The 288,358-nt window shown below is 36.2% G+C and overlaps 2 protein-coding genes and 1 long non-coding RNA gene across 8 annotated transcripts; 1 reads left to right on the forward strand and 2 right to left on the reverse strand.

Moving 5' to 3' along the window:
• Positions 1-32,383: 32,383 nt before the first annotated feature.
• LOC149789950 (uncharacterized) lies at positions 32,384-157,481 on the reverse strand. Of its 5 annotated transcripts, none has more exons than XM_089972025.1 (14): positions 157,406-157,481; positions 152,196-152,359; positions 140,650-141,447; positions 138,305-138,339; positions 92,279-93,116; positions 84,363-84,445; positions 74,335-74,450; positions 72,373-72,509; positions 69,823-69,944; positions 47,392-47,901; positions 43,928-45,639; positions 42,156-42,206; positions 40,773-40,856; positions 32,384-34,683 (listed from the first exon to the last, which is right to left on the reverse strand). In XM_089972025.1, exons 2-11 carry the CDS (start codon positions 152,266-152,268, stop codon positions 45,070-45,072), a joined length of 3,282 nt encoding a protein of 1,093 aa, XP_089828151.1. In that variant the 5' UTR covers positions 152,269-152,359; positions 157,406-157,481; the 3' UTR covers positions 32,384-34,683; positions 40,773-40,856; positions 42,156-42,206; positions 43,928-45,069. The 5 variants fall into 5 exon arrangements, with proteins under 5 accessions (XP_089828151.1, XP_089828152.1, XP_089828149.1 ...); XM_089972026.1 differs by having other exon boundaries at positions 40,764-40,856; XM_089972023.1 differs by adding an exon at positions 42,920-42,964 and having other exon boundaries at positions 32,384-40,856.
• LOC149789951 (uncharacterized) lies at positions 124,739-138,235 on the reverse strand. Its single transcript, XM_089972028.1, has 3 exons — positions 126,992-138,235; positions 125,803-126,036; positions 124,739-124,911 (listed from the first exon to the last, which is right to left on the reverse strand). Exons 1-2 carry the CDS (start codon positions 127,178-127,180, stop codon positions 125,866-125,868), a joined length of 360 nt encoding a protein of 119 aa, XP_089828154.1. The 5' UTR covers positions 127,181-138,235; the 3' UTR covers positions 124,739-124,911; positions 125,803-125,865.
• Positions 157,482-159,787: 2,306 nt separating the features above from the next.
• On the forward strand, positions 159,788-175,752 carry LOC149789952 (uncharacterized). Of its 2 annotated transcripts, XR_016423777.1 has the most exons (3): positions 159,788-160,039; positions 163,417-163,567; positions 165,293-175,752. It is a non-coding gene; the product is annotated as an uncharacterized LOC149789952 (long non-coding RNA). The 2 variants fall into 2 exon arrangements; XR_016423778.1 differs by lacking the exon at positions 163,417-163,567.
• Positions 175,753-288,358: the final 112,606 nt, after the last annotated feature.

Genomic DNA, 288,358 nt, shown 5'->3' on the forward strand with positions numbered 1-288,358 from the left:
TACCAAGGTTGCACCTAGGTGTGCTTCGCTCTGTGTAACAGTATTCTACCAAGGTTACACTTAGGTGTGCTTCGCTCTGTGTAACATTATTCTACCAAGGTTACACCTAGGTGTGCTTCGCTCTGTGTAACAGTATTCTACCAAGGATACACCTAGGTGTGCTTCGCTCTGTGTAACAGTATTCTACCAAGGTTATACCTAGGTGTGCTTCGCTCTTTGTAACAGTATTCTACCAAGTTTCACAATGGGATCATCAAAATAGTTTGATATTTGGATTCATAGTTTGACGTTCAGCATCCCCACACAAACAAAAACACGTGATAACAATCACATCTGCTTAGCGAAGTTTCCATTTTTATTTATATGTTGTCATCAAGATGGTATGCATTAATATCTGTATATCTCAAAAGTAAGTATTATTTCATATTTTCATCGTTGAAAATTTTCCTAAAATTGACCCTCACTTTGAAACATTTTTAAAAGATGGAAAATTATGGAAAAGTTTGCACGATCACCATATTTTGGAAATTTTTCAGAAATAAAAAATAGTAGACTATTTAATTATATAACACAGACTGCAAAACTCCGTAATTTACCTACCACGATCCATCAATTTAAGAAAATAGAACAACCAGATTTGGTTGATGACAAGAGATTATGTTTATGTAGATATATACATAACGTCAACATAGCCATCCTATGCCCAAATGATATCCTGATGTTTGGTTTTCTACTCGTCGAGATTACTTATACTCATATTCCATTTGGCTTGCAGCTAACGTAGTCAGGTGAAATCTAGGACCCACCCGCAACTCTTTATTTACTTCTGACAACGTTATAATGCGATTACAAGGACCATAAGAACTATTGTTTGTTAACAACACCTATTCTGAGTGTTACTAAGTACATATATCATGCACAGTCAATGAGACACCGATTCGGTTATGCACAGTTACTTATTTACCGGGACACCCATTCGGTTATACACAGTTACTGATTTACTGGGACACCCATTCGGATATACAAAGTTACTGATTTACCGGGACACCCATTCGGTTATACACAGTTACTGATTTACCGGGACACCCATTCGGTTATACACAGTTACTGATTTACCGGGACACCCATTCGGTTATACACAGTTACTGATTTACCGGGAGTCGCATTCAGCCGTTGAGCATAATCATAAAAGTATACTAACAACTCTGCAGTGAATTTATCCGTATTTTCTATTTGTACGGTAGTGGTAAGGTGGGTCACCCTAGTGACAATGGGACTTAGCATTAAAAACACCCCTGGGTCACTCTAGGGACAATGGAAATTTAACATGGAGAAAAACGCTGGGTCACTCTAGGGACAATGGGAATTTAACATAGAGTTTGGGCTTGTCTAGGGACAAGGGAAATTAACATGAGGAATAGAGTTTGGGCTTGTCTAGGGACAAGGGGAATGGAACAGGGGACTATGGTGTGGGTCTGTCTAGGGACAATGGGAATTTAACATGGGGAATAGATCGTGGGACTGTCTAGGGACAATGGGAAATTTAACATGGGGAATAGATCGTGGGACTGTCTAGGGACAATGGGAAATTTAACATTACGGAAACCCCTGGGGGATATAGCCTCAAGGGAATTTAACATATGGAAATTGAACATGGTGGATCTGTATAGCGTCAAGGAGAATTGAACATGGTGGGACTGTCTAGGGACAATGATGGTAGAGGGTCAAACACAACAGAGACAGAAACATACATACACTAGTACAAGCGTGGGATTTATATATAAAGCATTACGAAGACCTGAAATCTTCCTGGGGTGTTCAAAAATTTGCATAATTGTAATGATGCTATAAATAGCTATAATCAAGGAAATGCTCAACGACAAAATGGATGTGACTAAAAGTAATGTTAAAATGACGAAATTGTCCCAGAATTTAAAGGAAAATAAACATATCCCCGAAAATTAAGTTACAATGGTTTAGACTAAAATGGATAAAATTAGTAACTACTTACAATATCAACTTCTGTGACGATCGTGGATAAATACCTATGTATCTATAATCAGCTGAAATTCCTATGAAATCCCACTATCTATTTATAGCTCCAACGTGTGGGTTTTTCCTTTGGAAAATCCCACTATCTTTTTATAGCCTCAGCTTGAGTGACGTTCCTGTTTATGAATTCTGGCATATATGTATAGCTACAAAATGTGGAAATCCCCAAGTCGATATTTATAGTCTCAAAATTTCCAGCGTCAGTGACGTCACTGTACTGAACACTAGGGGATACATGGCAACAGTGTTGCAAGTGGCTGACCTGAATACGCGCTACGGTAGGTAGGTAGGTAGAGTGTATCTGATAGGGATAAAGTGAGTTTTATAGGGACACACAGAGACCAATACACACAACATACGCGCGCAGACACACGCACACACACACACACACACACACACACACACACACACACACACAGAGGGGAGAGGAAAAAACAAACCCCAAATATACTATCAACACAGAGGGGAGATAATACAAACCCCGAATAAACTATCCACACAAACGTACGCGAACGCATACAAACCCCAAATATACTATCCACACAAGGTCGCTAACGCATACAAACCCCAAATATACTATCCACACTCGGGAGGAAGAAAAAAAACAACCAAATATACGATCTACACAACGTACGCGAGCAAACACACACACACACACACAAACACACACGCACACCACAGAGGGAAGAAGAAAACCATTATACACTATCCACACGGAGTGAAGAAATAAACCTTTATATATATACTATCAACAGAGAGTGAATAAAATAACCCATTATATTCCATCAACACAGAGTGAAGAAGAAACAGTCTTTTGAAAGCACCTAAGCCCTCACCTGCAATGACCAACTCTGCCAAACACCTACGCCCCACCCCCACCCCTACTCCCAACACTACAAAACCCATTTAACCCGTTATTTTATGGCATCAGTGTGTGCTTTAGGAAACATCAAAACACAAAATGATGGATGAATAGACTGACTATTGTTTACGGACTTGCATGCCTAAAGAGCGTGCGTGAAGGAAAACATCCTTCCATTTCAATTCTAACTAAAACATGATCCAGAGGGATAGAGAGAGGTGAAAGAGCACAATTTCATAAAGTGTGAGTAAAAACAAAACACGCCATCCTTATTATACAATGTCAAGACCAAGAGAAACTTACGTTTTCTTTCTGGTCTATTCTCTTTTAGAAGATAGTATGAAATTTCACATCAGGGCCAACGCATCGGCTCACATTGTCAATTTTTCCATTTCCATGTCTTTACTGGCACAAGTTCTTCATCATCTTCAATTTCTTCTTCTTCTTCTTCTGAATCCCTCTTCTCAGTTTCGTCTTGTTTCTGTTTCTTCTCTTTTCTCGTAGGGCACTCTGAATTCCAGTGTCCTTTCTCCTGACAACGATATTAGGTATCTTGACTTTTGTCTCTCTTTCTTAGACGAAGCAGGTATTTTGGAGACAAATACCCATTTACCTTTGCAGATATAGCAAACTTCATTAGCACACACTTTCGTATGACTCTCATCAAATCAACGACCAAAAGAGTAAGTTTGGTTGCTACTTTCGCCTGTGAATTATGCTATCGTATGACTTTTAACAAATATTTGACCAGCAGGTCGATCTCTGCTGACTCTTCCATCTTCTTGATCGTTTGAGAGTGGAATGAATACTCTGACGCTAAGACACTCTCCTTATATACAGGGACCTGCTGCGTATGAAACCTAGTCAAATCTAATTTTGCAATAAGATGAAACGATTTCATTGAGGAAGTAAAAGGCAATGATGTACCGTATCGCCTCACACAGAACCTGAAGTGTTAGCTCAGATCCGTGTCAGCAATTTCGAAGACGACATAACTGAGCTTTCATCAATGCTCTCCATTTATGCCACAAAACCACGAGTCCTGATTCACGCCAAAAGAAATTTCGTTCGGTCCATAAAAAAGAGTGTTACATCTGAGAAACGCAAAAACGAACTTCCAGAAAACTGAGAACGACGGCTTACACCTACAACGTGAAATGTATGAGTTCAAGTAGTGCGTAAAACTTAGTCAAATTAAATTTTTATAGTCAAGACGAAACGATCTCTTTTCGAAGAAGAAAGCAGACACCAAGCGACAATGGCGATCCGTGTCACACAACACTTTTCAAAATGTATATGATCAGAGGTTTGTTCTAGCGATCTGCACGGTTAAATTAAATGTTGATGTATTTTGTAATAAGACGGACACAATTTCCATGGGATCGCCCATGGAACCATTGTTCGTGCATTAGTTTAATTTTTTAAAATTTTTTTTTATATAAATCGCCTATAGGATAGACCCAGTAAAGCATGGCCATTCTCGTCACTGTGTGAATAGCTACTCAAGTCAATTCGAAGTTCCCCAGGCTTTTATGTACTCACAGACTACTTTTAAATTTAGCCACTCAGGTGTAGGACTAACTAGTCCTTAACAACCTGACTGAAAGGATTTAAACATGAGTGGGAATAGTCTCACCACACACTCATTTTTCTGTCCGAGCGTGGTAAAGGAGGAAAAAAGGTGCTCAAAAAGACAGCCATGGGTGTTAAGTACTCAACAGAACACTAGCCCGTACTTATTTCAAATCAAGTCGTGTCACCAAAAAAGACGACGTGTACGACATCAAAGGCATTGTCAAACGCGTAAGTTTCTCTTGGTCTTGACATTGTATAATAAGGATGGCGTGTTTTGTTTTTACTCACACTTTATGAAATTGTGCTCTTTCACCTCTCTCTATCCCTCTGGATCATGTTTTAGTTAGAATTGAAATGGAAGGATGTTTTCCTTCACGCACGCTCTTTAGGCATGCAAGTCCGTAAACAATAGTCAGTCTATTCATCCATCATTTTGTGTCTTGATGTTTCCTAAAGCACACACTGATGCCATAAAATAACGGGTTAAATGGGTTTTGTAGTGTTGGGAGTGGGGGTGGGGGTGGGGTGTAGGTGTTTGGCAGAGTTGGTCATTGCAGGTGAGGGCTTAGGTGCTTTCAAAAGACTTTTTCTTCTTCACTCTGTGTTGATGGAATATAATGGGTTATTTTATTCACTCTCTGTTGATAGTATATATATAAAGGGTTATTTCTTCACTCCGTGTGGATAGTGTATAATGGTTTTCTTCTTCCCTCTGTGGTGTGCGTGTGTGTGTGTGTGTGTGTGTGTGTGTGTGTGTGTGTGTGTGTGTTAGCGTACGTTGTGTAGATCGTATATTTGGTTGTTTTTTTTCCTCCCGAGTGTGGATAGTATATTTGGGGTTTGTATGCGTTAGCGACCTTGTGTGGATAGTATATTTGGGGTTTGTATGCGTTCGCGTACGTTTGTGTGGATAGTTTATTTGGGGTTTGTATTATCTCCCCTCTGTGTTGATAGTATATTTGGGGTTTGTTTTTTCCTCTTCCCTCTGTGTGTGTGTGTGTGTGTGTGTGTGTGTGTGTGTGTGCGTGTGTCTGCGCGCGTATGTTGTGTGTATTGGTCTCTGTTTGTCCCTATAAAACTCACTTTATCCCTATCAAATACACTCTACCTACCTACCTACCGTAGCGCGTATTCAGGTCAGCCACTTGCAACACTGTTGCCATTTATCCCCTAGTGTTCAGTACAGTGACGTTACTGACGCTGGACATTTTGAGACTATAAATATCGACTTGGGGATTTCCACATTTTGTAGCTATACATATATACTAGAATTCATAAACAGGAACGTCACTCAAGCTGAGGCTATAAAAAGATAATGGGATTTTCCAAAGGAAAAACCCACACGTTGGAGCTATAAATAGATAGTGGGATTTATAGGAATTTCAGCTGATTATAGATACATAGGTATTTATCCACGATCGTCACAGAAGTTGATATTGTAAGTAGTTACTAATTTTATCCATTTTAGTCTAAACCATTGTAACTTAATTTTCGGGGATATGTTTATTTTCCTTTAAATTCTGGGACAATTTCGTCATTTTAACGTTACTTTTAGTCACATCCATTTTGTCGTTGAGCATTTCCTTGATTATAGCTATTTATAGCATCATTACAATTATGCAAATTTTTGAACACCCCAGCAAGCTTTCAGGTCTTCGTAATGCTTTATATATAAATCCCACGCTTGTACTAGTGTATGTATGTTTCTGTCTCTGTTGTGTTTGACCCTCTACCATCATTGTCCCTAGATAGTCCCACCATGTTCAATTCCCCTTGACGCTATACAGATCCACCATGTTCAATTTCCATATGTTAAATTCCCTTGAGGCTATATCCCCCAGAGGTTTCCGTAATGTTAAATTTCCCATTGTCCCTACACAGTCCCACGATTTATTCCCCATGTTAAATTTCCCATTGTCCCTAGACAGTCCCACGATCTATTCCCCATGTTAAATTTCCATTGTCCCTAGACAGACCCACACTATAGTCCCCTGTTCCAGTCCCCTTGTCCCTAGACAAGCCCAAACTCTATTCCTCATGTTAATTTCCTTTGTCCCTAGACAAGCCCAAACTCTATGTTAAATTCCCATTGTCCCTAGAGTGACCCAGCGTTTTTCTCCATGTTAAATTTCCATTGTCCCTAGAGTGACCCAGGGGTGTTTTTAATGCTAAGTCCCATTGTCCCTAGGGTGACCCACCTTACTACTTACGGTGTATTTAAATAGCACGGAAGACTATATATGTTACAGACTGACACAAGATAATGTTACTAACGCAAAAACTATGAAATAGTACTAATAAATGACTTTAAATTTTGACACGGTGAGCCATCAAATTACTTTGGAAATTGAATAGCTCATAACCTACAGTCCGTGCTTACAAATGTTTCAGAACTTATTACCCATGTTTAAGAATGATTTTAGTGTTTTTGTTATTTACAATACAATACAGTAAGTTACAATACAATACAATACAGTACAATACAGTAAGTTACAATACAATACAATACAGTACAATACAGTAAGCTACAATAGAATACAGTACAGTACAGTAAGTTACAATACAATACAATACAGTACAATACAATAAGTTACAATACAATACAGTACAATACAATAAGTTACAATACAATACAGTAGAATACAATACAATAGAGTCAAACGCAATACAATATCATACAATATATTAGTATATTAAATATACGATAATATACAATACAATAAATTTACTTAGGATGCGGGTTCTAATCTTGCCATCGGATTACCCTAGGTCTGCTTCGCCATATGTTAATAAACCTGGATAGTGTTGAAAGCAATGGTGACCTGGGTCATATATATTGTGGTCGTAGTTGTGAGCGTAACATTTTTATAAGAAATGGTTGCTGACATAGCAGTCGTTACAGAGACAGGCGCGGGGGGGGGGGGAGGCTTGCACCGGGGTGGAGTAGGTGCTAAATTCCTATCAAACAGTTTCTTTTCAGGGTTGCAACCCCATACTTTAGTTGGAGTTGGGGTTGGGGCAGAACCTTTCCTTTGTAGCTGGACCTTTGCTATTGTTGGTACAGCAGTAGTTTGAGTCTTGGTTGTAGGTTAGACAGTTTTTATAGCATTAGATGTTAGCCAAGTTGGTATTGGACCTGTGTTTTTGAGTGTAGAAGTTGTGCAAGTTTTCGTTCTTAGTGTATCAATGTATGGAGAATTGACTAAGCACAGCAACTGCGGCAGCGTTGGTTATGGAAATAACAGTTGTCGCAGCATTGGTTGTAGGTGCTTCAGTTATTGTAATCTTATTAGTTGATGCAGTATTTCCTGAAGTCTCTACTGTAAGTGCTGCATAAGTTTGTGCAGTTTGGGTCATATATCTTGCAGCTGCTAAAGCATTGGTTACTTGTAAAGCAGTAGATGAAGCCTTGGTTGCTTGTAAAGCAGTAGAATGAGCCTTGGTTGCTTGTAAAGCAGTTGATAAAGCCTTGGTTGCTTGTAAAGCAGTTGATAAAGCCTTGGTTGCTTGCAAAGCAGTAGATGAAGCCTTGGCTGCTTGTAAAGCAGTTGATAAAACCTTGGTCGCTTGTAAAGCAGTTGATGAAGCCTTGGTTGCTTGTAAAGCAGTAGATGAAGCCTTGGTTGCTTGTAGAGCAGTTGATGAAGCCTTGGTTGCTTGTAAAGCAGCAGATGAAGCCTTGGTTGCTTGTAAAGCAGTTGATAAAGCCTTGGTTGCTTGTAAAGCACTTGATGAAGCCTTGGTTACTTGTAAAGCAGTAGATGAAGCCTTGGTTGCTTGTAAAGCAGTTGATATAGCCTTGGTTGCTTGTAAAGCTTTGTTGCTTGTAAAGCAGTATATGAAGCCTTGGTCGCTTATAAAGCAGTTTATAAAACCTTGGTCTCTTGTAAAGCAGTTGATGAAGCCTTGGTTGCTTGCAAAGGAGTAGATGAAGCCTTGGTTGCTTGTAAAGTAGTTGATGAAGCCTTGGTTGCTTGTAAAGCAGTAGATAAAGCCTTGGTTGCTTGTAAAGCAGTTGATATAGCCTTGGTTGCTTGTAAAGCTTTGTTGCTTGTAAAGCAGTTGATAAAGCCTTGGTTGCTTATAAAGCAGTTTATAAAGCCTTGGTCGCTTGTAAAGCAGTTCATGAAGCCTTGGCTGCTTGTAAAGCCTTTGTTGCTTGTAAAGCAGTATATGAAGCTTTGGTTGCTTGTAAAGCAGTTGATAAAGCCTTGGGCGCTTGTAAAGCAGTTGATAAAGCCTTGGTCGCTTGTAAAGCACTTCATGAAGCATTGGTTGCTTGTAAAGCAGCAGATGAAGCCTTGGTTGCTTGTAAAGCAGTTGATAAAGCCTTGGACGCTTGTAAAGCAGTTGATAAAGCCTTGGTCGCTTGTAAAGCAGTAGATGAAGCCTTGGTTGCTTGCAAAGCCTTTGTTGCTTGTAAAGCAGTATATGAAGCCTTGGTTGCTTGCAAAGCAGTTGATAAAGCCTTGGTTGCTTGTAAAGTAGTTGATGAAGCCTTGGTCGCTTGTAAAGCAGCTGATGAAGCCTTGGTTGCTTGTAAAGCCTTTGTTGCTTGTAAAGCAGTAGATGAAGCCTTGGTTGCTTGTAAAGCAGTTGATAAAGCCTTGGTCGCTTGTAAAGCAGTTGATGAAGCCTTGGCTGCTTGCAAAGCCTTTGTTGCTTGTAAAGCAGTAGATGAAGCCTTGGTTGCTTGTAAAGCAGTTGATAAAGCCTTGGTTGCTTGTAAAGCAGCAGATGAAGCCTTGGTTGCTTGTAAAGCAGTTGATAAAGCCTTGGTTGCTTGTAAAGCACTTGATGAAGCCTTGGTTACTTGTAAAGCAGTTGATGAAGCCTTGGCTGCTTGCAAAGCCTTTGTTGCTTGTAAAGCAGTAGATGAAGCCTTGGTTGCTTGTAAAGCAGTTGATACAGCCTTGGTTGCTTGTAAAGCAGTTGATGAAGCCTTGGTCGCTTGTAAAGCAGTTGATGAAGCCTTGGTTGCTTGTAAAGCCTTGTTGCTTGTAAAGCAGTAGATGAAGCCTTGGTTGCTTGTAAAGCAGTTGATAAAGTCTTGGTCGCTTGTAAAACAGTTGATGAAGCCTTGGTTGCTTGTAAAGCCTGTGTTGCTTGTACAGCGGTAGTTGGAGTCTTGGTTGTAGGTTAGACAGTTTTTATAGCATTAGATGTTAGCCAAGTTGGTATTGGACCTGTGTTTTTGTCTTAGTGTATCAATGTATGGATAATTAACTGTAAGCACAGCAATTACTGCAGCTTTAGTTACGGAAATAACAGTTGTCGCAGCATTGGTTGTAGGTGCTTCTGTTATTGTAATCTTATTAGTTGATGCAGCATTTCCTGAAGTCTCTACTGTAAGTGCTGCATAAGTTGGTGGAGTTTGGGTCATATATCTTGCAGCTGCTAAAGCATTGGTTACTGATTTGCTTGTAAAGCAATTGATGAAGCCTTGGTTGCTTGCAAAGCACTTGATGAAGCCTTGGTTGCTTGTAAGGCAGTAGATGAAGCCTTGGTTGCTTGTAAAGCACTTGATGAAGCCTTGGTTGCTTGTAAAGCAGTTGATAAAGCCTTGGTTGCTGGTAAAGCAGTTGATAAAGCCTTGGTTGCTTGTAAAGCAGTTGATGCAGCCTTGGCTGCTTGAAAAGCAGTTGATATAGCCTTGGTTGCTTGTAAAGCAGTTGATGAAGCCTCAGATCGTTGTTAGTGCAGCAGCTGCAATTGTGGTTGTAACAACAGCAGCAGCTGTTAGAGCCTTAGTTGTTGATGGCTGCATAATTGAATACTTGGTGTTGTTGCTTTTTATGTAGCAGTTGGTGCAGATTTCTTTCTTGCCTGTTGAAACCTGGTTTACTGATACAGCAGATATAATCTGGGTTGCTGATGTGACAGTTGGTGTATATGTTTCCTTGCCACTTGTTGTTGATGAAAGGATAGTTGAGGATATACAATGTGCAGACTTTAATGAGGGTGCATGCAGTTGTTTGAGCAATAATTGTTGGTGACTAGGTGGTATATACATCCTAAATGTATGTATTCACCAATTGTCTCTGGTTTTCTTGCTGGAACCTTTATTGCTGCTGCCTGGGCACTTGATGCAGCTTAGATGTAGGTTTCCCCAATATTTGGTGGTTTTGTTGCTGGGGCATCGATTGTTGGTGAATGGGTAGTTGATGTAGATTTAGTGTAGGATTCGCCAGTTTTTGGTGCATTTGTTGCTGGGACATTGATTGTTGCTATCTGGATGTAGCCATGGTGTAGGATTCCCCAGCTGTTGTTGGCTTCGTTGCTGGAGCCCTGACTGTTGGGGCCTGGTTAGTTGATACAGCTTATGGGTAGGGTACCAAAACTGTTGGTGGTTTTCTTGTTGGAACTTTTTTGTTGCCTGTGTAGCTGATACAGCCTTGGGGTACACATCCAGTACTTTAAAAAAATACCAGTATGCATGCATGTATGTATGTATGTATGTATGTATGTATGTATGTTTGTGTGTGTGTGTGTGGTTGTAACAAGATAACCGGATGGGATTTTCGGATTCACAACAGAACACTTATGACCATGATATAGATACAATGTTTAATAATGGATGACTTGCATGAATACGTGCATGTATATATAATTCAAATATTGGATTTAATTAACATAAGAACACACAGACTTAATAATGAAAAATACAAATAAATTAATTTAGCAAATACAAAGACAGGGGATGAATGGTTCACAACGATTTGACAATGAAACGATGGATATAGTTTACTCGGGTACTAGACGATGTAAAATTTTACTCATTTAGTAAAATGCGTTCACTCAGGTAGAGAAATTATAGTGATAAAAAAGAGGGACAGATATACAATTTACAATCCCGAAAGATACATGGGGTTTAACGAACCCCAAAGTTATCCCACGGCTAACAAATTACATGTACGGAGATACACTCCGTCATCAGTACACTATTTCAGCTCCACCGCTGCTACAATTCAGCTTCACAGCTGCTACAGACTCCGGACACTCGGAACACTTCGAAACAGTCGGAATACTCGGAACATCAGACCCTCCATACACTTCGGACATTAGACACTCTGGACATTACACACTCCGGTCACAGACACAGACACTCCGGTCACACATTTCTAAATGCAATACTAGAGGAGTAATCCTTACAAACTTTACAGGACAACAAGTGTACCCTTATGACCCTTTCGCGTTCTAAAGAGACTTCACGTCACCACAGGGTACTTAAACAAACCTTCATGATGTAATAAACAGTTTATTAATTACTAATCTCATCAATTACACATACAAATGTGTACAACACATTATTGCTTTGTCTGTGTACAGTTTACATATTAAGCTCGTCACTTACGCATACAAATGTGTACAACATGGTATTGCTTTATCTGTGTACAGTTTACATATTAAACCCGTCATTTACACATACAAATGTGTACAACATGGTATTTCTTTGTCTGTGTACAGTTTACATATCAAACTCGTCACTTACATATACAAATGTGTCTAACATTATATTTGTCCATGCAGTCAACAATATTAAACTCGTCACTTACACATACAAATGTGTCTAACATATATATATGTACAGTTTAAATATTAATCTCATCTCTTACACATACAAATGTGCCTAACACTGTATATTTGCCAACGTAGAGTAGAGTTTGCATAATTGTTCCAAAAATTCAAATATGGTTTTAGAAATGAAGAAATAATTGTATTGGCACAAAAATGTAATTTTGTCATTACATATGCCAAAAAACATGCATATTAAACAGTATTTGTTCATATTAAGTAGCATTTATCCATATTAACTCATTAACCCCTGTTGCCATGTAAATGCGTAAGTAGGTATAACCCTATTTCTGAGCTCTGTAGCGTCAAGGTCATTTAAGATATACCTAAGTCGATGGTATTACAAAAAGTAGACAGATGCAGTTCTATAATGATAGCAACTAATCTGGAATTTCTACTCGCGTTACAAAATAAAAAGGGAAAACATATTTTTTTTAGACCTGGCAATTTTACACCGACTGGCTAACCTTTGCAAAAGGTAGGGTAAGTTGGGGATTTGGGAGAAAAAAATGGCTAAGACATGAAATTGATGGATCCAATAAGCAAACTAAAAAGAAAAGCTTGTCGTGCTATAACAAGTCCATCTTCATTGGCATGACGTCCAGTTATTGAATCTGTAATGGATATGGGATTGTGATTCAAATGTCCGGTCCGTAATTCCGATATGCAAAATGGTATTTTTAGGTTTTGTTGTTGCGCTATATCTCACTCCCCACCAGTGGATAAGGTTTTGAACCTTTATGTGTAAGCTGAGGATGTCTTCGTCCCTCAAAGATTCTGGGTCTTCCCATTTATTACCCAGGGAATTGCCGCCGATTGACTTCGGTCCATAATATGCAAGTCTAACATGTATTCAAATAAAACTACACATATAAGACACAATATAGCAGACAATATATATAGGTATAGTGCCTCCCACATTCTGCTTTATGAACTTAGGAGTGTCCATGCAGAGTTTCACACTATTACAAATACCTTTAAAGGGCACATGTGGCCCATATCGGTAGAGAATCTCTACTTCTCTAACTGTACAGGCCACATGCAATCTGTACTTCTTTAACTGTACAGGCCACATGCAATCTCTACCTCTCTAACTGTACAGCCCACATGCAATTTCTACTTCTCTAACTGTAGAGGCCACATGCAATCTCTACTTCTATAACTGTACAGGCCACAAGCAATCTCTACTTCTATAACTCTGCAGGCCACATGCAATCTCTATTTCCCTAACTGTACAGGCCACATGGAATCTCTACTTCTTTTAGTGTACAGGCCACATGCAATATCTACTTCTCTAACTGTGCAGGCCACATGCAATATCTACTTCTCTAACTGTACAGGCCACATGACATCTCTACTTCTCTAACTGCACAGGCCACATGCAATCTATACTTCTCTAACTGTACAGGCCACATGCAATCTCTACTTCTTTTATTGTACAGGCCACATGCAATCTCTACTTCTCTAACTGTACAGGCCACATGCAATCTCTACTTCTCTAACTGTACAGGCCACATGCAATCTCTACTTCTCTAAGTGTACAGGTCACATGCAATCTCTACTTCTCTAACTCTACAGGCGACATGCAATCTCTACCTCTATACCTGTACAGGCCACAAGCAATCTCTACTTCTCTAACTGTACAGGCCACATGCAATCTCTACTTCTATAACTGTACAGGCCACATGCAATCTCTACTTCTATAACTCTACAGGCCACATGCAATCTCTACTTCTCTAACTGTACAGGCCACATGCAATCTCTACTTCTGTAACTGTACAGGCCACATGCAATGTTATTAATACTATTCTAATGACAAGTTATGTGTAGGAAAGACAATTTTTGACTGCCTAAAAACTCCACAATGGCAGATGCATTTCTTATAGCAACTATGAAGTAGACAATATGAGTAAAGATTGTATGGAAAACGTAACTGTCCCTATTAGACCACAGTGGAAGCTATACAGTACTATATATTGCTTACTACAGTATACACCATACCTGCACATTAGTTTGGCACTGAAATGTTATTATTGATACTTATACTCATAACATCCATTGAGAGACAATGGTATCTGTATGAATGGCCCAATGACGTTCTATAATCGGTAAAGTGTCATCTATAAAGTGGATGCAACAAGATAATATAGAAAACTTACCTGTATGTATCCTGATGTAATAAGGTACAGTGTACAGTAATACTATGTTAATTTGTTGTTTTTTTTTAAATCACGCACCATACCTGCATGCACTGGTATGGTTATAGCAGTGTGAGGGAATGTCACTGTGACCCATGCAGCATGTGCCAAGGGCATCAAGTTGTATAAAGAACGCAAAGAGATAACAATGACAAGTCATTAACGTTCCGTCAATGATAGAAAAAAACTGAAAAGCTGGAAATTTATAACTGGAGTTTACTTCCTTTCGACGATAAAACTCCTCCGACTTGTTTAAAGGTATACAATTTTGAAAATGCTTGTATGGATCTTGCGAGGCATCTGTCTGTAAAAAGAATGCTACTCAGTACAAGTGGAAATAACTGACAAATTTACATTATTTGTCTCCAAACCTAATGATAAGGACAGATCACTCTAACTTCGACCTAGGTGGGAAAAGCATTTAGTTCAAATGTTTTAGACATGGAGGGCTCGATGTTTAAAATAATATTAGTTCTCATGAAGCATTGTGATTTGGTAAGGTATTTGATGAACAATAAACAATGCATTAAGGTAGTTAATACTTGCGTAGGGAAAAGAATACAATACCAAAAGCATCCCAAGTAAGAAAACAATACACATGAATATGTGACAGGGGTTTACAAATGAAAAATATATGCTAGTAAGCTTCTTACTGTGATAACAAATATCATACAAAAAACATGGAAGTACTAACACACCAACACATGCCTTCATATGTCTTGAAAGCAATGTGAAGTAGCAATACACGAAGACATGCATGCCAATCTCTTGATAGCAGTGTGAAGTAGTCACATAAAAAGATTTTAATGCCAATCTCTTGCAGCAGTGTGAAGTAGTCACACACCAAGACATGCCTGCCAATCTCTTGACAGCCGTGTGACGTAGTCACACACTAAGACACGCCTGCCAATATATTGACAGCAATGTGAAGTAGTCACATATCGAAACATGCCTGCCAATCTTTTGACAGCAGTGTGACGTAGTCACTCACACCAAAACACGCCTGCCAATCCTTTGGCATTAGTGAGACCTAGTCACACACCAATACCTGCATTCCAAACCCTTGGCAGCAGTATGACGTAGTCAAACACACCAATACACGTCTGTCAATATTTTGACAGCAATGTGACGTAGTTAAACACACCAAGACAAGCATGCCAATCTCTTGACAGCATTGTGACATGGTCACACACACCGAGACACGCATGCCAATCTCTTGACAACAGTGTTACGCAGTCACACACACCAAGACACTCCTGCCAATCCCTTGACAGCAGTGTGACGTAGTCGCACACATCAAGATTTGCCTGCCAATCTGTTGACAGCAGTGTGCCGTAGTCGCACACACCAATTCACGCCTGCCAATCTCTTGACAGCAGTGTGACGTAGTCACACACCAAGACTCGCCTGTCAATCTCTTGATAGCAGTGTTACGTGGCCACACACCAAGACACGCTTGCCAATCTCTTGACAGCAGTGTGACGTGGCCAGAGACCAAGACACTTATCCGAATCTCCTGACAGTGGTGTGAAGTGGCCACACACAAAGAGATGCCTGCCAGTCTCTTGACACCAATGTGACGTAGTCACACACCAAGACACGCCTGCCAATCTCGAATGAGCTTTACAGACATAAATAGGTCAACTTATAAAAAGATACTTCTTAACGTTTAATAACATTTAATAAATTTAATAATTCATACATTTTAACGGCTTTGTAAATATTTCATGTCAGTTTTGACTAGTACCATACTTCGCTTTTCTTGAACAAAGACATTTCTTAACAATTTTATTCGGATTTCCAACACCGGAGTGTTATTTCTGGTGTTTATACAAGGAACTGTAGACACAACACTTTACAAGATACATGTTACGTCATCGCCTTCAATCTTGGATTTTTTTGGCGGGAATATACTTGAATTCACTAGAACATTTCATTATTTGGCATTTAAAATTTTATTCGTGGATTATTCTTGGATTATTTTTGGATTTGATCTTAAAACCGTAAGTTCTTATATTTTCGTTTTTAAAGAGCTTTTCCGGGGAAAAAATATTTGTTATTTTTTTCAAAGCTTGATGACTTCACTCTTTCTTTTGTTACTGTTTGTTTGAGCCTAAACACGTAACATAAGAATTGGGAGCTCGTCTGGGATTTATGAATTGTGGCTAGAATATTTCAGAAAACTTTGTTTTTTTGAAATTTGAATTTCCATAAGTTTTGAAATCTTTAGTGAAATCGGCAAACTTTTGCTAAATTTGTATCAAAAGTAGAGAATATTTTTGAATTTTACCCAGGAGTGGTTGGACATTTGAAAATGGGAGTACAGCTAAAAAGGTTGGAATTAGAGATGAGACCAGTTCAGTTTCAGATATAAAAGATACAAATGGAAAGAGAGATAGAAGTAAGACAGATGCAGTTTCAGAAAAAATGAAAGTAAGACGAATGGAGTTGCAAATGCAGAGAAGGATGAAAGGGAATTTCAAATTCGGTTGAAAGAATTAGAGCTGGCAAAGGGAAAACACTCCCCAACTTTTGATGTTTGAAGAAATACCAAGTTAGTACCTCCTTTTCTGTAAGAAGAAGTAGACATATATTTTCTCCGTTTTGAAACAATTGCTGAGAGTTTTAAGTGGCCAAAAGACTACTGGACTCCATTAGTGCAATGTGTACTCTCTGGTAAAGCTAGTGATATTTACAATTCACTGTCACTAGAACAGAGTGCTGACTATGATATAGTTAAAGACTATATTTTGATGGGTTTTGAGTTATTCCCAGACGCTTATCGGCAAAAGTTCAGAAACTATGAAAAAGAAGCTGACCAGAACTATGTCGATTTTGCATGAGAAAAAACACGACAATTTGATAGGTGATGCTCTTCTAGAAAGGTTAATAAAGATTATGAGAGTCTCAGACAACTCATATTGGTAGAAGAATTCAAGGACTGTGTCCATATTGATATTAAGACTGATCTTGACGAGCATAAGATCTAAACTTTGGAAAATGCTGCTCGTGCCGCTGACGTGCATGCTTTAGCTCATAAAGGTTCTTTTGTAAATAAGTCTTCCACTCAAGAGTCTTCTGGCAGCAAAGTATTTCAACCTAATATAAGCCCTTCTAAAATTCAAACTGGCACAATTTCTAAAAATCGAGCTTCAGATAAGCTTGATTCAAGGTCTGTGTCTCTTCCTACCTGCACCTATTGCAAAAAAAAGGACGCGTAGTTTCTGATTGTTACAAATTGAAAGATGGGATCAGAATCAAGGCAGATCTATTACAAATGTTCTTATTTTCTAAGAGGTCAAGGTCACAGTCAAGTATTGAAAGTAATACATGTGTTGGGTCTAATAAACACCAGTCTGATTGTATTATGGAGAATTATGAACCATTCATATCGAAGGGTTCTATATCACTCTTAGGTGATTCGGCCAATCCCATCCCTATTAAAATTTTAAGGTACTCAGGAGCTTCTCAATCTTTTATTGTCATTTATTGTCAGGTACTCTGTGTTTTTAAGTAAAAAAAAATGTTCCTCCTTCATGTTGGCGTTGATAGACGAGTTAGGTTATTTTTTGTTCAGAATATGGACATTTTGGTGTATCCGTCTGTGTGTACTGAGTCGACAATGCACAAGAGTAATGAGACATTTATCTGGATCTGGGAGTGAAATCCGTGACCCATTGCACCATGCGCTGTTTACACTCCAGCCTTTCAAACAGAACTTATATTGAATTTGTATTTGAAGGCATTGTATAATAGCCTATGATCTATTATGTTTTGGACACAGTGTAAAATTCACTGCCGAGGAACCGATGTAGAGACTATATAGGAAATATAATTGTGACCGGAGTCCAAGAGTTGGGGGCATTGTAGGACTCACTGTACATTGCAGGATTGCAGGATTCAAGGAACGGATGGTATGGAAGAATTTGAACTAGTCTAGAAATGGGTAAGCATAAAAAAGAGCATTTATGTATGTGGCTGGCCAGGATTGGTTGGTAATGAAAATAAGATTTAATAAAAAGTGTCATATGAGAGCTTATCCACGTTGTAACTGACACAAATATAGACATTGTTCAGTTGATGAAATTGAAGTTCTTTTACAGACGCGTTTGGAAAACTCGTTGCTGAAATTAGCACATTTTTCAAGCGGAATCGAAAACCATCATGTAGATCCAGAAAATGCCACGATTCGCATGGTTTTCTTGTCATAGAACCTGTCATCTAGAATGTGTCTATACTAATAGATATAGGCTTGATCACGGGTGCTCAGAAATGTAAAATTTAATTGGTTTACTATGGGAGCTGAATTAATATCATGAGTCCTGTAACGACATTTGATATACTTGCTGGAAAGGTCAATTCGCATAATAGAAAATAGTATTTGTACGGAGGCTGCTCAAAGCACTAGGGACAAGTCCACAGTAGTCCGAATGACGTAACTCCTTGGTGAAACCAAGCATATAGCCATCAATTGCGGGTTTGGAGGTCGATTTATCAGATTAGAACGCGCCATAGAATTTTTTTTTCCATCGAGAGAATTAACAATTTTAAAATACAATACGAATTACGGAGATGGTGTTGAATATTACAGTGTGAATTAAGGCGATGGTTTTGAATATTACAATATGGATAATAAAGATGGTTTTGAATATTACAATAGCAATTATAGCTTTTTATTACGAATGTAGGATATAAATATTAACCTTGTGAAAGTAATTTCATAGTCGCAAAACTATCTTCATTTTGGTTTTCACTACGCCAAATATTTTTATTTTTATTTTCAAACTATTTATAATGTCTTTCGATACCTATCAAACGTAAATTGTAAAAATATACTGTCTACTAGGAATGCACATCATCATAAAATATGTTACATAGGGATCTTTATGTTTTATAACCTCATCATAATAATTTTTAGACAGGATATTTATGTACGGATATATCGTCACAACAATTTGTTAGACAAGGGATCTTTATGTTTGGACACGTCATCATACTAATTTGTTAGACAGGGGATCTTTAGGTTTGGACACGTCATCACAATAATCAGTTAGACAAGGGATCTTTATGTTTGGACACGTCATCATACTAATTTGTTAGACAGGGGATCTTTTGGTTTGGACACGTCTTCAAAATAATTTGTTATACAGGGTATCTTTAGGTTTGGACACGTCTTCAAAATAATTTGTTAGACAGGGAAGCTTTATATTTGGACACCTCATCATAATAATTTGTTAGACAGGGGGATTTTCATTTATTTGCGGACACCTCATCATACTAGTGTGCTAGACAGGGGATCTTTATGTTTAGACACCTTATCATAATAATCTGTTAGACATGTGATATTTATGTTTTGAGACCTCGTGATAATAATCTATTAGAAAAGGGATCTTTATCTTTCGACACCTTAGCATAATAATCACTTCGACAGTGTACCTTTATGTTTGGACACTTCATCATAGTAAGTTGTTAGGGTATTTGTATTTATGTTCGGACACCTCAACGTAATAATTTATTAGACTGGGGATCTTTATATATGTACAGACATCTCATCAAACTAATTTGTTAGTGTTTTTTATGTTCGGACACCTCGTCATTATAATTTTGAGACAGTGGATCTTTATGTATGGATACTTCATCATAATAATTTGTTACACAGGGTATGTTTATGTTTGGACACCACGTGCTCAGATATATATTTAACTGTAGCTAAAAGACCCCAAAAGGGAACGCCCCACTAATATACATCTGACATAGCTAAATGACCCAAAAAGGGAACTCCCAAACACTATACATATGAAATAGCTAAAAGACCCCAAAAGGGAACACCCCACTAATATACATCTGACCTACCTAAAAGATCCTAAAAGGGAACGCCCCACTAATATACATCTAACATAGCTAAACACCCCTAAAAGGTAATGCCCCACTAATATACTTCTAACATAGCTAAATGGCCCCAAATGGGAACGTCCCACTAATATGCATTTAACATTTGTAAATCCCCAAAAGGGAACATCCCAATAATATACATCTAACATATCAAAGGGAACATCCCAATAATATGCATCTCACATAGCTAGAAGAATCCACAAGGGAACGCCCCACTAATATGCATCTAACATAGATAAATGTCCCCAAAAGGGAACGCTCTACTAATATATATCTCACATAGCTTAAAGACCACAAAAGGGAATACGCCACATTAATACATCACACATAGCTAAAAGACCCCAAAAGGGACCGCCCCAATAAAATACATTTTACATAGATAAAAGTCCCCAAAAGGGAAGCCCACTAACATACATCTGACATAGCTAAAATATCCCAAAAGGGAAGGCCCCACTAGCATGCCTTTAACATAGATAAAATACGCCAAAATGGAATGCCCCACTAGCATATATATAGCATAGCTAAAAGACTCCAAAAGGGAACGCCCACTAATATGTCTAATAATGCTAAAAGACCCCAAAAGGAAACGCCCCACTAATATGCATCTAACATGTGCAAGTGCCAAAATGTTACACATATATAATATGAAAATATATACATTTATAGGTAAGGAGTGTTGATATTTCATATCTCTGATACGAGACACCATGCAAGACAAATCTGTATGTGAAGGAGTTCATGAGAACATAGAGACATAGTACGACAAACAGTATCACAACAGTATCATACAAATAATCATAACAATGACAAAAGGACAAATTACATCGAAATGTGTACGTCGCTAATATTACCATGTTAAAGTGTATACAACTCCATGTTAAAGTGTATACAACTTTTAAAATGTATATACTATCACGTGTAACGTTTAAATTTATATACTATCACGTGTATCGTATACTAAGTATCGTATAATAAATGTATATGCTAGTACATGTATTGTCTAAAAAATTGACATGCTATATCATGCATTGTCTGATAAATGTATACAATATCGTGTAATTAATTAATATTATCACACGTATCGTGTACTAATTTCATGATCGTTTATATCTTCAATGCAATAACTGTAAATTGTGTATTTCTTAATAGAAACACCTCAAAATTTAACGGCTAAGAATGTTGAAACCCACGACCTTACAAACACCACGTGACATATTTAATTTCTTATGAGGACCACGTGACTATGTTTAAGACATATTAGAAGTTCATGCATAAAGTTAGTTGTATTGTGTTACGTATCCTTGTCTGAATAAAAACACATTTTTGTACTAAGTAAGTAACACAACAAGATTTCCAATACCAAAGAGAAACGAAGTGATTTATTAGTTTATTTTATCCATTTGCAATGAATAAACTGACGCTATTTAAAATAGTTTAAAATGTTTCACTGACTGATAAATGCAAATAGACTTCAAGGGTCATGAAACTTCTGCTTTGCTTCCACATCTTTGAAAAGTAATGGAACACGCTATTATATGAATATTCAAATTTTGTAAAATATACAGTACGAATTATGCAAATGGTTTTGAGTATTACAATTTGAATTATGGAGATGGTTTTGAGTATTACAATTTGAATTATTGAGATGGTTTTGAATAATACAATATGAATTAAAGGGATTGTTTTGAAAATTAGAATATGGATAATAAAGATGGTATTTAATATTACAGTTTGAATAATAGGGATGGTTTTGAATAATACAATATGATATACAGAGATTGTTTTGAATATTTCTAAAAATAAAACGATACTAAATATTACATAGCATGGATGTTGTACATTTAAGGCATGTGATGGGTTTTGAATGTCAACCCTAGATCATTATACGATTATGTCAACCCTAGATCGTTATACGATTACATCAACCCTAGATCATTAAATAAGTACGTCAACCCTAGATCATTATACGGTTATGTCAACCCTAGATCGTTACACGATTATATCAATCCTAGATCATTCAATAATTGCGTCAACTCTAGATCATTATACGATTATGTCAACCCTAAATTGTTGTACCATTACTCCAACCCTAGATAATAATTACACCATTTAGTGAGAATGGTGCTTTGAATGTAAATAGACTTTGTCCAACCTGTTCAATGTGTACCTGAACGAAAGGTCAACTAAATATGATATATTTGCTTACGTCATATTGACTAATTTTATTGCAATAAATCCAGGGTATGTACGTCTCCGTTTGTTATATAGATTTATGGTTATCTGTTTGGTAATGTGGAGTCGGTATTGAGAAAAACTATTTGTCTAACCAAGTAATTAGTCGTGAAATAGAAATATTGGCCTGCAACAATTCAATGATGAATCATACAAGTGTGAAACAAGAAAACCCATACATTGCAGTATTTACAAGTTTATGCGTGAAGGTGTTTCCATCTTTACTTCTGTATTGTTTTGAAAATGGCATACGTTGATAGCTGTATATCTCAGAAATAAAAAGTATTAAATATTTTCACTGTTGAAAAACTTCCTAAACTGTGACATTAACTTTGGAACTTTTTCACTGTAAGGAACAATGTAGAAAAACTAGCATGATCGTCATATTCTGGAAATTTTAGTGAAACATAGAAATCATAGACTGCACAAATTGGTAACCTATCCACCACGATCGAGGAATTTAAGCAAGAGGAACATCCAGATTTGGTTGACAACAAGAAATTTTGTTTGTATAGCGATATGCAGAACGTCAACTTAGCCAACATAACGGCATAGGGCACAGTATGGTTGATTTTTCTAATTAGATCATACTAGTCGCAATTACTTTAACTGCTCCTATTCCATTTGGTTTGTAGACTACTCCTATTCCATTTGGTTTGTAGATTACTCCTATTCCATTGTATTCTTTTAATAACACTAACTCTGAGTATTACTGAGCATTTAGATTAATCACAGCTACTGATTTACCGAGACTCTCATTCAGTTATGCAATTACTGATTTACCGGGACTATCATTTTCAGTTATACAGTTGCTGATTTACCGGGACTCGCATTCACTTAAATACAGCTAATGATTTACCTTACTCGCATTCGTTTATGCACAGTTACTTATTTAACTGGACTCGTAATCAGTTATACACAGTTACTGATTTACCGGGACTCGCACAACTTGAATGAACTGAAAAATAAGCAATTTTCCACTGCCACCCCGTGCTTGCACAAACAACCTTTACTCAAATACTAATGTAATTGCTTCCCTCTGCTGCATATTCATACGTTTGATGTTAACCTTCCAAAGTATCCTTTATAGGTCAATTGCCGGCACCATTTTTGGCCGATGTAGCATGCACCACGCGTTTGGTTAGTTGGCATCACGTACTAAGGGAGGCGACTCATGAAATCCAATAGATGTCTCTAATACAAAGCACCAATATATATGTTCTATCCGCCTAGGTCTACATAGGTTTATAGTATCGGAACCTTGACTAGCGAAGATGCCCATGCTGACGATCTTTTCATAGCGTTTCCTATATTACAGCCCCCGCTTACGAATATTATTTATGTTTTTTTTTATATTTACAATATAATACAATACAATGCAATGAATACAATACGATACGATAAAATACAATGTAATACAATAAATACAATACAATACAAAACAATACCGTGCCATACAATACAATAAATACAATATAAAACAATATAATGCAATACAATACAATGCAAAATAATACAACATAATACAATACGATACAATACAAAAAACAATACTATACAATACGTTCCGATAGGATACAATACAAAACAATACACCAAGTTTATTATGGATGTAGGTTCGAATCATGTCAATGAATCAGCTAAAATGTCCTTCGACAAATATTAATAAACCGGCATAATTGTAAAAGCTACGCTGATCTGGGCTGAGCACAATATATAGCTAGCTAGCTAGCTAGCTAGCTAGATAGATAGATAGATAGATAGATAGATAGATAGATAGAAATGACACTCTGGGACTAACATATTGTAGTCTTAGGTGTGAATGTAGCTGCTGTTGGGGAATTGGTTGATGATATAACAATGGTTACAGAGGCAGACCGGGATCTTGGTGCAGGCACAGTAGGCAGGATAAATTGCAAAGAAACAGCTTATTCTCTATGCTAGGGTCACACAATTCAGTTGGTGGGGCAGAATGTTTCCTTGCTGTTGAGCGTTGAATGTTTTTGGAGTCCTCATTGTAGGAAAATCAGCTTTTGGAATATTAGATGTTGGTCATATAGGTGTTTGACCTTCATTTTCAGTGCAGTAATTGTTGAAGCATTCGTTGCTAGTGTATCAGTCTACGAATAATTGAATGTAAGCGTAGCAGTTGCTGCAGCGTTTATTATTAAAATAATAGTTATGGCAGCCTAGTTTGTTGGTGCTTCAGGTTTTTAACCTTAGTAGTTGGTGCAATCTTTGTTGAAGTCTCTGTTGAATGTGCTGCAGACTTTCTTGGAGTTCGAGTCATATATCTTGCAGTTTTTGAAGCATTTGTTGTTGGTAAAGCAGTTTCTAAAGCCGTGGATGCTTCTAAAATCCTTGACTGTTTGTAAATCCTTGTTTGCTTGTAAAGCAGTTGTCAAAGCCTTGGTTCCCTGTAAAGCAGTTGTTAAAACCTTGGCTGCTTGTAAAACTGTTGTTAAAGCCTTGTTTGCCTGTAAAGCAGTTGTTAAAGCTTTGATTGCTGTAAAGCCATAGTTGCGTTTCAAGCAGTTGTTAAGGTCTTTGTTGCTTGTAAAGAGGTTGCTAAATATTTGGTTGCTTGTATAGCAGTTGACCAAGCCTTGGATTTTGTAAATCACTTGCTAAAGCCTCAGTTTGTTTTTAGTCCAGCAGCTGTAGTCTTGGTTATAACAGTATCAGTTGTTGGAGCCTTAGTTTTTAGGGCTTGCATAATTGAAGACATGGTGCTTTTGTTACTGGTGCAGATTTTCTCTTTGCTAGTTAGAACCTGGGTTGCCGATACAATATTTACAATATGGTTTGTTGATGCGGTAGTTAGTGTATATTTTTTTCCTTGCCAGTTGAGACCTTTGCTGCTGATGGAGAGGATACAGCGTTGTTTGAAGGTGCAGTTGTTGGTGAAGATTTATTTTTTGCCAGTTGAAGAATGGATTGCTGCTGCAGCAGTTACGAGATAGGTTGGAGTGCAGTTGTTGGTGCTATTCTAGTTAGATTAGCAATTCATTAAACCATTGTTGTTAATGACCGGACAGTTGAAGCTCAAGTTGTTGATGTAGCATTTGCAGACTTGTTCGAGGGTGCAAACAGTTGTTTCAGCCATAATTGTTAGTAACTTTGTAGTTGATGCAGTCTAACTTATCATTCCCCAATGGCTGATTGTTTTCTTGCTAGAATCTGTGTTGCTGGTGTCTGGGCAGTTGATCATACTTTGGGGTTCCCTAAGTGTTATTGGATTTGCTACTGGAGCCTTGATTGTTGGAGCCTGGATAGTGGATGCAGCCTTGGGTCGATTTAAAAGGCTAGTCTCTCAACCTGAATGCCAATGTGAAAACTATCAGCAACAGTTTAGTAGCACAGTTTCAACAAGGTTCGAACTAATGGTTTGAATATTTCTGAATTAAGATAAGAATATTTCTGAATTAAGATAAGATCCAGGACAAATTCCAGGTCTGAAACAAGGTTACGGTCATACTCCTAGCGATCCATCCATCCTTACTGGTATGAAAGCAATACCGATTACTGAAGTCTGCAGTTGTCCACCATTGTTACACGATGCCCCAGGACTAGACGTCATTATACACTGCCACACTGCTGACATCGTAGCATTATGACTAAAATATGTTTAATATCCTCGTTAAACACATTTTTTCCAGTCTCACACCAGGAACACATTTCATCACCCTCACACTAGCAAACACTCAAATACACAAAAACCCCAACAACAAAAACAAAAAGAAAATCCACACAAAAAAATTCAAAAAAAAAATAGTATATGAAGAAAGGAAAATTGAAGTGTCCGGTTTTGAGTCATCGTACATGCTTGTATCATGCACTGTCTAGTATGATGTGACATGGATAGAAATTATGAAATGTTACAAGTCGCAGTGTATTTTATAAGTGCACATCTTTGTTAATTTCTCCTAAAAGTGTGCAAGTGTCTAATAGAATATATTACTTTGTCTTGTCGTGTCAACAGTTGTAAAGACATGTACCAGTTTCATATGAACTCAAGATTCAAATCCCATTGTACCGAAAATTGTATGTCATATATAGCATAAGAAAATAATTTGACTCTAGCAATAGATCAATCTAACCTGACACTTGCGGCACATTGTCATAATCTAAACATATCAACATATTGATCTAATCTGACACTAGTAACATACTGATATGACGTGACACCAGTAATAATTTGATCTAATCTGACACTAGCAATGCAATATGAAACTGACAAAAATTAATAATATATTACTAGTAGCATATTGATCCAATATGATACTAATAACAAATTGATATGATCTGACACTAGCAAAATATTGATATTATCTGACACTAATAACACATTGATCCGACTTGACATTAGGCACATATTTTCTCCATCGGGCACTGACATCACTTTAATTAAATTGGTCACTACTGACATATTTATTCATTCTGAAACTTGAAACCCATCAACAACATTGTTCAAATCTGAACTAGCAATACTGTGCTTCAGTCTGAAAGTAGAAACGCTGTGCTCAAATCCGACATTAGCAACACATTGCCTGACTTAAATTGTTTGGCGGTTTAGGCAACTGTCGTTTACAGCACAGCAAAATAAGAAATTTAACGCGTACCAATGCAACCAGAATGAAATGCCTTTCCTAGCATCAAGCCACTGCAACCGTCTCGAACTGATCCAAAGGCAGAATTCGAACTAGGACCCATCTGGTTGCCAATCCGATGCGAATGCCATTGAGCCACTCCTGTAATTTTGCAGGTGGGCATGCTATAATAAGAAATCGTCCATCAGTATCAACACAGATTGGGGGTGGGTTGGGTTGATTTATTTGACTAAATGGAATGGATACACAACTTCATAGAAGCAGCTTGATTAATGTATTCGTTCCGGAAAGCAGAATCGGAGGAATGTGACTTCATAAAGGGAGAAGCCCAGCTTTAGACATCTATTAGATTATATATATTTCATATGAATCGTATAATATGTGGTGATAATGTTTATACATGTATTAGTTTATATGTATTTGATAGGAATCGTATTATACGTGGTGAAAATGTTTAGACGTATATTATATTATGGGTATTTGATAGGAATCGTATTATATGTGTTGATAATGTTGAGAAATATATTCAAGTATGTATATTTTATAGGAATCGTATTTTACATGATGACAAGTTTAGACATCTATTAGATTATGGGCATTCCCTAGGAATCGTATTATACGTGATGATAATGTTTAGAGAACTGTAAGATTATGTGTATTTTATAGAAATCGTATTACACGTGGTGCTAATGTTTAAACATCTATTAGATTATTTGTATTTTATAGGAATCGTAATATACGTTCTGATAATATTTCGACATATATTAGATTATATGCATTTCATAGGAATCTTTTCATACGTGGTGCTAATGTTAAGCAGCTATTAGATTATGTATATGTCCTATGAATAATTTTATACGTGGTGCCAATGTTTATACATCTGTTCGATTATGTATATTTCCTAGGAATCGTATTATATGTGGCGCTAGCGTTTAGACATCTATTAGATTATATCAATTTCATAGGAAACGCATTATACGTGGTGCTAATGCTTAGACTTATTTGATCATGAATATTTCCTAGGAATCGTATTGTACGTGGTGCCAGAGCTTAGACATGTATCAGATTATATTTATTTCATTATATTTATTTCATAGGAACCGTAATATGTGTGGTGATAATGTTAGACGTCTATTAGATTTTGTATATTTTATAGGAATCGTATTATATGTGTTGCTAATGTTTAAACATCTATTAGATTATGAATATTTTATAGGAATCGTATTATAGGTGGTGCTAATGCTTAGACTTATTAGATTACGTATATTTCCTAGGAATCGTATTATATGTGCTGCTAGCGTTTATATATATATATATTACATTGTATTTATTTCATAGGAATCGTATTATACGTGATGATAATGTTAGACGTCTATTACATTTTGTATACTTTGTAGGAATCGTAATATTCGTGGTGCTAATGTTTAGACATCAATTAGATTATTTGTATTTCATAAGAATCGTATTACATACGTTGTCTGATGTTTCGCTAAATGATCATTGCATACTGCAATCAAAATAATTCAACTCTAAAGTTAATATATGACTAATGACAATTTCTGCTCTATTTGCAAGTCCACTGTGTACAACATTTCAAATTTATTTTTCCAATACTTCGACATTATTTTCATACTTCGTATTAACTGCATGATAAACGGAATGCTTCCAGCCAGTTTTCTCATTACTGATGTGTTAATTCGTATCTGGATACTCTCTTTCGGTGACACAGATATCATGTGCTGACTTTAATAACGAAAAGATTTTCTCAAAGGGTGACATTTTAAAAAGACAACAAAGGTTATCCTGTGTATGGAGTTTCAACAAAACACTTAGATCAATGGGATGATAGGAATATAATTGCATCCTTATATCTCGGATATATTAGTTTCGCATCGTTTCACTAACTCGTGTGAGTTGTCCCGAAAATAGGTCAAATGACTACATTTGTTGCTGCGTAGTCAGTTATAACCTTGCTTGATTAAATCACATCATAGCTGCCCTGTATTGTGTGAAGTTTAAAGAAAGTTTTAATTAATTACAGCCTTGCTTGATAAAATATGTGGAGAGCTATAATAATCACACCCCTGTGTCTCTCATTCAGTCCATATTTCTGTCAACAAGTTGATTTCCGAAGCTAGAGCAAATTTATTCTCAAGACGATGAAAGAGTTTGATTTTCATCCTTCTGTTAATCTGTATAAGGCATATACATTTATGGATTTCAAAATTTTCTGTTGGACGTGTGTTAGACAATCTGTATTGGGGAGGGTAATACAATTATTTACACAGTCTTTATTTGAATGGGGATGTACCATAGGTATATTAACAGTCTATAATGGAAAGGGGTGTATCATAGGTACTAGGCAGTCACTATTGGCAAGTAGATGTAACACGGGCATTTAGTCAGACTCGATTGTAATTGAAAATGCAATACCTGTTTAGAGTCTCTATTAAAATGGGGGTGCTTGAATAATATATATTTAAAGAGTCTCTATTGGAAGTTGTGTAATCTATGTATTGATACAGTCTCTATTGGAATTCAGGAGTGTAACATACACATTTAAATGGTCTCTATTGGAAAGAGGGGAGAGCAAAATAGATATTCATATAGTCCCTATTAGGATTGGGGGTGTGGGGGTGCTATACAGGAGTGTTAGACCCCAACCATACCCAACATGCAACTCTTTATTGACCAATGTTCAATTTCCAGGTGTTTTTTTTTTTTTTATAACCGTTTTTATAAGAGGTATACCCCTGTGTAAACACTTGCATACAATATATATTTTACACTATTTAACATGTACTTTGACCAGTTTAAATATGTAGATATATATATATATATATATATATATATATATATATATATATATATATATATTTTTGTATGAGTATACATACATACATACATACATACAATATAAACAGGTCTGAGATTGTCTATTCTTTGCTTTTATAAAAAAAAATAGATTATGTAGATGTATTGCTAAAACTAAGTAAGTCTAAAAACTATGATGAATGAAATGTAATGTTCATTACCCGAATTTAGAATGTATTGTTTAAAATTTTTTATATTATTATTATTGAAATGGATACTGTACATGAGCAAAATAGATCTGAACACTATTATTTAAAATAGTTTTATTTATGTTATATAGTTGGATATTCTTATGATAAACTTTCCAGACTGATTTGATCAATGCTGCTAAACTTAAAGCATTTTTAATATCGTATGGTAATTTATTGAAATTCATACAAATACATAACATTTTTAACGTTAAATGTTATCTTGAAATAACCTTACCATCACTGATTTTATGGTAGTGTTATTATATCATGTATCTACTACATTGTCGTTTGGTTAAAAGTTCAAACCAATGAACCAGTTTTGTTTCATTTATTTATTATTTGATACTGAGACACATCGGTTTAATTTGCAATTTGTTTTCGGTTGATGACACCAAAACACGGGTGGTCTTCAGCAGTTTCATGACTGGAACATTAAAATGTATATCTATCAGGTTCATATCAGTTTCGTAAAAAGATATTCAAAAAGTTACATAAACGGTTGCTCAAAGCATCTTTATAGTAGAAAGAAATGGGCAACATTTCCTCTCTATGTAAACTTCATGGCTATCCATCTGATCCTGAATTAAGCAAAGATTCTGTTAACTATGCTACATATCGTTGACTAGCTCCAGTCCAGTATACTATCTAATCTTAACCATGAGTACAACCAATCCAGAAAACTGCACTCATCTTCCGACACTCGACACACTACACAGAAAAAATAAGATGCACATATTTTAGAACCGTATGATCCTGAACAGAAACAAAACCAGAAGTAGTCAAGCGTCTTGAGTATCAACCACTGTATTCGGCAGTGCGCAAAAACAAAGTAGTTTTTTTCCCATCGTTTCTGTAGATGTAGCTAAATCACTGATTGCATGTATCTATTTAGTCTTGTTCATTTGTAGAACAACACTGGTCCCAACTGTAGCTTTCCAGATTCAGTATATAATATATTAGGATGTATTAATTGTTCGGTTTGTATACATAGCACAATGATTCTTTGAGTAAAGTCTTCTTCCGCACATTGCATAGTCTGTGGTTCATCATCTGTATTGTATATGCAGGTAAGCATTACAGCTTTTGTTCTTCTATGCTTCATCTGGCAATCTATATAGCTGTAAAATCCACATTCTGTATCACACACCAATTCGAACATCATATGTGTCGAATTTGACATCCAAGCATATATATTTTTTAATATAATGCATCAAACTTTGTATAAATAACAATTCATTTGAATTTCATTCATACAGTAAAGCTAAACGTAGAAAGAATGAAACAGTGGATGTATAATACATATAAAATCATTTTATCTATATTATGTAGCTCTATTTTATTGTTATTTATGTTCTATTTGTCTGAATGTGCATTATACTTTTCTATCATTATCAATTCCCAAATTTATTGTTTGATTGCTATTTTCAATTATGAATTGTTGTTTATATTTCCTGGGTGAAATTTTTATCTACCTATTATTCTGTATAACTTTCTGATAGGTTCAATGCATCTGCAAACCAGTATATATATATATATATATATATATATATATATATATATATCTGCCTACAAGATTTTTCAAACGACATTCCTTTTCGTATAAAACGTATATTTTTTCGTTGTAAATTAAAATATTTACTTCTGTTTCTGTTTACTGTAATGCATTGTAATTATCTTGATACACTGAAATGCATTCCAACACAAATCGATGTATGTGTCATCAATTGCTGTATAAAAATAACTTATTGTGTTATTTGCACTTTTTAATTATGTGTATTCTTAACGGCATTGATTTCTTAATATTGGACATTATTTTAACCATTGTAAAATTGAAATTGTATTTTTAGTGCGTTCGTTTGCAATTGTATCTGTCGATGATTACCGAGAATGTGCACAGTAAGACAACGAAGCAGCGCTCACCATTTAATCATAAAGAAATATCTAATACTGTGATTCAAAATGAGATATAAAACTGAGTACCAATTTCATGTCCTAACCTTTATTTTTTCCGTTCCATGTTACGCATCAATGTTACTGTAACAGAAACCAGTCATGAAAATCGCGTCCTATTTGTGACTCTGATATGCATGTTAGCATTGTTTGAATCATAACGTTTATCTGTATAGTCATCCATGAGAGAAAAAGAAATGAATAATGTATTAGGTCAACATATATGAAATATCAAATATTGACATACATGGTTATCGTATTTGTACTGATGCAGTGTTGCACTTTAAGAATGTACTGTAAATGTGACAGACTAGAACAGATTATGTAATGTGTTCAGGAATTTCCGGTTGAGACACAGAACATAAAACTATACAGTGATGTAAACTGTAATACGGTTATTGACATACTCAAAATAACAACACTATCAAGGTTTGTAAAATTAAATCTTAAATAATGAGATTAATAAACAATTCAAGCACAATGCGACGGAGTGGATATCTTTCAAAAAGTGAATTTGCTATGTAGGCATTTAGTGTCTTATCTTTTTGTCAGATCAACCTGACAACATTGTCTTTTGTTGTTATGTAGAATGGTCACCCACACTACAAATAAGATGCAATACTAGTACGTGTGCATCATTATACCAAAATACGTTATTTGTGCTTTTCACAGTAATTCAGTTTGGAACTTGTTCAGGATAACAACCAATAAATGCCATCTTTTAATTTATCTTAAAGACCAAACCTATCAAACATCCAAATGTACTATTGGGTGAATAATAACAATAAACGTTTGTAAACATAAAAAAACACCAAATAGTTCAGTCATTTTAATATGATGATACCATCGTACGATATTAATTACTTTTAAGTTTTGTTTGGCAATGTGGTTACTACTGTACATTAAAAAGGTACAAGCTATATCTACCTATTTATTTTAGGCACAAAATATCAAACTTATTTCGAGTATTATAATACATGGTTACTGATGTGAAACGGAGTGATTTACAATGAGCAGGGATAACAAACAAGCGTTAATGGATAATGAATCACGGATAATGGACAATGGACAGAAGACCATCACATAAGCTTCTCTGCTAGAATCATACATGTACATTTATTGAGTGTAATTGTCATGATGATTCATTCTGTGCATTCTCTGGAAACAAATCTTGGAAAAAATATTTACATTGACTTTGGCAGCAAAACTGTTGACTGTTTAAGAGATTTTATAAACAATGCGGGAAACGTATAGAATACAAACACATATGGGATTCTTGTATTGATTTCTTTAATGTGTAGGGGCATTTGGGATGTCCAGCATTTTCAAGGTTCATTTTGATCTGTTAGATAATGTATTTACTGAGTATAATATGGTGTTTCAGCCATACTCTAAGAATGTCTTTGACTTGTAAAAACCTAAATATAAAATAAGCATTTAGCTGTAGATGTTGTCTTGTGAAGAATAGTGCAGTTGACAGTAAAATGATAGGTATAAAAACGCTAAATAGTTTTGCATTGCAAAAATTCCACAAAATCAAGTAACATTGTAGGGAGACAATTATTTCATGTCCATTTGGAGGCTGAGAATATACTGTTGAAATAAATACATCTCAAGTATTTGGTACAGATTTCACTCAAATCATGTTGAAATAAGTAAATCTTAAGTGCATGGTACGAATGTCATTCAATGCCTCTTCATAGTTTGCCTGACCCCTAAAAGTCTGTATTCTATTGAAAAGCATTATAGGCATATGTGTGTATTCTATTGAAAAGCATTATAAGTATATGTCTGTATTCTATTGAAAAGCATTATAGGCATATGTGTGTATTCTATTGAAAAGCATTATAGGTATATGTGTGTATTCTATTGAAAAGCATTATAGGTATATGTCTGTATTCTATTGAAAAGCATTATAGGCATATGTATATCATGTTTAACTAAAACTGATTACTATTTGAGTAATCATGCAGGCAAACAAAAAGTTGTCATGCTGTGGGCAAATTCATCTTTGATGAGTTCGGAACATTAATGATAAAGAAAGATGCTGATAAATGGATAGCTAATGAAATTGTTCAATATGCATTACTTAATATTTTATAAAGAGCTCTTGATAAGTTATACAGTAAAAGCATCACCATTATTCAGTATTTCTGACAAATAATAGGAACTATTTCCATAGTCAACATTATATCTTTCTGTATTTCTACGGAGTCAATGCTGCAACTGCCTTGTGTTTATCCATAACTAATAATATTGTCTTGTGCTTTCCCCAACATTTACACATCCGAATAATCTGTCACATGACCATGTAATGCATTTTGTAATAATATAGGGCAAAAACATCTTTAAGGTGGGTTATTTTTAAAACCATCTACGGTAGTGACTCTTGACATTGCATTATGTATGATGCTGGAACCTAAGTATGTACGTTACACAACCGGGATTCTTGGTACAGGATTATGCATTTTGGGGCAATTCGGCTGGTGCATGGTATCCAGTCCAACACCTCTCTACAACAAGGGAAGTAACATCTGAGGTAGTCAAGCCTTCTATTCAACAAGGGAAGTAAGTTCTGTTTCAGGCAAGCCTTCATGTTCACAAAGGAAGAAACCTCTGATCCAGTCAAGCACTCGTCGCCCATGATGGTAGGAACCTCTAATAGATCCTGCCTGAAAAAGTGCACAGTTCATGTCATAGTTTACACATTTTAGACAGTCGCGTGAGATGCAAGAATTTAGTCAGAAAAAGGAGTAAATGGAAGTTTACATATCATCCAGTGCATAGGATGTTATGTCACATGATGAATCATTGTTCAATTTATATCAAGGGTTTTCCAACTCAAAATGAAATACAGTATGTTCACAGCATAGTAGAATTAAAAAAGGCCTCTTCCCCATCTTCCTTATCTCATGTGAAAGTCATCCACAATGTTTTGTACAAGCCTGTGAAGCATGAAAATAATATTTTTTGTGCAGAAACCATATTTCTTAATCAAGTCACTGACCTTGACATTTCGCCTTTCGAACCCGAAATCCAAAGTTATTTCTTACCTGAAGGAAAAACCTTATACAGCATTTGTAAATGGCATAGTATTGTGTGAAACCCGGTCTTTTCATAGTCACTTGACTTCGACCTATTAACCCCAACATTGAGTTGAATCTAAACCACTAACTCACAATGTTCTTAACTGAGATAATTATTTACGTTGTCATTCTTGCAACTCAAAGATATATCAGTATTACACGATGCTCAATAGTATCTCAGTAGTTAACTTTGCCATATAAACTAAGGATTAGTGCAACAAAAGGAAATAGCCCAAAAATTACAAAACTGAAAACTTGAATTTAGTTATACGCCTATGTAGGAAAGGTAATACAGCTGGACAAAAATTTACAAACACAGATTGGTCTTTTCTAAACACACCAAGCTGATGATATATGGTTAAGATGGAAATGTGGATACAATCAGGAATCTCAAGAATGGGATAAATTCATTCATAACAATAATCTAAATCATTTTGGAGCAAGAGGTCCAAGTGGGTCTTATGTCACTCTACTAGCTAACTGCTGAGTGCAATCTTTCGAAAGCAAACTCCTAGATGTAGAAAAACTGACCTGCAAATACAAGTTTGGAGCACTTAGTTATCATACTGTATATATAGCTTCACGATACATAAGTGTTTCCAGTTTTATGAAGATAATGTATTGGTTCGACATAAGACTTTTCAACATTAGATTTTCCCACTCTTTACTTAAAGTGAACCAATGATACATACTTTTGTGTTCCTTTGGAGAATAAAATGTCAGCTTTACTTAACAGCATGATGTTTTCAATAGCTTGATATAAAATCTCTATGTGATTATTTAAATGATTCACATTTAAAATGACCACGTATGGTAAGATACACATATATATGCCTTGGTCTATTAGGTGCCATACATAATGAAAAAAACTGTACACATCTAAATGAATTTAATCTCTAAGACTGAATGAACTGAACCGAAATGCAATCTGCTCATAATATTGATAAAATCTGTATTTCGTTTGTTCGTTTTCTTAAATTGTTTCATTCTCCGAACCCTTCTAGAGTCACGTATAGAAAGCTGAAGGATCCATACATTAAGGCTAATGAATAATTAGATGTATACGTGATCTATACATTAAAATTAATGACTAATTAAATGTGTACGAGACCCATACATTAAGGCTAATGACAAATTATATGTCTACGTGATCCATACATTAAGGCTAATGACTAAATAAATGTGTACGAGACCCACACATTAAGGCTAATGACTAATTAAAAGTGTACGAGACCCATACATTAAGGCTAATGTCTAATTAAATATGTACAAGGCCCATCCATTAAGGCTAATGATTAAATATATGTCTACGTGATCCATACATTAAGGCTAATGACTAAATAAATGTGTACGAAACACATACATTAAGGCTAATGAATAATTAAATATGTACGAGGCCCATCCATTAAGGCTAATGACTAACTATATGACTAACTATATGTTTACGTGATCCATACATTAAGGCTAATGACTAAATAAATGTGCACGAGAACCACACATTAAGGCTAATGACTAATTAAATTTCTACGTGAGCCATACATAAAGGTTAATGACTAATTGAATGTGTACGAGACCCATGCATTAATGTTAATGGCTAATTAAAAGTGTATGAGACCCACACATTAAGGCTAATGCCTAATTATATGTCTACGTGATCCATACATTAAGGCTAATGACTAAATAAATGTGTACGAGACGACCCATACATTAAGGCTAATTAATAATTTAATGTGTGCGAGACCCATACATTAAGGCTAATAACTAATTAAATGTCTACGTGATCCATACATTAAGACTAACGACTAAATAAATATGTACGAGACCCACTCATTAAGGCTAATGACTAATTATATGTCTACGTGATCCATACATTGAGACTATTGACTAATTAATTTTGTAAGTGGTTCAGGAGAAATGCTTACTGTTAGATTCCTATTTTATTAAAGGCCATAAATTCAAAAAATAAAACTAACATAATGCATATCAATAACATGTAAAACAGGAAATACCATAAAATAATGAATACACGTGCCAGCAAATATAAGTTATTTCTGAAATTTTGCAATACAATTTTAAGGAGTTTGAGAATTGTATGTATCTTGGGGCAATTAGGTTACTGGCATAGGTCAAAAATGCAAACCCTTGTATGGCAATTAGTCTACTGGCTTGTAGGTACAGCACAGCAATAAAAGCATTGCAAATATCATGCACAAAGAATGACTAATGATTTGTATCACAGATGTGCAGGCAACACCTTGTTTGATAGGCAAAGCGTGATTTAAGTTCTTACTTATTTATTCGATATGATCATACATTCCAAGTTTGATCACAGTCATATCAGAAATATGTCGTCCAGAGTGGTAACAACTCCAATAAGTAGACCATCTGTTATATTTCATGAACCGCTCCTGTGGCCTAGTGGTTAGAGCGTCCGCCTCGGATGCGGGAGGTCGTGGGTTCGATCCCCGGCAGAGTCATACCAAAGACTTACAAAAACGGTGCTAACAGCTGCCTCGCTTGGCGCTCAGCATTAAGAGGTTAGTGTTAGGACTGGTCGGCCCGGTATCAGGATAATGTGACTGGGTGGGACATCATGCTACATGTCTGCGGCATGATGCCCAAGTGCTAGACATCACTATAAACTGCCACATTGCAGACATCGTAGCAATATGACTGATATGACATTATATACCATGTGGCAGGATTGGGTGCACTATGACATTATATACCATGTGGCAATATTGGGTGCACTATGACATTATATACCATGTGGCAATATTGGATGAACTATGACATTATATACCATGTGACATTATTGGGTGCACTATGACATTATATACCATGTGGCAGTATTGGGTGCACTATGACATTATATACCATGTGGCAATATTGGGTGCACTATGACATTATATACCATGTGGCAATATTGGATGAACTATGACATTATATACCATGTGACATTATTGGGTGCACTATGACATTATATACCATGTGGCAATATTGGGTGCACTATGACATTATATACCATGTGGCAATATTAGATGAACTATGACATTATATACCATGTGGCATTATTGGGTGCACTATGACATTATATACCAAGTGGCATTATTGGGTGCACTATGACATTAATACATGTGGAAGCATTGGGTACACTATGACATTATATGGGGAAATTAGAAGTCTTACAAAAAGGAGTGAAATTAAGTGATATAAATATATAGTGAATCTGAGTCTTTTCATTCAATTGTAATACAATTAAGAAATAAATGATGAAAAAGCAAATTCGCTTTCTCCCATATTCTGTTAGAAAACTAAACAAATATTGTAACCGCTGGTCTTTGCCCTCCATGAACACAGTGTGTTCCATCCCTTTTCACAATGTAAAAGTTTTGAAGGAAATCTCAGGGATAATTGTAGGAAATTTAATGTTCCTCATAACACTGTTTGCTATGTTGAGAAAATGCAATGCACACTTTCTAAACAGACCACTTTTTGGGGGGTGCGTGGCTGGACTTGTCTGGAACATTGCTGTTGTATGTGAATGAATAATGTTTTGTGGGGGGGGGCAAAATACATGAGAGTTATTCAGAAGGAATGTTTTGATGCTTTTAATTTAAATGTTCCAGCTATACAACCAAAATTAAATCTTACATTAATAATACCTATGTTATCTTTATTGAGGTACTATACAGATAGTATGATCTTCTGAGAGAGTGACAGGGGTAAGGTGAAGTTGTTTGCATTTGCAATATACAAAAAAGTGACAATGTTGGCATACCTTTATGCTACTTTTATGTACTATTGCTAAAAAAAATTAGACATTGTACGTGTGGAAAATTGTACACAGTCTAAGAACATTGCCAACAAAAATGACTGCTCCCATGTGCTCAAACTAATCAGCCTGAATTAGTCTAAAGTACACGATTGTCAGCAGCTATTAAAGGAGGGAAATTTAATTTCGCCAGACTAGATATTACTCTCCTCTGAAAAAGCAATCAATGAGTTACTGAATAAACACACACACACACACACGAACACACACACACACAGATATATATATATATATATATATATATATATATATATATATATATATATATACCAGACAGAATGGAAAGTGCTATTCCTGGATTCTATATAAGAATGTATGATGATAGTAGGCAGAATTAATATTTTCATACAAATACTACTATCATACAGGTTAGATAATGTTTGATGCATACTCTACGGAGATTCGAACCCAGGTCCATGAGTAAATGGCACCCATCACCTTGCCTGCACACACGAGCCCATATTCCCTCACGACTAAAAAATGATGTTCACTCAGTCGGTGTTATATGCACTCATGTGTAGCAGTCACATTCGCATGATGACCTAGAAATTATTTCTCATGTATCTACACAGTCATTGTCGTGATACTGTTTCTACACAGTGCTTAGTCATGAGGGAATATATATATATATATATATATATATGTGTGTGTGTGTGTGTGTGTGTGTGTGTGTGTGTGTGAAAATTATTGGCTGTTTGTTTAATAATTTACTTTTCATGTCCAGGATGTGAAACAAATGCGTGCAGATACATTAGGTTTTTGATGTATATCTTAAGGAAGGAAAAGATGTATACTTTATAATCATGTTACAGTCACGAATCAAACATCAAAACAAAGGGAATCGAAAGTTCATTAAACATTGTCTAAGATATGCAAGATCGTTTAAATGGCTGGTAAAGCCATTATTGAAAACCATATGCAAAATAAGAAACTGTAGAGCGCCACCAATATGGATCAAATTGTCAACTTTTCTATTAAAAACAACCGGACATGACAAGCCCTTCAGTGAAACTCCTATGTAGCTATTTTTCAATCAGTTTTAGAAGAAAAAGTTATTAACAGATCTAGTAGCCATGCTGAAGGTTATAGCATGATCATTTTCATTTTGTAACCACACAAAACAACCCGATTCGGTGTCAGATTGGAAACATTTTCAATAAGGACACATGATTCTTGAAATGACCATGTGATTAGTAGAAGTGATAGCAGGATTTTCAAGATGCCAGAGTAGCACCTTTTCCATCTGCAATAAACAGACCATTGTAAAAGGAAAAGTGTTTTAGTTTTAAAAAAAAACAATGTCAATATAACTGTCCATTCATGAATAGGAACATTAATACAAATCTCTTGATGTCTTCCATCATGGAAATAGTTGATGCCCACAGGTCTTCTGTTTCATATAGAACAAGCCGACTTGGGTGAATGTGTTCGTAGTGTGTTTTGACAACTCTTGTTGTTTAAGAGTAGAGATAACCAAATACTTTCAACTAATGGATACCAGCTATTGCATAGGCTTGTATGTATAAATCATAATTGTTCATGTACTGAGTATATTTATCACGATAAATAATCCTATTCTTGCCAATCCATTTTCTGGAAAGAAAAGATTTATAATAAACAGTGTGATGTGCTTCTGCAAAAAAAACTGATATTATAGGTATTTACCAGCTGATGTTGTTATCTGATTTACCTGCTGATGATGTTATTTGATTTAGTTGTTAGTACTGTCATCGGATTTACCTGCCGATGACGTTACCCGATGTACCTGCCGATGGTGTTAACTGATTTACCTGCCGATGATGTTACCTGATGTACCTGCCCATGGTGTTACCTGATTTACCTGCCAATGATGTTACATGATTTTCCTGCTGATACTGTCATGTAATTTAGCTGCTTTGATCGATATTGCTGTTTATGCTGTCACCTAAAAAATAATACAGCTGATAAAAACATAATGGGTATACTAATTTTAAATAACTTTTCAATAATAAACAGAGAACAAAACCATATAATCAAGTAACAGTTTGGATGACACTTCAAATTTAAAACATCCAGTACTTGGTACAAATGTCAGTCATGTCCTGATCATATTTGTCTTGGCTGGATAATTCCACGAAAACAATGTAGTCTGTTGTAAGATGGGCATTACATACATATCTTTGTATCGTGTACAATTAAAACTGATTACTACAGACATATTCACGCTTTTGAACAAATTGCCAAATTACAGCAACAATCTAATACTACACTGGTGGACACAACACTATTGACTAGTTTAGAACATCAATAATAAAATTTGACAGCTAATTAATTTGTTTAATCGACGTTAATTAATATTTTAAAAGAAAGCTTGATAGTTTCACCATTGTTCCGACAAATAATAGTAACCGTCTCCATAGTCAATACAGTAAGTGTCTTCTGTTTCTACATAATCAAATGTTATATTCCTATCGACCTCTTACAAATCAAAATGAGCAGTCACAAGACCGCATAATGTATTTCTCAATCAATCCTGTCATAGTTTGATTCTAGTTGTAATTATGGCCACATACAACAGTGACTCTTGACATGTAATTATGCATGATGCTGGGCTGAAATATTGGCCAAATACAGTAGTGACCAATTTCATAGGAGTATATATTTTGGGAACATTTCTGTTTGTGCCAACCAAGCGTTCCTCTTTTAGGTGGGTAATATCCGATGGATGAGGACTGAAAAAAGAAAACGGTTCAAAATGTTTTCTACATACTTTAGTCATTACAACTTGCTTATCCGCCTCATCTACATGGAAAATTTGGTATAAACTGTACAAAATAATATCAACACTACCTCCATCATATCCTATGTATCTATGGTCCTGAATGAGATCTACAGTTGATTATGTTGCCCACACAGCTTTACACTATTGTAATCCATCACATCTACTTCCATGCTTGCAAAATCTACCCTTAACTTTTTGCAGCCACGATGCTAGAGACATAACTGATTACAAAAGTACAAATTATTACAAAAGGGTCAATGTACATTCCTACGGTCTGTTTTAATACTGGATCTTAGAGCATGCGCATTACCTTCTACTGAACACAATGTGTCATATATATATATATATATATATATATATATAAGTGTGAGTGACTTGGTGGATGTTTCTGTATGTATTTGTGTTTTAGAAACAGGATAGTACGGCAAGCCACTATAAACAATAACCAAGTTTGCTCCTTACCAAGTAGCCTATTTTTCCTTCTCATATTAACTCATCTGTCTCTGTCCCCTGCTGAAATATAAATAATAAAATTAATTACTTACAACCAACAATTTAACATTTTGGGGCAGGAATCGGACACTCTTTTGTTTAATTATGCCTGTGAAAAGTTTCAAAAACAGTTTGCTCTGAGTTCTATCAAACGTAATGCCATGTTACATCCATGATAGTAGTAAAACGATATTACTTCTCTTCAAAAAATAGAAACACAAATGTTTCACATCAAAAGAAAACAAAAATCCCCTCCTTAAAAAGTGAATAGTGATTGCCTTATGAAATAAATTGAATTTTCTATGAGGATGTTAATTGATATGGAAGTTACAATCTTACAATTTTAACTAAAGTTGAATGATTAAGCTTACATTATAGTTGATATTAGTAAACACACCGACTATCATGACTGTCGTCATATGGAAACGCCCGCTATAACATCTCGTTGTCAAGCATTTTGTCCAATATACTGTCAAGCTCAATTAACTCCACTTGCAGCTCAGTAGTATTTCTAGTTGCTAAATTAGTTCCAAGCTGGGCGATATGAAAAAATTAGTACTGCGATCCAGATTCCTATACTGAGCTTCAGATTAGCCATGCAAGAATAAATGGAGATTTATACAACACCATTTGTAATATTCATCACCAAAATAAAAAAAAAATAAAAACTAGGGAATTTATGTACATTCCTTACTGACAGAAACTACTGATATAGTGATACAGTGAATACATACCATGACACGTTCCACCAGAAAATAATACCTCGGTAAACCAGTATGCTGTAATGATAATGATTGTACTGGAAATGTTCTGAGATGAAATGTCTGTACCTTTTTCAAAATTATGTCTCACAAATTATTATGAACAAGTCATCAATGAAGTTGGATGGATATAACACTGTGGATATAATAAGCCATGGGTATCTACTTATTTATTTGGTAAATGCTCGAATCACATTCAAGAGGAAGCATTAGTTTAGGAGGGGGTCTTTTATTTCGCCATATTAACCTAATACATAGATTCATTTACATTAATGCTTTATATTTGCTCCAGTTGGCTGGACTAAAATCAAACATAATAATTCAGCTCTTCCTGAGTTTCAGTTTCAATTCCATGCAATGGAATTAGTCGTTTTGTGTTAAAATAATGTACATCTGTATTACTTTTCTTATTATAGCAATGTTTGTTCAGTAAGATCACTATGATTGAGACAGCATGTTCTCAATTTACTTCTCAATTGACTATACAGTGTTCAGACTTGTACTTAGAAAAAACCTGCACTTAGAGGCTATATCGTTTAGCAAAAGCGGTTAGCTCTAAAACTACCGGGTAGTTAGTACTGTATTATTAATATATTATTACTATTACTAATTGTCTGGGGATGATTTAGTCATACAATGCCTGCGGGTTGTTTTTCTGTTGGGGGGTGCATTTTGTGTTTTGATTTTGTGGTCACCCAAACATAAATGTCAGGGTCAGTTTTGGACTACGGATGACTAGGGACGAGTGTGTTAAAATGCATGTTGTTATCAAGGGTTAATAATTTATCATACTAAAACTGGCAATGTGTGATTGAAAATTTAATTAAAGGTTCTTTATTCTTATTTTGCTAAAAGCATATTGGTGGATTCCATGAAATTAAAATTATGTTCATGCAGCTAACTTACAATCCTTGATACTTTGTTCCTTTATGAAATTAATTAACATTAAATGGCAATATACTTTAGACTCTATATTCTTACCACTTAATTTCCAACTTTGTCAGGCTGAAGACTTATCTTGCATTGTTAATAGTAGAGGTCATCATACAGAACTAATCCTCCGCTTATTCTTTGAGCTGGGGTTGACAGTATCAAGTGTCCTCTTCACTGACAAATTCATCGGATGTCTGATATACCATGTCTGGTTGGTAGTATTGTTACACAGGTTTTTTGTTTCTCCTATCCAGCACACGAGCAAATATGTGCCTTTGCTTTGCGTTTATTTGCACAAATTTGAATAAACAAAAAACATTGTTTTGTATCACTTTGTCCAGCCAGTCTTTGTCAAACTGATCAAACTCCTAAATGTGAAGATATAATAATTCATTTGATTGGCTGATAAATGTAGCGATTTATGGTAGTAGCACAGGTTGCCAAAACATAACTCCTAGGAGGTAGCTGTCAGATATTCACATAGGTCTGTCATGATCCGATTTTAATCAGATTGGTCAGTCAAATCTAAGTTGATATCACCATAAGAATAATAAACTTTACATTATCTACTGGTCAAATTGGAGTCTATAAATTAAAAGTATACTTTCCAAAGATAAAAGAAAACTTTTACCAAGCAGTATAACAAATACGAAAACAACAGTTTATTGTCACTAAGAACTAGCTTATAATTATTGAGTGCACATGATATGATGAAATAGTATTTACACATGAGTTAGAGTTCATTGGGAATACTGTCCTACCAGCCGGCCATGTACTACGCTCTATATGGTGATATCCCTCTGTTAAATACTCCCATTACACAACACTCTATATGGCAATATCCAACTGTTTCATACTCCCATTACACTACACTCTATATGGTGATATCCCACTGTTAAATACTTTCATTACACTACACTAAATATGGTGATATCCCACTGTTAAATACTCCCATTACACTACACTCTATATGGTAATATCCCACTGTTAAATACTCCCATTACACTACCCTCTATATTGTAATATCCCACTGTTAAATACTCCCATTAAGTATCCTGAAGGCTCTAAAGTTTAAACCAAATAAACATGGTGATCATTTTGGTCCCATACTGCATGATAAGTTTTAACTTTACCCAACCTTACACACACACACAGGTTTACTTTGAGTCTATTGTTTTAGATTCATAATTTTAATAGGCATCAAAGACGGAGATCACTTGTCTCTTTTGCCTGGCTAACTCTGTGCTGTACTCCTTGCTTTTAATGACAGCTTCAATGTCACGAAGTACAGCTTCAAACTTTCTCCAGTAATCCTCAAAGTCTTGGTGGCTAATCTTTGCATCAGGGGAATGACCACTGATATGATTCCTATATGACCGAATTCGCTCCACACTAGCTCCTAGACTGGTGTCCCCTGGTTGTGGGTCGTTTCCCCAACCTGTTATTGGAGCCTGAACTGTACTGACATTTCTGATCAATGTATAAAGTAAGGAAAGGTCGAACGTTTCCACTTTTCCTGGTATCTGCCCAGGGGGATATGGGAAAACCAGCTTAATCTGGTCCTTGTTAAGAAGTCTGCCCCGTTTATCTCTCAGTTTATCTTCGTTGCCCAAGATTGCTTGGTAGGTGTCTATATAAGGCACTGGAAAGTTGGCAAGGAGCATTTCCCTCAGGGCCTTTCCACAAACGGTTACAAGTGCAACACAGAGGCGAGCGTGATTCATGTGCTCAGGCTTTATTGGTGAATCTGGATCATGCCCCTAATAAAAGAAGAAGGTCAATATTATTTCAACACCCAAGTCATCCATGGCTAAACATACAATAGAAATTCTAATGTAGCTAATCATCTTACTAGTATAAAGAAAATATTCTTCTAGTTTGTTCAGACAGACGAAAATAACATGATTTTGATTCCCTTGAATAAGGAACTTTCGGGCTTGAGAAACTCAAGTAAATAAGGATGTGATGCTTTTCTAATACAAAGCATCGAGACTCTCTATGAGAATCTCGGTGCTAAAATCCAGAGAAAAAAGCCTGTAGGTAAAATTCATGATATTATGTTGCCATTAAAATAAACAAACTTGTGTTTCCTACCAATTTGAATGGATTTTTTTTAAAAGACAAACAACTTCAAATACAGAACCACCAACTGATAAATCAGAAATATGACCACCATAGTTTTAACAGGCTTAGCCAGTAAGATGAATGATCACTTCATTAATATGTGTGGATCTCATTTCCTATCATATGTATTCTGAGATTATGATAAGAAAAGCTCACATTCTAAGTTTAATCAAAATCAGATAAATTTTATAGACTCCATAATAGTAAACTTTCAGCCAATGAAATGAAAAAGACCTCATTAATATGTAAACATTAATATGCAAACATTAGGCACATGAAAGAATTGATTGAAATATTTGATGATGTAGCCCATTCTCAAAGGAAAATCAGCAAAAATGTTATCAAACTATAAACATGCTCATCCAATCAGATATAAGATCAATCATTAATTATGATCATTTATTAATTATCGGATCAGAAAGATGACTTTAAGAGTGGCAACAAGACCAGCAATTCCGATGCAATATTACCTTGTTTAAGAGCACGAGCCTTGCTCAAAATCAATGCCCTCCAAGAACATGGTGAGATAAGCTTATACTCAAAGTTTGGTCTAAACAGTTTCAGAAATATGACCTCCATACTGTTTGGTCTAAACAGTCTCAGAAATATGACCTACATTGTGTTTGATCTAAACAGCCTCATAAATATGACATCTATATTTACGACAAGCAATTCTTAGTGGATTGACAAAATGCCATATCATAGCATGACTCGGCCTTATGACCACATGAGGTAAATATTGAGCTAAAAATCAAAGTAGACCTAACACAAGTTCAAAATGAATGTTAAAAGTAATTGCATGTTCCTTTACTAAAAAGATATTGGTTCATGTTCCAATTATTTTAAACTGAAATGAAACATCGGAGTGGTAAATCCAGATTGCTATAATATATATTCAAATAAATCGATACATTAAAGAAATGTGCGTATTTTAATAAAATAAGTATATGTACTATATTAAATTTCCCTGGATTTTAGTTTCATTAGCAAGCATAGTTAGAAATCCCAGTTCATCTGCATATTATCGAAATGACTCTACATCCCATGATACACTTTTGCAGTCGTGGCTAACATCGATAATTTGTTTTAGTAGAGTACACCTTTGCTCTAGATCGCAAATCAGCTGCCAATAACCATCATTACTTCGGATTGAAACAAACCAGTTTCATATTATAGTGCATGATATCAAGTGACATAATAAATATATTATCTCAATCTCCCTAGAAAATTGTTTTCCTTCAATGTTATCGACTGGGGTATAATAACATTGTCCACCCACAAGATTTATATCTAAACAGACAATACTAAATGAGAACAGCAGCCTCGGGAAAAACAATAGTATAATAATAGTATTCCCCCTCCATTCAATAATGCTGAAAACAACTTACCTCATCGTCAGACCACACCTGAAATGATGAAAAACGCACCATCGTGTTTTCAGAGACATCTTGAGATTCTTGGCTCCGTAGACACAGCTCATATTGCACGTCCTGGTTCAGGGAATCTGTAATCTCTGAGAGTTTCCGAGTAATGAACTTTCTAACCTTAGTGCATAACTTTGCATCAGGGGTCTTGATGTCATCAATCACTAACCAAGTTATTCTAGCATAAACATTGTGGTTCTCACAGTTCAAAGTCAATCTGTGAGTAAGGTCAAGGTCAAAAACAGTGCAGCTATATGATATTAGATTTTCTGATGTATCCTTCTTCTTTGTGACTGGCCAGCGAGCTAGGCAGGCTGCAAGGAGTTCATCAAAGATGGAAGGCGGCAGAAATGTTCCTTTAAATACCCAGCATAAGACTGATGTGCTCAACATACGAGGATCTTGGTCAGGAGAGATAACTTCTCTTGGAGATTCCATACGAAGCATACACGGGGTATAGAAGAAGTTATCCTCCTAAAAAGAATATATATATATATATATATATATATATATATATATATATATATATATATATATATATATATGTGTGTGTTTTTGTGTCTATCTATATATCCATACACACACATACATACATACATACATCATACATACAAGAGCAATCCCGTGGTTAGGGCGTCTGCCTAGGAATCAGAAGGTCGTGGGTTCGACTCCGGCCGAGTTATACCAAAGAATTATAAAAACAATGTTACTAACAGCTGCCTCGCTTTACGCTCAGCATTAAGAGGACAGTGTTAGAACTGGTTGGCATTGTGTCAGGATAATATGACTCGTTGAGACATCATGCTACATGTCTGCGTCATGATGCCTCAGTGTTAAAAATCACTATAAACTGCCAAAGTGCAGACATCATAGCAATATGACTCAAAAATTGTTAATGCTACGTTAAAAACCGAACACACACACACACATACACACACACACACACACAAGAACGATCCAAAACTTTCTACTGCTTTTACAATAATCTTCGTGAAATTAACCAAGCAGCCTGACATAATAAAAAAATTTAAACAAATACATGTAACTAATAATACACGAAAGCACAGGCAGATACTATTTTTGAATGTACCAGACGATGTGAAACTTTCCATTTCGGATTAGCTAATGTCATTGTTTTAGAGTATAATACATAACCTGCATTTTCCTTCCGAAACTGTTTATTTACAATAGTGTTTTCTTTCAGGAACTAACAAACCACCATTATTTATGCAAATTACAAATATATACAACTTAAATAATGGGAATAGCTGGTCAAATCAAAGGATCCACTTAAATGTGTTGTGGTCTTTGAACATTATTGGATATAATAAAGGTACTCTGTTGCTTCTACCAATGCTTTGTCTGTTTAATGAGTGTCTTTACTAATATGTATTTGTTGTTGGGGCTGCTGGTGACCGAATTGTCTAAAGCGCTAGCCTTTACAAATCACTGTCATCTCACCTCTGCCCGGGTGGGTCTGAGCCTTGGATTTGGCCAATGTAAGTATGTGAAAACGTTTCCAGTTGCTTCCCATGGGTAGGTTGGTCTTGCCGGGTTTTCATGTGCCCTTCCTCCAGTGGTTGTAATGAAAGCCATGTATTGCATATACGGCACTGAGCATTTGTGTTAAATCCAAAGACAAAAACGGACATCTTTTTTCTTCTAAGGAACTGATAGTAGTTAAGTGGGCCACCATAGGGACAATGGGACTTAGCATTAAAAACACCCCTGGGCAACTCTAGGGACACTGGAAATTTAACATGGAGAAAAACGCTGGGCCACTTTAGGGACAATGGGAATTTAACATAGAGTTTGGGTCTGTCTAGGGACAAGGGAAATTAACATGGGAATAGAGTTTGGGTTTGTCTAGGGACAAGGGGAATTGAATATGGGATTTTTTTATTTTTTTTAAAAAGTTTTTTTAAATTTAAATTTAAATTTAAATTCAGAAAAGGGGTAGGCAATGGAAAGGATATCTCTTTTCGAGAAATATGGCTGGCCCTGAAAAGGGCCTTTGGGTTTATGTTAATGTATTCATTAACATAAATGGTACCGCATTGGTCTTCTTCTTGTCCTTAGGCTACGTCTCACTGTTGGTCCGTAAATCAGCACTCTTTTCAGGCATCCTTGTCTTTCTACGTAGATCCTACGTATCCACAGGCTGGTGTTTGTCCTGTGGACAACGGCCCACTTCGATCGAACATACATGGGTATGTCCGTCCGGAACATCATGGAAGACACAAGCGTAGAAGATTGCACATCGGTCCACATCTTGAAGCGACGAGAACAGGTGAATCAATGCACTGAACTGCGCTTATTTATAGGTAGAGGCAGGATTGAAACGGATTGAGTTCATTCACCAATCCAAACACGCGTTACAAAATTCAGTCAGCCCGCATCCAATCTGAAGAGAGTAGTCTGTGACGTCAGTTGGTCTATATAGATTCGCTAGCGCTTGTGTGCAGTCAATCTATGCGACAGTGATTCAACATGACGGAAACTCAGAAAACGATCTATTGGGGTGCACCAGCAGGGGAGACTGCCCAAGGGAACCCGGACTTACTTTCAGAAGAGGTACATTGGGATTTTGTGGATTTTCTTACCTCACAAGAATTTGTTCCGGAACCTTCGTTACCTTCTTCATTACCGCAAGTGGAGAATTTTAAACAGAGACAGAAAGAAGAATTGGAGAAATTTATGCAACGACAAAAGGAAGCGGAACAAGCTTTTCTCCTACAGCAACAGCAACAGCAACAAGAAGAGGTAAGAAAAAAACAACAGCAACAACAGCAAGAAGAAGTAGCAGCAAAGAAACAAGAGGGTGAAAATCAAACGGCTACGGTACTGTTGGACATTTTAGCGGAGTTAAGAAGTCTGAAACAAATGTATCAGACTTCTTTATCACGACCGAAGAGAATACGACCTTCCCGAGCTAAACACGCCAACCCAGTGACTAAGCCTGTCGTACCACCCTTAGTGATTTCAACCCAATCATCAGAAGTAGGCCTTGGCCGTGGCAAAGGCTTAAGGCAGTTAAAGTTGATTGGTTCAACTCACTCCTACACCATAAGGAAAAAAGGCCCTTTTCAGGGCCACCCACATTTCTCGAAAAGAAATACAATTTCAATTTGCCAATAACTCAAAAATAAACCCACCCATTTTACCCTTATAGTACGTGTCTGTGTATGAGTGCGTGAGTGTAGCTTCTTATTTTAAAATCAAAACTCAAAGACACTTACCTTATATCATTCATGTATTCTTTTATCCATTTTTTTACAATCCAATTCACAATTCACCACAGAACACTTTAAAAAGTTCGTACACTTCTTCTTTTTCATTATTTAGTCTCTCTGTTTTTTGAATTTCTTTACCGTTTTTTCCTCATTTTCTTCCCTTCTTTTCTTCTCCTGTTTCTTTGCCTCTTTTAAATAGAATTGTCTTCTTTCTTCCTCTTCTTCCTCTGAAGAATCCCTCTCTTCTTCCGAAGAATCCCTCTCTTCTTTTGAAGAATCCTTCTTTTCTTCTGACTCCTCTTGTTTCTTTTTTGGGCAATCTGGAGACCAATGTCCTTTTTCTTTACAATAATAACAGGTATCTTGACTTTTGTCTTTTTCAGCCCGTTTTTTTTTTTTTTTGACGGTCTGGACACTCTGAAGACCAATGCCCTTTCTTCTGACAGATATAGCAAGTATCTTGACTTTTATCTCGAAAGGAAGGAGAGTAGTCCGTCGGCTGGTCTGAAGAGAATTTTCTAATGACCCCTCGCAAAGCTCTGACGAAACGTTCCATCTGGGTAGTCTCTTCCATCGTTGTGCTCAGCTTGAGAGTGAAATGAATAGTGAAAGGACAAGACACACACCCTTTTTATATACGCTGGTTTGCCAAGACTATACATTAGTCTATGGTGTCTAAACTTGAGTCATTTGACGTTTTGCACTCAAGATGAAACGATCCCATTCATTCGAGAAGAAAGAAGAAGAAGAAAGTAAGAGGCAGAAACGTGATCTATCGCCTCGTACCAGGGCTGAAATCTTGGCACAGATTCATGCCAGTGATTTTGAAGAGGACATGAGTGAACCAGAATTTGAAACCTCTAAACCAAGTCCGTCACCCTTAGTCAACCCTGAAAAATACTATTCCATTCGAGAGACGGAAAAGCGCTCCTCTAGAAAATTTAGAACCACGGCTTACACCTACACGGTGAAGTTTAAAGATTTCAAGGCCGACGTACCCTTGGAGAAAGCAGAAGGGTTCATCACCGAGATGTGGGATTCTTTGCTCACCGCACTCAAGCGACAATGTCAACCCAAAGAAGACGATCGCTTGACACTATCCATAGATCACGACGGTTTGAAATCCCCTGTTTGGATCGAGTTTAGCAGACCTGCAGAACTAACCCCTTCCAAAATCATGGACAAGATTCAACACGTACAACAATCTAATGACCAGTTTGACATCACCGATGGTAAAGCCACACTGAAAATGGCCCACGTCTCTCTTCCTCAAGGGACAGGACGCAAAAAGATGTTATTGGTGAACGAGCTTCGCAGCATTAAGCGTAGTCTTGTCCAAATTCACAATCGTCATGACCAGATGTGTTTAGCCCGTGCCATCGTGGTGGGACGAACCTATGTTAACAAGAACGACACGACAGAATGGAAAAGAACCTGGGAGAACATTCGAAAATCGAACCGAACCAAACAAGGAAACGAAGCAGAACTCCTGTTGCAACAAGCTGGCCTGTCCAAAGACACACCCTGTGGCATTCCTGAGATGCAAAAATTGCAAGATGCCCTAGCTCCACGCTACACCTTGAAAGTGCACCCTCAAGAAATGCGCGGGTCTCTGTTGTTTCGAGGCCAAGACTTTAAGGACGGAAAATGCATTCATGTTTATCATCACGATGACCATTTCGATACCATTACCAGTATCACCGGATTCCTGGGATACAGATATTACTGTGAGAAATGTGACTATGGTTATAATAATCGAGAGCAACACAAACATTGTGGATGGAAATGCTCAGGATGTTTGGCCTCTCCACCCTGTCTGAGCGAAGAACCAGTGCCTTGTTCGACTTGTCTGCGCACGTTTGTCAGCCCTACCTGTTACCAACAACATTTGAAAACACAAGGTTCACAGAAGAAATGTGCTTGTCAACTCCTGAGATTGTGCCCTACGTGTAGACAAGGCATACGTACCAACAATGCCAAGGCACACGTATGTCGAGGAAAGAAAAAATGTCACATTTGTCACCACATCGTGGACTTGGAACACGAATGTTACGTGCAAAAATACCAACCCCCACCAGAGAAAGAGGACGGTCACAAGACGAAAGGCAATTTCATCTTTCTCGATTTCGAATGCATGCAAGAGACCGGCATTCACATCCCTAATTTCTGCGTGGCTCATCGAGCGTGCGAGAAGTGCATTCAAGAACCTATCTTCAGTCATTGCCCTCACTGCAGCAAGATTCCTGGAGGACGTGAAAAAATCTTTCGGGGACCAAACACGTTAGCCGATTTTGCCCAATGGGTCTTAGACCCCATCGACAAGACGTGGAGCCAAGAGGACATCGAACGTTACGGAGATTGTCATCGTCATGCCACGGTGATGGCTCACAATTTCTCCGGATACGATGGACAGTTTCTTTTGAGGTACTATACGGAACATGGCACCGAACGTCCTAAAGTGATTTTGAACGGAGCCAAAATCATTTTCATGCAAGTGGGACAAGTACAGTTTAAAGATTCGATGAGTTACTTGGCCATGCCTTTGAGCCGAATGCCTAAAACGTTTGGAATGACAGAAATGGCTAAAGGGTACTTTCCACACTTTTTCAATACGGAAGCCAATCAACATGCTGTTCTACCCCATTTGCCTGAGGCTCACTATTACGACCCCGACAACATGCGTACCGAACAACGAGAAGCTTTCTACGCTTGGTACCAAGCTCACGCCTCAGACCCTTTCGACTTTCAGGAAGAAATGTTAAAGTATTGTCGTTCCGACGTGGACATTTTACGACGTTGCTGTGGAAAATTTTGAGAACTGTTCATGGAACACGGAGGGGTCGAAACTTTGAAAGAAGCTTGCACCATTGCCAAATCGTGTTCCTTAGTGTACCGCCAACGATTCATGCCTGAAAACACCGTGGCTGTCATCAGTCCTCAAACGACCCACTATGTCAAGCGTCAATACTCGGTCAAAGCCCTACGTTGGTTACATTACTTGTGCGACAAGGAAGACAAATGGATTCAGCATGCCCGCAACGGAGGAGGCGAAAAGACCATCGGAACGTATTCGGTAGATGGCTGGGACTTAGAAAACCCAAGATCGTGTACGAGTTTAACGGTTGCTTATTTCACGGATGACCCGTCTGTTACCCTGACCGTGGCACTAAAAATCAGTTTTTGCAACGAACCATGGAAGACTTGTACCAGGACACTTGTCAGCGACGCCTAAAGTTAGAACAGCAAGGATACCAAGTGGTGGAAATGTGGGAACACGAGTACGATCACCGTATGAAAACCGATCCCGAGTTTAAACGCCTCGTGGAAAGTTACCAGTTCATGGACCCGCTGAAACTGAGGGATAGTTTGTACGGAGGAAGGACCAATGCCACCTGTTTGCTGTACCAAGCCGACGAAGAGAAAGGAGAAGAAATCAAATACTTGGACGTGTGTTCGCTGTATCCCTACGTGTGCAAATATTGTCGCTTTCCTGTAGGGCACACGCAATTGTTCACGGAACACATCGACCTGACAAACATTCGACAATACGAAGGCTTGATCAAGTGTAAAGTTTTGCCTCCCACGAACCTATACCATCCCGTCTTACCTCACCATTGTTAAGGCAAACTGATGTTTCCCTTGTGCCGTACTTGTGCCGAAACGTGCAACCAGGACCAACCTTGCCATCACAGCCAGGAAGAACGTGCCTTGACGGGAACCTGGGTCAGCGTGGAATTGTTCAAAGCTCTGGACATGGGATACCAACTGTTAGAAGTGTACGAAATTTGCCACTTTCCCAAGACACAACAGTACCACAAGGGTGACCCTACTCAGAAAGGCATTTTCGCCGACTACGTGGATGCCTTTTTGAAACTGAAACAAGAAGCCAGCGGCTATCCTTCCAGGTGTCACACTCCCGAAGACCAAATACAATTCAAAGAGAAATACTACGCACAAGAAGGCATCTCTTTAGACCACATCGAAAAAAACGAAGGCAGGCGATCGTTTGCCAAAGTGATGTTAAATTTCTTGTGGGGTAAAATGGCACAATGACCGTTTTTACCCAAGACGGAATATTTGACAGAACCTTCCCGCTACTTCCAGATGATTCACGACAAAACCAAATACATGAAACACGTGGACGTCGTTCGCGAGGATTTGATCTTGGTCAATTACGAGGAAGATCTGGACTTTGTACAAGACGACCCTTTTGGAAACGTCATCATTGCGGCTTACGTGACAGCTCATGCTCGCTTAAAATTGTACGAAGCTTTAGAACTGTTAGAAGAACGCGTCCTGTACTTTGACACGGACAGTTGCATTTACATCCATCACCCGATTCAACAGCACCCTGACATCGAAGGAGACCGTTTAGGAGCCTGGATAGACGAGCATCCCGACGACAAGATTCTAAGTTTCGTCAGTGGTGGTCCGAAAAATTACGGCTACGAATACCGGGACAAACAAGGAGAAGTGCACACGACGTGCAAAGTGAAAGGACTGACTCTGAATCATCGTACCAGTCGAGTGGTCAACTTTGGGGTATTGAAAGAAGCCTTGCAATCGGGAGAGGATGGAAACTTTAAAGTGACCACCTATCAACCGAACAAGATTGTACGTTTACCCACTCACCACATCGTCAGTCGACCCTTGGAAAAAAGTCTATCAAATTGTATACCAGAAGCGAGTGCGACTTCCCAATCACTTCACCTTACCGTACGGTCACGTCGGTATTGGTCTGTATATGAAAAGGAACCCTAGGCAAGATCGATAGTTCATTGTTCATTGAAGTAACTTACCATGTCGTTGACGAAGAAGAAACCAGATTGGTTAGGAGTCAAATGTTGGACATCACCGAGACCAGGGTTTTGAGGCTTGGACACAAGAGGTGGCCCAGTATGCACGAGAGTTATTCAAGGAAAAAATTTACTTTTCAACCTGTGTTAGTGACGGTGCCAGAAGAACCCGTCACCCAGGACAGGACTGTCGTGGACAGGCCTGAAAGACCCTTTCGGGAGGACACTTGTGTGACCTTACCCCTACTATAGAACTGGTTAGAACTTTACCCAAAACATGTTGTACAGACACTTGTGTTTATTCCACGTTCATGGTTATCATGTGCCTTTTATTCTTGTACTTAAGCCTTTGGCTTTTATGCATTTTTGTCTTTCGTATTCATGTTTGAAACATTCAATAAACGTGTTCTGAAAAAGTATATAAACTCTTGTCTTGTTTGTTTTTCGTGTCACAAGTGACATTTCTCACACCATGGCTACCTCTGCTGTCTCTGCTCCCTCTTCCTCTACTGTCAAAGTCATCGACGAACACTTAGATCGTGCCAGTTGTTGGGAGGCTTTGTATCTTCGCCATCCCTTTAACATGCTCATTGCTGGACCTAGCGGTTCAGGCAAAACCGAATTCGTCAAACGTTTGATCGAACATAAACATCATTTGATCGATCGACCCCCTCAACGAATCGTGTGGTGTTACAAAGAGTGGCAATCGGCGTACAGCCTCTTGCGAGAAAGTCAAGGCGATTCCATCGTGTTTGTGGAAGGCATTCCTAAAGAAGACGATGGCATCGTCTCTGACTCCCGTCTAACCCATTTGGTCATTTTCGACGACATGTTAGGAGAAGACGAAGAAGAAATTAAACTGTGGTTCACGCGCAAAGGGCATCACCGTAATGCCAGTGTCATTTACATCACCCAAAATTTGTTTCAACAAAGTAAAGCCCATCGCACCATCAGTCTCAATGCGCATTACGTGGTCTTGTTTAAAAGCCCTCGAGATAAATCGCAAGTGCAAGTCTTAGCCAAACAGTTAGGAACGCCTTGGCTGACTCAGGCGTACGAAGATGCCACTCAAACGCCACACGCCTATTTACTCGTCGATTTGAAACCTACGACTCCTGAGGATTTGCGATTTCGTACCCACTTGTTTCACCACTGGTGCCAAGACGGAGGGCCTGTCCTGTACACGTCTCCGTCCTCGACTTCATTTCACTCCCCATAAAAAAAATCTATAAAAACCTCAGACCCTTTTTCGTCTGTCTCACTCTCAGTGCGAACATGACGTCCCTTCAGTCGCATCTTCCCGTCAAATTGATTCGTGCCTTGTATGGCATCAGTCGAGAAAAAGATCCACAAACACGAGCTCGTGTCTTAGAAGCTAGTCTCAAAGAAGTCTTACGATGGTTCACGGTGACGGCACGTCAATTACTCCAAGGAATCATTCAGATTCCTCATCAAACCAAACGCTTTTTCGATCGAAACAAAGTCGCTTTGGTCCAACTGGCCGATCCCCGCATCGACACTCAAACCAAAAAAAAAATCATTTTGAAACGTGGAGGGAGCGGTACTCTAGGAGGGGTCATCATTCGCTCACTCTTAAGATGGGATCCTAATACCCCCAAAGTTATCCCCAAGACAAAAGTCCAACGAAGCCCCAAGAAGAAAAAGACCAGGTCCCCAAGGAGAACTTCTCCAGTGGCAGGACCCTCCTCTGACAAGACACCACCACCACCCCGGAAAAAGAAAAGAAGCCCCCAGAAAAAGAAAAGTCCACAGATAACTAGTCGCAAGAGAGGCACTTCGGCCAGGACGCAACCTCACACTCGCAAACCACGACCTGCCACGGCGGTGACTGCGTCTCCGGCAGCTTCACGTTTGTCCACTTCTCCGTTAATGACACGCAGAACTGAAGAGTACTTGGAGACGTTGATCACACCAAGAACTTCTCCGTTGATGACCCCCAAAAGAACTTCCCCAGTGGCAGGACCTTCCAATTTAGCGGCAGTGGCTGAAGCTCACAAAGTACCTTCTCCCAAAATCAAAGTCCAAGAAAGATCGGGCATGTTACAAAGTTTACTGGATTTGTCCAAGCAAGAACTGGCTCGATTTAGTCCGTTACGTACCCCTGCAAGACGTGTCATGCCTGTCCTCAAACTGATACGACGTCAAGACAATCAGTGGCGACGCGTTCCAGTATAAAAAAGGCCTGTGACCAAGTCGGGTATCAGTGTTTTTTTGGTGCTCCTGAAGACTCAAAGATGTCACCCTCCAGAAAATCCCAAGGAAAGAAAAGGAAAGGACTGCCACCACGTTTAGCCAAACATGGGGACATGTTATCTGTCCTGTCCAAAGCTTCTCCACCCCTACGAAAAAAACTCATTCAAACAGCCTCCAAAGAGGTCATCGATACCGTGTGCGAATGTTGTTTGAACGTTTTGAAAGGCACGATCCCTTTGTCCAAACACCAGAAACAATGCTTAAGCAAACATCGTCACGTTCTTCGCCAAATGATTCGAAAGAAAATTCCCATTCGTCAAAAAAAGAAGATGTTAGTGCAACGTGGAGGTATTTTACCTCTCTTGTTAGGCCCCATACTGAAAGGAGTCTTGGGAACCATGTTGGGAGGACTGGTGGGAGCAAGATAAAAAGGCCTTCGGAAGTCCCAAGATCTCAGAATCGACCCCTGACACCCAAGTGGAAGGACGAAAACTAGCTTTAGTGCCTTACAAACGATGGATGGAATACCATCGGTGGCAAGAACAGCACACCCCGCATTTACCTCCCAATCCCGATTTCAGCGAGATGCCCCAGTTACAACACGAATTGCAGTCCTTGATGGATCGTCAAGATTTGTCCGAAACAGAAAAATCGCAAAAGTACGGTCAACTCTTGCAACGACTGCAACTCTTTCACCAGAAAGCTTTAGACGAAACAGCTCTACCCACTCTGAAAGATTTTAAGACCTTGATGAAAAGTCCAGCACCATCACCAGTACCAGTACCAGTACCAGTGACCAAGACAGAAAAAGGAAAAGAAGAAGAAGAAGAAGGGTTTCAAACTCCACCAGAAAAAGTACGCAAGTTAACAACACCACCTACCTCCAGAATTGGATGGATTAAAAAGATGATGACCACCCCTTCTTCATCACAAGAGAAAAAGAAGGTGAAGACAGAAGTGAAGACAGAAGTGAAACAAGAACCGATATCCCCCGCTCAGACATCCTTCTCCTCTTCGACACCTATTGCTGGCCGCACACGCAAAGCATTGCAATCCAAGAAAATACCCCAAGAGAAAAAGAGTAGCATCCTCCAAGAGTGGGTGTCTTATTAACACACCAACCAACACAAAAAAATGGAAAAAGTCTTAGCCAGCATTTACTACGATCCCTCCCATCCTGCAGGTTACGCAGGAGTTCAAAAATTGTATCGTGCTGCCAAAACGCGACTGAAAAGTCTCCGTTTACCTCAAGTGCAACGATGGTTACAAGAACAAGCTACCTACACTTTACACAAACCCATTCGACGCAAGTTTGCCAGAAGTCGCACCCGAGTGGAAGGCATCGATCATCACTGGCAAGCCGATTTAGCCAATGTCTCTCATTTGGCCAGCTACAATCGTGGCTACAAATATTTGTTTTGTGTCATCGACGTCTTTTCCAAATTTGCCTGGGTCGTGCCCTTGACTTCCAAATCGAGCAGCGAGTAAGTGCGAGCCCTGCAACGGGTGTTGAAACAAAGCGGTCGTCACCCTCTTCGATGGCAAACGGACAAAGGCACCGAATTTCTGAACCAAGCTTTCCAAAAAGAATTAAAGAAACGTGACATTCATTTTTTTACCACCGAGAATCCCGAAACCAAAGCCAGCATCGTGGAACGTTTTCAACGAACTTTGAAAGAACGCATGTGGAAATATTTTACGCATCACCACACTCTCAAGTACATCGACATCTTACCGCACCTGGTGCAAGCGTACAACCAATCTTACCATCGAAGCATCGGACGTGCCCCGCAAGACGTGACTCCCGAAAACGAAGTGTTGGTGTTTGAGCGCCTGTTTGGTACGTCCCCGACGAGGGCTGTCCCCAAGAAAAGTGGAGAGTTGGCCGTAGGAGATTGGGTGCGCATTGGCAAAACCAAACGCACTTTCGACAAAGGTTACTTACCTAACTGGACAACCGAATTGTTTCGCGTCACTGGACGAGTGCATGGCCGTCATCCTGCCGTCTATAAATTGGAAGACATGAACGGAGAAGTGCTCAAAGGAACGTTTTATTTGCCCGAGTTACAACGTGTCACCAAAAAAGAAGACGACGTGTACGACATCGAAAGCATTCTCGAACGCAGAACCCGTAAAGTGGGCAAACGACGTGTCAAAGAAGTCAAAGTACGTTGGAAAAGATATCCACCCAGTTTCGATTCTTGGATCGACGCTTCGCAAGTCATCGACTATAAAAAGAAGTGACCATCATGCCCTTTCACACAGCAGACGCAGCTACGTCGACCACTCCTCCTTCACCTAGTTCTTCTGTGCAAGATTTACAAAAACAATCCTTGTGGGTGTGGTGTGGAGAACGTGTGCCTAAAACGCAAATCGTCTTTTTCTGCCAAATCTTCGTGGTGTATTGTGTCATCGGGGCAGCCATCGCCAATTTGAGTTTGCAACAAGGAGACAAACAATTGTGGACCATTTTATTGAGCAGTTGCATCGGTTACCTGCTTCCTAATCCCTCCCTGAAATTCACCTCGAACAGGAACCCCGGTAACCTTGTGTCCAGTGCCAGTGCCAGTCACCTCTTCAATCACAACCAGAACCCCATTTTAGACGGAGACACGCCTCTGACGTCCAGTAACCCCTCGGACAGCCACATAACTCTGGAATTATGAGTCACCAAAACCAATTTTACTTAACTTTACCCAGTGACAGTTCCATGGAAGTGTTTCCCAAGAACACGTTGTGCTGTTACACGGCCAAATTACCTCAAGCCATCCAGTTAGATCACGAAGCCCATTGGGAAGTGGCTTTAGTAGAAATGATTCACCCGACCCAAGTCCTCAATGTCCTTCCCAATCAATTTTTTTTTTGATGTGGTAGTTCATGACGAGCAAATGCAACAGTGGATGGATAACAATGTCAAATATGACAAGAAAACCCGTACACAAAAGTACACCACCTATCACTTGTTCATTCCCCCAGGCTATTATTTTAGTGGTCAACATTTGGTCAGCACCATAGCCTCCAGGTTTAATGTCGTGTTTCTGAAAGCTTTGGAGCATGTCAACAAAAGTGTCACCATGGAGTACCACAAAGCAGCTCGTCGCTTCTTGATGAAATTTGAACGGAGTAAAATCCTGTCCATTTTATTTTGTCCTGAATTGTTTAACATGTTGGGCGGAGACATGGACATGAGAAAGACCATGCTCAAGAAAAACGGATTACCCATCGTTTACGACAACGAGTCTTTTAGCAAGTTATTTCGTGCCCCGGTAAAACTGAACCAAGGACTGAATTTGATGTTCGTGTATTCCGATGTGGTGGAGTACAACGTAGTGGGACACACCTCCGTGCCGTTACTGCGTGTCATTCCTTTCAAAGTGGATTCTGCCACGAACACTGACGAGGAAGGTGGAAACAATTACCACGTCCACCGCGAATTTGTCCATCCTCACTATTTGCCGGTCAGCAAGTCGTATTTGGACACGGTCAACATTGCTATAAAAGGAGATTTGGGACAAAATATTCCATTCACCAAAGGAAAAGTCACGGTGAAACTCCATTTTCGAAAACGGTTCTCTCACGACTCGTAAGTCATGTATCCAGTGTACCGAGGGGTTGCTCGACAGCGAGGACACGGCTTAGGAGACATGTTAAAATCGGCCTTTCGTTCGGTGGCCCCGGTATTGAAACCGATGGTGACACGCGGATTGCACGCCTTGAAAGATGCAGCACTGACGCAAGGCAAAGAATTTCTCCAAAATGTCATCATCGACAAACAAAACCCTAAAGAAGCCTTCATGAGGGCAGGCAAAAATGTCTTGCTGCAAACGGGCAAAGACATTTTGGGTCACCGAGAGACACCTATAAATGCCCTGCACGCTACCGAGTCAGGCATTCAGCAAGGATAAGGCAGAAAGAGACGACGAAGAAAACACCCTTTCACCAGACTTCAAGCGAGAAAGGCCAAGAAAAGAAGAACCGTTCGAGACAAAAAAATGATGCACCGAGAATCTTGCGCTTGTTCCAAGACGGAACTGGATCTGTTTGCCATGCCCCCTACCATGATGACCATGCAAGAATCCCAGTGGGTGGAATTTCACCCCGTCTCCTCACTGTCCGATTCCGCTCCCATCGAGTTTGAAATCAAAGGACAGCCCAAAGATTACATCGATCTGAATAGCAGTTACTTGTACCTGAAAGTCAAAATTCTAGATAAGACTGGAGGTGCTATAGACGATGAAGCAGTAGCTCCCGTCAACAATTTCATGCATTCCTTGTTCAGTGGAGTGGACTTGTACTTGAATAACAAACTGGTCAGTAGCAGCATGGATACTTACCCTTATCGTGCCTACCTGGAAAATCTCTTGACGTACGGAATAGATGCCAAGAACACTCATCTCAATGCCTGTGTGGTATGGAAAGCTGACGAACCTACCAAGTTTGAAATATTGGAAACTGATGAAAAGAAAGACAACAATGATGGATTTGTAGAACGAAGAAAGAGAATCACGGGAGCCGACACAAGTTTAGAACTGATGGATCGTTTGCATTTGGACATGTGGCTGCAAGAAAAGTATTTGCTGAACGGGGTGGATGTCCGCCTGAGACTGAATCGTAGCAGTGCCGCTTTCCATTTGATGGCTGATAGTGACGGTTACAAAACCAAAATCCTAGAAGCCAGACTCTACGTACGCCGTGTAGAAGTGTTACCTAAAGTGGGAAACGACATCAGTCAGGCGTTGAGAAGAACGACCGCCAAGTATCCCATACGACGCGTGGAAGTGAAAACTTTCACCATTCCCAAGGGACAGCGATCCATGATCGAAGATCATCTGTTCCAAGGACAGTTACCCAAACGTTTGATCGTTGGTATCGTCGAGAATACAGCCTTCAACGGAGCTGCCGAAAAAAATCCTTTCTACTTTCAACACTTTGGCGTGTCCAAAATCGAAGTCAGTCTCGATGGCAAAACCGTGTGTACCCGACCGTTTGAACCTGACTTTACCAAGAAGAATTACTTGAGATCGTACTTGTCCCTGTACGAAGCCACCGGACAGTTAGGAACCAATACCAGTCACGGTATTACGTACGAGGATTATGCAGGAGGCTACGCTTTGTGGGCTTTTGATTTCACTCCAGACCAAGGCAGCGACGAGGGACATTTCCACCCTATAAAATCAGGCCAGATTCGTGTGGAAATTCAGTTTAAAGACCGAGACCCTGATGAAACAGTGAACGTCATCCTGTATGCAGAATTCGATAATACCATAGAAATCAACAGTTTGAGAGAAGTCATCCTAGATTACTAGAAACCATGGAAGACTGTTATCCCTCTTTACCTAGTGGAGAAACTTTAAAGATGGAATGTGATGAGACTGTGGAAAAAAATGTTGTGTTTTGAAAAAAATTGTTTGATGTTATGATGTTGGATTATTGTTAAAAATGTTAGAGTTGTTGTTTAGTGTTAAGTGATTTTTGAATAAAAAATGTTGTGTTTTGAATAAAATGCCTTTGCCTTTTGTTTAGCTATAAGAATGTTGGATTGATTCTCTTTCATTTCTTACTATCCCTCTCATGACACTCACTAAACGTTGCGACTCAAAAACCGTGTGGGGGATGTTTTCCTTCACGTCCGCGCTTTGACTTTAAGAACCGGGTTGTTTCCAGTCTAACCATCCATTGTCGACTCATCCTCCTAAGAAGATGTGCTCCAAACTAGCTAAACTCAACGATGCCTACGTGAATTTGCATAGGGTCAGACACAGTCTGATACCGAAGCCAGAAGAAATAGAGAATGTGAGAATGTTAAAAATCACTGAAGACCTGATAGAAGAGCTCTTCAGAGAAGAAATGAACAGGGAGAAAGAAGAATGGACAGAGAAGTACAGACTTCACAGACAGCAGCAACAGCAGCAACAACAGCAGCAGCAGCAGCAGCAACCTGAACCTGACAGAGGCTTTGTCGATTGCCGTATCGACACCAAAGAGTTCTTCTTTTCTTTCCGAAGAAGCAGACCTATCGCCAGAAAGTCTATCCTCAGAGGACATCACATTCTTAGAAACTAAAAAAAGAATGCCATAGCAAACAAAAAAAAACAGCCGTTTACAAGGCTACCCCAATACTCTAGAAAAGAAATAACGATCGATTTGCCAATGTGTGCAGGTAGAGTAGTGTGAAAATAAACACTAACTCTTTTTTAAAAAATGTGAGGGTATGTGTTTTTGTGTTAGTAAGTGCTTAAGTAAGTTGGTATGAATAGTAGATTAAAATCATGTTTTTTTGGTGTTTGAGGTGTATATTTGGAGTTAGATTGGATTGGTTTGCGTATGTGGATAGTCTATTGAAGTGATTTATAAAAAAAATTAAAATAGTGATGGGTAGCATAAAAAAGTGAGTGAGTGTTTCTTTTAGGTCCGCGCGTTGTTGTTTTTGGTCATGATGAAGGTAACATCAATTTTATGTTTTTTTAGGGGGATGTTTTCCTTCACGTCCGCGCTTTCACTATAAATTGAAACTCGCTGGGCAGTCTAGCTACCCTTGTTGATTGATCAACACCAAAAATGAACACGAGACTGTCTAAACTGTTGGAACTTCATGTGCATCTGGAATATGCCAGGCGCCTGTTGAATGAACTGGCCGCGGAAGCCATTGTGGCGGAGGGAAGGATAAGAGAGGACGAGGAAAGAAGAAAAAAAGAAGAGGAGGAGAGAAGATATAAAGAAGAAGAAGAAGAGGAAAGAAGATACAAAGAGGAGGAGAGAAGAAACAAAGAAGAGGAGGAGGAGAAGGAAAAGAAGAGAAGAAGAATAAATTTCAGAATCCCAGAGAGCGAAAATTGAGATTCTGAAGCGACATATCCTGCCTCTGCTCTCTCCCCCAAAAAAGTAAAAAGTAACTGGGGGATAAGATGTGTATGTGGCGCCAGGCCTGGAAGGTGCCACCATTAACCAGGTGTCTATGAAGTTCCAAAAAAACAGCCCTTTTCAGGGCTACCCAATACTCTAGAAAAGAAATAACCATCAATTTGCCAATGTGTAGGTAGAGTAGTGTGAATATAAACACTAACTCTTTTTTAAGATAGTGTGAGGGTATGTGTTTGTGTGTTTGTGTTTGTGTGTTTGTGTTTGTACCCGCTCACGTACGATTGTGTGGATAGTAGATTATGGATTTGTTTATTGTTTCTTAGCGTATGTGTTTGTGTGTTTGTGTTTGTACCCGCTCACGTAAGATTGTGTGGATAGTAGATTATGGATTTGTTTATTGTTTCTTAGCGTATGTGTTTGTGTGTTTGTGTTTGTGTGTTTGTGTTTGTACCCGCTCACGTACGATTGTGTGGATAGTAGATCATGGATTTGTTTATTGTTTCTTAGCGTATGTGTTTGTGTATTTGTGTTTGTGTGTTTGTGTTTGTGTGTTTGTGTTTGTACCCGCTCACGTACGATTGTGTGGATAGTAGATTATGGATGTGTTTATTGTTTCTTAGCGTATGTGTTTGTGTATTTGTGTTTGTGTGTTTGTGTTTGTGTGTTTGCGTTTGTGTGTTTGTGTTTGTACCCGCTCACGTACGATTGTGTGGATAGTAGATTATGGATTTGTTTATTGTTTCTTAGCGTATGTGTTTGTGTATTTGTGTTTGTGTGTTTGTGTTTGTGTGTTTGTGTTTGTACCCGCTCATTGAGTCATCCACCCTTGTGTCTTCCATGATGTTTAAGACGGACATGCTCATGTATGCCAGGTCCAAGTGGACTGTTGTTGATAGGACAGATACTAGTCAATGGATGAGGAGAGTTTACATAGAAAGACAAGGATGTCTCAAGAGGGTACTTGTGTATGGACCGGTAGTTAGAAGGAGTTTAAGAAGAAGAAGAAGAAGATGTGACAGATGCCATCTATGTTAATATTAATATTAACATAAACCCAAAGGCCCTTTTCAGGGCCAGCCATATTTTTCGAAAAGAGATAGCCTTTCCATTGCCTACCCCTTTTCTAAATTTAAATTTAAATTTAAAAAAACTTTTAAAAAAAAAAAAAATCCCATATTCAATTCCCCTTGTCCCTAGACAAACCCAAACTCTATGTTAAATTCCCATTGTCCCTAAAGTGGCCCAGCGTTTTTCTCCATGTTAAATTTCCATTGTCCCTAGAGTTGCCCAGGGGTGTTTTTAATGCTAAGTCCCATGTTAATTTCCCTTGTCCCTAGACAGACCCAAACTCTATGTTAAATTCCCATTGTCCCTAAAGTGGCCCAGCGTTTTTCTCCATGTTAAATTTCCATTGTCCCTAGAGTTGCCCAGGGGTGTTTTTAATGCTAAGTCCCATTGTCCCTATGGTGGCCCACTTAACTACTACTGATATGTGCTGACACACTTATACATTATTAAAGGTATATGGTGTACGGGATTGACTATTGTACTATCTATAGGATAATATTATTTGATTTCCAATATAAACAGGGATGTAATCATGAACATGTGAAGTCTTTGAATGTATGTACATGTCCTGTCGCAACCATTGAAGAACAATATAAAATATAGTGTTTAAAATATATCTGATTTCTAGTATTGCAATAATAATAATGATAACAATAATGATAACAATAATGATAATAATAATAATAATAATAATAATAAACTTTTGAATTCAGAAGTCAGTCATTCTAAGAATTTTCAATCCGTGCCATACAAATTAAATTTTCTTAAAAGTAATAGGTATTGAAAAAGATTTTTATGTCTTGAAGCAATCATGAATGATTTCGTTTGTAAATAAAATCAGAAGTATCAGACAAGGTCAAATCATTTTTGTTTCATTACACATCACTGTTGCTATACTGAAAGATAAGTTTTATACTATAGAAAGTCCACGATAGCAAGAAGTTATATTATAGAACACATACAAATACTTGTAAGGACTGTCACCTCAACATATGAGTATTGCATGAGTGCAAAAGAGCATAATTGCGTATTGTATTTAACTATCTATATTCACCCAACAAGCACAGACATAGCAAATAATATAAGTAAGGCTAACACTAAGAAATGTATTGGTTTGCTGTATAGTTATTGATTTATAGAGATTTAACATTTTTATATTGGATTATATGCATACTTTTAACTGTTTTTATCCTAATGACTCATGACACAATTTTGTCCTTACTGAAAATCATGATACAAGGCTGGAAAAATGTATGATGCATTCATGGACATTATTGCACAAAATGAATATTTAAATTACTTATTTATATTTCTTTCTGAATATTGAATATTAAACTGTTGTCTTATAAACAGCCAGCAGGAATACTCAAATCAATACGAGAAACAAAAGTAACTATACTGAATAAACTTTTGTCTTATAAACAGCCAGCAAGAATACTCAAATCAATACGAGAAACAAAGGTAACTATACTGAATAAACTGTTGTCTTATAAACAGCCAGCAGGAATACTCAAATCAATACGAGAAACAAAGGTAACTATACTGCAAAGGAGCTTGCTGTAGGTTAGCCTTTACGCCGATTCCAAACTTACCTTGAGATCCTTTGAAAGTATGCCGACATAAGGGACATAGTCTCAACAATGTAGAAATGAATATAAACTGCATTTATACAACCTAAATCAAACATGACTGACACAAAGAAATAAATAAATCTTATCATCGGATAGGTCTATACTAAAACAAACCCAATATAATGAGCTATATGGTCTTTAAATTGTACAGTTGACCACATAAAAGCTTATGTGCTATTGTTGGAATATTGTCATAGTATAGAAAGTTGTTGTGATAACTAACAAATATTGTAGCTTGCAGTTTTGCCTGTGATTGAATCAATACTTAACCAAATGTTCAGTGCCCCATCCTGTCAAAATGATGATGGGCCTCTATGTTTCATTGTGGACCATCATCATTCTCAAACTCATGAACTCACGTAATGATTGATGGGCCACCATAATTTTCAAAAAACTTGTACTCCTGTAATGATTGGTTTCCTTCTGTTAACTGTGGTCAAACTGTCATTCTACTGTTAACTTTTTAAAAAGCAAATGCAAAGAAATGTTTGTAACAGGACATTACATATAACGTTAGAAAATGGTGACCAATTTCTTTAAATCTGATTATGTCTCCAGAAATCTCATAGTACTTTTGTTTGGAAAAGTGCAGGGTAGTGGTGGTGGAAGATTACAATTTTTTTGTTGGCATTAAGCATTTTTCCATCCATGTTATTTTTTGCTATAATTTGACTAATAATAAAGTTAATGTGTCCCTGTATTTGTTTCTTTTCTAAACTCAACATGAACAAGAAAATAAACAACCATCAGCCCCATGCCTGGGGCCCCTCTAATTTTCGACCGAGTCTGTCCTGTATCATAAATGAGGTGCCCATTGGGCTTGTCGAAGAAACTCGAATTTGCCTGAGGAAACTTATAATTGCGCTGATGAAATGTGTGAATTTATTTTCCAGATGTTGACATACCTGCCAGAAAATGCGCAATGTAAATCAGACCACTCTTGTACATGCCATTGAATCATGGCGTGACATGATAAAATACGATTTTGTACTCCAAAACTGCCTGACACTGTGATGTTTCCAGAAAACACAATTTACAGTAATTTTCAAAACCAGATAAAAACAATCACTTTTTAGTATACGCCTGTTACATGTAACATGCATAACATGTACGCAGTCATGATTGGAGCTGATGTAAAACTAACTCATGAGCAGTTTAAATAACGGCAAGTAACGGCAAAGAGGTCAGGTATAAACCACCGTTTCACACATTACTTAATTGGGTGACAAAAGCTAATTGAGATATGTTTGATGGATGCAGTGGTTTGCGATGATTGTGCTAATTTGCATAGGTAGGATCAGGAAGTAGAACAACCCATTATAGGTAAATCAAAGAGATGATAGATGCGTATATAAGAACAAAAGTTATTACATATCATCACCTTGAATGAGAATGTTTAAACCATATGATGTTTGACAAGTTTGTGACCAGCAGCAACATTTCTTTGAAATCGGATTTCATTGCATATTTAGAATGCAGTTGTCGGAGTTGTTCAAGTGTATCTCATTTTTGAAGCTAATTTAGGTAGCAATCAGCATAACCCATCATACAAAAATGCCAGAACACTTAGTTGATGGAGGTCTACTTTGTGAAACACGCCAGAAAAAATATAAGGACTTAATTTTTTTCATATACTGCAATCGACATACTTCAACACGGTTCTGACCAGGATTCACTCAGAGAGTCCAGCGGAGAAGTTTGAACACCAGGACTATCCAATCCCTAGTGAAAGTAGTTATGACAACTAATGACATTTGCATTTCCTTCAAACCCATTTTAACCCTATTGAATTTATATTCTAATTGTAACTACTGCAAATTGTTGGACAATATTAGAAAGGGGAAATTCGGACATATTTTAGTCCAGGATTTCTGAATTTCAGTCAGAGCTTGGGATTTTATTTAAAGTCACTAGTCTTTGGACCATGTTTATAATTATTTTTCTTTCATCACTATTATATGGCCTTAATACGAAGTTAGATAAAAAAAAAAGAAATAAAGACAAAACATGAATTTTCACATTTTATAAATTTTCTGCCAAACTGTATTGCTTTAATCAAAGTTAATGTCAAGTAGGCACAATAACATGTCACAGTGAAATTATGCTGGTAGGAAAATGTTTTGCCAAATACACATTCATGCATAATACTGAATGACTTGATAACTCTGGGAATGGCCTGATGGCCCTGTGAATGACATGATGACCCTGTGAAAAATGTCCATAATAAATGCAATTTTAGAAACTTTTACCTATGTCAAAATGCAGGTCCTAATCAATTAATGATGTAAAGAAACGAAATGTTTCCTAAATGTCATTCCCAGATATATACTTTGACATAGAAAATCATGACTTTTGTGAAGGGATGACAGCTGAATTACGTCATCAGTATTCTCGGATGAGAAATAAATCTGGCAGTATTAAATTAATTTATCCTTTACAATTTGTTTGCAAGCTTATTAATTTTCAACTAGTTTTACCATTTTTTAGAGGTATTTATTCAGTGAGTTGTTGTTAGTTTTAAGATTTGGACTCTGACAACATTTGCAAATAAAACAAAAATGTCAAAAGTAAAATATTTCGTCATTAACTGACCTTAACCCCATTTTCATCGAATGATCTTGCCTTTACAATGATGTTTAACTGTTCCATCTTTCCCAAGGTTTCATCCTTTTTGTCGTGTAGTTCTGGATTCCTCTCCTTTGTGAAGATGACATCTGGAGAAGAGAACATAATTTTAGATTGACATGAATGGTTCTGATAAAACATGGATTGTTAGATAGTCTTGAATCCTACTATTTTAATGAATTAGGAAAATATTTATGCTCAGGGACTCATAAATTGTTGACTTTCATTTCATTTGTATGATAAATAAAACTCAATAGCTGTCTCAATGCATGTTTATTTTGTTAAGTTTACTGAGTCATGCTTGCATGAATGTCAATGACATGGTTGTTCTTTTCTGGTAACCGCAATAATTATAATAGAAATAAATTGTGCGTGAGCTTTGTACCAAAACCAGTTTACATTAATTATGCAAGATAAAACTGTACTCGTTTTGGACCAAAGACAGTTTACAATCACTTTCTCAGACATAAAGATTTTATGACTTCTGTTTATGACTGAAAACAGTTCAAGCTAAGCTACAGTACAATACATGGCTTAAATTAATCTTGGTTGAGTATTCATACATAACTGGAACCACACACACACACACACACACACACACCTTAATGCTAGCAAGTATTGATCTATATTTAATCTCGCAACAATCTAGGATTTATTGATAATTTCAAATCGATTTCTGTTTCAAATTAGGTTTTCGGAAACAATTTATACTGCTTTCAGTGTCAATCAACGTACAACCACCATAGTTACGAAAGTGAAAAATATCCTTTGGAACATAATGTTTGGAAAGATAACTCTTCTAACATGAAATGCTATGTGTCATATGACAGGCATACACACGGATACAAATGCTGTCTGCCTTTTTCTAATAAGTTCAACCATCAGTACACTCTTGAGGGATCTAAAAAGGTGTCAGTCACATCAGGAGTGGACATAGGAAAATATACATTTTGTCTGACCAACTAACAATTCAACTTTCATAGGAAAGTAAGCATATTGCTGCTCAGCAGATAATCCAGTGTTCATAGTAAAGTAAACATGTTGCTGCCCAAAACACAGGTGGAATTTTGTTACAAAAGATCCATGGAAATGTACAGCTTGCTCCGGTCTTGATTATTTTTTATAGTCTACATACATGCCAACCCACAAATGGTGTAAGCATAATTACTACTAATAAAAGTGACAACAAGCTTAATTTGGGCATAAAATCGTCATATATATATATATATATATATATATATATATATATATATATATATATATATATATATATATATATAAGTACACACCGGTCCGCTATCTATCTATCTATCTATCTATCTATCTATCTATATATATATATATATATATATATATATATATATATATATATATATATATATATATATATATATACATACATACACACACACACACACACACACACACACACACACATCTGGTCGAAATTCTTGTCATAACCGTGCAGATTGGAGCCAGAATACAAAACAAAAAATACTGACACATTATTTTCAGCACACATTTCAACATGTGTAACTGTCGCTGAATGATCGTGAACCTGAAGTCGTGAATGAATTATGCAATAAGGATGATGCACTCAGTCCGAATTATGTTTTATATTAGTACCATATTCTTCTTTTAAAGTTTGTAAAGCCATGATGATTTGTCCTTTTTTGATCTGACATCTTTTGAAGTTTCAAAATATCCATCTGCTCTAACATTTTCAGTCATATGACAGCCATAAACCACACCGTAAAGTCGGTTTCCTTTAACATCTGGTGACAAATTGTTTAAAAGCACACACCGGTCCGCTATCTAACTGCCCTATCAATATAATAAATCTGAGAGGCAAAGTTGCATATAGAAAAACACCTGTATGTTTTCTTACAAATCTGTCATATACGGTTGCTACAAATAGAAAATAAGAAAACCAAAGGTACGTCTATGACATCTTGTACACTTACACTATTGTTATACAGCTATCATCATTTTAGTATTCTCAGATTTAAATGGCAGTGAGTAGAGATGACAATAAAATTGAGAAACACAACTATTTATTGCTTTAAATTTATTTTATTTATAATGTACCAAAAAAGAGTACTCCATATAAAATCTAGCATAATTTGGTGAAAATCATAACGATTGGCATGAATGAGTTTATAATGGTCTCAACTCTCTCTCAGTATATTCCGGACAAAATAACAAAACAGAGATTGAGCAAGTTAATGTATACTAAAGTGTCAAGCCATTAATCCATTGCCAAGATGTATTTCCATGGAGATTTGGTTACAAAATATAGGCTAGCAAAAATCACACAGTGTTTAACGTGGAATAATTAGAAAATGTCAATAGCTAACAGGTATCCATGCCATAACCTCTAATGTGAATCAAACATTATAAACATTATCAAGTCAAAAGATTATATCAATATTAAACTAATGTAAATTCTGTATATAGCATAGCACAAGTTTTAGGAAGAATACGAAAAGTTAATAAAATGAGATAGAAACTACAAACCTATAAGTTCAGGAGTAAGTTTTCCATGATGTTTGTACTCAAGCCATTTGTCCTTCATATCAGGGCGAATCTGCTCAAAGAATGTCTCAGTAGCATTGAGGGACTCCTGGCCATCAATTAACCTATGAGGATCATTACTGAAAATTAAAATACGTTGTGCTGTAAGTAAACATGATATTAAAGCTCCCTTGCCCTACATGTCATTTTGATATAGAGAAAGCACCACTTCTGCTGCAAATTAAAAGTCATCTAACTCTACTTATCTCAAACTTTAGATATTCCCCTCAGCATCTCTAAAATGTGACTGCTGCTTTCCCCACCTGAGGGAGTGCTAACTGGGTGCGGCATTATCTTTAAATTTCCGCTGACTGAAACACAATATTCACTACAACAAAAACATACAATGAATCAACAATGTTTCCATGGTCATTCTGATCACTTTAAAGAAACTGGTTTCCTGTAAGTTTACTTTGCAAAGATATAAGACACACATGACAAGAATGTAAAAGAATTAAGAGATTCCTATATGGTCATGCCCATGTTTTCTAATATAGGAAAATAGTCAAAGGAAAATATGTCAGTACATATCAATGTTCACAATGTGACAGTGTGAGTGTAGTCCTCATTTGTTATTTAGAAACGTGGAGAAAAAAAATCATTCGTTGTTTTTCTGTGCAGGATGAGTGTCTCCTTTGTTTTTCTTTTTTTGTGGGGTTTTCTTTTAACAAATTTTTAACACGTTTAGTCAAAGTAGGACGATGTCTTCAGTGCAGCAGTTTATAGTGATATCACTAGGACATCATGCTGCAGATATGTATCATTGTGTCCACTCACTCACATTATCTGGACACCAGGCGATTCAGTTCCATCATTAACGTTGTAATACATAGCGACAAGCAAGGGAGATAATAATACTGTTTTGTAAGTCTTTGGGATGAATCAACTAGGGTTCAAACCTGCAACCTCCTGCCTCAGATGTGGATGCTATAACCACTTAGGCCACTGGGGCAGTCATGCAAGAGAATGTTTAAACTGCAGGAACAAAGTTTCTGCCTGTGAGTTGATGCATACATACAAAATAGGATGGAATATTCCAACACTGATGAACATAAAGGATTTTAATATTCACTGCTGATTTTCTTGTCTGATCAATTCAATTTCAAACATTTTGATTGCTGCTACTGATGAAACGTAAAGCCACTTGGAAATATCCAACATATTTCGCAGTTTCGACATAGGTTGGTTACAGATTAACCTTGTAACAATAAGTGTAAAACATCTATCCAAAATATTTCAGGTTTAATTAGTAATATTAATAGTTTAAAGAATGCATAAATCAAAAAATTTCCTTAATGAAATAAGAAAAAACATTCATCCTTTTCTCATACTATAAATATCTATGTTTCTATATATGTCCTGTATGCAACTAAATGCAAATAGTTAAATGCAATGCATACCGCCTGAATAAATCTGTAATACCTCTAAATAAATGCACTGAATTATATGTAATGCCTGTAAAATAAAACATGCCTTTAGTTATTATCTTCCTTCTCACTTTAAAAATTATCTTGGACCCTAAGTGAAAAACAATCAAATTAAAATTAAATCTCCACTGTCTTGCATGAAGATCTGACCGTGACTGCTTAGGGATCATTTTCTGGTGACCTTTGAATTAGAGAATGGAAATGCAGCTTTCAGAAATATGAAAGTGAATCAAATCATTTGGTACATATTGATGCTCTTCATCCATACTGCTCAGTCTCCCAAATGCAAAGATTACAGACTTATATGATTGGCTTGTAAAATCAGAAATTATGATAATAACATAGGTCACCAGAACATGGCCGCTAAGTTGTCACTGTCAGATTTTCACATACAAAAGTGGAGATCTGATTAAGACTGAGTAAGAAGAATTGTTAGTTTGTTAAGGGGGAGAAAGCAAAGAAATAATGCTATTTTCACCTAAAGTAAATAGCTGTGCCAATTTGAAGCTGAAATCTAAGAAACAAATCCCGCTCCTCTGTGGACATCTGAATCCCTGCCTGGTTTAACTTTTCCTCAACACTCTGTTGAATCGGCTGTAGACATAAGTGAAAAAAATAATTTAGACATATATTACTCTTTCATTTGTTTGATATTTTTTATTCTGTAATTTGTTATGTTATGATTTTCATTCTCATATACAATAATGTCGCAAAACATAAGTGTGGGAACAATGTTCCTCTTGTTAATTTGACAAAGACGTACTGTAAACATATTATCTTACAAATGTACATACATGCCTTGTATTTAATTTGACAAAGACTTACTGTAAATGTGATATCTTACAAACGTATATAGATGCCCTGTATTTAATACACTTGAATAAATTGCATGATGCATGTAAGTTTATATAGGCTTTATTTGGTCACATTTATCGTGTAAATGAGAACAAGAATCCTGCATTTCCTAAAAATTGTAGTTGTAGGGTTTAATACCATTTTGCAGCCCATGATAACTAGTGGAGGAAGAACCCAGGAAAACCCTGGTAATAGCTGCCTATGGAAGGGAATCTAGTGAGACGTTTCTCACGTACAACACTGACTGAGCTCGAGACTCAAACCTATGCGCACAGAAGATGGCAATGATTGGTAAAAGTGTGTGCATTAGACCACTGGGTTAGCCAGAGCCCCTACTTCCTGTAAGAAAAAGGACTCTTCTTATTGAAGACACATATTTAAAATGTACTGCTGACTGGTAACATTACAGCCTGCAGGGCCTTCCATTAGTTTTAAACTTGGAGGGTGAGTTTCCAAAGTAGATGAGGGAACTCCGTCAATGGGGACGCAGGTCTTTTTTTAAGTAACCAGGTGTAAAAGCAAAAGTAGCCAGGTAGATCTCCCAGCTCCGGGCTGATAAGGATATCCATGACCTTGTATGTGAGTCTCATACAATTAAGGATAAAAATAGTTTCATGTAATTACTGATTTAAAAGAACTTCATGTAATTACTGATATAAATGAGTTTCATGTAATTGCTGATATAAATGAGTTTTATGTAATTACTGATATAAATGTCATGTAATTACTTATATAAATGAGTTTCATGTAATTGCTGATATAAATGAGTTTCATGTAATTACTGATATAAATGAGTTTTATGTAATTACTGATATAAATGTCATGTAATTACTGATATAAATGTATTTCATGTAATTACTGATATAAATGAGTTTCATATAATTACTGATATAAATGAGTTTCATGTAATTATGCCATGTGATAACTTCATATAATTACTTATGTAAAAGAGATTATAAAATCACGCAAGTTAATTATTGGAAGCTAAATAATCAATTATTACCAAGTTAAAACTCTTATCTTAGACTTAGGTTGGACACTCATGGATACTGTAAATGAGTGTTAAAGCACTGTGTTGGTCACTCATGGATACTGTAAATGAATGTTAAAACACTGTGTTGTACACTCATGGATGATGTAAATGAGCGTCAAAGCACTGTGTTGGACACTCGTGGATGCTGTAAATGAGTGTTAAAGCACTGTAAATCAGTGTTAAACACTGTACATGAGTGTTAAAGCACCGTGTTGGACATTCATGGATGTTGTAAATGAGTGTTAAAGTACTGTGTTGGACACTCATGGATACTGTAAATGAGTGTTAAAACACTGTGTTGTACACTCACGGATGATGTAAATGAGCGTCAAAGCACTGTGTTGGACACTCATGGATGCTGTAAATGAGTGTTAAAGCACTGTACATGAGTGTTAAAGCACTGTGTTGGACACTCATGGATGTTATAAATGAGTGTTAAAGCACTGTCTTGGACACTCAAGGATACTGTAAGTGAGTGTTAAAGCATTGTGTTAGACTCTCATGGATGATGTAAATGAGTGTTAAAGCACTGTGTTGGACACTCATGGATACCGTAAATGAATGTTAAAGCACTGTTTTGGACACTCATGGATGTTGTAAATGAGTGTTAAAGCACTGTCTTGGACACTCATGGATACTGTAAATGAGTGTTAAAGCACTGTGTTGGACACTCATGGATACTGTGAATGAATGTTAAAGCACTGTTTTGGACACTCATGGATACTGTAAATGAGTGTTAAAGCACTGTGTTGGACTCTCATGGATGATGTAAATGAGTGTTAAAGCACTGTGTTGGACACTCATGGATACTGTAAATGAATGTTAAATCACTGTTTTGGACACTCATGGATGTTGTAAATGAGTATTAAAGTACTGTCTTGGACACTCATGGATGCTGTAAATGAGTGTCAAAGCACTGTGTTGGACACTCATGGATACTGTAAATGAGTGTCAAAGCACTGTCTTGGACACTCATGGATACTGTAAATGAGTGTTAAAGCACTGTCTTGGACTCTCATGGATACTGTAAACGAATGTCAAAGCACTGTGTTGGACACTCGTGGATGTTGTAAATGAGTATCAAGGCATTGTGTTCGACACTCATGGATGATGTAAATGACTGTTAAAGCACTATGTTGGAACACATCAATACTGTGATATAACACTAAAAATTCATAAGCAAAACTTTGGGGAAAACACATTTCTAGTTCAAATTTTTACAAGAACCTGCTTAACCTTGCTAGTGTCGAAGCCATATATTTATGAATGATGTCTCTCAGCTGTTTCCAGGACCCATATATTTAAGGTCAAACAGAACCCCAATCTGTATAAAAATACCAAAAAAATGTAGATATCGACAGGACATATATATATATGCCAGATATATATATATATATATATATATATATATATATATATATATATATATATATATATATATATATATATGCCAGATTTCAGGAAATCATTAATCGTGTGCAATAATAACAGATATAATATGATATATGGTCCAAAACATAAGGGCTTTGCAATATAACAGCACATCAGCGAAGTAAGCAATTCAACTTATTTGACTGGGAACATCTGCTGTCAACAGCGGACGGACGTTGATGTAAACAATATGGTGTATATTTATTAGTAGCATCAGTCTAGCAGCTGTCTCATATATGGTTGATGCTGATATATATATATATATATATATATATATAGAGAGAGAGAGAGAGAGAGAGAGAGAGAGAGAGAGAGAGATGTGGGGTCATCTTGATTAGAATAAAGTCCATCAATACTAATATGCTGAATTTTCCAATTGGAGAATTTATTTTTCATAGGAGTATAATATCACATGCTGAAATGCATCTGCTCTAACATAGCCATCACAGGACATTCATTGAATGCATGTATAAGTTACTGGACATTTGATTTTCTGGTGGGGGGGTACAATTTGCTATTAAGCTATTTTTATATAATAATAATAATAATAATAATAACAAGAATAATAATGACTTTGTATATTAACTAATCTTTAGAAGCTCTGTGCACTTTACCACAGTAGACAACACCTATAACATAAAAATCCTGTATAATGATATGATTATTTAAAAAAACACCATGACATTAGAAAACATAAAAACATGCTAAAAATATTTAAGGTCTTTAAGTTTGTTCTTGCAGTCGAAATAAGTGAGTTTTAAGAGCACTCTTGAATGGGATCACTGTGTATTTGTGTCTAAGTTCAGTGGGCAATTCATTTCACGTTGCTGGGCCCTGGTGTGCAAACGAATGTTGTCCAAGTGACATCGTTTTCGTAGTGGGAATAATGAGTATATGATTGTCAGAAGAGGAGCGTAAGTATCTTGCTGGTGTGTACAAATGGATGAGGTCGGATAGGTATATTAGACTGGAGTCCGTCAGTGAAACGCAACACAGAGAATAAAGTTGTTTGATTCTGGATCGAATGGATAGCCAGTGTAAGGTACAGAGCAGCAGAGAGGTGTGCTCTGATCGTTGTACTCTAAGTATGATCTGAACAGCTGTATTTTGAACCTTTTGAGGTTTCTGGAGTAGGTATTGAGAGAAACCAGACAGAACTGAGTTACAATAGTCCAGTCTTGAAAGTACTTATGTACACACAAGTGTTTTAGTGGCATCATATGAAAGATATTTGCCAAAGGAGCTGATGTGTCTCAGCTCAAGATATGCAGCCTTGTATATGTTCACGACATGTTGGTTCTGTGAGAAATAATGATTAAATTTATTTCAAAAAAATATGATGGATGTATAATGGATTTATGTTGCTATAAATCAGGTCAAGATATTTGTGTCCAGCTACGGAATGTTGGATTTATCTTTTAAAGTCAGCCCCTACACAAGAAAATTACATTGTTGGTCCCATATATAATTGCTGTATCATGTGGTCAATATTGCAGTATATTCAGAAATACTGTTGTACAATATAAAATTGCTGTATCCTGTGGTAAATATCGCAGTATATTCAGAAATACTGTTGTACACTATAGTGTGATATTCAGCTCAACATGGAGATGGCTTAATGTGACTGGTGGCAATCGACATAAAATGGAAATATCAGAACAAAACCTGACATTTTTGCATAACTTGCCTTCAGCCAATGGCAAGGACACAAAGAAATTGGTCAATGAATTAAACCAAATATAAATAATAAATAAAGTATAGAAAACTAAATTTCCGACTGATAGATAGCTCTCCAGCATGTATGGAAAAACATGTATTCACATACCCTCCTGTCCTGTTTGTGTGTGTGTGTGCGTGTGTGTGTGATTTGGATTTTTAATGTAGCTTTAACAATTTTTCAGTCATATTGCTACGATGTCTGCAGTGTGGCAGTTTATTGTGATGTCTAGCACTGGGGCATCATGCTGCAGACATGTAGAATGATGTCCCACCCAGTCACATTATCCGGACACCAGGCCGACCAGTCATAACCCTAACCTCTTAATGCTGTCATGATTGTACCCCTCTACTGGTTTTAAAATAAAAAAAGCACAAAGTTTGGTGATTTCATCCATCAATTTATAATGTCTAGCCCGATTGTTGCCAGGGGGTCCCTAACACTGCCCATTTCTTGGCGTTTCAGAACGAATGAAGTTCTTAATGTAAACAAGCAGATAGACTGCTCGTTATCCTCCTCTGATTTCAAAAGTGGTCCATTTCAGTAATGACTGTGGATGTGTCCGATATGTGCAACGACTATTTTTAATATTTCTAAAACAAACTGAATAATAATAAGGAAAAACGCCTATTTACATGTGTCCAAAGAGATGTGACTCAAAACTTTACTAATTATTGATATTTCCTAAGATGGTGAACGACATCAAAAAACAGACTTACTCAAGGTCAGGTGACCTTGTTAATAATATAACTCCAACGTGATTAGAATCCATACTTTGTTTCAGTGACTTTAAAGTAAGTCTCTTCATTATGAGACTATTTCAGTCATTTTACAACCTTAAATATTCTGTCAAAAATCACAATAGACTAAACCCCCTTTGGAGGTAAAGTCTCTAAATACAAACATTCTGCCAATATCACAATAGACTAAACCCCCTTTGGAGATAAAGTCTCTAAATACAAACATTCTGCCAAAAATCACAATAGACTAAACCCCCTTTGGAGATAAAGTCTCTAAATACAAAAATTTGCAAATAATTTTCTAAAGAAAAAAATACATAGAAAATCCCACAAGGGGAAAAAAGAAGTAAATGAAAAAAGATGGTGTAAAGGTGCAAAGGTGCTTACAGTCAGATGTGATCAATCTCCGCCTTCCCTGGTTTGCTTTGGACGTACCATTGCATCACCAGACTGTACTTCTCAACAAGTAGTATAAGAATTAATTCCAGACTTAAATTAAAGTAAGTAAATTAATGTTATTTGAGCCACTGGTGTACGTGTATTTTCCAAAAGAACTGCCATATTAGTAACCTTTCAGGCAGGTATTTAACCCTCAGCTAATCAGTAACCATTAAACTCTATGGTACCGTACAAATGCATGGCAGCTTATTTCAGTGTAAATAAGAAAAGAATTTACATTTTTAAAAATAAAATTTTGATAACGAAGGTATTAAGACACAAACATTTAGGTATCGAGAGTAGAAACTTTGGTTTCTGCTCAAAGTATTGTAGTTTGAAAGGAACAATAGCAAGAGGCTCCAAAGGGGTTGCGTGTACGCTTAGGAAGGGTAAATTACAGGCAAGTAGCAATATACGAGTCAGTGTGAATAATTGTAAAAAATATAATTTGTGGGATTTCTTTGAGAGGTGTTTTAGAAGTAAACGGGAGCCACAATTTACCTTCTACTGTTGTTTAGTTGTTTGTAAAGCAAAGTGGCTTGTTAGCGGTAGTGTTCTACAGTAACTACCGGTATGCTTAATCTGTGGAAAATGCCTCAAAGATAATGGCTTTGTTTTGTTGCACAATGCCAATGACTTTACTAATACATACCAACTCTCAGATGAATTGTTTAATGAGATAAGGTAGTGGACATGGTTTCTGCTTAAAGTTATAACTGTCACAATACTTGAACAATGTCCACACTGAAACCAATCATATTTGGTCCACTGAATTACACTACCCATAGTTTTAAAAAAAAACACAAAAAAACAATAATAAATAATTATCCAATACAAATTGATAACCAACCATCCATTTAAAAAAATTACAGGATAAGGTATAAATGGTATACAACCACTATACGAAATTAGTTCAGTTTAATCTTTCCAGAAGTTTATATTCAATCAGATAAAATGAATAGTTTTGGAAGTAAAAGAAAGTGTTCTGCTTATGATGCAGCATTCAAACTTAAAGTTACTGAATATGCAGAAGCAAATAACAACTGTGCTACAGCACGCGAATTTTGTGTGAACGAGAAGCAAGTACGGGAATGGTGGAAAAGCAAAGCAGCATTAGAAAAAATTCCAAGAATCAAGAAGCCTCGTCGGACTGGGATCACCTCTTTCCCTGAATTGGAGAAAGAACTCAGTGATTTTGTAAGTAAATGTCGACAAAATGGATACACTGTCACACGAACTGCAATTCGTCTGTGTGCTGATGACAAATATAAGATGGCAGATTCAAAACTTGTTGCATCAGCTGGTTGGTGTTCTCATTTTATGAACCAGCATGGTTTCTGTATCAGGCAGCAAACGAAGATAACACATTTGCTACCAAAAGACTTGGAAGAAAAAATGGAATCATGTCAGCAGTTCATCATTAAACGCAGAAAGGAGTGCTCGTTCGAACTATCACAAATCGGAAATATGGATGAGACCTTTGACTTACCAAGCAATAAAACAGTCAATGCTGTTGGAGAAGAAAACTATTCTGATAAAAACGTCAGGCCATGAAAAAACAAATTTCACGGTTGGTTTGGCCTGTTTAGTTGATGGATCAAAGCTGCCTCATGTCATCATTTTTAAAAGGAAGACACTGCCAAAAAGCATGAAATTTCCTGCTGGTGTCATCATTCGTGCACATGAAAAGGGATGGATGGATGAAAGTGGAATGACTGAATGGCTGGATAAATTCTGGAACAAAAGACCAGGTACACTTCTTTAGAAACCTTCAATGCTTGTCTGGGACATGTTTCGAGCACACAAGACAGATGAAGTAAAAAAGGCCGCAAGGAAATTAGAACAAGATTAGCTGTGATACCAGGAGGTTTAAAATGAGTGTTACAACCTCTTGATGTCTGCCTTAACAAGCCATTTAAGGACAAGTTACAAAAATGCGATCCGAATGGGTTTGTTCAGGCGCTGTGAAGATGACAAAAGGTGGGAATTTAATGAGGCCGGAGACATTGACTTGGTCGCCAAGTGGGTCAGAGACGCATGGGACTCAATTTAATCGGAAATGATTGCAAAATCATTTCGAAAGTACTGTATCAGCAATGCCATCGATGGAACTGAGGATGATACCATATTTGTATCCGACTATGATGAGGAGAATGAGGAGAACGACACACCATCGGATGACCATAATGACAATGACGACATATACGATGACAGCAGGCCCATAACAAAAGCATAGTCTTATGAACTGTTTGGCAATTCCGATACCGAGCCAGCTTTTGAATGATTCTAAAAGTGATAGAACTTTTATAATTCATGATTTAAGAATGGGGATTTTTTTATTGCAATTAAGACTTAACATTGAAGATAAATTGTTTTTTTTTAAACATATAAATTTGCGTTCTTACTTTCATTTTCGTTAAGTTTGATGATAATATTTATGTTAGTAAAGTGATTTCCTAACTAAATATATTTAGAAATCACTTTGTGCATCTTGTGATGTAGTCTAGAACTTATATGTCGGCTTATACGCGAGACATGCACTTTTTAATATTTTTATCTATTCAGCTAATGGGTCAGCTTATACGCGAATAGGCTTATACTCGAGTATATACGGTATTTCAGTCTTTCAAAAAACTTGGCTTAATCACTAAAACCTGTCTAAACACACTTTTTTAGTTCCTATTTTAACTGTTTGAATATTAAATGAATTTCTCAGAAAGGTTGATTGGGATAAAATGTCATACCTTGTTGGCACACTTAACCAAGGTAAAAATACAACATTTTCTGGACATTCTGCGACACGCTTTTGTGGTTCACATAATACGGACTTGAAGAACACAATGAAGTTCTATCTGCATCAGGTTTAAACAAACCCTGATTTTAATTTCTACTTTTACCATAACTTTAGCATGATTAAGCTGATCAGATACCAATGTCTGTAGTAGCACTAAGCATGATTAAACAGATCAGATACCATTGTCTGTAGTAGCACTAAGCTTAATTAAACTGATCAGATACCAATATATGTAGTAACACTAAGCATGATTAAGCTGACCAGATACCAATGTATGTAGTAACACTAAGCTTAATTAAACTGATCAGATACCAATGTCTGTAGTAACACCAAGCTTGATTAAGCTGGTCAGATACCAATGTCTGTAGTAACACTAAGCTTGATTAAGCTGATCTTATACCAAGGTATGTAGCAACATTAAGCATGAATAAGCTGATCAGATACCAATGTCTGTAGTAACACTAAGCATGATTAAGCTGATCAGATACCAATGTCTGTAGTAACACTAAGCATGAATAAGCTAATCTTATACCAATGTCTGTAGTAGCACTAAGCATGATTAAGCTGATCAGATACCAATGTCTGTAGTAACACTAAGCTTGATTAAACTGACCAGATACCAATGTATGTAGTAACACTAAGCATGATTAAGCTGATCAGATATCAATGTCTGTAGTAGCACTAAGCATGATTAAGCTGATCAGATACCAATGTCTGTAGTAACACTAAGCTTGATTAAACTGACCAGATACCAATGTATGTAGTAACACTAAGCATGATTAAGCTGATCAGATACCAATGTATGTAGTAACACTAAGCATGATTAAGCTGATCAGATACCAATGTCTGTAGTAGCACTAAGCATGATTAAGCTGATCTTATCCAATGTCTGTTGTAACACTAAGCATGATTAAGCTGATCATATACCAATGTATGTAGAAACACTAAGCATGAATAACCTAATCTTATACCAATGTATGCTGTAGCACTAAGCATGCTTAAGCTGATCAGATACCAATGTCTGTTGTAGCACTAAGCATGATTAAGCTGATATTATACCAATGCATGTAATAGCACTAAACATTATTAAGATGATCAGATACCAATGTCTGTAGTAACACTAACCATGATTCAGATGATCAGATACCAGTGTATGTGGTGGCACTAAGCATGATTAAGCTGATCAGATACCAATGTCTGTAGTAACACTAAGCATAAAGACTGTCAGTCAAATCCACGGCAATCATAAGTATTATTTTCAAGCTTTATACATGTCTTTATTGTTTCCTGTTATAATTCAAAAATTTCCTCCAGTCATTCAAATAGAGAGGGTAATTCTCGAATAAAATCTGCCATATAATTATGTAAGTATGCTTGAATAGCATTATATTTATATATTACCAATCCAAATCACACGTGTGTTGTGATATGTTGCATATAGAGTGAACTAGCACACAAGTAAACTATCTGATACATGCATCAATTAAGAAATACTTACAATTTCCTGTACAATCTGTGTGGATGTCTCTTCAAAGGCAGTATTTCCTTCATCACTCATTAGAACTTCTGAAGCTTTATGATCTACAAATGTAAAAATAACCATGCCATCTTCCACCACAACAATGACTACAGTTTATTTAAATTTAAATGGCAGCAAACAAATATTTCAAAGCTAGCCAGCATAGAACAGGAATAAAATGACTGTTATCTCCCTTAGGCCCAACCCTTCACAGCAGTTTGAAAACCTGACTATTACTTTAGATAAGCTGAATTCGAATTCCTCTTCAATTTTCTACCTTGAAATCTGAGCAACTGCTGTGTCTTGCATTATGCGATGCCAAATCAGTAGGCCCACCAGAAAGGCACACATACACAGTCAACTTTATTAATGGTCAGGATATCAATGTATTTCTTCCTAACATAAACATGACTAAACAAGCCAAAGTGTGCCCATCTAACAGCATCCTGTTACTCTATGAAGTTGTTCCCATGCCACTCATGAAAAGGTGGAAATGCTCTGATTGCAATGAACTCCAAAATCCATGGATTACGCAACAACTTTCGATTCTGACCACGAATCATTTGAACAGTTTCAAACTTCACAACAACACAAAGGTTAGTCCATTTTGTCTGCCTCTACTGACCTCCTCCTACTCAGAAAATAAGCTGAATGAATACCTTTTTGGCACAATTTCCTTACCTCCTGAAGTATGGAAATTCAATAGGTGGCAACCTGCTTATTCTTGGAGATTTCAAGTTTCAACTGCACTGTTCTTGAAACCCATACAAATCAAAACTAATCTATTTACATTTGCAACATCAAAGAGTCACTTAGCCAAATCACCCATAAACATGGTCACATTTTAGACTGCATTCATAAAGACCAGATAATAATATTCTACAGACTAAACTGGTGTCCATGAATTTGAACATATCACCTTCGCATCAAATGCCATCTAAACATATCAGTAACTCATGTTTGCTTAAGTGATATGACTTCATACTTAATGCCAGTTGACTATGAATTTAATAGGAATGGTCAGTTGAGTCAATCAGTTAGCCACCCAAACAGTCTGAAGTAATAGACTCCTGACAACGGTAATAGTACATGGCGTCTTCATTTGGATGGACCGACTATGTGGTACAGTTAGTACTGCCAGCTTGCGATGTGGTTTGTTTATATGGATCAAATCATACACAGCTTATTCATATAAGACAATATACACTTTGCAGTTTATCTGGCTAGTGCGTTATGGTTCCCACAGGCTGTATGTCCATCTGTACCATATGTCTATGCATACACACCCATGAGACTAATGAACGCTTGTGCCTTATTCAATGATGAATCACTTTGTCACTATTCTGTGTCTTTCATGGCAGGTGGAGAGGACATCTTGACATCATCCATATAAATAATCAATCAATCCACTGTATTCATGCAAACCATTTGTTTTGGTTCTGTTTCTGCATCTTAGGAGGATGACAAGGGCATCTTGATATTACGAGACTAATCAATGTGTCAGACACGAGTAATGATGCAATGAAAAATTAGCTTATTCCCTAACTGAATTGTTTTGTTAATATATGCTACCTTACCAAGACCAAGAGTTACTACTGTACAATACATGGCAAGGCCATGACCAAGATCTACAATTGTATAATGCACGGGAAAACCATGACTTAGATCTATAATTATATAATGCACAGGAAAACCACAAGCAAAATCTAGAATTGAATAATGCACGGGAAGGCCACGACCAAGATCTACAATTGTATAATGCAAAGGAAGGCCACGACCAAGATCTATAATTATATAATGCACAGGAAAACCACGACCAAGATCTACACTTGTATAATGAACGGGAAAACCATGACCAAGATCTACAATTGTATAATGAATGGTAAGACCACGACCAAGTTCTACAATTGCATAATGAATGGTAAGACCACAACCAAGATCTACAATTGTATAATGAACGGGAAGGCCAGACCAAGATCTACAATTTTATAATGCACTGGAAGGCCACAACTAATATCCATGCTCAGTTTTTCAGCCCTGGCGCTGCTGTTCAAAAGACTGGAATGGATATTTTCATGTGTGTACAAATGAACAACTGTATGCATATTTATGTCTCGTCTCCATACTCTACGACCTTAGATATTTACGCTTCTCAAACTTGGTTGTCATCTCTTTAATAATGTCGGGTGGTGGTGGTGGGGGGGTGAAACAAACAAGTGCAAACAAGAAATATAAATTTATACAAAATGAAATAAAATAAATGTGTTATCGAAACAACTTAGAAGTCTAATAATTTATAAGTACTGATAACTTCAAAACTATTAATTTCACCAGATTTTACAAAAAATGTTGTATGCACCATATAAAAACCTTTGACTTAATGTACTATTGAACAAGAAATGTTGATGATTAAATTTAAGTTAAAAACTTGTCCACCCAGCTAGTAGAATGGGAAGCTAACCTGTAAAAGTTGCTTCCCTTTGTCTATATAATGTAGAAAAATGTATTTTTCATCTTTTTGGGAGGGCTGGATACATATGAGGCAGAATCTGTAGTTATTAGTAATGTAATCTGATCATGTAATGTGTCTGACAAAAATAAGCATTCAACACGACTATGAACAACTACATTGTAAAAACTGACATAAACACCAATGGCCTTGATTTAATCCTTTGTAAACAGGAATGCAAACTGATGTACTTTCAATAAATGCCTTTGTAATCCACAATGCCTAGAATCAATGGGGTCTTCGTCCTTGTCTGTAATTATATTAGGTGATAATCATTTTCTGGTTTGATTGTCATTATTGTCACTGGTGACAGTGATGATAATGATAACAAAGATGCCAGCAAATAGATTGTCCTGCATTTTACCTTTTTTGGTCAGAAAAGTAGGGTAGTGGTCACTAAGACCAACATTCATTATATCAGCATATGACACATTGTCTGGCAGGTTGGTATAAACGTGGTCAATGAGAGTCCTTAATATTTCTATTAACCTTGTGGGTTTTTTTGTGGTCAAGGAGAGTCCTTAATATTTGTGTTAACCTTGTGGGTTGATTTGTGGTCAAGGAGAGTCCTTAATATTTGTGTTAACCTTGTGGGTTGATTTGTGGTCAAGAAGAGTCCTTAATATTTGTGTTAACCTTGTGGGTTGATTTGTGGTCAAGGAGAGTCCTTAATATTTGTGTTAACCTTGTGGGTGATTTGTGTTCAAGAAAAGCCCTTACTATTTGTGTTAACCTTGTGGGTTGATTTGTGGTCAAGAAGAGTCCTTAATATTTGTGTTAACCTTGTGGGTTGATTTGTGGTCAAGAAGAGTCCTTAATATTTGTGTTAACCTTGTGGGTTGATTTGTGGTCAAGAAGAGCCCTTAATATTTGTGTTAACCTTGTGGGTTGCTTGTGGTCAAGAAGAGCCCTTAAAATTTGTGTTAACCTTGTGGGTTGATTTGTGGTCAAGAAGAGTCCTTAATATTTGTGTTAACCTTGTGGGTTGATTTGTGGTCAAGGAGAGTCCTTAATATTTTTGTTAACCTTGTGGGTTGATTTGTGGTTAAGAAGAGTCCTTAATATTTTCTGTTAACCTTGTGGGTGATTTGTGGTCAAGAAGAGTCCTTAATATTTATGTTAACCTTGTGGGTTGATTTGTGGTCAAGGAGAGTCCTTAATATTTCTGTTAACCATGTGGGTTGATTTGTGGTCAAGAAGAGTCCTTAATATTTGTGTTAACCTTGTGGGTTGATTTGTGGTCAAGGAGAGTCATTAATATTTGTGTTAACCTTGTGGGTTGATTTGTAGTCAAGAAGAGTCCTTAATAGTTGTGTTAACCTTGTGGGTTGATTTATAGTCAAGAAGAGTCCTTAATATTTGTGTTAACCTTGTGGGTTGATTTATCAGCTGGACAAGGCCTAATGATTCAATAAGTTGCAACCAGTTGTTACTTACATGGGTACTGAGTAAGATGATAGTGATGATAATGAAAACAACCAGTTGTCATTTACATGGGTACTGAGTAAGATGATAGTGATGATAATGAAAACAGCCAGTTGTCACTTACACGGGTACTGAGTAAGGTGATAGTGATGATAATGAAAACAACAAAGGTGTCTGCAAATTAGGCTTAACACAAAAGGGTCTGATAGTATAATGTACTTGTGCCTGATGTTAAGAATCTTACTGACATTAAAACAACAGTAGACCAAGACAGCACCCATCTTGCACAACTCTGGCGGCCAGGTCAGCAATCTGAATCTACCAATAGACAGGAAACAATATAAACTTCTTGGTGGACTCTGTAAAGCTATAATGACACTGCCATAGAGTTGTACTTACATTGGCATAGAGTTGTACAGACATTGGCATAGAGTTGCACAGACATTGTCATAGTTGTACATACAGTGAAATAGAGTTGTACAGGCATTGACATAGAGTTGTACTAACATTGCCATAGAGTTGTACAGACATTGCCATATTGGTATACATACATGGCCATAGAGTTGTACATACATTGGCATAGAGTTGTACAGACATTGGCATAGAGTTGTACGGATACTGACAGAGTTGAACAGGCATTGACATATAGTTGTATAGGCATTGGCATAGAGTTGTGCAGACATTGAAATAGAGTTGTACAGGCATTGAAATAGAGCTGTACAGGCACTGACATAGAGTTGTGCTGATGTTGCCATAGACGTACAAACATTACCAGTGTACTGATATTGCCCAAATTGTACATACATTGCCAAAGAGTTGTACATACATGGCCATATAGTTGTATAGACATGGCCATAGAGTTGTAATGACAATGCCAGAGTTGTACAGACATTGCCTGAGTTGTACAGACATGGCCATAGAGTGTACAGACATGGCCATAGAGTTGTACAGACAATGATAGAGTTGTACAGACATTGCCTGAGTTGTACAGACATTGCCGGGGCCCCGAGTGGACAAGTGGTCTAAAGTGCTCACCGTTATGGATCACTGCCATCTCACCTCTGTGTGGGTTCGAGTCTTGGATTCGGCCAATGTGGGTATGTGTGAAAGCTTGTCAGTAGCTTCTCGTGGGTCGGTGGTTCTTCCCAGGGTTTTCCTGGGTTCTTCCTCCACTATTAATACTGGCCGTCATGCATAGCCTATTGTGTGCTGAAAATAACTTAAACCCCACAACAACAACAACAGACATTGCCATAGAGTTGTACACAAACTATCAAGTTCTACAGACATTGCCATAGAGTTGTGCAGATATTGCAATAGAGTTGTACAGAAACTGTAATTGAGTTGTACAGACATTGCCATAGAGTTGTACAGGCATTGAAATAGAGTTGTACAGACACTGACATAGACTTGTACTGATATTGCCATAGATGTGTAAAGACATTACTAGTGTAGTGATATTGCCCAAGTTGTACATACATTGCCATAGAGTTGTACATACCTGGCCACATAGTTGGTCAGACACTGCCATAGAGTTGTACAGACATTGCCACAGAGTTATACAGAAACTCATCAAGTCGTACATACAATGCCATAGAGTTGTACAGAAACTGTCATCAAGCTGTACAGACGTTGCCAAAAGAGTTGTACAGAAAATGTGATAGAGTTGTATAGACATTATCGTTGAGTTGTACAGGCATTGAAATAGAGTTGTAGAGGCACCGACATAGAGTTGTACTGATATTGCCATAGACATGTACAGACATTACCAGTGTACTAATATTGCCCATGTTGTACATACATTGCCATAAAGTTGTACATACATGGCCATAGAGTTGTACAGACATTGCCAGAGTTGTACAGACATTGCCAAACAGTTGTACAGAAACTGTCATTGAGTTGTATAGACATTGCCATGGAGTTGTACAGAAACTGTCATTGAGTTGTATATACATTGCCATAGAGTCATACAGACATTGTCATAGAGTTGTTTTGATCTTGCCAGATTTTGATGGAGACAAAAAGGTCATTTCCATTCTGATGGAAATTCAGGCTGACACCAGAAGTATGAAAGGGAACATGCCACTGTGAAATGACTGATTTGCTGAGTTGATATGCATATTTTAATATTAGAAAATGTAAACTTGTTCAATAGCTTTAATTTGCTTTTGCCATTTCCATATATGCTAAAAATCAGGTTGAAACCATTCTCTCTCTTTTAAGGTCAAGGCTTTCATGATCTGTCTTTTCTGTCACATGTATGGTTATGACCAATTAGTAGTCATCATATAAACACTTCTAGTAAAAATCTGATGTTGAGATGACTTTCTTTCAGAAGACGTGGTGATAAGATTTTCAGAAAAGTTGCCATGACAGCTATACTGGATATTATGGCATAATTGTGTCTTAGGACTAATTATATATCATTAGAAACATTGTAGTAAAAATGTCATGTAAATACGACTATCCAATCAGTTGTTGTTGTTGTTGTGGGGTTAACGCCATTTTTCAGCACGATAGGCTATACATGGCGGCCAGTATTAATGGTGGAGGAAGAACCCGAAAACCCCGGAAAGAACCACCGACCCACGAGAAGCTACTGGCAAGCTTTCTCACATGCCCACATTGGCTGAATCTTAGACTTGAACCGCCGCAGACAGAGGTGAGATGGCAGTGATCCGTAACGAAGAGCGCTTTAGACCACTCGGCCACTCGGGGCCCCTATCCAATCAGTAGCACCATTCTCATTAGCAACAACTTATACCAGATGATGAATGTGTGGATACAGTTTCATAGCAATCCTCCATGATGAATGTGTGGATACAGTTTCATAGCAATCATCCATGTAGTTCTCGGGGAGTAATGCTAAAAAAACGTGCTCATGGACAGATTACGTGTCATTTGTTGTTGTTATTGTGGGTGTAATGCCATTTTTAGCATACGATGGCAACCAGTATAACTGATGGAGGATGAACCTAGGAAAACCCATGTAAAGACAATTAAATTGCTACCTAAACAATTAGCAATCAAGCATTTTTCTTTAAAACGTGTACCATTTGTCAGTGAGTGAAATTGTTATATTATATGTATGATAGAGAAGAACAGACAGCAACAGGTCAATATAAGTTCAATCACTGACAATTTGCATGATACACGTGAGAAAGTAATTATTACAAAAGTGAATTCTAGAAGCCCGTTTTTTATTGTTTGGGATTCGCTATTATGCATTCTTGTGAGCACCTTTATATGTTATGGGATTCATTTTTATGCATTCTTAATGTTGCCTTTTTATTGTTTGGGATTAACTGTTATGCAGTCTTGATGCCTTTTTATTTGGGATTCATTGTTATGCATTTGTGATGATACCCTTTATTGATTTCATAAATGTATACAAGAGGGTCAACAGTCTTGATTCATTCTAAGATATATTCATTCCAATGAGAGAGACAGTGAGAATTAAGAAAAGGAACATATAAATATGGTAATACAGTCTTGAAGAACATTCCTGAGGGATGATACACTTCCCAATGGAAAAAGAAAGTACATGTAGTTGCAAACACGATATCACCACAAGGACAATGAAAGTGGTATCACCACTGTGGAGATATCATTATATCATTCTTCCACTACTCATATATTTCATCATGAATATATATATATATATATATATATATATATATATATATAAGTATGCACTTTGAAATGCAAGTAGAATACCAAATATGCATTGATGCATATCAAAATAATGGATGTCTAATAAATGTTTTACAAACCACTGTATTCCCCCCTGCTTTACTTTCATATATTGGTTGTATGCAACAAACTGTATTTATGTAAGTCACATAAATGTAACTAATATAGGCAGGCCTGTACAATTCTCAATTTGTTATACACAACTATGGTGAAAAACTTAAATTCATTGAGTCTAATAAGTGTAACAATATTATGCATTCAAAATTACCTTGTTTCTCATCTTCAGAGTCCTCAGGGGCTGTTTCATATTCGGAGTCCTCAGGGGCTGGTCCAGATTCAGAATCCTCAGGAGCTGGTCCAGATTCAGAGTCCTCAGGGGCTGGTCTAGATTCAGAGTCCTCAGGAGCTGGTCCAGATTCTGACTCCTCAGGGGCTGGTCCAGATTCAGAATCCTCAGGAGCTGGTCCAGATTCAGAGTCCTCAGGTGCTGGTCCAGATTCAAAGTTCTCAGGGGCTGGACCAGATTCAAAGTCCTCAGGGGCTGGTCCAGATTCAGAGTCCTCATGGGCTGGTCCAGATTCAGAGTCCTCAGGAGCTGGTCCAGATTCAGAATCCACAGAGGCTGGTCCAGATTCAGAGTCCTCAGGGGCTGGTCCAGTTTCAAAGTCCTCAGGGGCTGGTCCAGATTCAGGGTCCTCAAGGGCTGATCCAGATTCAGAGTCCTTAGGGGTTGGTCCATAATCAAAGTCCTCAGGGGCTGGTCCAGATTTAGAGTCCTCAGGGGCTAGTCCAGATTCAGAGTCATCAGGGGCTGGTCCAGATTCAGAGTCCTCAGGAGCTAGTCCAGATTCAGAGTCTTCAGGGGCAGGTCCAGATTCAGAGTCCTCAGGGGCTGGTCCAGATTCAGAGTCCTCAAGGCCTGGTTCAGATTCAGAGTCCTCAGGGGCTGGTCCAGATTTAGAGTCCTCAAGCTCTGGTCCAGATTCAGAGTCCTCAGTGGTTGGTCCAGATTCAGAGTCTTCAGGGGTTGGTCCAGATTCAGAGTCATCATGGCTTGATCCAGATTGAGGTATTTCCGTCTTTACATTTGAATGCCCTTTATCAACCTACATGTCAAACAGAAATCACTGGTAAACTATGGCAAAATTTAATGTACAAAAGAACAATACTCTGTGATACAACTTCAGTGTTAGCACCAATATTTTCAGTTTTACTCATATAACTTGCTTGAAGCACATACATTCAATGTGAACTACAAACAACATCAATCAACTGCAATTGGCAAACTGATTCCACGGCATTGACTTTTGAATTTTTTAAAACTGGATTAAACTGAACCGAATCATTTGTATTCTAAACAAGACACAGTTTTCTAACTGCAGGTATGATGAAATCTGATTGGCAATGACAGATGGTAGTTTTAAAATGTATCTAGTGTTATCAATTGTCCAGGTTGGAAACTGTCATGGAAATACAGTTGTGGAGGGTGAATAGAGACATTTTAATGTCAAATCAGTGCTGGAATGAAGAGAAAAATGACTTACCTATATTCATGGCTAAATGACTGATATGTATTCAGGTTCACAGTGAGCATGATTTTCCCATGATTCATGTCTGAAAATGCCATAAACACTTCATGGGCCAGATTTTGGCACACCTCACCAAAGAGAACTTTGTGTCAAGAACTGTCCCCACAGAGACCATTAAATTAAACCAAACCATTATTGTAGTGACACTAAAAAGGGACATAACTCTAAATTGTGTTTGTGATTGCCTTCCCTAGATGTATAATTTTAACCTTCACTTGGGTCATCTTGTGTTATGTTCTTATATGCAGCAATAACTAAGTTTCAAAGGTATGACAGTATCGAAGAATTTATATATACACTCCTTACAAGAATACTGATGTTGAATTAAAGGTATTATTTACTGATACTTTGCAAATCCAGCCAATTTAATAACTACTTACATTTTGGGGGTAAATTGCTTTTATTTGTTATGACAATAATAATTTTAAATATAAACATATCAGAAAATATGGCTAAAAAAACAAATTAATATGTAAAGAGTAGTTTCCTCCAATCAGAACTCTAAGCATGATCACAGATATAGCATCACTAGGTAAAGGTGGATCAAAAACTACTACATACTTTTTTTTATAACTGCACAAAAGTGTTGACATCACATCAATTTCAACATCAATTCATGAGGAAATGTTCCTTAAAAAAAAAAAAAAAAAAAAAAAAAAAAGAACATTTTACACCAAGTATTGAGTAGGCAGTTGTCATTGAATATTGAAATACATGATTTCAATAAGCTGCTAATGCATATCATACTCTGCTATGCCTCCAATCAGCTGATTTCAGTCTCACATGTTGTTTTAGTCGTGCAGAAAGGTTTTGAGATGACCCCTAGTAAACGTAAATGATCCTTTTCCTTTTTCATATTTTGTGCACTAACGCAAGAGTGTCAAATAAAATTACCTGATCAGACGGTCAAAGACTGCATCCATAAATACGGGTAATGTTGTCATTACAGGTGACATTTCCATAACTGTATGAAATTCGGTCAATTCGATCACAGTAGTGTGTGTTTCAGCAACTTGCGATGTCACCAACAGCAATTTCATTTCAGATTAGCTGATTATTTATTGCCCAACAATCCATGATTTGTTTACCACAAATCTGCACATGCTAGCTTTCTATATATCATAAATCTGAATAATTTATATGTGTCACCGTGTCAAAAGTTCTTCAACCCACCTGCGGCTTACATGCAGTGTTGATATAATGCTTGTTTACTCCCTACTGAGCATGTATGCTTCTACAGTATTCCAAAACTACTCGAAATCCAAGATGAGAACCCCATTCAGCATTGTTAACTAAACGTTGATTGGCTGACAGTACCAAAATTTACATATCTTTGATTATCCTAACCAACAAAAGACCTCTTTACTCCAAAATTTGTTTCACATTTGAAACGTAATAAGTTAAATTTAGACACAGGAAGTGGTTTCTTGCACTTTAGGACTCTTGTGTAGCTAAGATAAACAAAGATGGATTCTGATTCAGATATGAGCGAGTTTCAAGGTTTTAATGGAATTATTTAATGGATCAATCTTTGAAACTTAATCAGTTCTTGGTGCTAAGTCCAGTCTCAACACCAGATGCAAGTGATTCTAAAATCACCTGACGCGAATGCTATAGGCATACTTAATGGATTGATGACATCCCTGTGTTTGAGATCAACGACTGTGATTCTGATGTTGATTCAACTATAGAGCTTAGACCATTAAGCAGTGAGAAAATAATTCTTCAGAAAGTAATTCTTATTTTTTTTCCTGAATGCCAAACATTTTTTTTTTCTAAAAACTGGTTTAAAAAGCCGGGTGGCACAAAAAATTAGGCAAATGCAGAAGCTGGTCTGTGTTGCCTGGAAAGATGAAAAAATTGCCCATAATTGTATTTTATTTAATAACATGGATCCCACAGAGCAGTTCTGTGTAACTCACAAGGAATTACTAGGAGGTGAAAGATAGTTCATGTTCAAAAGGTTGCATTTGATTATTAAGAAAACAATAAGGAAGTGGATACAGTAGACCATTAAGAAAACAATAGGGAAGTGGATACTGTAGACCATAAGAAAACAATAGGGAAGTGGATACTGTACACCATAAGAAAACAACAGGGAAGGGTATACTGTAGACCATAAGAAAACAATAGGGAAGTGGATACTGTAGACCATAAGAAAACAATAGGGAAGTGGATACTGTAGACCATAAGAATACAATAGGGAAGTGGATACTGTACACCATAAGAAAACAACAGGGAAGGGTATACTGTAGACCATAAGAAAACAATAGGGAAGTGGATACTGTAGACCATAAGAAAACAATAGGGAAGTGGATACTGTAGACCATAAGAATACAATAGGGAAGTGGATACTGTACACCATAAGAAAACAACAGGGAAGGGTATACTGTAGACCATAAGAAAACAATAGGGAAGTGGATAATGTAGACCATAAGAATACAATAGGGAAGTGGATACTGTAGACCATAAGAAAACAATAGGGAAGTGGATGCTGTAGACCATAAGAAAACAATAGGGAAGTGGATACTGTAGACCATAAGAAAACAATAGGGAAGTGGATGCTGTAGACCATAAGAAAACTATAGGGAAGTGGATACTGTAGACCATAAGAATACAATAGGGAAATGGATACTGTAGACCATAAGAAAGCAACAGGGAAGTGGATACTGTAGATCATAAGAAAACAATAGGGAAATGGATACTGTACACCATAAGAAAACAATAGGGAAGTGGATGCTGTAGACCATAAGAAAACTATAGGGAAGTGGATACTGTAGACCATAAGTATACAATAGGGAAGTGGATACTGTAGACCATAAGAAAGCAATAGGGAAGTGGATACTGTAGACCATACGAATACAATAGGGAAGTGGATACTGTAGACCATAAGAATACAATAGAGACGAAATGGAATAAGTACCTATTGGAGATTCTAAGCTACATTTTTAAATATTGGATTTATTTTGTGTGATTCAAAACACTTAATATGACTTATTTCTTATTTGATAGGATGCAGGAATATATCAAGGAAAAATATAGTGATAACAAACTGTACAACTTGTAAGCTGTTTTTTTATTTCATTGAAAGAGGTTGTAGAGCAGGATCCAGAATTTCAGGAAAATGAAATAACAGGAATGAGTGCCGTCTACATTACTGTATGTGATAGGACTACCGACTACGTATAAGCCTTATAATGAGTGAAGTAACAGGGATGAGTGATGTCTGCATTACTGTATGTGATAGGACTACTGACTATGTATAAGCCTTATAATGAGTGAGGTAATAGGGATGAGTGCTGTCTGCATTACTGTATGTGATAGGACTACTGACTATGTATAAGCATTATAATGAGTGAAGTAATAGGGATGAGTGTTGTCTGCCTTACTGTATGCGATAGGACTACTGACTATGTATAAGCCTTTTAATGAGTGAAGTAATAGGGATGAGTGCTGTCTGCATTACTGTATGTGATAGGACTGCTGACTATGTATAAGCCTTATAATGAGTGAAGTAATAGGGATGAGTGCCGTCTGCATTACTGTATGTGATATGACTACTGACTACGTATAAGGCTTATAATGAGTGACGTAATAGGGATGAGTGCTCTCTACATTACTGTATGTGATAGGACTACTGACTATGTATAAGCCTTATAATGAGTGAAGTAATAGGGATGAGTGTTGTCTGCGTTACTGTATGTGATAGGACTACTGACTATGTACGAGCCATATAACAAGAAATGATTACAAGAGGATTTCAAATCCGCAACAAGAAGTGATTAATGCACTGACTTAAATAAGACACACCATCATATTCAGAAGCAAAGAAAGAATACAGTCGATTGGAAAAAACATCTGGATCACAAATAAACAATTCTAAGACAGAAATGTTATCAGGAGGAAAATATAAGGGGATTCAACTTGGACATCCACCAGAACTTTAAAAAAAACCCAAAGGAAACGCATGAGGAATAACATAACACATAAAACAAAAAATTTCAAAACTGTATTCAAACAAATTTCAAAAACAAAGAAACAAGAAACAAATGTGGTATAGTATGAACTTAAGATTGAGTCAGTCTATATATTCCTAACTATTACCAAATGTTTTAAAAATAAATTGATGGGATAACAAGATCTGTGAGAAGGAATAGAGTATTTTGGTTAGGGATAAACCTTAAAACATTCCCAGGAATTTACTAAAAATATAACTAAGACCCTAGACCCACCCATCTGATGTAAAAATAAAATACTTATAAAAAATATTACTAATATAAAAGAATTTGGATCCTAAACATTGGGACACAGAAAAAGAGGAAAATATGACAATATATGCCAATACATACGAAACAAAATTAATTTGTAGAAAATTGCATATACTGTACAATCTAAAGACTTAAAAAACAATCTGAAAATAGTTATAGAAAAATCTTAGCCATATAAAAACATTAAAATACAAGCAATATTACTCTAATGCCTACCTGATGCATGGTAGACAGCCGAAATAACTCTCAGAAAGAATGTACTGAGATAAACAATCCATGTGACCACTGAATAACACTATATTTTGTTTAATTTAGAAGCAACTACATATTATAAGAAATCTTTTGATGTAAATCCGTGTCAATGTTACTTTCAAATAAGGAGTAGCAAGATATTTAATATGGCTCTCCAGGCAACCATATGTGAGGTCTCATCTACATATCATAAGATATCTTCAAGTGAAAATTCAAGTGAATAATATCCAGCCGAATAATGGAGTAGAAATGACAACATTTTCATTTAGAACCAAACAGATACCACAAGAAGTCTTGAAGTGAAAATCCAAAGTTAGTCATGTCCATCCATGCATGAAGAGTAGCTACTTCCACCTGATAGTGTCAAGTGTCAAGTAGTCAGCCTTTGCGACCATAATAGTTAAAATAAGGGTTAATTCACTGGATTACAGTTATGTGATAGCCATCCAAGAGTTATGCATTGGTAGGTTTACTGAAATTTGAATGCACATGTGTAGATTTTCAATCTTTTGGTGATTCTAATGCGATAGAAGACGCGTGACAAAAGTCGAACGGAGTGGAGGCTGGTGTCATTCTTGCACTCCTTGTGTTAAATTATAGCAGAGATCGACATACAATGTTAATTGCTAAAAAAAAGCATGTCTGTTTATAGCTCACAGACTCAGCTGCAGAATGTAGGATGAATAACATGGCTTTTATACTACAATATAAATGATGTAACACACTAAAGAGATTGCATCTATCCCTGAAAAGCGAAAAAATCGCGGTGCTTCAAGACATTGTTGCTATGGACTTTGTACCAGCGATACCAGATATTCAGATCATGAACATATGATGTGTGTAATTTGGATTCCATTTCCAAAACCCCCCAATAAATCTCAAGAAGTGCAGTCATTAGGCGTGTGCCAGTGGAAGGGCAACCTTTACTACTGGCAAAATCACAAGATTGACATATATCTGCAGTAAACATTTCGTAGGTGGGAATAGACCGATGACGGATAATCCCAACCCTATCCCAGCAACACTTACACCAAATCAGGATCGTCATTTACATCTATTTAGAAATTAGAACATGTTCGATTAACATCGGGGGGTGGGGGATGTTTTTAATCAATAGATGTGCTAGTAATGCAAAGCCTTTCAGTTCTGTGATACTGGGACGGATCCAATAATAAAACAGATGAGGGTCTAGATAAAGAAAAAAATAAAAAAATACACAAGAGCTCAAACTTTAACGAGTATATATATATATATATATATATATATATATATATATATATATATATATATATATAAATTCTAAACTATGCAATAAAGTTACTCAGTTCAATAAACCATAAATGTGTTTTCTTTTTTTCTGTTGTATAATCATATATATATATATATATATATATATATATATATATATATATATATATATATATGGAGTCCTTCCTCCTCATTCATTTGTATACTTCAGAATTACATACTGGTCTGCTCAGTGCAAAGGGGGAGGATGTATTTAGGGTCCCGCCATCAATTCAGATATCAGAAGAAATAATATTTTAACAATAAATTTTCAAATGTTATCCTTGCACGTGTCTAAATAATAGAAGATTACTACAGGCTTGATATTAAAAAATGTACAAAGATGTTTATAAAAAAAAAATAAACTAGTAGTGGGACTCATGGGGCATAATTTAAATATTACCAAAATTTGCAGTTTATATATTACATTGTAAGACAATGTTTATGTTCAAGTGGCAGCTTTTTTAATATGTAGGAACATTTCAGATATTTATTTTTAATGGTAAAAATAAAAACACGAGTAAACAAACTTATAAATCTCACACATGCAAAATTCAACTGTGATATGTAATATATTTACTTATGTCTTCTGGTTTGTAAATACCAGAAGATACCATTATGTATAGAGCAACCCCTGTTTATGATGCTGGGACACAAACTAACTAATATGGCAGTCTTGTGGTTTCCAATAAAAACATAAAGAAAACAATGATTCCAAAATGGTGGAAACTTCCTTTAAAAAAGGACAAATATATATTTGAACACTATGGATATAAATTTTCCATTGTTAAAGGCTGTAAGATAAAAGCAGCAATAAAAATGCAGTTCCATACCATCGTTTTGTATTTCCTTACACATGCAATATTATCAGCCACTGTCATTGTTTGTCCTTCATTTTCACCTTTGTGTATAATGTGATATGCATGACACATTTACATGATGTGTCACTCTGCTATAGTAACGATATCGGAACATGCTATACAAGCCCGTTATTTGAATAATAAGACACAACACTTAAACAAAAACTGATTGAGAAGGAAAGTCTTATGATTTTACTCAATCCCTTGCCATGGCATGAACAAAACAGACGGTTTAACCACCTGAGCTGTGTTGAGTATTGCACACACAATCACATATGGTATTTTCTAGTTATTTATTTTGTCGTTTTTATAGCCTTTTTTCATTTTTCATATTTTTTTACAATTTTGTTTCACAATTGCTTCTGCAAAACCGTTTTTCATACTTTGTGTCATTTGCCCTTTGCAAACTGCACAAATCTTTTGACATATATTACTGCCTTGTTTTCTTAAATGTTTGCATGTTTTGTTTTGCATTAATCCCAGTAATGGTGTGAGACGACCATTTTCACAAATTAGCTCTAGTGAATTTCACTAAATCTCCCTGAATGGAACAGGAATTAGTTACAGTAGGCCAACTAGAACCAAACTAACTGCAGTCAACTGGAACGAAACTAAATACCTACGTTCACATCGAAATTGGTTGGGAGTGGAGAATACTGAGATTATTGGATTTCCACCCCTGGGGGTGTCAAATTATTGATTTCAGGGATATTTCAAACTGCCTCAGACAGCCTGAAATACTAATGGCACTGATAACTGTAGGCATTGAAAATGAGTCTTTGATGGACTTCAAAATGCAGGGAAGAACAAATTTATGCTGTACCCAAAAATGTATGACACTCTACTAATTAAAACTGACACAATAGAAGTCATAGGACAAACAACAAAGGGCAACAAAGATCAGCCAATAGTAAGAGAGGTATAAGCCTAGCTCACCAACGTTTTTATCTCCGGTCTCCCTCTCGATGTGGACAATAAAGAAATAGTGGATAAAATAGAAACCAAACTAAAAACTAAAGTGAGGGGAAACGGAATGGCCAGTATGAGGGTTCCATGAAGTCAAATCGAGTGTGAGAGTCATAGCAGTCTTAAAAGAAGATGCTAAAAAAATCCCTACTTTCTTCTATGTTATTATTTTTTTTAATTAGGACATGATATATGGGATGTGAATAGGACAGAAAATGTCCATGGTACATTCAAGTCGGGCATGGACCCAAAGATTGCAAGAATCCCCCAGCAGCGCCTACCTATGCCAGTATGGTTGCAAGCACCCACCCCACCCCAATTCCAAATATGGAGGAGCAAGAAGCCAGGCTACAAACATAATTAGGGCAAGCAATTGAGCAAATGGTAAAGGTTTGTAGAAAAGAAAGTGAGGAAAATAAACTCGCTGAGGAAATAGAAATTCCAAAGGAAGTGAATGAACTTAAACTGTCCAACATTGATGAATCAGAAATCAAAGGGGATGAAAGTTTTCAAAATGTTCAAGGATGGGGAGAGCACTTAATCCCCACCAAAACATGGTTTTATACCCCATACAAAGAAGGGTAAAGTAACCTGAAGAAGGTTTATATAGAAGAGCTACGGAAGGGGGGATATATGGAAAAACTGAGGGATATTGAAGGAAGAGAAGCAGCAGAGAGACTGAGCCCACCAACTATTCGTTCCAACAGAACCCTCTATCGAAAACACTCTTGATAGAAGGTCTTTATTTCACAAAATAAACCCTCTATCCAGAAAACTATGATAAATAAGCCTTCTCTGCTGACCAAAGAAGTTATTTCATGAAAAATAACTAACTATAAAAATACTTCTTGACCCAGGGAGTGGTCGACGAAACACTTTTGGGCTCAGTCTCTCTGCTGCTAGCGATGTAAATATTCTAGGATTTCTAGTTAAAAATTGTATCTAACCCAACTCGATACCGTATCCGAGGATCATGTAAATTTATTGTTACAAATCCGTGTGGTTTTGCCTGAGCACGACTAAAGAAATTTCTGAATCTATTTATGTCCATGTCACCGCTGCACCAAGTCCGATGAATATTTTGTAACGTGTGTGCGTCAACACCGTTAAATACCGCGAGAACGTTACAGTTATCTCTGATCACTTTCGGAATTTGTGTATACCGTTGAGTTACATAAATCACATCAGTGTTTTTGTGCCTACCGCGGGAAAATATCCTGGCAGGGTTTGATTGTTTGTCCAGCATGATATCATCGTACACGACTAAATTATTAATACTCCCATCAATATCATCGATACTCGGTGCTTCATTGATATCAGTTATAAAATCAATAACATCTTTGTGAAAATCACTTTGATTTTCCATTATCGATTTTGCACTTTTGTTAAAATCTTGTAATACCTGATAACACCGCTGATCGTCCACAGACGGGGCTATCAAATATAATTTATCCCACTTCATCCACTTCATTATTAAATTAAGTAACAATTGCGTCTTACCCAACCCAGATGGACCTATAATAATCATTCGAATAGAATTTGGTTGCACTGAGTTATGTTTGATTGGCTCTCGTCGCTTTGACGCAGAAAAGTCAGTGATCTCCATTAGATATATCATAAAATAAATATGAATTTATATTGTGTGAAATGTCGAGCACATACCCCAACTACGGATACAACAACAATTACAACAAAAATAATCGACAAGCGCTTAGAGGCAAGTGTGAAAGATGTGGCACAAAAAAGTTTAGATTTATTTTAAAAAAAAGGAGGTGATATCGCAGCCAAGTTAACAAAGTTACCAGGAGCTCCGTGGGCTAAATACCCAGGAGAAAAAACATCTTCCAGGATATAATTATTGCGGTCCTGGAACTCTACTTGATATCAGACTTGATGACCAAGATCAACCAAAACCAGGTGAGTATCCGATAAACGCTATTGATAAGGCGTGTCATGCTCATGATGTAGCTTATCGAAGCAAGGATTTGCAACAGCGCCATCTCGCGGATGTGAAATTAATTCACGCGTTAAAAGCCATCCCTGATAAATCTTTCAAAAAAAAGTTAGCATCCTGGTTAATAAAAACTGCAATGAAATCTAAGCTTGTATTAGGCGCTGGTAATTAATTATAATGGAGTCGATTTATTATTCCCCAAGCGGATACTGGAGAGGTAACGCAGCAATTAGTAAACTTGCCAGTGCAGCAAAAGTTACAGCAGTTACTGCTAAAAATTGGTTATCCCGACAGGCAATATGGCAAATTTATCTACCGCGCCCTAAACAAATTCACTTCGCGCATTTCGATGTTAGTGTACCAAATGAGGTTCATCAAGCTGATATATTATTTCTGCCACATGATACTATCCGAAGACATACATACAAGTACGCGTTAACCATAGTTGATGTTGCAAGTAGATACAAAGATGCGGAACCGTTAACAACTAAAACAGCATCTGAGGTTGCTTCTGCGTTTGAACGACTTTATCGGCGGAGTGGTCTACGTTGGCCAAATCTATTACAAGTTGATCCTGGTAAAGAATTTCAAGGTGCAGTATCATCGTTGATGAAGCAACATAACGTCACCATCAGACGAGGACACACTGAAATTCACCGTGATCAGGCAATTGTTGAGCGATTCAATAGAACACTTGCTGAGCGGTTATTTGGATATCAATACGCGGGGGAATTTATTCAGGATACGAGATCGCGCGAATGGGTTGCAAGATTACCAAGCGTGATAGCTGCACTAAATAATGAAATAACTCGAACAACCAACATGAAACCTGCCATCGCGATCACACAAAAAAATAAACCACTACAACGAAAGAAAGAAAAACAACAAATACTGGGTAATGTTACAGTTAGATATTTATATGAACCAGGTGAACTTGAAGGTGGTAAACGAAGAGCGACTGATCCCATGTGGAGCGTTACCACACACAAGATATCCACTGTGACAAGATCGTCAAGCAGACCAGCAATCTACAGGTTGGATTCAACTGCTCCTCAACGTGGATTCACACGTGAACAACTTCAGGTAATTCCCGAGGACACACAATTACCACCCAAATCACTGAAGTGATTTCGATCACTTAACTAGCGCTGGCGCCTCTACGTCGATTGTACTCAAGACAGGTCAACATGATATTATCACGTGTATGACCGCGATTGTTATCTTTCTGTCTACGGTAAATTGTCTTGAATTTTTATTCGAAGAATGCCATAGCATTATACAATTACAGCTCGCACAGTGATTATTCTGCTGTTGTTTTAACTCAATAATAAATTCAACATCAAGATCAAAGTCGCGATTATTTTTTTTTTGTCACTCTGTTTGTAACCAGAGAGTTTCTTTCTTATTACATCACCATCGCTGTTGTTTTCGTTATTAATTTTATCAGCGTTTGAATCTTCCAAGACAATTCTTCGCAGTTGAGATATTCTTCTGACTCTGGACACCGCTAGGTAGACTAAGTTTGACCATTCGATTCGATCATCAAAACAATCCAGACAGTTGTATCAGAGATAGTCAGTCCTTGACAACAATGAATGGTCATAGCGTATCCTAGCGTCCACGGAGATTTATTCATTTTTAGTGCATCTTTGACAGCATCGATGTCAACTAACACAATATCATTCAATACTAAATTCTGTTTCTTTGTCTTTCCTGGAATATCAACATCTATATTTTGTAACCGCGTATCAGCTGGTCTATAACATAACGGCGTTGGCAGCATTGGAAACTTTTCTTGTTGTAATTGAAATAGCTGTTGTTGAAGTGTGTCTCTGACTATCTTTCTACTCGCCACTATCAAATCGTCTGGTTTCCACACGCGTAAAAAGTCGCTCATCGAAGTTTCAGGAATCATCTCGCGCATAATTTCACATTGAAATTTTATTCGGTTGTAATCTGATTAATGTTTTAAATTCTTTCAACGTTGCATCAAGTGCTCGGTAATCATTAGACACTTCTTCGTAATAATCAACAAAATCTTTTAACCAACCATGCGGAGATGCGTCGACAAACGGAGGTGGTTGACCGTGATCGCCGCACATAATCACTGCAGCATTTTTCGATAGTAGCCAATCAAGAAATGTTTTTAATGTATCTAACGGTACCGTACATATCTCATCCCAAATTATTATATCATTGATATATTTTGTTCCCATTCGATCTGGCGTCCACACACCGCCGCTGTATTTGAAAAAGCTGTGATAAGTACAAGAATTGACTCCTCGCTGTTTCATCTCTCTGGCAAGTCTGTGTGTAGGTGTTAGTACAATCATATCCGATTTTCCAAATAATTCAATCGCTCGAGTTGTTTTACCAGACCCGCCCGGCCCGTTCAAATAAACAGTTTTGTGTCTGGTGATTGGATCATATACAGACGGTGCGGAAGATATTTCTGGCATCTCGGATTTATAATAATCATCCTTAATTGCAACATCAGCGGATTCACAATACTCGTGTAACGTCTCGGCTTTTATTCTCCACGAACCCCATTCATCTCCGCCGCAGAATTTCATTATATCGGTCAGTGATTCTAAATATTTTTTATCGATATAAAATGAATCCGTGGCAACTCTAACTGCGGTGTCAGGAAATCGATTTACCATCGATAACAAATTTATAGAAACATAACCCAGCATTGAAGATCTTAAATGTGTGCACTGAGGCGATTCTCCGTCGATATAACTTACAATTGTGCCCAACTTTTTTCCGTCGGACAAGAACACATCCTCCCGATTACAAAATATGTCTCTGGCAACCGCGTCGGCAATTATAAAATCTAGTTCAACTTCATCGATAATCAACCGCGAGTGATGCATTGTATGATCAAATGCTGCACCCTGAGTAAATTTACCGATTATTCTTCGTCCGAGATCTTTCGCTGTTTTTTCACTGTTACCGAGTTTGATCTTGAGAATTTTAGGAGCCTCACCGACGATGACATCCATCGGGGTATTTGGACACTCGTGCATACTCGCCGATAACTTCTTCAAGTGTAATACGCTCCGGTGTTGGCAACCAAACTGAGGTCTGCGGTCGATATGATATGATTGCTTCACTGACAGTCAACGATACCAGTATTCGGCTGTCAAGCATATATCGCAATAACACTATTGGCACCCAGCGCTTTTCACTGAAGTGTCTGCCAAACCAAACATAACAAATCTGATGAAGCCCTTTAGCAAATTCAAACGAAGTCACACGAGCAAATCCTGTCAAATCAAAGTCGGGTAAACTGCCGTTTACGACGACTCGTGTCATCGAGTTCGTGGGATGTCCGAATCGCTTAAAGTATTCGAGGCACTCGCCGTTCCCGAGAAAGCTTCCTGGGTAGCAGGCAATCATATCTACGGAAATCATATCCCGGTAGTCATATCGGGTATTCCACAACCCGCCATGACCATACTCGACACAACTTAATTGTATATCCGTAAGAAACTGACTTCGGGTTGGTCTCCACGAATTTCTTTCTCTTGCGGCGTGAGCGGCAACACTTGGAACTGTAAAACAATTAACCAATAACTGCTCAATGTTTTCTTTCGCATATTTCTCTGCAAGTTTTTTCATTTGTTGTTGCAACGATTCTGTCCGGTATAATTCCCCGTTGGGTTTTACAGATTGATCATACTCGGAATCTTCGGAACTTCTAAATAACCACACTGACACAGGGTCGGTTTTACTCAGCGTGTAAATAGCATCAAATATATTCCCGCGATAAAATTTGACAACACGGTCTCGTGGAAATATTGTAACTGCATCAGTCCAGGCATGAGAGTTATGATCAATAATTTCAATCGGTGTTCCTGACTTTTTATAATGTTTGGAATTATATAATATTTCCCCGGTTAGTGTTTTTACTGTTATTGAACATTTTAATTTACTTGATAGCGCAGCAACATCATTTATTGTTGCCCCAGTATCTTTAACCGATTCAGCCCAGGCTGTTATTTTTTCACGTCGCAGATCGGTTAAACCGTTTCCTCGTTTTGCGTTTTTAAAATGTTCCAGTACTCGCTCGGCTACCCAATTCAGCGTAGTCATTGATGACGTCCGCATGGGGGTGAGTTTATCAATTTTTTTTTTTTTTTACCGGATATATTCCATAAATGACTGCGGTTACAGGATACGCTCGAGCGTAATATGGTTTATCAATCCCGGTCAGCATTCCTGGTTTGGAGTCGCTACTTAACAGAATGGTCTTTCCGTTAGCAAGAACAGGGTCGAGTTTGTCACGGAGAATCCATTCATCGGAATCTGTTTGCACAATAAATTTTATTCTGAAATAATATTTCTTACTGTGTCCATCACTTTGATGAATATCAAATAGATAATGAATAATTGTTTTTGCTCGGGCATCAGTCATTGTAGCATCGATGATGACCTCATCACCGAAGAAGAGTTCGTCAATGATATTGACTGAGTCAGTGTCGCGGATAATTTTAAATGACGACCATACATGAGAGGCGCCGTCGTCGCGAAATTCTTTTTTACCCTCGTTGATAATATTAAACAGATCAGTTAAATACCGCCGCCGTGAGTCTCTGTTTAGTCTGTCAAGATCGAATCTCCCAGCGCCAAATAAACCCTTCATATTATATTTAAGACAAATATTTAAATACGAAATATATATATATATATATATATATATATATATATATATATATATATATATATATATATATATATATATATATATACATATATATATATATCACTGCAAGTGGTTAAAAGTTGGATCCGTAACAGTCTGTAATAAGCCCTGCAGGAAGGAATTCTGCGGTGAACACATACAAAGCATCAAACGAGGAAGCACAGGACCCATACCATGCCTGCGATGTGGCATTGGCGTCAGGGGTAAAACACAGTTATGTGCTGGATGCGGAGGGAAACGATACCGGGAACTCAAGCGATATTACAATAAAAAAATAACGGAGACGCGCTAAAATCCGAGAGTGATTATATAACTAGGTTTTCAGACAAATTATAAATTAGACAAATATATTATTATATAAATGAATCAAGAATTTGTCCCGCATCCAACCATTAAAAATTATGAAGCATCTCGCGACGGAATAGTCAGAAATAGCAGGTTGAAAAAAAAATTGGTGTTGTTGATAATGCTGGTTATCTTAGATTTGCTGTTGGGAGAAAGAAGTATCTTAATCACAAGTTTGTGTTCGAGTGTTTCTTTGGAAAAATCAAAGATGGCCTTGTGATCGATCACATTGATGGACAGAAACTTAATAACTCTTTATCCAATTTGAGAGTTGTCACACAGAGTGAAAATTGCAAAGTTGGCAATACTGGTCGTGGTAATAAGATCGCCAGGAGAGTTATATCTATAAATTTAGATACGAATGAAGAGAGAGAATTTCAATCGATGAATGCAGCCAGTAAGCATTTTGATATTTGTGCGGCTTCGGTACGAAGAGTCGCAGAAAAAACATATAAATCCGCGTTGTCAAAAAAATATAATAATCAGAAAATTATATTTCATTATTGTTAGGTAATTTACTATAATCGAGGATTTTCCAAATGGAGATAACTCTGCAGCGACTGCGTGAAAGTCAATGATACAATTATTTCCCCGTTGTCACCTTGACAGGTACGAGCAGACGATTTTCTGCACAAGGAAGTAAATAACTTCCCTTGACGCTATCAAGGTGACAGCGCAAGAATGATTTTATTCTTGACAGCATCAGGAATAAACGTGTATTTATCTTTTTTTCACAGATAATATCTTTATTTTATTACACTTGTTCGGGTTTACGGTTCAACTGTATTTTTCACACGATCATATTTAAGAAAATACGTTTTAAACAAATCACGTTGAGCTATTTCTGAACTTTCAGGTATCAGTCAGTTTATATACAATATCGTCCTAATACTATACGGGGTTTCGAAACCCAACGAAGTTGCACAACCTTCTCCGTTATCGCCCCGTTCCGGGGTAATCTTTTACCCCAAAACGGGATTGATTTTCGGGGGTGGGGGTGCAACTTTGTTGGATGTAGAATATAACCCCGCATCGATGTTTGTACCGTCCTAGGATTAGTTAGAATTAAGTTATATGTTTGTACCGTCCTAGGATAAGTTATATATACAATTGTAAATACAACTGCTGTAAATAGCTTCTACTGCTGTAAATATGCTTCTACTGTAAATACAACTGCTGTAAATATGCTTCTACTGTAAATATTGTAAATACTATATGTTTGTACCGTCCCTAGGATAAGTTAGAATTAAGTATTAGGATAAGTTATATGTTATGTGTTGTGCCCATATGAGCCTTGATAGCATATCAAATGGTAAGCTAGGAGGTTCGCAAATGGGGAATGTCTCGTCGTTCGCAAACACACCTTCTGGGCTTTCTAGACTGTTATTTGATAGTTTAGGAGCTCATTGGGGGTAGTGTTTCCGCTCCCTCCTGAGTTTGGTAGGTTATCATATGATATCACTAGAAACTCAAGGAGATGTGATGTTTTTTTATTTTAAATATATAAAAATTTATATAAATATGAATCAAGAAAATATCAATAATGTGATTGATGCTATTAAAAAATTTGAAAAACAAGGATTTAATATATTACTAAATGTTGAAACTATTCTGTCTGATTTTGAATCATTACATGAAGCTAAATGTGCAGGGCGTTATATTCTTCCTGCTCAATATCGATTCATAAAGATGATTCAAAATAATTTGTATAAATCGCTGGCCAGCGTAGCGGAGGCACAAATAAATGAATTTGTTCCACTGTCTCGTGCAATCGAAAAGATCAGGCTGGCACTGGCAGCTGAGTATGAAACAAAGAAGATAATAAATAATCGGGTCCGGAAATTGAAACATTGTATGTCCGCTGACGCTGTCAATGATGAAATCAAGGATGACTTTGTCACGGATGACGAAGTCATTCACGAAAATCCTTAGGATTTTCAGAAGTAAATACCTCACCTTGACTTCGTCAAATACTTGGAAGTGAAATACTTGGAAGTGAAATCGAAAGTAAAAAAAAAATATTACTTTTTTTTACCGTCCAAATTATGCAATTGTCCGATTTTTCTGGTTGCTACTAGCAAATACCAGCGAAAATTGTCAGTGAAAAAAATTATATTATAATAAAATTCTGCAACTGTCCGCGGTTGTTGATTTTTACTAGCAAATACCCTATCAGGATCAGCAACTTGGACATTTTCTCTGGTTTTCATAGCAAAATACCATATCAGGATTAGCAACTTGGACAATTTCTCTGGTTTTTACTAGCATATGCCCCATCAAAACCAGGAAAATGGTCAGTGGTGAAAAAATCATATAATAAAATTATTGCAATTGTCCGCGGTTGTTGATTTTTTTTTACCAGCGAAAATTGTCAGTGAAAAAAATTATAGTAAAATTCTGCAACTGTCCGATTTTGTTGGTTTTCATAGCAAAATACCCCTATGAAATCAGCAACTTGGACAATTTTGTTGATTTTCATAGCAAAATACCCCTATGAAATCAGCACTTTGGACAATTTTGTTGATTTTCATAGCAAAATACCCCTATGAAATCAGCAACTTGGACAATTTTGTTGATTTTCATAGCAAAATACCCCATCAAAATCGGGAAAATGGTCAGTGGTAAAAAAATATATATAAAGTAAAATATTTTCAAAGAATTTTCACTGACGTATCTGATCAAGATGATCCCGTGAAATGCACGAGTGAACATAATTGAAGATTTGGTCTGCGTCACAAGTAATCATCGTGATATTGTTTTCGCGGAATTGCTTCAGCTGAAATTCTGTCAGTAAAAAATCATCATTGCCGTACTTATCGATGATTATTTTAACATGGCCTGGTAAATAGTTTCCGGTAAATAATTTTCGGATGAATTCTTCAAGCGCGCGCTTGTCATGTATGAAACATCTCACATGTTGATACATTTGCTATGTTATTCGCGTTCATTTAATATAATTTATTGTGACAGTGCTGTCATTGATGATGATGTCTCTGGAAACGCTAGCGTTTCCCACCGCCCGGCTATCATCGTCGGAAACACTTTGTGTTTCACTGGCACTGTCAATAAAATCACTGTCAGAGACATTTTCATCTTCATCACTAACAATAAAATCACTGTCGTCGGAAACACTTTGTGTTTCACTGTCACTAACAATAAAATCACTGTCAGTGGAAATGTCGGAAACATTTTCATCTTCGTCATCATCGTACTTCCGGAAATTCGAAGATTTTTGGGACATTATTATGATATGATATTATTAATTGAAAATCGTTTCACGATGAAAGTCCTTAGGACTTGAAAATCGTTTCACGATGAAAGTCCTTAGGACTTTACCAGCAAATTAATACTAATAGTTACATTTCTCAGGTCCAAAAGTCTACCCTGTTGGTCAGTGACTTTAAAATTCATCCTTGTCAGCGTTGGATTCAAACACTGCAGAAATACTGGATTGATTGGCTCTTGTATAATCAAAAATCCAGGTGGTTCTTTAGAAGTAAATGAATATAGTATAAACCCTTGCTGGGCTTGATTTGATATTGTTGTGTCTATGTTGTAACTGCCATCGATTGCGTCACACACAAGATTGACCGCGACTACATCAGTGATATTTACGATTCCCGGAGAAATATGTCTGCCATCGCTCGCTGTGGAATTGTCATGTTTAAGAATAGTTGGCGGTGGCAGTATTCGCTTGTGTTGGTCAAGTACGTCATCGAAGTATTCATCGATGATATCAGTGACGTGTTTTCGTAAGATGACCGGGGAAATATATCCTGGTAATTTAAAATTTGGTAGTTCAGCTTCGGTCAGCGAGTACTTATTTAGAAATTGTCGTCGTTCACCGGGTTTACTGTCAACCACTATTTGAATTGCTCGCTGGTTAATATACTCCATATCGTAGGCAAGTTGATTTAATATTTCGATTTGTTTAATAATTTCGCTGCGTGAATCGGAAATGTTTCCAAGATGTTCTCGGAAGCATTGCCGTAGATACACTAGATGTGTTTTATGTAATTTATTAATAATTCTAAAATATTCAGTAATTTCGCTCCCGCGGATATTAAATCCTCTATCTGCTGCATAAATAAAAACCCACACAATATCGCTGCCATCTTCATAGAAGTTAATCAGGTTGCCCAGCGTCGCAAGTTTTACATTATCAAGATGTTGTTTGTATGACGGTGTAGTTTCATGATATGACTGCGCGTCAGTGATATAATCAGACTTTTCGGGTGCAGGTGGTATCGGTGGTGTCGGTGGTGGATTTTCAGGCCATCCTAATACTGTTCTGATTAAACTGTTATAAATGTCTACGTGGTAACCCGGTGAAGCGACTTCGATGATCGTTGACAACGTTGGCTCGTGTGCGATTATTGATATTTTTGCTTCCTTGGTGGTGATACGCTTCATTTGACGCTGTATTTCTTTGTTGATTTCTTCGATCTGATAACTCCCAGTGGCTAACGCAATGATGTTCCAGTCGGGGGTGCCGTCAGGGTTATTCTGATACGAAAATACAAATGAATTATTCGGCGATTGTCCGTGAAATGATCTAGACCTGATATTTGGCCAACTATGATATACTCGTAATTGTGCCAACGCGATTTCTTTTACTGGAATTGCAGTTGGAAAATTAATATTAAACTCTGGTTGCGTCGAAGATATTGTTATCATTGATGTTTTTACCGGAGTTGTGTTCGCGGCTATCTCTTGAAGTATCTCCGTCATTATTTATCTTCATCGTTTTCAAATTAAAATTCTTTGTGCGCTAGTAATCGTTGTATGCGCTGGACATCAATGTGAATTCGGAATCAGATATAACTGTATCGTCAAGGCTGGATGATATCAACGAGGACAATTTCGAGTAGGTGCTTGTGGCCGCGTTGTTTAACTTTTCATACTCGTGTAATTTTGTTAGCGCGCAAGAGGATATTTTTTTTGCAATTATATTATCAACTCCTGCAATCGTCGTTGATGCTGAAATTGTGATTGTAATCGCAATTGCAATTGTCACTGGTGTCAGCTCTGATAATAACACACCCGTGGATGCAACTACCGCGGATACCGAATACACTATTGTGTCTAATACAGTTACACGCCGTTTGTATTTTTTTATCTTTGTTGCGCATTTGTCAATAGTGTTTTTTAACTCTGACTGCCTTTCGCGTACCTCATCATATCTATATTGCTGAGCATCTAATGTTGTCGTTGATGCTGATTTCATTTTATTATTTTACGCGGTAACCAATTGAGGTGTTTCAGCTACAAATTCCAAACACCACTAGTAAGATGTTGCGGTTAATTTCCTGTCTGCGGCTTCCATATAAATGTTTCTTCAGTTTCCTTGTTTAGTATGATAGTCACAACCCCGGAATATTTGTCAGTGGAATGTCTCCAGGGATATGTTGTAAAGATCTCAAATTTAGCGGCGGAGAACACAGACAGTCTATACACACCAGTGGCTGTTGCTGTATATTTGATAGTATTATTTTGTCGGGACCATGTTGCGAATCCCGATGACACCGTATATGTTATGTTGGTGATATGCCCCGGGGTAACTCCAGTGGGGACTTTAATCAGACTGGTTTTGTTAACGATCTCAGGAATCCCCCTACGATATCCTGCTGTGTTTTTGTGATCGTGTCAATACTATTTTGTATCAACGCGATTTGATCTGAAAAACTTTTTTCTGTTCTGACTACACCTAACCGGGTATTAATCGTATTGATATCGTTGGCGTTATTAGTAAGATATGGTATGATTTCAGAAAGTTTCATGTCGATGACTGGAGGAGTCCCAAAGAACTTATCCACGGCCTCATCAGTTTTTGCGAAGTTTCTTCGAAGTCTTGTAAACGCGCCCACGTGAACATCATACTCTGCCGTCAACGTGGTTAGTTTACCGTCAACGGTGTCTACATATTGTTTGTTTGCGGCATCTTCCGGCGAGGTTGGATCTCTTAAAAAGGTTATTTTGTTACCGTTCATGCTGAGTTCACCTGTCATTGTATCACCGGTCTTCGCTACACGGGCTAGTGCAAGTTTTTGCATATCATCTCGGAGAGCTGCAATTGATATCGACGAATCTCTGATTCTGCCGCTGTCAGTGAATACAACGATGTTGTCCGCGGTAGCTCCAAGGACCCTGCGAATTATGTCATTCCACTTAATGTTACTGGTTCTTAGCTTGCCATGTCGATCTTGAAAAATTACAACCTCATCTGGGTCTATCCCTGTCAGATTTAAAAGATCATCAATTTCATCTTTGGTCGCATACTTTGATAAATCGATATCTTTTTTTTTCTTCCTTGGTTCTCCTTGATCTTCCGTAAATATCAACCATTATTAGTTACAGGATTATTTAAATTTGCAGTATATTCATGCACGACTTTGTGAGGAGAACTCGCTGATTTTGAGATTGCATCAAGAACATTTAATACTTCACGACCGCATATCGGGGGATCGGTTAATGTTTGTGCTGGCAGCGTTGAGTACCAAATCTTACCTGTCAGGGGGATGTTTTTTGTATATCGAAGAAACTCAACTCAAGTGGATCGATCGCGTAAGCACCCCAGTGAGTTCCTGGCCCATCGCTGTTATCAAGATTAATAATTCCTGTTTCTGGATTATTCGGTCGTGCTGGTAATTGATCTCGCATAAAGACACCTCTGAAGTTCTTTATGCGCAATTGTTTAACAGCATCAAGCAAATCAAAATTGGACATTGGTGTAAAAACACTTAAAACCCTTTTGGGTACCATGACGCCGGAGTTCACGGTAGTCTTAGACCTGATCCGCGGGTTCCCTTTTTTTTGTATCCTCGCCCTGTGGCTTTCTTTAGTGCCATTCCAGCAGCGGTTCCAACAGCTCCTAACGCGGCTGCCTTTGCGACTGCGGGAGCAGCAGCAGCTATCAGTGCTGGTATCGCGGCGAGAAGAGGAAATATTCCGCCTGTTTTAACCATATCTTTGACCGCGCCTGGAGAGAGATCAAGTCGAACTCCAGTCGTTGCTTGTTTCGCTTTATTGAAATGTTTTAGTTGGGTTTTAGTTAATGACAGTTTGTTTGGACCACCCGCTAGTTGATCGTGTTTTAGTGTTAGTGTTGTCCCACATGTGCTCGCGTTCTTCGATTGTAATTTCTTCACCTGACCAGGAGTCAGTGTGACATTAGCATGACTGTATGACATTTTATTTAACACGATATTGATCTAATTGTTTACATATTTTCTACTGGTGCATCGATGACTCTCATTCGTCCACCAGCACCTTCAAGTAACATTGCTTTATCGGAAAGTATGACCACGATTGCTCTAGCACCTCCAGGAACTGCTGGTGGACCAACTACCGCAGCTGGTACTCGAGCCAGGCGAGCCCGAATAACTATATCAACGACAGATTTTCTGAATAAATCCAAATGTTCCAACGAAAAGTAATAGATCGGATACAACGTTGTAAAATCACGCTGGGATATCTGCAACCCAGTGTTAACGTTTTGATCACGCCCATCATAAGACATCAATCGATAATATGCCCGTGCAACATCATTTTGTTCAAAATTTAGATTGATGTCCTCAGCGGGTTCTTGATATCCGTTTATTCTTAATGAAACTTCGGAAACTCCAAATGTGTCAAATATCATTGGATTTGCTTCCTGGTTATTTATTCTAGAATTTGCCTGAAACGCGATAAATATATGTCGCGCTGCCGATATTCCCTGTTGTGATCCCAATTGCCACGTAAACAATCCAGGAGCGTTGACAGGAGTGCTATCTGTTGTCATTGCTAACCATGATAACAACGATTTTCCACCTTGATCCATAAAAGAAATTAACCGTTGTTCTTCAGCGATTGATGGAGTCATCGTTGGCATCCACAGAGATAGTTTTCTTAACACTACTTGACCAGGATCAACTCCAGCAGCTCGCCATATTGCATCATTATCAGAGTTTTTTCTGACAAGCACTACTGTGTGTTTGGCACCAAAATATAACCTTTCGGACATTTCTACAAAATCCAAAAATATGAGATAGTGGAATAGCACAGGAAAACTCTTCTTTGCCGCTCAGCATTGCTCGACGCGCGGCAAACCCCAAGTTGAAATTTTCGTTCATGGATGCAACTGCATTCCCCAGCCGCGTTCATCGTTACATTTCTATTTTCGGGATGATCAGATGTGTCCTTTACAAACATCATTGTTGGACTGGCTGATCTTGTGTAGTCATCGGAATATCTTGCAAGACGAAGTGTTGTCGTGGCAACATCAACATTGTCCAAACACGACTCAATATCTTTTCCATCAATCGAGTATGTGGCTTTGCTAAATAGCGCCATCACACCATTATTAACAAAGCCAACACAATCGCCTATTCCATATCCAGTACCATCCTCTTTTAAGATTCTACCTGCGACTTCAATATAAGCTTCACAGGGTAGAAAATATCTACTTGCATCATGAATGTGAAATTCAATTCTTCCCTGCGCGTTAGGTGTTTTTGCATCATAGGAATAATATTGATAATCGCGCAAGGATTCATCCTTTCTGACTGGTTTATCCATATCAAATGCTACGTTGGATACGCGTTGAAACATCTTATTGTAATGTATTATTATCTAAAACGAAGACCACTTCCCGCTATTAAACTTGAAGCTATATTTTTTTCTATTTCTTTGGAAGGTATCAGTGACGCTAGTTTTTGATTTGCAGTTTCATTTATTATTTTGCTAACATTTGCAGGCATATCCGCAGTGCTTGGTAATTTTACCGGCGGAGGCTTTCTGCGTATTAATCGTGCTAGTCTGTCCTTGATCGCCGTGAACACTTTGCCGGCAGCATCACCGATTACACTAGAAGCTTTATCTCTAATAACATCAATAGCTTTTGACGATAATTGTTTTGCAATTGGTCCCGCCCTTGGAGCTATTCTTGTAAACAATCCTTGAATAACATTTCCAAGTCCATCTCCATAATATGCACTGTAAACAGGATATCGCGAATTTACCACTCTGACTCGTCGGGTCATATGATGAGAGTCATGTATGATCATTTTATTTAATTAGTTATTTCTCTAATCGACTTTCAATCACGGAGACTTTCAGTCGCTGTCCACGAGTTCATCAATAAGTTCTCGATAGATATGAGAATCCATGATGCCGCCGCGAAATAATCGCTGACAGATATCAGCCGCTTCATTAATCATTTCCGGAGAGTTATTTCCGGCTCGTTTTCCTCCGATGAGAACTTCTAACCGTGATACATCATTGATGATATTACCAGGACAGGAAATAAAACCAGACCCCAAACCTTTCCCGGATGTTTCTTTAGGTTCATCGAAAAATTCCTCTGAAATGATTTCCTCCTTGGGGGGTGATTGTTGTCGTTGTTGTATCTCTGCTAACTCTTCCAGTCTCTCATTAAATGTTATATAACCAGGATCGCTTGGATCAACGGGTAAATCTTTTTTACCAAAATATACCGCACTTGCCCATTCCTCGAAGGGGTCAATTTTATTTTTACGTTTTTTCTTAAAATTTTTTCTCTGTTTTCAAAAGTATTAAAAGCAAAAGCGGGAAGATATCCAGCATTATCTATTTTATCAAACAAATCTCGAGGAGTTCCTTGTTGGGTCTGCTGCAACGGAGGAGGAAGTCGATATAATTCTTCTGATTCTTTTTCTGTTGGATCTGTGACGACTTGCGGCTTAGCTATTTTTTTTCAGAGGTGGTTTTTTATGTCGTTTTGTCTGTCGCATTTGGACATCAAATCGATCTGATCCTGACATATACTCTCGATAAAATACATCACTGGTATCTAACCGTTCGATACCCTGTTTTATTTTATAAATTCCAACGAGAAATTGTTGTTTAGATACCTTTTGATTAGGATCTTTTATAAACTTTTCTCGAGAGTGATAAGCCCTAGCAGCGTCAACGCCAAAAGCAATTATTTCATCTCTGTTTCTGACTGGACGATATTTGATTTCATCCACAAAAGCTTCAATAAAGTCTGTTTTATAATTAAATCCTTTAATCGGTTTAGGTTGAGCCCGCTTAAGTTCTTCTATCGCTTGAAGCAAACTCTTCTGTGATTGTTCAGGATCAGCCGGATGGGGTTTTCCTATGATAGCGGTTTTAACTGTTTCAGTAGCTGTTGTTACGGGTTTAAATAATTCTTCTGCACCTGTTGCAAATTCTTCCTGAGCTTGTTGCCGTGCTTGTAATTTTTGTCTTACACTATCTCGTACAGGAAGAAATTTTTTTTATTGCTTCTACTCGCTCTCGAGCTAGTCTAGCAGAATGTGCTTCTCCAATGTCGGCCATTATTGTTAACTTAAATTTTTAATTCACAGCAGAAATCCTAGAATATTTACATCGCTAGCAGCAGAGAGACTGAGCCCGAAAGTGTTTCGTCGACCACTCCCTGGGTCAAGAAGTATTTTTATAGTTAGTTATTTTTCATTGAAATAACTTCTTTGGTCAGCAGAGAAGGCTTATTTATCATAGTTTTCTGAATAGAGGGTTTATTTTGTGAAATAAAGACCTTCTATCAAGAGTGTTTTCGATAGAGGGTTCTGTTGGAACGAATAGTTGGTGGGCTCAGTCTCTCTGCTGCTAGAGAGCTAATAAGGAAAAACAGAAATACTAAACCATATTAAAGATTTATATAGCAATCTATATAAATCACAATAAATAGAACCTGAAACTATAGAGAAATATTTAGATGGAGTAACATGCAACATGATATCATCAGAACATAAAAACTTATGTGATGATTTCATTTGAAAGGAGGGAATAAAATAAACCATAAATCAGCTAACAAAAGGCAAATCCCCAGGAGGAGATGGACTCACAACAGAAATCTACAACAAAAAAATCCAGTGAGTTGTCGCCCATTCTAGAATGGCTATATAACGCTATACTTGTAACGAACCGAAGGCAGACTTTTGCAGAATCAAAGCATGTGGGCCAGACGTTTTACTTGGAGTTACATAATTTTGGATCTCTAAATTGGCTTCAAAGGTATATGATCCTTGTGCAAGCGGGGTTTCTGCTGAAGGGCATATTCGGGTCAGATACCCGGTACAGCGCCAAGATGGTGTGAAGAAACCTGGACGCAGGTGGAAAGAACATCAAACGGTAGGCATGTCAACTAATTAGGGATGAGAGAAGCTAGATCTTCCGCTGGGAGAGGCTAATGCTTTAGGCAGGAAAATGCTTCATTCTTAGTCGTAAACACGCACAGACCCATCAGTGAGCTGCAAATTCTCGGGGAAGAGAGATGTATTGTCTAGTAAAGCAGGAAGCTTATGTTGAGAAGGGAATTTTAGCTAAATGCCACTCCAAGATTTTCCTCATAAAAAGAAGGGAATTGAACTGGGTAAACAAAATTAACAAAGGGAAGACGGTATCTTGGCCGAGTCTTTGTGCACGATTTGAGTAGATAGTTGAATATGTTAGAATACCGAATCCTCACGTATAGTTGCATTTATTAGAATATTTAATCGCATCATATTGTTGAATTTATTAAATAATTGAATTATGACATGTACTTAACATCTATCAGAATGTAGATTGAGCACTATGCAATATTAGACAGAGTTGGATTTATGTGCATATGTATTTATATGTATAATTCTGTAATTCTTAGGATGCATGCAATAGGAATGATTACATAATAATGATGGGTAGATGCAGTGTGAGTGTGTTACAAAAATTCATGAGTAATGATATTTGTGCATAGAGCCCAAGGCATGAATCCGATAAGTGGAAATTTATATGTACATAGGGCCTGGTAAAATTGTTCGCCCATTAGTCTCATGGAAGGTCCATGAGAGAGTGGTTAATTTGGAAGAGTAGAGTTGGGAGATACATCGTTTATATTTCTTCACGAATCTCCCAGGGTGCCGTGAGAGTCGGTGTTGAGATATTCCAGGGTGTACAAAGTGACGAAACCAAGAGAATAAGAAGGAAGCCATGGAGACTTCCAGTGTGCACACAAGAGGCACAGTGTATAGAAGGAGAAGGAGGAAGGAAGGAGGAAAGAAGAGAAATTAAATGAGTACTTGGGAAAACTCACTGAGCATAGACTCTGTCACAATAGGACTAAGTAAAGAGCAAAGGGCATTTGGCCAACCCGGCCATTATTGTATTATGATATATTGAGTTGAAGATTTATGTCCATGAAATTCTTGCATTCGTATATTTGATAACATTGTTATTTATTCAACTTTGAGTTGTTATATGTATTTAGAGAGTTGGAACTGCTGACTGGGGGCCCTTGAGTAATTAAATTTGAATGCATACCTTCTGCAGTATTATTTATAATATTGTAGTGGATCAGTATTATTTATAATAAAGTAGCAGGGTTGCGACAATACTTTCCGTAATGAAACAATGACAAAAACAATGAGGGAGGGATTAATTACTCTAATTTATAAAAGGAAAGGGGAGAGGGAAGAACTAAAAACCTCAGGTCCATCTCCCTCCTAAATACCGAATACAAAATCCTAAGTATAATTTAAGCTGAAAGAGTTAAAAATGAAATCCATAAAATAATTAATTATATCCAAACTTGTGGAGCGAAATGAAGAGGTATCCAAAATAATATTCTAAGAATAAAAATGATTTCAGACTACCTAAAAGAAACAAGTCAAAATAGTGCCTTGGCACTTTTTGACCAGGAGAAAGCTTAGAACATAATATATACATTATCATGACACCAGTCCGACCTACCCTAACGCTAACCTCTTAATGCTGAGTGCCAAGCGAGGGGGCTGTTAATAACATTTCTGTAAGTCTTTGGTATGACTCAGCCGGGGATCGAACCCACGACCTCCTGCATCTGAGGCAGATGCTGTAACCACCAGGCCACTGGAGCAGTCTAGCTCTATCCAGCCCAATTTTATTTAAATGCACTTATATTTTAACCAGATTTAAAAGCATTAACTCGGAACCAAAATTGCCTTGGGAGGGCCTCTGCATATTCTCAAATGTGAAATAGAGGAGATATCTACAAAAATAATACATTAACAAAAAGATTAAAAGTTCCGAGAAAATTCAGAAATATTAAGGATCTACTAGCTAAATATATTGATAGGAATGATTTATTGATACAATACAAGAAAAAAAAAAAAAAACATACTTGTATAAGAGAGGAAATCACAAAAATTTAATGTAAGGTAGAACAAGAAAATCTTGCAATAATCTGTGATAGAGCATGGCGGCACTGGTCCAAGCTAAGCTCCGTAAAAATACAAAGCCTCTGTTTCAAATACATGCACAATGCATGGTTGACAGGTGGGGTGACGGTGAGACGGCATATGACCAGAGTATAGCCAAAAAGTCCACTGTGCAAGAAAACACCTTTTAGCAAGTTCCATACTATGGTGCAATGTGGAAAAAGACAAAAAGAAAGAGTAGAAGTTATACTAGAATAAAACAAGAGCGAGAGGTACAGGAGGACTAATTTACTATATCTCTACGAAAATTTTGACAAGAAAACATTATACAAAATCACAGAATATATAATTGGTACAATGATGGCTTGTGGACAGGTTATCACAATTGGAAGATGACCTGGCCCGGGCAACATTCCTACTGGCTGGGGGGAGATGGGGAAGGGGCATCACTTTACTGCCCAAGTAGGGGCGTGTACCACAAAATGTGGGCTGGAGCCCCTGCATCATCTCTCATCTCAGGAAATAAAACTTTTTCAACTAAAGGAACTTTCTAGAATCGGGGGTATGGGGGGATCCAGTTTACCTCCCACTTAGGGGAGTTATACCAACAAGCACGGGTTGGATCCCTATCCTCATCTTTCACCTCATGGAGGAAATTATAAACACAAATAACTAGACTTTTCTAAATCCCTCCGGTGCCTCTAAATGACTCTTTTTTTTTCTTTCTTCTTTATTTTATCTAACCAATACATACAAACAGAAAGGGTAACTCATAGAGTAGGGAACTAACAAAATAAAAAGGTTTAAATCTTAGATGGGAAACAGGGTACCTTTATGTGGATAAAGTACGATGCGTAAACATCGCAGGGCTATGTCACAAGACACCACGTGAAGTGGACAGGCCTGCAGAACCATATCAGAAAAACCCACATGAAGTATATATTTTTGTTGTTGCAGGATTTAACGCCATTTATCAGCACACGATGGGCTATACATGGCGGCCAGTATTATTGGTGGAGGAAGAACCCGGGAAATCCCCAAAAAGAACCACCAACCCTCGAGAGGATACTAGCAAGCTTTCTTACATACCCATATTGGCCGAATCCAAGACTTGAACCCATGAAGTACATAAACACCACAACGAAAACATGGGGACTAATAAGTTACCCACTACTAACCCACTAATAGATTTATAAACCCTTCTGGAATTTTTTAATTTCATAATGTAAATAATAACGAGGCCTAACTAGAGTCGGAAGAAACACAATTAAATAAAGGAAGTGTGGACCCCGACTTGCATACAGCCTGCCTCATGTTGTAAAAATAGCTTTTTTTTAATACGAGGAAAGTTACAATAAAACACTAGGTTTTATTTTATTATCATTTGTAGTGCACCGTTCACTCACCAAAATTATAAAATGCAAATCAAATTTAATTTTTTTTAAAACCATGCTAGGGCAAACAAATGGAATTTAAAAGTCCCTATTCACAAACACAAAAATACATGAAAGCACTTTATTTTTTGGTTCAGGAGATTAAGTGTTTGGTGACCCGCCCCCACCCCCCAAAAAAGAGATTAAACAAAAACAACATGTGCTATGTCTTACATTGTAGGACTATCCACTAGTCACCCTTGTGTTAATTTATAGTACATGTACCGATAAGGTGATTTTGTGTTGTCAGAAATTTCATCGAATTAGGTCTATATAAGGCTATATTGATAACACGTAAGACTCCTGTGGTACAATAGGGCCGCCAAAATGCTATCCAGTAAATGAGCAAAATGCAATATAATGTTTGATTTTACTCACCAGCATGATAACTCCATGATTTTAAACTATCTCTGGGATTCCATGATCAGCTGCACATGCATTGGCACTATTGGGCTCCAACTTGGAATACGCCATTTTTCGAGAAATTGCGCGCAACAACTTGGAATTTCTAATTGTTGCGCTCTTTCTCGAGAAATTGCGTGATACTTGGCTCCAACTTGGAATAGCCATTTCTCGAGAAATTGCATGCAACAACTTGGAATTCCACATTAATCGGCGTCTTTACTTTTGTAAATTCTAAGCACTAGTCTGCTATTTAATTATTTCATATTAGTTTTCAATGATTTATATATTTGTTTAAAATCTTTATATTTATTTAATCTGATTTTTGTTTTCATGGAATTTTTTTATATGTTAAATATGTTTCCCAAAAATATTTGTGCTTAAAATATATGTAAAAATATTTTAATAAAATAATAATATATTTAAATTTAGATGTATTTTGTATTCTTTGTTTCTTTGTGTCTTCTGCCATTGTTTTTACAAATTAATCCTTTTAAATACTATTGTAACTCTAGGAAAGGTCTTGAAACATATTAAACATCTCAAGGCACTATTACTATTGTCCCACTGAACTTATTGGAGTTATTTCCAAGTTGTTGCATGATGCTTGCATGCAACATTTTGGAATTTAGTACTGGAAAGATGGATTTAAATGTAGAAAATGTCTCAAGTGGAGATGTAGCACAAAATTCAAATCTGGAACATATTAAACATCTCAAGAGACTATTACCGTTGCCCCATAGGGTTATATTTCACAGCCTCGGGTGTTTATTCTAAGTTGTTGCATCATGCCACCATACTTTTTTTTTTTAATTTTAGTTCTGAAAAGACTAATTTCAAGGTAGGAGATACCTAGAGGGGAGATGTTGCATAACATTAATAGTAGGAAGATATTAAATGTCCAAAGTATATATTACTATTGACCCATAGACTTGTATTTCACAGTTATAGGGGTTACTTCAGTGAATGTTGTGTGATGCATACATGCCATTTTTAAAAAAAAAATTAATCCTTTAAAATTATATTGTAAATATAGGAAAAGTCTTAAACGGAGTTGTTGCAGATATTGAATATTTGAAACATATTAAAGGTCTAAGGATCTTGCTACTGTTGTCCCACTGAACTTATTGGAGTTATTCCAAGTTGTTGCATGATGCTTGCATGCAACATTTTGGAATTTAGTACTGGAAAGATGGATGGATGGCCAGTATGCTATGAGTGTCTTGTGTATATAATACTTTTAAATTCTAAAAATAATCAGAAATGACCTGTGTCCCTCTAAATTTTATCAAGAAAAGAAAGAAAGAAACAAAAGGGAAGGAAAGAAAGAGGAGCATTACATTTATTAGTTTATTAGTAAGCATTGGGTTTCCCATTTTATATATGGTTGGTTAAATTTTATTGATTTAGTTGTATTATGTATGAGGTACCGGAGGATCATTGACTGCAAAATAGGTAGGATTAATTTTCTCAAACAACAACTAGGTTATTATTTTAATTATTTTATTTGTGATAGTATTTACAGCTGTATAAACTTTAAAAAAACAGCAAGATATACACATATCAAGAACAAATTTTCTGCTGACAACTGTCTTGGATGAGAACTTCAGCCTCAAGGTAGGAGATTCCTTCAACAGCTGCCATCAGGTGTATCAGTACCTTGAAGTAAATTTTAATAAAAACACATTATACAAGATCACAGAGTGTATAGTTACCACAATGAAAGTGTGTGGTCAGGTAATAAAAATAGATAAGTGGTATAGGAGTCCTCCATGAGGAAAGTACAGACAAGGACGTTATGGGGCTATGTCAAATGGCGCTACGCGAAGTGAACAGGCCCATAAAAGAGTCTGGAGAAGAAAAAAACCTCAAATGGACAACATATTTTATAGATATACCTTCATCAGATTACCTGTACCCCTCCCTTTATTTCTTCTTCCTTTACACATACTAACATAATGCAGCTGCAATGCTGCGCCAATACCCCGAAAGGGAAGACTATTGAGAATTTTTTTCGACCTTTTGGCATATTTTAAAATGGGTGGACATGCTCTAGATGGGAGATACACAACAAATATTGACAATGCCCAATTCACATTTGACCTTTAGTGAGGTCCGGAGAACTTGGGTTATCTTATCAATTGACAATGCCCAAAAGGTCTATCCCTTCCTATCTGCGAAAGTGTTTCAGCACACACATACAAACCGCTAAAGTTTCAAGTAGTTTCTATGAAAAACACTTCTCGCCCAAAGTTCAAAATTGAAACACAATATAACAACTACATACTAAGCTTTGGCTAAGTGGGGGGGGGGGCGGTAATTGATATATCAAGCATCATCATATTCATTATCATCCTGGATTTTCTGCATTAACAAGATATTGGCATTATGCAAGTAATGTTGTCCCCCAGGTAATACCACTTTGTAAAACAATTATATTTTAGTGTATAATGCAATAAACAAGAAAGATACTAATTCTGATTTACTGTTTCCATGTGAATGGATGGATTCTATCACAGTAACTTTCAAGCTGTTACTAATCTCACTTACTCTTTCAACTGGAATGGATGGATTTTTTCACATCCACATGTGAATTCCTTTTCTTGGTAGTGTTTAAAGCTGTCTGCCTATGCAGGCGCAGTGTGCCCATCGACAGCACACAATACAAGCCACCCATCCCATGCTGTCATCTTCATTGCATACTCCAAAAGAGTCACAGATGCACATGTCCATTGCATCTTTTCTTTTGGTGTGAATGGTATGGCTGGTACCAGGTGACTGAGCCTGAAATAGGAAATGGAATCAAGCATACATACACTACCATCTACTGTATTAGATGACATCGATAGACTAATTACTATGTGGTTGTAGATAGTTCTTATCCCCTATGGGAAAAAGATTGTGATAAAATCACTTTCTTTTTTTCAAATTAAATCAGATATTAATAAGTTTACCAATTCCTCCAGATTGGTTCATTATAAAAATTAAATAGTTTAATCTACAAGAACTTGTGGAAAGAATCAGTTGACAAGATAAAATGAAAAATAAATAAAAGTTATGAAGAAGGTGGGCTTGCAATGATTGACTTTAAAAACTGTCATTTGTTCAATCAAAATTACAGAAGACAAGACTTATGTAGAAAAAGAATTGAAAGGTAGTCGTTGGGATGGCTACCAATGTACAGGGAATATGAAATTAAAATATAAAAATATGATTTGCATTATGACCGTGTCTTCGGTGGATGCTACAGCTACCATCAGTAGTCAATACACTTTTACAATCCAACGTCTGCCACAATTTCGCTGGGTCTTTACTATTCTCTTCAACTGTGTTACAAAAATAGTTAGATTTACCGCAGAATTCCTCTGCACTTGATTTCTCACTTAAAAATGTACTTTTTAAAAAGCAGCATAATTCTTACGGTATGTTCACTGCAAGCCAAGTACAATGCATTTATTAGATAAATTGATTGATGTTATGTAAACATATTTATTAATATTTATTTGCGTAAATCAAAATGAATTTGTTAGGCTTATAAATGTTGATTCCAGATATAAACAAGACAACAAGTTTCAAAGTTTTAAATCATTGCTCAGCAATAGCTGTTGAGTTTAGGAAATAAGGAAACTTCATTTTAATAGTCATTAATACAGTTTATAATCTATTTGTACAAGTGAATGTCACAACCTGTCTTAAATTTAACTTTAAACCGATGAAAGCGACGGGAAAATATACTTACTTTATGCTTTAACTTCGCCAATTTCGCTGATGAATTGTTGCAGAAGCCTACAACATCTTGAACTTTCCCATCCAGAAGATTGAATACATTATTGACAAACACCTTCGTCACAGATTTATTTGTGGTCTTGTTGCTTACGTATTTTTCCGTGCAGAACGATTCAAAAATATCTCTGTCAACATCCTCCATTCTTAACACTCTAATGAAACTGATGCTCAGCCAGCAACTCGGGTCTATTTATATCGGTTAGCAAGGTCACTCAATTTCTCGAGAAAAGGCGCAACAACTCGGGATTCCGAATTGTTGTGTTATTCCAAGTTGGAGCCCAACAGCACTGCTTGCAGGACTCACGGTACTAATTCCACTCCAATGGTAAACATATGGAAACACTATCATATTCAAAATTCAATAACTTAAAATTTATGGGTGCTGATAATAACACCTATAATTTTTCGTGGACATCTAACCTTGATGCAAGCTTATGTGTGGAGAACACCATATGACCCGCGGCAATTTGTTTACATACATGTGCATGAAACACGTGTTATTGATTCTGCACCAAATGAATCAGGTGCTACTTTCAGTATTGAGTACTCCTGAGTCAAGCCTGTAAAAATGCTAAAGTTGCATCAGTAGAAATTTGTCAATATTTTTTTTACATTACATATAGGATAAGCTCTCAAAAGATATTTTTCCTAAAATTTTAATTTTCATTATTAACCAATCATGGACCACCAAACCTGTAAATACTCTATTATTTCTTCACCCATTTCTAGACTGGTTCACAGTTCTTCCGTATAATTAGTACCGTGTGTCCTGCAATGAAATTTCCCAAATTAACGAGCTAAATTGTGACCATCCAATTTTTAAATTGGTTCCGTAGCTACTTTTTCAAACTATGACTCAAATGTGTTCTATCCAGATTTAGATTTGTAAACCAGTCTGAAGACTGAAAACAAGGGCATTAACCACCGCTGATGTCAATGCCGAATCAGGCCTCTGTCGCGGAAACCCATATTTCATCTTGAGTGATTTTATTATTTGATTTCTTTTCTTTCTTTATTTAATGAAGAAAGCAATATTCAAGAACTTTATTTTTTTCAGAAAGTGACAGAATGGGAAGGCTCTATCTCTCTCAGGAAACATAATTATATACATTTAAGTTTTTATTTAGCATCAAAAGAACTGTCAGTGAGTTGTATCTTCTGACAGCAGACAATACTAACAATAATAATAACAATAATATTTCACACTATTTCACAACAACATGTACAATAATAACAACAGTGACACTTAGTATTTATTGTTTTGAGCCAGCATTTGGCAATTGCTCTCCTCACTCTTAATTCACAGTCTAGTGCAGTGTTAGACCTCATGTGGTGACCTCGCTAGAGTTCACTTCCAGGTCATTGCTTGTTTTTGTTTCAAGTTTTGTAGAAGACTCTGTTTTTATAATTCTCCACAAAGAAACTGTGTTCATTGTGAAGGAATTATTGTTTAATAAATATTTATTAGGTTACTGTAAAAATTATTTAGTTTACATTGAATATTCTAATTTCTTTGAACATATTCCATAGTGGGGGGTAAGATTTTCTGCTGTGCTTTTTCGCAGACTTCTGTATGACTTCCACAGAATTCTGTATGCTTTAAGGGATTTAGAAGCTCTGTGACACTGGGAGGATGGTAAGTCATTTATAGGGATCCATCCTCATTTTAAGTTAAAAGTCATAATTTATGGTACATATATAAAATCTGTTAAGTGTGTCAACTTGTACTAAATAAAACCTATTTGATTAGTCTATTTCAGTTAAGGGGGTGTAATAAGTAAAACCATCTCATGTAAGTGATTTTTTTATTATAAAAGTATAAGCATACGGCTTTAATTTTCATATAACAAAGATTTTCTACCCATATAAAAGGTTTACTGATCTGAAACTTTCATTTTAAATCCATCATATTTTTAAAACTGGTGTAATTGAGATTTTAGTCATTAACCAAAGGTTAATTGTTTCTGTTTTACTGTGATATTCGCTAATGTGCCAGTGTAATCAAATAAGATGATGGTTTAAATTATTTTTAATTTCTTAAGCATACTGTTTCATTTCATATTTACATCTGCCATTGTAGAACGGTCCTACTAATTACTGCTAAGCCTGACAAAGCTCGACAAAGCCTAACAAAGCCAGACAAAGCCTGACCATATTAATGGTGTATCGGTTCAGTAAACTATTAAAGATATAGCACCTAAACTCTTGATCATCGGGGTTTTAATTAGCCATATAATTGATTTTGTTTTCTTTTCGATTTTTTTTCTCTTGAAAATATGTTATTCGTGCTTTATGTTCTTGGTATAATTAATTGTTATGTTGTGTACATTAATTAATCCTAAAATTGATATATTTTGTGATTATACATGTATTTGTCATAAACGCATGTATATTGGACTGATGAACTATACTGCCAATAACGCGTATTATTATTATCATTATTATTATTATTATTAGCAACGATGTGTTGTAAAATCATCTACAATAAGGTGTTGGCAATCGAAATGTCGGGGTGGGGGATGAGAGGTCGGGATGGTGAACGTTTTCGATGAATGAATACATTCTGTCTCACGATAATTAACAATCTTTCCCAAGCAATTTAGCAAAGATATAATATGGCTTATTTTGGTATACCGTATCGGTCCTACTAAACACCACAAAGACGGAAAATATATGTACCGTTCATACAAAAATGTATACCAATAAATATATAAGAATTAGAAAATGTTTGCTTAGTCTATGATCGTTCTTTTTCATTATCCATTTAATTTAGTACAAGGATAAACACGTTTTTAAACTTAGAATACTGTAAAATATTTACTGTTGATATAAAATATAAGGCATGTGGTCGAAGTGCTACTGTAACTCGATTAACACGCGTCAACGGGTGTTACAATCACGAGCAGGTGAGTGGACACGCGCTACCTTTAATTCAGTTAACACAGATGCACTATAAGGGTAGTTTCAAAATGTTGATTATGCAAAATATAAGTATATTAATGTGATCATGATTTTTTCGCTTTATGTTTATGTATTCCTAAAATAAGGTAAAATTAACTGTTTATTAGCGCAGAACATAATTCTTCAAAATGTTCTCTTCAACCTTATTAAATTTAATCCAATTTATCAAAAATTACTGAACATTCATTATTGCATTGAATCGATTAAATGAGGTGGAATGTAGTGTAGTTTATCATTAATTTTGCTATACTTTCTTATTATTTACATAAATTAGCGAGTTTGGCATATAGTTATAAGGAAAAGCATGGAAAGGACTGTCAATTATGAGCGCAAAGTGACCTATTCCTTCTACCTATAGACACAAAATTTCATTAGTTTCTCAAAGTGAGGGATAGCTACGTGTTCATTTTCATTATTGATATTTTTCTCGTTGCAGGCTGCTTCATTCAGCATTGATCACGTGCGTGTCATGGCCAAACGAGAGAAACAACTTCTGCCGCCATTACGATTGGATCATCATCAATTAAACCCAGCACAACATTACATCGACTTCGCAGCACTTGGCTACTTGGAAGAAAAAGCCAACAAGGACTCCCAAACGTATCGGCTTTTACTGACAACAGGAGATGGGAACTGTGTTTTTAATGCCCTTTCCATCGCATTGTGTGGTGCAGAGTCCATGTGTTATGAAATGAAAGTGCGCACCTGTATAGAAATGGCCTGTAATGAACAGTTTTACAAAACGCAGAATTATTCAGAAGATTTTCTGTTGTGTTCACCCTCGTTTGTAGATGCTCTCATGAACTGTGCTAAGACTGGTGCATATTCTAGTGCGTGGACCATCCAGGCTGCAAGTGATGCGCTGAATTGTAATATCAACGCTTTGTACCCGAAAGTGAACGGACCTGCTGACTACATAGCACAACATTTGACGAGAACACATGTGCCACAGTGCACAAATGAAACAACGAAGTCACTTGGAATTTTGTGGTCGAGAATTGGATTACAGGTCGGTCACATCTGGTTGCCGAATCATTTTGTTGCACTGGTTCCATGTAAAAATGAAATAGTCAGCACACCAAATAAGTTAATGAATGGTATGGACCTCACTTGCGAAGAATCATGTATCCCCACCGACCCCATTGTCACAGATGAGGATAATTTAGCGCAAACTCAAAGATTATGCCTGGATATATAACTTATACTTTGGGCACGTTAAATGGACATATTGAATGTGAGGATCCGGCAGCATCATCAATCCCAGACATTGGAGACAGTAGTCGATCTTCGGAGCATACAGACATTCAGGAAATACCAGGAACTTACCGTCTTCCCGGGAAAAAAAAAAAAACCACTAAATGCAGAAGAACTACTCAATATAATTGTAAGTGACATTCCCACTGTGAAACAAATTCCACCTGGAATTAGACAAAATGTCTATGTGGTTCTGGATAATACGAACAATACAGAGAGAAGAAAAGCGCACAATTATAAGCCTGCGCAGTACTGGGATGACTGTGGTGTATGGGACTCAAAGAAGTCCCGCGTGTGTAAAACTAAATATATGATAAGAGTAAACAGAGAAGATAAGAAACTGTGTCAAGTTCTAGTCAAAGACGATTTGATTTACACAGAAAAACATGAAGCGGGAACAAGGAAAATAAAATTGCTGCAACCGCAGCCACCTAGGTCAGAGCTAATTACATTCGTTAGGTATTATGCAACACTGAAGAAAAGAAAACAAATTACAAAAAACGTGTCACATGGATAAACGGTTAAAAGTGTAGAGATATCGCCATAGTGGAATATACAGGAGACTATGACGTTACGCTGGTTCAACATGGGAATGCAAAAATCTGCTCAGATGGTTTTGAAAGAACGAATCCACAGGTTATGGATACAATTAGAGAACATGCAGAACACCAGAAACCGACAGATGTGTACGCCAGGATGACTGATCCATCCCATAATATATCGGTAGATTATCCGCGTGATATCAGACAGTGTCAGAATATTAAAGCCGGAATAAAAGCGGAGAAGATAACCAAAGGAAACTCGCATAATGTCGCCGACGAGTTATTGGATGTTTTGAGAATGACGAGTGAACATCATCCCTACGTAGCTGAAGTTATTGATTCCCGAGACAACGCTCTTCCTGCAATTATCTGCTACACAGAGGCACAATTGGCCGACTTTAAATCGTTTTTAGAGTCCGGAGCAGGTGTGGTTGGCATTGACAGAACATTTTCTCTCGGGAAATGTTTCGTAACAACCACAGTATACAAATCGCATAAAGTGCTGCGGAAGATAATAGGCGATGCGCCAATTTTGTTGGGGCCATTGATGCTCTATTGGGACCGTCGTCAACAGAACTATTTCCGGTTCTTTTCCCATCTAAGAGGTGTGTTAGGTATTGAACTTAAAAATGTGGAGATACTAATGGGGACTGACTATGAGAAGGCAATGGTCAACGCTATTGATCTGGCTTTCCCTGATTGCAAGAGAAAGCTGTGCACGAAACACATCAAAGACAATCTTATCCGTCAAATGACAGAAAAGATTCCCAAAAAACATTAAGGAGCGGACATGTATAGTTGAAATGATCTTTGGATCAAATGGTGTTGCCACAGCCAATGACTCAGCAACTTTTGACGAACGTAATCAAATCTTGAAAACTAAATTGACTGAAAATAATCACGAAAGATACGTTGAAGAGAAAATAACAAAACATGTTGTATCCGGTGATGACCAACTTTGGACTAATAATAATACGGAAAGCATGAACAACCAGTTAAAGGTCTTACTCAATTGGCAACCAAGGAAAACGAACGAACTCATAGAAAAAATATATGAACTGATCAAGGTCCAGCTCGTCGACCTCCGCCGATCTCTTTACGGCACCGGGAACTATATCTTCAACACAAAATTCTCCAGATGTAAAATAATTAAATGATCATGGAATTCCAAATCTGAGGAAGAAAAAGACGATATATTCATGACATTTTTGAAGAAATCACACCTTAAATTAACAACAGCGGTCACTTCCTCTGACGGCATGTACACTGTGTTGAAAGCCCCAAAATTGGCAAAAAAGACAAATCAAAAAACAAGGTGCCGGGCGACAAGGACTCAGAGATAGAATTAGAAAATGTTTGCTTTGTCTATGATCGTTATTTCTTATTTATTATCGATTTAACTCAGCGCAAAGGAACAGTTTAAAATATGTAACCAGTTTAGAATCTGTGATTATTCATTGTAGATTTGATTGGACATTGTCAATCCATGTTCAGCATTTTGTACTAAATAAAAAGACATAAAAATGGTATTTTATAATTTAAAACAATTTAAATATGACATAAATACGGAAATATATGTTAATTTGGCTTGTTATAAATGCCTTCTTTATTCAAAATTACGATTTCTTCTTTTCTTCCTTCTCCTTCCATCCTGATCTCTTCCTGTGCCGCTTCTTATACTGTTATTTTCTCAGCTTCCCCTTAAGAGTTTAGTGCCATCTCTACGTGCGCACTGGGAGACAGAGAGACATTTGGCGATTTTAAATATTTTATTTTTTCTTTCTCAAGATAATTATAATTTTCGACAAACAATAGCAAGGATATAATATTTTGTTTTGGTATACCCATTTATATAAGTTGTCGCTGTTACCAGCTGTAAGTATTATCGTGTTGTTTCTTTGACTATGGGCAATGTCGCGCCCAATACCATTCGTCCCCAAGACGTATCGGTCCTACTAAACACAGCAAAGACGAGCAAATACATATATAATTATTGTGAATTACGTTAAATATTAAATCTTGCATTTTCTCAAATATTTTCTTTTTATTATTTGTACAATATTGTAACATTCTAAAGATATTTGATAATATATAGTGTTGATAAATACTTTATATCAGTAAATGTAACAGAACTAGAAAATGTTTGCTTTGTCTATGATCATTGTTTTTTATTATATATTTAACTCAGTACAAGGACAAAAACGTTTTTAAACTTACAATAAACATTTTACATACGATTTTCTTATTATTCTAATTCGAAATTTGCAGCCAAATTTTATTGGCTATTTAATTTGGCATAATTATGTTGAAAACTAATCCTTCAGGTTTGTTAATTTATTCGTCAATATATTTTACAATATAAATACACTTGTCTAAAATGACTTTTATGACTGTCAGGCTTTGTGAGGATTTGTGAGGATTTGTTAGGCTTTGTATGACTTTGTCTGGCTTTGTGTGATTAGTAAATATTGAAAAAATTGCACTTTCTTTCGATAAGTTCAATGAACAATGGATACGGTAATAAACAGTTTACGTAAGATTTTGTCATACTTTGCCATTATTCAATTTTGAATTAGTACTCTGTCTTCCAATTTTCGGTCATATAATTTTGCATAAATATGTTGAAAACTAGTTTTTCGGCTTTGTTAATTTATTCATCAATATAATTAAAAATATAAATACGCATTTTTTATTTGACTTGACATGGCTTTGTATGGCTTTGTTAGGTTTTGTTAGGCTTTGTCAGGCTTTGTCGGGCTTTGTTAGGCTTTGTCAGGCTTTGTCGGGTTTTGTCTGGCTTTGTCGGGCTTAGCAGTATTTAGTAGGACCCATGGTAAGGCTTGATTACATTATTTTTTCAATAAAACTGAGGAACCTAAAATCTGAGTTTGGTTATTCAATTAATTTTAAGATATGTATGCACACATGCATTCACTTAACTGCATTTTAATTACATATAACTACATACATCCACAATTATAGTTGCAAATACAGTGTAATTGTAAATAATTGCTAAATTACACCAATTGCTTTGTATTTGAACCCAAGTCTGTTACATGTATGTAGGACTTTGGTTCATCTATTCTTGGGAATATATGTCACCTGCATGTATACCTGGGGGTAAACATGCAACACAGAGACTGGGCTAATGGATAGTTATTGGACATCAGTATGTGCATTTTACTGTGCAGGAACATGTGAAACAAAAGCTGCACAGAGACTGGGAAAAATATAACTGGTTCTCACATTCTAGATTTTATTCACTAGATAAACAATGTAAACTGTTCTACACTTAATCCCTCTTCTGGAGCCATGGGTGACCAAGTGGTCTAATAATCTCACCTTTACAGATTACTTGCACATCTCATCTCTGCATGATTAGGGAGGCTCATCCAAGTGTTTATGTGAAAAACTTGCTGGTAGCTTCCCAGCTTATCCCTCCAGCAAATATACTTGCTAGCACGTATATGCTGTTATTACTGAAAAATGATATTAAAACCCACAAACCAAACCAATCATGTCTTCCTCTAACCCGAACCCCCAGGTCCTGTACTAGGTTTCCTGGTTAATGGCTAATATGGAACATGGAACAGATACCACTCACCATGCAGTTATGTTACAAAGCATTTTAGCATGAAACAGAGGGTGATTAAAAGCGAAAGGGTGCATAAGAAAGCAAAAAGCAAGCATGTTATAAATTGCATATAATTAGCATGGATTTTACCCATATTACAGCCTGCACCATGTGATTCACTAAATATAAACCATGTATTCAACGTAAGACACACTTTGTTTTTAAACAGCGAAAAGAATATATTTTGTACATACATGTATCAACATGTGAATCATGTTGGCAGGCAAAAATAAAATCACACTCTTTAGGAAAGGATATACATACATATTTTGCAATATTTCTCTCCAAACTATTTGTCCCAACATACCACATGTCTTCAGTGTTGTTGAACACTTTATATGAAGTTTATCATTCTATAGCAGTTAAGTTGAGTAAATATTACAATGTCTTCTGACAGTTAAGTTCATTACAACATTTAAACAGCATGAAGAAACAACACATAATGAGTTATGAATTTCAAGTCAATCGAAATGTATCTGCAAATGGATATGCAATATAAAATCCTTGTGATAATGGTCAAATTGCAATGGAATGAATCTGCTCAAGTTATATATCATGATGTCAATTCATGTATGTGATTATTAAATAAGACAAGGTCATATCTATCAACAAAACATAGGTTAATATATATATTAAAAGTTGTATATACACCCACTCACTGAGCTTGCACGTACTCATATACTCGACACAAATGTTCTATCTTTAAACTTTTATGACCACCAAATTCATGGACAATTGCTTTCAAAATTTGATTTTTCATTAGTATATTTGTTGTAATTTCCAAATTAATGATGATCAAAACTTAAGTAGAACACATGTTCATGGGTGAGAGTTTTTTTGAAACCTAGGACTGTGTGAAAACATTTCCAAGCCTGAGTAGCGAGAACAAGTGTGTGGGTGTGATTTGGATTTTTAACATAGCTTTAGCAATTTTTCAGTCATATTGCTACAATGTCTGCAGTGTAGCAGTTTATAGTGATGTCAAGCACTGGGGCATCATGCTGCAGACATGTAGCATGATGTCCCTCCCAGTCACATTATCTTGACTCCAGGCCAACCAGCCCTAAAACTAACTTATTAATGATGTGTGCCCAGTGAGGCAGCTGTTGTTACCATTTTTTATAAGTCTTTGGTATGACTTGGCCAGGGTTCAAACCTGTGACCTCCCACATCTGAGGTGGATGTTGTAGCCACTAGGTCACTGGAGTGGTAGTAGCATGAGCAATATTTCACAGTAGCTGCAATGGGGCCATACTGGATGACAGATGCAATGGGGCCATACTGGACGACATATGCAATGTGGCCATATTGGATGACAGATGCAATGGGGCAACACTGGATGGCAAGTACAATGGGCCATACTGGATGACAGATGCAGTGGGGGGCCATACTGGATGACAGATGCAATGGGGTCACACTGGATGACAAGTAAAATGGGGCCATACTGGATGACAGATGAGCAAAACTTTCATCAACCAACAATACATCAAAAGAAGCATTTTGTTGAAAACCTCCTCATGTTGTTATAGCTTTTATTAGAGATAGTGATGACATGAGTTTCTAGAGGGCCAACATATTCAAAATCGGATCAGCACCATTTATTTAGGACCAACTGGAGATTAAATTAAGTCTTCTAGTATTAAACTCCATGCAGATATGACTTTCAATTTAGAAGAAGTAACTAGAAGACTGTCAAAATTATACAAAAATGGCATGCTGGATATCTTTGTAGTATTATGTGACTAAATGTTGAAATGTTCTCTCTGCGTGATGAATCTGAATTGTTTAGCTTGCTGAAACAGCAGCGAATTTGTCGTTGTTCTTGGAATAATACTGAAACGTATGTACCAACTTATCGTTTTTTACAAACTACTTTTGTTAATTAATTTTGATTTTTTGTAAAACACAGTTGGGAAGGGGACTTCCATTGGTATCACATGTAAATTGGACCTCTGATGCCATGGATATATAGGCTGCAAGGCTTTTAATACCAGCAATGAAAAATGGAGTGCTAGGTCAACTTGTATCAACAATAATTGCATATCTTGCATCAAAAAATAAAAATGTAATAAACATTCTATTTCAATTTTTCAGAAGATAAATTATCTTCCATTTCATTGTTGTTAGTACCGGTAAATGTAATGCCATTTAATTTTGTCAGGCTTATTATTAAGCAGCTACCCCAATGTGGTTTATGTGAATTCCAACTTTCTGATGGGCAATGCACCCTGAACCCATACCCCAACCTACATTTCAGAAAATCTAAGATGTAGTGGGTAAGATCAGAGGAAACTGACTAGCTGGTATGACTTTCTGTTTAGGAGTTCTAAAAATATTTAGATGGTGGTTACCAAGATGGCTACATCTATTTTGGATGTCATATTGATTTCAGACGAAACTGACATCACGTGTGTTTTAGTGAAAATCCCAAGCTGATATGATCATTCATTCTGAATTTCAAGATGGCCAATGTGGTGAAAATGTTGGATATGCATGTGGTAACATTTTTATTTAAGATCAACTATATCTTGGCATGAATGTGTCAGGAAATTTATTCTCTATGATGTTTAGGAGTAACATCAGATAATGTAAGATGTAAGATAAAATCTCCTGGTCTATAAATATACCTGCGATGGTTTATAAAATAAAATCCATCACTTTCAAACAGTGAGGGGAATTACCCCTTCCCCTAACATTTTGTTTCTACTGTAGAATAGACCCTGATTTAAAAATAAAATTTTGTAAAGAGTATTAAAATTGTATCATCTATCCATATCACACATCAGAGGTTGTATAATGTGATACTATTATATTAGAAGTGAGCTATCAATACACAATGAATAAACACTATATGATGCATCAATGAACTACTTACATTTCGTTGTTCTTCTGAATCTTTATGACTTCCTACTGCAAAAGAAAAAATTGTCCCAGCTAATTGGAAATACCACCAAAATATTAAATTTCAATGAGGCATTTATTAACAGTTGTACAAACTAAAGATTACAGTAAAATATGTCTGGAAACAATTCAATTTTCATAACAGTGGCAGGATCTGTATTGGCCAAAAGTATTTCCAGGAAGGCCAGACAATACTGTTCCTTCTCGTTCAACCTGCTGAGCATTGAAAATCAGAATGACCATGTGTGACGGGGGATGTCTTGAAATAACTTGAGTGTCCTGCTCAGTACGATTTCCGGCTAATGGGCTCAAACCCAACTGTATGTAATACAAAAATCAAGAACAGTCAGGCTTAACTTTACAATTTTTCATATAATTATGTTTGTTTTATATTCTCCACATTTTGAATTTTTTTAAAATAAATTTAAATTAAATAGATCGGCAAACAAAATCTATAAAAGTGGGTGGGATGGATATTCTTTTCTTTCTTCCTTTTCCTTCACAATTCTTTTTACTTCAAAATTATATGAGAGATTGCTGGTTTTGGGGGAGGGGATTAAAATATCACACTTGCATCTAGGGTGATGAATAATGTTTAAAATTATGACTGACTTCCCTATATACCCCACAAAAGACTTAATTAAATAAAATATAAAATAAAAAAAGCCATAGCAACGTTGCACAAAAATAATTTCATACATCAATTATTTACAATTTCTATCCTGACTGACATCACTGGGTTATAGCCCTGTTATCCTGTGTGTATTTCAAATACATTGGATGTTCCTTGATAACATGGCTTAATATTTGATCTAATGAAATGTGTGTGTGTGTGTGTGTGTGTTTCTTGAAATAGATTGAGTGTCTTACTCAAAATGATTTTGAGACCACTTGGCTCAATCCAATTAATTCACAAAAATCAACTTAATAAAATAACAATCAGACTTATTTCATTTAATGAGGTTTTATTTATTTTATTTTCATAAATTTATTCACCACCTTTTCAAATTTAAATCAGTAAATAAAATCTATAAAAAGTAGGTGGGGTGGATATACAGTTCTTTCTTCCTTTCCTCCTTTTCCTTCATAACTTTGTTTTTAACCACCCCAAAGCAAAATTATTTGGTAATGGGGGGGGGGGCTGCTCATGTCTAGCTTGATAAAATGTATTCTTGTTGTTTTTGGAAATTAGACAATAATGGTTTGCATCTTTAAGCTAAGTTACCTGAGAAACAAATATTGAATTTTCTTTAAATTAGAAATTTAAAATTTCCTTAAAATGTAACAAGATGAAAATTTTAAAACTTATGGATGATTGCACTATACATCCAACCACATATTAAACAATTCAAAAAGAAAGAAAAAAATTCGTATTCTTGGAAACAAATGCACAGAACTTCCTCATTTCATTCATCAATTTCAAATTTATAACCTGCCTGGTTTCTAGCACTGTTACTTTTTGTGTATTTCACATACACGTGATTTTCCTTAATAACACGGCCTAATATCTACGTGGGCGAGTCCATGTTTTGCCAGACAAGTGAGATTTTGTTCGTCGTCTTAGATAAATAATTCCTTTCATTTTCGTAATATTAGGAATTCTGTAGCTTTAGTGCGCTTGTATTTTTTTTAACAAATGGTGTTAGAAATATTAAAACTGTGTTGCTGGGAAAGGACATTGACCTCTGACTGGTTCATGACAACATCTTCCGTTTGGTTTAAAATTAGTTTATTTTTTATTTACTGACGCTTATCTTGTGATATAAATTTCCAATTACAAAAATTATAAATAGAAATTCCTTGTTGTAGCAAGGGAACATTAAGACATAGGTAAAAAATAAATATGTGTCAAGAAATACGTTGTATAGAACAAGTGCAATCATTCAACGGCCATCTTTTGATTGTATATTTAACCAGATTAAATGGCACGAGCTTGGAATGAAAGCGACACCTGGTGGATAAACTCGATATGAAATGTCGTCGTCCTTTTCAATCGGTGATAAATTATGTCTATAAAATCTATGTTATTTTTATTTACATATAAATAAATATATTATAAATAAATAGTATAAATAAATGTAAATCACTTAACAATATTAAAGTGAACTTAATATAAATTGTATAACAACAAATACTATTTATTTAGATGTAACTTCATATCAACATGACAACTATGCGTGACGAAACTGTCATGTTGAATTTTGTTTTCTAAATTTAAAATTAAATCTTTGAGAATTTTCAATAAATGAAGTTTGTAATTTTATTTATGACGTCATTACAAGTTTTTTATGTCAATAAAATATAAGAAATATGAATTACCTTGATACTCGTGACGTAATACAGTAATGTCACTACTCCACATGCATGTGGCATACAGACGTCCATTGTCCCAGAATATGGCATAGAGATCCCATGGAATTCCCTGTGTGAAAATGGCAACAAGTTGACATGAAGCTGTAAGTTGATGAATACAGTCATGATCATTAGGGTATCCATTGTTACATACGAAAATCTTCCCGTCTTCATTTATAACGATTGATGACGGAGTTTGTAGACGTTGATGTTTGTATGTATATTTACATTGACTGGGATTCAAAATGTCGAATCCATATACACCATTATTAGGGGATTCATAACCAGCATTACTCGTGACATAAATAATGTTGTCTTTTGTTGTCACTCTACCCGTGGAATTCCATTCGTCCCCTTTACAAATCTGGTGAATTGTGTCAACATGTCCGTCTTGAAGTGACATAACACACCAGTACGTCGTGTCCTGTCTGACACCACTGACAACAAGACTGTCATTTAATCTGACAACACTATGATATTCATCCATTACTCCCTCTAGACGTAAAGTCCTGGTCGTTTTAATATCACGTGACATGTCGGTATAATTAATGGCCATCATTTTTATCAGACCGTCGAAATGAAGAACACAAATTGTCATGGCGTCCATCAGACACATGTCACGTGGTCCTGACTTCAGTCTGTCTGACGTAGCCAGGAATTTTCCATCATGGAGTCGATGTATCTGGACTTTCCTCGTCTTGAAGTCTAAGACTACTATCTTGTCTTGGCAGACAACAATAGAGATGTACCAGGGGGACTCGTCGGCTGCGGAAATAAAGTGATATAAACATCAATACACATCTACACACAAATATTAAACATATATAGTCATATTAAAATATGAAATAACTTGTACATTTGCAGTGTGTAGGTATTGATACATTAATAATAACTTAATTCATTATATTTATGACTTTAAAAATTAATTCCTGTTAAATTTATTATACTTATTCTATTGTTTTAAATTTAGCTCTCACAAAAATGCAATGGTCACGGTGGTTGTCGTAGTATATTTACTAAATTTGCATCAGTATATTTATATTGAAATGCTAGAATAACTTGTATATTTACGTGATATAAACATTAAAATAATGCAGAATATAAATGTTGAGACACATCTACACAAAAACACCATACATGTATAATTTAAATACTAAATAACTTGTCAGGCAGTTCATCTAGGAGAAGGAAACTCTGATTCAAAACCAAGCAAGTCCCATCCTTTGGATTATGGATCCACTGCCTTGTGGATATCTTCGGGAGAAGGAAAGGCTACGGGAGTAAACCCAGACAGAAAATCAGGAGTGGAGCCCCTAAGGCGGCTGGGGATCGACTACGGCCTCCTTCCGGCAGCTCCTGCATCCAAACTGGTGCCAAATGTCATGCTCAGCATTCCTTTGGACCCCACCAGCAAGGACGAGAGGGGGATCCTGACGTCTGGGCAGCCCAGGATCTCCATACTCCACGCCCAGGCTTGCGCCCTGGAGAGGACACTCCAGTCTCGCTACTGAGCGAGGAAACAACACGGAAGCTGACAGTTTATGGGTTATAAGTCCCACCCGATTGGCGTAGGGAAGGGGCGCCACGGGTCAGCTTTGACGGTGGGAGGGATCATCGTGTCCCACTGGCCAACTATCGCCCGCCTCAAGCCGGGCAGCCCCCGGTCAATAAGGTGTTGACCCACCATCGTCTGCCTGCTCCAGTGGGTGTCTGGAGCTCAGTGTGTTGTTCAGCATGACAAGCAGACGACAATTCCACACCAGACAAAATAAACAAGAAACCAATAAAGAAGACTCCAGCTCTTCGATTTGCAAGCTGGAATGTGCGCACCATGTGTACAGGCTTCTCCGACGACCTCAGAGAAGTGGACGACACCAGAAAGACGGCCATCATCGATAGAGAACTCACCAGACTAAATATCAGCATAGCTGCCCTCCAGGAAACCAGGCTCGCCTCTAGTGGCTCCCTCAGAGAGGAAAACTACACCTTCTTCTGGAAGGGTGGAGAACCTAAGGAGCCCCGTCACCACGGAGTGGGCTTTGCCATCAAAAACAATCTCCTGGCCTCGGTTGAACCTCCCACAGGGGGCACTGAGCGTTTCTTGTCCATCCGCCTCACCACTGCTTCAGGTCCTGTCAACATCATCAGTGTCTACGCCCCAACCCTCACGTCATCAGAAGACGTGAAGGACCAGTTCTATGGGCAGCTGGACGAAGAGATCAAAGGATGCCCAAAAAAGGAACCACTATTCCTCCTCGGCGACTTTAATGCCAGAGTAGGTGCGGACCACGAGTCATGGCCTACCTGCCTCGGATATCATGGCACTGGAAAGACCAACGAAAACGGCCAGAGACTGCTGCAGCTATGCACCTACCATGGCCTGTGCATCACAAACACCTTCTTCAAGTGTAAGTCACAACACAAAGTGTCATGGAAACACCCCAGATCTCATCACTGGCACCAACTCGACTTGGTCATCACCAAGCGCTCTGCCCTTAACAGCATCCTCTCCACCAGAACCTACCACAGTGCAGACTGTGACTCCGACCATACCCTTGTGAGCAGCAAAGTGCGACTACAGCCACACACGCTACACCGCTCAAAACCAAAAGGACGTCCTCGCATAAACACTGCGCAGATGTCAGTCCCTGCCAAGGTGGAGGAGTATGTGTCTGCCCTGAACAAGGCTCTCCAGGACCTGCCTGAGTACGACGCTACAGCCAAGTGGAACGCCATGAAGAGTGCCATCTACAGTACAGCTATGTCAACGTTTGGCAAGAAGGAACGACCCAGCCAGGACTGGTTCAATGCACACCTATCAAGGAAGGAACCACAAATCGAGGAGAAACGAAAAGCGTTCATAGCTTACAAAAAATGCCCTAATGAACGGACGCTTGCTGCTCTCAGAAGTGCCTGAAGTAACACCCAACGCATTGCTAGACAGTGTGCGAACGAATACTGGCAACAACTGTGTGAAGGGATCCAGCGCAGTGCCGAGTCCGGACACATCCAAGGTATGTACAGTGGCATCAGGAAGGCTCTAGGCCCTACAGTGAAAGGGGTCGCTTCCCTGAAATCCCTGACGGGAGAGAAGATCACAGACCGTGGGCAACATATGGCCAGATGGGTGGAGCACTACTCAGAACTATACTCCCGAGAAACGTCAGTCACTGATGCAGCCCTCAGCAGCATAAAGAATCTGCCCACCATGGAAGAGCTCGACAAAGTGCCAACCTTAGAGGAGCTCAGCAAAGCAATCGACTGCCTTCCAAACGACAAAGCACCAGGTAGTGACAGCATCCCACCCGAAGCTATCAAATGTGGAAAACCAGCATTGATTAAACCACTGCACGAGCTACTTTGCCGCTGCTGGGAGGAAGGAGTAGTCCCCCAAGACATGCGTGATGCCACAATTGTGACCCTTTACAAAAACAAGGGCTACCGCAGTGACTGTAATAATTACAGAGGGATCTCGCTCTTGAGTATTGTTGGTAAAGTGTACGACCGCATCATACTCAACAGGCTGCAGTTGCTGGCAGACCGTGTGTACCCGGAATCACAGTGCGGCTTCAGAGCAGGCAGGTCGACGACAGACATGATCTTCTCCCTACGACAACTCCAAGAGAAGAGCAGAGAGCAAGGTCAACCACTCTACATGATGTTCATCGACCTCACCAAGGCCTTTGACTTGGTCAGCAGGAAGGGCCTTTTTGAACTTCTAAGTAAGATCGGTTGCCCCCCAAAACTCCTCAGCATGATAATCTCTTTCCATGCAGATATGAAGGGAACAGTCCTGTATGATGGATCCTCCTCAACCTCCTTCCCAATTAACAATGGTGTGAAACAGGGCTGTGTGCTGGCACCAACACTTTTTGGGATCTTCTTCTCCCTGCTCCTGTCCTACGCCTTCGACACGTCCACGGATGGCATATATCTACACACCAGGTCCGACGGGAGGCTGTTCAACCTGGCACGACTGCGCTCAAAGACCAAAGTGAGAGCTGTGCTCATCAGGGAGATGCTTTTTGCAGATGACGCAGCTCTTGTGGCCCACACCGAGGAAGCCCTCCAGAGACTGGGAGACCGTTTTGCTGTTGCCTGCACGCAGTTTGGTCTCACCATCAGATTGGAAAAAACAAATGTCAGCGGGCAAGACACCACCATTGTCCCTTCAATCAAAATCAACGGTGTCACCCTGAAAGCAGTCAACAACTTTACCTACCTAGGGTCAACCATCAGCAACACTCTCTCGATTGATATGGAGCTGGACAGAAGGCTTGGAAAGGCAAATACCATCATGGCTCGATTAACGAAGAGGGTGTGGGAAAACAATGCGCTGACAGAGCACACCAAGGTCCGAGTCTACCAGGCCTGCGTTCTCAGCACCCTTCTGTATGGAAGTGAGACCTGGAGTACCTACATGAGGCAAGAACGCCGGCTCAACTCCTTCCATATACGGTGCCTAAAACGCATCCTGAAAATCAGCTGGCAAGACCGTGTTCCACACAGCGAGATCCTGCAGCGTGCAAGTACCCCCAACATGTACTCCCTGCTAATTAAACGCCGCCTTCGATGGCTGGGTCACGTCCGACGCATGGAGGATGGAAGGCTGCCAAAGGACATCTTATATGGACAGCTGGCCACTGGCATGAGAAGAATCGGACGCCCCTCACTCCGTTTCAAAGATGTGTGCAAGAGGGACATGAAGGCATGCAACATTTCACCCGATGGCTGGGAAGAGCTGGCGGAGGACCGAGGCACCTGGAGACTGATGGTAAACAATGGCATATCAGTCGCTGATGCGAGGAGAGGCCAGTTGGCGGCAGAGAAACGTAAGAGAAAGAAGGACGCAGCAGCAACCACAGTAACGCAGACTTCCCAGTATGTCTGCACCAACTGCAGTAGGGACTGTCACTCACGTATAGGCCTGCACAGCCACAGCAGACGATGCCAACAGTGACAGACAACACCCCAAGGGCGCTATTCGCATGGTCTTTCGAGACCGAGTCGCCAATGATGATGATGATGAAATAACTGACCATAACAATCGTCGTAATGGCGTCATCATTTTATTATTATTACAAGAGAGATTTACAGCAGACATCACACAGACCCAGTAATCACACTATTATAGTTCTGTACAGTATTTTAGTAAACTGAAGATACCAACAATAGTGTGTTAACAGGGTCTGTGTGGAAACAGCTATCGTCTCTCATTTTTAATCATGTTACGTACGTGCATTCGTACGTGTGTATTAATCTTATACTCCTCCAAAAATGGACAAGACAAATTCAGACACGGAGTCCATCCTTACATTAAATAACTCTGTGTCATTCCTTGAAAGCTATAGAGTGAAGGTTATCATCACAATACCACGTAATAAATGATCACAAAACAGGGACATACAGCAAAATGGGGGGGGGGGGGGGTTTACATTTTTTAAAATAAATGTATAGTAGTTCTGATGTTTATTTATCATCTTTTTCAAGAGAAATATTTACCAAGCCTTAAGTTCCGAACTCCATATCTATAATTATCGATGTGTCGAGTTTTATTTCCCTACAGGGTCTTGCACCATTTCATCATGTCCAAGAATAGTAAAGAATTAATCATGTCAAATGTCGTGCATGTAATTTCCGTTATGATTTTTCACGAAGACAACAGTTTGCGAAGGAAGTGGCTATTTTTGGAGGAAAGTAAAGGCATTTTTAATTTTAAACGCGTGCATCATGGCCGTATATATATATATATATATATATATATATATATATATATATATATATATATATATATATATATATATATATATATATATTCTCGTGGATAAATTATTAAGACGAGTTCCGTATATTCACGAAAATAAATCACTGGTCTTCCATGAGAAATACAATTTCGTATCTGATGACGTGTGTTTTACTAACACATTTTATATACTTTTTCTTCGAGTTTCCCTTATCTCTTTACGTAACTTCACAGCAAATTTCTGACAAGCTAAAAGCAGTGTCTGTAATTTTGAGGGGGGGGGGGACATTTTTTAGATGCTCCCTGACATTACAAAATACCGTTTCCCAGTGGAATGTTCTGCAGCAATGTTACATTGTATATATTTTTACATATATTTTTACACAACCTCTTTTAGAAAAACCATAAACATTCATATATGTAATTAACACACACACACACATATATATACACACAAACACACACACACATTTGTTATACATGCATAGTTTGGCAATATATTGCAGAGTACATATTACAAAACTTAGACTTAAACAAATTAAATTGCAAATTAAAATAAAAATGTCCAAATTTAGGCAAAAGCCTCTCCCAGACACTTGGAAAAAGGAAGTGTACAGCGAAGCCAACACATTTTGTCATTGTTGTCGTCATTTGAAATGAATGTGTAATATCTAATCCCATAACTCTAAAACTATAGGTAATGATAAAAGCTAATTCGATTGAGTCTACGACGTCCTATTACCGCGTCATGCCTATTACTGCATCATGCTTACCACCACGTCCCATAACTCAGAAAGTACAAGTAATGATGAATAATATTGATATTACGACGTCCTAATACAGCGTCATGCCTATCACTGAGGTGTTTGAGCGTATAAAACAACCGCTGTCATAATGCATCACATATTGTTACGGAATCATATCGTTAAAATCGCTCTGGTGGCGTACTGGTTAGAGTGTCCGCCTCGGATGCGTGAGTTCGTAGGTTCGAACCCTGGCCGAGTCATAGCCAAGACGTTTTTTTTTTCAAATTATACTAATAGCTGCTTTGCTATGTGCCAAGCATTATGAGGTTAGTGTTAGGGCTGGGGCCTGCTGTCAGGATAATTTGACTGGGAGGGACATCATGCTGCATGTCTGCGGCATGATGCCCCAGTGCTAGACCTCACTATAAACTGACTATTAACTGCCTCATTGCAGACATCGTAGCGATATGACTGAACAATTATTTTAAGCTGCGTTAAATGTCCAAATCATAAACAAATACACTTTACATACATACATACATACATACATACATACATACATACATTTTATGATTGTTTCTCTTTATATGTTAACGATAGTACAAGCAAAAATTGTACTCGTTTAACAATTCCAGTATAATATTCATCCCTTATACATTTTAGACTTGTCTTTTAAAATAAAGATCAAATGACCCTTCTATTTCAAAATTATTTTAGCCAGGTATGAAATCGCACTCTGTTACGTTTTTCTCTTGATTCGTCATAGGTCATATCGCCGTAATAGAAGAAGCAAAACATAATAAAAAAAAAAAAAATAAAAAAAAAAGTCTTTGACACAACAGATTTCCAGCTTAAGAAGTTAAGTACATATTGGATGAGACTTGTTCGCCTGCCTTCCATATTGCTGACAAGTCTTCAAATATTACTAAATAATATTGAACTTAAAGTTCGTTCCGACTTCTGTGTGTCTGTAAAGATCTACTCCATATACCAGCCAATCTTAATCCCCCGATTCCATCAATACATTAAATGGTAAAACCGATCAACAGAAGTGGAAGCTACGGTTTCAGGTAGATCAAGCCGTGAGAAATAAACACATGCAAACGTCATCTGTTTCACAGCTTACGAAACACTATTATACGGCTTTGCATAACAGTCAATCAGGGAATACGTTGCACACAGTTATACCCACTGTACCGTATCCCCTCGACAAAAGGTAACTGACACGGATTATTTTCTTATGCATACGAAATCTTTCTTATCAATATGTTTGCAAAACTACGGTGCCCCTTAAGTGATATACATTATAAAGAAGTACTAAATCGAAAAACGACATATCTTGTTTAATGGAATTATTAGTATGTATGAAATCAAACAATATCGTTCTATCAAAACATAATGTGTCGATAAATCGAATAATATGGTTTGTCAATAATTGTGCACAACCGTCAATAGGGTTTTATCCTTTTGAGAAAGATCAATATATTGCCTGAGATATTCAATACTTATAATTGCTAATCGCACCGACGTTGACATATGACTTTGAGTCTATTACTTGTCATTTTAAATAGTTTTTAATTTTTTTAAATTTTTTTATTTATTTTGCAGCCAGGAATATTAACTGAGTAATCTTTTATAACACAAATATGGCCCAAAAAATTATCATTTCTTTCCAAACAAATGGCCAAGTGAGTTTACTTCTTTGAAGATAACGAAGGCTATAAGAAATAGTTTAAATAACTAAAGGAGGTCTAACTCGAATCAGGAGAAATACAAGGAGAATGAAGAAATGTGAATCGAACACAGCCTACCTATATATTTAAAGAACATATTACGAGGAACGACACAGATTAACACTTGAATAAAACATATAATTTTTTTCTTAAATATAGCACACTTTTCCGATCGCTAAAATTCTAAATTGAAAATAAATTAACGGATAAATAATATAAAATATATTATAATGTATTCTATACCCAAAGAATTGAAATAAGATAACTGGGGGAAAATTCTGACTTATACTTGCTGTCTCAAACATACAGAAAATATAGCATGCACACAATATAGCATTAACACAAATAGCAAACACTGAGACTTAGGGGACCTGTAACAATAAATTTGTTATAATAAAATTCTTTTTAAATTAAACATACAATATATCTGAGGGGGAAACATACAAACATAAAATACATTTTATATTTTTTTGGAATGGGGGCATCTGTCTGGTGCCACCCACCAACCCCCCAGAACAGGATCTTGCCTGGCTCACCAAAATAGAGAGAGTAGGTAGGGGGCACCTTTCGGATATTTTGATATTTAAAAATAATTTTGCTTTACAACCTAATTATAGGTTTAAGAAAAAAACAAACAAAAGAAACAAAAGCAAGCATTAAATAAATTACAGTGTGTGTGTGTGCCTCATAAACAAGAAAATTACCTTATAATTTCTACAGATTATTGCGAATTTGTATCACTGATATTATGAACACTGTAGATAAATCCCATGGAAAGTGTACACATACCGTTATAACTATCCAAGTTATAGTAGGCTACTTGGTTAAGGTTCATTTTCAAATAAGTTTTCTCTGTCACTCCAGATTCCTGCGTATTCTGTCCTTTATGAATGAGGTGGGTGGCTGGACATTATTAATATCTGTATTGTTGTTTTCGTACGTCACTGGTGATTAATCAGTGATCAATGGAAATTCGTGACTGATCGATATAATTGATGACAGGGGTAGAAACAATGTTTATAAATGCCATAGGCGGATTAAAATTTAATAAACAATACCTTACACACGCACGTGTGTGTGTGTGTGATATGGTCCAACCGCAGGAGTCTGACGTTCTGGTTGACGATAAAACGTGACTTCTGTGGTCCAAGCGACATCGAACTGGCTGGAGGTCAAGGTGTTAAATGCGTTTATGAGCCTCAAATGTCCAAATAATAACATGTACTATGGTGGACACAACCCATGATTGACGGTTTGGTGGGTGGGAGATTATTCAACCTCTAACACTACACATGTCAAAATAAAAGCGTATTCTTGTACTGGATAATGACCCTGGTTGATGGTGGGGTGGGTAGGGCAATTACCGACCCATTGTCAAACTAATGTCGTTTTTATAATATTCATATATAAATCTAAATAATTTGATCATCGAACCATATTAGACCTAGTAATATGAGGCGCCATTTTACCCTTTTTCCTTATTTTATGCTATTATATATATATATATATCTATATCTTGTGATATCATTTCATTTTATTATATCAAATAACTAAATTTTTAGTTAATATTTGAGGAGCATACAATCTTAATTAATTAGTGTACATGAAATTCCCAAATTTAAGTTTAGTCGCGAGTTTTTTCTTCACACTTGAATTCTCTTTTTAATATTGGGAAATAACGCCTATATCCAACATATTTCACTCAGTTCGGACGGAATTTAAATCATTCATTAGACAAATTTAAGATATGCATCTAATTTATAAAACAATACATTGAAAGAAATAATAATATATTGAATCTGAAGTTATGCTATCATACACGAGAGTATGTATATCATACACCGAATGTATTATACAGCATACAAACGGCACCTCATATGATTACACGATCAATGCAGTCTTATGCTGCCATCTTCCGGACATATGCCTGTGATAAATAAAAATGTTAATAACAATACAATTTTGAGATTTATGCCAACAAATTAGACTATAGACTAAATTATACTGGATTTGGATGACAGGATTTCTTTTACGCACGATCTTGCAAAACATATTCTTGGAGACCTTAGCTAGAACATTATTCCTCAACGTAATTCTACTCAAATATGAACAAAATGAGACTCTTTGGTTTAGATGTTTGTTAGTTTTATTCTTGTGACGTCTAATTTCGAATCTTTTAATAACGCGCATGCATAAAATCTGTATGTTTTCTTGAATCTACTTTGTGCCAGAGACAAACAACAGATCTGTTTGGGGATGCTTTATCAATAAAATTGTCGTCATCGTTACAAGTCTTCTTTGTGTTCATAATATCTATACTCCGTAAGAACAGCTTCTAGATTGAGATCATCCCAAGAAAGGTAGTCTAAACATCGTCCGTGGGAGAAAACAAATACATAAATATTTGACTACTTTCTTACAAAAATCTAATACCTCTCCAAAGGGCAGATATTTTGGCGCTATACATAAAGGTAAATCATTCTTTAAGCTCGGTAAAAACGAAACCTAGCATTGCGGTGGTAAGATTACCTGCCAACAGTGACAAAAGCATGTTCATACCTGTCACCACGCAGTCAGAATCGCTATCGGTCGGTTCATAGTGCATATGAATAAACATTATTTAGGAACACACTACACTGAACAAAGAGAGTAGGTTCAGTTATTGATCTCTTTTATATGTGTATGTATAACCACCAGACTATGTCATCATACAGAAAGCCAGTATAATATGTGTCATGGTGAAAGCTTACACGCATGACCAATGAACAGACTTGCATTGCAGCCAGTTGGAATATCAAATTACCCAAACCTGAGCTTATGGTTTTACATTATAGTATTAAGGTTGCTTCAATATTTAGGCTTAGCCAACTCTGATGTGTTTCCCATTGCCTGTTGTATTGCTAGTACACACGGTCATTCCTGTATTTCCTTTCTAATATATGTATTAAAAGCATCTGTATGCAGGGTATGACAATATTTACTGACAGATTCCATTAAGTATGCCGACAATATATAATGACAGAGTATGAAACTAAGTTCGAAATTCAAAGCATTCACTTAAATATTCGAATAAATATGCCAGACTTATGTAACAAAGACTACGAAAATATGAAATTATTAACTGTCATATTCCATTAGGTATGTCAGACCTTAGGAAACAAATGAGTATAAAATAGAAACTGACATTTTCCACCATGTAATGAATATAGTACAAGTATCCGTATGCAGATTATGAAAATATTCATTGACAAACTCCACTGGATTTTTATATGTAACTTATGGATCACTTACTTTTTTTTTCTAGTGTCAGAGTCCCAACTTTGGCAAGACTGTAACCAACTTTTTTCTCTCCTCCTGTAGCCATTTTATCTTTTTTTATATGATTGTGCTTCAGGGTTATTCACTCCAAGTGAAATGAGTTTTCAATCTAACACAATGCTGACAAGATGACTGGGCTGCAAAATACAGACAGGAATATTCTAGCGGTGTCGATGTAATATAAATAATCAATATTTAGTTTATGAGTTATTGTACAGAGATCAACTTGCTTGTAAAATGAAATATCTATACAAATGAAATCGCGTAAACATTTTGTTGTGTAAAGAGCTTATCAAAGCTGCAATTACATACTCTTTTTTTACACGCAAAATGTAATCATATTTATGTTCCCTATTCATCTTAGTGTTTTGTGATATTAGTGAGATTGTGTCATCTTAGACGTGTTGTGTAATCTTAGTGGTTTTGTGTGATCTTAGAGGTGTACTGTGATCTTAGTGATTATGTGTGGTCTTAGAGGTGCACTGTGATCTTAGTGGTTTTGTGTGATCTTATAGGTGTTTAGTGATTATGTGTGGTCTTAGAGGTGCACTGTGATCTTAGTGGTTTTGTGTGATCTTATAAGTGTTGTGTGATTTTAGTGGTTTTGTGTGATCTTAGAGGTGTACTGTGATCTTAGTGATTTTGTTTGATTTTAGAGGAGTTGTGTGATCGTAGAAGTGTTGCGTGATCTTAGAGGTGTTGTGTGATTTGTGGTCTTGTGCCATCTTAGAGGTATTGTGTGATCTTAGTAGTTTTGTGTGATCTTATAGGTGTTGTGTGATCTTAGAGGTGTTTTGTGATCTTAGTGATCTTCTGCCATCCTAGATGTGTTGTGTGATCTTAGAGGTGCTGCGTGATCTTAGAGGTGGTATGTGATCTTAGCGGTTTTGTGTGATTTTAGAGGTTTTGTGTGATCCTAATGATAATGTGCCATCTCACAGTTGTTGTGTAATTTTAGAGGTGTTGTGTGATCTTAAAAGTGCTGTGTGATCTTCATGGTTTTGTGTGATCTTCATGGTTTTGTGTGATCTTAGAGGTTGTGTGTGATTTTAGTGGTTTTGTGTGATTTTTGAGGTGTTGTGTGATCTTGTGTATTCGTAGAGTTGTTGTGTGATCTTCATGGTTTTGTGTGGTCTTGGAGGTGTTGTGTGATTTTATTGGATTTGTGCGATCTTAGTGATGTTGTGTGATCTTAGTGGATTTGTGTGATCTTGGATGTGTTGTTTGATCTTAGTGATCTTTTGCCATATTAAAGTTGCGTTATCTTAGTGGTTTTATGTGATCTTAGAGGTGTTGTGTGATCTTAGTTAATTCATGTGATCATGGAGGTGTTGTGTTATCTTAGTGGTTTAGGTGATCTTAGTTATCTTGCGCCATCGTAGAGGTATTGAGTGTTCTTAGTAGTGTTTTGTGATCTTAGTGGTTTTGTCTGATCTTAGAGGTGTTGTGTGATCTTAGTGGATTTGTGTGATCTTAGAGGTGTTATTTGATCTTAGTGATCTTGTGCCATATTAAAGTTGTGACATATTAGTGTTTTTTTGTAATCTTAGAGATGTTGTGTGATCTTAGTTGATGTATGTGATTATAAAGGTGTTGTGTGATCATAGTGGTTATATGTGATCATAGTGGTTTTATGTGATCTTAGTGATCTTTTGCCCTCTTAAAGGTGTTGTTTGATCTTAGAGGTGTTGTGTGATCTTCTTGGTTTTGTGCTACCTTAGAGGTGTTGTGTGATTTTATTGGTTTTTATGTGATTTTTGAGGTGTTGTGTGATCTTAGTGATTTTCTGCCATCTTAGAGGTATTGTGTGATCTTAATGTTTTTATGTGATCTTAGAGGTGTTGTGTGATCCTAGTGGTTTTGTGTGATTTTAAGGTAGTTGTTTGATCGTAGCAGTTTTATTTGATCTTAGAGGTCTTGTGCCATCGTAGAGGTGTTGTGTGATCTTAACAGTTTTGTGTGATCTTAGTAGATTTCTGTGGTTTTAGAGGTGTTGTGTGATCTTTGTTGTTTTATGTTATCTTAGAGGTGGTGTGTGATCTTAGAAGTCTTGTGCCATCGGAGAAGTACTGTGTGACCTTAGTAGTTTTGTGTTATCTTAGTAGTCTTTTGTGGTCGTAGAGGTGGTGTGTGATCTTAGAGGTGTTGTATGATCTTTGTGGTTTTGTGCTGCCCTAGATGTGTTGTGTGATCTTAGTTGTTTTATTTGAACTTAGAGGTGTACTGTGATCTTACTGGTTTTATGTGATCGTAGAGGTGGTGTGTGATCTTATAGGTGTAGAGTGATCTTAGTGGTTTTGTGTGATCTTAGAGGTGTAGAGTGATCTTAGAGGTCTTGTGTATCTAAATGATATTGTACATATTAGATTAGCTAATATTTACAATGACTGGACGAAGCATTGTGCCTTTGTTTTTGGGGAGTTATTGGTTAGTGTTAATAATGTAGGTGTAGAGTTATTGGTGAGTACAAATACTGTAGATGGGGAGTTAGAGGTGGGAAAATACTATAGATTTAGAGTTAGTGGGTGTAAATGATGTGGATGGCGATATCAGTTTAAGGGGTAAATACTGAATTATGTCAGTTAATTAGCGGTAGGTAGATGAGGAGTTAGTGAGATATGTAAATACAATGAATATGGAGTTAATGGTGGGTATAGATAATGTAGATGCGTAGTTAGAAGTGGGAAAATACTATAGATTTAGAGTTAGTGGGTGTAAATGATGTGGATGGGGAGATCAGTTTTAGAAGTAAATACTAAATTATATGAGTTAATTAGCGGTGGGTGTAAATGATGTAGATGAGGAGTTAGTGACATATGTAAATACAATGAATATGGAGCTAATGGTGGTGGTGGTGTGTGTGTGTTATTTGGATTTTTAACGTAGCTTTAACAAATTTTCAGTCCTATCGCTACGATGTCTGCAGTGTGGCACTTTATAGTGGTGTGTGTAAATAGTGTAGATACAAAGTTAGTGGAGTGTGTAAATAGTTATAGGGGGAGTTAGTGGTGTGTGTAAATAGTGTAGATGTTGAGTTAGTGGTGTGTGTAAAAAGTGAAGATGGAATGTTAGTGGAGTGTGTAAATAGTTAGAGGGTAGTTATTGTGGGTGTAAATAGTGTAGCTGGTGAGTAAGTGGTGTGTGTAAATTGTGTAGATGGGAAGTTAGTGATGAGCGTAAATAATATAGATGGGGAGTTAGTGGTGTGCGTAAATAGTGTAGGTGTAGAGTGATTTGGGTGTGTAAATAATGTAGATGGAGAGTTAGTGGAATGTGTAAATAGTGTAGAGGGGAAATTAGTCATCTGTGTAAATTGTGTTGATGGAGAGTTAGTGTTGTGTGTAAATAGTGCTGATGGAGATTAATTGTGTGTGGCAATAGTGTAGAAGGGGTTAGTGATGTGTGTCAATAGTGTAGATGGGGAGTTAGTTGTGTATGTAAATAGTGTAGATAGAGAGTTATGGGTGTGTGCAAGTGGTGTAGGCGGAGAGTTCGTGGAGTGTGTAAATAGTGTAGATGGGGAGTTCGTGTGGTGTGTAACTAGTGTAGATTGACAGTTAGTGGAGGATGCAAATAGTTTATATGGGGAGTTAGTGGTTATTGAAATAGTGTAGATGGTTAATTAGTCGTGTGAGAGAATAGTGTAGATGGAGAGTTAGTGGAGCTTGCATATTGTGTAGAGGAGGAGTGAGTGATGTGTGTAAATAGTGTAGATGGGGAGCTAACGGAGTTTGTAAATAGTGTAGAGGGGAGTTAGTGAAGTTTGTAAATAGTGTAGAGGGGAGTTAGTGGTGTGTGTAAATAGTGTCGATGGGGAGTTATTGATGTAAGTAGTATAGCTGGGAAGTTAATGGTATGTGCAAATAGTGTAGAGGTGGTTAATGCTGTGTGTAAGTAAAGTACATGGAGAGTTAGTGGATTGTGTAAATAGTGTAGATGGAGAGTTAGTGAAGTTTGTAAATAGTGTAGAGGGGAGTTAGTGGTGTGTGTAAATAATGTAGATAGAGTGTGTAAATAGTGTAGATGGAGAGTCTGTGGAGTTTCTAAATAGCGTAGAGGAGAAGTTATTGGTGTTTGTAAATATTGTATATGGAGTGTTAGTGGCGTTTGTAAATAGTGTATAGGGGTTGTTAGTGGTGTATAAATAGTGTAGTTGGAGAGCGAGTGGAGTGTGTATGTAGTGGAGAAGTACAGTTAGTGGAGTGTGCAAATAGTGTAGATAGGGAGTTAGTGGTTTGTGTAAAAAATGTATATGGAGAGTTAGTGGAGTGTGTAACTAATTTGGGGGGAGTTAGTGTTGTGTGTAAATAGTGTAGATGGAGAGTTAGTGGTGTGTGTAAATAGTGTAGATGGAGAGTTAGTGGTGTGTGTAAATAATGTAGATGGAGAGTCAGTGGAGTGTGTAAATAGTGTAGAGCAGGAATTATTGGTGTATGTAAATATTGTATAAAGAGTGTTAGTGGCGTTTGTAAATAGTGTAGAGGGCTTGTTAGTGGGGTGTAAATAGTGTAGATGGAGAGCGAGTGGAGTGTAAATAGTGGAGATGTGAAGTTAGTGGTGTGTGTACATAGTGTAGATGGAGAGTTAGTGGAGTGTGTAAATAGTGTAGATAGGCAGTTAGTGGTTTGTGTAAATAATATATATGGAAAGTTAGTGGAGTGTGTAAATAATTTGGGGGTAGTTAGTGTTGTATGTAAATAAGTAAATGGGGTGTTGATGGTGAGTATAATAATAGTGGAGGTTAGCAATCAGTGTCAATACCAGTAATGATTTCTTTTAAAGAAACTTCATCTGCTCTTATTGACCTCATAGTCACAGGAAATGACGTGCACATGGTATTTTTACCTTATGATCGCACTTGCAAAAAATAAACAACTTTTTGTGCGTTAAATAACCTACGTGTGAGTTAAATGGGATATAGTATGTGAACATCTGACTCACTGAGACTGTTCAGCTCTCTGTATTATCAATAACATCTGTTTGAAAACAAAAACTCTGTGTATTTAATTGATAATGTATCATTAACTGAACAACTCTTGGAGAGACTAGTGTCGTTGACATTGATTTGAGTAAATGTAGGATTCTGCACATTCAGTACATTCAGTACAACGTTATTCCATTTTCATGCATTGACTCAATAAAAAATAATGTTTCATAAAAATAAATAGTAGACTGATACTTACAGAATATCTATAAATCCTTAAAATACAACTTTCCGAAGTTCACCAGTCGGTGTTCTATGTAATGAATGTACTTGTCTCCAAGCAAATTCTTGTTATCATACACAAAACCAACCAATCATTACATGACAACAAGCCATGTTATTAAGTGTTGACCGTATCTGGCAAGCTATTGGCGTGTACAGACAAATACTACAATGGATATTCAACTGACTTAGTTACAACATGCTTATCTCTTTCTTCAGGTTTACTTGAGTGAACAACATGGCTGATGGAGAGAATAACTCTGAAAAATAAATAAATTCAAATAATAACGGAAATGTGTAGTGCTGGCATGCAAGTATCAGTGTGTAATAATAGTTACCTAAGTCTAGGTTTCCGTCAAGTTAGTTATACAGGTAGGTAGCTCAGGGGAGTGTGTTTTGGGTTGTGGGATTTTAATGTAGATTTATCGATTTTAGTCATATCAATACGATGTCAGCAGTGTGGCAGTTTATAGTGACGTCTAGCACTGGGGCATTACGCCGCAGACATGTAGTAGGTGCTAGTGAGAGGCAGCTGCTAAGTATCACTTTTATAAACCAATTGTATGATTCTGCTGGGTTCAAACCCGCGACCACTAGCATCGAGGTACTATAGCCATCTAGCTAGCTCACAATCATCTGTTTACTACTAACCACCACCACTCCTACTACTACCGTATTCCTACTTATGGTGGCGCTAGAAGTGTCGTATTTTGCAGGGGGAGGGGGGGTAGAATTGTAAAGAAAAAGAATTTCCCCGGCTTTCCTCACTAGGTCTACTGGCTATTTAAAAAAGACCTTGTGTATTTTAGGTATAAACCTTTACTTCCCTTTGTTTCGGTGTATGATTTATTGGTGTAATATGAGGTTACAGAGTATACAGCTTGGCCTTACTCCAGATCTGTATCTTTCAAAAAAGGTGCTAGCTCCACTTGGTCATTTTCACTTCCTGAACTTCAGAGGTAAACTGTATGAAGAAGAGCCGATAACTTTTTTTAAAAATAATATTACTACTAATACTACTACTACTAATACTACTACTACTATCTTTTTGCTACTACAACTACCGTACTGCTACTATTACGTCAGAACTATTACTACTACTACTGCTACCGTATTGCTACCCTTACGTCAGAACTATTACTACTACTATTATTAATTTATTGATACTGAGATGCTGTTGCAGCTGTTACTAGTACGTGTGACATATAGAAATTAACAACTGGTACGTGCATACCATTACCAGTACGAGTTACATATAGAAATTACCGACTGGTTCATGCATAATGTTACCACTACGAACTACATATATAAATTACCGACTGGTATATGCATAGTGTTACCAGTACGAGTTACATATAGAAATTACCAACTGGTACATGCATAGTGTTATCACTACGAGTTACATATAGAAATTGCCTACTGGTACATGCATACTAGATCAATACTTTTTCTATTTTAATATTAATAAAGACAAGGTGTGGAGAATTATGACGACACGACGAACAATAACATATAGAAGTTACCAACACATACATACATACATACATACATATATACATACATATATTTATTATTATTCTCTCGTGCCTTAATGATCCAGCGTTACCCGAAAACAATGGTTCCAATTACTTGTCGACCGCTAAAGCCTCACATCCATATAAAAGGAAATATGGCCTTCCCTTACTGGGGTGATGGAGCGAATAAGGCAAAAATCACATATAACGGCATCAGGCTGTAATTGTAAGGAATTTTTTAAATATCCACTCTGTGTTATATCAACCTAATTTTGATGGCAGTATCTTTATATAAAGCATTTATTCGGATTTTTAATCGCAGGTCAGCTGGGTTATCTTTATATAAATCATTAATTTGGAATAGTAATCGACGGTTAGCTAGGTCATCTTTTATATAAAGCATTCATTCCGATTCGTAATCGAAGGCTAGTTAGGGTGTTACCGACTAGGTAAAGCCGGGTGGATTACATCTCCTTCAGAAGGGAATTTAGGGGTCTGGTCGCTTGTGAATCGATTTGTTCGATGCAAAATCGAAAATTCCCAGGCCTTACATATTCTACAGTCAGAACTTAGCTAAGGCTTGGAATTTGGATGTCTTTTGGAATATGTGAACAATATTGGACAACTTGGAAAAAATGTGAAAATCCTAAATCATCATAAGAGGATAAACGTATGTAAACAGGATAATTATTCACACCAAAATGGATATGTTATTGATACCAGGGAAAATGCTTTATTCACAATTTATCCACAATTTGCTGCTTAACCGGAATTTGGTAACTTGTGCCACCTTCCATACGGGCTCATTAGTCTCGACCTGTCCTGCGCATGCCCATTGAGTTTTATGCGATGACAGCGACTGAGGACGGGTTCATTGAGTAATCTATATGACGAAGTCCAGTATGTTGTATAAGAAGCTGTGACGTCTATTAAATATCATCTCTAGTGATCACACGTTATCTCCATAATCGGCTCCCATCTAGAAAATGTCTCCTTATCATGTCAAACTTGTGACTTTCCAAATCATCAGGAGGCTACCCGTACATGTATACGCATCTGTAATCAGCTGATCTTTGCTTCCGGCAGCCTTTATGAGGGTAATTTTAACTGCTTTTCTTCCCATCAGAAAATTGTATATCGTTTAAAAAAAAACAAAAACCAGTTTAGCCTTCCCCATTCCCGTGAAGTCAGATTTACTTGATTCCGTAATTATTATCAACGTATTCATTCTGAATCAATTGGGTCATTCTCATGATTACGGTATCGGTTGACTCGGGTTTTGCTGACCGTATTATACCGGGTTTGGCGACTGATTCATGCTATTTCCAAATCGCTTGTATATAGTGTTGTATGGTGATCTTGCAAGTCGTTGATTGTAGTAATTGACAAAGAGACTTGGTCCTGATTTTGAAGGATGCAATTACCGTAAAGACTAGAAAACTGCCTGTTTCATTACTCTCTAAGTTGTGTGCAGGGTCCTTGCAAAACCTTAACTAAAATTAAGAAGATGCATTTATCTTTTTTTTTTTAATTTATTTATATCTTTTACTGAACAGTGTGTAATATTTTCTATCATAATATAGCAGCTAAAAGGAAATCATTGCAAACTATTTGTCTCCAATATTCTCATGATTTGTGCATACTATTCATGTTAAAAAATAATGACTTGTAATAATGTATTCATTTCAAAAGGTAAATACTAGCTTAAAGTACATCATTAAGTGTGGCATAGGTTGATGCGGAATCAAATTATTATAAAAGAGAAGAATTATTATCAAATAACCCAATTATATTTAATTTGGATATTGATGGAGTGCAGCCAGCGCTGTGACTCCTCAAATTTAACAAGCTGCATAGAAATTAATATGTGGTAAATGTCATTGATGGCACTAATTCCTGTTGTGAGTCTATGGTCTTAAACTAAGTAATGGAAAAAATCCATCATGTTATGAGTTAATGGTCCTAAACTAAGTAACAGAAAACAGTAAAACCAATAAAGTATTATTAGATTTAGCAAATGATTTATTTCCATACAATACAAAGTGAAAATTTAAAAAGCAACTTACAATATTGTGATTTAAATCTCAAATAGTCCTAAAATATTATGTCACAGTACAAACATTTAGATTATTCTGAATGAATTTCATTGGTGTTCCAAATAAATTCCAGTCTTGTATGTGTTATATGCCATTATCCTGGAATAGTGTTGATTTGCTAACAGTCTTGATGTATCACAGTGATAAAATCTAAAATGTTCATGTATGAAATCACAATAATTCCATAGTGTAATTTAGCAACTGATATTAAGATATGGAATGAGTAATTCTGAAATAAACAACCTTTTTATAAAAAGCTAAGACACAACAACAGAACCAGGATAATGTCCAATTTTTCTTCAAATTCAAAACTAACTTGCTTCTAGAATATACTTGATTTCTAAAACAAGTAGACTTTAACCTCAGTAAAAATAAAAATGGAACCATGTATTTGTGTGCTTGTATCATTGCTCAGTATTTCTGCTTATGGCATGGTTTGATGTGTGTGCTTATGGCATGGCTCAATGCCTGTGTGTGCTTATGGCATGGCTCAATGTCTGACTGTGCTTATGGCATGGTTCCATATATTTGTGTGCTTGTATCATTGCTCAGTATTTCTGCTTATGGCATGGTTTGATGTGTGTGATTATGGCATGGCACATTGCCTGTGTGTGCTTATGACATGGCTTAATGTCTGTGTGTTTTTATGGCATGGTTCTATGTCTGTGGGTGCTTATGGCATGCCTCAATGCCTAATTCAATAGGTGTGCTTATGGCATGGCTCAATGTCTGTGTGCCTATGGCATCATTCAGTGGGTGTTCTTATGGCATAGCTCAATGTCTGTGTGTGCTTATGGCATGGCTCAATGTCTGTGTGTGCTTATGACATCACTCAATATTTGTGCTTATGGCATGGCTCAATGTCTGTGTGTGTGCTTATGATATTGTTCAGTGTCTGTGCTTATGCATGGCTCAGTATATGTGTGTGCTTATGGCATGTTCAGTATAGGTGTGTGCTCATGTCATGGGTCAATGCCTGTGTGTGCTTATGGCATGGCTCAATGTTGTTTGTGTGTTTATGGCATGGCTAAATGTATGAATGTTTTTATATCATGGCTGAATGTCTGTGTTTATGGCATGTCTTGATGGCTGTGTGTGTATGGCATGTCTTGATGGCTGTGTGTGCTTATGACATGGCTCAGTGTCTGTGTGTGCTTATGACATGACTTAATGTTTCTTGTGTGTTTATAGCATGTCTCAATGTCTGAATGTTTTTATATCATGGCTGAATGTCATTGTGTGTATATGGTATTTCTTGATCTCTGTGTGAGCTTATCACATGGCTTAATGTTTCTTGTGTGTTTATGGCATGGCTCAATGTCTGAATAGGTTTATATCATGACTCAGCGTCTCTGTGTGTATGGCATGTCTTGATGGCTGTGTGTGCTTATCACATAGCTCAGTGTTTGTGTGTGCTTATGGTACGGTTCAGTGTCTGTAGGTTTATGGCATGGTTTCCATTTATCTGTGTGCAGACGGCTTAGTTTCCAAGTCTTTGTGTGTTTATGGCATGGTTCAGTATCTTTCTGTGCTTTTAGCAGCTTAAAGTATGTTCAATGTCTGTTTGAGCTCTTGGCATGGTTAATTGTACGTGTGCTTAATGCATGTTCAATGTCTGTTTGTGCTTGTGGCATGGCTAATTGTATGTGTGTGCCTAAAGCATGTGCAATGTCTGTTTGTGCTTGTGGCATGGTTAATTGTATGTGTGTTTAAAGCATGTTCAATGTCTATTTGTGCTTGTGGCATGGCTAATTGTATGTGTGTGCTTCAAGCACGTGCAATGTCTCTTTGTAGTTGTGGCATGGTTAATTGTATGTGTGTGCTTAAAGCATGTGCAATGTCTGTTTATAGATGTGTCATGGTTAATTGTATGTGTTTGCTTAACGCATGTGCAATGTCTGTCTGTGCTTTTGGCATGGTTAGTTGTATGTGTGTGCTTAAAGCATGTGCAATGTCTGTTTGTGCTTGTGGCATGGCTAATTGTATGTGTGTGCTTAAAGCATGTGCAGTGTCTGTTTCTGCTTGTGGCATGGTTAATTATATGTGTGTGCTTAAAGCATGTGCAATGTCTGTTTGTAGTTGTGGCATGGTTAATTGTATGTGTGTGCTTAAAGCATGTGCAATGTCTGTTTGTAGATGTGGCATGGTTAATTGTATGTGTGTGCTTAAAGCATGTGCAATGTCTGTTTGTGATTGTGACATGGTTAATTGTATGTGTGTACTTAAAGCATGTGCAGTGTCTGTTTGTGCTTGTGTCATGTTTAATTGTTTTTGTTTGCTTAAAGCATGTACAATGTCTGTTTGGGGTCCCCAAGTGGCAGAGTGGTCTAAAGCACTCTCCGTTATGGATCAGTACCATCTCATCTCTGTCTTTGTAGGATCAAGTCTCGGATTCAGTCAATGTGGGTATGAGAGAAAGATTGCCAGTAGCTTCTCGAGGGTTGTTGGTTCTTTCCAGGGATTTTCAGGGTTCTTCCTCCACCTGCAGCAATAACAGCAACAATGTCTGTGGTTGTGGCATGGTTAATTGTATGTGTGTGTTTAAAGCATATTCAATCTCTGTTTGTGGTTGTGTCATGGTTAATTGTATGTGTGTGCTTAAAGCATGTTCGATGTCTGTTTGTGGTTGTGGCATGGTTAATTGTATGTTTGTGCTTAAAGCATATTCAGTCTCTGTTTGTGGTTGTGGCATGGACGGTTAATTGTATGTTTGTGCTTAAAGCATATTCAATCTCTGTTTGTGGTTGTGGCATGGTTAATTGTATGTGTGTGCTTAAAGCATGTTCAATCTCTGTGGTTGTGGCATGGTTAATTGTATGTGTGTTCTTAAAGCATATTCAATCTCTGTTTGTGGTTGTGGCATGGCTAATTGTATGTGTGTGCTTAAAGCATATTCAATCTCTGTTTGTGGTTGTCATGGTTAATTGTAAGTGTGTGCTTAAAGCTTATTCAATTTCTGTTTGTGGTTGTGTCATGGTTAATAGTATGTGTGTGTTTAAAGCATGCTCAGTGTCTGTTTGTGGTTGTGGCATGGTTAATTGTATGTGTGTGCTTAATACATGTTCATTGTCTGTTTGTGGTTGTGGCATGGTTAATTGTATGTGTGTGCATAAAGCATGTTCAATGCATGTTTGTGGTTGTGTCATGGTTAATTGTATGTGTGTGCATAAAGCATGTTCAATGTCTGCTTGTGGTTGTGGCATGGTTAATTGTATGTGTGTGCATAAAGCATGTTCAGTGTATGTTTGTGGTTGTGTCATGGTTAATTGTATGTGTGTGCTTAAAGCATGTTCAATCTCTGTTTGTGGTTGTGTCATGGTTAATTGTATATGTGTATTTAAAGCATATTCAATGTCTGTGTTGGGTCATGGTTAATTGTATGTGTGGACTTAAAGCATGTGCAATGTATGTTTGTGGTTGTGTCATGGTTAATTGTATGTGTGTGCTTAAAGCATGTTCAGTGTCTGTGGTTGTGTCATGGTTAATTGTATGTGTGTGCTTAAAGCATATTCAATCTGTGTTTGTGGTTGTGTCATGGTTAATTGTATGTGTGTGCTTAAAGCATGTTCAGTGTCTGTTTGTCATTGTGGTATGGTTAATTGAATGTGTGTGCTTAAAGCATATTCAATCTCTGTTTGTGGTTGTGTCATGGTTAATTGTATGTGTGTGCTTAATGCATGTTCAATGTCTGTTTGTGGTTGTGGCATGGTTCTGTGTATTTACTGATGGCTTTGTTCAATGTCTGTATATGCGTATGGTCAAGTTCCATATCTGTATGTACCTATGGCATGTTTTCTTGTCTATTATATGTATCATTTGATGAGCACTTTAGATCTTAACAGACAAGGAAATTAAAACAGCTGTCATTTGATTGTTGGTTCCTAATGAACATTTGGATCAAAAGCATGCACGATTTGATACCTCTCAGATAATTATTACACAGCAGTGTTAATTTGATACCGCTCAGATAATTATTACACAGCAGTGTTAATCGATTGTATTAAAAATCATTGCATGATGTTTGGAACACTTGTATATTATCATTTGCCCTACATAGAACAATATTACCAAGATTTTGGGATTATTAGCTGTTTTTCAGTCTTGTTTTCATATGTGTACTATTCTAATTTGTTCTATTCTACTATTTGTACTGTTGTACTGTTTCTGCTGTTTATTGTTTTATCATTGTAGCATTGTTCTTTTTGACTTTTCTTCTCATCTGATATTTGTACTGTTTGTATTATTCTGCTATAGGTACTGGCTGTGTCATACCATAGACTTACAAGAATGGTACTAACAGCTTCCTCACTTGGCACTCAGCATTAAGAGGTGTGAAGTATGACTTTGATATTTGCCGTATCATAGGTTGCATTCTTATGATCATTCTGGCCATCAGCTCCTGAACTGTCCTGTTTATGCAGGGTGGAGTCAGTAAGTAAATTCTTCATGAGGTCTCATACACGCTAATTTGTCTATGCAGGATGAAGTTGATTAAGTACTGTCTCACCTAACAAGAGGGTACAGCCAGGGGTTAAATGAGATCACGTCACAAGAGTGTACAACCAATGGCTAAGTGAGATGACATCACACATCACAAGAGTGTACTACCAATGGCTAAGTAAGATGAGATCACAAGAGTGTACAACCAATGATTAAATGAGACGACATCACAAGAGTGTACAACCAATGATTAAGTGAGATGACATCACAAGAGTGTACAACCAATGATTAGGTGAGATGACATCACAGGAGTGTACTACCAATGGCTAAATGAGACGACATCACAAGAGTGTACTACCAGTGATTAAGTGAGACAACATCACAAGACTGTACTACCAATGGCTAAATGAGACGACATCACAAGAGTGTACTACCAATGATTAAGTGAGACAACATCACAGGAGTGTACTACCAATGGCTAAATGAGACGACATCACAAGAGTGTACAACCAATGATTAAGTGAGACGACATCACAAGAGTGTACTACCAATGGCTAAATGAGACGACATCACAAGAGTGTACTACCAATGATTAAGTGAGACAACATCTCAAGACTGTACTACCAATGGCTAAATGAGACGACATCACAAGAGTGTACAACCAATGGTTAAGTGAAATGACATCACAAGAGTGTACAACCAATGATTAGGTGAGATGACATCACAGGAGTGTACTACCAATGGCTAAATGAGACGACATCACAGGAGTGTACAACCAATGATTAAGTGAGACAACATCACAAGAGTGTACTACCAACGATTAAGTGAGACGACATCACAAGAGCGTACAACCAATTATTAAGTGAGGCGACATCACAAGAGTGTATTAACAGTGGCTAAGTAAGATGAGATCACAAGAGTGTACAACCAATGGCTAAGTGAGATGACATCACAAGAGTGTACAACCAATGATTAAGTGAGATGACATCACAAGAGTGTACTACCAATGGCTATGACAGATTTTATTTAAAGTTGGAGTTGCATTAAACATTACAAATAGAGACATTATCTTGCTATAGCTATTTTACCAACTATTTACATGCATACCATTTACATGCATACCATTTACATATATACCATTTACATTCATACCATTTACATGCGGACCTTTTACATGCAGGCCATTTTTATGCAGGCCATATACATGCAGATAATTTACATGGATACCATTTACATGAAGACCATTTACATGCATGCAATTAACATGCATACCATTTACATGCATGCATACCATTTACATGCATACTGATTACATGTAGACCATTAACATGCATACTGATTACATGTAGACCATTTACATGCAGACCATTTCCATCCATACCGATTACATGTATACCATTTACATGCACACCATTTACATGCATAACTTTTGTATGCATATCATTTACACGGAGACCATTTAGATTCAGAGCATGTACATGCAGACCATTTACATGCATACCGATTACATGCAAACCATTTACATGCATACCATTTACAAGTATACCATTTACATGCAAACCGATTACATGCATACCATTTACATGCATGCAATTAACATGCATGCTATTCACATACAGACCATTTACATGCAGACCATTTACATGAAGACTATTTACATGCATACCAATTACATGTATATGATTTACATGCATACAATTTATATGTATACCATTTACTTGCAGACCACTTACATGTATAACATTTATATGTATACCATTTATGTGCATACCAATTACATTATGGCCATCTTTATGCAGGCCATTTACATGCGGAATATTTACATGTATACCATTTACATGCAGGCATATTACATGCATACCATATACATGCAGACCTTTTACATACAGACCATTAGGATGCCATTTACATCCATAACTTTTACATGCATGCCGTTTACATGTACACCATTTACAGGAATATCATTTACAAGCATGCCATGTACTTGGAGACCATTTGCATGCATACCATTTGCATGCATACCATTAACATGAATGCATACAATTTACATATACCATTCATATGGTCACCATTTATATGCATACCAATTACATGCTTACCATTTACATTTACCATTTACATGCAGACCACTTAAATGCATACAATTTACATTTACCATTTACATGCATACCATTTACATGTATACCATTTACAAGCATGCCATTTACATGTAGACCATTTACATGCAGACCACTTAAATGCATACAATTTGCATGTACCACCATTTATATGCAGACCATTAGCATGCATACCATTCACATGCATACCATTCACATGCGTACCATTTACATGCATACCATTTATATGCATACCATTCACACGCATACCAATTACATGCATGACATTTACATGCATACCATTTACATGTAGCACCATTTACATGCAGACCATTAGCATGCATACCATTCACATGCGTACCAATTACATGCATACCATTTACATGTAGCACCATTGACATGCAGACCATTAGCATGCATACCATTTACATGCGTACCATTCACATGCATGCCATTTACATACAGACCATTATGATGCCGTTTACATGCATAACTTTTACATGCGTACCATTTAAATGTACACCATTTACATCCAGTCTTTTTACATGGAAACCATTAGTATGCATACCATTAGCATGCATGCCATTTACAGGAATACCATTTACAAGCATGCCATGTACTTGTAGATCATCTTCATGCATACCATTTACATGCATACCATTAACATGAATGCATACAATTTACATATACCATTCACATGGCTACCATTTACATGCATACCATTTACATGCATACCATTAACATGAATGCATACAATTTACATATACCATTCACATGGCTACCATTTCCATGCATACCAATTACATGCATACCATTTACATGCATACCATTAACATGAATGCATACAATTTACATGTACCATTCATATTACATGCGTACCATTTACATGCCGAACATTTCCATGTATACCATTTCCATGTATACCATTTACATGTATACCAATTACATGCATACCATTAACATGAATGCATACAATTTACATATACCATTCACATGGCTACCATTTACATGCATACCAATTACATGCTTACCATTTACATGCGGAACATTTCCATGTATACCATTTACATGTATACCATTTACATGTATACCAATTACATGCATACCATTTACGTGCATGCCATTTACATGCATACCAATTGCATGCTTAACATTTACATGCAGACTATTTACATGCAGACCAGTTACATGCATACCAATTACATGTAGACCAGTTACATGCATACCAATTACATGCATACCATTTACAAGCATACCATTTACATGTATACCATATACATGTGTATTATTTACATGCAGGCCAATTACATGCAGACCATTTACATGCATACCATTTACATGCATACCGATTACATGCAGACCATTTACATGCACGCATACCATTTACATGCATACCGATTACATGTATACCATTTACATGTGTATTATTTACATGCAGGCCAATTACATGCAGACCATTTACATGCATACCAATTACATGCATACCGATTACATGTAGACCATTTACATGCATGCATACCATTTACATGCATACCGATTACATGTAGACCATGTACATGCGGACCATTTACATGCATACCAAATACATGTATACCATTTACCTGCATACCATTTACATGCATAACTTTTACATGCATATCATTTACATGCAGACCATTAGCATGCATACCATTTACATATAGACCATTGGTGTGGATACCATTCACATGCATACCATTTACATGCATACCATTTACATGCAGACCATTAGCATGCATACCATTTACGTATAGACCATTGGTGTGGATACCATTCACATGCATACCAGTTACATGCATACCATTTACATGCATACCATTCACATGCATACCAAATATATGCATACCATTTTCATGCAGTCCATTTACATGTAGACCATTTACATGCAGACCATTAGGATGCATGCCATTAACATGCAGACCATTAGCATGCCGTTTACATGCATACCTTTTACATGCACACCATTTACATGCAGTCCTTTAACATGCAGACCATTAGCATGCATACCATTAGCATGCATACCATGTACATGCATGCCAATTACAGGAATACCATTTACATGAATGCATACAATTTACATATACCATTTACATGCCTAACATTTCCATGTATACCAATTGCATGCATAACATTTATATGCATACCATTTACATGCATGACATTTACATGTGGAGCATTTACATGCAGAACATGCGTACCATTTACATGCAGACCATTTACATGCATACCATTAATATGAAGACAAATTTACATGCATACCATTTACATGCATACCATTTACTTGCAGACCATTTACATGCATGCCAGTTACATGTAGACCATTTACATGCAGACCATTTACATGTGTACTATTTATATGCAGACCATTTAAATGCATACCATTTGCATACATGCATACCATTTACATGCATGCCAATTACATGTAGACCATTTACATGCAGAACATTTACATGTATATCATATACATGCAGAGCATTTACATGCATGCCAAGTACATGCATGTCATTTACATGCATACCATTTACATGAATTCCTTTTACATTGATGTTATTTACATGTAGACCATTTACATGCATACATACCAATTACATGCATGCCATTTAAATGCATACCATTTACATTCATACAAATTACATCTAGACCAATTACATGCATGCCAATTACATGTAGACTGTTTACATGCATAATATTTACATTCGTGCTAATTACATGCATACCAATTACACGCATATCAATTACATGCATATGATTTACATGCATATGATTTACTTGCAGACCATTTAAATGCATACCATTTGCATGCATGCATACCAATTACATGGATACTATTTACATGCATACCATTTACTTGCAGACCAATTACATGCTTGCCATTTACATGCATACCAATTACATGCTTACCATTTACATGCATACAATTTATATGCAGACCATTTACATGCAATCCATTAACATGCAGATGATTTAAATGCATTCCTTTTACATGCATACCAATTACATCCATGCCATTTACATGGAGACCATTTACATGCATACCATTTACATGCATGCCATTTAGATCCATACCATTTACATGTATACCATTTACATGCACACCATTTACATGCATGCCATTTACATGCATACCATTTACATGCATACCATTTACATACATACCAGTTTCCTGTATACCATATACATGTACACCCATACCATTTACATGCATACCATTTACATGCAGACCATTAACATATATATCATATACCTACATGCCATTTACATGTATACCATTTACATGCATACCATTTACATGCAGACCATTTACATGCAGTTCATTTACATGCATACCATTTACATGCAGACCATTTACATCCATACATTTACATGCAGACCATTTACATCCATACCATTTACATGCATACCATTTACATGTATACCATTTGCATGCATGCCATTTACATGTATACCATTTAGATGTATAACATTTATGTGTACTATTTACATGTATGCCATTTTTATTTGTACCATTTCCAAGCATGCCATTTACATGCATACCATTTACATGCATAACAATTACATGCATACCAATTACATGCATAACATTTACATGCATACCATTTTCATTTATACCATTTACATGCAGACCATTCACATGCCTACCATTTACATGTTCATCTCTCATAGTGTTATTTATATCGTATTTGTATTATATGTTTGTTTTTTTGTTCCTTTTATGGTATGGTTAATTTTATTATGGACTTGACCTTATTGAAAAGCAAGTTCATTTTCTACCTGACCTGAATCATTGTATTGTAAGCAGTGTGTTTATCTCAATCTGAATCCATGACATTGGAAATTCAAAATGAAAGTTTCCATTAGATATTTGGTTTGTTGTTAAATGCTAATTGTGACCTGAGGTCCAATAGATGACTGTGTGACAATGTATAATAAAACTTTATGACATTTACATTAATCATAATGTCATTTACTGAAGAATTCTTTGCTCTGTCTTCACCTTGCTGAGTACATAAAAAGGAGGATTCTTTGCTCTGTCTTCACCTTGCTGAGTACATAAAAAGGAGGATTCTTTGCTCTGTCTTCACCTTTCTGAGTACATAAAAAGGAGGATTTTTTGCTCTGTCTTCACCTTGCTGAGTACATAAAAAGGAGGATTCTTTGCTCTGTCTTCACCTTGCTGAGTACATAAAAAAGAGGATTCTTTGTTCTGTCTTCATCTTGCTGTGTACATAAAAAGAAGGATTCTTTGCTCTGTCTTCATCTTGCTGTGTACATAAAAAGAAGGATTATTTGCTCTGTCTTCACCTTGCTGAGTACATAAGAAGGAGGATTCTTTGCTCTGTCTTCACCTTGCTGTGTACATAAAAAGGAGGATTCTTTGCTCTGCAGTCATCTTGCAGAGTACTGTTGTGCAAGGGTACTCCATTTGAAATTGTCACATCAATGTGGTCCAAGTCATGTTTTACTGTTTGGTAAGCAGAATATATTTGGACATCCATTAGTGTCACAAATACTGGGGCTGAGTACTGCTTTAATGCTTGGTAAGGAAATAAGTGTCATGAGTCAGGAATACTGTTCTGCTGTTAGTCACAGACACTATTTTTAAGTGCCATGACTCAGGAGGCAGAATATTGTTTTACTATTAGACATCAACACTCCTTTTCAAATTGTCATTATTATGCGATCAGAAGTACTGTTTAAGTGCTTGTAATGGAAATTCATTTTGGGTATCATGACTATGGGGTCATGAATATTATTGTACTGTTGGCATGGACACTTGTTTAGGGTGTCATGAATACTACTGTACTGTTGACATGGATACTTATTTTGAGTCTTGTGAATACTACTGTACTGTTGACATGGATACTTAGTTTGGGTGTCATGAATAATACTGTACTGTTGACATGGATACTTATTTTGGGTGTCACAAATACCAGTGTACTGTTGTCATGGACACTTATTTTGGGTGTCATGAATACTAGTGTACTGTTGTCATGGACACTTATTTTGGGTGTCATGAATACTACTGTACTGTTGGCATGGAAGCTTATTTTGGGTGTCATAAATACTACTGTACTTTTGGCATGCACACTTATTTTGGGAGTGTCATGACTGGGGGGGTCATGAATGTTATTGTACTGTTGGCATGGACACTTATTTTGGGAGTGTCATGACTGGGGGTCAGGAATACTGTTTTGTTGTTTGGCAAGGACAGTCCATATAGAAGTGCAGTTATTCTGATTACAGGATTACTGTTTTACTGTTAACCCAGGCATTGGAAGTATCATGACCAGAAGGTTATAGTATTGCTTTACCCTAACACAAGGACACTCCATTTGGAAGTGACATTTCTATAGGGTTAGGAGTACTGTTTTGCTGTTAGCCATAGATACTCAAATTGGAAGTGTCGTGACTATGACGTAATTAGTTCTGTTTTACTGATTGCCATAGTCACACTGTCTGGAAGTGTCATGACTATGATATCAGAAATACTGATTTTTCTGTTAGACATGGAATCTCGATTTGGAAATGTCATAACTTTGGGGTTATAATATTATGTTACTGTTGGGCTATTCAGCTTGTCCCAAATGTCAGGTAACTACACTAAAAGTATCACAGATCTATTTGAGCCAATCCTCTTGTCCCAAATGTCAGGTAACTACACTAAAAGTATCATAGATTTATTTGAGCCAATCAGCTTGTACCAAATGCCAGTTAACTACACTTGAAGTATCACAGATCTATTTGAGCTAATCAGATTGTCCCAAATGCCAGGTAACTACACTTGAATTATCACAGATCTATTTGAGCCAATCCTCCTGTCCCAAATGCCAGTTACCTACACTTGAAGTATCACAGATCTATTTGAGCTAATCAGATTGTCCCAAATGCCAGGTAACTACACTTGAATTATCACAGATCTATTTGAGCCAATCCTCTTGTCCCAAATGCCAGTTCACTACATTTGAAGAATCACAGATTTATTTGAGCCAATCAGCTTCTATTGTATCAAATTGCAGTCATTAATAATTGAATCTCTAGCAAATTTTATTTTGTCTTCCTGAGTAGCTGTACCTAGTATTTCTTCCTGAGTAATTGTACCTAGTATTTCTTCCTGAGTAACTGTACCTAGTGTTTCTTCCTGAGTAACTGTACCAAGTATCAGCAACTGTACCAAGTATCAGCAACGGTACATAGTATCATGTGTCTGTTTGTATATGATATTCAGTTGTATACAAGAAACAAACTTTGTTTTTTCAGGCTTGTCAGTCAGCTGTGGTGTAGTAGTCTTTCTCAGTCAGCTGTGGTATATTAGTCTTTCCCAGTCAGCTATGGTGTAGCAGTCTTTCTCAGTCAGCTATGGTATATTAGTCTTTCCCAGTCAGCTATGGTGTAGCAGTCTTTCCTAGTCAGTTATGGTGTAGCAGTCTATCTTAGTCAACTATAGTGTAGTAGTCTTTCCCAGTCAGCTATGGTGTAGTACTCTTTCTCGGTCAGTTATGGTGTAGTAGCCTTTCCCAGTCAGATGTGGTGTATTAGTTTTTACCAGTCAGCTGTGGTGTAATAGTCTTTCTCAGTCAGCTATGGCTCAGTAGTCTTTCCCAGTCAGATGTGGTGTATTAGTCTTTCCCAGTCAGATGTGGTGTATTAGTCTTTCCCAGTCAGATGTGGTGTATTAGTCTTTCCCAGTCAGCTATGGTGTAGTAGTCTTTCCCAGTCAGCTATGGTGTAGTAGTCTTTCTCAGCTATGGTATTTTAGTTTTTCACAGTCAGATGTGGTGTTGTAGTCTTTCCCAGTCAGCTATGGTGTAGTAGTCTTTCCCAGTAAGATGTAGTGTAGTAGTCTTTCCCAGTCAGCTGTGGTGTAGTAGTCTTTCCCAGTCAGGTATGGTGTAGTAGTCTTTCCCAGTAAGATGTAGTGTAGTAGTCTTTCCCAGTCAGATATGGTGTAGTAGTCTCTCCTAGTGACCTATGATGTAGTAGTCTTTCCCAGTCAGCTATGGTGTAGTAGTCTTTCCCAGTAAGATGTAGTGTAGTAGTCTTTCCCAGTCAGCTGTGGTATAGTAGTCTTTCCCAGTCAGCTGTGGTGTAGTAGTCTTTCCCAGTCAGCTGTGGTGTAGTAGTCTTTCCCAGTCAGCTATGGTGTAGTAGTCTTTCCCAGTAAGATGTAGTGTAGTAGTCTTTCCCAGTCAGCTGTGGTGTAGTAGTCTTTCCCAGTCAGCTGTGGTGTAGTAGTCTTTCCAGTCAGATGTGGTGTAGTAGTCTTTCCCAGTCAGCTGTGGTGTAGTAGTCTTTCCCAGTCAGATGTGGTGTTGTAGTCTTTCCCAGTCAGATGTGGTATAGTAGTCTTTCCCAGTCAGCTATGGTGTAGTAGTCTTTCCCAGTAAGATGTAGTGTAGTAGTCTTTCCCAGTCAGCTGTGGTGTAGTAGTCTTTCCAGTCAGATGTGGTGTAGTAGTCTTTCCCAGTAAGATGTAGTGTAGTAGTCTTTCCCAGTCAGCTGTGGTGTAGTAGTCGTTCCCAGTCAGCTGTGGTGTAGTAGTCTTTCCCAGTCAGATGTGGTGTTGTAGTCTTTCCCAGTCAGATGTGGTGTAGTAGTCTTTCCCAGTCAGATGTGGTGTTGTAGTCTTTCCCAGTCAGATGTGGTGTAGTAGTCTTTCCCAGTCAGATGTGGTGTAGTAGTCTTTCCCAGTCAGATGTGGTGTTGTAGTATCCATCCAGAGACTGGTTATTGTGGTAAGTTTGGTATGAGACATTTGTTCTGTTGTCTCACTTTAGCTAAAACAATATGACAAATATTTGTCTGGTACCCTAGCCTCCTGTGCTGTTCTGCACTCAAGGCCAGGCATGACCTTTGAATGGCCGATATCTTGGGAGAAATTTACAGTTTGCAGAATAAATCCAAACAATGCATTCGCAATAAAGAAATAGGATTACATTATTTTTGTCAGCCGTGTCACCACCACCTTTTTCATTGCATTAGTCAAAACTGTGTCAATTAAAAAGGTTCGCATTCTTTGTCTAAAGTGTCACTATGCAGTATTGTCATTTTAAACCATTTTATGTGAGCAAGTTGGTACAGTGAGAGCATGGGACTGTTTGGTCGTGCTTAAATTGTGTCAGAGATGCTTTATTTGAATAAATGTTTTTCAGTTGTGTTTTACTGCTTGTTTTGTTTTACATTAAATTTCAACAAATGAATTTTCAACAAATGTTCTGTATTGACAAATGAATCCATGTTTATGGATTAATGGCCTTTTCTTTGTCGTGTGACGGAATGCATTACCCTAATATAGGTCACTCTGACTTACTTCTGTGACACCACCCTTGTAGTGAGGTTTATTACATTATACTCTGTGACATTACAGTTGTTGTGAGGTTCATTCGATTATACTACTCTAGGTCACTGTGACTTGCTTCTGTGACATTACACATGTTGTGAGGTTCATTCCATTATACTACCCCAGACCACTTTCAATTGCTTACGTGACATTGCCCCTGTTCTATGTTCATTCCATTATACCACCCCAGACCACTTTCAATTGCTTACGTGACATTGCCCCTGTTCTATGTTCATTACATCATACTACACCACACCACTGTGACTTGCTTCTGTGACACTGCCCATGTGACATTCATTGCATTCATGTGCTGGCTTGAATTCTTTTGTTTGCAGATGAGTGTTCATGTTTGATTTCATCATTTGTATTGTGTTGCAGCAACAACACTGAACATTATTTGAAACTACATTAATATTATGTGTATACAAATATTGTACTCAATACCTATGAATCGGCAATTGGAAATAAACAGTGATGCAGGGTATTAACTAGTGTACACTGTGCTCACCTGGACAATGCAACAATTATTTCCTTATGCCCAGCCCAATTAGTATGCTACTTCCCATGTTTCAGGGTGATGTATAGGTGCCAATTGAATGTCTTATTGTGGCTCAGTGTGCTGCCAAAGTACTAATTGAATGTCATGTCTTGCATTGGGGACATACCTTAGTGATGATTGAAAGTCTTATCTTGGACCATGGTACTGTCAAAGTGTTAATTGAATGTCCTATCTTGGATCAGGGTACTATCTAAGTGCTAATTGAATGTCTTGTCTTGGATCAGGGTAACCTCTAAATGCTCACTGAATGTCTTATCTTGGATCAGGGTAACCTCTAAGTGCTAACTGAATGCCTTATCTTGGATCATGGTACTACTCACATGCGAATTGAATGTTTTATCTTGGATCATGGTAATATCTAATTGCTAATTGAATTTCTGATCTTTTATCAGGGTACTATTCAGGTGATAATTGTAGATTTAATTGTGGATCAGGTTTCTATCTAAGTGCCATTTGTATGTTTTAATTTGAATCAGGCTATGTTGTGTTTATTTTTGATCAGGGTACTATGGAAGTGCTCATTGAATGTCTTATCCTCGATCAGGGTGCAATCTAAGTGATAATTCAAAGTGATATCTTGGATCAAGGAACTATCTAAGTGCTAATTGAATGTCTTATCTTGGATTAGTGTACTATTTAAGTGCTAATTGTCATGTCTTGGATCAGGGACATACCTTAGTGATAATAGAAAGTCTTATCTTGTATTAGAGTACTAAGTGCTAATTTAATGTCCTATCATAGATCAGAATACTTTCTAGCTGCTAATATAATGTCTTATCTTTAATTGGGTACTATGTAAGTGCCTAACGAATATCTTAACTTTAAGTAGACTACCATTTAAGAGCTAATTGAATGTCATATCTTGGATCTGGGACCTACCTTACTGGTAATCAATGTCATATGGTGGATCAGGGCACTAACAAAGTGCTAATTGAACTTCTTATCTTGTATCAAGGTACTATCTAAGAGATAATTAAATGTCATGTCTTGGATCATCGACATAACTTAGTGATTTTAGACAGTTTTATCTTGGATCAGGGTACTACTCAAGTGTGAATTGAATGTCTTATCTTGGATCAGGGTACTACTCAAGTGCCATTGTATGTCTTAATTTGAATTAGGATATTTTGTGCTTATTGTTTGGTCAGGGTACTATCCAAGTGCTCATTGAATGTCATATGTTTGATCAGGGTGCAATCTAAGTGATAATTCAAAGTGATATCTTGGATCATGGAACTATCTAAGTGCTAATTGAATGTCTTATCTTGGATCAGGGTACTATCTAAATGCTATTTGTATGTCTTGAACTGAATCTGGCTATTTTGTGCTTATTGATTGACCACTATCCAAGTGCTGATTGAATGTTTTATCTTCGATCAGGGTGCAATGTAGGTGATAATTCAAAGTGATATCTTGGATCAAGGAAATACTGATTGCTAAATGAATGTCTTATCTTGGATCAGGGAACTAAGTGCTAATTGAATATCATGTCTTGGATCAGAGGCATACCTTAGTGATAATTGAATGTGTTATCTTGGATCAGGGTATTCTCTAAGTGCTAATTGAATGTCTTCTCTTTCATCATGGTACTATGTGCTAATTTAATAAATTATCTTGGCTCTTGGTACCAAATAAGTACCATCTGAATGTCTTATCTTGGATCAGTGTAATATATATGTGCTATTTGAAAGTCCTATCTTGGATCAGGGTACTATCTAAGATCTAATTGAATGGCAGGTCTTGGATCAAAGAGATATCTTAGTGATAATTGAAAGTTTTATCTTGAATTTTGGGACTAAGTGCTAATTGAATGTCCTGTCTTGGATTAGGTTACTGAGTGCTAATTGAATGTCTTATCTTGGATCAGGATACTATCTAAGTAATAATTTATTTTCATATCTTGGATTAAGGTACTATCGAAGTACTAATTGAATGTCTCATCTTGGATCTGGGTACTATCTAAGTGTTAACTGAATGACTTATCTTCAATCATGGTACTATCTAAGAGCTAATTGAATGTTATTTCTTGCCTCGTGGATCTACCTTATTGGTAATTCAATCTCATATGGTGGATCGTGTTACTTACTAGTGCTAATTGAGTGTCTTATCTTGTATCAGGGTACTTTTTAAGAGGTAATTGGATGTCATGTCTTGGATCAGTCACATAGTTTAGTCATAAATGAAAGTTTTATCTTGGATTAGGGTACTAAGTGTTAATTGAATGTCCTATCTTGGATCAGGGTATTATCTAGGCGTGAATTGAATATCTTATATTGGATCAATTTACTATCTAATTGTTAATTGAATTTCATGTACTGGATCAGTGATATACCTTAATTATAATTCAAAGTCTTTTCTTGAATCATATTACTAGCTAAGTGCTCAATGAATATCCTATCCTGGATAAGGTACTACTAAGTGCAAACTGAATGTCTTTTCTTGGATCAGAGTACTATCTAACTGCTAATTGAATATCCTATATTGGATCAGGGTACTATCTAACTGCTAATTGAATGTCCTATCTCGGATCAGGGTACTAAGTGCTAATTTAATGTGATATATTGGATCAGGGTACTATCTAAGTGCTAATTGAATGTCTTTTCCTTGGTCTTGATAATATTTTTGTGATAGCGGAATGTCCTATCTTGGATTATGGTACTATCTAAGTGATTACTTAATGTCTTATCTTGGCTTGGGGTACTACGTGTTACTGGAATGTTCTATCTTGGATCAGGTTAATATCTATGTGCTAACTGAATGTCTTATCTTGAGCCAGGGTACTATTTAAATGCTATATGAATGTTCTAACCTTGATCAGGGTACTATCTTAGTGCTATTTGAATGTCTTATCTTGGATCAGGATACTATTCAAGTGCTAATTGAATGTGTTCTCTTGAATCAGTGTACTGTCTAAATGAGTATCGCATGTCTTGGATCAAGGTACTACTCAAGTGCGAATTGAATATCTTATCTTGGATCAGGATAATATCTGAGTGGTAATACAATTTCTGATCTTGGATCAGGGTACTACTCAAGTGCTAATTGTTTTTCTTATCGTGGATCATGTTACTAAGTGCCATTTTTATGTCTTAACTTGGATCAGGGTATTTTGTGCTAATTGATAGATCAGGGTTCTATCCAAGTACTGATTGAATGTCATATATTGGATCAGGGTACAATCTTAGTGCTAATTCGATGTCATAACTTTGGTCAAGGTAATACAGAATGTTAAGTGAAAGTCTTTTCTTGGATCAGGGTACAGTTTAAGTGATAATTGAATTTCTTATTTTGGATCAGGGTATTCTCTAAGTCCTAATTGAACGTCATATCTTTGATCAGGGTACAGTCTAAGTGATAATTCAATGTCTTATCTTGAATCACGGTACTATCCAAGTGCTAATTATATTTCTTATCTTGGACCAGGGTATTATCTAAGTGATAATTTTATGTCTTATCATGGATCAGGGTTCAATGTAAGTGCTAATTAAATGTCATATCTTGGATCAGGGTTCTACCAAAGTGCTAGTTGAATGTCTTATCTTGGATCAGGGTACTATCTAAGTGGTAATCAAATGTCATATCTTGGATCAGGGTTCTATCTAAGTGCTAGTGGCAATTCAATTTATTATCTTGGATTAGAATACTATCTAAGTGGTAATTCAATGTCTGATGTTGGATTCGGGTACTATCTATGTGCTAATTGAATGTCTGATATTGTATCAGTGTACTATCTATGTGAAGGATTTTGTTGTTATGGTTGTTTGGGGTGCTCCCGATGTTTAATTAAACTATGTTAGAAGTCCCACCCTGGCTTAAGTTTGGATTGAAGTTAAATTAGTGAAAGATGCAAATCTCCTAGGCCCGAGTCAGAACTGCCGACGGTTAGATGGTTAAATATACAAAAAGTTTAAAATTCAATGAAGAACAATTTGATAACAGTTAAATAGGCAATGATTCAATTTTCCAATTCCACACCTTCATCTCGACCCTTTAATAACCTATTTCATCAGTTGATCAGCAATGTGAGATCGAATTATATGTCATTGTATTCTAATCATAAGTGATATTCTTCTATCCTATTTCTCCCAATTCCTTCTCCTCTTCTTCGACTTTTATATACTCCTCCTCCTCCACTGTTCTCCTCCAGACCCCGTTTCCTCCTCCTCCACCTTCTATCCAACTTGTCTCGACCGACTAGATTTCTGTCGCCTTCTACTGTTCGGCTAGTCTCACTTCCGTCTCCCCTCTTGAAGACTCGGGACTCAACAGAACCGGAAGTTCTCTGTCCCCTATAAAGCTTCCTTTTCGAAGCTTTGTTCTCCTTAGAATCTGCTTATAAGTTTTACCGCCAAATTATGAGTGATTTTCTCAGAGTAACCCTATTTGCTCAACAATCTTCCCATGAGAATCCATCTGCTTACGAGTTATGAAAGTTATAATTCGGATCTAAATTGTAATCACACCCTCTATCTCAGTTCTGGTTGGATGTCTCTGTGACCCGATCCAACCAAACTTAGCAGACAACGTCCATCTCGCTTTCTGTCCATATGGGGACGTTTAAAACACACCCCATTCACCCCGCGGCTTATTTTTGATCTCTGAACAAAACTTTAACATATAGGTGTGATACGGCAAACCTTTGTCCAGTTGGCACGATCTATAGCCTGTGCCGATTAAGGATTACGGGTCTCTGGCCGGTCATATCACCTTTCGTAAGAGATTAACACTAGCCCGCGGCAGTCTGGCCGTGAACAAATGGCCGTGGTAATATTTTGAAGACAGTAGATTTATAGCTCATGCATGACTTTATAGCTGCGCTTAGCAAACGTGTCAACCTAAGTGCAGGCTAAATGTGTCATTTTGGATTAGCGTACAATCGAAGTGCTAATTGACTGTCTTATCTTTGACCAGGATACTATCTAAGTGCTAATGTATGTCTTGTCTTGGATCACATCACTATCTAAGTGCTAATTTTAATATCTTGGGTAAGATTACTATCTAAGTACTAATTGCATGTCTCACCTTTCATCAGGGTGCTGTCTAAGTGCTAATGTATGTCTTGTCTTGGATCAGGGTCTTAAATGCTAATTGAATGCCTTATATTGGATCAGTGTACTATCTAAGCGCTAATTGTATGTCTTGCCTTGGATCAAGGTACTTTCTATGTGCTAATTGTATGTCTTGTCTTGGATCTGGGTATTATCTCAGTGCTAATTGAATGTCTTATCTTGTATCAGCATGCTGTAAAAGTACTTACCGAATGTCCGGTCTTGGATCAGGGTACTGTCGAAGTGCTCATTGAATGTCATATCTTGAAACAGAGACCTACATCAGTGATAGTAATTGAATTTCGTATCGTGGATCAGCGAACTATCTAAGTGCCAACTGAATGTGTTATCTTGGATCAGGGTACTATCTCAGTGCAAATTGTTTGTCTTCTCTTGAATCAGGTACTATCTAAATGCTACTTGAATGTGTTATCTTGGTACTAACTGAATGTGTTATCTTGGATCAGGGTACAATCTAAGTGCTAACTGAATGTGTTATCTTGGATCAGGGTACTTTCTCAGCTCAAGATGTGTCTTCTATTGGATCAGGTACTATCCAAATGCTAATTGAATGTCTTATCTTGGATCAGGGTACAATCTAAGTGCTAGCTGAATGTGTTATCTTGGATCAGGGTACTATCTCAGTGCAAATTGTATGTCTTCTCTTGGATCAGGTACTATCTAAATGCTAACTGAATGCGTTATATTGGATCAGGGTACTATCTAAGTGCTAACTGAATGTTTTATCTTGGATCATTGTTCTATGAAAGTGCTTACCGCATGTCCTGTGTTGAATCAGGGTACTATGGAAGTGCTCATTTAATGCCATGTCTTGGAAGATTGGTGGTAATAATTGAATGCCTTATCTTGGATCAGGGTATTAGCTAAGTCCTAACTGAATGTCTTATCTTGGATCGCGGTACTAAGTGCTAATGGAATATGTTATATTGGATCAGGTTACTAACTAAGTGATAATTGACTGTCTTATCTTGGATCAGGGCAGTAAGTTCTCATTGAATGTCTTTTCTTGGACCAAGGTATTCTCAAAGTGCCAATGTATGTCTTATTTTGGATCAGGGTACCATCTAAGTGGTCATTGAATGTCTTATCTTGGATCAGTGTACTGTGTAAGTGCTAACTGAATGTCTTATCTTGGATCAGGGTACTCACTGCTAATTGAATGTCTTATATTGGATCAGTGTACTGTCTAATTGCTAATTGAATATATTATTTTGGATCATGACATTAAGTACTTATTAAATGTCTTATCTTGGATTAGGGTACTATCTAACTGTTAATTGTATGTCTTTTGGATCACGGCACTATCTCAGTGCTAATTTAATATATAATCATGTATCAGGGTACTATCTAAGTGCACACTAAATATCAGTTCTAGGACCATGATACTAGTGCTCGTTGAATTTCTTATCTATGACCAGGGTATTGTCAAAGTGCCTATTGTATGTGTTATCTTGGATCAGGGTGCTATCTGATTGCTAATTGAATGTCTTGGATCAGGGCACTAAGTGTTCATTGAATGTCTTGTCTTGGATCATTGTAGTATCTAAGTGTTAATTGTATGTCTTATCATGGATCATGGCACTAAGTGCTCATTTATATATTATGATGGATCAGGGTACAATCTAAGTGCACACTAATGTCATATCTTTGATCAGGGTACTAAGTGCTCACTGTATATCTTATTTTTGAACCAGGGTATTATCAAAGTGCCAATTGTATGTCTTATCTTGGATCAGGGTACATTCTATTGCTAATTGAATGTCTCGTATTATGTACCATCTAAGAGGTCATTGAATGTCTTATCTTGGATCAGGGTACTAAGTGCGCACTGAATGTCATATCTTGGATGAGGGTAATAAGTGCTCATTTAATGTCTGATCTTGTACCAGGGCATTATCAAAATGCCAGTGGTATGTGTTATCTTTGATCAGGGTACAATCCAAGTGTTATTTGAATGTCTTGTCTTGCATCATTATATTATCAAAGTGGTAACCGAATGTATCGTCTTTAAGTGTACCATGTAAGTGCCCATTGACTGTCTGATCTTGGATCATGGTATTGAGTGCTAATGGAATGCTTTATCTTGGATCAGGGTTCTAAGTGCTAATTTAATGTTTTATCTTGGATCAGGGTACCATCTAAGTTCTGATAGAATATCTTAATTTGGATCAGGGTAATATCTAAGTACTAACAAAGTACTAATTGCAGGCTTTATCTTGGAATGCCTTATTTTAGATCACGATACATTCTAAGTGCTAATTTTATGTATTATTTTGGATCAGGGTACCACTCAAGTGCTAATTTTATGTCTTGTCTTAGATTATTTGTATGGCATGGTTAATTTTGGGATGACATGACCATGGGGTTTTAATTAGTGGTCTGTGTGTGCTATTTTAGAACGAACGTTATCGTGCATAAATATCAAACTTGACCTTTGACATCTATACCCAAAATATACAGAATGTTTGCCACCCTCTGTATAAAACATCCACACATATTTCGATCAAGAAACGTATTCAAGCACAGAAGCTATTTTGCATAACCAATTCTTCTTAATCATAACAACCTTCACTTTTGACACTTCTGCACCAAATGCAGCAGGTCTCTTACATGCATTTTTTACGAGCCTCATAACTAAAATTGATATGCGAAAACCGTGTTTAGTTTTCGGTGAATATGATTTTGAGCTTTGACCTGTTGACTAGAAAGTCAAAATGCAAGTAATTTAAAACTTGGTGAATATGCGTAGTCAAGTAATGGATTTTTGTACAGAATTCATGTTTTGCTATCACATTCACTTTGTCCCTTCACTGTGTGACCCTCTGATCGATATGTTTCTTTCTTAGCCAAGTGTAAGGCATGCATTACGTTTACGTTTGTCTAGGAATGGGAAACAACTAAATGTATTGTGCGGAATTCATTTGTCTTCTTTCAGTGAAAACTAACAACCTTTGACCAGTTGAATGCACGTTCATAAGTTAACGCTCCAAGTTATCTGTTGAAAGTGATATTGAACTAGTTTTATTGTCCAGAAATCAGTTATACCTTTCAGTCAAAGATGTCATATTATTTTACTTTTCGAATCAAAAATCGGTTCTTTCGTACCACAAGTTCAAACCGTCCAGCAAGTTTCGTACAGACACGGAAACGTTAATGGACAGATGGACAGACGGACAACCCAAGACATAGTAGTATACATACCGCCAAAAGGCAATTTCATAAAAAATCACCATGTACTTAAAAATGGCGTTAAACCCTACAACAACTACAACAACCGCGATTCTTCCAAAGAGCAAGGAGGGGTGGGGGTGATAAGGCTCATCATGTATATCATGCACTGATTTGAAATATTTCCAGAATTTTACATAATTTACCATTCCTCTATGGTCTATTGTCTTTCTTTTATCTAAACAATATTTGAAACGAAATAAAATTGTATAAATGGTATAATGCTTTTCTGTATTTTTTTATCTTCTTACATTGGACATAACAATGATATAACTTTAAACATTATTTAAAAGACTCCGATACGGAGAGTAGTTGGCAACTATGCTAAAACTACGCTGGACTGACAAACGGCATAATTTCCACTACGATTTAAATGACGTCATCCCCTACAAAGAACACACTTTGGACAGATACAAGGCTTTATTTCCACTACGATTTAAATGACGTCATCCCCTACAAAGAATACACTTTGGACACAAACAATGATTTATTTCCACAGATAGAACTCGGAGAACTTCGACAGCACATCTTTGATCTCTAAACATTATTGACATTTTATTCCATATATAAAAACAGTTTATGTGACATGTGTTTAAGGAAGAGTGAGCACTAAGAATTATATATATATATATATATATATATATATATATATATATATATATATATATATATATATATATATATACATAATAGACATTTATATTTGTGTATACTGCTATTGTTCAGGCCAGTGTAGACACACTTCTGATGAGTGACAATTATCTCTCTTTCAACTTTAACCTTTAAATGTCAGATACTGGAATAAAAACTGACCTAAACGTTTTATCTTTTGTATGTGTTGGACTTTTACCAGCATGGCTATCACAACATTGACATTAACGACACGTCTGGTACATTATTGGCGTCAACCACACGTCTAATACATTACTGGCATGAACCACACGCCTAGCACATTATTGGCATGAACCACACGTCTAGCACATTAGTGGCATGAACCACACGTCTAGCACATTATTGACATAAACCACATGTCTAGCACATTATTGGCAATAACGACACGTCTAGCACATTATTGGCGTCAACCACACGTCTATTACCTTATTGACATTAACCACACATCGAACACATTATTTGCGTCAACCACATGTCTAGCACATTTTTGGCCATAACGACTCTTATAGTACAGTAGTGGCTTTAACCACACGTCTAACACATTACAGGCTTTAAAGACAAGCCTAACACAATAATGGCTTTAACGACAAGTCTAACACAATAATTGTAACCTAACCCTTGCACATTATTGGTTATGTAATGGCAAAAAAATGAGACCTACGTACCCTTCCCAGTGACAGAGAAGCATTAGAACCGGGTTGACGTGGACATATTTTGAACCTGTCACTTCTGTATTACGAGTCCGTTTCTCTACCTGGTAAGGTATTTCGGCTTCTTGGCATAGAATAACTCCTGTCTCAAAGTTGAATACCTTAAAGAGAGAGAGAGAGAGAGATCCTTCACTTAAACCAAAACAGATAGTGCATCCTTCCTCTACAATTTAAGTTCACATGGAGAATCATTACATTGTTCTTTTAATGCTTGGCTCATGGCAACATACATGGTTGGTCTTTACAAGCTGTGATTTGTCTCTGGCTGTTTCCAAGTAAGACATTGTTTTTAATTGATCACTACATTGAATGTACAGTGTCGCATCCATATAGCGAATACCCGTTTAGAACGGACATTTCTGAGGACCCCAAATGAAAATCTTACCTCAATCGGTCTTTACAATGCGGAACACCTGTCGAAAATTGATGGCTGTCAGGGACTTTTCGTTTATTGTGTCATCAAAGTTACGTTTAGGGTCATCATGACCGAAAACGTGTGTGGAATTGCCATGGGTGAATCTCGCCACTGGTGTTATATAATCCTCATGGACTAGGAAAAGCCCATCTTGTTTTGAGAGTTAGCTACAAAGACTTTCTAAAAACCGATCTGATTTTGACAGTTAACTACACAGTGGACATTTACCATTTTTCACTAGGTCTCATAAAGTTACAAGTTCCATTAACTCGGATTTTATAACAAATACGATCTTGCTTTAGTACCTATGCGTTAATGAACACCCAACTTACAAAACATATATGATCTTGCTTTAGTACGGTTACAGTAATGGGCACCTTATTGATAAAATATATGATCTTGCTTTAGTACTTTTACGGTAATGGACACATTACTGATAAAACATATATGGTCTTGCTTTAGTACATTTACGGTAATGGACATCCTACAGGTTAAAAATAATATTGGCAGTATGCGCATGAAAATACAGAAAAAAGGATAACAAGTACAAATTGCTTCACTGACTCCGGAAGTACTTGGTAAACATTTGCACCCATTACAGTCAGGAATGGTTAGAACTGCACAAACAACAGACAAAAAAACTTTGAAGAATGAGGAACATACCCGAAGTTGCTAGAGACCAAATACGAAAACATCGGACAAAGAGGATAAATTTGAAAGAAACATCGACCCTAAGGAGACTAGCTGGACGTGTGTCGGCTATGTTGGCGCCCTTTCCTTTTGTATCTTGTTTTGGCGGCATTAATACTAAACGGACAATCGGAAAACTTAATCAGTGCACAAATTAAGGGTGCTCGCATGACAACACGCCTATGCATGACCTAAATTAAAAGCAGCAGTGTATGCGGGTTTGTTTTGTTTACTGAATCGAATAGATCAAGGTTATTTTTATATATGGGCCTCTGAATTCGGTAATCTCCGTTATTTGACTTTGGTATAAAACTTCAGTATACAGGTGTTTAGACATGAAAAATATTGTCGCTAATTATATTTTATGAGTGGGGACGCCAGTCTGTTCTTAATCAATAAGTCTTCGATATTTGTCAATTGATATCTCTTATCTCATCTCTCTTTATAATAAATGCTATATAATGAAGCCCGTGATTTGATGTAGCTTATTCTACTGTGTGGACACACTGACATATCCATTGTTCTGATACTAATATACATGAAGTAGTTTGCTTAACATTCTGTCAGTTTGACCACCTACTGAAAATGTTTCATTCCACGGTACAATAATGACTTTGTCAAAGATTAATAATACGGACAATATTTTAATTCAACAATGCCCAACATCTAATGTGTGTGTGTGATTTGGATTTTTAACGTAGCCTTTTCAGTCATGTTGCTACGATGTCTGCAATGTGACAGTATGACATGAAACATAATGTTCCACCCAGTCACATTATCCTGACACCAGGCCGACCAGTCCTAACACTGACCTCTTAATGCTGAGCGCCAAGCGAGGCAGCTGTTAGTACCATTTTTGTAAGTCTTTGGTATGACTCGGCCGGGGATAGAACCCACGACCTCCCGCTTCCGAGGCGGACGCTCTAACCACTAGGCCACCGGAGCGGTTACTCAACATCTAATATCACGTTTCTTCTCTGTTCATTTATACCTAAAGTACACATAGCTTAAATCAAAATTAAATTGTGTTATGTATATTTAATTTAATTATTTGTTTGTTAGTGCGATGTGATGTGATTTCGATTTTTAACGTAGCTTTAACAAATTTTCAGTCATATCGCTACGATGTCTGCAGTGTGCCAGTTTACAGAGGTGTCTAGCACTGAGGCATCATGCCGCAGACATGCAGCATGATATCCCACCCAGTCACATTATTTTCACAAGTGGCCGACCAGTCCTAACACTAACTTCTTAATGCTGAACGCCAAGCGAGGCAGCGGTTAGTACCATTTTTGTAAGTCTCTGGTATGTCTCGGCCGGGATAAAACCCACAACTTCCCACAGCCGAGGCATCCGCGCTCTAACCACTAGGCCACCAGAGCGGTTTGTTTGTTAGTTTTAATTTTTCAAATTTAATTGCATGCTATTCTAATGTAACTTTGTTTACTGGAGTTGACATTGTCCAGAAACCCAGTTCAGTTCTCTTTGACCTGACTTATTTTTTTTGTTGTTGTTGATAAACAACTAATAATAGAAACATTATATCTAGTTTCTGACCTCGTTCCAAAATCAATCAGTTATGGGAAACAACTTCTTAAACAAATTCTTTCTCAGGGTAAGATTCGTTAAGTGTGATCAAGACCATGCCTAGATTACGTGACAAATAGCATATATCGTTTGAAATAGCTTCTACATTTGTTTTAGAAGACTGACCCACATCCAGGAAGTTGTGCGTCTTAATTAGCGTATAGCTTTTTTAAGTAGAAGTTTGTCAGTTGAAAAGTTTATATCCGTAATCCTTCTGCCAAAATCTGTCCTAAATCATGTACGTACATATATCATAAAGATGACACAGTGGAGATCATCAAACTTACAGACACGTGTAATTTATTATAGGTGTGTGGTATTAGCATTATAACGGTTTACTGCGGTATTCTTTTCCGGTGGCACGTAACACAGTACTTTTACACTGTACCGGTACTTCGGTAGTTTCCGCCGATAAGGTATTACAGAAGCTCCCGAGTAATCTTGCTACTACTAAAGTAATAATAACAGCATGTTTTCATTTATCATGGCAAAACAATGCCAATTTTTTTATTGTTTTATTTATAGAAGAGTTGTATGTATCCCACAATTATTTTTTTTTAAAACTACAAGTATAATTATATTTATTATCTTTAATCATATGTTTGATAAATTCCACGTATGCTGACTTGGTGGCCGAATAAGATGATGTAAAAAGTACTAGGACCACATCCAGCTCTTGGAAAAACATCGGTTGAAATAATATATAATTTTACAGTTATTTACTGGCATATGTTGTGTTAAGGACATGTTTTCCTTTGCAAGACACCGAACGAAATTCTAAGAGTTTCAGGAAAGAAACAGTTTGATGTTTGAATTTTACGCAATTTCTCAAGTCCGCCAAATATTTTCTCGTCTGTTAAGAAAAATGTGTTTTATGTTTACTAGTCCTCTCTAATAAATTTCTTGCCCTGATGTTGGCATCCCACTCAGAGGTACTAGCTCTCTCTGATAAATATATTGCCCTGGTGTTGGCATCCCACTCAAAGTTACTAACTCTCTCTGATAAATATATTGCCCTGGTATTGACACCCCACTCAAAGTTATTAGCCTTTTTCTGGTAACTTTCTTGCTCTGGCATTGGTATCCCACTCAAAGTTCCTAGCACTCTCTGACAACATTATTGCTCTGGTCTTGGTGTCCCACTCAACGTTTGCCGCCTATTATATTAAGCAAGGAATATACCAGAGTCATCAGTTCCTACTTTTATAAACCAACTCTCTAAAGTCAGCATACTATCGTGTACAGTGTGTAAGTTATAGTGTAAGCTTAATCAAGTCATATTAGTTACAGGGTTTAAGTTATAGTATTGTTGTTGTTGTTGTGGGGTTTAACGCCATTTTTCAGCACACGATAGGCGATGCATGGCGGCCAGTATTAATAGTGGAGGAAGAACCCGGGAATACTCCGGGAAGAACCACCGACCCACACAAGAAACTACTGGCAAGCTTTCTCAAATACCCACATTGACCAAATCCTAGACTCGAACCCACGTAGACAGAGGTGAGATGGCAGTGATCCGTAACGGAGAGCGCTTTAGACCACTCGGCCACTCGGGCCCCAAGTTATAGTGTAAGCTTAATCAAGTCACATTAGTAAGTTATAGTGTAAGCTTAATCAAGTCACGTTAGTTACAGTGTGTCAGTTATAATGTAAGCTTAATCAAGTCACATTATTTAAAGGGTGTAAGTTATAGTGGAAGCTCAATCAATTCACGTTAGTTACAGGTGTAAGTTATAGTGTAAGCATAATCACGTCACATTAGTTACAGGGTGTAAGTTATAGTGTAAGGTTAAGTCACATTAGTTAGAGGGTGTAGGTTATAGTGTAAGCTTAATCAAGTCACATTAGTTACAGGGTGTAAGTTTTAGTGTAAGCTTAAATCACATTATTCACAGGGTGTAAATTATAGTGCAAGCTTAAGTCACATTAGTTACAGTGTGTATGTTATAGTGTAGGCTTAATCAAGTCACATTAGTCACAGGGTGTAAGTTTTAGTGTAAGCTTAATTAAGTCACATTAATTACAGGGTGTAAGTTATAGTGTAAGCTTAATCAAGTCACATTAGTTACAAGGTGTAAATTATAGTGCAATCATAATCACGTCACATTAGTTACAGGGTGTAAGTTACAGTGTAAGGTTAAGTCACATTAGTTACAGGGTGTACGTTAAAGTGTAATCAAGTCACATTAGTTACAGGTGTAGGTTATAGTGTAAGCTTAATCAAATTACATTAGTTACAGGGTGTACGTTACAGTGAAAGCTTAATCAAGTCAATTTAGTTACAGGGTGTAAGTGTTAGTGTAAGCTTAATCAAGACACATTAGTGACATGGTTTAAGTTATAGTGTAAGCGTAATCGACTTACATTAGCTACAGCTTTTACATTACAACTTATACAAACATTAGCATACACACAGGAAATTCATCTACTAGAAGATACTGAAATTCTTTTCTATTGGAGATATTATTTAGTGCTGAGTTATTTTATTTTCATTTATCTCAAAATAATATTTTGAATAATATAATGGATATAACACGGTCTTATTTTGCTGTAAATCAGAAATCTATATGGACAGCTTTTGATTTAGCCAAAACCTTTCAGGACCCAGCACCAGATCATTAAATTGTTGGTTTCTAATATTATTGCGGTAAACCGTGAAATAGCAAAAGTGTACGACGGTACAATGTATTCATTGTAAACACCCCTACAGTTTATTGTAAATAAAGTAAATTGTTTTAAAATGAGATTTCTGACCCTGTAGTTTATTATTGTGATAACCGTGGGAAAAGAAAATGTTCACCGATTTTCGTACTCATCTGGATCTTTTTGACTAGCATACCGAGATTAACATATTTGACCGATACAAGCATCGAAATCAAGCTTTTTTGTATATTTTTCCATTACTCTTTTACGTAGGTGATACTATCTTCTCATAATACAGATCTCGTCTCATTTTGAAACAAACAAAATGTAATGAGGTGCATGACCTTTAGTAACTTAAAGGTCACCGTCCACCTGTATTGTACAAACGTGTGATATTAGTATACTTATAAACAAAACGCATTGGTTATGATAAGTTGTCTTAGTGTTTGCGCGCGTAAATTGAAAGCTTGTCATTACTGGTCAATATCGTCAATCACATTTGCTCCATTATTCCGTACAAATTAGAAAGGAAACTCACGGTACAAAATAAAACAAAATTAATTGATAAACATACACTTGTTTGAAAATAAAATGAAAGAAATTAACCTTACATTGTTATCATATATTCCTTCTTTGTGAAAATTATTTTAAAAAAGTATATATCCACGAACTCCGTATAAGTAGCGGATGCAGGCTTGCGTATGCATCCTTAGTGTAGTGCGTATCGCTTATGTCAAATAACAAAATCGCAAATGAGACGAAAGTATCACCCGATTTCTTGAAGGCACCTGCCATTTACGCATGATAAGTTACTTATTGCAAACTGGCCCAGATTGAATTGTATCCAGGTTAACTATAAGTCGGTATCTCGCAAATAAAAAAAGATCATTATTTTAAAATACATTCAATGTGTGTGCAAATGATAATCTTTTTGCTAGGATGGGTTAGAGAAGTATTATTAAAGCAAGTTAGTATTGTGTATACTATTTGCCCCGCAAACATCAATTATGATTACTTATGGCAAACAAATAGAAGCCCGGGTGATAAACACAACTGGCATAGAGCAATAAACTCATTGTTTAAACTTACCGGCAGGATATCAAATACATAGGTTATTTTATTACAATGCAAACCAACCCCCGGAAAATTGCCTTTGGTATCTTTTTAGTGTGCCGATTTTTTTTTCTGAAGTCGGCCGACAAAAGGAAATCAAGTTTTGTTCCTTTGGATTCTTTAAGTGTGCCGAATTCTTTCATCTTTTTTTTTTTATAAAGTCTGCCGACACAGGGAAGTCAGCATTGATTATTTTTACATGTATTAAAAGGAATTTTCAAAATAAATTGAAACAATGGAACAGTTTTGAAAGCGACACAATTTAGTGCTTCGTGTACGTATACCGATATAAGGCTGAACAGTAAATTAGTTTTCATTAGTTTCATCTAAAATATTCCCCTAACCATAGTTTACAGTTTTTTATTTTTCAACAACAAGAAGCATGCACTTCGTCTTGTAGGGATAAATGTACGTCATTTCTGGTTGCGTCCTCTATAGGTGGGAAATCGTAACTAAGGGGAAGTAACAGCGTTGTATACTTCTCTTTCGAGTAATTCAATAGTATTTCTTCTTTACACTTAATATTTTCTTTATTGGGGGTGTGTGTGCGAGGATAACTATTTTTAATCATGTGATGGAAATCTGATATAAGTAGGAAAATGTTGGAGTATGGCCGGTGACCTTTAATATGACATTCAGCAGAGTCGTCTCCTCGTCTTTGATGCTGTCACCTTAAAATAAGCTGGCTAAATACCACCTGCTGGTAAAACATATTTGTCATTACAAGCGGAACGTTGTCGGTGATTACTTACAAACAACATTTTATTCTGATTTCCAAATCAGCCAATCCAGTCTCCAAATCCTCAATCATCCAATCCAGTATAATTATCCTAATCCCAGTCAACCTATCCAGTAAAGGTATCCATATCCATATCCCTAATCAGCCAATCCAGTATAAGCATCCATATCTCCAAATCTACCAATTCAAGTATACATACCCCCAATCAACCAATCTAGTATAAGTATCCATATCCCCAATCAGCCAATCCAATATAATTATCCGAATCCCAGTCCCCCTATCCAGTATAAGTATACATACCCCCAATCAGCCAATCCAGTACAAGCATCCATATCTCCAATCTACCAATTCAAGTATACATACCCCCAATCAGCCAATCCAGTATAAGTATCCATATCCCCAGTATATCCATTATAAGGGACAGCTTGAGTTTTCGTTTTTCTATCTTTAAATAAAGAAAAATCACCTCAATGAATAATGAACCAGGGCTTACTTGATTTTAAATTGATTTAAAGAAAAGAAGAAAATAAAACATGAATAGGACGAATAGCTCGATTGACTAATGCACATACACACACACAGTTTCATTGTACGTAAAATATTGCTTTTAAACAGCTTACTTGTCGTTTTTACATATTGGCAAATCAGCTTATTAAAACTTTTAACACACCATAACTTGACACTTTAACCCCATCATACGTCAATACATTATATCTCAGTCTTTCAGGGTACATTTTATCCCAGCCATTCATGCTATACTTCATCCCAGTCATTCAGACTACATTATGTGGGAGTGATTTATGCTATATTCTATCCCAATCATCCAGGCTACATTTTATCCCAAGTCATTCTGGCTAGATTATATCCCAGTCATTCAGGTTACATTCTATCCCAGTCGTACAGGCTACATTATACCTTGGTCATTTAGGCTCCATTATATACCAGTCATTCAGGCAAGATTATATCCCAGTCATGCAGTCCCCATTCTATACCAGTCATTCAGGCTCGATTTTATTCCAGTCATTCAGGCTACGTTCTATCCCATTCATTCAGGTTGCATTCTATCCCAGTCATACAGACTACATTCTTCCTTGGTCATTTAGGCTACATTATATCCCAGTCGTTCAGGCAACATTTTATGCCAGTTATTCAGACAATGGTAGGATTATTCAAGCAACATTCTACCCAAGTTATTCAGACTACAATCTATTCAGTAGTCATTCTGCCTCCATTATATCACAGTCATTCAGGTTATACACTGCAGGAATATATAGGACATTAAATCATTTCAAAAAATCCAAGTGACTGAGATAATATATTCTTGGAGTGGATTTTAATCATCAAACTGACCCCTGGGGTACAGACGGTAGGTGACACCCTATGTGACTGTGGATTAGCTATAACTTTATCAAATTTCAAACCATTCCCAGTCTGCCTCCCCATCCATGGCATATAACCATGACTATTAGTTCAAATGTACAATTTATTATTATTATTATTATTATTATTATTATTATTATTATTGGTCTTAGAAGTAGTTCTTGCTTGGAAGCCACGGTGGTTGATCGTTTAAAGCGCCGGACTCAAGACTGAGAGGATGTGTTGTAATAGTACCATCAGGTCAGTCCAGCTTGGGTCAGCTACCGTGGTGTGAGTTCTAATAATACCATCAGGTCAGTCCAGCTTGGGTCAGCTACCGTGGTTAACTTTTAATAGTACCATCAGGTCAGTCCAGCTTGGGTCAGCTACTGTGACGTGAATTCTAATAGTACCATCATGTCAGATACTGTGATGTGAGTTTTAATAGTAACCTCAGGTCAGTCCAGCTTGGGTCAGCTAACGTGACATGAGTTATAATAGTAGCATCAGGTCAGCCCAGCTTGTGTCAGCTACCGTGACGTGAATTTTAATAGTACCATCATGTCAGATACTGTGGTGTGAGTTCTAATAGTACCATCAGGTCAGCCCAGCTTGGGTCAGCTACCGTGACGTGAATTTTAATAGTACCATCATGTCAGATACTGTGGTGTGAGTTCTAATAGTACCATCAGGTCAGCCCAGCTTGGGTCAGCTACCGTGGTGTGAGTTCTAATAATACCATCAGGTCAGTCCAGCTTGGGTCAGCTACTGTGACGTGAATTCTAATAGTACCATCATGTCAGATACTGTGATGTGAGTTTTAATAGTAACCTCAGGTCAGTCCAGCTTGGGTCAGCTACTGTGGTGTGAGTTCTAATGGTACCATCATGTCAGTATAACTTGGGTCAGCTACCGTGGTGTGAGTTCTAATAGTACCATCAGGTCAGTCCAGCTTGGGTCAGCCACCGTGACTTATCCTTGTAGAGATTTGCAGCAGCTCCTGAGTTAGCACAAACATAAACTGGCACATTTGTAAATTTGCACCGTATACGAATATCATGATGTATATGCCATTACCATTCATACTCGTCTGAATAGTATATACATTGTTTGCAAACATTGACCGATACATTACAAATGCATATTTTATTTAAAATTTTAGTTCCGTCTGGATGATATGTTTGGTAGTACATGTCTAAATGGTTCTCTTACACGACTAGCATTTCATTATGTCTAAATGTCTATCGTATGAAGTCCTTATTCACGGAAACGTAAGGACATGACCGACGCAACCAATCACTAATGGTATAACCCTAATTAAACTTTAAACTATTTAGGTCAACGAGGTTTAATTCTGGCAGATTATAATTAGTCTAGTCTGAAATGACGTAATATAGTCATTAGTGGTGGATGAAATAGGAGGTCCCGGAGAATACCGTTGAACTTAGATTGAAAACAACTTTGCTCTCGCGCAAGCTGGAGCCGGAGAAAGAACCCAAGACGGGAAAGATATAAACCAAATATTCCACCGTCCCACCTTCCAGACTCCTTTATATCAAAATCATCCTTGTGTGATTCCTAAAGATATATTCCGAAACATTACTGCTTTTCTCGAAATACTTGTTGCATCATCTCTCTCTCTCTCTCTCTCTCCACCGTCTCTCCCCCCTCTCTATGTCTGTGCGGTATGTGCATTTCCCTAACGAAACATCTCATGGAAGGAAATATAAAATGGAGCGAGGGGACATAAAGAAATTTATTTACATTTTAAAATAACCGTTGGGTATTATTTCCTTTAATCATTTCATCTGTGTATTTTGAGCAAACGTGTCTAACGTTTGAGTTCAATAATAGCCAGTTATATTCTGTGCAAGTTGAGACATTCTTTGATACGAACAGCTATAATACCTGGGTCCTTAGTTCAATTGGTAAAAACAGCTATAATACCTGGGTCTTTAGTTCAAATAAAACATGTTGCTGCTTGAGAAAAGTTGGGTTGGTTTCGTCTTGCGCTTTCAATATCTCTATTCTCAAATGTATGTCTATATTCCAATTACTGTCACAGTGTAATGTAAGACGGTCCTTAATTAAACACAAACAAGTCTGTATTACTTACCTAAAGCAGTTTGCTGAATTCCTTTTATCAGAGTTAATGGATTGGTTCTTTACAAGTGCCTTGAATAGTTTCTTGTCAGTGACGGTAAATGTTTAAAGTAAACTATTTGGGTCTCACATATCGTTGTTTGCACGATGAATCTATTTTCTAAAGTTATTCATCTCAGGGGGTGAAAGTTGGATATCGATTTGCCACTGATTTTAATATTTTTTTCTTTCCATTTTCTACGGACAAGGCTGTTCCGGTCCAGTTGTCCTTCACTAAATCTAATAATACTATGTTAATCTTAATAAGTTGTATTTGTTACATAATATCACGTGACTAAATATAACAATAATATAATAATCTTAATAAGTTGTATTTGTTACATTATATCACGTGCAAATATTGTAAATTATCATAATACGATGAGTGTGGTATATATTTGTTTTATGGGCAACCTAATAATTTTAAAAAATAATCAAAATACAATATTTTGGATATACACTTGCGGAATTGGCGACCTAATAATTTTAGAAATGATCCTAGTACATTATTTTTAAATAATTGTTGAATAGGTCATCTGACAAGATCAAAAGGACTCGTGTTTGTAAGAATTGCCAAGGTGGGTTAAGAATTATACATTGAAATCTGTTATGAACACTTTAAAAGAGTTTATGTTCCAAAAATGTTTTAACAGGATAATAAATTAAAAATAATATTTTCCATGCACCCAGACTAAAATGATTTTATGTGCATATTTGGACCTACATATATAGTTGAAAACGAATTATGAAAGAACGGTTCTATATCACGACAGAGATTTTGATACATTTGATAAAGTTGCATTTCTACATATGAATCGAACCTCTCTGGTTTAATGTCATGAAGGTCGGAACTTATCTGCCTCATTAATGACACAGAGGTCGGAAACTCTCTGGCTTAATAATAATATGAAGGTCGGAATCTCTGTGACTTAATAACGATATAAAAGTCAGGACCTTTCTGGCTTAATGATGACATAATGGTCGGAACCTCTCTGGTTTAATAATGGCATAATGGTTGGAATCTCTCTGTCTTAAGGTGGGAACCTCTCTGGTTTAATAATGACGTAGGTCAGAACCTCTCTGGCTTAATGATGGCATAGAGGTCGGAACCTCTCTGGTTAAATAATGACAGAGGTCAGAACCTCTCTGTCTTAATAATGGCATAATGGTTGGAATCTCTCTGTCTTAAGGTGGGAACCTCTCTGGTTTAATAATGACATAGGTCAGAACCTCTCTGGCTTAATGATGGCATATAGGTCAGAACCTCTCTGGCTTAATAATGTCAAAGGTCTGAACGTCTCTGGCTTAATAATTACAGAGGTCGGAACCTCTCTGGTTTAATGATGGCATAGAGGTCAGAACCTATCTGGCTTAATAATGTCAAAGGTCTGAACGTCTCTGGCTTAATAATTACAGAGGCCGGAACCTCTCTGGTTTAATAATGACATAAAGGTCAGTCAAATAAATTTACATAAATTTGGCAACCAAAAGATCTTTATTCAGAAGTGGTATATATTCTGCACTTGTACTGTTCATTTTGTAGAAATTCTCCATAACCACTTGCAACGTGTAATCGGTATATATTTTGGACTCGTGCTGTTCATTTTATAGAAATTCTCCATTACCACTTACAACATGTAATTGGTATATATTCTGGACTCGTACAGTTCATTTTATAGAAATTCTCTATTACCAGTTACAACATGTAATTGGTATATATTCTGGACTCGTACTGTTCATTTAATAGAAATTCTCCATTACCAGTTACAACATGTAATTGGTATATATTCTGGACTCGTACTGTTCATTTTATAGAAATTCTCCTTAATGACTTACATGTAATTGGTATATATTCCGCACTCGTACTGTTCCTTTTATAGAAATTCTCCATAACCGCTTGCAACATATAATTGATATATATTCTGGACTCGTAATGTTCATTTTATAGAAATTCTCCATTACCACTTACAACGTGTAATCGGTATATATTCTGGACTCGTACTGTTCATTTTATAGAAATTCTCCATAGATACTTACAACATGTATTTTGGCAATGAAAAAAACCGCCTATTTTTGAAAACCTTTATACTAATGGATTAAGAATAACTGCCGACATATTCAAACATCTTAATTTCACTGTAAAGAGGAATCTTTTAGGTGAAAATATGAAGACCAAATAAGCAATACTATTGCAGGGCAGATGACTGGTGTACAATAACATTGCGTAGCAGATGACTGGTGTACAATAATTTTGCTGGACAGATGACTAGTGTACAATAATATTGCAGGGCATATCACTGGTGTACAATACTATTGCAGGCAGATGACTGGTGTACAATACTATTGCAGGGCAGATGACTGGTGTACAATATTAGACTTGTGGAAAGTTAAACTCTTTATGAAAGAGAAAAATATACATCAATAACAGATGGGATATAAGTCAATAATGCATAACCTATGGGATATACGTTTAATAATGCATAATATATGGTATAAACGCCAATGATGCATAACAGATGGGATATACGTCAATAATGCATAACAGATGGGATATACATCAATAATGCATAACAGCTCGGATATACTTCAATAATGCATAACAGATGGGATATACGCAAATAATGCATAACAGATTGGATATACGTCAATAAAGAAGAATGCTTCCATGTATGTCTCTTATGTAATTCCATTACGTATGTAAATTGCACACTTGTAATACCTGATATCCTATTATGCTCTCTCTCTCTCTCTCTCTCTCTCTCTCTCTCTCTCTTGTATAATGTATATAATTGTGTGTTTTGAAAAATCTGTGTCGAAGGATTCTGCCCTCACCCCAATACTCTCTCTCTATATATATAACAGACACTCCGGTGAAAGAAAATATATATGGCAATAAATAAAGAGGAGAACTTCCATATTTGTCACGTATGTTATTTTCTAAACTCTTCGTTTCTTTTGAAGCACTTTCATACGACTTATAATCCGGATAAAGTACGATAAACTTTAATTATATGTGGCCATTATTAACTAGAATTTATTTTTGTATCTAAATGTGAAGTATCCAACAATATATTCATCCATGTACCTAATAAACCAGCTACACCATAATATACCAAATGATTATCTCCGTAGCGAGGCCTTGACCGTCACAAATTTGGTACTAAAAATAAACTATTCAAATTCTAAGCTAGAATGCCTCCTGCTGAGTTAAGTACCATTAGCAGATAATTAGAACGATATTTGAGACCAAGTTACATCCTTTTCAAGCGATTCAAATTGCTTACTAGGACATGTTAAAAGGTGTTTGAAAAGAATGAATATATTAGATCGGGATAAAAATATTTAGCAAACTCCTTTTCATAACTGATACAGACCTTGGTATGATTTTGTTAAAGAAAGTCTGAAATGACACTTGCAATAAATGGATAATAGACATAAATTTGAGACACCCGAAATTGTTAGGCTTGCCAGAAACAACCCATAATTTCCCCACACAACAAATTCCACGTAAACCAACGACTCATATACAAACAATATGTTTTCGGGATAATTGTTTAATTTCACAACATGAACATACGCAAGATTTAACTCTGTTTGAAAAGTATGGTAAACTAAACACAGATAGAAGGAAAGGAGAAGAAAAGACTAAATCAGCTATAGCAGCATTAATGGCGGCAATAGGTAATGTTTAGTATATAATGATAGAAAGTGAATATCTGTCTATTAATTTAAAAATCCACCATCCGACCGTCTGTGACTCGGAATAAATATTCGCCACTTGTTGCCCAAATGTTCGACTTTCACCATGGTCTAAGTATAGTGGCGTGACACATTATGATAAATCTGCCCAAAGTGCGCTGTATTAGATTCCTGGCAAGCTTGCTATATAATAAAATGTGCTTGTCTGAAGTAATGACCATATAATTGTGTGTGTTATATTGAACTTATTTGGAAGTTTGACGTTAGTGCCGTATTGATCTGTTAGATGTATGTGTCTTATAGATCCATTTGACGTCTGTGTCGTATAGATCCGCATGTGTCTCATTCGTCCATTTGACGTCTGTGTCGTATAGATCCGCATGTGTCTCGTTTGTCCATTTGACGTCTATGTCGTATAGATCCGCATGTGTCTCATTTGTCCATTTGACGTCTGTGTCATATCGATCCGTTAGATATCTGTGTTATCACATATTAGGTATAGTTTTCCTATAGTATGTGCAGTTAAATATCGATGATATTACCACATGTTGAAATATCACTTTATGTGATTCTGATTGGTCCAAATAAGGCAATGCAATTACGGTGCAGTATCCTCTATATTGATTGGTTGTGATCGTGGGAAAAGGTTTATAATAAAACCTTCTTGAATGGTTGTTTTTGAATGAACATTTTTGGCGGCCATTTTTGAACTTGACTCGCGAAAGGAAATTGAGGAAAAATTATCTCAGCTATCTGAGTATGGATATGTTACAGACTTTTGCTATGTCATACCTAACAATATCATAATGAGAAACATGGCGTAAAACTGCAAAACAAGAACAACAATAAGAAGTAAAACCAAGGGTATTGCTTATTTGATGCCGGGGTGGAGAGAGGGAGTGGTATATCTGTAAAATAGATATAGAATCATCCATATATAAAAGCGTGGTTTAAATGTTAACTTACAGAAGTAAATAAACTCACCTTTGTTCACAGAAGAATTTAGACATATATGGGACTACTAACCGACATAACTTTATCCAGCCACAGCATCTTTACAGCTAATAAATCCAGATTATAACGTGGTACAGAGTAGATCAAATTGTGATTACTAAACACACTCGTATTTTTTAAGCAGACTCACATATATTTATAAGCAGACTCACATGCATTTGTAAGCAGACTCACATGCATGTGTAAACATACTCACATGCATTTGTAAGCACACTCACATGCATTTGTAAGCAGATTCACATGTATTTATATGCAGACTCACATGCTTTTGTAAGCACACTCACATGCATTTGTAAGCAGACTCACATGCATTTGTAAGCACACTTACATGCATTTGTAAGCACACTCACATGCATTTGTAAGCACACTCACATGCATTTGTAAGCACACTCACATGTATTTGTAAGCAGACTCACACGCACATGTAATTTTATTTCATTACACTTGTAAGTATATTTCCATGCATTTGTAAGTATATTTTTCTATGCACTTTTAAGTATATTTCCATTCTCTTGTAAGTATATTTCCATGCACGTGTAAGTGTATTTCTATGCACTTGTACGTATATTTCCATGCACTTTTATGTATATTTCCATGCAATTGTAAGTATATTTCCATGAACGTGTAAGTATATTTCCATGCACTTGTAAGTATATTTCCATATACTTGTACATATATTTCCTTAAAATTGTAAGCACATTCACATGAGCTTGCTGTATATTTCCATGCACTTGTAAGTATATTAACATGCACTTGTAAGTATATTTCTATGCACTTTTAAGTATATTTCCGTGCACGTGTAAGTATATTTCCATGCACTTGTAAGTATATTTCCTTGCACTTGTAAGCATATTTCTATGCAATTGTAAGTATATTTCCATGCACTTGTAAGCATATTTCCATGCACTGTTAAGTATATTTCCATGCACTCGTGAGTATATTTCATTCACTTGTAAGCATATTTCTATGCAATTGTAAGTATATTTCCATGCACTTGTAAGTATATTTGCATGCACTTGTAACTATATTTCCATCTGTTTGTAAGCATGTTTCTATGCACTTGTAAGCATTTCTCCATGCACTTGTATGTATATTTCCATGCACTTGTAAGTAAATTTCCACGGACTTGTAAGTATATTTCCTTACAATTGTAACAACACTCACATCAACCTGTATGTATATTCACATGTACTTGTAAGTACTCGCACACATATTTGTAAGCACACGTATTTGTAAGAATACTTACATGCGTTTATGAGTACACTCACATGTATTTGTGAGTACACTCACAAGTAATTGTAAGCTCACTCACAAGTACTAAGTAAGCTAGTAACTCTAGAGTTCATTCATCCAATTTACACTGATTGATTTCAGCTTTTTCCTATTGACAAATGAATCAATATTTATGGATTAATGGCCATTTCTTTGTCATATGACGGAATGCATTAAGCTGCTCCAGCTCACCGTGACTTGGTTCTGTGACACTACGGTAGTTGTGAGGTTCATTCCATTATACTAATTTAGACCACTGTGACTTGCTTCTGTGACACTACAATTGTTGTGAGATTCATTCCATTATACTACTTTAGAACACTGTGACTTGCTTCTGTGACACAACCCTTGTTGTGAGGTTATTACATTATACTACCCTAGACCACTGTGACTTGCTTCTATGACATTGCCCCTGTTCTATGTTCATTACATCATACTACATTAGACCACAGTGACTTGCTTCTGTGACACTGCCCTTGTTGTGAGATTCATTGCATTCATATCCTGGCTTCAATCCTTTTGTTTGCAGATGCTTGTTCAAGTTTCCTTTCATCATTATTAATGTGTTGCAGCAACAACACTGAACACTATTTGAAAATACATTAATATTATATGTATACAAATATTACACTCAATACCTATGAATCGGCAATTGGAAGTAATTAGTGATGCAGAGTATTAAGTAGTGTACACTGAGTGCTCACCTGGGTAATGAAACACTTATATCATTATGTCCATCCCAATTAGGATATTACTTTCCTTGAATCACGGTGATGTATATGTGCCAGTTGAATGTCTTAGTGAAGATCAGTGTGCTACGAAGGTGCTAATTGAATGTCATGTCTCGGATCAGGGATATACCTTAGTGATAACTAAAAGTCTTATCTTGGATCAGGGTACTGTCTAAGTGCTAATTGAATGTCCTATCTTGGATCAGGGTACTACCTACATGCTAATTGACTGTCTTAGCTAAGTCCTAACTGAATTTCTTATATTTGATAAGGGCACTATCTAAGTCTTGAATCAGTGTACTAAGTGCTAATTGAATGTCTTATCTTGGATCAGGGTACTATCTAAGTCCTAACTGAATGTATTATCTTGGATCAGGGTACTATCTAAGTCCTAACTGAATTTATTATCTTTGATAAGGGCACTATCTAAGTGCTAATTAAATGTTCTATCTTGGATTAGTGTACTAAGTGCTAATTGGATGTCTTGTCTTGGATTAGGATTCTGTCTAAGTGCTAATTGTATGTCTTATCTTGGATCAGGGTACAATCTAAGTGCTAATTGAATGTCTTATTTTGGATAGGGGTACTACTCAAGTGCTAATTGAAAATCTGATCTTTGATCAGGGTACTACTCAAGTGCTAATTGTATGTCTTATCGTGGATCAGGTTAATGTCTAAGTGCTATTTGTATGTCTTAACTTGGATCAGTGTATTTTGTGGTAATTGATGGATCAGAGTACTATCTAAGTGATAATTCAATGTCATATCTTTGGATCAAGGTAATACTAAGTGCTAATTGAATGTCTTATCTTGGATCAGGGTACTATCTAGGTTTTATATTGTATCAGTATACTAACTATGTGAAGAATTGTATTGTTATGGTTGGTTCGGGTGCTCCCGATGTTTAATTAAACTATGTTAGAAGTCCCACCCTTGCTCGATTTTGGTTGGAACTTAAATTAGTAAAAGATAGATGTAAAGTTCCGAGCCCCCAGTAAGCACTGCCGACGGTTAGGTGGTTAAATATACAAAAAGTGTTAAATTCAATGAATAATAATTTAATACAATTCAATAATTAATCATTAAAATCTCCAATTACACTCCTTCAGCTCGGCCCTTTAATAACCTACTGCATCACTAGATTAGCAGTGTGAGATCGATTTCTATCTGTTTTTGTATTCTACTCATCTGTGTCATTCTTCTCTCCTATTTCTCCCAATTCCTTCTCCTCCTCGTAGACATGTTTATTTTCCTCCTCCTCGACTTCTCTATATTCCTTCTCCTCCTCCTCCACTTTCCTCCTCCATACCCCTTTTCCTCCTCATCCACCTTCTATCCACCTTCTCTCCATTGACTAGACTTCTTTCGCCTCCGACTGTTTGGCTAATCTCACTTCCGTCTCCCCTCTTGGAGACTCGGGATTCAACTGAACCGGAAGTTCTCTGTCCCCTAAAAGGCTACCCTTTCGAGGTTTTGTCTTTCTTTAGAATCTGCTTCTAAGTTTTGCCGCCAAATTACGAGTAGCTTCCTCGGAGTAACCCTATTTGCTCAGCAACTTTTCCAGGGGAAACAAATATTTTGCTTACGAGTTATGAAAGTTATAATTCGGATCTATATCGTAGTTACACTCTCTATCTCAATACCGTTTGAATGTCGCTGTGACCCGATCCAATCGAACTTAGCGGACAGTGCCCATTTTGCTGTCCGTCCACGTGGGGATGGATAAGAACACGCCCCGTTCACCCTGCGGCTTTCTTTTGATCTCTGACCAAACCTTTTACATGTAGGTGTGATACGACAAGCCTTTGTCCAGTTGGCACGATCTATTGCCTGTGCCGTTTCAAGATTCCGGGTCTCTGGCCCGTCATGTAACCTTGCGTAAGAGATTAACACTAGCCCCCGGCAGTCTTCAAACATAAAAACATGGCCGTGGTAATATAAACAACACAGTAGATGTATAGCTTGTGCATGGCTTTATAGCTGCTGTTTGCAAACGTGACACCGTAAGTGCTAGCCAAATGTCTCATCTTGTATAAGTGTACCATCTAAGTGCTAATCGACGTCTTATATTGGATCAGCGTACTATCTTAGTGTTAAATGTATGTCTTGGATCACAGCGCTATATGCGTGCTAATTTAATACCTTGGATAAGGGTACTAAGTGATAATTGTATGTCTTATCTTGTATCAGGGTACTCAGTGCTAATTGTATGTCTTATCTTGGATCAGGGTACTATTTAAGTGCTAATTATGTGTCTTGTTTTGTATCAGGGTACTATCTAAGTGCTAACTGAATGTCTTATATTGGATCAGCGTACTAACAAAGTGCTTACCGAATGTCCTGTCTTGGATCATGGTATTAGTGCTTATTGAATGTCCTATCTTGGAACAGAGACATACATTATTGATAATGATTGAATGCCTTATCTTGGATCAGGGTGCTATCTAAGTGGTCATTGAATGCCTTATCTTGGATCAGGGTACTATTTAAGTGCTAATATAATGTCTTATCTTGGAATGCCTTGTCTTATATCAGGGTACTATCTACTATCTAAGTACTCACTGAATGTCTGATCTTGGATCAGGGTACTACTCAAGTGCTAACTGTACGTCTTGTCTTGGCTCATTTATATGGCATGGTTAATTTTGGGATCACTTGATCATGGGGTTTTAATTATTGGTCTATGTATGCAGTTTGGAACGAAAGTTACCGTGCATAAATATCTAACTTTACCTTTGACCTTTATAGTCCATAATATACAGAACGTTTACCACCCTCTGTACAAACCATCCACACAGTTCTCTAAAGAAACTTATTCTAGCACAAAAGCTATTTTCCAAAACCAATTCTTCTTAATCATAACAACCTAAACCTTTGACACTTCTGCACCAAATTCAGCAGGTCTCTTACATGCATTATGTACGAGCCCCAGAACTAAATTGATATGCAAAAGCCATCTTTCATTTTTGGTGAATGTGATTTTGAACATTGACCTGATGACCACAAAGCCAGAGTGCAAGTAATTTAATACTTGTTGAATATGCTTGGTCAAGTGCTGAAGTTTTGTACAGAAACCATGTTTTATTGTCACAGTTACCTTGTCCCAACACGTTTTAACCCTCAAATCGATATGTTTCTTTCTTAACCAAGTGCAAGGCATGCATAACGTTTGTCTAGGAATGGGAAACAACTAAATGTATTGTACGGTCTTCTTTCAGTGAAAATTAATGTAACCTTTGACCAATTAACTACAGGTTCATAGGTTATCGCTTCAAGTTATCTGTTGAAGCTGTATACAAAGTTTAGTCTGCATATGTGATGTTGAGCTAGTTTTATTGTCCAGAAATCAGTTACTTCTTTCAGTCAGAGACTGTGTTATTTTTACCTTTAGATTAGGGGGCCCCGAGTGGCCGAGTGGTTACGGATCACTGCCATCTCACCTCTGTATGCTTGCCGTTACGGATCACTGCCATCTCACCTCTGTATGCTTGGGTTCAAATCTCGGATTCGGCCAATGTGGGTATGTGAGAAAACTTGCCAGTAGCTTCTCGAGGGTCGGTGGTTCTTTCCGGGGATTTTCGGGGTTCTTCCTCCACCATTAATACTGGCCTCCATGTATAGCCTATCGTGTGCTGAAAAATGGCGTTAAACCCTACAACAACAACAACTACAACTACCTTTAGATTCAAAAATCGGTTCTTTCTTACCACAAGTTCAACCCATCCACTAAGTTTGGTACATACACGGAAAAGTTAATGGACAGATGGACAAACAGACAAACAGGTCATAGCAGTATACACTCCGTCAAAAGGTAATCTCATAAAACAACATCACCTTGTACTTCCCCCTCACCGCGATTCTTCCAAAGCGCAAGGAGTGGTGGGGGTGATAAGGATCGTCATGTATATCATGTACTGATTTGAAATATTTCCAGAATTTGACATAATTTACCATTCCTCTATAGTCTATTGTCTTTCTTTTATCTAAACAGCATTTCAAACGAAATAAAATTTTATAAATGGTATAATGCTATTCTGTTTTCTTTTCTCTTCATACATTGGACATAACAATGATATAATTTCAAACATTATTTGAAAGATTCCCATGCGGAGAGTATTTGTAACTATGCAAAAATATGCTTGACTGACAAACGGCATAATTTCCGCTACGATTTAAATGACGTCATCCCCTACAAAGAAAACTTTTTGGACACATAAAAGTATTTATTTATTTCGACAGATATAACACTGAGTACTTCGACAGCACATCTTTGATCTTTAAACATTATTGGCATTGTATTTTATGTCAAATGTATTTAAAGTAGAGTGAGCACTAAGAGTTACATATATATATATATATATATATATATATATATATATATATATATATATATATATATATATATATATATATAATAGACATTTATATTTGTGTATACTACTATTGTTCAGGCCAGTGTAGACACATTTATGATGAGTGACAATTATCTCTCTTTCAACTTTGTCCTTTAAATGTCAGATACCGGAATAAAAAACTGACCTAAACGTTTTATCTTTTGTTTGTATTGCATGTTTAACCACTCGTCTATCACATTATTGGTATTAACGACACGCCTATCTCATTATTGGCGTCAACCACACGTCTAGCACATTATTGGCATTAACGACACAACTAGCACATTATTGGCGTCAGCCACTCGTCTATCACATTGTTAGCATTAACCACACGTCTATCACATTATTAGAGTTGACCACATAACTAGCACATTATTGGCATTAATGACACGTCTAGCACATTTTTGGCGTCAAGCACACGTCTGTCATTATTAGCATTAACCAAACGTCTAGCACATTATTAGCATCAACCGCATGTTTTTCACTTGTTGGCATTAACGACACGTCTAGCACATTATTGGCGTCAGCCACATTATTAGCATTAACGACACATCTTGCACATTATTAGCATCAACCGCATGTCTATCACATTAGTGGCATTAACGATACGTCTAGCATATTATTGGCGTCAGCCACACGTTTATGACATTATTGGCATTAACAACACGTCTAGCACATTATTGGCGTCAACCACATGTCTAGCACATTATTGGCATAAACCACACTTCTAGCACATTATTGGCCATATCGACCCTTTTAGTACAGTACTGGCTTTAACCACACGTCTAGCACATTAATGGCTTTAACGACAACTTTAACACATTAATGGCTTCAACAAGTCTGACACATTAATGGCTTTAACAACAAGTCTAACACATTAATAGCTTTAATGACAAGTCTAACACATTAAATGTCTTTAACGACAAGTCTAACACATTAATAGTTTTAACCTAACCCTTGCACATTATTGGTTATGTAATGACAAGGAAATGAGACGTAATGATCCTTCCCTGTGGCATAGAGAAGCAATAGAACCGGGTTCACCTGGACAGTTATTGAATCTGCCACTTCTGTATTACGAGTCAGATGCTCTACCTGGCAATGTATTTCGGCTTCTTGGCATAGAATAACTCATGTCTCAAAGTTTAATGGCTTCAAAAAAGGACTTTTGTATCACATCAGCTTGGAACTCTAATTAAATACATAACTTTTCACTCACCATGTATTACAGGAAAGTTCCCTGAATAAAACCAGCATGGAATATAGTAGATGACAGGAATGACATAACATAGATTCCAGCATGGAACAGAGTAGATGACAGGAATGACATAACTTGGATTGCAGCATGGAACAGAGTAGATGACAGGTATGACATAACCTAGATTCCAGCATGGAACATTGCAGATGACATGAATGACATAACCAAGATTCCAGCATGGAACAGAGTAGATGACAGGAATGACATAACCTAGATTCCAGCATGGAACAGAGTAGATGATAGGTATGACATAACCTAGATTCCAGCATGAAACATAGTAGATGACAGGAATGACATAACATAGATTCTAGCACGGAACAGAGTAAATGATAGGTATGACATAACCTAGATTCCAGCATGAAACATAGTAGATGACAGAAATGACATAACATAGATTCCAGCATGGAACAGAGTAGAGGACAGGTATGACATAACTTAGATTCCAGCATGGAACATTGTAGATGACATGAATGACATAACCAAGATTCCAGCATGGAACAGAGTAGGTGACATGAATGACATAACCTAGGCTCCAGCATGGAACAGAGTAGAGGACAGGTATGACATAACTTAGATTCCAGCATGGAACAGAGTAGATGACAGGAATGACATAACCGAGATTCCAGCATGGAACAGAGTAGGTGACATGAATGACATAACCTAGGCTCCAGCATGGAACAGAGTAGAGGACAGGTATGACATAACTTAGATTCCAGCATGGAACAGAGTAGAGGACAGGTATGACATAAACTAGATTCCAGCATGCAACAGTGTGGATGACATGAATGACATAACCAAGAATCCAGCATGGAATAGAGTAGAGGACAGGTGTGACATAACCTAGATTCCAGCATGGAACATAGTAGATGACAGGAATGACATAACATAGATTCCAGCATGGAACAGAGTAAATGACAGGTATGACATAACCTAGATTTCAGCATGGATCAGTGTAAATGACAGGAAAGACATAAGCTAGATTAGAGCATGGAATATAGTGGATGACAGGAACGACATAACCTAGATTCCAGCATGTATATATATATATATATATATATATATATATATATATGTGTGTGTGTGTGTGGGTGTGTGTTTGTGTGTGTGTGTGTGTGTGTCTGTTACATGGAACAGAGTAGATGACAGGTATCACATAACCTATATTCCATCACTGAACAGAATAGATGACAGGTATGACATAACCTAGATTCAAGCATGGAACAGGGTAGATGACAGGAATCTCATTACCTAGATTCCAGCTTGGAACACAGTAGATGACATGAATGACATAACCTAGATTCCAGCATGGAACAGAGTAGAAGACAGATATGACATATCCTAGATGCCAGCATGGAACATAGTAGATGACAGGAATGACATAACCTATAGTCCAGCATGGAACAGAGTAGATGACAGGCATGACAAAATCTAGATTCCATCATGAAACAGAGTAGGTGACAGGAATGACATAACCTAGATTCCAGCTTGGAACAGAGTAGATGATAGGTATGACATAACCTAGATTAGAGCATGGAACAGTGTAGATAATAGGAATGACATAACCTAGAGCATGGAAGATAGTGGATGACAGGTATGACATAACCTAGAATCCAGCATGGAACAGAGTAGTTCAAATGGTGATTACACATGTAGTTGCAAGCATATTCTTATGAACTAGTAAGCACGCTAACATAATCGTATATGTGCACTCATTTGTACTTTTAAACACACTGGCATAAACATAGATGTACACTCATTTGTACTTGTAAGCACACTAACATAAACATAGATTTACACTCATTTGTACTTGTAAGCACACTAACATAAACATATATTTACACTCACTTGTACTTGTAAGTACACTAACATAACTTACATGTACACCCATTTGTACTTGTAAGTACACTGACATAAACATATATTTACACTCATTTGTACTGGTAAGTACCCTAGCATAAACTTATATGTACACTCACTTGTAGTTGTACGTGTACTCACATGCACTTGTAAGCACACTAACACATATTTGTAATCACACTGCCATATATTTGTAAGCACCCTCTCATGCACGTCCAAGCACACTGCCAAGTTCTTGTAAACACACTCGCATGTGTTTGTAAGAAAACTCACATGCTCTTATAAATAGTGATGTTTATTACATTATGCTACTCTAGACCACTGTGACTTGCTTATGTGACACTATAGTTGTTGTGAGGTTCATTCCATTATACTACTTTAGACCACTGTGACTTGCTTCTGTGATACTACCCTTGTTGTGAGGTTCATTCCATTATACTACTCTAGATCACTATGACTTGCTTCTGTGACACTACAGTTGTGACACTACCCTTGTTGTGAGATTTATTTCATTATACTACTCTAGATCACTTTGAATTGCTTATGTGGCACTATCATTGTTATGAGCTTTATTATATCATGCTTCTTTACACCACATATATATAATAGACATTTATATTTGTGTATACTACTATTGTTCAGGCCAGTGTAGACACATTTATGATGAGTGACAATTATCTCTCTTTCAACTTTGTCCTTTAAATGTCAGATACCGGAATAAAAAACTGACCTAAACGTTTTATCTTTTGTTTGTATTGCATGTTTAACCACTCGTCTATCACATTATTGGTATTAACGACACGCCTATCTCATTATTGGCGTCAACCACACGTCTAGCACATTATTGGCATTAACGACACAACTAGCACATTATTGGCGTCAGCCACTCGTCTATCACATTGTTAGCATTAACCACACGTCTATCACATTATTAGAGTTGACCACATAACTAGCACATTATTGGCATTAATGACACGTCTAGCACATTTTTGGCGTCAAGCACACGTCTGTCATTATTAGCATTAACCAAACGTCTAGCACATTATTAGCATCAACCGCATGTTTTTCACTTGTTGGCATTAACGACACGTCTAGCACATTATTGGCGTCAGCCACATTATTAGCATTAACGACACATCTTGCACATTATTAGCATCAACCGCATGTCTATCACATTAGTGGCATTAACGATACGTCTAGCATATTATTGGCGTCAGCCACACGTTTATCACATTATTGGCATTAACAACACGTCTAGCACATTATTGGCGTCAACCACATGTCTAGCACATTATTGGCATAAACCACACTTCTAGCACATTATTGGCCATATCGACCCTTTTAGTACAGTACTGGCTTTAACCACACGTCTAGCACATTAATGGCTTTAACGACAACTTTAACACATTAATGGCTTCAACAAGTCTGACACATTAATGGCTTTAACAACAAGTCTAACACATTAATAGCTTTAATGACAAGTCTAACACATTAAATGTCTTTAACGACAAGTCTAACACATTAATAGTTTTAACCTAACCCTTGCACATTATTGGTTATGTAATGACAAGGAAATGAGACGTAATGATCCTTCCCTGTGGCATAGAGAAGCAATAGAACCGGGTTCACCTGGACAGTTATTGAATCTGCCACTTCTGTATTACGAGTCAGATGCTCTACCTGGCAATGTATTTCGGCTTCTTGGCATAGAATAACTCATGTCTCAAAGTTTAATGGCTTCAAAAAAGGACTTTTGTATCACATCAGCTTGGAACTCTAATTAAATACATAACTTTTCACTCACCATGTATTACAGGAAAGTTCCCTGAATAAAACCAGCATGGAATATAGTAGATGACAGGAATGACATAACATAGATTCCAGCATGGAACAGAGTAGATGACAGGAATGACATAACTTGGATTGCAGCATGGAACAGAGTAGATGACAGGTATGACATAACCTAGATTCCAGCATGGAACATTGCAGATGACATGAATGACATAACCAAGATTCCAGCATGGAACAGAGTAGATGACAGGAATGACATAACCTAGATTCCAGCATGGAACAGAGTAGATGATAGGTATGACATAACCTAGATTCCAGCATGAAACATAGTAGATGACAGGAATGACATAACATAGATTCTAGCACGGAACAGAGTAAATGATAGGTATGACATAACCTAGATTCCAGCATGAAACATAGTAGATGACAGAAATGACATAACATAGATTCCAGCATGGAACAGAGTAGAGGACAGGTATGACATAACTTAGATTCCAGCATGGAACATTGTAGATGACATGAATGACATAACCAAGATTCCAGCATGGAACAGAGTAGGTGACATGAATGACATAACCTAGGCTCCAGCATGGAACAGAGTAGAGGACAGGTATGACATAACTTAGATTCCAGCATGGAACAGAGTAGATGACAGGAATGACATAACCGAGATTCCAGCATGGAACAGAGTAGGTGACATGAATGACATAACCTAGGCTCCAGCATGGAACAGAGTAGAGGACAGGTATGACATAACTTAGATTCCAGCATGGAACAGAGTAGAGGACAGGTATGACATAAACTAGATTCCAGCATGCAACAGTGTGGATGACATGAATGACATAACCAAGAATCCAGCATGGAATAGAGTAGAGGACAGGTGTGACATAACCTAGATTCCAGCATGGAACATAGTAGATGACAGGAATGACATAACATAGATTCCAGCATGGAACAGAGTAAATGACAGGTATGACATAACCTAGATTTCAGCATGGATCAGTGTAAATGACAGGAAAGACATAAGCTAGATTAGAGCATGGAATATAGTGGATGACAGGAACGACATAACCTAGATTCCAGCATGTATATATATATATATATATATATATATATATATATATATATATATATATATATATATATATATATATATATATATATATGTGTGTGTGTGTGTGGGTGTGTGTTTGTGTGTGTGTGTGTGTGTGTCTGTTACATGGAACAGAGTAGATGACAGGTATCACATAACCTATATTCCATCACTGAACAGAATAGATGACAGGTATGACATAACCTAGATTCAAGCATGGAACAGGGTAGATGACAGGAATCTCATTACCTAGATTCCAGCTTGGAACACAGTAGATGACATGAATGACATAACCTAGATTCCAGCATGGAACAGAGTAGAAGACAGATATGACATATCCTAGATGCCAGCATGGAACATAGTAGATGACAGGAATGACATAACCTATAGTCCAGCATGGAACAGAGTAGATGACAGGCATGACAAAATCTAGATTCCATCATGAAACAGAGTAGGTGACAGGAATGACATAACCTAGATTCCAGCTTGGAACAGAGTAGATGATAGGTATGACATAACCTAGATTAGAGCATGGAACAGTGTAGATAATAGGAATGACATAACCTAGAGCATGGAAGATAGTGGATGACAGGTATGACATAACCTAGAATCCAGCATGGAACAGAGTAGTTCAAATGGTGATTACACATGTAGTTGCAAGCATATTCTTATGAACTAGTAAGCACGCTAACATAATCGTATATGTGCACTCATTTGTACTTTTAAACACACTGGCATAAACATAGATGTACACTCATTTGTACTTGTAAGCACACTAACATAAACATAGATTTACACTCATTTGTACTTGTAAGCACACTAACATAAACATATATTTACACTCACTTGTACTTGTAAGTACACTAACATAACTTACATGTACACCCATTTGTACTTGTAAGTACACTGACATAAACATATATTTACACTCATTTGTACTGGTAAGTACCCTAGCATAAACTTATATGTACACTCACTTGTAGTTGTACGTGTACTCACATGCACTTGTAAGCACACTAACACATATTTGTAATCACACTGCCATATATTTGTAAGCACCCTCTCATGCACGTCCAAGCACACTGCCAAGTTCTTGTAAACACACTCGCATGTGTTTGTAAGAAAACTCACATGCTCTTATAAATAGTGATGTTTATTACATTATGCTACTCTAGACCACTGTGACTTGCTTATGTGACACTATAGTTGTTGTGAGGTTCATTCCATTATACTACTTTAGACCACTGTGACTTGCTTCTGTGATACTACCCTTGTTGTGAGGTTCATTCCATTATACTACTCTAGATCACTATGACTTGCTTCTGTGACACTACAGTTGTGACACTACCCTTGTTGTGAGATTTATTTCATTATACTACTCTAGATCACTTTGAATTGCTTATGTGGCACTATCATTGTTATGAGCTTTATTATATCATGCTTCTTTACACCACAGTGACTTGCTTCTGTGACATTATCCTTGTTAAGAGGTTTATTTCATTGTATTACTTTAGACCACTGTGACTTGCTTCTGTGACACTACCCTTGTTGTGAGGTTCATTCCATTATACTACTCTAGATCACTATGACTTGCTTCTGTGACACTACAGTTGTTGTGAGGTTCATTCCATTATACTCCATTAGACCACTGTGACTTGCTTATGTGACACTACCCTTATTGTGAGATTTATTTCATTATACTACTCTAGATCACTTTGAATTGCTTCTGTGGCACTATCATTGTTGTGAGGTTTATGATATTATACTACTTTAGACCACAGTGGCTTGCTTCTGTGACACTATCCTTGTTATGGGGTTTATTTCATTGTATTACTTCATTGTATTACTTTAGACCACTGTGACTTGCTTCTGTGACACTATCCTTGTTGTGAGGCGTATTACATTATACTACTCCAGATCACTTTGATTTGCTTCTGTGACACCACCCTTGTTGTGAGGAGTATTACATTCTACTAATCCAGATCACTTTAACTTGCTCCACTGACACCACCCATTGTAGTGAGGTTTATTGCATTATACTGCTTTAGACCACTGTGACTTGCTTCTGTGACACAACCCTTGTTGTGAGGTTTATTACATTATACTACCCTAGATCACTGTGACTTGCTTCTGTGACGCTATCATTGTCGTGAGGTTTTTAACATGATATTACTCTAGATTACTTTGAATTGCTTCTGTGACACTATCGTTGTTGTGAGGTTTATTGCATTATGCTACTTTAGACCACTGTGACTTGCTTCTGTGACACTATCGTTGTTGTGAGGTTTCTTAAGTTATACTATTTTTAGACCACTGTGACTTGCTTCTGTGACACTACTCTTATTGTGAGGTTTATTATATTTTACTACTCCAGATTACTTTGACTTACTTTTGTGACACCACCCTTGTTGTGAGTTTTATTACAATAACACTACTCTAGACAACTTTGATTTGCTTATGTGGCACTATCCTTGTTGTGAGGTTTATTAAATTATATTACTCTAGACCACTTTGACTTGATTTTGTGGTACTACCCTTGTTGTGAGGTTTATTACATTATACTGCTTTAGACCACTGTGATTTGCTTCTGTGACACTATCCTTGTTGTGAGGTTTATTACATTATATTAGTCTAGACCACTTTGACTTGATTCTGTGACACTATCCTTGTTTTGAGTTTTATTTTATTATACATCTATAGACCACTTTGACTTGATTCAGTGACACTATCATTGTTGTGAGGTTTATTACATTATACTACCCTAAACCACTGTGACTTTCTTCCTTGACTCTATCCTTGTTGTGAGATTTATTACATTATACTACTCTAAACCACTGTGACTTGCTTCTGTGACACTACCCTTGTTGTAAGGTTTATTACATTATACTGTTCCAGATCACTTTGAATTGCTTCTGTGACACTATCCTTGTTGTGAGGTTTATTACATTATACTACTCTAGACTACTGTGACTTTCTTCTTTGACTCTATCCTTGTTGTGAAATTTATTACATTATACTACTCTAGACCACTGTGACTTGCTTCTGGGACACTACCCTTGTTGTGAGGTTTATTACATTATACTACTTTAGACTACTGTGACTTGATTCAGCGACACTACCCTTGTTGTGAGGTTTATTACATTATACTACTTTATAACACTGTGTCTTGCTTCTGTGACACTAACCTTGTTAAACATCGTTTTATTTATTTCTCTCTCAGATCAAATTTATTGTCAAAACATAACACGCGCAAGTTTTCGAAACATAGTAAAAGAAACCGACCAGTACATACGAATAGTCAGTGCTCTCTTAAAGCTGAGTTTTGTAAAGAATACTTAAACTGAAAGAACTTAATAAATAACTTATAAAATAAATCATAAAGAGGCCTAACATACACAAACTGTTTATATATCTATGAGTTAATTATGACTCATTTTATTAAACTTTAGCAAACAGAATATATTTTTTATTATTCTTAACTGATATAATTGCCATATTTTCTCTCTCTGTAAAATGTGCATCCGTTTTCAACTATGACCTAGAAAAATGAAGGACATTTATTCAGAGAATCCATGTCATGGGTCATACTAAGTACAGAGAATGCCGGTCATGGTTCATGCTAAGTACAGAGAATGCCGGTCATGGGTAATGCAAAGTATCGCTATAAATCTTGACTAGCTTAATTGCCCTTCCTAGGATAGGGGTGATAAAAAGAACCGTAGACAGAAAAGCAAAATATAGTAAAAAAGTATTAAAAAAGATTGGGATACTCGAATTTAAAAGAAAGTTTGAAGATAAAAATTAAAATTGAAGTAAAAGTCAATATATAAAAAAATTTATTTGGTAAGCGGGACGGGACACAAAGAAATTACAAATGTCGGTGTGCATGTTTATATATAAGATACTATATTATATGTGTAAGACAAATCTCTGTTTACCGTGTATTGTAATCACGCGATCATTGACATGTACGAATAGCTCTTGAAATTCGGTGGAAGTCGACATCCTGTTACTTTATCTCAACAGCCAGCATCCGTCTTGCATATCGTTCTACACTCAAGTTTCCGTAGTTTGATTCACCATACCGCCTCAAACAGGAAACAAAAATGTTGAAACCCTTAAGTTTTATTTCCATGTGATAAAGCAATTGACCTGTCAAGGTTCTGTGGTAATAGGGGATTAGTCTTGCAACAAAATTTGTATCTCTAAACTTATAAGGTTTGGCCGAAACAAATCCGTATAACTTAAGATATAGTAAAGTAAAACAAAGTTAGATTACAATACGATACAATGAACATCCAAACAAAGTAAGCAAAATAAATACATAAAAAGCCATGCATTCAAAGTACAAACTACAATGCCAGTAACATACCGCTATCCGTATCTCCATCTACAAGTTAATTTAGTAATCAATCTATACTTGATCGATGTATTTACATGGTGCTCCCCAGGTTACTATGTACACTACAAGTTAATTTAGTAATCAACCTATACTTGATCGATGTATTTAGATGGTGCTCCCCAGGATACTATGTACACTACAAGTTAATTTAGTAATCAATCTATACTTGATCGATGTATTTAGATGGTGCTCCCCAGGATACTATGTAAACTACTTGCATCATCTGAGTGTGCTAAATAACATATGAGCTGTAGCTCGGCAAAATATATCTAAGTCGTGCTTAATCTAGCAATATACTCAAGATCTTGTTAAATTGCAAATTCACTGTAAATTTTGTTGGAATTATTAAAACGGAATTGTTTAAATGTTCACAATTCATTGATGTATTTTAGGTTGATGAAGAGCACATCTTTGTATAAAATGAAACAAATCGCACTGATCGGACATCCTATAAATGAATCTCCATATTATGTTATTATTATAATCCAACTGTTCGATAATTTTATGTATATGTCCGCTATACGTCGATTGTGACCCATTACTGAAAAGGGCCTGCTAATCTCCAAGTGATTTTCAACCGTTTAAAGAAGGAGTTCGATATATAAGTTAACCTAATTTAAAACAAAATACGGTTAGAGCCTACGCCGTTTAAAAGTTGTTAGATTGTAAGAAATTCGAGGATCCTCTCTCTCTCTCTCTCAGGATCAAAATATGCCAAACTGCTGCATCTACGATCTTGTAAAGATGAATATTGAGCATGCATTTCCACTAACCTTTGGACAACGAAACATAAACGAGAGTCAGGTACACATAATGCATTGAAGACATTTCATTAGAAATAAACCTTGAGGTATATTTACTGTACCGGACAACACGTTCATTCCGAAAATTCAGTTCTAAAGCAAAATATGTCTTTCGAGAATACCATGTTTGGGAAGATTATATTTCTAAGAGGAGTGACTGTCTCCACAGACTGATCACTAAATATATAAAAAATAATTAAATGTGAATATTAAAAAAAATACCAAACTTCAATTGAGTATGAATTATTTTATCTAAATTAATGGCGGGCATAATGAAAATTTAGTTCTAATTTATCCATTTAATTCCCATTGTCGCTAAAGTGACCCCCTTAACTACTATTGAGAATGAATTATTTTATCTAAATTGAAGGCAGGCATAACGAAAATGTAGTTCTGATTTATTCATTTAATTCCCATTTTCTTTAAAGTGACCCCCTTAACTACTAACAAGTATGAATTATTTTATGTAAATTAAAGGCAGGCATGATGAACATTTAATTCTGAATTATCCATTTAATTCCCATTGTTACTAAAGTGACCCCCATAACTACTAGTGAGTATAAATTATTTTATCTAAATTAAAGGCGGGCATAATGAAAATTTAATTCTGATTTATCCATTTAATTCCCATTGGTACTAAAGTGACCCCCATAACTACTAGTGAGTATGAATTATTTTATCTAAATTAAAGGCGGGCATAATGAAAATTTAACTCTGATTTATGCATCAGAATCACATGTGATTCTATTCAAAATTATCAGGTATATTTACAATGGTTGAAGCTCAGTGCATTTTAGTTGTTAATCGTATCACTTTACTAAATCTAGCCGACCATTTAGCGTATTGTCTGCACGTTTGAGGCACGCGCATGTCATGTGACCTTGTTAATGCTGCTCTAGAGCGTGTTTCAGTTGTTATAACTTCCTTTGTGATTCAGTACCATGCATTTGCTTGAATATATACATGCAATGTGAGTGAAACCAGACAAATAATGAATATATAGGGAGAATTCTGTTATATATATCCTTCAAACATTTTCCTTGTCGAATTTTAGTAGAATGCATACAAAATATCTTTCAAATATTTTTCGTTATAAAAAGATCTTGATTTTTACTCTGTAAAGTCTCACATGCTGCATTTTGTATGAATTGACAATCATTTAAATTAATGATGTTTATACATTCCATATTTTTCCCTTTAATATGGCAACCAGTAAAGACAGCTGCTTTTAACAATAAGAGACTGATTAAATGTACTGAAAACTTATTGGTAATTTACGGTGTTCACAATCTAAAATTTGCGCTTTCCTACCCAAAAATTGTATGTTTAAACCAATTGTAAACATCAGGGTCCACTTGTTATAATTTAGAACTAATACAAGTACCGGCTATGTAACCAGGACCATAATCATGAATGTAAGATTTAAAGATTCACTAAGACTCATGCTAACTAAAATCGCACATAACAAACAGTATTCTGTACAGTATATAATTTTTGTTTTAATTCTTTTCTGTTACGTATTGTAAGAGCCTAAACAAGTAACACTGTTAACACCTAAAGTGTTGGTCGTGACATAAGTCATCCAGAGGTATGGTAGCGCTTGTCGGGACATCTATTTATTTTTAGGCAGGTAGTTGTGTGTGCATCTGGGTCTATGGCTTGATATGAATGGTTGCTAAAATGTTCGCACGTTGGGCTCTGGAACAAGCACTCTGCCGAAAATATTGGTGTTCGTCCTCTTCGTGCAAATTAAAGATGTTATTTTGCAATAGTTTTCTTAATTTCGTGGAAATACACACACACACACAAACACACACACACACACACACACTAAGGCATTGAACAAACCGGGTTGAACCTCTTTTACCACTTATTGTCTCATCCCCTTTTATCACTCATTGTCTCATCCACTTTTACCACTCATTGTCTCATTTCTAACCAATGTTATCCCTTTTACCAGTCATTGTCTCATTTCTAATCAATGTGATCCCCTTTAACCACTCATTGTCTCATTTTCTAATCAGGGTTAGAGACGAAAATCGCTTGGTGTCAAATATGATCAAGGTCCTGAGATCTTCTGGGTAATAACAGAGGTACCAACCTGCTTTTTTCTGAAAAATGGGGTCCTCATGAGAAAATGGACACCATCCGAGGTACCTGTTGTTGATGACTGGTCAGTGAGCTATTCTTCTTGAGTCATATAGACAGGAAATTCGTAGTTTGGCACATCAAACTCTAGTGGCTGGTCATTTGGTCATTTGGTCAATAAGACTTATCACAAGATCATACATCATTAGAATGGCCGAAAATTAGAAGTGATGTTTCCAAATAATGTACAACTTGTTATACTTGTCAAATGGCAGGATTTACTCTTCTTTAATCAGTTTTGTTTATACATATTCTTCATGAACCTTTGGAGTTTCTTAAAGATAAAATTTATTAGCATAGGATTCAGAGACTTATCTTTTATATTATGTCTCTGATTGTGAAGTAGCAAGAAATAATTTTCAGTCTGCTAGCAAGAAATAATTTTCAGTCTGCTAGCAAGAAATAATGTTCAGTCTGTTAGCAAGAAATAATTTTCAGTCTGCTCACTTTGAAATGGAATTAAAGAAACCCCAACAAACAAGATTTATCATGATATTGAAATTGTGGATTCTACACCGGTAAAACTATATCCTTACAGGATGAATCCTCTCAGACAAGAGTGTGTTAGAAAGCAAATGGAATATTTGTTGGAGAAAAACGTTTATCTTCTGTGACATTAGACTGGATTTCTTCTTTGTAACGCGTAAACAAAGAGATGAATTTTGTCCGTCTCAGTAATAAGGAAAATTATACACCTCATTTGGAAAACATGTCTAGAAGGGACAGTTATACACCTAATTTGGGAAACATATCGAGAAGGGAAATCATTCAGCAACATATCTGTACGTGTGTTCAGATCATATTTCTTTTTTTTGCGGGGTGTGTGTTATTTTTTCTCGTTGATGTTTATTGCGTTCTTTTGTCTGTTTTCTTTGTTTCCTTTTTATTTGTGCTGCTTAACTAAAACAAACATTAGTTGGTTATGAATTTGTTAACAAACAATAAAACTATATATCAGAAATAAATATACATCACTCTAAAACATAAAGGAAGAAAGGTAAGAGAAATCGATTTGCATATGCATTGTTATATTGGGAATGACGTCATCTCTTTACGTTGCACACTTCGCACGTCATGCAGCGGTAATGATATCCAGTAGCCGTGTCCACATACACTACGAATGGTTCCAGACCGTTTGTTAGGTCCATATAATGGACATATATGGAACACCCAGAGGTAAATAAACAATAATAAAAAAAAATAAAAATAAATGAATAACTAAATAAAGAACTATTCATTATAAGTGCACTGAATCTCATGCCTGTACAAATAATTCAGAATATAAAAACGTAATATCAGACTGATAATAGCCTTACAAAAATGTGAATTAACTAGCACTATTATAGGTACACACACACACATATATGTATATATAAGACACCATTCGTACAAAAGTGAATTAGCTGACACTATGAAAGATACATCTATATAAAAGATACCATTGTTGTGCATGTGTGATGTGGAACTTTAACGTAGCTTTAAAACAAATTCAGTCATATCGCTATGATGTCTGCAGTGTGGCAGTTTATAGTGATGTCTAGCACTGGGGCATCATGCCGGTGACATGTATCATCATGCACCAACCAGTTACATTATCATGATACTGAGCCAACCAGTCCTAAAACTAACCTATTAATGCTGAGCGCCTAGCGATATAGCTGTTAGTACCATTTGTATGTCTTTGTTTTGACTCGGCCTGTGTTCAAACCCGCGACCTCCCGCATCAGAGGCGGACGCTCTAATCACTAGGCCACAGGAGTGGTCCCAGATATAATTGGAACCAAGCGAACTAACTGACAGTATTATCTGTGCAGATATTAAAGTTATCATTGGTACCAAGTGAACTAACTGACAGTATTATCTGTGCAGATGTTAAAGTTATCATTGGTACCAAGTGAACTAACTGACAGTAGTATCGTTGCAGATATCAAATTTATCATTGGTATCGATGACAACACTATTTTGCATATGCAAACATTTGCTAAATTATCAAAGACACTTCATTACGCTTTACGATTAGGGCCAACATATATACATTGATACATACATACATACATACATACATACATACATACATACATACATACATACATACATACAGGACTCTTGTGGATTATCGTAGCCGATCACTGTCAGTCACCTCTGTCTTGGGCTCGACCAGTGCGGGTACGTTAGAAAGCTGGCTAGTATCTTCCCGTAGGTTGGCGGTTCTTTTCAGGGTTTTCCTTCACTACTTATTCCGAAAGCAACGTATAGCCGATATTGTGCTTAAAATTTACGTTAAACCCGACAAAAACAATATATAAAAATTAAACGAATACCTTACACAGCAAGCTACTTCAATTAGGTTGTGTAATATCTGTGATGTTAGTAGGTTTTCATGAGTGACAATACTAAATGCTTCATCTTCACGAGTGAAATGTTTCCTTCTAACAAAACATACAGTTTCTTTCCACTATGTACTTTTAGGGGTAAAACAGTCGATTTACATGGAATTGCGATTAATGGCTATATTACTACATCGATATATAAAGTTCCGAAATTTTACAAGAGTGTTAGGACAGCGCCTTTAAATTTAGCTCGTACATCTAATTCCTAAAAATATTTTATTCATGAAAATGATTGACTGTTTTTAAGCATCAAAGGAAAATATTTTTAGAACTCATTTTTTGCGTGGATTGATACAGTGAACATTGTTGCGGAGGGATATTTTAGAAACAGCACAGTGGTATTATCCAACATACTTTAAAGCGCAATTCCTGTTATCAAGAACGTACAGATTGTGGGTTTACTTGTGAGGAATGTTGGTTCTTTATGTTGTTTTTCTGCACTGAAACGTGAATTGTTTAGCCTTGGCAAACTTGCTCTGCCATTCGATAACAGATGCTTTACAGCTCGTTTAAATATGTAGTGTTAAAATGGTTTAATTACTGATTTTAACTATTATCACAATTTAATCATATTTGAAAATAGTGCATACATCGGGGATAGATGAGTGTTGATTGACAAACAAAATGGAGTGATAACTAAACTTTGAATATTGCATCTGTTGTGAAAAATTGCTTGCCGCTATTATACACATACTTTAAGAACAGAAGCCAAATGGAAAATAGTTAGCTGTATGTTGGGTCCTGTTAATTGTCTTCTTAATATGTTTAGATAAAACACATTCAACATCTCAATAATGCACGAATGAAACCTTTATGTGGTGTTGATAGTTCGGATATGTAATCAGACATGATGTTTATCGCATTAACTACAGTCAATCATTGGTGCTTTGTTAATATTTTGGACATATTAAAACAAATATGATCTATCTGTGTTGATGAATATCCGTGCCGATTTCCTTTGCTTATCTGGTTCGATATCAGTCTAGAGAGGTCATTTTTATATTCGTGATAGTAGTACCTAACGTTATCTTCCCTGAGTTTGTTTAATTTTTGATCACATTGGCAGGACTAAAATATATCTCCTGTTTCGTCTTCCTACACATGCAGAATTAATTTTCATATCTGCCTTTCTATCTTCATATTTTACTGGACAGCTGTCCGTCTAAATTGTATTTTGGCGGCCTTCAAGATTTGCGTCAGCATTATGTAAAATTGATTCAATTGCAAAAATGAAGCATTTATTTATCAATATTTATGACAACAAGTGCTTTTGGTGTCTAATCAGGTATATGTATGATTGATTTTTTTCTTCTATGCTCATAATTACGTAAGTTACTGCGTCAGCTTCCCGTTTAGTGCTCGGCGATCATTTGGTCAAATTGAACTAAGTTATTCCAATAAAAGCATGCATGCTAACATTCCTCTCTTGCTTAAATCTGTAAATGTATCATCGTTTATATTTGGATAAGTAGCTCATGTAATTGCTCCATAAAACGAAAAATGTCAATAAATGTTATTGATCTTTATCAAATTCGTCCTTCTTAAATCTGTCAACTATAAAATCCTTAATATTAGATACACAGTTTTCTCTTATTTATACAAACATCTCTAGAAAGAATTGTTTCTAAAATGTACCAGCTATAAAATGCATTATATTTATTTTTCATGAATAATATTGATACGTTTTAGTCTGGATATTTTTATTTATTAAGACGCTGATACATAGATAACATATCCTGGTGTAAATTTAATGACTTTATCATTATTAAAGAATATCATTTCAACAGCGTTATCTTGGCATTACTCTTGATGCTATTACACTTGATCCTAAATATCAATACAATTGTACCATACAGACTATTCCTGTGTAAACTATTGGTTGAATTAATTTAAGATAGAGACAATGTTTGATGGCATGTGCTTGGCTGCTTTTTTTCACATGGTGTGTTGGAGGTCAGGACTGCTTTGTAGATTTATTTAATGACATTTATTTGCTCAATTATGCGTTAAAATCACAATAGTGAATAAAAGGAGACTTTCGTTGATGTTGGCAGTTTGTAAATTTAAGACAGATCTAATTTGCCATCATATATATTGTCTTTCGTTGAGTAATTGTTTGTTCTTGTACTTTGATTTATAATTTGTTTTGAAGAGCCAACCGCGTTTTACCAAAGAATTTTTGTCTTCCTTGAAGGTCAACGTGAGTGAAATCATTTTTCATAAAACCCTTATTTAGCAAGAATGATACTGATCCCTTCAAATGCTATGAAACGAACTACTTCTTTGTTTAGTTCTCTTTGATTATTTGAACTTGTCTGATACGTTTATCTGCTTATTCATAAAGGATGACGGATATATTCAATTCATTTTCAAATATAAAAGAATACTTGTCACCTTTATTATAAATCTACAAAACCAATGTTTATATCTGTCAAGATTATACTTGTATGGCCTGTACGGATCATGGATTTGAAATAGATTTGAATGCATGCACAAATTTCGTTTGTCTTTTTCAGTCAATCTAAATATGTTTTTCATGTGATTAAACTTAATCCATTTAAGTTTAGTTAAATATTTATCCTATTAGTATCGGTATATATAATGGATTTCTGATCACAAATTGTATCGGGTTTACTAAACAGTTCTTCATTTGTACTTTCAATTTATTGATTTATCGTTTCTTACGTGATATGCTTGGATTTCCAATGAAACCAAGCATCGTAACAATCATGACGTACTCCATCGTAACAATCATGACGTACTCCATCGTAACAATCATGACGTACTCCATCGTTACAATCATGACGTACTCCATCGTTACAATAATGACGTACTCCATCGTTACAAGTTTAATTTCCCGTGAGTCGAATTGAACAATCTAGCCGAGTCTTTATTGAATCTAAATGTCTCATTTTCTCATGTATGAGTTTGTACTAAATAAGGTGCAAGCTCTTTGAAACCTAAATAAACACTGTGTATACTTTCTTTTGTTACTTCAAATATTAATTCATCTATTATTTTCCTAAAATAATCTTGAAGTTTTCATTTGATAATCCTTTTTATGTGAAAATTCATTAGTCTCTTATTTTAGAGTTTCTCCAAGTATAGAAATATTGTGAAATATGATTTTCGTCGTTGAGCATCTTTTTACAGCTATTTCAAATTCGCAAGTGATAATTGTTTGATTGTTTATCGGGTTTTTTTTTCTTCTCCTAAATCTTGTGTAGCATACCCGGTATTAAGATTTTATTACATTTGCTAAAGGTAAACACCATTGTGTAGTGAGAATTTCTACCTACAATTTTAGCAATTGACTAAATCTGAAAACATGCATAACATATAATTGGATCCATTTGTAGAGGGCAAAATATATGTATACCTGCATTATTGCCATTAATATTTTCTTGTATACTAATACAGTTATCTCAGTCTTGAATACATCATCTTTCTGGCTACAAAGAGATGAATCTTCCACATTATATATATATATATATATATATATATATATATATATATATATATACCAGCATTGTTGCCATTAATTGTTTCTTTTAGACTTATTACATTTTCCTACATAGATAAATCTTCAACATAAAATATTCTTTCATTATCCTATCAGTTAAAGTCTTCTAACTTCTATACCGCAGGGACATCTACACTTATTTTTTCAATTTAGGTCTTCTAACTTGTAAACTGCAGGTACACCTACACTTATTTCTATGTTTAAGTCTTCTAATTTGTATACCGCAGGGACAACTACACTTATTTTTCAGTTTACGTCTTTTAATTTGTATACCGCAGGGACACCTACACTTATTTTTCAGTTTACGTCTTCTAACTTGTATACTGCAGGGACACCTACAATTATTTTTCAGTTTACGTCTTCTAACTTGTATACCGCAGGGACACATACACTTATTTGTCAGCTTAGGTCTTCTAACTTGTATACCGCAGGGACACCTACACTTATTTTTCAGTTTACTTCTTCTAACTTGTATACCGCAGGGACACCTAAAATTATTTCCCACATTATACTAACTTGTAGTGAAACTAGCAGCATTGCCTCTAGAAATGTAAGCTTAGCAAATGTAAGCGTACATTCGGAGATCCTAGATTTGCAAACTTTTAAAATTTCATATTCATCTGTTGCAAGATGGCCTCATTCGTTCTTCCATACATTAGACCTTTTTTCTTCCGTGCTTGTTTCAACTGGCTATATATCAATATATCGATGTTATAATTCGTTGTCATGCCAACAGACACCTACACTTAGTTTTCAGTTTAGGTCTTCTAACTTGTATAACGCAGTGACACGTACACTTATTTTTCAGTCTGGGTCTTCTTACTTGTATACCGCAGGGACACCTACAATTATTTTTCAGTTTATGTCTTCTAGCTTGTATATCGCAGGGACACCTAAAATTATTTCCCACATTATACAAACTTGTAGTGAAACTAGCAGCATTGCCTCTAGAAATGTAAGCTTAGCAAATGTAAGCGTACATTCGGAGATCCTAGATTTCCAAACTTTTAAAATTTCATATTCATCTGTTGCAAGATGGCCTCATTCGTTCTTCCATACATTAGACCTTTTTTCTTCCGTGCTTGTTTCAACTGGCTATATATCAATATATCGATGTTATAATTTGTTGTCATGCCAACAGATCGATGTCATGATTGGTTGTCATGGCAATAGATCGATGCTATGATTCGTTGTCATGTTAATAGATCGATGCTATAATTCGTTGCATGTCAATAGATCGATGTTATGATTTGTTGTCATGTCAACTGATCGACGTTGTGATTCGTTGTCATGTCAATTGATCGATGCTATGATTTGTTTTCATGTGAATTGATCGATGCTATGATTCCTTGTCATGGCAATAAATCGATGTTATGATTCGTTGCCTTCAACAAGTGGGTTTCTCAATATATCTGCACATTTTCTGGTTTCAAATTCAGTAAAACACTTCCACATTCTTGCATTATGAGTCTAATAAAATATGTTTTTTAAAAATATTTTTGTCAGAGTAGTAGAGTAATGCATTGATATCTTCGTCCATCCTTGCTAGTAGAGTAATGCATTGATATCTTTGTCAATCCTTGCTCGTACAGAAAGCATTGATATCTTTGTCCATCCTTGCTTGTACAGAAATGCATTGATATCTGTGTCCATCCTTGCCGGTACTGACTGACATATATTGATATTTGTTCTTACATTGGCGTGTCTCCCGCCTATATATGCAGAAATGTAATTATTGTTAAGATATACATTTCTCAAGACCCCATATATTGCACACATGCCTTTATGGCTCTCTCTTGCGGGTAACGTGCAGTGTAAGTAGAGCAAATATGGCGTTGCCTCGATTCCTCTTCAAAACGTGTATTTCATTTCTTGTGAATTATGTCAAGTTATTATATCTGTTAATTCTCCTTTACTGAAGAATAGTGGCATCTTAATTTACTATGCAATAATGTATTTTTTAGTGTATCTAGTGTCCATATGTCGTGTGTTTGTAAAATGTGAGTCATTGAACGAAGACAAAATTTGTTGAAGTCTGCTGCCCGAGCAGGGAGAGGGGAGCGGAGGGAAATAATTTGTGCCCCAATGAATCTAATCGTCATCTTTATAAATGATATTACCTGTATAAGATTGGCAGACGCATACACATATTGTAGTTTACACTCGATTTTCCCAGTTATAGTTTACATCTATAATTTGGGTCCTGGCTACATATCCGGTACATGTATTAGTCCTACAATATAAGAGGTGGACTGGGGTATTTGTAATTGTTTAATACATGCAATATGCACACCGTTTGCTTCATCCTAAAGATAATTTGTGCGTAAGAAGCAAATATCACATACTTTGTACACACACCTTAAATTACAAGTAGGTTTTCATGACCTTTAGTCAGTCTTTAATTATTTACATCAGCAGTCAGTATTCGCTGACTTATGAAAGGAAAACAGATAGAAAGAATAAACGTCAGTAATCTAAATGATTGGCACTTTATACAAGATACAGGAATTGAGACTTTGCGGATTATAAATTATGACCTTTTTTACACAGAGTATTTGAAAACCATTTTGGATAAACTATGAAACAATTTTGATAAAAAAATGATCTAGTTAAAACCTAGCTGTTATAGGATTATCCTGTGTTTTTCCACTATAATCCGCGTTTCAGTTAAAACGTCAGGTACGTATACAAGCATATACATTGCACAAAATCCAAAAGGAAGTTGTAACAACTTAAACACTCTTCAAAACAGCATTTCATAAGGTCAAGTGACATGCGCGAACTTCACGCGTACAAATAATGCGTTAAATGGTCGGCAAGCTCGAATAAGGTGATACAATTAAGAAATAAAGTGAACTCATCTTCAACCATTGCAAACAGACTTGACACCTTTAAATACATCACATCTGACACATACATCAATATTACTCTTTCATTATGCCCGCATTTAAATTAAATAAAATATTCGTCCTAATTCAATTCATTTCGATGTAAGGCTTTAGATAATAATCGATTTAGATGAATTAGATACTCAATACATTATGGCCAATTTTTTGCGAGCTATGGTCCATATTTGTCAGAAAAAATAGATATCCAAACGGCACGCTGGCAATCAAGCATGCTGACATTACTTCTCCCGAATATGCTTCAAATTTCATTGTTACAAGATCGTCGATTTAGTCATTGATATATTTTGGTCTTTATCGAACGTTTTAATCGTCGAATTTCATACAACATTACAACTTTCGAATACTTTTGGCTTTAAACTTTTATATTTGTTTTAAATGTAACCAATTTATCTGCCAAGTTCTTTCTTTAAACGGTTGAAAATAACTTGGAGATTAGTCTGTTGTTTAAAGTGAACATATAACTGGCTTACACATACAATATTCCTGCAGCACCGTTTTTAATTGTAATAGTGTGTCAAGATTCATTTATAGAATTCCCGGTCAGTACAATTGTGTTCAGCATTTTTGCAAAGATATTGCCATTCTTCTGTCTAAAATACGTCAAATAATTGTGACTATTACACAAATACAGTTTTGATAATTCCAACGAAATTTACAGTGCATCGCAATGTACCAAGTTCGTGAAGTAATTGAAAGATTAAGCTCGATTTTGACATATTTTGCCGAGTTCCTTCCTGGAAGTGACTCAGGACACACAAATGATGCAAGCAGTTAATATATTAACCGAGGCAGCAACATCTAAATACACGGATAAAATACAGATTGATTACTAAGTTGAATTGTAGATGGAGATATAAATAAAGTTGTGATACTGGCAATTTCATATCAACGATAATAAAAGTGCAAGCTATTCTAGCAATTACTGATTGAAATTTAATGTGGACGCATCCTGGTCGTATGTTTTTATTTATTTTGTTTGGTTGTGCCAGTGTATCCTAGTGCAATATAACTTTCTAGTACTGTATTATCTCTTAATCTTAAACTGTTTGAGCCCTTTGAGCAAGCGGCTTTTAAGAAAGCCAACTTTATACAAGCGAGCAACCCTTTTTGCTTATCATTTTTGTTTTTTCTTTTTCTTTTAAAGTTATAAGGTTTTCTTTTGCTCTTGCCTTATGCTATCAAAAAGATAAATTGTGTGGAGACACAAGTCGACTAGGAACACATGCCTGTACGGATCAACAGCTAATGACATCGAACCGTATACTGAGGACTTCAGTTTCTTTTTGAGTTGCAATAGCATATCAAAGTATGAAATCTCACGTGAACGTCGATATGTAAAACGGATGCTGACTATTGAGTTAACGACACAGGATGTCGCCTCGAGGAGCATGAATCTTATAAACACATTCCTATTCTAACTTTATGTTCATGTTAAAATGCCTATAAAGTAACGAAAATGATCTTACGTCCTCATGTATTAATTTTACTATAAGAACTGACAAACACATAGATAAAAACAATTCCTTAGATTAAACTTGAACTATTTACATTCCTTTATTAGCTAAATAAAAAACCTATGATAACCACGAGTCACTAGTGTTTTAGTCAACCGTCAGTCCAGGTCAGAAGGAAAATCTCATGTATCTACTTTGTTCTCACAAAAACTATTTTATCCATTATATGAACAGAAATAAGGTAAGGAAACATAAATAACCCGGCTCTAAATAGAAGTTCAGATCCCTCCCCCGCCTAAAGTAATTTGTCCATTCCCTATACTCATCAGAGTGCAATGTCGCAAGAATGGTCTGCTCCACCTTCCTAAATCAGTGCAGTCTTGAATAAGTCGGATATTAATTTGTCAAAACGCAGTATTCACGAAATGTAAATTATGAACAGTGGTATACATATATGAGTTATTTAACTACTGTAAGAAATAATACACGTGAGTGTCTGTGTGTGTGTATGTGTGTCCGTGTGTGTATACGTTTTGAGCCATATATCTGAGGATTGTGTGTATGTCCGTGTGTGTGTGAGTTAGTTCTTTTAGTCATACATCCGAACTATTAAAAGCACTGCCAAAAACCCAGTAGGTCCTGCTTTATACTGCCGTTGATTCATTTAATATAATTTTTTTAAACCCATGTCAAAATTGGCGAACTAACCATAAACATATGTGACTACACTGTAGCATAAGCACTGAAAACAATTCGGCGATATGCTGTATTTGCAGCTGATGTATTTTTACTTGTATGATTTACCATCAGTCAGATTTGCTGATGTATTTTTACTTGTATGATTTACCATCAGTCAGATTTGCTCCTTTTGAAACTTCCCAGGCCCTTTCATAAGATATTCTTTTGATTTGTTACTTTCATCAGTTTCCGTGTATCACTACTTTTCTCAGCAATGCTCTGATGCTAGGTTCGTTTTCTTTTTTGTGTGCTATAAGAATCACTTTTTTGAATGGTTGACATTGGTACCTGAGCTTATTTTTCGTTTCATATGAGTCTACATATTCTCCAATACCATCTCTTTTATTTCATTCTGTCAAGTAAAGCACAACTACTTAGCTAGCTGCTTCATGATAAATTTAAATCTGCAAGGTGACCGTCCTGCAAGTGATGCACACTAATGTTGACAAAAGCGATTAGATAGATCTGTTTCTTAACGAAACTGGTTCTATTTTAACCGATATATTTATTGGTTACTATTCTTAACTGGACAAAAGCGTCATCTCGAACTTGAGATGTAATATATGTTGTTTAATTAGCTTGTGCTCACTTCGATTAACGGCTGCATAGTCGGATATATGTTGTTGTTGATGTTGTTGTTGATGTTGTTGCTGTTGTTGTCGAGTTTTATGCCATTTTACAGCACATGATATTCCGTATAGGTGGTGGAAGAAAAACCCGGGAAGATTCAGGTAAGAACCACCGCCCCACCGATAGCTACTGGTAAGCTTTCTCACGTATCCACATTGGCCAAATCCGAGGCTAGAACCCAATCAGACAGAGGAGAGACGGCAGTGATCCGTGACAGTGAGAGCTTTAGACATCTCGTCCACCCGGGGCCCCTGGTTATATAAGTAAACCAACTGTGGTTATGTCGGTAAACCAGCTGTGGTTCAAAACAACGCCCTGAACGGCATACCACCTTTTCATTGGCCAACTGAAAATAAGTTATAAATGAATACAGGACGTCATTTTCTTTTTACCAATGAGAGGACAGTATTCCATTCAGCGCTTTGTTCTTACATATTAAGCGGGCGCGACCAGGTACATGTCGAGCGGTACTGTGGGGAAATGATTTGGCATTCCTTAAAGGTATTATATTAAGTCAAACTTTTGATAGGGATACACAGTCGAATGCCAGAACTAGACCAAATTTATTACGCTACACGAAATGTGGCTTGAAACAACAGCGTTTATTCTTAAATGGGTCGCGCGAGAAAGGAGAGAAGTGTCCTCCGTTCTAGTTATTATATAGTACATGTATGACAGGTCAACTTAAAGTAACGATACGGGCCCCTGTGTATTATACGTGATTCTAATATTTAAACATATATTAGATTAGTTGTATTTCATAGGAATAGTATTATACGTTTTGCTAATATTTCGCTAACTGCCCGTTGTAAACTGCAATCAAACTCTGAAGTTAATATAGAAGTTATGACAATATAGAAGGTATGACAATTTCTACTCCATTTGTACATTTCTACGCTGTACAACATTTCAACATTTCTAAAAAGAATTGTACAACATTAGGACTTTATTTTCATAACTCGTATTAACTGTTTGATATACGGAATGCTTACAGCAAGTTTTCTCATTATTGATTCATTTATTCATATCCGGATACTCTCTTTCGGTGACACAGATGTCATGTGGTGACTTTAACAACGAATACATTTCCCGAAGGGTGACATTTTAGAAAGAAACCATCTGTTGTCTTGTGCATGGAGTTTCAACAAAACATTTACATGAATGGAATGAGTCGAATATAATTGCATCCTTATGTTTCGTATCCGTTTCACTAGCTCATGTGATTTGTCCTGAAAACAGGTCAATGAATGCATTTGTTACTGCATACATGCCGTCTAGGTCTCGGCCAATGTATGCTCGTGAGAAAGCTTGCCGATAGCTTCCTGTGGGTCGGTTTACCCGGGTTCTTCCTCAACCACTTATAGTGGCCGACATGTATAGCCTATTATGTGCTGAAAATGGCATTAAACCAAAAAACAACAGCAACAACAACCATTATTTGTTTGCTACATTGACTATTATCACCAGTACACTTATGAATTGTTACGTATGGCACGTTCTGGTGTCGAGTTTTTTATTCTTACGGGCCTATACTGCTGATGATAAATAATGAGGTACAGTAAAACAGGTCTGTGCACGAGCACACAACCGATATATATTCCAAACCCCAGGTTGATCTAGGACATTGACCAAACAAAACCAGTACAATGATTCCTGTTGTAGACAGATTCGTTTACGAACCTGGTTATTATACTAATAATTTCGTACATCTGTTTCTAACGAAGTCATTTCATACGTACAAATGCTTAAGGTATTCCACTGTATTCGCAATTAGTACGTATCATTATTATTATTATTATTATTGTTATTATTAATAGTAGTAGTAGTAGTAGTATTGTTGTTTTTGTTGTTTATCTAATACGTCCTTGTTCTCAAATTTACAAATATTGTAAAAACTTACCTTATTATTGTTATTGGATAAATCTCAAAACAAATATTTAGTTTTTCCATTTGCAGAACTACTCCAATGCATAAACATAAACATTACATCAAGATTTTGAAGAAATAATAGTTTCATAGAAAAATAAATTATTTAGCTAATTGTGTATTTCAACTAAGAATAGTAGTATTCGTTAGGGCTAGAGGCTAAATGTACATATAACATGTTTATAAGCATATATATATATATATATATATATATATATATATATATATATATATATAAAGAGAGAGAGTTTAGTATTGTATCATGTGTGCTATAGTGTATATTCAAGAAACGGACTGTGTATTAAACAAACTTTCTAGCACTGATTTTATGGGGATTTTAACAAGGATTTGAATGGACCATTTTTGTTATACAGCTTTTTATCGGCCTCTACTATTTAACAGGGAATGTGCCAACATGCCGTTAAACCCTAAACATGCATGCATACATTCAAATATAGATACCTCATAATATGCTGTTAAACCCTAAACATACATACATGCATTCAAAGATATCTACCGCATACCATGCTGTTGGACCCTAAACATGCATGCATGCATTCAAACATACTTGCCACATAATATACCGTTAAACCCTAAACATACATGCATACATTCAAATATAGATACCACATACTATGATGTTTAACCCCAAAGGTACTTACATGTATTCAAACATAGGTACCACATAATATACCGTTAAACCCTAAACATACATGCATGCATTCAAACATACCTACCACATAATACGCCGTTAAACCCTAAACATACATGCATGAATTCAAACATAGATCCACGTACTATGCCGTTACACCCTTAGCGTACATGCAAGCATTCAAACATAGATACCACATACTATGCTGTTAAATCATAAACATACATGCATGCATTCAAACATAGATGCCACATACTATGCCGTTATACTCTAAACATACATTCATGCATTCAAACGTGCCTAACACACACATACTCCATATACAGTCCTTGTGTTTTCATTTAATGAAACTGCATTTGTTTTTTATTGAGAATTTATAAACAATAAAATTAATCAAGTGCAACTGCTTTGATTTGCGATAGATTGTTAATGATGCTAAATGGAAATAATGCTCTCTGCTTTGTATTTTAAGATAATAATGAACATTCTTTAAATACAACAAACCAAAGAGTTTGAGGCTTTGGTGATGCCAGTATGTATAGTAAATGAATTGTATGCTTTGTCAATGCCGGTATGTACAGTAAATAAGCTTTGAAATGTTTCATGGCGTATAGTATACATTGCTAGGTATTGAGGAAGTATTTTGGACTACGATATAATGTCAATGGAGTTGTTCCCCTTTGAAAAGAAATTCGCAATAAAATAGAAGATACATTATTTCACCATACTCCATTGTTGTTTAGTTTTTGTTTAATCTTTTTTGATGTAACGAGACAAAACTTGGAGTAGTAGAATGGGGAGGGATGGAACTTGATCATATTTTTCAGACCTAGATGCACAAGTCTTTTCTCCACATTATTCAAATAATGATGTTTTAGATGTTAATAAAGATATCATTGATCAGGAGGTAGATGATGATGATGATGATGATGATGATGATGATGATGATGATGACTGAAATATATAGGTGACAAAGGCTGCTTGTGAATGTCGGCATTGTAGACATGTGATTTTTTAAAGTATTTAACACCGTATTGGAATGTAGGCTTTCCGGACAAGTGTCCTTTTACTATATTTAACACAGTATTGGAATGTTGTCTTTCCGGACATGTGTCTTTTTAATATATTTAACACGGTATTGGAATGTAGGCTTTCCGGACATGTGTCTTTTTAATATATTTCACACCGTATTGCAATGTAGGCATCCGGACATGTCTTTTTAATATATTTAACACCGTATTGGAATTTAGGCATTCGATATTGGAATGTAGGCATATTGGACATGTGTCTTTTTAATATATTTAACACCGTATTGGAATGTGGGTATCCGGACATGTGTCTTTTTAATATTTGTAATACCGTATTGGAATGTAGGCATCCATACACGTGTCTTTTAAATTTGTTTTAATCCGTATTAGAATGTGTGCATCCTGACATGTGTCTTTTTAATGTATTTAACACCGTATTGGAATGTAGGCATTCGGACATGTGTCTTTTTAATATATTTAACACCGTATTGGAATGTAGGCATCCGCATATGTGTCTTATTAATATATTTAACACCGTATTGGAATGTAAGCATCCAGACATATGTCTTTTTAATATATTTAACACCGTATTATAATGTATTCATCCGGACATGTGTCTTTTTGATATATTTAACACCGTATTGGACTGTAGGCATTCGGACATGGGTAATTTTAATATATTTAACACCGTATTGGAATGTAGGACATGTGTCTTTTTAGTATATTTAACACCATATTGGAATGTATGCATTCGGAAATGTCTCTTTTTAATATATTTAACACCGTATTGGAATGTAGGTCATGTGTCTTTTTTATATATTTAACAACATATTGGAATGTGGGCATCCTGACAAATGTCATTTAAATATATTTAACACCGTATTGGAATGTAGGCATCCTGACATGTGTCTTTTTAGTATATTTCACAACGTATTGGAATGTATGCATTCAGTATTGGGATGTAGGCATTTGGACATGTGTCTTTTTAATATATTTAACACCGTATTGGAATGTTTGCATTCTGACACGTGCTTTTTTAATATATTTAACACCGTATTGGAATGTAGGCATTTGGACAAGTGTCCTTCTAATATATTTAACACCGTATTGAAATGTAGGACATGTGTCTTTTTAATATATTTAACACCGAATCGGAATGTAGGCATTCGGACATGTGTCTTTTTAATATATTTAACTCAGTATTGGAATGTAGGCATTCGGACATGCCTCTTTTTAATATATGTAACACCGTATTGGAATGTAGGCATCCGGACATGTGTCTTTTTAATATATTTTACACGTTATTGGAATGTTTGCATTCTGACACGTGTCTTTTTAATATATTTAACACCGTATTGAAATGTAGGCATTTGTACAGGTGTCTTTTTAATATATTTAACAACATATTGGAATGTATTGATCAAGACACGTGTCTTTTTAATATATTTAACACCGTATTTAAATGTAGACATTCGGTATTGGAATTTAGGCATTTGACTCATATATAACTCAGTATTGGAATGTAGGCATTCGGACATGCCTCTTTTTAATATATGTAACACCGTATTGGAATGCAGGCATCCGGACATGTGTCTTTTTATTATTTTTAACACAGTATTGGAATGTAGGCATCCGGACATGTCTTTTTAATATATTTAACACCGTATTGGAATTTAGGCATCCGCACATATGTTTCTTTAATATATTTAACACCGTTTTCGAATGTAGCATTCGGTATTGGAATGTAGGCATATTGGACATGTGTCTTTTTAATATATTTAACACCGTAGTGGAATGTAGGCACTCCGAGTATATGTCTTAAGATATTTTTCGGAGTTTTAGACCAAGTGCTTATTTATGATCTTAGTTGATATATGTTTGTAGGATTTTATACCGCTAATAATGTCGAGCTGTTGGAATATATACACCGAAAGCCGGACAAAGTTAACGTAAATAACGCAAATAAACCGCACTCTGTACACAGATATGACAAATTAGTAGTAGGCGATTTCTGGCAAAATTCTAGAATTTAAAACGAATACATTGTTACACGTTGCATGATTGGCTGCAATGCAAAACTACTTCAAGTACTGGTGACAATAAGTACAGGAGGAAGCTGCCTTGGATCGAGCTTTGGCCTACTTCTTACATGTAGGCTCACTAATTACCGGAAAGCGCACATATTATGGGAAAAAAGACATAGTAGCATAGTTTTCTCTACTGTGTTTATTGTCAATGCAATTTGAAATTGTATTTTCAAATTCAACATGCACTCTGTACCGACCTTTGTGTGACTGATATCGCAAGCAACAAATCATTTATCCATGCCTCATGTTAACTTCATTACAGCCTCTTTCACTACGCATTAGTTCAAGTTCGGGAAAGATCACTACTATACTTCCCTCATGCATTAATAAAGTCTCTCAGATATATAAACCCTAACAAACTCGTAGATAGAAAAGTGTCAAATAAAAAGCACCATTTTGCGGAATTATAAAGATAGGTGTCACAGAACACAAACACGTGTGATATTGGAGCAATCCTGCCAGTTGTTAAATATTAATTTATGCAAATATGCTAATGACTTTGGTATAAACGATGGTTTCCATTGGACATTGTGGTTTTTAATAGATAACATTGACATTGAGAATTGTGCTACTACAAATTTAGTATTATGTTATCTGACCGGTGATGTATATACTTTAACCGTTACTAATCATTTATTGCAGGTTTCATATCAGCGCTGGTAATTACATTTTATTTTGTTTACTATTACAATTTTTAAAGTTCTGTTTGAAATTAGATTGCCATTGGTGGCGTTATTGGCTTTTGTGGATTGGTTGAATTACACAGATATTTCCATAGTAGTTTTAGTTCTAATCTTGTTATTATTGTCATTATTATCATTGTTGTTGTTGTTGTTGTTGTTTATCTAATACGCCCTTAATCTCAAATTTAGAAATATTATAAAAACTTACATTATTATTGTTATTGGTTAAATCTCCTCAAAACAAATATTTAGTTTTTCCATTTGTAGAACTACTACAATGCATAAATTCGAACATTACATCAAGATTCAATACCGATTTCAAAGAAATAATAGTATTATAGAAAAATAAATTATTTTGCGAATTGTGTATTTCAACCAAGAATGGTAGTAGTATTCGTTAGGGGTAGAGGCTTTCTGGACATGTGTCTTTTTAAGATATTTAACATGCTATTGGAATGTAGGCATCCTGATATGTGTCTTTTTAATATATTTAACACCGTATTGGATTGTAGGCATCCGGACATGTGTCATTTTAATATATTTAACACCGTATTGGAATGTAGGCATCCGGACATGTGTCTTTTTCATATATTTAACACCGTATTGGAATGTAGGCATCCGGGCATGTCTTTTTAATATATTTAACACCATATTGGAATTTAGGCATCCGGCCATGTGTCTTTTTAATATATCTAAAACCGTATTGGAATGTAGGCATTCGGTATTGGAATGTAGGCATATTGGACATGTGTCTTTTTATTATATTTAACACCGTAGTGGAATATAGGCTCTCCGAACATGTGTCTTAAGATATTTTTCGGAGTTTTAGAACAAGTACGTATTTATGATCTTATTTGATATACGTCTGTAGGACTTTATACCGCTAATAATGTCGATCTGTTGGAAAATATACACCGAAAGCCGGACAAAGTTAACGTAAATAACGCAAATAAACCGCACTCTGTACACAGATATGACAAATTAGTAGTAGGCGATTTCTGGCAAAATTCTAGAATATAAAACGTATACATTGTTACACGTTGCATGATTGGCTGCAATGCAAAACTACTTCAAGTACTGGTGACAATAAGTACAGGAGGAAGCTGCCTTGGATCGAGCTTTGGCCTACTTCTTACATGTAGGCTCACTAATTACCGGAAAGCGCACGTATTATGGGAAAAAAGACATAGTAGCATAGTTTTCTCTACTGCGTTTATTGTCAATGCAATTTGAAATTGTATTTTCAAATTCAACATGCACTCTGTACCGACCTTTGTGTGACTGATATCGCAAGCAACAAATCATTTATCCATGCCTCATGTTAACTTAAATACAGCCTCTTTCACTAAGCCTTAGTTCAAGTTCTGGAAAAGATCACTACTATACTTCCCTCATGCATTAATAAAGTCTCTCAGATATATAAACCCTTACAAACCCGTACATAGAATAGTGTCAAATAAAAAGCACCATTTCGCGGAATTATAAAGATAGGTGTCACGTAACACAACACGTGGGATATTTGAGCAATCCCGCCAGTTGTTAAATATTAATTTATGCAAATATCCTAATGACTTTGGTATAAACGATGGTTTCCATTGGACATTGTGGTTTTTACTAAATAACATTGACATTGAGAATTGTGCTACTAGAAATTTAGTATTATGTTATCTGACCGGTAGTGCATATACTTTAACCGTTACTAATCATTTATTGCATGTTTCATTTCCGCGCTGGTAATTACGTTATAATTTAATTAAATTATGATGAAAGTTCCACCCTTGTTCATGAGGTTAGAAAGTTAAATTAGTGACAAGGTAGATTTACAGCTCTGAGCCCCCAGTCAGCAGTGCCGACGGCTAAATAGTAGAGAACACGAAGATGAAATTCAATCAGTAAGAATTTAATAAATTCGATAATTTAAAAACGATAACTTTCAATCACCCGTCTTTCCCTCGACCAAGTGACAGCCTAATTCATCCTGTGATTTACAGTGTGAGTTCGATTTTCTCCCGTCCTTGCGTCTACTCATCTCTTTCTTTCCCGCTAATTCCTTCCTTCCGTTCCTCCAACACATCCTTCGACTCCGTTTCCCTCTCGACTATCTCCTCCTCCAATTCGGCTCCAATTTCCACTTACTCCCTTCTCTCCCCTTTTCCTCCTAGGAATGTTATCATTTATTTCTTGTTCCATCATGAGCATTAAAGTAAATGTATCCACAAACTCAATATATGTAGCATAGACATCCATACTGTAGCATGTGTCGCTTACATCAGATAACACAAGACACATTGTTTACTGACATGAACATGGAGAAACAAATCACGTTGGTTGTACTCAAAGGTTTGAATGTGTTATCCAACTGAAAACTAAATCCAAAAGACAAATCACAACCGAGAGTGAACAAATGAAACAATTGATTGAAGGTATGTGCCATTCATGCATGTGCGAAATAATCAAGATTGTATTATATCCAGTTCAATTATATTACAGTATGTTGCAAATAAAAATCATTATTTGTCATTGTTTGAAAATACATTCACTTAAGTGCAAATTATAATCTTTTCACTAGCATGGGTTACAAACAATATTATTAAGCAAGTTATTGCTGTGTATACTACTTACTTATAAATCAATACCCGTTTGTATTAATTATGACTACAGATGACAAGCAAATTGAAGCCCGGTTGGTGAAGAAACACAACTGGCAGCGAGCAGTAAACTCATTGTTTGATTTTGCCGACAGGCTATCAAAGACAAACGTTATTTTAGTTTGCAAATCAAGCTTACCTTGGAAGCCGGCTTTGGATACTTTAAACCGATTATTTGTTGAAAGATATCGATAAAAATGTTGTTTTTTTTTTCTTCTCAAAGCAAGCCAACCTTAGAAGCCGACTTTGGATTCTTTTAAGTGTACCGATTCATTTTTTATACAAATTTGCTTCCTTTTAGCCAGTATTCACAGAAATATTGGAAATGAATTGAAACAATGAAACAATTTTTAAAGTGATGTTGTATGGTGCTTCGTGAATGGACATCGATGACCCAGGGTCACCTAGAAGATTTGGAGAAAATAAACTCATCTGATGAATTTGTGAAGACCAGAAGAGAAGATGATTTCACAGACAATATGATGATTAACATGCATGAAATTCTAGTGTGCTTCGGTCACCTTCCTGGACGGACTGTCAATAAAATGGGGTTAAAAGGGTGAGAATTAGCACAACTGGTACATATGTTAAAAAAATGACTTTAGTCCTTGCAGTGTCCGCTTAAGGAGATGTGTTGCCTCCAATAATAATTGTTCACAGTATGAGAAAGCTAAGACGATATTCATGCACCGAACGAATGGATCATATGTGTGCAGGAGAAGGGTTGAATTGATGAGATGATGCTGCAGTGGATTAACAAAATTATCACAAATACACAGCTTTATATATTTTTTTAAATAAAAATTTAAGTTGGAGTGCATTTTCCGACATGTAATTTTTAAATGATTTAAAATGTGCCCACAATATAAGACTGGAAAAGATTATATGTGTCCTAGAACATACAGTGCACACAAATTTACATTCAGAATTGATTTATGGTGTTCCAACATATATGATAAATACGGTAGCTATAATTTTTTATGAATAACTAACTGTTGATTGAGTTGCATAGATAAATGTAAGTGAAACTGCCATAATGATTCCATGCTCTTACACACAAATATTAATACTATTGTCACTTTATGAATTGTTTACTAGCATTTATTTAATGATCTTAATATTATTATTTGGCAGCATAATAATGATGCAGTTCACTAAGCTCTATAACTGTAACAAATTTCACCAGAAGTGAAAACAAACTTGCTACAATTATACTGCAGAAAAAAAATTGTTTTTCCTTTTCTTCATGAGGGCCACATAAAATCTATTAACATAACACTACCTAATAAGTAACAGTTCATCTAAAATGTTAATTGCCATAACGTTTTCATCTATTATGATATTTTTGAAAGGAAAACTCTTCTAGAATTATCTGAAAAATATCTTCTAAATTGCTTCATTACTTCACAGAAATTCAGAAAAAAGAAATTCATGTTCTGCTTGCTAAAGAAAATAATTCTTACTTCATTTCCATTATTTTCACCCATCCATTCCTCCTTTCTGGGAAATACATTATTTTATCCTGAGCTGTCTGTCCAGCTGTCATACTTACCTATCCAGGCCATAGCTCCAAAATGTTTCTATGGTCTTCAGTAATTTGGTATTGATATTCATCTCAAAATCAAAGTGTCAACTAAAATTCATGACTACTATTGATGAAATCAATAAGGTTAAACGTCAAAGGAAGCCACTTTTCTTCAGGGTTTGCAATATTTGGTGGAATTATTTATATAAAATGTTAATATCTCACATACAAGTCTGATATATGGATGCTCATGTTATGTGCAAGGTGAAAGTAAGCTTGCCGTAGGCTTGTCCAGGTTGTAACTTTTCAATGACATGTGGGTTTTCAAAATATTTGGTAGCATTATTCACATGAATAAGGTCATTTGTTGCATAGTCTTCAACCCTGAAACCTTGAAGGTCATTGTCTTAGCTACAGTTCAGAGTGGTTTAAGGCAGTCTTTTCCAGGCTGTAACTTTCAAATGGCTTGTACATCTTGAAACCTATCTGTTGGAATTACTCATAAGAACATTTAAAATCACACATTTCAGTAGTCTGAATTGACATCATAAGGCCTTGTTAGTCCAAATTGAATTAAATTACAGCCTTACTCATGATCTCGGTTTCTACCACAAAAGTGGCTGGGGGAGATATCATTTTTTATAAGACCAATTTTTAGTTTTTAGTTTTTAGAAATTAATTATGGGAAATAGAGTTTTAATATATTTTTTCTAAGTCGTATCCAAATGAAAATGGAAGGGGGTAGGTGGGCAATAAATCATCTACCTTGGAAGTGTCCACAAGGAAATAACACAAAGCATACAGGTACATATACATACAGCGATTTTTCTTTTTCAACTTCAACTACTCATGTCAAAAGACATAAAGAGTGAAGACTAAAATCTGTAAGTGGTTATGACCTTAATTGCATCAAAACATATTTTGTAGGAAAGTATAAACATAATGTAAATTATTGCTTGTATTTCTTTCAGTCAGATTGAAAAAAGTCACATATTCAGCTAGGACTTAGACATTTATTTGAATAAAAGCAGTTCCAAGGATAAAATATAATGTTGATTTGTTCATTGATCTCTGTTTTTGCAAATAAATGCACATATGTCATTATTTTTTGTAAGTCAAATAACATACACTAAAGTCACAGACTGGTAGTTTACCATTAAGTTGCAATTACTGTTCTGGGTTGGCTTTAATGGTGTTAATGATATGTCATATATTTAAAGATGAAAATGTTCTGTCATCAGAGAAATGGAACACAAATTAACTTTATTCCTGTTCACACTTTGGGGGTTAAAAATTCAAACTTTAGATGGAGCTGATTCCATGGTCAGGCTGCTACATCAAGTGTCCGCTCCACAGCAGATGATTAAAAGAAATTTGTTTGTTTTCCCCAACCATAATTCTTCAAACCCGGAAGGTCTGTGCAGGTAGTAGTATTGGTCTGCTGACTGGTTTCAATGTTTCAAAAGTTTCTGTCAAAATCAGAACCTGAAACGTAAGAAACATCAACAAACAAACATCAGCTATTTCAATAAACAAATTTCTGATTACATTTCATCCTCACTTATACCTCATTGACATGATGTTGCTAAATGGGAGAAAAAGTAATAAATAATTAGCTAATCAAAACAGTGTAATAATATCCTTCAAAATATGAATCTGGGTTGGAAACCACACGTCTGTCTTATTGTACATCTTTTAAGTAACCTTAGTAAATTAAAGAGAAATCCTGTACAAAGTCAGTTTTTTCTTCTAGTTAATTCCTGACTGAAAGTGTTTATCTTTCAAATCCAGTCACGAATGTCATTCTGATGATTGAGAGGAACAAGGATATGCTCCACTGAAATCCATGTACCTGCTACAGATTGCAGATTTACACAGAAAATGTAAGTGACCTCTACTATGGCTGTCAGAGCACAAACAGAATTCTTCCGTCTTCAACAGCACTCATTTTCAAGAATCACCAATTATTATTATTATTTGTATTCCTAATGCATTATACAGTAATAGTCAAAGGGGTATACATTTCTGACCACACTTTCTCTTGCTCTCATGATTTCACTCTTAACAAATCAGTACTGGTTTACTAATGTTATAATGTTGCTTTGTTGCAAGACCAGTTAATAGAGCTCCATTTTTCATTCTTAATCCCTTTTTGTTTAGCGATGGAATTTGCTCCACTGTATTTTTGTAGTGTGTTATTGTGTAATGGTTAAGATGTTGCTGATTATTTCAGCTTGGTAAAAAAGTAAGGGAAATGTAAACAGCATATCACAGATTGCTTCTGATTGCTGATTAAACTTAAATGATGGCAGTCAGACTAAGGGCTGTTCCATTAAAACATATATGGGACCCAGGAAGGCGCTTTCAAAGTGGGATACTCACCCATTGATGCAGTTTAGAATGATCTTATCGTTTTAATATGAAATTTGTGAATTCAATGTAACTTGGCATACATTGTTTTAAAAACTGCCTCCCCTGGGTACCATGTATGGTTAGATGGAACAGCCCTAAAAGCAAAGCTTACAAGTATGGTACATATAGTGAATAAGTCAAATTTGAAAGAATCGGGGGGGGGGGGGGTAGGGAGAGAGATCCACTATTTAAATAATTAGATTATCATATGTGCATGCTTTATATATTATTCTGTGTCAGTAATTGGCTTAAAGCACTAAATTTGTATATATGTTCATAAATATAGAAACAGGCATCAAACCATGGGCAATAATTGTTGTCCAAAGAGTACTCACATAAACTATTTTGGTGGCTATCTGGGTAGAAAGTAGTTGCCTATGGGAACAAAACAGTGGTTAGCGGATGTGTTCCTCCTGTCAAGAAACAAAGTGAACAATATGTGCAACCATGAAAGAATGTTGCCTTTGCAATAGGAAACCACTTTTTGATACCATAAATTTCATTTATTTATTTTCTAGAAAAATGCCATCCGAATAACCGACGTTTTGTAGTGAAAATTTAGTCTGATGAATTTGCCTTAAAAATTGTTCTTTTGGTAACAAAACTCTATTGTGTATAAAACATGTACGCTGTTGTTTCATAATTGACTTACCTATCTTAACATGTTTTGAAATGTATATATTTTCTGTATTCGGCCCGATCATTGCCATTGAGATTTTTTAATCGTGACTGGAAGTTATTTTTGCGGTCGCAGATCTGAAACTTCATTAATGTAAGAGTATAGTATAAGTGTTAAGTGTTCCTCCTGAACTTTAAAATAACGGTACAATGTACCTCTGGAAAAAAGGTGGGTGCAGATTGAAATTATTGAGGTACTTCCTTGTAAGTGTAAATTTTCTTTTCAGTAAGTATACAGTATTTGGCTTTAAACTGCTTTATAGACTTTAAATCTCTACACAGTAATGCAGTGAAAGTTACATTTAGTGTTTGCAAATGAATATTTGAAATATTAAGCTTAAAAATATTATACCCAATGAATGCAGAAACTGTACTCCAATTTTACCATTAGAAATATTTAGAATTGGTTTTTTGTCACCGCCACCATTATATGTCTTCCCTGGACACTCTATGAAAGTCTTTTTCCCAGCCTACAAGTGCATACCATATATGTCGTTCTTGTCCACAACAGTGATTTATATGAATGGCAAGTTGTACTGCGTTCTTCATAATTAGCTACCATTTCATTCAGTATGTGCTTTAATAATGTTTTCAAGTAGATAAATGATGTCCATAAAAGATGTCCTGCTTTTTAATAACTTTTCACCAGTCTCCCACCTCCATTGTCCTACATTGTGTCCCAAAGGTTTTTCAAGAATTTGTATTAAAAAATCCTACACACCTGGACAGCCTCTGACGAGTGTATGAGCTATATCTTGTTTTGTAAACACCATTAATTTCATTGTAACCATAATTCAAATTTATATCCTAAGAAGTTGCATTTTTGGTGCTTGAGCTTTTGCATTTAAATTAAGACTTGTTTCATATGTTAAGAGGTTTTGTAATAAGTATTAGGGAAAGAATGACAACTAGCAAATAACACTGTCTGTCTTAGTGATATTTGAAATCATGATTTCAAATTATGTTTGTATTCAGATGTTGCAGTCTTTGCTGTATCTGTGTAAAACATTTAACATCATACAATATTTCTTTTATTACTTGCATGTACATAAGACCATACTTATAGGCCACACATTGTCATAATTCTAAGTATCCACAATATATGTTTCTTCAAATAGGGAAATAATTGAATCAAAATAATTATCTGTTTCCATTCTTGATCGTATGTCTACTATTTTCTCACAATTATCAAATGTAGGTTTATCATCAAAATTAAAATACATATTAGTGACTATATATAGAGTGCACAGACCTAAACATACACTTATTAATGGGAAATGATAATTAAGGCAAAATAATTTCCTTTCTTTAAATTATTTTCCATTTCACACACACAGACACACACTACATATATATATATTGCAAAACTAGAATTCTCTGGTGGCCTGGTTGCCAGTGTCAGGATAACGTGTCTGAGATGGATATCATGCCACATGTCTGCATCGTGATGCCCCAGAGCTGGATACCACTATAGACAGACCCCTAGTGACTGAGTACATTTTAATACATTATCGAACAAGTTCTGTGTTTATACACTCTTATTAATATTGGCAACACATAAAGTCCATAAGTGTTTTGGAAAAATGGTGTTTGCCATACAACGTCTTGCTGGACTTAAATCAGTCATACCTTAGTAGAAAACGCCCAGGAAATTACTTTCGGATATATCAGTAGCATATTTCACCAATCACATCATTGTTGTTGTATTGATTTCTTCGTTCCATTCACTGACCAGTAAGTTATAACTGGAGTCCTTGTAGCAATTAAAACACCTTAAAATAGCCATAATTTAGTTTCTTGACAGCACATAAATATTACTTTATATGAAACAGTTCGTCCGGCTGACCTGAACCATAACCTATCCATTATAAACACACTAAAAGCGTCCTCTATTTCCACCGGCGACGATGTTCTACAGGACTCAGAGATATTGAATTTCAAAAAGATGTACTTCGTGATATACTGTGTCTTCCGCTAACCAGGTTACTTTTGAAAACTTGCTTGAATCATTTTGTTAAATCACAAAATGATTAGTGTCGTGCAAGCCTTTTGTTACTCTAGTTGCAAAGAGTGAGCACACCTCATCTCTTTATTTCATTCCATGGGTGAAGTTCTCCATTATATGATGGAAATTTCTTCTTCAGAATTTCCACAATGGTCGATCTTTCAAAGTGTGCAAATCCATTAGGTCTTTTTCGGGAAGGGGGAAGAGGTTAAAGTAGTTGGAAAAGCATTCAGTAGAAATAAATCTATGCTTAGGGATACCAAATTTTAAATGTATGATTTCCTATTTAGCAAGCAGATGGAAGTTTGCCTGCAGTATTCAATTAACTGAGTCTTCTAAGATATTCTACTGAACCGCGATGTTCATACTTTAATACATCATCCATTGCCCTCTACAGAGACCCGAATAACTCTCATAAACCCAGATAAATTCACAGACAATAACTGCATTTGTTTTTTCCTCTCCAATTCAGTATAGTTACAAAGGTAGAAATGGCTGAAAGAACAGCAGACTCCTTTCCCAACCCCACCCCCGAGTTCAAACTTCAAAACCTTAACTGTCTATTTCTCCCAAGTGACGGTCCTGTATTGAGGAAAATAGGGTGTTTATTTCAGCAGCTTCATACAATGTATATATTTTGACGTATTTTCATGGTGAGAACAGGTGAATGAATGAAACATGATGACAATCATTATGCCCACAAATTTAAGATTGAGAACATATTATTTGTTGACTATGTGAATGAAAATAACATTAATATCAGTCAAGTAGAGCAATCATTAATGTCAGTCTTATAGAACAAGCAATTGTGGTTATTTGCTAACTGAAAGAGGCTTAAGGATTTATTCAGCAGACTAAATATTTCATAGGACTAATGTCATGTTTGTGTCTAACACTCAAGTTTGGCTCTAGTATATATATATATATATATATATATATATATATATATATATATATATATATATATATATATATGAAGTATATCCTGAATTTTAAGTTCAACTCTTTGTTTGTTCCAATTTATTTAACACATCTAATGGGAAAAAGTTGCCAAAAACGTCCACATGATTCGGTGAAGACAGATTCTTGGGTATTTCGTACAGCCTCGGCGTAAAACGTTATTATTTAACTAGGACACATGCGGCCAAAGTTCAGTCCCATCTGTATTTGTATTGACTTAAAGAAGAAGGCTTACATCTTTCCTTCAAAAAACTTAATGCACTTTATGGTGACCTACCATTGCACAAATATTGACATGAGTAGTTAACTGGAGCAGAGGTTTTGAAAGAGTACATAAATCATCTTCCAGTAATAAAAAGCTCTTTTAATCTAATTGAAAGTTGACATAAACAAGATGACAATCAGTTCCTTTAAGATGGTGTTAGATAAATACAAAAATTACATTTATACACAAAATAAGATTACAGTGTAACATATAAAAGGACACGTGCAATGCAAAGCAGAAATGTAAGTAATATGCACAAATACTACTACTACTACTACTACTACTGATACTACTACTACTACTACTAATAATAATAATAATAACAATAATAATAATAATAATAATAATAAGAAGAAGAAGAAGAATAGAAATCCAAGTATTTTTATAGTCTGGATAAATGTATCCTTGGAAAATACCACATACTGAAACAAAATGCTTAAGAAAAAGAATACAGCTGAAAATTATCTCAAGTCGGTTCAGTGCAGGAAAAATGAGTTGTCTGAGCTTTCTTGAAATGTGTCACAGTTTAACTATCTTTAAGTTCAAGAGGCAGACTATTCCAGAGAGTTCTGCCTTGATAATCAAAAGTATGTTTACCAAAGTATTTTAATCTAACATTGGGAGTATTGATGATACGAATACAGGAGATGAGCGCAAGTGTCTGGAAAGTGATTATAAACTATGAACTCAACAATGTACTTTGGGTTTGACGTATAAAAATAAGTTGTAACAGAGATGTCACTTTTTATTTAATCCTTGATATAACTAGAAGCGTGTGAAGGATACCACGCATAGAAGATAAGTACTCACTGATAGGAATTCATTAACAAAATAAGGAGCACCATTTTGGATTTTTTGGTACTATGTACTGAGGTAAAATAGACTGGAATCGAAATAATCAAGTATAGAAATTACAATGCAAAGATACGGCTTGAGGAGACCAATCCAATGATACCTCGGTGATTATAATATTTGTTAGAAAATTAAGTCCTTGTGACTTAGGGTTAGGATTATGGTTTTCCGGTAGTAACGTACGAACAGATAGTGCCATTTTGGATACCGATTTTACTGAAATACGTGTCTTATGGAGCCCGATAGATAGGTATTTTGTCCATGAAAATCGGTCAAGTAGTTTATGAGAAAAATGAATTCTTGTGATTTCCCATATTTTTATATAGGTTATGGTTAGTGTCAAAGGAAAGGCTTACAAAGAAGAAACAAAAAGCTGAAGTACGTAGTAATTTAGGGGAAAAGAAAACAATACTTGTGTATCTATACTGAAAAATGCAAAACATTCAACTTCATATCAGAGAATGTACAGGTCAAATGCACCAAATATATAACACAATACAATTGTATTGCATCTATTTCACCAAGAATAAAAAATTAACTGGGTTAATTTTTGAAAAGTTATTAACAGTTTGGCAATAACTACTTCAAGAAACATACACATGATCTCCTCCATTTTCTTTCTATGAGGAACATGTCGGCTCACGTAATGGTTCAAAAGAAAGTCTTCCTTAATGCATTTCACATGACACTCAGGACAGCAGAATACCTACAAAAATATTTCAACATTAATAGTGTTTTAGGAAAAGGGAAAAGCACTTAAATGTTAACTATGCTGCATTTTGTAATAGCTTATTATTTATTATTTTTATAGAACAGTGATGGTAAAACGCATATAAACTCTAAAGATCAGATTCTCCTTTACTGGTCATCTGTGAAAGCAGTAGACACAAAACAACATTTAGAATGATAAAATAAGAACAAATTGTATTATAGTTTCTACTTACCTTTGCAAGATAATTTTCTGATGAATCTCTTCAATTTTGGTGTCTGGTGTGTACAGACAGCAAGAATGTGTCGATCCTTAAAAAGTAAAACTTCATATGATGGCACAACATTAAGTAAATTAGATACAAAAAATGTCGTCATAAACACAGTCATACGCAAAGATGCGTAAATCATCATTTGCCCTATCGGAAATTTTAAAAAATCTACATAAATTCCTTGTTATTTACATTATACTTAATTTGTTAAAAAAGAAAAATTTCCAAAGTCATTACTTTCACTGTAGTTGCTATAACGAACCACCCCAGTCTTTTATTCCATTATTACAAAACATGTAACTTTCAGACTGAAACATTTATACCTTAATACTAAATATTTACCTTGTATATGTTATGAATAGCTGTTGGTGGTAATATTACAGCAAGATTACTTGTGACATTCACAAATATCTCATGCTGCTCTTATCTGCATAAAAAGTATATATCGTCAAATACATTTAAATGGTTATCTTCCTGAGGAAAAATGAATAGAAACACATTTCGCAAAGTACCAGCATTATCTCTTGAAACATAAGAAAAGGACACATGATGCAGTTAAATAAAAGACTATGTAAATGTGTCACTGGAATTATAGCTGTAAAACTAATTTCATGTCTTCCAAGAGAAAAATAAATAAACAAATAAAAACATGCAAACGAAATTATAATGATGGCTGCACATATGGGCTGCAAGGGATGGAATCTGGTGAAGAATATTCAATCTAATATCAAAAATTATTGTGAAATAAAGATGCAAAAAATGTAATTTTCATTATTATTACCATTTTGCAAATATGCAGTTTATATAAAAAGTGTAAGATTGATTAATATTGCTGGCAATGTCAGTTTTCCACATACATAAATTAATAGGCCATTCTCAATCTATGTTGGTATCTATGTTCAGTAAATAATTGCTAACTGTTAACAATTCTCAAATGACTTAGTAATCACAATGTAGCAATGCAGTAGTCCAGATATCAGTAAATTACTATGAGCCAACAATAGCATCACTGATGATTTTTTTCCTGCTCAAGTAAAAATATCACTTGAAAAAATGGAAAAGAAAGACAAGAAAATTAACAATATTAAATAGTAAGAACTTTAACAAAGTATGTAAACTGAAGCTGCATTTATCCGGGTTACAATAGTCAGTATTAATCCGTACACACACACACACACACACACACACACAATGTCTGTATTGATGAACACATGCACATTGGATTAACTTTAATCAAATACGTAACCAATGCGCAAATTTTATTTTTGTATGACTGAAAAGATTTAGTATTATCATCTATAAATAGACATGCTGAATAGGCTAATATATGTTTTAACATAGCTGCAAAGAGCTCTTCTAGATTATTAACAAGCTAATGTCAAGGAATAAATCTACACCACTTCCAATTACCTTCTCTCCAGTTGACCTTCCGGACATGTCTGCAAATTTCTTCGTGACAAAGTACAAACCATTAGAGATAAGCTTGACACCACAGTTTCAATTGACTTGTCGTCACCATACAGTTGGGATACATAATTTTAGCGGCAACCATTAGCAGCATTTCAACCTGTCTCTATGGATTTCGTACGTACAATCTTGATGAAGAGTGTACCAAAGTCATGTGAAATTGATCCAATTCCAACATCACTGCTGCTAGAGTGCTTAGATCCAGTATTGCCTTCACTAACTGATGTTATTAATACCTCTTTCTCATCAGGGGAATTTCCATCATTTTTCAGTTGTAAATTACACAATGCACAGAAAGGAAATATCATAAGGAAAATCAGCATAATAAAAACATGAGAAAAACAAACCTTTTCTGAGAACAAATTCTAGTTCTATGAGACTGAAAATAGTGTCATTAAAGACACAATAAATATAAAGATAAAAAGTGATTCATGTCAGGATGAGAAAATTATTTCTCACCCATGCGACAGAGAAATCTACTTGTCTTGCTAACCTTACTTTTCTTGTCTCAGTCTAGTCATCTCAGACCAGTCGTCTCAGTCAAGTTGTCCACGCGCTCAGAACTACTTTAAAAAAAAGAAACCTTGTTATCTTCTGCTCTGCCTGACGTAGTTGTACTAAAAATCAAACGACAACAACAACATCAACAAATCTATAACAAAAACGTAGTAACTTAAGGTAAATCCATCTTTGAGAACACACAATAAAAACCATTTCGAGAGAGACAAAGACACAAACGCACACGATGTCGAACTTTTTGGTATTATGCTATTTCGTTCCACACAGCATGGTCAATATTATCTATATGCAGACCTAGCTCGGTACATTTTTCAGGTCAGCGTCATTAAATGTAGCTAAAGCTACCTGACTAGTTTTACATACTTTGTGTGAAACAAATTATATACTGTTAACTACATTTAATGACGCTGACCTGAAACATGTATGTGCTACAGATAGGATAAAATTCTAAATACTATAGACCTATACGTTTCATAGCATCCCAACTCTCTTAACTTAAAAATATAGCTACAATATTTAAAGACAAATAATGCACTTACCAGCCAGAAGTAATCTTTTATCCGCCAATGCCGTAATCCATAAGCAAATTTCACTGTAGCACTTGCCATATTTCCAGGACAGAAAAATAAATGTTCAAAGAATCCGCGAACTTGAATGTTTAGCACATGGTTATCCGCTATAATCCGTTTTTGGAGGGTCTATTTATACACGGGGGCAATTTTACAATCAATATTAAAGACAACACAAGTATATCACACACAGTTTCACCTCCTCCAAAGAAAAGGCTAGTTATTTACGATAGTGACACAGATCTCTAATTACCCACGAATAATCTAAAGAAAGATGTTACTCTTCGGTACAGCTTGTACTAAGTATAACTACAGTAGAGTTGAGTAGCCAATATCGTTTTATTATTTACAATCTAACTTTTCAAAATTGGAACTGATGAAAATAAAACAGTTTCTTGTAATAAATATTAATTATTTATTGTCAATTTCATATAACATCCATATATTAAATGTGATAATACCTCATTAGCATGCGACGCTTTATGTTGTTATTTTTCTTTGCTCACGCGTATAAACTGTATACTTCGGACGCAACGGTCACACCACAGCCCTCATTAACATATTTATATTAATGCGCCGAATGTAAACATTGGACGTGAAGACTAGTGCAGAATTCTTTTTACTTTAAAGGAAAATATTGGGTGGGAAAAATAATCTACGTTGGGGTTTGGACCGAGACAAGGAAATCCCAGTCGCGGGTTTATATTATATGTCTCCCCACTCGGGCAAGCCTCGTGGGGAGACAAATAATATAAATCCTTGACTGGGATTTCCTTGTCTCGGCCCAAACCACAACATAGATTCTATAGATCTTTTTCTTCTGAATGATATATCTGCCGAAACTGTCAAACCTAACTTATGAAAACAAGATAGCTATGAACAGTTTGGAAAAGAGATCAACACTCATTATTAAATTTGTTTATAAACTGTTTCAAAGCATATTAGATTTAATAACAAATAACAATGTCTCCTCCAACACCCACTTTTTTGATGCTCCAAGGCAATGGTGTGATGGTGGTGGAACTGATGTTTAATGCCATTTTAACACTCCGTGAGATGGTCAAGCCAGAAAATCACATCACTGAAACCAACCAGCCACTGTGACTCCATGTAATGGTATGAAAAGCATTATAACCGGAATGTGGCGCATTAGGCTAATTTTTACAGAATGGCTACAACGCCAAGTTTGACGTATTAAACTATGAGAAGTTGACATTCAGTTTTTGGAGTGGAAGTGGACTTGACACCATCTGATTCATATAAACAATTTCTCAGACTATTTTTGAAATTTGACAAGACTTTCAAACTCTGAGCTAAGACAAATCTACATTATGTCTATTTCAACCCTTGAACCATACCATGACATTCCAAGGTTTATGTGTGTGCGTTTACATGACCAACAAAGCTGTACATGTCATAAATTAGAATTATGTTTAAAAACAATCAATTTTTTAAACAATTTCAGCCTTTATCTGTGGTATAATTGATTTACCCTTTTACCTCAACACAAAGCAGGTTGATTGAAACAATTCCGCTAAAATATATGCAAACTATTAGGCATTAGATAGTTATGGCAAAGAAAGTTACACACAGATAAAGCTAGATCATAATAATTTGGATCTATGAACTATAGATGTGTCAATGTGTTTCCCAATTTCTGGGTGGGTGTAGATATGACACATGATTATATGAATCATGTTTTATATGAATAATTCCATGAAATCTTTGTGAAAACCCAGACATCATTCAAAAGTCGGAGCCTGGACATTCCTGTGGTAGGCCTAACCTAACCTCTGACTCAAAACCGTGATGTTGATATGGATATCATGGGTTCAAACTGCTATATGACACCAACAGGACAATATACAAAAATTATACAAAATATAATTTAAGACATGAGTTGTTGAAAATACGTTGTGGCCAGGTCAAGGATGGGCCTAATTTTCACTTCAGACAACCTCATATATCAATAATAGTAAATTGTATATGGCTGTAATCAGTAAAAGATTCTTTACCTTGTCAATAACTGAGCCAGATTGTATTGAAAACATATCAAGCATTTCGGAATAATGGCCATAATATGAAAGTGTGACAAATGGACTGATGAAAATGGGGATATCAATGGGAGGGGGGCAGAGGAGACTTCAGTATAATTTCTTACATTACATAATACAATTTTCAATTTATCCATATCTATATCTCATGAACTTTGCTCATACCTTTTTAACTCGTCTTGAAACAGGTACTTTGTATTGTACCTGCTGAATTGGGGAATAAATAGCTTTTTGCTCAAAATGCAGCTCTCCTTAAATGAAATAGTCATTAAACATTATCAATATATGTAAACAAATTTAAAAAAAATAAATCTGTACTTTGATCAGTTCAATTGCTCTTAAGTAAATAATATGCACATTAATAATTTTACCTGTCATTTTAAAAAGTAAAACATGAACCTGAAATTTTTTAAAAACAAATAGGGGCACAACTATATGATTTAACATGCACATATTGCCCTAATGGAAATGCCATTCAAAGAAAACTTTAAAATGAACCAATTACCAAAGACATTAACATAATATTGACTGATATGACTCTGTGACCTTACTCATGTTAAAAGCAAGTTTAGATTTTAAGTAAAATCTATAATTTATGTTAATCACCTTATCCTTGTAATCCATCGGCTTAAGTTTCTCTCTAGGCGGAAACTGCTTAACTACATCCGCATAAGACATTCGGGTATCGCCAAGGTGGCACAGGTCCGAGGTTAACAGTGTTTCAGCGCTATTTATCTCCACCATGTCCACACCAACAACAAATGACTCCAATACTGTTTTCAATACATGTACACCATTTATGTTTACATGGAGTCCATCACGTGCCAAATGCATACTTCGATCAAACAATGGGTTATAGTCAATACAATGGCACTTATCACATTCTTGGCTTAAGCTCATAATGCCATAATTTATTGCAGCACATCCTTTTTGTAAGTCTGGTAAAACAGTCCAGTTTCAATACAAAGATTTAAAGTTACTGGTGGTTCGAGGCAAAATTCCACAAACACTGACAACATCGTGGGATTCGTTTCCAGCAGCTGGTGAATAAAGTCTCTGTAACAATTGAAAGCAAGAAATGTACCAAAAGAATGAAGTAAAATGCAAACTAAATGTGACTAAAAAAGCTGTGAAAATTTCAGAAAATCACCACCATGGTAATTACTGGCATTTGGGAAATATAAACAAAATGATACAAATATAGAAACATATGCTACCAATTTTAATTTGTTCAACTCTCAAGCTCTAAGAAAAAAATAACTCTAACCCGTTTTGACATCATAGAAGATTTAGGAACAATGCACACCAATAATTTTTGTTGTAGGGTTGTAAACATCGTATGAATTGGTACAAAGATTCTCATAAAGTGATATATATATATTTTACCTAATTAATGTTACCCTCCTCCTGATGTTAAGCCTGTTTATTTGTGGCATTTGGTGGATTGTTAGTTAATAAAGGTAGCTTATTGGGAGCCGATAATACCAAAATCGGTTAAAAGGATGAATGAAATGAAGCTACTGAAACAATTTCTTCAATATTTTCATGTTTTTATTCATTTTGTTAAAGAAACATACTTCAACTTAATCCGATTACGGCATTCCCAGCATAAATCACATTTCAGGCAAATGAAATGTAGGCCAACATAACTTGAAATCAGGTCCACATGATTGTGTGAGAGTTTGAATTTATTAGAAAAAGCATCATGACCTTAATTTGTAGAAAACCGTCAATATGGGTTGCAAAAAGTATATTTCTGAAATTTGACTTTCTCATTATGATGCTAGGTGACATCAAAAGAGGCTACAAAGCACCGTTAATTAGGCGGTAAGACCTCGACCCCAAAACATAAATTTTAGGTTTAATGTCTTAGACTGTAGGACGACTAATCAATATGGATGCTAAACATGGGTAAATGTTCATTCTTGAAATTTATTGCTGGTCTTATTCTAATTAGAGCGACCATTTGGAATTCATTATTAGCCAGTTCTACTCTATAAGATCAATATAATAAATTAAATATACAATATAAATTGGTAGTATAGTTCTGCTGCAAACATTGGGCACAAATATAAATAAATGTTTTTAAAGTAAAATTAACAAGCAAAAATACCTTGTAAATATCTTCACACCATTTCCAGCATCACTGGAACCTAAATGACGAATCAGCAGGTCAGGTTTTTGGGCTTCGACAACATCTAACACTTCGGATTTAAAACTGGTGATATCTCCAACCTATTTTGCACCAGGAATACACAACAGGAATAAGTGTGAATATTCAAAAGACCACTGAGTTGCTTCAAATTTAAATCACCTGCAATGAAAATGCTCCTCGACATTCTGGCAAGTATGTGGCAGCTATGTAAATTATGCAATAAATATGAAATGAATATCTATTATTTAAAAGAAAGAAGTAACTGTCTTTCTTAAAAGAAAATAGCAATGACATAATATGAAATTATATCACCTTTTCACCCCAGATCAAGTGTAATAAAAATGAAAGGTAATCATACACACTTCAGAAAACAACCTACTATCTTAGGGTACAAACGTATCAACACTTATCAAATGAATATAACTAATAAAATACTTTCTAGTATATTCTTCACGCTAGCAGTTCTAATAATACCATAGCTAGTAGTATGTGAATATGCAAGCTAAACTTCTTACTTCTGAAGTAATCAAACTTAATCACTAAGACATATAAATGAACACAAAACTTAGCAAGGTAAGTACAATATCAAATAAATTCATCCAATATGCACAAAAAGAGAAAATAAAGTGAAATTGATAAAAGACTGAAACGAAAATTCAAATTGGTCTGGCAGTTGATAATGTGATCATTGTCTATACAAACTAGCCTGTTAAATTTGCGCACTAAGGTAAACTGTCAATTACATATATTTCTAATAACTTTTAAATATATATAAATGAAGAAAATGGTAACTAAGATGCAGCAATTAATAATCATCATTTCTCAAATTTGAAAGGCGTCCAAACGAAGTTTGGTTCAAGCGGAAGCAGGAAAAAGAATTGGTGGTTTATGGGATTGTTTCCAAGGAATGTGTTGTGCAGACAAGGAAAACCATCGTTTTAGCGGGTACATTTGCATATCTGAATATATGAATATCTAATAGCTGGCAGGATTTATCCTTTATCACAACTCCCCATTGTGACTTTCATAATTCAACCTCACCTGCTGTTGTTGTTGCTCTAGGGTTTAACGCCATTTTTCAGCACAAGATAGGCTATACATGCGGCCAGTATAACTGGTGGAGGAAGAACCCTGGAAAACCCAGGAAAGAACCACCAACCCACGATAAGCTACTGGCAGGCTTTCCCACGTACCCATGCTAGCCAAGCCTTGGACTCGAACCCACGCAGACAAAGGTGAGATGGCAGTGATCCGTAACGGTGAGCGCTTTAGACCACTGGGCCACTCGGGGCCCCTCAATCACACCTGCAATCGCGTACGAAAATCTTTATATAGAGTTAGTCTGTATAAAAAGCAATGCTAATTCGAGTAGGGCATTTCGAATTGAATGTACTTATACATTTCTTATCAAATCCATTATCAATTTATGAACATTTTAATTTTTTTAACAGAAACAATTAGGAGGGATCAGGCCAATAAGACAAACAAAACAAAGCATAGCCTTTTCTCGTTGATATATGTATATATTTATATGTCTATATATGTATAGATGTATATGTCTATATATAAAAGTAGACGTCACGTCCTCCTCATTCTCATATATGTACCTTTTGTCTATGTTGATTTTAATCTCCTGAAGGAAGAAATAGAAACGCATGTGTGTGTGTGTGTGTAGGTGTGCGTGTGTTCAAATTAGCGTGAGTGTCTCAAACCATTAATGAATCTTAGTGTATTCAAGTTCTAATTTTAATATACTGGTTTAAGCGTGCAACAGTTAGCTCAAACCGTTCATCTTTGTTCCTTTAGATTTTGTGGTAGTAAAAATGGCATTGTTTACTGGTGGGATGGTTTTGTCATGGCAAACAACAACGTTGAAAAACGATTTAACAGCCCTTTCAGTGGAACACCCACAACTGATTGCACACATGCAGAAAATTTAATTCTTGGGGCCACCAGTTAGCTTTTTCTTGTTTTACTACTATCGGCGCAAAACATATAAGTACAGTGCGTGATACACATAGGTATCCATATATATCCTCTACTATAATTTTTCACATATACATATGGAAAGAAAGAGAATTAAATTTGATTTGCAAGCTACTGATTCAGTTGAGAAGGGGACCTTACAATGACCTGCATGATTTCCTATTCAAACATTCGTTGCAATTATTTATAAGGAGACAAATAAGTCGGGGACTATGTAACGCCCAACATTAATTCAGTTTCATACATTCATTACAATTATTCATAATGAGAAAAATGAGACTATTACATTTCAAAGACCAGCATTAGTTCATTTTCATACACTCATTGAAATTATTCATAATAAGTCAAAAAAGACGGCTACATTGTAATGCCCAGTGTTAGCTCCTTTTCAAACACTCATTACACTTATTCATAATGTGATGTACATGAAGGGAACCGTGTAATGACCAGAATTAGTTCTTTGTCATACCTTCATTGCAATTATTTATAAGGAGACAAATAAGACGGGGACCTTGTAACGACCAGCATGATTTCCTTTCATACATTCATTGTAATTATTCATAAGGAGACGAATAAGACGGGGACCATGTAATGACCAGTATTAGTTCCTTTTCATACACTCATTACACTTACTGATAGCGAGATGTACAGAAAGGGAACGGTGTAATGACCAGCGCATGATTTCCGTTTCATACATAGTTGTAATTATGCATAAGGAGACAAATAAGATGGGGACCATGTAATGACAAGCATTGGTTCCTTTACATACACTCATTACACATATTCATAATGAGATGTACTGTTGTCATAATATACACCTCGTTACACACATAAATATGGAGCATACATTCTACTAGTTGAATAATTTAAATTCAAAAGAACAAGTCTGTCATTAAACCAATGATGACACTGGTTTGTAATCAAGGAAAGTTTATGACGAATGATTTCAATGAATTCATTTAGTATTTATTAATATTTTTGAAGAGGATAATTTGTATTTTTCTTAATTTTTCATTCGCTTCACCGAACATTGAAACTTGTTTCTCATTACATGTAAACCTGCTGGTAATTGCTTATCATACAAAACAAGGGGGTTTCCCACATTTACTTATTAACATGTTGCTAATGAGTGAATTTAAAAAGAATTGAAAATAAATTTGAAATAAATGCCAAAACTGCAGCAAGTCAACGACCATACGATTTTATAAAAGGATTTTGAATGTTTAATGGTAGACCAACATGATAGATCTGCGACATATGTTAGACCAATAGGATATATCCGTGACATGTGTTAGACCAACGGGATAAGTGTGTGCCATGTGTTAAACCAACGGGATAGATATGTGGCATGTGTTAGACCAACGGGATAGATCTGTGGCATGCATTAGGCCAACAAGATACATTTGTGACATGTGTTACACTAGCAGGATATATATGTGATATGCGTGAGACCAACAGGATAGGTGTGTGGCATGTGTTAGACCAAAAGGATATAGCTGTGGCATGTGTTAGACAAATGGGATAGATATGTAGCATGTATTAGATCAACATGATATATCTAAGACATGTGTAGGACAAACAAGGTATATCTGCGGCATACGGTAGATCAACCGGATAGGTCTGTGGCATGTGTCAGACCAACCTGATAGGTCTGTGGCATGTGTCAGACCAACCTGATAGGTCTGTGGCATGTGTCAGACCAACCTGATTGGTCTGTGGCATGTGTCAGACCAACCGGATTGGTCTGTGGCATGTGTCAGACCAACCTGATAGGTCTGTAGCATGTGTCAGACCAACCTGATAGGTCTGTGGCATGTGTCAGACCAACCTGATTGGTCTGTGGCATGTGTCAGACCAAACAGGATAGATCTGTATCATATGTTAGGCCGACGGGATAAATATGTGACATTTGTTAGACTAACATAATAAAATTATGCTTTAGTTTCTTTGGAAAATATATGATGATTAATGTTGATTTTTCTTATGGGAAAGATATGTTCTAAAAGGCTAAGTTTACCTTCAATCTGTATTACTAATTGATACATTTGTACTTAATATATTCTTTTTGATCATGGTTGCACAATTCTAAGGTCTTGAAATAAGTAACAGAAAACATACAAGTTTTGTAAAATTCAACAAGAGAATACAAAGTGAAAATATAAAAGGAATTTTGTGATGTGAATTAAATCCCCAAGAGCCCTAAGTTTTATAACATGTCCAAAAGTATAGAATGTTCCGAATGAATTCCACTAGCGTTACGAATTAATTCAAATCATACACGTGCTGATGTGTCAATATCCATGAATGTGCCAATGTGCCAATATCCATGAATGTGTTAATGTGCCAATATCCATGAATGTGCCAATGTGCCAAAACCTGATGTATCACAGTAGTTTGACCAAGAATGTCCTCGAATGAATTCACTATAATGATATAAAAATAGTGAGTCAGTCCTAAAACCAATGAGCACAGCTTCAATCATTCTGGCAACAATCATGGGCCGTGGTCAAACAGACAGTGGTGAATCTTCGCTATAACATGGTGATGTCCTTATTCCAGGAAGAGTTGCCTAACTAGAACTGCGTTTCTCTTCTCTTAAGGTCACCTTTCATCATTGCATTCAATAATGCACTTTGCAATTATCTGATAAACCATGGTGCATCTATTATATTTATATGTGATTTTTTGATTCATGACAATTATGTACATTACTGACACCTCGCAACTACCACATGGTAAGTGTCAGAATTTGTAAAGTACTTGATGACTTGTATATCCATCCTATCGAAACCATATAAGAGTACCCACTACCACTAGATTTAATACCCTATCTAGCCTGTGTGTGAGTGACCACTGCCACTAGATTTAATTCCCTATCTAGCCTGTGTGTGAGTGACCACTACCACTAGATTTAATACCCTATCCAGCCTGTGTGTGAGTGACCACTACCATTAGATTTAATACCCTATCCAGCCTGTGTGTGAGTGACCACTGCCACTAGATTTAATATCCTATCTAGCCTGTGTGTGAGTGACCACTACAATTAGATTTAATACCCTATCCAGCCTGTGTGTGAGTGACCACTACCACTAGATTTAATACCCTATCCAGCCTGTGTGTGAGTGACCACTACCATTAGATTTAATACCCTATCCAGCCTGTGTGTGAGTGACCACTACCACTAGATTTAATACCCTATCTAGCCTGTGTGTGAGTGACCACTACCACTAGATTTAATACCCTATCCAGCCTGTGTGTGAGTGACCAATACCATTAGATTTAATACCCTATCCAGCCTGTGTGTGAGTGACCACTACCACTAGATTTAATACCCTATCCAGTCTGTGTGTGAGTGACCACTACCACTAGATTAAATACCCTATCCAGCCTGTGTGTGAGTGACCACTACCATTAGATTTAATACCCTATCTAGCCTGTGTATGAGTGACCACTGCCACTAGATTTAATATCCTATCTAGCCTGTGTGAGAGTGACCACTGCCACTAGATTTAGTACCCTATCTAGCCTGTGTGTGTGACCAGTACCACTAGATTTAATATCCTATCTAGCCTGTGTGTGAGTGACCACTACCACTAGATTTAATACCCTATCTAGCCTGTGTGTGCGACCAGTACCACTAGATTTAATACCCTATCCAGTGTGTGTGTGAGTGACCACTACCACTAGATTTAATACCCAGCATGTCCATTAGTAGTCATCTAACATGAATGACCTGTATCTAATATGAATAACGACTTGTTTGCTCAGCATCTCCTCGAAATATTTTATTATGATACAAATTTAATAAAAATATTTTTTTTAAATTTCCTAACCTTTATAAAGTTCTGCTTTAAAATTGCATTATTTACCATGAACAAATTTGAATACACGTTTCTTATACAGACTATTCCCGAATTCAAATTCAGTTTAACTGCATGAAATAAATCCAGTAAATGTAAAAGTTATTACAAATTAAATTTCTCACTTCAAGGCACATCAGGCTGGAAAGTCTCACTGACTTTGCGGAACAGAAATAAGACATCATTTCAGATGGATATACATTTCTTATTTTTATATGATACTTTCTAATGCATTTGATGATGCACAGAACTTGGGTAATGCCTTTATTGGCACCTGAAATTAGTGTAGGAAACTTGGCAAGTGCATTTAAATATACCTTTCTTGACGATTTATTAGAGATTTGTTGCCACAAGTTTAAACTGATAGTCACAGATCACAATTAACCACCCTCCCCATCCACAGGTTGACAAAAATCAGAATCATATTCCAAAGAAATAGAGCTTTGTTTACATGGTCTGGTTGTCACTGATTTGTGCGGTGAAGTTATTTATTGCATTATAAAAAAGACCTGAAATTTATCAAATTGCATAGAAAGTGTCATTACTTGTTGTTGAAGGAAAGGCAGTATGATGTGACATATCACAGTTTTCTAGGTCATGTGAATGCTTTTTGATAAATAGAAACAGCAGGAGGTGAAATATGTGGAAATGTTTGTTGATAAATAAAAACAGCATGATGTGAAAATATGTGGGAATGCTTGATGTTGAGTAAAACCAGTAGGATGTGAAATATGTGGGAATGCTTGTTGTTGAATGAAAACAGCAGGATGTGAAATATGTGGGAATGCTTGTTGTTGAATATAAACAGCACGGTGTAAAATGTCCGAGCCAACTTTTTGTGTCATGTAAATGCTTGATGATACTTCCTCTGTGTGATGTAAAAGCTTGATGATACTTCCTCTACATAGTTTGTTTACATTAGTAATATGCATAAAGAAACTGATCAACTTATAATAAAAGCTTGCAATAGTTACACTGTTGTGCTAAGAGTAGTGTAATGTGCAGCAAACAGAGGTAGAGGGCTATCGGTGACGGTAAAAGTGGCATACTGTTGAATGCTTATGTATCTAATATAATACAATCTCAAAGGGAGGTAGAGGCCTATCAGTAACGGTAAAAGTGGCATACTGTTGAATGCTTTTATATCTAATAGAAGAATGAATATTGTGGTCAGCAAAGAATATTTAATTTCTTTTGAGTCTGAAATACTGAAAAAAGAGATGGATATATACAAATATACACTTTGTCATTTATTAATAATTTATTAGTTCGGAAAGAAATGTAAATCAGCACTCGCAGGTATTTATTATAGTTAATGCTAGTAGATTACACAGTACACTACATTTAAATTAGAATACGTAGGTATTTATTATAATAAATGCAGGTAGATTACACGGTACACTAAAGTTAAATCAAAATACGTAGGTATTTATTAAAATAAATGCTGGTAGATTACACGGTACACTAAAGTTAAATCAGATTACATAAGTATTTATCATAATAAATGCTGGTAGATTACACGGTACACTAAAGTTAAATCAGAATACGTAGGTATTTATAATAATAAATGCTGGTAGATTACACGGTACACTAAAGTTAAATCAGAATACGTAGGTATTTATCATAATGCATGCTGGTAGATTACACTGTACACTAAATTTAAATGGGAACAAGCTCCTGAATGGCAAATTAATTTACATGGTACAGTCCTGAATGGCAAATTAATGTACATGTTACAGTCCTGAATGGCAAATTAATGTACATGGTACAGTCCTGAATGGCAAATTAATGTACATGGTACAGTTCTTTTCAGGGTAGTTATATGTACATGGTACATTTTTCGGGTTAATTACACGTACATGTATATAATAAAGTTTATTTCAGGTTAATTACTCTTATTTGTACATGATAAAGTTTATTTCAGGTTAGCCATATATTTAAACATGTTAATGTTTCATTAGTTATTTGAGAACATTATAAAACATTTTTACAATAATTTAAGTGTCCAATAGAATATGATAGTGCAGTGGAAACAATAAAGTTACTTTGGAAAATCAATCAAGCAAATAAAATTATATCATTTTTACAGCACTGTTAGCACATTTTATGGTTTTCTTTGTCCATAATTGTTTTCTTGTGTTCCTCGAATTTTGGAGAGTGGATAACACATTGTTCCTTGCCCTTTGTCCCTTAAAAAGGTTGTCTTCCCCAAATTTTGGAGAGAGAGGACAACATTGTCCCCCGTCCTTTGGATCCAATTTGCAATTCTTCCTAGGTTAGGGCTTGAAAGTTATTAAAGCGTGGTTTAAATGGTGCAATCACAGGCACTTTTTCATTGTCAGTTAATGTAAGAGTGACCATAACAATGACTATAAAGAAATGACATACCGTGAGCATATCATGTAAAATAAATGATTGTTAGATCAAAGAAACTGTGCACGTATGTATTTGATATATGTGGTGAGATCATGGAGTATAAAACAGAATAAGACACGGAACAAAACTGTTCTCATTTGTTTTGGTTTGTACATGGGCAAGTACATTGTAAACATGAGATTTACCAAGCCGAATTTGAGCTTGTGCTGGGTAGCCAGTGAAATGGATTTGAAAAGTCCTGCAGGTTTTAAAATGGCTTTTCTTATTGGAGGTTTTAAAATGGTTTTCCTAGTGGTGTGTCAGAAACACTAAATTTGTGGATTTCCTGCTGGATACTGTTATTGCTAATTTATATTGTGTGGTTGACTTTTGTCCATAATTGAGAATTGTGTCCTCCCAGACTATGTCCATGCAGTTTTTGCCTACATAGATTTGTTGTTGTAATTTAGTGATAGCTGTGTTGAAGGTCTAGCTTTCTATGCAGACTTAGAATTTTCATGAAGCAAACTTGTTTACATTATGATGCATGTTTCCAATTGCCATGACTCGCACCTGATAATTTCCAGAAAAGGTATTGCATCACAGGTCAGGAGACAATTACATATGAAGGGCAAACTATAAAAGTCTTAAATACATTGACTAATCATCCAAAATTGAATATGCCTGGTATTAATCTTGCAGTCTGTACACCAAAAACAAAGCTAGTGAATGAATTGCAAGAACATTGTATGACCTGATGCAATATCATGCGAAAACATGACCTGATGCAATATCATGAGAAAACATGATTCTGGTGTTCTCCTACTGATAGACTTTGATAATGCTTTCGACTCTTTTCAGTGTCACGTTCTGAAAAATGCTCTGAAATCTTTTAACTTTTGTGTTGTTTATTTGCCAATGATCCGGAGGATTTTGCAAGTTATACTGGTTAGACATTAAATGGGTTTAATGTGAAAGCTTCAATGTTATCCGTTAGAAGAGTTATGTCCCTTGCTTGCCTATCTTTCTAACTTTGCACCCTGCACCATAACATGATTCAATAAAATTATATTGAATATATTAATATACACCATTATTTGTTTGAGACCTTGACTGAGCTTGATTTCCTGGCTATCACATCTTCATTTAGAAGAGTTACGGCTCTGAATACCCATCAACTTCAAAGTTTGATTTCCAACACAAGTTCTATGGTATAAGGCCATATTAAATGTTTGGGGTTGGATTTATTTAAGACACAAAGAAAAATCATGGACACGGATTTATTTATGATGTATCTATACACACTGATTCATTTGAGTCTACTCTATTATAAAGACTCGCATGTGCATTATACTCAATTCTGACTTCTTGATCACACTTTTGTTTAAACAAATATGGACTACTGCTTGTGTGCACATGCACTAAATACTGCAATGTCTGTTGCAGTGAATTCAAAATAAAATATTGAGAAGCATCTCCATGTTGCCCAGTTCATTAAACACACTAGTTTGAACAAATAATAAACATGAATTATAATATTATGTTAACATACATCAATGCTTTGATAGGTATGGAAATAGTTTGCCAAAAAGATCAAACTTAGAATCTTACTTCCTTGCAAAGTACTATAACCTTACTTCCATGCAAAGTACTAGAAACTTACCGCCATACAAACCTTACTGCCATATAATAGCTATAGCAACCTTACTTACAAAAGCTATAACTTTTATTCCATACAAATAACCTAGAACCTTACCTCGTTGCAAGGACATATAACCTTACTTCCATAGAAATGACCTAGAACCTTACCTCTATGCAAGGACCTATAACCTTACTTCCATACAAATGACATAGAACCTTACTTCGATGCAAGGACCTATATCCTTACTTCCATACAAAGACTAGAACCTTATTTCCATACATATGACCTGGAATCTTATTTCCATACAAAACCTATAACCTTACCTCCATACAAAGGACCTAGAACCTTACTTCGATATTTACACAAGTTGAACATTGCCCCCTGAGCCACTCAGCAACACCAACATTACCAGAGACAATTAAAATACACACAACTAAACTATGAAGTACATAAACCAATAGCACTAGCGTGATTTAGTACAAGTACCACCAGATACGTTACGTATACATACATGAAAAAAATCCTGGAGAAACATGAATAGTTTTATTTCAAGAATGACTAAATGGAACTGCATGATAATCAAGTGTATACATCAATCTATTTACAATTAAAACAATTACATGGGATTATTAATAGCCAGGACACTTTTCATCCTTTACTGTATTCAACATGTACAAATCTACCAAACCAGGCAATTTCATATCAAAATAAGACTGTTAAATAAACATACTATGTCTACACTTTAATAAAATATGACAGCATGATCCCAGTCTGACACACAAGTACATATTTCAATATGACTTTATAATGACATAATTAATAGGATGGCTGCCCTATGATATTAACGTCCGATTGGCACCATATTCATTTAAGCCACAAGGAATGTCAAATCAATCCCATTCTCAGTCAAGACCAGCTAGAAACCATAACGTCATTTCGTGAAAACTTTATGATGACATGACAATCCAGTCAGGAGAGAGCGGTGATGCAAGATATTCAAGATGGCTACACAAGTAATAATTCAAACAAAACATCTTTACTAGATTATTATTTTCGAATTAAATTAAATATGAAACACAATAAAAGCAAGGCAAATAAACATTATTGCTGAAAATGCAAAATGCACATAAATGTTTTCACACAAGTTGAAAATGTTATATTTACAATAAATCAGTCAATGAATCAGCATGTACTGTGTTATGTACACAAACTGATAAATCAATAGTTATCAACTTAAATTGTTCTCCAACTTTTTTTATGCAAAACATCAGGATTTCTACTGCAGTTTACTAACTGGTCGTTGGTTTCGAAAGTCATACCCTAAGTTTTCATGCTCATGAGTCACATATTCTGCTGGCAGAAAACACACAATCTAAACCATTTCAATCAGTAGTCAACAAATAAACTTCAGGTTCAAACAGTAGTCAAAGAAATATACTGGTTTAACCTTAAGCAAAATATAAACTGTTCATGTTTATGTCCCACACATTTCCTCCATAAGAGAGGTTCACATAGTCCAGGACTTTAATCACTTAGTCCAGGACTTTAATCACATAGTCCAGGACTTTAATCACACAGTCCAGGACTTTAACCAGTTTCTCAAGTAAATTGGAATATGTCCTGAGTCAGGGTTTGGAGACAGATCCTTGAACCAAAAATCTGTTTATTTTCTTGAGGTAGGAGTGAATAGAAATTGCTGATTCTTCTGTCTGAAGCTCACAGTCATTCCACAATATGAAGAACTGAATCCAAAATGATGATGTTTACAAACAAGTGGAATGATTTCTGCATCATGCTACAGATCTGGTGTCTGTAATTGTATGTCACTGAATTTCCCTCAAATCTCAATACTTTTTGTCTGCAAATAGTTCTTTAAGACCATTTAAATCAGTAGAATCTTTTTGTCAAAGTTTTTATCTCGTATATATTACTTTCATACACTGATACATTTTTCCCCATTATTTACCCTCACTCGCCTCAGCTGTTTTATTTTCTTCAACTCTAGAGCTTCTACCCTAGATTTCAAAGCCCGTATTTCACCTTCAGCAGTTTCTACTGATCCCTTAACTGTTTATATTGTGCTAAACCAAGTCTTAAGGATATCAGGATAGGATCCGGTAGGGATTGCTGAAACTTGAATGTGCTGAATTTCCTGTGATATCTCATTCTGAAAACTGGGGTCTCCACACTGCTGACTGAGGGTTGTCAATGTTAAGCTGATGCTATTCCAGCAGGTCTGATACTCCATGGCAGTCATCATGCATGATTTAGCATGTCCATACTAGTTGTTCCTGTCTTCTCGCCAACGCTTAATCATGTCCTTTTCATGCTGAGGAAGGAAAGATACAATATTGTTAAAGAGAGTGGAAAGAAGTGTGACATCATATTCGTCTATGTTTGTATTGCCTCTGTTTGGCGGGAACAGGATATCCGTCTGAGACTGGTGTAACACTTTTCGTTTAAGAAGACTGTTGATGGTACTCCTTTTTTTTGGCAAGATACTAGTCCAAAGTGAAGGTCGGAGTAACTGCGTGATGACTTAACAATTGTCTCAAAATCCTGGATCCAACATCAACCAACAGGTATGTCAGACGCATGAATCTGTCTGTATCACCAGCTGGAGGAGGTGGCATGGGAACAGCAGAAGCTGAAAGATGACAACAGTTGTACAAGGACTTAGTACATACATACACAATGTAATGGCAAACAGAAATTCCTCAGGTTATGTAGAATACTATCAACAAACAAGACAGGAGTTTTCTACTGAGTTTAGTATGATTATAATTAACAAAGTACAGCGGATTTCTACTGAATTTACTAAGATTATATTATTAAAGAATGCTGGATTTTTACTGAATTTACTAAGATTATATGAACACAGTATACTGGAGTTCTGCTGAATATTAACAAAGTATAATGGATTTCTGCTGAATATTAACAAAGTATAATGGATTTCTGCTGAATATTAACAAAGTATAATGGATTTCTGCTGAATATTAACAAAAGTATACTGGATTTCTGCTGAATATTAACAAAAGTATACTGGATTTCTGCTGAATATTAACAAAAGTATACTGGATTTATATTATTTACACGAAATCACAGCACAGGAATTTCTATTGAAATTACACTATATTTTACTTGAAATCACAACACATGAATTTCTACTGAATTCATTAGCAATATATTCTATATGAAATCCCATCACATAATTTTATTGAATTTATTAACAATATATTGTACATGAAATCACAGCACATGAATTTCTATTGATTTTACCAACACTACATATTACATGAAATCACAACACATGAATTTCTATTGAATTTCTTAACACTATATTTTACATGAAATCAAGACACATGGATTTCTATTGAATTTTACTAACAATATATTCTATATGAAATCATGATACATGAATTTCTACATAATTTACTTATAATGTTCTACATGAAGCCATGATACATGAATCTTTACTGAATGATGCTAACACTGTTCTATGCAGGATGACAACATGCATGGATTGCATGATGCAGAAAATTTGATTTTCCTGTGGATTTAATATATTTATTTTCCTTTTCTAACCACATATCCACGATTATTATATTTTATATGAATATGCTAATTTCTTTCAGGTCTATTTTAATCATGTAATAAGGAATGTTAAAACAGCATCTTCATGGTGCAGTCATGCTTTGGCTGACACAAACTACTTTAAGAAATCATTGTATTGCAACTACTAGTTAATTAATCACATCTAGTATACAGTATGAGACTGGTTATTAGTTTAGTAAACACCCCCAGAATATAGTGTCTGACTGGTTGCACGTTAATTAATCTGCTCTATTATGCAGTGTGTGTCTGGTATAAATCGCATCCAGTATAAAGTATGTGCTTGGATGTTAGCTTATTATTCACATCCTGTACAAAGTATGTAACTGGTTCTTAGGTTATTAATCACATCCAGTATAACGTACGTGATTGGTTCTTAGCTTATTAATCACATCCAGAATAAAGTATGTGATTGGTTCTTAGTTTATTAATCACATCCTTTATAAAGTATCTGATTGGTTATTAGTTTTTTAACCACATCCAGTACAAAGTATGTGATTAATAATTAGCTTATTAATCACATCTATTATACAACATGTTCAGAACCTAAACTTGGATAAATCAGCATAATCTTTCTAATTCAACACATCAAAACTGATTTTTTTCTTCTTATTTGAATGAAAAAAGAAAAGACAGAATAAAGCCAAGTATGCAGAAAATCACACAAGTATTGCTATATTCATATCTTTAAAAGCTTTTATAAAAAAATTATTTGATGTCAGATATATCCTTTTATTTGCTAAAGGTTCTAACAATATCAGGTAAAGATTTTAAAAAGATCTCATTTGAGATGATGATCAGTATCATGTTTATCCTTAAACATAAAACATGGTTCCCACACTTTCCTAAAGGTAAATTTCCCGGGATTTTCTAGAATAAAATTAATTTTTTCAAGGTTCACAGATGACCATTAATGAATGGAATTAAAGAACATTTTAGATTATGAAACATGCATTTTATAAATCTAAAGATGGTTTTCTTTCAAGACTCTCCAAAACATCTAAGCCAGAAAGGATGATCAAGTACAAAACCACAAAATGTATCACACAAAACAAGTTTGATTAAATTCCTATAAATTGACATGTAAAGTCATTTCAATGTACAACATAAAAATTCTAACTTTATTTTCCTGACCTGCATTATGTTGCTAAGTGGGCACAACATAATGAACATAAACTAGCTTTGTTTCCTTTCAAACCGTCAATTATATAAAAAATTCTCTCTCTCTCTCTCTCTCTCTCTCTCTCTCTCTCTCTATATATATATATATATATATATATATATATATATATATATATATATATATATATATGCATCTTATAGAAAGTAAACATTTCCTATTACAGTATAATAAAAGAAAACAATTAACGCTGAGAGTTTAACAATGATTTTATCTGTGTCAATAAAATCCAAAAGCAAGATTTTTCAAACAACCTAATATCCTTAAGACAATCTAGTTAGAATCAATTATTTAAAAAGCATTTTTAAAAGTGCTATTCAAATTTTGACAAAAGACCTTCAAACAATGACTGAAAATTCTGTAAAATCATCTTGTCTTCTTGTAATTCATTAAACCAGTTCCCAAACCTGTATAGATACAGGGGCTCAAATCGTTTTTTAATATATAATACAAGGGAAGAAAATTTCTCATTTCAGCTCTGAGATTCAACAATGTAGACTACAAATTTGGTTTAAAACGAATAGCAGTCCGTTTTCTAATCCGGGTTTCCTAAGAATATTCCCATCCCATTTTTTATATTTGGACATTTAGGTTGGGGTGTTCGGTTGTTGCAATTGCATATCGAACATTTGGAATTTGCTGCCACAGTGCGGTAGCGACATATGGTAGTCACTTACCTGTGAGCCTATAAAATTTAAACTTATGTTATATCAACTTATACCTGCATGAAATCGATAGGAAAAGGATTTTTTTTCTTCTCAGAAATGGCAAGTATCATAATCGTCTTTATTCTGCTGATAGACTAGACGAAACTACGGCATTGATGAAACCTGGCCCGGTACTCACCATTTGCATTGCAAGTCACTTCACAAATCTCAAACGATGCCATCGGAAGTCCATTAGTCACGTGATATTAACAACAAATTCCATTTTAATGTTGTTGTAGAAAAATTCAGTTATATTAAATGAAAGTCAAATACTGTTTATAAAAACCAATAATCTGGCCAGACTGATTTATCAAGCAGAGAGCACATGTCAACGTGGTAGACACGTGATACAACAACACTCCCGAAGTTGTTCTCGGAATATATAAATATGGAACATTTATGTTCTTTCGTTTTTGTATTTTTATTACAAACAGTACATGACTTTCATTTAATATTCTTTTATTTTTCATTTGTAAATGTGGTTGTTAGATTTGTGTGCTCATGCGACTAGCAAAGCAAATCTCGAGTACCAGGTCACATTTTATCAACTCTTATTTTAATACTCACAATTTCTGAGAAAATAATTAATATTCATATCCATTTCATGCGTGTATCACTCGATCCAGCAATGTTTAACGTTTGCTAGGCCATCCGGTAAGCAGCTAAACTTTGTCACCACAATGTTTGCCTCTTATGATACTAAACTGGTTTTCATAGCTTTCACGTAAGGAAAGATACAGGTATCGAGCTGACTTTGAAAATAAAAGTCTACTCAATGAATCTAATCCACTGAGCATTTGGACTGACTCAGCCTATGTTTATTGCAAGCACCCAAATCATACATACTGCACCCTTCGAATATTCTGGTTAGAACTCGATAAATTTAACTCACGATCAGTTTAGTAACGACTCAATTACTGATTGTTTCGTGCGTTAAGTGGTGGTGGAAAATTCCCGGGTTTTTCCTGACTTTCATCAATATTTGCGAAATTCCAGGACTTTTCACGGTTGGGAATTTCTTTTATCATTTCTCAAGACTTTTTCACGATTTCTCGGTAGCGTGGGAACCCTGATAAAATTAATCTTTAAACACCATTGTTAGAATAGTTAGAATGGAGAAGCTACCACCATTAAAAATGTTTCTTTGTCAAGATTTTAAAAAAATCTTTGCCTTCAGTTGGTATCACATAACTAAACATAGTTAAATAGACTATATATTGGAAAGGGTGCTATATATATATATATATATATATATATATATATATATATATATATATATATATATATATATATATATGCATGCATACCCCTAAACAAAAATGGCACAATGGGGATGATATTATATTGTTCGAAGAATTATCTCCATTCAGTATCATGAAACATATCTGATACATCAACATAATTGAAGGTTTATGTCCAGAAAGGATAAACTATTGGGCATCACCCAATGACAGCAAGTCAGATTGGGTCAATGCACGCGTTTTAAGAATTAATATAATAGGATGATTGTGCATCTAGCACAGACAGATGTATTATATTGTGGAAAGAGTAAGCTATACAACAGTGGCAGGTATCTTAATCTTATAACTTAGAGTTATATAGATTATTGTAGCAAAAAATCTGCCAGGGCTGAATTGTGTCAGAAAATACATACAAGCTGCAGTATACATTTAAGTTGCTTGATGTTTAATAATGCTTGGTACATTTACCTTTCTACAATTACTTTCAAAATACAAATTAATAGTAGACTGACCAGCTTGCAATTCTTCTCCATTTAGCATGTATATTGGACTTGTGTTTAACTAATTGTCAAATTCAAAATCAATCCACGGCATTTCCATTAACATTTTCGCAGCTCCCATTATCACATTTACCTCAAACCTTTAAAATCATTGTCATTATCACCATCACTGGCCAGTATTTGCCAAACAAAATCATCATCTAAAGCTGACCCATGCTGTGAGTCAGTCATTTGGGGTTTTGTAGTTAGTCAGAAGTTTAAACATGCATTTGTAAAACTTCTCGATGAATGCAAGGCTAAACCTACAACAGAATGCTTGTTCCTGGTCCCAATTTGCCAAATAAATTTAGTTTAACAACCATTCATGACAAGCTTTAGCAACCAGATACGTCAATAGCTGCCTGCATAAAAAAAGACAGTACTACACGATCCCTACCCATTGTGCCACTTCTGTTGCAATTCGCATTTTACAGGCTAACAGTTAGCTAAAACTGTATGTTACGCCTAGTACATTGTATATAGGCATCGTTAAAGTTTCTGCAAGAGTAGTTGCACATCACGGCTCTACAAATGTGGAAATTTGTACCAACTGAGTGCGATTCAAACAATCCCGCAGCCCGGCAAGATTTATGCAACATGGAACGAATGCTGGCATCCATCTATGCTACTTTCACGTGCTGTGACTAAATTCCTTTACCCAATGAATGAATTATAAAATGTATAGAAAGTTAAAAGTTATTGGCAAGATATTGTTCCTTTTTCCCAACTAACCTTTGAAATCCAGTAATTGAAGACGACTAAGTAGAGGTAATGTGTGTGTGTGTGTGTGTGTGTGTGTGTGTATGTGTGTGTTTGTGTGTGTGTGTGATTATGATTTTTAACGTAGCTTTAACAATTTTTCGGTCACATCACTTCGAGGTCTGCAGTGTGGCAATTTATAATGATGTCTAGCACTGGGGCATCAAGCCGCAAACATGTAGCATGATATCCCACCCTGTCACATTATCCTGATACCAGGCAGACAAGTCGTAACACAAACCTCTTAATGCTGAGAGCTGTAAGTACCATTTTTGTAAGTCTTTGGTGTGATTCGGCTGGGGATCGAACCCACGACATCTCGCTTCCGAGGAGGACACCCTAACCACTAGGCCACCGGAGCGGTTAGTAGAGGTAATGGTCTTTTAAATGGTACTTATCTTTAGTAAGGCCAAGCTGTATACTCTCTAACACCATAAAAAAGAGAATTAACAATGATTTAAACAAGGTTTTCATAAAAAGGAAACTAGTGACGAATACCTGTGAAAACAGTTTTCTTTAAAAACAAAACCCTTTGCAAGCTGCCAGATAGGGGAACCTTCTGTGACTATGACCATCTATTCAGGAATGGCAACAAAACAACTTTTATTTAGGACAAACTAAAAATCTTCTTTTCATGCAATGTTCATGTCATCAGAAGTAGTGATAAAAAGCTTTTCAAGATTTGTCCCAATGCATTATCATTTAGATCCAAGTAGGCATAACACAAACTCTTTAAGTCAATACTTCTTGTTGGCAGGTAGATCCATTCGGGAAGAGTATTTATACAAAATATCTAAAAGATGGCTGCTGTAGTGGCCATATTTTTGATGTATGAGAAGCACTAATTTCATTTAAAACCTTCTAGAGCTTACTAACTTATTCTTTTATATGTCAAATATTTGATCTGTTTCTGGTGGGTCACAATCATAACTGCTTCCAACAACAGATGTGATTGTCTCTGCTTATTTTGTTTTAGAAAACCTTGTTTTCATCGTATTGTTTATGATGTATTAGAAACTACTGGTAATTCAACAGGTATATCAATTATATCTGAAAGAATTATTCTCACAATGCTTTTGTAAAAAATGTCTAGCACAAACAATGTAATGAATCTATAATTCTTTAGAAATACAATATTACCAATCCTTTGCACATGTGAACGGTGACATCGCCAATGCCCCAAATTCATCGAAAGATAAATTTATTTCAAGTAAGAAAATGAATGCCATTTTGTCCTTGTTATATTGCATTGCAAATCAGGGAATTACATATATTTTCAAGTCATTATCCCCCACTCCTAGAAAATGAAATGGCCTCCCCATATTATGGACTTGACATCAGTGGATATTCAGAAGAAATCAAAGCTGTAACCATTAGGGCTGTTCCAGTAAAACATATACCCCCCCGGGGGGGAGGCAATTTCAAATTCAACCAATCCACAACAGAAGCAATTTAAAAAAATTATGATCCACCGTCAGATGTGTTTTAATCGAGAAACACTGCCCCCTACAGAAGTACATTTTTTAACATAATTTCTGGCTATGGGTTAGTGGGCGGTAGAAGTGATTTTAATATTGGGTTGGGGACAGAAGCGATTTAAATGACAACTGGCTGGAGGTAATCTACTGAATTCATAGACATCATATAATCTACTGCATATTTTTATTTGTATTCATATTTTTATTTGTATTCATTCATTATAAGCTGTCTTTTGTCCTTTTGTTTGTTTGTCTGTCAGCCAAGTATGTCTATGATACTGTGAAATCACAGATTTTCATGGTGGCTTATTATTTGTGGATGTCATTGATCAGTCCCTTAATACCTACTAACTTAACATCCATTAATACAGATTTTATAATAGATATTTCTATTCTAATAAAGAAATCATGAATTTGTATCCTTACTAAACTCTATGTTTCCTAAAGTGATCAATATGTCTTGCTATTTTTCTTTGTTCTCAGGCATGCTGCTTTTGATTAGAATAATAGTTAAATCTTGTATTGCTTTAAATGTGTGGTCAGATTCTATGATTCATTGTTATTATTTTTTCCAATAAATGTTTTGGTAAACTTATATGATTTGTCAGAAGAAAGAAAAAATGTTGCTTGTGGAAGCGATGTTGCATCATTTGTCTACTTTTACACTATATCATTTCTTGTAAAAACATCTTTTTCAGTTACCGATGTCTTATTTTTACGCCTTGTTGCAAGACTAATATAAAGTTAAAAAAAAATATAGCAAGTCAAACATTTTTATATCATAGATTTAAAAAAATGGATGAAAGTCAAGGAATCATTTTTCCCAGAGCACTCATAATATCAATGTCATTGCAGTTAACTGTATTGTCAACAGCATCATCATCATCACTGATGGCCTAGCTGTAACATTCTGCACTTTCAATCCAGTTGTCACAGGTTCTATCTCCCACTTCTAGTCTTTCATATGAGACATGCCAATGGCCTGAGGAGCTTTCATGGCAGAGTGGTATAAGATGCTTGTCTTGTGATACAGAACTGAGGGGCTTCCATGGCAGTAGTACAAGATGCTTGCCATGTGATTAATTGCCTCCAGTGTGCTAATGAGAATTTTGTCAGTTACTTGTGGAAGGTCAGTGGTTCTACATAACTGGTGTTTGGTGTCTCAAAATGACTTGGATTTTCTTCAGCAGTAAAACTGACTGCCATATATATATATATATATATATATATATATATATATTCTCTTCATCTGAAAATGGTGTAAAGGCCATAATGATCTACTGAAACCCCCGAGATATCATGTCTAAATGGCTTCAGCTGTTGGAGATAAACATCATATCAACAGAGGCTCCATGTGCCCAATTGTACTAAGATGCTTGCTTCTACGTCACTTAAACATCTTAAACATGAGTTTGTGTCACAGATCAACCAATTTAGGTTGGTGGTCTTTCGGGGTTATTCCTCCACCTAATATATTGTTAAAAAATCACCAAAAAACCCAAAATCAAACCACACTGAATCAATCAACTAATCAACTGTGGCAACAGCAGCAAAGGTACTAGTCAATCATTTTTGCCACAATTGTATGAGTTTATAACATTTGACTCAAGTATTTAATGCCTTTCTGACAGTTACCTAAAAGCCATCATCAATTGGTGCAAATGGATTTGTCATCGTAAGCATATTAGATAGAAAAGACTTGAGCAATCCTGCATCACACACTGCCGAAAAGTTTACATTTTAGCTCACTTAAATTGTCTCTTAACAATGTTCATTGTTCCAACTAGAACTGTTATAACTTATTCAAGCTATATTCACCAATATCTGGAGATATGCATCTGTAATACATATTTGTAACAAAGTAGGAGAATGCATCAATGTTTTTCAATGATGTATTTGAAATGAGCAACAACCACAATCAACAAACCAAGAAAATAAAATTATTCACATCTCCCAGGCAATAGGGTATAATCATAATCTGCCAAAAGATTTTTAAATTTGCCAAATGTTTTTTCCAACCATACTGATTCAGTGGACATATCACCAGAATGGACAGAAACAGACCAAAAGGTTAAAATCGATTTGATACAGCTTTCAAGTAGCTAAATTCGTATTGGATTAGTTAACTGTACACCCTTTATTGTCTTCCTTTTGATGAAATTTCTAACTGAAGCTAAGAAAATAATGTTGCACACATAAAAAAGAGACACACTTCTACTCATTATTGTTTGTATTATACTTCTCCATTCCAGCCTGTTCTTATGATCTTCTCCCCCCACATACTTTTTGTCTTGTTTATGATATGTATCTAAATTTCTCACTTACTTTTCCTACTACTATACAAATGTTCTGTGAATATCAGTGTGAAACAGAATGGGGAGACTAAGTCCAAGATTGAAATCCTTTACATTTCTGGATGTATTCTGCTTGGATTCCATATTTCTGCACAAAACTCATGAGTTCAGAACTCTCTGTACTAATTCAGTTGTCACTGTAAATTTGTGCAAACACCACAATATTAAAATTCAGCAACTTAAAATTTTGAGTGCTCATGATCAAGTTTATATCAGTATAGACAGATCTATGACGACAGATTTTGTGAAAAGAAAACCATAACAGCCGCACCATTTTCTACATATATACAAATTTGAAATGTGTGCTTTCAATACTGCACCAAAGAGTCGGATGCTGATTTCAGTAATGAGTCATCCAAACTCGGGTCTGTAAAGGGATGGAAATTATGTTAATGAAACAATGTCCCTCACTTTTTTCAGTTACAAGTAGGACAAGCTCTCAAAAGAATGTTTTTACTAAAATCTTACTTTCATTGTCAACCAATCAGGGACAGTCAGACCCATATATATTCTATTTTATCTTCACTGATTTATAGTATGGTTCTCGTTCTTTCAAATCTGTATTAACGTGAGTCCTTGAACAACTCTCAATGGTTGCATGCCTTTTTCGACCATGCTGAATGGACACACTGTAAGATAATGTTCAAGTAACAGAAATACCATGATATAATCAGAGACCAATAAAATCAAATAAAATAGTCAAGGTGTCTCCCCTGCAGGGATGCTGCCAGGATTTCAGGATTTACTCTAAGTTTCGTGTGTGTGTGATCTCCAATGAACAGGTGGTGGCGGTGGGAATAGCCATTGTTATATTGGAGCTATGTTCCTCCATCACATTCAAGATTTGGATATACCAAGGGTGAAATTGGTACAGTTGCATCATAAACTACTATCATGGCTACTTCAAGTATTATTTAATGTGAGACTTTAATGCAAGAACTCGTATCTTCAGTGACGTTTGGGTTAAAAAAAGTAATTTCTTCTCAAACAACTCAATTTGGTACAGATTACATTGCTTTTTAATGATACAGTGAGAATTCTTGATGTGTAAAAATTGCACAATAAATGAATAACATCAGATAAGAAAATTACTACTACTGGGAAAATACTGATAGGAATATACAGAATTAATGATATAATTATTTAAGTAGAATATGTGGTGACAATTTGAGCGCTTGTTCTGCAACTTTGTGCAAAAAACATCTTGTACAACTATTCTGTTGTTTCTAACAGCACTGTAATATGGCAATAATTTCTGTCCACTTTTTACTTTAGTCCCTTGCTAATTAATAGTTTCAGATTTTACAACACTAAGCACAATTTACCTTTTGACAATAACACATCATTACAAATATTTAGATTGCAAGAAAATAGAAGTTACAATTTTATTAAAAGCACTGGTACCAGTAAGACTAAAGGAGAAAAAAAGAACCAGGATGATTAGTAGTGTAGTAACGAATCCATATATCAGAATGACATCAAGTATTTTTTCATCAATTTCATCATCAGTTAATGATACTGCTTAAAAATGTAGTGTACTAGATAATATACATTTTAGTTATCCATTTTGCAATACAAATACCAAATAATGGCTTGGAATTAAGTCCCAAAAGGTCTGCAGAAAATACCACCATGATCACAATATACATAGGAAGAACCGAACACAAACAGGACAAATTTTTTTCCATCTTGCTTTGAGTTTAGACAGATCAGTCAGTCTCTTATGTTTAATGTCATTTAATTTTTGCACATAGCATGTACATCATTTGGTCATACATCTGCATGATACAAAATTTTGTCTTTCTCTTCTTTTGTTGCTCAGTGGTTCTGCCAATTTGAGATCTACACATACTTAATTATGTTGTATGGGGATTCTCTGATGTTCCCTATGAGCATTAATTTGTTAATTGTTTCTGAATTTAATATGATCCTCCTCCTCGGTGTACAACTATTATTCTGTGCTGTGAACTCCTTTCATTGCCAGCTGTCTGAAACGCATATGCATAACTAGCTTGAACAAGTTATTGTTCTTTATGGTTGTGCAATTTTCAACATCTCACATGTATGGCCCCATGGGTATTCTCTCTTAGATATCTCTGTCCCAAAAAGAAACGTTTTGAACCAGAGGTCTCGTTAGAATTTTAAAACTAAGAGTCCATGGCTCCCATTTTGGTAAAAATATGAGTCCCATCAGGAAAAGTGCAGTCCCCTCTCATAAAACCATGCCAATTATAAGAACTATTGGTTGCCATAGAGTTTAATTTCTACATTCTTTAAAACACTGACATAGCTCTTGCTTGTCCATCAGATTGAGTCTGAAATTTTTCGATCCAAGGAAGGTCTTATTCAAAGCACTAAGCTAGGCATCACACACTTTCTTACACTTGGATAATGTCCCTTTCAAACTATCAGTTCTAGCAACTTTAGCCCTCACCTGAATCTCACAATCTTTGTCAGTTTGCCGTTGAACCCCAAAATACTCATTCAAGTCTGTCTCAACATGTTATGATTCCGAGGTCACGTGCACTGCTTATTCCATTACACTCGGAAATGAACACAAGAATGAAAGCTAAAGTTGTTTATTTGATGTACTGTTATAAATGACCACATGTACATCTCTGGCTATTTCTGCCTCTGAATTCAAGCACGGTAAATATCAGTAGATTTTCCCACCCAGCTGCCAGTCTAGGCCTTTGATCTCGCCGCTTAGCTATTGCAGCATGTTCTCTTGATGTACTCTTATAATGGTGACGACCGGGGGGGGGGTGGCTTTCAACCACTAAATTCAGTCATTGCAAATATCATCACAGCTAACTGATCAACACATTTTCCCACTATGCAGGTGACTGAAGCAGGACTGGCAAGTCTTTGAATTTTATCGCCCACCTAAATAACAAAATTGGCGTCCAAACACGCGTGATTATAAGCGTTTACGAGACTTCTGTCAGTTTTCACTAATATGAACCCTGCCAGAGATCCACTTCCTTGAATCAGTGTTTGGCTTCCTCTTATGCCAGATTGTTCTCTTCCATAATGCTGTATTACGGTTTTAAGTCCAAAATTCCCATAGTCTGCTTGTTTATACATGGGTATATTTAATAAATATAACCGGAATATTGTCCATCCAACACGTACATCGGACTCGCACTCAACATCAATTTTAGGCTCAAAATTACACACTGGTATTTCCACTGACATTTTTTCCAATGTCCAACAGACCGATATACATGGAATTCATTGTCATCATGGCTATCACCAGCTAGTATTTGCCAACGAAAACGTCGTCTGAAGACAAACCGTGTTGTGATTCAACCATTTTGGTTTCCTGAGTGGCCCTTATTGGAAACAGGCATTTGTAAAATTTCCACGATGAAAGTAAGGCTAAAACGCCATAAAATGCTTGTTCCAGGGCCAATGAATGAATTAAATTTAGTTTAACAGCCATTCATGTCGAACCGACGTATCCAAATATATGGATGTCGCATCAAGTGCTGTGAGACAGCTGCGGCAGTGCGAATTACGTCGCGAAATGCACTTTTAAAGTTAAAGTTAAAAGTTTAATAAAAATTGCATACTGCGCAAAGGACATCTTTTTTATATCCGCGGCGTTGACGTAATTTGCTACAGAAAGTACGCGAATTCATACAAATTACGTGCATTAGACCGCTGGGGGGGGGTGTAGATGCGATTTTAAATATATAGTCGTGTTATTTTTCTTCTTCTTTCTGACAACCCCACCAGCGATTACACCTTTTGTTAGCACAACCCACAACAGAAGTGATTTTCCTAACCAACCTTCCACTTTCAGAATCAAAATAGTTCGAAACACAACCTCCTACAGAAGTTTTTTGAAGTGCCGTCCCCGGGGGGATATATGTTTTACTGGAACATCCCTTATCAACTCTGTTATAAAATGTTAGCATTAGAAGATCAGGACAATTTATGTTTGGGAAAGGTGCATTTCCATCACACAATGCTATCTGACTTGGTGTGTTGTACCTAACAGCTACAGTTATGGTCCTGTCATGAAAAACAGATGTTCGAGAATTGTTCATAATTAATCTAAACGTACTGTAGAAATGAGTAACAATATGAACAACTGTCAAATCTTAGATGTTATGAGATTTTAATTTCCAACAAATTTGGTCATTCTGCGTAGATGTCACCTCATTATTTACCTGTTTTTGTTAGGGGAAAATATAAAAACAAAATTTGTATCATCATAGAATAAATTAACAAAAAATAAACAATCAGATTAAAAATGTGTCAATAACCAAATCGCAAAACAAGTCTATTATGCTGTTTTGAAACCATATATTAATGACAGCAATTTCCTGTCTGACGGTTCGAGCGTTTGGCTCCACTGAATAAACATTCATAATGGCTTCGCAATACTGATACTCATGTTCATTAACATCCATCATATTTTGACCCACTTGATCCTTGGCAGAGTTTAAATAACCATTTGTTATTTTATATGACACTCATTTGCAAAGTGTTTAAATTATTTTACCGTTGGTGTAGCTGGCTGTGAGGAGTTGCTGCACAACTGGCCATGGTTCATTTGTGAGTCCTAATAATATAAGTTTGCTAGCTTTTCACATACTGCTTGACATTTGTATTACATGCTCGTGCTTAAGTTGCCTTACTTAACTAATTTACTATTGTATGCTGGTGTATGATGGAAAAACCGCAGCCAATTTGTTTATTATGGCAATAATTTTTAACATAGTCTAACTTTAATAGGATCAGATACTGCATGACATGAATCATGGCTATTAGTTCATTAACTTCTGTTTCCTTAACAAAGGTTTTCGGTTTTACCACAATATTTACTGGCTTGTTTACTTTGGCGAGTATTTGCCGGTACCCCCAATAATACTCGCCAATAGGATCACATGGTTAGCAAATCTGATTAAATGACTTTAATCCAATAGCACATTATACCCTTTATGTCATATTATGTTGTTGTGTGGGCTTTTGATATACATGTGCCCAAGCTATGCAGTACAGTGCGCTATAAATCTGACATCTATGACAGCTACATATAGGACTGTCTGTATAATGTATATCCATGTAGAATATGTTAATGATCAATGTCCATTTTAACCTTCAGTTACATGCAGACAGCTTTAAGAGCAAAATCTGATCTTTACAGTTGTAAGATGTTTTGCATAAAATAAATTGTATGATGAAAACCTCAGTGTTTGGCAAAAATCATTTTGATATATAGCTGCCATTATATGGTATGGGCTACAGATTCAAGTCTGAGAGCATTACAATTTTTGATCATTTTGATCACTGATTATATACTCGTGGAATGATAAAGACTGTAAATTTAATATCTGTTAAAATGCACAGACACCCACCATGATGACAATTAATATTTATGATAGCATATTTTCTTTATCTGTCCTCATTTTATGTGCTATCAAGTGACCTACTGGTTGCACCGTTAATTTTAAGAAAGGCATCAGCTGCAAAACAACATTCTCTTTATTCCTACCTTTGTATTTCATTTTAGAGTTTAATATTTGCCAACAGTTATAGTCTTTTGTAAAAAAATGTTAATTTATTCATATACTAAATTCAAATTTAAGCAATGCCTTTTGCAACGCTTTGCTTGCACACGTTTCAAGTTATGCATATGTTTGTTTTCGAAAAGTGTCTTTATTTATTATGCTGTATAACACTTGCAGATCGTGCGTTTTGTGATAACTCATTTTATTTTATGTTACGAGGTTAAAAATCTCTAAAGTATTCCTTAAACTGTTTCACCTACCCACAGAATGGCCGCTACTATTATTCCTAGAGAACTAGATTCAGTCCACACTGGCTTCAAGACCTGTATCCCTTTGTTGACTTGCTGAAGCCTAGTGCTTGAGGAGAAAATGAACTTCACTTTCTTATTGTACTATACAGAATTTAATTCTCACAGTGGTCAAATGTTCCTGTAAACTAACCGTGGTCATTGTTCAGCAATTTCCTGCTGGTCAGGTTGATTCTTTCTCCGTGATTGCTTGGTAGATGCTGAAATAGGGTACTGGTAACTTAGCTGACATGAATCTCCATCCAAAATTCAATGCAAGTAGTTAAGAAGGATGGCTGATATCCTCCTGGGTAAAACTGAATTATCCGGACCTCCCTCTTCTTGCTCCTTTTCAGACCCAGGTTCCACTCTCTGTTGTTATATACAGTTGGTGTTGGAGAATGTCTTCTTTGATCTGTAGAACAGAGGTATACCAATATATACTGACAGTTAGGTGACAATTTCTAGTTTAGACATAAACAATGATGACCAAGAACCACATCTCAGAATAAACAATAATTACTATACTTATAATAATGTCATTATGATTAATACAAAAGTGCATACTGTATAAGGACATGCTGATCACGGTACATCCAATATAAAATAAAAAATGAAACTTTAGAATAAATTTGATTTTCAACTAGGATATGATAGACACGAATGATATAGGTAAGTCATGTTTGGATTTTATGAGAGTATATTTGCATAGATAACTGAAGTTGTCTATAAGTTGTCTTTGCCTAATATAACGTCATTTTCATATTTTGTCAGGGCAGAACATATATTTGCATCTTAACCTGTTTATTTTGTACAGTTGTCCCCAATATAATCCCTTGTTTCTATGTCAACATGTACTTAGTGTTGTCTACTGACATAATACTGTGTGGTACTTTTTGCAATTTATTCATCTCCATCAGCACACACTACATTTGATTTAGATTAGATATACAATCATTACTTTAGCAATATCATATAAAGGACATTAGTTAAATCTGAAAAAAAAACAACTTATATTTAGGTCATGCTCTAATGTAAAACTGAGCATAAAGTGCCCAAAATAATTATATGCCTCAGGTAAAACTGAGCACCGTGTCTGAAACACATGACTTTTGTAAAACTAAACACACAATATTTAATAAATGACTATTGAGAAATGGATCACACTATGTATGCAATACATGGCTACTGCAAATCCGAGCATACAGTGTCTGAAATGCATGTAAATGCCTACTGTAAAACTGAGCACACTATCTGAAACACACATATAATGCCAAGCTGAAGTGAAATACATGCATATTGTAATCCTGACCAGACATGTCTGAAATACATGCATATTGTAATCCTGGGCACACATTGTCTGAAATACATGTACATGCCGATTGTAAAACTCCTAAGCGTTGCTTTGCTTTCGTCAAGGTATAACTAGACGCATAGAACCACCTATTATTTCATCCAAGTGTAGCCTCTACAACAATCATTGACATTTGTTATCCGACTGTCTGGAGATTTCCTAACTAATAGAAAACAGCATCACATCTAAACAAAATTACACTATTGATCTAGTTCAGTCTCTTAACTTTTGCATTGGGTGACAACAGAAAATATTTTGATTCAGCCGATTCTAGTTTTTGCATGAAAAAGGCGGGTAGTTTATTTTCTTTGTAGGATATGCATCATACTGTGAGTAGATTCAATTTGTAGATACTAAATTTCATAGATTTGGTTAACAAATACACATTTAAGGGCACTTAATTTCATGGATATGTAATTTAACAAGATTCGTATTAAGACACTGATGCCCGACTTGCCAGACAAAATCTTTTGAGGTATTCAAGGAAAGACAATTTTTGTCTTTTACAACCGTTGATGAGTTGACGCTATTTATGATATTCCTCAACAACAAGACTCTTTCACATTTGCTGCAGTGGTAGACGTACTGGATGTCAGGTTGGCAACATCTAATTCAGACCGAAGTAGGCGTCATTATAAGTCATTGGTGAAAACCATGCATCAATATACGACAACCCAGTCACACGAAATCATGATAGCAGGATGGCAGTTATAGTCTATGTATGATATGCACTTTTGTATCTAGGATCAATTAAATAGTTCAAGACTTCTATTAGCCAAAGCTTTGTGTTGATATGGTCATCCATTTGGAAGGAGTACACATAACAGTAACGTCAATATTGAATGTCAGTTTACATTATGTGACTTAGGAACGACCCGAAACCGTAAAAGTAGTAACACAAAGTTTCTCTAAATAGCCACCTTGCATTTCAGATCACCACCAGTGTCATTTGGAATGAACTATACCATATCAATCGTCTGCTGAAACACCTATGTTTACATGACTTCCATGCAGGAGAAGTAGCAATGTAGCAATAAGCTTTCATGATGGCTGGC

This window comes from Sinohyriopsis cumingii, chromosome 10 (assembly GCF_028554795.1).
Source record: "Sinohyriopsis cumingii isolate HCF-2022 chromosome 10, ASM2855479v2, whole genome shotgun sequence".
Classification (NCBI taxonomy): domain Eukaryota; kingdom Metazoa; phylum Mollusca; class Bivalvia; order Unionida; family Unionidae; genus Sinohyriopsis; species Sinohyriopsis cumingii.

Excerpts from the sequence above, each read along its gene's own strand:
- LOC149789950 (XM_089972027.1), bottom strand. The coding sequence starts at position 152,268 with ATGGCTACAGGAGGAGAGAAAAAAGTTGGTTACAGTCTTGCCAAAGTT. Across the intron at positions 141,448-152,195 it reads TCTGACACTAGAAAAAAAAA|CCGACGAGTCCCCCTGGTAC; the intron begins GTAAGTGATCCA and ends TTATTTCCGCAG. Across the intron at positions 69,945-72,372 it reads ACTTACTCCTGAACTTATAG|ATGTCATCTTCACAAAGGAG; the intron begins GTTTGTAGTTTC and ends TCTCTTCTCCAG.
- LOC149789951 (XM_089972028.1), bottom strand. The coding sequence starts at position 127,180 with ATGGAGGATGTTGACAGAGATATTTTTGAATCGTTCTGCACGGAAAAA. Across the intron at positions 126,037-126,991 it reads TGGCGAAGTTAAAGCATAAA|GCTCAGTCACCTGGTACCAG; the intron begins GTAAGTATATTT and ends TTCCTATTTCAG.